At 40.9% G+C, this 288358-nt stretch overlaps 2 protein-coding genes and 2 long non-coding RNA genes across 4 annotated transcripts; 1 reads left to right on the top strand and 3 right to left on the bottom strand.

Annotated features, from left to right (window-relative positions):
* Positions 1-10905: 10905 nt before the first annotated feature.
* Positions 10906-12508, bottom strand: LOC142142886 (uncharacterized). The gene is made up of 3 exons (XR_012689378.1): positions 12451-12508; positions 11501-11627; positions 10906-11023 (listed from the first exon to the last, which is right to left on the bottom strand). It is a non-coding gene; the product is annotated as an uncharacterized LOC142142886 (long non-coding RNA).
* A 44252-nt stretch (positions 12509-56760) lies between these two features.
* Positions 56761-69552, bottom strand: PERP (p53 apoptosis effector related to PMP22). Its single transcript, XM_075203139.1, has 3 exons — positions 69196-69552; positions 60980-61117; positions 56761-59380 (listed from the first exon to the last, which is right to left on the bottom strand). The coding sequence occupies exons 1-3, from the start codon at positions 69386-69388 to the stop codon at positions 59163-59165; spliced, it is 549 nt and encodes a 182-aa protein (XP_075059240.1). The 5' UTR covers positions 69389-69552; the 3' UTR covers positions 56761-59162.
* Positions 56761-230060, bottom strand: LOC142144381 (uncharacterized). Its single transcript, XR_012689693.1, has 2 exons — positions 230005-230060; positions 56761-57286 (listed from the first exon to the last, which is right to left on the bottom strand). It is a non-coding gene; the product is annotated as an uncharacterized LOC142144381 (long non-coding RNA).
* On the top strand, positions 131116-240476 carry ARFGEF3 (ARFGEF family member 3). Its single transcript, XM_075203138.1, has 34 exons — positions 131116-131516; positions 145009-145060; positions 146656-146737; positions 148482-148613; positions 151038-151106; positions 153558-153680; positions 157163-157205; positions 162471-162555; positions 165496-165600; positions 165752-166076; positions 173663-173775; positions 176217-177130; positions 180158-180324; positions 180505-180670; positions 181423-181524; positions 186096-186311; positions 188017-188127; positions 195071-195221; positions 195568-195876; positions 196014-196147; positions 205031-205176; positions 205449-205628; positions 207425-207569; positions 208239-208361; positions 209300-209400; positions 210003-210147; positions 212136-212264; positions 223559-223735; positions 225635-225749; positions 226990-227092; positions 228076-228207; positions 228896-229026; positions 235346-236552; positions 237810-240476. The coding sequence occupies exons 1-34, from the start codon at positions 131432-131434 to the stop codon at positions 237999-238001; spliced, it is 6510 nt and encodes a 2169-aa protein (XP_075059239.1). The 5' UTR covers positions 131116-131431; the 3' UTR covers positions 238002-240476.
* The last annotated feature ends 47882 nt before the right edge of the window (positions 240477-288358 follow it).

Here is a 288358-nt window from a genome sequence, read left to right as displayed (position 1 = left end):
CTGTACCACTAAGTAGATTTTGTGAACAAAACAGGGAATGTGATGGATTTCACCCCAATGTACTCTCACAATATTGGTGGCGTTATCATAAATGACATATCCTGAGGTGAGTCCAAACGGGAAAAGCCACGTTGCAATGACATCCCTTAGTTTTTCAAACAGGTTGTCATCAGTATGCCTCTTAGTGAAGCCACTGATACATAGAGTAGCCTGCCTCAGAATAATCTGACGTTGTTGGGTACATGCTGCTGCTGTTCCTGTTGCTGAAGGCAATTCACCAACCCAGTGGACTGTCACAGTCATACAATCTTTAGTTTGCCCAGTTCCATTTGTCCACATATCTGTGGTTAAGTGTACAGTGGGTGGAATGGCATTTTGTAGCCCAATAATTACATTTTATGGAACCTTCTGTTAGAGGTGAGGAATTGCTTTTCTAGTAAAATGGTGTTGTGATGGAATTTGGTAATGGGGACACAGGACCTCAATTAACTGTCTAAAACCAGCTGCATTGATTGTAGATATTGGACGCAGATCAAATATTAGCATAGTTGCCATGGCGTCTGTGATCTGCTTTGCAACTGGGTGACAGATTTCCTACTTGCTTCCTCTTGAAAATGATTATTTAACAGTCAATTGTTGTAAACTACTAGTAGTCTTCTTCTTAGTCTACTTCTGGGTTGAAGATCCACCACCACCAGCAGCAGCAGCAGGAATAATGCTCAAGAATTCTTCAGAGTAATCCTGGAGAGGGGAGAAGTCATCTAGCCTTAGCAACTTGTTATCACTGGCAAGAACTACTTCCACTGGTGCAGGACTTACACAAACAACATCATCCTCATCATCATACTCATCAACATCATATTAACACCGTCGTCAGCTACACAAATATCCCCCTCATCCTGTTGCAAATACAAAATGATACCCTACATTTGTGCATCACCGGCTACACTAAGAGGCACACCAATGACAACCTGTTTGAAAAACTAAGGGATGTCATTGCAACATGGCTTATCCCGCTTGGACTTTCCTGAGGTAATGTCATTTGTGATAATGCCACCAATATTGTGACAGCATTACAGCGTGGAGAATTCCATCACATTCCCTGTTTTGCTCACACAATCAACTTGGTGGTATCGGGATTTTTAAAAAATGACAGTGACATGCAGGAGATGCTGTATGTGTTCAGAAATAATTTGGGTCATTTTCGGCATTCTGCAACAGCATGTAGGAGATTTCAGCAGCTGCAAGAAGAATCAGATTTGAGGGGGAATGTACTTTAGACCAGTGCAGTGGAGAATACTTTCCATGTTGTGCAAGGTGCTGAAACCATTCTAAGTAGTCACCTGTGAAGTGAATTCAGACACTGTTAGCTTGAGTCAAGTGATTCTCTAATTAGACTTTTGGAATAGCAGGTAGAGAAGGAGGAGATGAAACTAAGCAATTCCGCTAACTATGTAGATCAAGTACTTTATATGCTTCGCCAGGATCGGAGAGTTATCAACATCTTGAAATCAGATCAGTACATTTTAGAAACTGTGCATGATCCCATGTTTAAGAGATATGCCTTCTCTTTCTTTCCAGCTGACCCAGATTTCAAGAAATGCAAGGAGCTCAGGGTCAGCAAGCTGAGAGCTCAAGTGGTACATGATACGATGACTCATCCCCCCTAACTTTCTTTGGCAACTGCTGCTAGGAAAAAACTTAGCTTTCCCAAGACACACAGTGGTGATGCAGATGAGTCAGCACAACATTTTGACATTTGGTCTGGTCTAAAAGAATTGCCCAAAAATCGTGACAGCTCTGTCGTAAAATGAACTACAGATTCCACGGGGAAAGCCATTACTGGCAATTACATCAAAGTACAGAGACTTTTGTAATGGTGAATTCCAGCGTGGATGAATTAGTATTGTGTGAGGATGATGTACACACTGATGAGGGTGAGGACGAGGACAGTATAGATTGAAGGTGCTGGGATCTAGTTGAGAGAATGGAGCTAGCTGATGCTGGTATGCTTGTTATTATTTTGGGTAAAATGGCATGTTGGCAATTTTATGTTTTTCTACAGTAAACTTTAAAACCACTGTGCACTTGAACATAGGTTTTAGCACATGAGGGATTAGTAGCATCATGACTGGAACTGGAGAGTGACAAGAACAATGTGACTGAAGACTGTAGAGTGACAAGAACACTGCTAACCCTGTTTCTGTGTGACCAAAGGCGCTGAGACTGGAGAGTGACAAGAACAGTGTTACTGAAGACTGGAGAGTGACAAGAATACTGCTACCCCTCCTGTTTCTATATGAGCAATGGCACAGAGCAATGTGACTGGAGAGTGACAAGGATTGTGCCACCCATCCTGTTTCTGTATGAGCTATTGCACAGTACAATGTGAGTGGAGATTTTTAAAAACACTGCCAGCTCTATTATTAGAATTTTGGTTTTAGCACTGAACACTGCCACCTCTCCTGTTTCTGGGTGAGCTATGGCACAGTAGAATGTCACTGGAGACTTTTAAAAACACTGCCAGCTCTATTATTAGAAATTCTGTTTCAGCATGGAGCACTGCAAACCTCTCCTGTTTCTGTGTGAGCTATAACTCTTTACAATGTCACTGGAGACTTTGAAGAACACTGCCAGCACTATAATGTGTCTTAGCACTGAAAACTGCCACCTTTCTCCTGTTTCTGGGTGAGCTATGGCACTGTACAATGTCACTGGAGACTGCCAAAAGTAGTGCCACCACTCTTCTTTGTCTTCAATAATTAAGCTGCCCAACTGCACTGGAGGCTGCCAACAACCCTGCTACTTCTTCTGTGTCTCCCTGTGAAATAGCGCTTGATCTCTACGGAGGGCAGTACTTATAGAATCCAAAACTCGTGAGATCCGACAATGGCAGATGTATGTGTACCAGGCCTTCTGCTTTGTGTATGTTAAAACACCAGGGAAAGTGTGTAGGTGTGTGGGAGAAGCTTCTCAGAGGGTGTTTACCTGATGTAAAAAAAATGGTAAGGGTCCCTGGTGCTATGTATAGAGAAAGAGAAGGGTGGGCTCCACACATAATGCCAAGTCTGGTTCTTCTGGTCTGCCAGTTTCTAAGCAGACTGATCAGAAGTTGCACCTGTGTGGTGTCTGTTAAAATGCAGCTAATAGTGCAATCTCTCTCTCAGACATGGGGGAGGAGGTTGGTTGCCTCCTGAGAGACTCTGCTGTGGTGAGCAAGAAGACCTGTATATGATTTGTGTGTGGGTCTCCACAAATGTTTAAGTAAGTGCCAGACAGGCAAGGTTTTTTATTTTGTGCTCTGTGTACTTTGCTTATGCTGGTTGAGGCTAGTTACACTGAAAACACTGCAGTCAAGTAACTTATTGCCGCTTTTCGTCGCCATCTACCCCAGGAGATGGTACCTATTCCACTGATTACCTCACATATATATATATATATATATATATATATATATATATATATATATATATACACATACACATATATACATATATATATATATATATATATATATATATATATATATATATATATTGTAACAAAAGGAGGCATTTAGCTGGCAATATGCAGAGAAAGCAGGGAAATAGTAACGCACCTAGATTCAATGTAAAGACTTATGTATGAAAAGCAATAGTTTGAGTTTAGTTAACTTACATGATTTGAAATCCTTCCTCTCTGCAAACAGACAGGGTGTGTCTGTCTGTTAGTGCAAACAGAGCCAGTTATGGGCGTTGCCTTTTAAAGAGAAGGTGGGTGTGTCACCTGTCCATCAAGCTAAGGCTGGGGGAGGAGTATCAGGTATAAAAGCTTGTTTGTATTACTTGTTCAGAGAGACCAATGCTGGGGCATCTGGCTGGTCCTGAGAGAGAGCTGGTCTATGTATAGCTAGCGTTTAGGGTCTCCAAGTATTGCTGTGAAATCTGTACGGTGTCAAAACATTTACCATCCTGACAATATATACATATATATATATACACATAAATATATATATATGCACACACACATATACACATATATATAAATATATATACATACATATATATATATATACACACATATATATATATATATATATATATATATATATATATATATACACATATATATATGTATATATATATATATATATATATATAAAACAAAATACAATAGATAATACAGCGCGTAACTCTGGGCAGACAAATAAGTATAGATTAAAAGTCTCTTTAGATAAACGATAGTCCTATGTTCAGGCGGCTGCCAAATCCCCACAAGGCCAGATGGTGTACTGGATAAAATCTAAAACAAAATAAGCGGGAGGGGGCGCCACATAGTATAATACTGTATGTAACAATACAGGCTAATGTGCCAAGTAGTAGAAATAAAGATCACCACGTGGGTACAGACACACAGGTTGAAGTGAATCAAAAATAAAATAGGTGCACTCAAGAGTACCAGCACCATGCAAATATAGTATGCGTACCAGATATAAAATCTTTAAGGCTTATCTGTTAGTATCCTGTATCATCAGGAGCTCAGGTTTTTCTCCCAAGTCAGTGTTGTCTCACACAGCGATAGGGGTACAGAGCTGGCACTTCATATGTCCACAGTAGTAACCAATTTGTAAAATAGAGGAGACTCACATAGTGTGATACTGTATATCCACACATTTATTTTATAAAACAATACAGATGTAAACTTACATAAAACACTTCAAAAAGATCTTATCTGGGTATCTTTGTAAAGAGCCAAAACATTAGGAACATCAATGAAGGCTCACCAACATACTGCTGGATTCTGGCTCACCAACATGCTGCTGGACTCAGTAATCTCATCAGAAACAGTCCTCAACGCGTTTCGTCTCATGTAATAAAGACTTCATCAGGAGGAAATACAAATATGTGACTCTCTAATGTCACAGATATAAATAGTATGCGCCGCGCCATCTTGCGCATGCGCACAAGCGGCGTCTCCCGGCGTTTAGCGTGGGGACGTCAAAGACGTCAAAACTGGTCAGTTTTTTCATCAATCAACCAACTTTATAGACAACATATGAATATGACAAGTAAGACACACTATGGTTGCTAAGCAGCGATAGCGCTATGAAATAGATTACATGTGTATAAAATACTAGTTAGTATAGTAGTAATAAAAAATTATAAATATAAATATAAAATAACATCAAGTAAACAATCTTGGTGATATAGATACATATTAACAATAACAAACCCCAATAAACGAAGCATCTATTCAAACAGATTGGAAAAGCTGTATGATATATTTAACAGTTATATAACATGAAAGTAGCTGTGTAATAATAAAAAGAGACATATTAGCCCTAGTATGGACACCTGCAGTATGTACTGAATAAACACACATAGAAATATATATAAAATCCTAGGAATATACAAAAATATAAAAATATATATATATCTCAAGCCTCGTGTATACATATGTATACATACATAAACAGAATACTAAAATATAGCATCAAGAGTATAAGAGCACACATATTCATGACGTAATGGCCTAAGTTATCTATAATTAAGTATTGAAACACCCTCATATGAATAATAAGGCTAGTATTCAGATAAAACTACAAGAAGGGAGCTATTTCATAATTATCATTAAACCCTGATGAAATTTACAATGAAATATGATCCTATTAGCATTGAATACCTTGACCTGATACTCATTGCACAGGACGATGGGGTTATTACTAAGAACTTTATTAAACCTGTCGACACTAACAGTTATTTACATTTTAAGAGATGCCACGCTAAGAAGTGGAAGACCAACATCCCTTATTCTCAATTTTATCGCATTAAAAGGAACTGTAGTAATGCTATTCATTGCAAAGAACAACTCAATATTTATTCGGAAAGATTTTCAAAGAGAGGTTATCCTCAAAAACTACTTGATAACGCGATGGAGAAAACAGAACAACTTAACAGACAAGAAATTATTTCTTACTCAAAAAAGATTGATAGTAAAAATGAGGATGTCTCATTTGTTACCACCTTTTGTAGTGATGATAACAAATTTAAATCAGTGTTATCTAAACATTGGAATGTTTTAAAAAAAGACCCTATCTTACACGACATTCTTCCCGATTCTCCAAAGATTATTTTTAAAAAGAGTCTCAGTTTGAAAGATATGCTGGCCCCCAGTCATTTGAAATGTATTACCTCTACTAAGAACCCCTCTACTTTTTTAGACATCAAAGGGAGCATTAGATGTAACCAATGTAATATTTGCAAATATACAGCTCCCATCAACAAAGAGTTTTTTAGTCATGACAAAAAGAAGAAATTTATTGTCAAACAACTAATGAATTGTCTAACCACATCAGTCATATATTTTCTAGAATGCCCATGTGGCTATAAATATGTGGGTAAAACTAAAAGACAGCTAAAAATCCGAATACAGGAACATGTGAGAAACATTAAAAACCAAGTAACCAGTCACTTAGTTTCTCAACACTTTAAGGAGTTCCATCAATCGGATCCTAAATATTTAAAATTTATGGCCATAGAGAATGTAAAATTAGGTGATAGAGGGGGAGACTTACATAAACTTCTATCTCAGAGGGAGATGTTCTGGATTTATTCATTGGGCACCCTCACGCCATCAGGGTTTAATGATAATTATGAAATAGCTCCCTTCTTGTAGTTTTATCTGAATACTAGCCTTATTATTCATATGAGGGTGTTTCAATACTTAATTATAGATAACTTAGGCCATTACGTCATGAATATGTGTGCTCTTATACTCTTGATGCTATATTTTAGTATTCTGTTTATGTATGTATACATATGTATACACGAGGCTTGAGATATATATATATTTTTATATATTTTTATATTTTTGTATATTCCTAGGATTTTATATATATTTCTATGTGTGTTTATTCAGTACATACTGCAGGTGTCCATACTAGGGCTAATATGTCTCTTTTTATTATTACACAGCTACTTTCATGTTATATAACTGTTAAATATATCATACAACTTTTCCAATCTGTTTGAATAGATGCTTCGTTTATTGGGGTTTGTTATTGTTAATATGTATCTATATCACCAAGATTGTTTACTTGATGTTATTTTATATTTATATTTATAATTTTTTATTACTACTATACTAACTAGTATTTTATACACATGTAATCTATTTCATAGCGCTATCGCTGCTTAGCAACCATAGTGTGTCTTACTTGTCATATTCATATGTTGTCTATAAAGTTGGTTGATTGATGAAAAAACTGACCAGTTTTGACGTCTTTGACGTCCCCACGCTAAACGCCGGGAGACGCCGCTTGTGCGCATGCGCAAGATGGCGCGGCGCATACTATTTATATCTGTGACATTAGAGAGTCACATATTTGTATTTCCTCCTGATGAAGTCTTTATTACATGAGACGAAACGCGTTGAGGACTGTTTCTGATGAGATTACTGAGTCCAGCAGCATGTTGGTGAGCCAGAATCCAGCAGTATGTTGGTGAGCCTTCATTGATGTTCCTAATGTTTTGGCTCTTTACAAAGATACCCAGATAAGATCTTTTTGAAGTGTTTTATGTAAGTTTACATCTGTATTGTTTTATAAAATAAATGTGTGGATATACAGTATCACACTATGTGAGTCTCCTCTATTTTACAAATTGGTTACTACTGTGGACATATGAAGTGCCAGCTCTGTACCCCTATCGCTGTGTGAGACAACACTGACTTGGGAGAAAAACCTGAGCTCCTGATGATACAGGATACTAACAGATAAGCCTTAAAGATTTTATATCTGGTACGCATATTATATTTGCATGGTGCTGGTACTCTTGAGTGCACCTATTTTATTTTTGATTCACTTCAACCTGTGTGTCTGTACCCACGTGGTGATCTTTATTTCTACTACTTGGCACATTAGCCTGTATTGTTACATACAGTATTATACTATGTGGCGCCCCCTCCCGCTTATTTTGTTTTATATATATATATATATATATATATATATATATATATATATACACACATATATATATATATATATATAATATATATATATATATATATGTGTATATATATATATATATATATATATATATATATATATATATGCATATATATGGATAGACAGATAGATAGATAGATAGATAGATAGATAGATAGATAGATAGATAGATAGATAGATAGATAGATAGATATCAGGGTAGTGTACAGCAGCTGAGGAGTCACACACGTCCAAGGTTTTGATACAACTGGCCAGTTTTATTAAGTAGAAAAATTAAAGAAAAACTTCAAAATAGACACCTTGCCTGTCCAGCAATAACTAAACACAAGTCGTTCCTAACTGTCAAACTATAAAAGAAAACATTAGAAGTTCCGACAGTTATAGTTCTCTTACAACAAATATCAAGCTTCTTTTATAAAGACTCTGCAGTCCCTTCCTCCAGGCAGAGCAGCAAGCCTGTCTAGCCTGACTGATTTCTAACACCCTTCCACAGGTGCAAGTGCTAATAGGCTGGGGGCTCAAAAGACCCGAAATGGGACTAATAGATTGAGCCCATCCTCACTCTCCATCATTAACCCATGGAACCTTTTATCAGTTTTTACCTAAGGCCCATAAGCCCTTAGCAACAGTGGTTGGATGGGCTGAGGGGCAGGGGAGCATTTGCCCCCTGGGCAGGTCCCATAGTGGGCTACCTAGGGCTAGGTCACTGGGCGACATGCATTTTTTTCATTCAAAATGTTCCTAATAGGCTGCTGAATCGATTTTTGCCCCCCTGATTAAAATTTGCCAGCCCTCCCCTTGTTAGTAAGCTATTTAAATGTAAACAAACATTTTCCTGGAGTATTAAAATATGTAGGTCAGAATCCTGGTACAAACATACTTACCCAAAAATACTACTCCAGTGATTTTGTCACAATATACAGTAAATATCATGTGTATATTTGCCTACTATCACTAGAGGTCACTGTCATCCTTTCAAAGCTCTATGAAAGGAATTCTCACCTGCTAGAACCTTAATGCTTAAGACGAGAAAAATGTTTCTTGTTTTAAAAAACACAAAAAGAAGATTTTTGTACTTATGTTAAATCTCTTTCTCCTTCATCCACTCTGGGGGACACTGCTACCATAGGGTTTTAGGAGGGCGCATGGAGTTGGCACTTAAATAGTTAACTAAGTTTGCTGCTGACTTCTCCCCTCTGCAACCCCACAGACCTCAGTTTTGTTTAAGTGCCCAAGGAGTTGCGCTGTTAAAGTACTGCTCTGCAGTCCTAGCTGCTAGATTAGATTTTTATTATTTTATTAGTGTTACTGACATGTCAATGAGGTTAGGGTTGGATTAGTGTTATGTTTTACACTGGTTCATTTAGTTTTTAAATAGAATATAGTTCCATTTTTGTTTATTAAAAAAAGAAGAACAAGAAGAAGATCGAAAAGAATTAGCCTGCAGGCAGTGACAGAAAAAAAACACAAAAGGCATATTTTTCCATCAAGAAGTGTGAAAGTGAAGCAGTTCTCATTTTTCATGTCTGTACATTCTGTATTCTAAAGAACAACTCACCTTTATTCTAATGAATATACATTTTTAGGAGTGTGTTAGGAGCATATCTGAAATATCTATGCAAATGTGCTCCAAAAACACTTCATCTGATCGCAATCTTTAAGGAGTTGTCTACTTTGGGTAACATCACACTTAGTATTTTACCCACTGGCATTGAGTTAAGAACCCCAGAACTCTGGAGATGGTGGATGAAACCCCATACTGCTGATGCAGATTCCACCTTTAATCCTGCGAAATTGCAGCCTCACATATCTAGAACTGTCCCGCTTGGAGCATTGTCAGAGCCTGCTGTGCCCAGCGCTTCCGTGGCCCAGGTTTGTTACCGCTGCCGGCTCTCATCCCTGCGGTCGCAACCTGAGATCTGTTTCTTTGCCTGCCACATTGTCTCCTGGCAACAACCTGCCACCTCCTCTGCACAGACTTCACTTGTGTCCCACCTTGGTCCCTGTCAGCTGATATCTTCAGACTAAAGGACCACGGTAGCTGAGTCGTCCACCCCGCTTCATCAGAGGGGATGAGACTTGAGACTTTGCAGCAGAGTCAGAGCACTCGCACAGGACACACCACTCCTCCGCTGCAGCTATCCTGGGTAATGCTTATTCCTGATTATTTCTCACTCCTGCTATTTTGACCCATATCGTGCTGTTTTTCTCATTTGTTTATCTTGTGTCACACAGTTTGAATAACTTCCACTGCTTCCTCACCCTCCCAGGTTGTTATTAGCACTTTCAAGTGACAGAACATTTGCTCTTCAACTCGGGTTAAGTCTTTAAACACTTTACCTGCCTGGTCCCGACATTGCCACTTTAAATTAACATTCATAGAAGTCGCAATGATGTCAAACTGGACTGCCAAAGAACTGTCCATTCAGAATAATTTGCTGTTACCATGGTCGTCCCATCGGAGATGTGGAACGTCGGTTTTAAGGTAAGTCTATTTATATTCAAATCATTTGTTCACACATTCGGTTTTTATTTGTAGGTGTCCTCGGGTGTCAGATTGTTCACAATCGTTAGAATGTACCCAACCCCTTCTGATCACCACTAGTCCCCGATGACACGCCTTCCGTAACCTTCATTCTGCTGAGTTCCTACGGTTGGGGATGGATTGCTATTGTTTGCATTTTGCAATTTCTCTAGTTCTAACTTGTTTTGTAGTAATGTTGTTGTTGTATTATCTGTAGCCTTAATACTTCATATATGTGATTGCTATGCATGTGCTCATAGGCTTCTTTTGCTTAGGTTTACTACATGTTTAGCTGGGTGGGTGAGCTCACTGCTTTCCAACCCTGCACCCACATATTCCAAGAGCTATGTATCACTTTCGTTTTCTCAAAGTCAAGGGATTACATACTCCCCAAAAGCATTCCTTCCTGTTTAAAAACTATCCAAAGGCTTAACGGTGAGTTTGGTTTTTTACAGGAAACGCATTTTAAAGCAGATGGCCATCCTTCCCTGTCCATACGTCGGTTGCCTCTTATCCTGCAAAAAAACAAGGTGGCTATTTTGATCGCAACAATATTCCTTTTGTCCTTCTAGTCTCTAAAGTTTATCCCGAAGGCTGATTTCTCATTCTCACTGGCAAAATCAAGCACTTGGATGTTACTCTTGCTAATGTCTACGTGCCTAACACAGGTTAGTTTTCTTTCACCATTTTTTCACACCCTTATATCACATACACACATGCACAAAGCACTACTTCTTGTTGGCGGTGATTTCAATACCATTCTTTCTCCTCCCCTGGATAACTCTGCTACCAGGACTACTCTGATGCCCTCACATTAAGGCCTTACAGAAGCAAGTGACTGAGGCTAGTCTATTAGATATATTGAGACTACTATATCCTACCTCCAGAGATTATACATTTTAATCTTTTCCTCACAAAATCTATTTGTGTATTTATATATTTATGGGATGTACTCATTTTATTCAACATCTTGTTCAGGTAGACATACTCACCAATACTTGGCCTGAACACTCCATACTTTCAGCATCCTTTAATATTCAGAAGAATCCCTGTGAGCATCCTTCATGCAGGCCTAACGAGAATCTTCTTAAAATACCACATTTTAAGGAGACTTCTCGGCTTCCTTTAAAGCAGGGGTGTCCAACCTTTTAGCTTCCCTGGGCCACATTGGAAGACGACGAGTTGGTTTGGGCCGCACTTAAGATACACTAAGAATAACTATAGCTGATCATCCCAAAAACCATAGAAAACATAGTTAACATATATATATGAGAAAAAAAGTTACATATATATATATATATATATATATATATATATATACATATATATATATATATATATATATATCACTTTCTTTTCAAATCCCCCTTTCAATCGCCCTGTTCAAAAAATCCTCTCTAGTTATTATACTATAATCACTATGTTACTTAAGGGATAACAACTTATAATGGGCCAAAGAGAATAATATATAATGCCCCATTAGTATTACAAGTAGAAGTATGTAGTAGGGAGATAAGGTCCATGATGCTCCAGGACCAGGTGACTTTTATTCACTGGTCAGCGTCCCTTGAAATAATAAAAAAAAAAATCCCCCTTAACTTACCTTTTAATCGGCTTGTTCTCCTGTCCTCTTCTCTTCTTTTCTCCAATTCTGTGCTGCTGATTGTTCTTCTCGCGCAGGTGACTCCTCTGTGCTGCACTCCGCAATGGATGTTGGGTGTGATGATATCACGTCCGACATTCACTGTGAGCACCGCACGGAGGAGGAGACAAGGGAGGGAGCCGGAGTACCAGCTGACGTGACCGCGTGACCGCAAGGTAAGGATTTTCTTTTCTTTTTTTTGCAGGATTTTTTTTTCCATTAACAGTGCTGCCCCCTTGCCACAACCAAAACTACTTCTGGGCCACATTTACAGGCGTGCTGGGCCGCGGGTTGGACAACCCTGCTTTAAAGACTGTTTTTGAATTGATTTTGCATCCTGATGTGCCCTTGCTAAAGGTGTGGGAAGCACACAAAGCCATCATTTGAGGTGCGATAATTAAATATGCCTCTCATAGGAAAAAACAAGAAACTAGCACTTTTATTAGACTTACCGCCCAACTGCATGATATGGAAATGCTCAATAAACAATCCCACTCTTCTACATTGTTTAAATCCGGAAAATGAAGGAGGAAATCCAATCATTGCAGACAGAAAAGACTACCGCAGCCTTCACTGGTTGAATCAGAAATTCTATGAGAAGGGCAACAAAGACGAGTCTTTACTGACAAATAGGTTGAAAGCCAAAAAGACGAAAGAGGCCATCACAGCTATCGCAGACAAGAAGTGAGCACTAACCTATGTCTAGAGACTTATTAGTGAAATGTTTCGTCCTACTATGATCCTTTGTATAACCTAAACCACCCGGTTTCCTCTCAGGGTGCTGATTTCTCAGCGAATCAATCCTTTCTTGTGCCATGCCTAAATTGTCTCATTGTCTCATACCTTAATCGAGACATTATTGAGGAAGAAATTCCCCTTGCTCTTAAATCTCAAAAACCTTCTAAGGCGCCCGGGCCCTAAAGCTTTTGTGTTGACTTACTTCTAAGTGTTTGCAAAGGAGCTTATCCTTCAACTTTCCTAGGTCTATAATGGTATACTCCATGGGGGCAAATTCTACCAAGACTCTACTTGATCTACTATGATAGTCCAACTGTTCCAATTCCAGACCAGTTTCACTTTGGAACGCTGATGTTAAGCTTTTTGCAAAAGTTTTGGCCAATTGTCTAAATTATTATCAGACCCTCTTGGCTGACCCTGATCAAGTGAGTTTCCTCCCCACTAGACAATCCCTGGATAACACCAGCAGGACGATAGGCATTATCACACATGTTAACAAAGTTAAAATTCCCTCCGTCATGTTGGCACTTGATGCTGAAAAGACTTTTGATAGAATTTCGTGACCTTTACACTAGACTTTTGTGGCCCGCACACTACAACATTTTTAAGTGCTATCCAAGTACTTTATCATTACCCTTCATCAGCGGTTTTGACTAATGGACTGACTTCATCAGTATTTACGCTAAGCAATGGTACCAGTCAAGGATGTCCTCTCTCACCCCTACTCTATGCCTTATGTATTGAAGTCCTCACTGTCACAATCCCAATGAATCCAAATATAAAGGGGAAACAAATTAACCCCACTCAATACAAGCTGTTGTTATTCACATATGATGTTCTGTTTACTTGCTCCAATCCCCTAATCCCCCTTCCTAACCTTTTTAGAGTTCTTGCAGTTTATGGATTATTGTCTGGCTAGAAGATAAATATCTCCAAGTTTGAAGCTCTAGCTCTCAACATTCCTGCCCCTGTTGCTAAGACTCGAGTCCAATTTTGAGTTTCAGTAGAGGCCATTGTCTCTCTAATACCTTGGTATTCAGATTACTAAAAACTATAAGCAATCGTTTCATGCAAACTACTCCTCACTCCTAGATTCAATCAACTTGATATTACAACTTGGAACCCTCTTTAGAACTCTTGGTTTGGTTGAGTTAGTGTAATTAAAATGAATGTCCTACCCTGCTTACTGTATTTGTTTCAGACTTTACCTGTGTTTGTTCCGGGATTCTTTCTTGCCAATTTGCAAACACTGTGTAGCAGATTTATCTGGAATGGCAGGAAACCTAGAAGTAAACAGTCTTACCTTGCAAACTCCGCCAAATCTGGAGGTTTTGGACTACCCATTTTCATGCAATCTCATCATACGGTCCACCTTAGCCACATCATTTCATGACAGTCTGCCCCTGGTATCAAATGTTGGGTAGACATTGAAAATGCCCTCAGACGGACACACACTTTGAAATTTCTCCCTTGCAATACCGGGAATTACCACGCCATTCTGTCTCCCACAGATTTACTAAAAGTCCAACAACAGTTTATTTATGTTCCTCAAAGTTTTGAGTATACCTTATTTATTCTCCATTTTGCCCTCAATTTTGTAATGTATTTTCTGATGTGAACTAAAGTACGATATTACAGTATAATGTTTTTCTTTTTTCTGTACTCACTGTTGTCGTTATAAATAAAAATATATTTTTTTCAAATAATGAACATGTAATCCCTTTAACCAGCACAAACCTGGACTAGTTTTCCCTAAAACATAAGGACAACAAATCCCCCCTCCTTGCTAGAGAGAAAACCAGCACAAGACTACACAGGATTGACCAGATCACACTTTAACAAGGAAAAATGCAGTGAGAAGTCCTCCTGTCATAGTGGCAGCTAGACCAAGCCTGGTCTGCAAGGTTCTGGAGTCTTTATGGGTGAGGGGCTCACAAAAAAAAATGTAGTCCCCTTCAAATAACAGTCCCACAGCCCAGAGGTGCTCTGGTGAGCCCTGGAACTTTTTTAGCACATGCCTGGTAGTCTCAGGCAGTTCAGTGTCACGCTCAGTGACGGAACTACCATTGGTGCAGCAGGTGCAGTGCACCAGAGCATATGGAGATATTGGGGCCCACTGGCAGATGCAGAGAGTCGGCGATCCAGGTTCCCTCCTCCCCGCCTACCAGCACCGGGAAATATTTCCACTATATACGAGGTATGTCTGTTAAATCACCAACCTTTTCTTATTGGTATTACAAATGTAATGTTTGTTCCCTTCAATATACTCCCCATTTGCACTAATACATCGCTGCACTCTTATATTCCACTGGTCGAAGGCATGGAGCAAATCAATTTCAATCACTTTTTTCAACATATCTGCCGTTTTCTTCTTTACAGCATCAACTGACTTAAAAAGGGGCATATTCAATTGTCGGCGGGTTCAGCCGCGGAAAAACTAATACCGTTAATACGGTAATCTCTCGCTCCCTGAGCTGCGAGCTGAAATCCAGCGAGTAAATTACCATATTAACGGTTTTTCAGTGCACGATTACCGTAATAACGGTATTCGTGCGCGGACCGCAGGATTTTCGGCAAACCCGCCGACAATTGAATATGCCCCAAATCCAGCGAGTAAATTACCGTATATTAACGGTTTTTCCGCGCACGATTACCGTAATATGCCCCTTTGGGGCATATTCAATTGTCGTCGGGATTGCAGAAAATCCTGCTGTCCGCGCACGATTACCGTTATTACGGTAATCGTGCGCGGAAAAACCTTTAATACAGTAATTTACTCGCTGGATTTCAGACCTGCGAGCTGAAATCCACCGAGAGATTACCGTATTAACGGTATTAGTTTTTCCGCGGCGGAACCCGCCGACAATTGAGTATGCCCCAAAATGTGTCCCTTTAAGCACTGATTTAACTTTTGGGAAAAGATAAAAATTGCAAGGTGCTAAATCGGGCAAATATGGAGGATGTTCAAGTGTAGTAATGTGTTTGTCAGTCAAAAACTGCTTCACAGAAAGTGCTGTGTGAGCAGGCGCATTGTCCTGGTGAAGAAAGAAACCATTTTTCCACAGTTGCGGTCGTTTATTTTTGACTCTTCCTCTCAGCTTTTGCAAAACTTCCTTATAATAATGCTGATTAACTGTGCCTTCTGGAACCCATTCTTTCAAAATTACCTTCCATTCTTGGTGATGACGGTGTTTTCCAGTGCATTGACTGTCTTTTGGTTTCAGGATTGTACTGGAAGATCCAGGTCTCATCACAAGTGATTACTTTATGAAACAGGTTTGGATATGTGTAAAATTGTTGCAGAATGTCAACACAACATTCCTTGCGACGTACTTTTTGCTCTGTGAGAACCCTTGTGACCATCTTTGCACAAACTTTCGTCATGTTAAGATCCTCACGCAAAATTTTCCATACGGTGTCTTTGTCACTGTTCATGGATTCAGCTATCATTCGAACACTGAGACGGCGGTCTTTTCAAACAATTTGACTCATTTTTTCTACATTTTCCTCAGTTCTTGAAGTGCAAGATTGTCCAAGGCGTTCATCATCTTCGACATTCTCATGTCCCTCGCTAAATCTTTTGAGCCACTCAAACACACGCACACGAGACAGGCAGTCATTCCCATAGGCCAAAGTAAGCATTTGAAAACATTCAGTTAGTGTTTTGTGCAATTTTAATAAAAATTTCAAATTGACACAATGTTTAACTTTTAAACTTAGCATTTTTCGTCACTCTACAGAAAACACTACCAAACTAAATGGCGACTCACAATCAACTGAACGCTATAGAGTGTTGCAGCTTTTCATGCAGGTTCAGACCGGTTCAAGGTTACTACGTATGCAGTTACAACCGATTCTGACTGCTTTGTTTAATAGGTGGAATCACAGTCTCGTTATTTAATAGACATACCCTGGCTGCATTTCAAATGCATAAGCCAAATATATCAGTCCAGTATTATCAACATTCATCATCAACATTTATTTATATAGCGACAATATATTTCGTAGCACTTAGAGAAATGTATATATATTGTGGCTAGGAGGCTTATTTGCCACACCTTTCCTATAGGGAGACAGGTAAAAACCCAACTAGTCTGCAGGAGCAGGCTGTAGACAGGGTTAAATTTCCCCTGGATACTTCTCTAGCACACACATACACACAGGTGTACCCCATAGGTGTAGTAATTGGTTTGTTGTGTTTGAATTTTTGGGCGGGGCCACCGATGCCAGTTAGTGGCCGGCTAGTATGCTGTCCACTCAGCCTCCAAAAGTAAAGTTGGTGAGTGGATTATATGTGAATGCCACTGTTATACATCAATCTGTTTTATATGTTGTTGCTGTTGAGAGACAGAGGAAAAATCCAATAAACCTGTGTACTTGGGACCAGGGCCATCTTTTCCATTGGGCACGATGGGCAGGTGCCCGGGGGCCCCACAGGCAAGGGGGCCCCATAGGCAGGGCTCCTAATTAGAATAAATAATCCTGCAAAAGAAAAACCTGCAAAAAAAACCTTCAAGAGTCACTGAGCAAGTAAATCTATCTATCACTATATATCTATATCTGTATCTCTATACATCTAATATATATATATATATATATATATATATATATATGTATATATGTAGGGGCCCCAGTACACTGCTTTGCCCGGGGGCCCATAATGTTGATAAGATGGCCCTGCCTGGGACTGATTAGCAACTGTGTGGGTTGCAAAAAAAAAAGCAAAAGTTTTTTTTAAAAAAAAAAAAAACCTGCTGGTCATTCTACACTTGTTAAATGTAAAAAAAATGTTTTCGTTTCTTTGCTATCTGCCAGTGTGGGTTTCTAAAGCACTTGTCAGTTTTGGAAAAAAAAAAAAGAAGTTGTAAAAACTGTTGGCAATTGTAGAGCCACGTCTTGTGGGTCACTAAGTTGTGATTTGGGTGTGGTCCAGAAAGTTTTGTTATTTGCCTGTGAATGCTGATTGAAGCTAGGTTCACTTCCCAGCACAAACTTCTGTGGGAATGGAAGCCATTTTAAGAACTCTAGTGAATGTGGCAGCAGTACACTAGGAGAATATTCATCTTCTCCGTGAGAAGATAACTCAGGGCAGACAGGACAGGGAGGCTCCAGCTATCATCACACTGCAGAAATGTACTTCTGATGATGACGTGGAGGCATATTTGATAGCGTTTGAGCATGCTGCCACCCAAGCCAAGTGGCCACCTGGAACTCGGTCCAAACACCTGGCTTCTTATCTTTCAGGGAAAGCAGAGCGCACCTATATAGACCTGGATGAGGATATCATGACTGGAGATTTTCCAAAGATTTACCAATTCAGGCTCCGCTTGCTGAACTTGGTAGAACACTAAAGAAGTGGCTACAGTCAGAAAGAACACTGCGGGCAGAATGATCGAAATACTGGCCATTGACCATTGTATCCGGGGTATGGACCGAGGGCTCCAAATGTGGGCACTGCAGGTGGGCCCTCGGATGTATGAGAAACTGGCTCACAAATTGCCCAAGGTAAAGGTACTCTGTGTCTATGGGACGGCCAAGGAATAAGACAGGACTCTTTTGCCTGTGACCATAAATGGACAAACAGTCATGGTAATAGTGGCAATTGTCCCAAAAATGCCATACCCTTTAATCCTGTGTAGGGACTTTCCGCTGTTCAAGCAGATCCTACAGGAGCAAATTCAGCCGGACACATTGGAAATTAAAGCACCGGCCAAAAGTCCAGCAATGACGGAGGAGCTTGAGGGAGCAGGAAACGGAAAGTGCCATGATTTACCACGACACCTGAACTAGAAAGTTTGGGAAAATACACCTCCTAAAAGGTTGTTATTGTTATTATTATTATTATTATTATTATTATTATTATTATTATTATTAATCCACAAGGTTTCTACAAATAAAAAAGAAACAGTAGACCAAAACAGCACAGGGTAAGACAGAGCAAAACAAGTAGAACCAAGACTCCAAAAGCTCCAGGCACAGCAAGTACAGTGACTTTGGAGAAGAAGAAATGGAATTAAGTGAGAAGGGAAAAGGGCCCTACTCGTAGGAGCTTACATACTAAAGGTTGAAGCATAGACAATGGAGAGTTACACAAGTGCCACCGCAGAACCGGTTCTATGGCATCGTTTGTTGGAGAGACCTTGGGCGAAGCAGCCACAACTCCCAACGGGAACAAAGACTGGGCAGGATAGTCTAACTTATTTCCATTAAGAGACTTTGACCAAGACCAACTTGAAGACGTTACCTTAGCTAATGTCTATAACAATGTAGTTGAGTTAAATGGGGTAGAGAAGGCTGACAAGCCTGCAAAAGGTATTGCCTACCATATGGTGAATAATGATCTGTTATGTAGAGTTGCTAATGTACGAGGTAGAACTGTAGAGCAGTTGTTAGTGACTCTCACTGTTTAGAGTTAGGACTACCCTATTAGCAAAAGCGCCTTGGAGTGGCAGGTGGCTTTAACATACATTTGCAAATGTGTGCAACTAAGACTTTTGCCATTTTATCTACTGTAGAAATGGCAGGTCTTTTGCTGGCTATAGCAGTGTGCTGGGGGAAACTTTTGTGTGTGTGTTCCTTTTAGGATAACCCCACCCATTCAAGCACCTGCTATAGTCTATAAATTGATTGAGCAGCTTCCACTTCTGTATTTGTAAAAATCCATACACCACTTGTTCTCAAAGCTCTGTATACACATATGTGTGGGGGACACTTGGAGGAAGATAAAACACAGGAGCATATATTGCTCAGGTTCTATTGGCCAGGAGTGTCCGAGGCAATAAAAAGGTTTTGCATGTCCAGTATGTCTGAGAACATGTCCAAAGCCAGACTACCGGGCCCGCTAGTTCCGATCCCTGTGGTGCAGACCCCATTTCAGCGTATTGGTATGGATTTGGTAGTCCAGTGGAGTGCAGACAAAGCCCAATTCTTCAAAAGCACAAGAAGAATTGCCAAGTTCATCTACTAGGTCTCTAGAAACATCAAATTCAGTCTCAGAGTCTGAGTCCCAACCTAGAGTCAGAACAGGACCTTTTGTTTTATGACAAGATGGCGACACGCCCATGAAGCCGGAAACCAAGGTTTGTATCTGTTGTGATTGATGCGGACGGGAAACTATTTTTTCCTTACTGTTCTCCTTATTTTTTGAAGATCTAGATTAACCAATGGAAACAACGTACATAGATGATTTGTGAATTAACTCAGGAACGGATACAGTGGTCGGAATAGAAACAGGAGAACTCTGACCAGGAGATTTGACTGTAGATGGAGTATATTTCTGGTAAACAGCATTAATAAAGTCCATGGTACTATGAATAATGGGGTTATCGAAATTAAGTAATGAGAGGGCCCAAGTTAGTGGCTCCCCTTTGAAATACATGATTATTGAACCCACTTGATTAAATTGGTCTGCAAAGTAATCCGGAGATTGATAAAACAGTTTGATACAAAGTTAAAGTACTGTAGTCAATTGTTTCAGGTCTCTGGGTGCTCTGGCTCAATAGCAGACTCTGGAGAGTCCCCGAGAGTCCCCGACTGGGACAGCAGAGCAGGATTCCCTGACTGGGACGGCAGAGCAGGAGCCCTCTGACTGGGACAGCAAGCTGGGCACGCCTGACGGAGAGCCAGGACTGGGGACACAATTCAGACTGGACAGCACGGTGAGAGACCTCGGACCTCACAGCACTGTGAGAGGCCTCAAACCAGACAGCACTGTGAGAGGCCTTGGACCGGACAGCACTGAGAGAAGCCTCGAACCGGACAGCACTGAGAGAAGCCTCTGACCGGACAGCACCAAGTGGTAACTCAGGCTGAACCATAACAAGTGTTGTCCTTACATTTGGGGATACGCACTATAAGTGACAACAGACTTAGATACTTTCATTCTACGTACCAGTATACAGATCATCCGCCTCATGCCCCGGGGGGGAAGGGGGGGCTACAACACAGTAGCTCTGTAGGACTTGTTTATATTGGACTCTGCTTATGGTGTGAATTCTGAGATTGCTGTAGGTGGTATTCTTTCCATGTGCTTCATTGACTGTGACATATGATGGTATTTCCGTATCGGCTGTTTGTATTACCCTTGTACACTTTGTATGTTTTTTACATGGGACACTACATGGCAATATTACTGTGCACTGTATGTCTAAAATATATTTGCTTTATACACCATATGTCTGGTTTATACCATAATATTGTTTATTTTTGATATTAGACGTTTCTTATGCTCAGGCGCCTTGGGATTCCAAAGATTTATCTCAGTTGTTTTGTGCATATTGAACCATAACAAGTGGCAACTCTGGCTGCACTGCACATCGGAACAGGAAGCAGGAGCTGGCACCTCTGGACTGGCGGCAGAGTTGGGCACCTCTGAACTGGCAGCAGAGTTGGGCACCTCTGGACTGATGGCTGAGTAGGGCACCTCTGGACTGACGGCAGAGAATGGCACCTCAAGACTGGTGGCAGAGACTGGCACCTCAAGACTGGCGGCAGAGACTGGCACCTTGATACAGGTGGCAGAGACTGGAGTTGGTGGATCGGGCCTCATCCCAGGGATCAGAACAGAGTAACATAACAACAGTCCAAAATAGTCCCAGAGGCAGATCATAACAATATATACATACATATATATGCCACTCATCACTTTCCCAGTGCTTCTGTTTATATATATATATATATATATATATATATATATATATATATATATATATATTATATATATATATATATATATATATATATATATATATATATAATTTTATATAGTTATCATAGATTTGAAAGGCGCCACAGTGCTCTGCAGCACCGGACAGCGGGGAAAACAGGACATACAGGTAGACAATTTTACATGCACAACAAAGAAGGTAAAGATGGTCCTGCTTAAGAGAAAGCTTAGATTTTAATTGGAAGAGGGACAGATGAGACAGGAGGAGCATGTGTTGCTCAGAGTGGAGACTGGAATAGGAATAGCTGTGGGGGTGCACTAGTGGGTAGTATAGGTGGGCTTAAGGTAAGTTCTAATAAATAGATGAGTTTTCAGAAAACATTTAAAGATTTGAAGGCTGTAGGAGGATCTGGTCAGGCCTCAACAGGAATTCTATTAGTGAGTAATTAGCAGAGGTGAAGTTGATTTGGATGTTGTTAGTGTAGAGGTGGGACTGGAGGCCAAATGAGCAAATTAGTTCCTCAAGAGAAGAGGTGTACAGTGAGAAAAGCAAAGGACCAAGAACAGAGCATTGTGGAACACAATAATTAGTGGGTGTAAAGGGGAGGATGTGCCAGAGGTAGAGAAACTGAAGTAGATTTTCGATGTGTAGAAAATTAACCATGAAAGAACTATGTCACAACGGCTAATGAAGTAAAGGAGGTTCAGGAGAAAAGGGTGATCAACTGGGTTGAAAGCAGCAGAGAGGTCCAGGAGGATGATTATCGAAATGTGACCCCTTTTTTTATAGATCATTGATCACTTTGTGAGTGCAGACTCACTGTAATGTTGGGGGCATAAACCTGATTGCAAAGAAAATTGAGTGAGAGGAGGGAAAGTGACATAGGCACTTGTACACAAGTTGCTCAAGTAGTTCGGAGGCAGGGGGGAGGAGAGAAATAGGAAAGTAGTTGTAGAGAGAGGCTGGGTTGAGAGATGGTTTATTTAGGTTACTAAAAGTTACAACTACTTACTACTGCTTGCCTGTGTTCCAAATCAACAACCTCCTACTGGAGATTGTTGGTTCTATGAGTCTGTCTTCAGATCTGCAAATATGCTTGACTGGAGGCAAAGTTAGAAAATGGGCATTTTGTACGGACTTAACTCTGTTCTGTAATATCAACTTTTCATGGGTTAGAGCTATTATGATGAGCAGAGAGTAAAGTGTTGTTTACTGATTTGTATATTTATTTGAAATGAATTTTAAGTGAATGTATACATTGATCCTAACAAGGCAGTTTTTATTGAAGGAATATCTTTGAAAAATAGGGGTACAGAAAGCAAACAGGGGAATAACGACAGGAATGACAATAGAGGAAAAAAAACAGGGAGAGGACAGTTATAATTATATGCATTTGCGAGTATAGTGCAATATTATACCTATTACAAGTTATGTACAGCTGTGTCAGATAAAAATCATATAGTTTCATGATGTAGTGGTGATTTATTTAAGCTTTGTGTCTATCAATGTGGAACCTTCTCCGCCCGTAACAAATTCATGTCATTTGGACCACTTAATAATGACTGACGATGCAGAAGTTGAATATGGTACTCCCATAGTTTCCAGTTTACATATTATCTTAGCAATAGTATGGGCAACTGGATCCTTCCATTTTTTAGTAATGGCTGCTCTTGTTGAAATGAAAATATGGCTAAACACATATCTATTAGATAGAGCGCAGGAGACTTGTGTCATTCTGCAAAGCAACCAGTGACATCATGCCATATTTACTGAATTCAAATCCAATGCACTTTTTTGCATTGTAAATATGATTCTATAATAAATATTAATTTATAAAGCCTAGCAAATAGGAATAGATGTTAAAATTTAAATTCACATTGCAGATTAAGAGGGACTTTACTGATGGTCAATTCTAAAAACAGGGAAATCTACAGAAATAAATCAAAATTAGGGACAGTTGGGAACTATGTGTTCTCACCTTGCATCATGGGAGGAGCTACCCTGATGTCCCACCTACATTCATCAAGTACAAATATTTATTATATCATTACATTTATCGCGTCCTTTTTTCTCTTTCAAATGTTACATTTATTTGTTTATCACACATTACAGAATTGCACAAGTCCTAAAGATTCACACTTCAGTGCCATAATGGATTTTGAAATGGGTTGTGTATGATCTGTCGACACTGAACCTGTCGATCGTCAGACTGTCGACATCATAATGCAGATAGTCAGAAATGACAACAGGGTCAGTGTGTCTACGTGGTTAAAATGTTGACATTGTGACTCTTGACAGTTTGTAAGTGAACAGTCACAATGTTGACATTCAATCGGCAATGTCACTGCCAGCTGCTGTACCCGTGGACAATAAATCCGCCGGATCCACCAGCATAATACAGTGAATAACACAGTAAAAAAATAACGTCAGTACATAAAAAAAAGCGTTCCCCCTCCCCCCAAACAGCTTAACCCTAGTGCTGCCAGCATAGGCTGATACTAGCAAAATTGAAGGCCAAAAAGCGTGGGGTCCCCCCAATTTAACAAGTACCAGCACTAGGCTTTGCCAGCCAGGGCTGGTGGCACTATAGCAGAGAAACCCATAGTGCTGGGTCCCCTGCCATAATGACAATCAACCCCAGGTTGGATAGCATGGGACTGTATTTCCTAAGGAGATGGGGTCCACAAAAAAGCAGAGTTTTTTGTGCATCTTCAGCGTAACTCTATCCAAAGCAACTGAAATATTGTGGCACATACCAGTACTGTCAGGCGCCGTCCCCGTGCCACATCTCCTGCACAGTGACAGGCGCCTGCTTCCGCTCTCAAGCGTCTGGTTGCTAGGCAACCAGACGCACTTCCGGTCGACCGTCAGCGACGTGTCCCGCTCCTTTTAGATGCTGGCGGTGGTGTTCAGCGTCACCACCGCCAATAGTTAGGACTGCCCCCCTTCCCTATTCAAATCCGGCTCTGGCACCTAATGAGTGTCAGAGTAATTGGTTCCCTTTACTCCAGCGTTCCAGCGATACTATCTCCTAGTGCCTTCCTGAGTATGACCCGGCTTCGTTGTCTGACCTACCCTTCTGCCTTCCAAGTATTCCTGTGTATGACCCGGCTACGTTATTGACCTCGCTCCAGTCTCCTGTGCTTAGCGTACCTGACCCGCCTTCATTATCTGACTTCGCTTACGGATTCTTCTTCTGGCACCACCTTACTTGCATGGCTTGATCCGGACGCCTGACTCCTCTTCCATCTACTCTACACTGGTTGCTCTCTCTGAGGACCGCGACCTGTGTGTCTCCCGCAGCAAAGTCCATACTCCCTTGCGAGGGTCCCTGGCGAAGACCTGGGACATATTAGATTCCGCACCTCTTTGCTGAGCAGCGCAGAAACCAGTAAGCTACTCCACCCTTAGTTACGTGACAAGTACCATTTCAATCGTTCACAGAATCATTTGCCCAGGTGCTGTTTGCTGGCACATAAAAAATATACTCCTTAGACATGACGGCTAAAATAATATGCTTGTATTTTGCATTCTACATTACACAGGTTACTGTGCATAGCACAGATTAAATTAGCAATTAAGTTGTGACTGAGTGAGTGTCTGTACTCAGAACCAGTTTTTCAGGAATTTACACTGGGTGGAGTAAGGTGAAAACACAAAAGAATTTACTTAATCATGGATTCATCTTTCATTTTAAATTATATTTCAGATTTCTGGGGAAAATAAACTGTTGCACAATGGAGGTATCAGGCATACAACAAAATGGTAACAAAATTGAGACCTTATTTTGAAGCTAGAGTTGCAGATTTTGACCTTAATAAAACACCCAGTAATGAAAAAACAAGAACCAATTTGCACCCTTCCATAAATAAGAAAGCTGAATTTGGAGGAGCCTTTTTAAAGTGGTAAACTTAAATGTTCTCTGCAGATAGGGAGTAATTCAGCTTTACAATGGAACTAAACACATAAAATGAACACGTTGATTTAGACACCAAGAAACATTTGTTTATTCTTACACTTGAAAGAGGTACATGGTACATCAGCTAAGGTTGCTGCCAAAAGGCATTGATCCCAATCAGGGAGTTGTGATGGGTAGAAAATTTTCATAAGTATGTGGCTGATCAAAGTGAGCAGCTTCTATATACTTTTGTAGAACTCTTCTGACAATTAAAGAAAGGTAAGGCAATTAAAACATTATGCAGGGCCACAAATAAGTAAATCAGCACTCCTTCATCCCCCACAGTATCATTATCACTTACTTGAATTTTTCCTGTTAGTCAACAAGACATTTATGGACAGTCCAGTAGCAGATGCCCATCTTCTACTCCAACACTAGGCTGGGCTGTACCTCATTAAAAAAAGGCCCATGTATTTTTTACCCACCCATGATGCTACAACACTTAAGATTAAAAGATCTCACTGCACTAACCAACTTAAAGGGACACTAACCTAAAAAGTGTGTAGGAAAGTAAATGTGAAATTATTCTCTGTTTTTTTCTGGGTAGAGACATTTCTGTGGGGAACAAGGAGTTTGTTTATATAGAACAGCCAGCCATGAGCAGACCTAGGAGGTCCCTTCTGTTCTCTCTCTCTCTCCCTCCCATCCTCTTTCCCTTAAAATATATGTTTAGTAATAAAGTACGGAAGTAATAAATGAAGATCAGAAAAATGGTAGTGCTTCAGATTAGCTGTTTCACTGGCGTGTGTTACAGCTCCTCTCAAACATGCACTGAAAGCCCCTCTACAAATACATTTATTTCCTTATAACACAATTAGAAATCATATGGAAAATGCAAAAATACCAATGTATTGCACTAATAGCCAGACTTTATCCTATCCTGTTGCCTGTGTGAGACTACTATAGATAATGTGCCTAGATAAATATTATACCAAACCTAGATTTAATTGATATACTGAATAATATTCACCATTCTGAAACCACATAGTATCTAGTTACTCATTAATTTGCCCTGAGTCCTAGTATATCATACTTAATGACAAGCTCAGTCTCCAGACTATTTACAAAAGTATCATCAATGACTCATCCAAGAAAAATCAGTAGTAGTTTCATGTCTCTTGATTTTGCTTAACTGGCATGTCTACTATTTTACTGTCACTTGGAGATTTAAAGAACATACAGGCAACTGATCTAGACCTGCAGGGAAGGTTGCCTGTGTGGACTTGCTCCTGTAGCCTCAGTGAACATAGAGCACTGTTCTTCAGAGGGATAGAACAGGAAGGTGTAAGAAGGTAGCATTGAGGTTTGGGGGAGAAGTGGTTTAGAAAGAATGAGATATGCAGGGGGTATGTCTTCATAGCAGTCACCTTCTGCAAAGACTGAAACATCTTCTGCCAATACTGTTAGTATCCTACAGTGAGCTATTAGCAGTTACATCAGCATCACCTAATGACCATTATTCTTCCTTCCTTTTTCTACCACTTACAGGTAGGGTGAAAAATTCTGCACAACTCTGTACAGCTGTTCTTATCACCGAAAACTTGGATTGTGTGATGCTCTGGAGGGCAGTGTGAAAGGGAGGACCAATCAGAACCCACAATCTCCTTGCTATCCCTTACTTCTTGTTTTAGCCATTCAAAAGTTGTGAGCAGGAACAAATCCCATAGCTATATGGAAGTGCACCTTTAGTAGGACAGTAACTGCACAGTAGGTACAGATAAATTTGGGTTGTCAGAGTAGGACAATCTCTGATCTATCTGTGACCTCTGCAGGAAAGTCTATTGACAAAAATCTATTGGATCCATGTAATGCACCTGAGGTGTATTCTTTCTCCATCAATACTTTACCTTCAGAGGAGATAGTAGGACCTGCATAACCTTACTGTACACTGTACTTTCAACTAGATTAATCTCAACACTCACAGCAACAGTAGGCACAACTCAATTCAGATGATAGAAAGTTGCTGTCAGAATCCACTCGGCGGATAATATTCCAGCTACCTGAGTTTATTTAAACCTGCACCGTATATAATCAGCTCTAATAAAATAACTAAGGGATTTTCTAATCAGCTTTTTATCACTCCTCAGTGGTTGACAAAGACATAGTTTAGTGCAAAAAATAAAAGTAAACAATCCAAAATCAATGAACTGTCATTTTTCTCTCTTTCTCAGACTTTGTTTAATTAATGTGTAAAGCAGTTACAATGCCATTGTCAAAAAATAACTATTAGCCCAGCCAGGGTAATTGGAATTTTAAGCAATTTCTAAGCAAGAATAACTTTTGGTAGTATCTACAAAAAAGACCTAGTAGAGGGGCAAAATACTGACAGCTGGAAAGTAAATTGATATTTTTAGTAAAATAAGTTTTCTCATTCCTGGGAGTATATTTTGCTTCAACAAGGTATTTTATTTTAAAGCTGCTAGTGTGTCATTTAGTCACTACATGCCTCACCTCTGCACTAATGATATGTGTTGGGTTGGTCAACAATGAGACATGTCACCACACCCTGCATTCATATACTAGTGAATGATTCTTCTAAAAACTGTTGTACTTCAGCTTTTGAGACACACCTATCAACTAAATGTAAATGAAAGGATCACTGGTTTCTTTTTACACTGGAAATTTGAACCTGTAATAATGAGCAAGGTTTAATACTTTAGTAAAATGAATTTGTAGCTGTGAAACAAGATGAATGATGCTTTAATATTCATTATTTGTTATATTCCTCCTTGTGCTATTTACACCAACACCTACTCTAATCCTTTCTGCCACTGAACACACAAAACCCTCTCTGCTAACCACACTCAGGTTCCAATATTATTTGGCCTTAAATCCTGCTGAAACCGTTGTTTCTGCAGAATTAAGGCAAATTTTAGTATGTGGGCCTTGTTAAAACAGTATAACACAGGAGATATCACAGATATCAGCAACATTCAAAAAATGATCTCTCACTACCGCAGTCCCCATGTCGTCTATGGGAACTGCTCCAAAAAGTCACCATCTTTAGGTAACGTTAACAACTCTCACCCTTTAGTGGAAGACTAGCCGGAGAGGCCACCCCTCCAGTCCAACGTTTGTGCACATGCAAAACCTTAATGGCGCAGAGAGTAGACTGAGACAGAATCCAGAAATACACTTTTGCTGCTGCGATCAGAGGCTAAAGTGTAGATTTTACCATTCACAGGGACAGCTGCTCATCGGAGCAGCTGTTATTACATCTCTGTTATTACATGTCTCATTGCTGCAAATAGTGTCGATAAGAGATGTCAAAATTCAAATAGACCCCTCAAAGTCCTTGTATAAATACTGCCCTGTATTGCATATACCTATAGCCATAGGTAACCCAGAATCATAGAGCAGACATACAAGACAGAATATATTTTATTCACAAGATAATTTCAAGAACATGTAGAAAAGTTTCAAGTACCGCTACAATCCCTCTCATCTCATGATTGTGATAGCAGAAAAATATAAATGAAATTATGCTTTATACTTAGAATAAAGCTTTTTATTCAATGGGTAATATTTGTATTTATTTTATTTAAATATTTAAAATTATTTTTTTTACATTCCTTAAGTGGAACTGAAAGGCCAAGCCTGGGTTATCTGGGTCATGCATGTGCATATTCCCTGAGACTGGCTCTGCCAAGTGATAAGTAAACCCATTTTAAATAGCAAATTATGGCAATAGGTCTATCACAATAGGTCTATCACCATAATAAGCGATAATAATAATTCCGATTAGAAAATCGGAAAGGTTGCTAGATCTTTATAAATAGACCTCATAAAGACTTAAACACATAAATTGTAATACAGTTCTACAAGGGAGATAACAGTTTCCCCCAAAATACAGTATGCTGTTCATTTAGTTTATGCATACTGTCATTCTGACTTGCGTGTCTGTTTTATATGAATGTTGATATCTGTGTTGCTATCCTTCCATGTTTATTTTCTATGAATTGCTTTTCCTCTTTGCCACTTTTTGTATACATACTTTTCCTGCTTTTTGTAGTGTGCTATCTTTCCAAGTGTGCTGCTCTTTCTTGCATGCTGCTCTTCTTAGTATGCTGCCTTTTCTAGCTGATGCTTTTTGCTTTTCCTAGTATGTGTAGTTACCATTTCATGCTTCTCCTCTTTGTGTGTATGTATTTTCCTAAGGTTGCTACTCCTCCTATTTATATATAGTCAGTGTCTTTCCTCTGTATGTGCTTATTGCTAAGGGTGTATGGAGAGAGTGGTCCCTGGTGGTCGTGTCGAGAGCGTCAACAGAGACTTGCTTGTTGGAGCCACAAATTGTTTGTCATCAAGGGGATGAGAGATAGCCGAGTGCTGGGCTTGGGCTTTTAAAGGCATTGTACACATGGACATACCACAAAGTGTGGCGTGCTGCTGTCATCACATATCATAGCGGGCAGCTTACTTGTCCACTCTCCCGGAATGTCCAGGAGACTCCTACATTCCGGGAAGGACTCCCAGGGGAGCAGGCCATACTCCCACTTCCTGTCCATCCTGTCCATCTTATTATTTGTATTATTTGTAGGTAAAGGTGGGTAGAGTATGGATTTTGGCATGAGGAAATATCTTGTCGAACGGTGTCAATTTTGTCATTGAAATAGGTGGCAAAATCATGAGCAGTAAGGGAAGAAGGAGGAGGTGCAGGTGGGCAGAGAAGTGAGTTGAAGGTGGCAAAGAAGTCATGTGGGTTAGAAGACTGGGTGAATATTAGAGATTTGAAGAATGTTTGTTTGGCAATTGAAAGGGCAGTGCTGTAAGATGAAAGGATGAATTTGTAGTGGAGGAAATTGCGAAAGGAACGAGATTTCCTCCAGTGGTGCTTTGCAGTGTGGAAGCACTTTTGCAGGTAGCGGGTCTGTTTGTTGTGCCATGGCTGGGGTTTGGATCGTCGGAGACTATATGTAGTAACTGGAGCTGCATTGTCTAGGGCTGAAGTGAGTATTTTGTTATAGAAAGAGGCAGCCTGATTAGGACAAGACAGTGCAGTCATTGGAGAAAATAGCTGTTTCAGTGAAAATGAGAAGTGGATTGGGTTAAGAGTACTTAGGTTTTATTGTGTATGTGTGTATCTGGGTGCATGGGGAAGGGCATGAGGTAAGGTGAGGCTGAAGGAAAGAGGTGGTGTTCGGAGAGTGGGAAGGTTAAATTGGAGAAACTAGAGATGGAGCAGTAGCGGGAGAAGACAAGGTCAAGGGAATGCCCTTCACATTGGGTGGGAGATGAGGTCCATTGGGAGAGACAAAGGAGGAAGTAAGTGAAAGAAGTTTAGTGGCAGAAGAGATAGTGGGATTATCAATGGGAATGTTGAAATCACCTAGTATGAGTGTAGGCAGGTGAAAGGATAGGAAATAAGTGAGCCAGGCCACAAAGTTGTCAAGAAATTGGGAAACTGGACCTGGGGGTGATAAATGACAGCAACACGAAGGTGGAGAGGATAAAATAGACGGATAGTGTGGACTTTAAAGGAAGGGAATGAGAGGGAGTGTTCAGAGGGTATGACTTGGAAGGTGCAGCTTGAAGAGTAGAGTAGAATGCCTACTCCACCACCTTGTCTGTTTCCAGGTCTAGAAGTGTGGCTGAGGGAGAGCACCCCATAGGAGAGAGCTGCAGAAGATGTAGTGTCAGAGGAGCCAAGTTTCTGTAATGCCAAGGAGTTGAGGGATTTAAAAATGAATAGATCATGGATGGATGTAAGTTTGTTACAAACAGATCTGGCATTCCATATTGCACAGGCAAAGGAAAGAGAGGGTAATGGAGATATGTGGATAAGTTTGGTGGGATTGGAAGTATGGGATGGATGGAAAGGTATAGGGTGGAGCAAGGAGTGTGAGAAGATAATGGGGATTGTACGGGGCCCAGGGTTAGGCGAGATATCATCAGCAGCCATGAGAAGGAGCAGGGTGAGAAGAAGGACATGTGAGGATAATTTGTGGTTATGAGGTTTATTTTTGTTTATGTAGGCTAGTGAGTGTGGTGTGTGCAGGAGATAAAACAATACATAGCGAGGAGGAAAGTAGTGAAAGGAAGTCATAATCTGGGAGGGAGGAATAGGAGGATGGAGAAAGAAAAGGAGTTTGCAGAGAAGTATGGTGACAGTAAATAGGAGAGACTATAAATTGAGTAGGTGCATGATGGAGAGATGTAAATGTGAATGAGATGTGATTGCCTTATAGATATGTGATGATGGAGTTTGCAGCGAATCGTGTCATTTTGGGCCTCTCTCCTGACATTATGGCCAAAATTATGCAATTCACGCTGTTCCACCTCCCTCCCACCAGCCCTCTTCCCTGGCTTGTTTTGAAATTAGATCCAATAGGCTGCTGCCACTGAGAGTGACAAACAAGCCTTTACATCACCCAAGAACAGTACGTTCTCACTTTTTTGCTTCCAGCAATCACAGGGATAAGTATCTGTTGCTAGGACTGGTAACTATAGCATTTCATTTTCCAATCCAACTTTCAGCTCTCCCCCGTTCATTGTCCTGCTCCTTCCGTTTTCCCCATGCCATTTGCTCCCCTCTCCACTCCTGAATTTCTCCTTATGAAAATATGACCAGGTGTTGCTATTTTGCTTCCATTGCTGAGGATAAATCATATATCATTCAAGGAACGTTATAATTTCACAGTCTAGCATTTTGCTTAATTATAATTTTTTTCTTCACTAGGGTGAGATCGCCTATTGTAATTATTAGACTTAGGAGATGTCCATGTGCACCCATTTTTGAAGTATGCATGCATAGCCGCATATTGCTGAGGTATGGTGTAGTACTGGGCACAAGATCCATTGTGTTACTAATACCCCATTCACACTGCCTCAAAAACCCGGGTTATTGCCAGGGGTAGCCCGACGACCCAGGGGCATATACCCGGGTCGGATAACCCAGGAATTAGAGCCAGGTCTTTTGAAGGGTTATTCCCGGGTCCGACCCGGGTAGCCTCCAGTCTGAACAGTGAGACCCGGGTTTTTCAACCTGTGTCTCACCAAAAGCTATTGAAAGGTTAAAAAAAAAAATAAATCACAAGAGAAGCCAGTCAAAGCTCCTCTTGTGATCTTGCCATGGAGTCCCAGGCAGACTCTTGTTCAGTGTGAACATGGTCTACCTGGGAATTTGCCGGGGTGTCCTGTACTGTCACTCGGCAATTTCCCAGGTTCATAAACCCCGGATATAGCCAGGTTGGCAGTGTGAAAGTTGTATAACAACTCTGAATTATTAACTTGAGTATTTGGCCAGCTTTTAGTCTGTTAATAACTATGGGAAGTTACCACCTTTGCTGGTTTTGTAACTATGAGGAGAGAGGTTTTTTCATTACAGAACCTACTAAATGGACTCATGCTCATATGACCCTCATGTACTTTTCTTTTTAACACAGATCATCATCAATAATATATTTGAATTGGTTGTCACAATGGGAATGGATTGGCCATATTGCCCTAGTGCCTGTTAGATAGAAGCAGCTCCCCAAATATTGAGGAACAGGCATATATGGCTTTGTTTGTGGGTAGCTGTAGGGCCATAAGGTTTTCATAACTGGTAATAGATTGTTAGTAATGAAACAAAAGTATGTAACTTATATCTTACCTGTCTGTCTGTATGTATTACCCAGTATTGTTTTATTACTGTATGTTCCCTATTGTAAAGAGCTACGGAATTGCTGGCGGCATATAAATAAATGATGATGATGATGATGATAATTTGCAGAAATAAATGCAAGCACTTTGGAACATTTCCATTACAAGGATCTACTGAGGGTCTTTAAAAACAATTTCCCCCATGACTGTGGCACTGTTTTACTGCAACTCAGCAAGTCCTTATATATTCTATGTAATGCAGATTGCCTTATCTATTTCACATCACCAATAAAAGCAGATCTATTATATGATCTTATATATATGGTCTTATGCCATTAACTTTTAATATTTACAGTGGGCTTCAATAAGTCCAGCCGGAGGGTGCAATTTTGCCTCTTGTCTGAGACATGTTGTGCAACAGGGGGAGTTAATTTTGGAAATGAAGGAGCATATTTAGAGGTATGAAGGCATGAAAGGATTTACCTTATTTTTCCTTAGATGAAGGGCCTTCATATCGGTTATTGATTCACATAGGGTGCAAAGACTTAGGTACAGGTCACTGGGAGGGGCAAACAAGCCTTTATAGCATCAAAGAACAAAAAGTTCTCCCTCTTTTGCTTCAGGAAAGGCCTCCATTCCACCCTCTCACGATATGTCTGTGAAGGCCTTCGGTATCGTTTCAGCAAACGTGCCCATTGAGGCCAGAGGGGTGTAGTCTCTCTGACATGGTTAACTTTATTCTATGTTCTGGACCGGTTAGCCATCCCTATGTTTGTTTGTGTAGTATTAGCTGGTTAGTTGAACTTGGATTAGTTTCTTTGCCACCACCAATTATACAATTAAAATTGTGACCTTAGTGTTCCAGAATTGAAATCTGTGTTTGTTTCTTATTTCAAGTATTTAAGTAGTTATCTTTATTTTAAGAGGTAGAAGGTGAATGTGCAGAGGGAGAATATAAGCCGTTTGGTGTATATAGTTCCACATGCCCTCAGATCCCACATGTACTCCAAAACTCTCCCACATGCCACTCAGACCTCCCCACATGTCCCTCACTGCCACTCAGACCTCACCACATACCACTCAGTCCTTCCCACACTTACCTGCACATTTGAGTGATAGAGGAAGGAAAGGAAGAACATGGTGCAGGATGCAATGTACTAACTCCTCCTTCTTCTCTGATTGGTTGTGCTGTATGACCTCCGTACACTGTGCAGAGGTAGGTCACATTACCCAGGTGCCAGCTGCTCCCGTTTAGTCTTAGGGGGGAATTCAAATGGCAAAATATCATCGCGAGATGCCTCCAGAAAGTCAGCGAAAAGTCTTTTTACTGTAGTAATGGTAAAAATCGCATCCTACTAGGAACATCATGGACAATTGAATCCGCCCCTTAATCTCTGCTTTATAATAGACAACTACTTAACTAGTAATTAACTAGTGTACAATTATAGAATATAATTTCTCACAATCAAACCACTCTGCTGGACCTAAAAACATGATTGTGCAAAAGAAAAGCTAGGAAAACCCTTCGGCTTACAACATATCTTCATTTGCCCTTGATGCAAAACACATTGGTAGTACAACAATATCTCTAGTGGTTCACCAAGCTAACTTCAAGGTACATGTCTATTTTCTGATCTCAGGAGATGCCTCAGCAAACTAGAAGTGGGCCTTATGCAAAGAAAGAAATGCCCCTAAAAATTCACTCTTACCGCCCTCTGTACCTCATTTCAAAGATCTTGCTTGGCAAAATAGAATCTTGTTTTTGCACTGACCTGCAAAACTAAAAATTTTTTATCAATCCACACATAGCTTAGAAGTTTAATCAAGGACTTTTGCATTGAAGGGGCATTTCACATAAATATTATTTTGAAAAGCTAGCTCATACACAGTTCAAAAAAATTACATGGCTATATCGATTGTTATCATCTGTCTGTTTTGGTTTTTTATTTTATTAAATTAGTCTTAGCTTGTGCTTTGAATTAAACTAATTTATTCTACAGTGCTTCACAATAATTCACACAAACATTGTCATGGTATTAATACAGGAACAAATAATAGAAGTGGGAATAAACCACATAAGAAGTGCTTTGTTTGTACTGTGGTAAAGCCATGTGCAGTATGTATCCACAAGAATAAAATGGTTTAATAATATCACATCGACCAGCTACATAGCAAGTTTATCTATTAATGACATGTTCTATTACAGTCCAATATGACATTGTATACTATTGTTAGAGAGATTTCAGCAACTTGACCTGTCCAACATTTGTATATAACTTGGGCCACCTCAAAAATGTATGAAAGTTCATGGTTTACAAATTGGTGGTCCAGGATTCGGTATCTCTGCCCTCTAAGACAATACATGTCAATTTTTCGAATCATGTTATGAATGCTTTCAGATGGTGATACCTGAGTTAATCATGTACAGGAATTATTTTCTGCTGTATAGTTGCTGGAAGTCAGCGTTCCCATATCAAACAACTATAGCTGTTTATATATGGTAACATACTACTAAATAGCATCCAATAGATAATACAAATCAATCTTAACTGTAACACGCTGTGCTTAATAGATATTATTTCCATGCTTTATTTAAGATTAATCTCGTATCCTATGTTTATGATATTCTTAGCAATGTATGAGTAATGTATGAGTAATATTACGATACACAGTGACATTCTCTTTAAACTACTTCATACTGTATATTGCTCTCTCTGTTATTTAGTTATAACATACTTAATATCACAAATAATTATGTGTCTGAATTTGCTGGGAAAGAGATTATTAACATGTAACTTGTATTTCTTGTCTAAGCATGTGATTTCTGACTGCAGAATGATATTTAAACTATTGACTGCACACGGACTGCTAAACAAAGATGAGCTAAACTTCCATGGAATACATTCTAATAGAAAATCTAAATATCTTTCATTTAACAACATGTTACTACAAGTGCATCATTGCTTTGCTCCAACATATTTACAACCTTACACCCAGTGTTAGACTGGTAAACCAGGTTACCAGAGAAAGTCACAATGTTCCATGCTGCCTGTGGGCCCTGACCACTATAGAGAGTCAGAGTCAGAGTCATCAGGCCTCCTCCTTCAACCGCATTCTCCAAGTTGCATGCCCCCTTGCCAAACTGAGTGTGGCGAGGAGTATTATTATTATTATTATTATTATTATCATTTATTTGTTAGGCGCCACAAGGTTTTCGCAGCGCCTTACATAGTACAAACAGTAGACCATACAGGGTAAAACATTACAGAACAATAAACACTAAGTACCAATGCTTCAGAAACTCCAGGCAGACATATGGAGCGAGGGCGGAGCAGAAGAGTAGGTATGGAGACAGGAGGGGAGAGGGGCCCTGCTCATGCGATCTTACATCCTAAGGGAGGGTGGAGGAGTAAGGAGCAAACACAGGGCCTGATTCATTAAAGAAAGTAAGGGGAATAAAGGAGTAAATGTTCTCCGGGCAAACCATGTTACAATGCAAGGGGTGCAAATTAGTTTATTATTTTGCACATAAGTTAAATACTGGCTGTTTTTTCATCTAGCACACAAATACTTCTTAGTTTTATATTTACACTGAAATGTAAAGTCGATCTAGGTCATGCCCTACCCCAACTATTAATCTGTCCCCACATTTTAAATTTACCTCCCCCTCCAATGCTGCATGGTTTTGCCCAGGTGGAAAGTTACTCCTTTTTTATGCTTTGCTCTCCGTAATGACTCAGGCCCATAGTGTGTATGTAGTGTTGCAACTGTAAAATTAAGTAAGAACAAAAACAATAGAAAAGTTTAGGAAGCCATTTTGCTACGAGTAGGAGAATGGCAGCTAAATGTTGAATTGTTGCCCTACATACTGTTGTATGGGCACGGGAGGGGAATCAAGTGTCTATATAGCCGCTGAATCATGCTATCAGTGACAGGATAATTTGGGCAGCAGTCACCATAGAATTATGCAGACAGTGCAGTCACACTCCAGTGTGTGTCAGCCTGCCCCAAACCGGAGCTCAGTGGTTCCTCCTTGATGGCTGCAATTTACTTTATTACAACCAAGCATCCCAACGCTTCACTATCTCTCTCTGCCAGACAGTGCCTGCTGGGAACCATGAGGGCCTTAAGGGCAGGCAGTAGGGAGAGTAAGGGGTTGCAATGTAGGTAGCTAGCTCCTTCATCTAGCTGTTTCTACTCTAATATTTTTTAGCACTTAATTACATATTTCCCTGATGATAATTCTGGGGTTGCTCTTCTTAAGTGCTGGTCTCACCCTGGTCACACCATTTCCACAGGCTGACCATGCCTCATCTATGGGCTGTCCATGCCCTCTCCAGTGGCACACTGATGTCTTGTGATGGCACATGTTTTTACATGGCTCCCTACCATTGGTCTACTTGGTGGGCCCATCAAGCCCCAGTCCAACACCATTTACACCACAAATAAGGAAAATGTACTGTATTTAGTTCTTGCTATCATTTGAATATCATTTTCAGAGAAACTGCTGCAGCAGAGGGAGGCTGAGTGTGGGAGATGTGAGAGAGAGCAGCAGAGGTAGGCTGAGTGTGGGAGATGTGAGGCAGAGCAGCATGGCAGAGTGTGAAGGGGGACCAAAGCAGGATGGCACAGGGTGATGAAGGGGTGCCCGGAGAAGGGGGGGCAAAGGCAGCATGAAGGGCGTAGTGTGATCATAAGGAGGCACAGCATGGTGATGAAGGGGCACAGTAATGTTTGTGCGATGGCACAGTGGGCTTGTAGCAATGTAATGTGTGTATGGTAGGTGGTGGCTAACTAAAGGGTGCTATTTTATTTGTGGAGTGATGGTGGGGCAATTTAGTTTTATAGTGGGGACTATTAATTTAAGATGGGGTGGTTTGGGCGCTATTAATTGAATGCGAGGCTGAGTTTGAGGAGCATGAAGTCTATTTATTAAATGTGAATATGAATTATTTAATGGTAGTGACGGTTGCGGGAAATAGATATATTTATTATATGTAAATGCTATTAATTTATTGCTGGGGCTGTCTGGAGGGAGGGAAATAGATTTATTTATTAAATGGGAATAGTATTACTTTAATGTTGGGGCTGGAGGAAAGCCTATGTATTAGATGTGGGTCCTATTGATTTAACGCCATTGCTGGTTGGAATTATCTAAATGTACCCATTTATTTTTCCAAATAGGGCCCCCGACATTCCAGGATCCAGACAAGCCCCAACTAAAGAAATCAGCAGCCACAAGTGGTGAAAGTGACAAGAACAGGTAGGACAGTCTGTCCAATGTTCTGAGTCTAGTGGGACAATCCCGATTTTTGGTGACTGTTCTGCCCAATCTAAGGGGCAGGTCAAGAATGTGTACTCTTTATATACACACTGCATTCTTTATATACTACACTATGGTGCTAGCTGTCCTTCGTGGGCTGACCACTCCCCCTCTAGTGTCTGGTCTCGCCTCTATGGTGGCTGGCTACACCCCCTCTGGTGGGCCCCTAGCGTTGCAGTCCCCCGGTGGGCCCTTCATGCCCCAGTCCGACACTGCTCTCGACAGACTTTCAGGACAATGAGAATCAGCTTGAGGCAAAGAGCAGAGCCCAACCATTAATCTTCACATATGTGAAAACTTGGTTTTCTTTCACCTGATATTTGCCAGAGTGCGCATATTGTTTCGTTTTTTTCAAGTTCAGCTTGCCCCCACATGCACTTCAGAACTGTGGGGGAAGGGGGGAGTGCTGCTTGTTTAATTTGTACTGGCCCTCACAATTCCTGATTTCACCCCTGAGGCTGAGTATACTATCAAGTATTTAACCTGTCAATTAGCTGTCCATTAAAATATTAAAATAAATTATAATTGTGTTAACATAATTTAATTACCTGCTGTGTAAAGGAGAGAAAAGGGGATAGGTCAAAAGCAAACTTTCCCTGGAAGCCTCTCTGAAGTGCAGAGTATGTGGAGGAAAATAGCTCCCTTGTCTGTCATTGATGAGTAGAAGTTCAGAAAGGCCCATTACTGGCATATAACCTGGAGCAGAGGACACATGAATAAAGACCTTTTAAAACACTGAATTGGTGCAGTCATCCTTCCGGTCAATAGCATGTATGATGTATTGTAAATTGGACACTAGGATGCTGTCTATTTTATATAAATGATAATGTGTATTGTAGAGAGGTCACTAGAATATTTTCAGGATTGTAATGCTCCTTGTATTGTATATTAGTTATTAGAATGCTCCATGTATTGTTTTTCGGTCACTAAAATGTTCTGTATATTGTATAGAGGTCACTAGAATACTCTCTGCTTTGAATACTAGTAAGATGGGGCCGGTAGGTGTTGTATTTGATAGCTCTTTTATGTAATACATTTTCATATATCTCATTGTCTATATAAACCACACCCACATTAGACATGCTTTTGAAAAGCCTGGTTCACTTGCTTGTATTTGCCCCAGGGCTAGAAGTTGCCTCAGATCAGGAGAGAATAGATTTATAAAATTTTAGGGCTTGACAAGGTCTAGATGATTGTTAATTATGTCCTGATACGTAATAACACAGATTTGAGAGAGGGTGTACCCTATTTTTTCAAATAACTATTGAACCCTGTCTATGCACACTGTTATTAATCCTCTGGCTTTTCATCTCGCTTTTCTTGCCTATAACTTGACTCTCCCAACATCATCACCATTAATTTAGATAGCGCCACTGATTCAGCAGCACTTTACAGAGAACTCACATCAGTCCCTGCCCCATTGGGGCTTACAGTCTAAATTCCCTAACATATACACACACACACACAGACAGAGACTAGGGTCAATTTTGATAGTGCCAATTAACCTACCAGTATGTTTTTGGAGTGTGGGAGGAAACCGGAGCACCCGGTAATTGGTTTCTTTAAAATGTTCCAAATATTCTGATAAAACGATCTTCCCTGGGTTAAAATTTGCTGGCCAGCCCTTGATTAGAAGTTTCTTTATTAATTTAATTAGCCAGACATTAGGACACTATGACGCAATTACTAATAATGTCACCTTTTGTTTTACAGCATAATGATTGTGAGCAGTGGAGCAGCCACCATTCATATGAATATTTATTTTTTGTTTTATATAACTGCATTCTGCATTCTTAGTTAGCCTAACTTCATAAGACATTATCATTTCCATAATGGCTGCAGATACAATGCTTGATTCCATTTAATGGTCCGTCTGTGATGATTTTATTGAATAGTTGCAGACATTTGTGGTCTCCCATCTTATTGCTGAGTTCCGGGGGGTATGAACAAGTCAACTGAGTCTTTATCCCTGCCACCTCTGCTAAATGACACAATTTTCGGTCTATTATGGGGGGGGGGGGGGGGAGGGGGACACAGTGGTTGAGGTGAGGCCAGGGTGAAACAATTCACTATGAATCACGTTACTAAGCCCTGTCGCCACTAGGGATGTGCACCGGCGACTTTTGAGGTCTCGTGTTTTGTGTTTTGGATCCGGATTTTCATTATTTTTGGGGTTCGGATTTGTCTCGCAAAACACTTGACGAAAGGTCTCGGTTCGGATTTAAGGTTTTGGATTCGGATTTTTTTTGGAAAAAACATAAAAAGTTTAAAAATCAAGTTTTTGGGCTTATTTTCACTCCTATGCTATTAGTAACCTCAATAACATTCAATAACAAGCATTTCCACTAATTTACAGTGTATTCTGAACACCTCACAATATAGTTATTAGTCCAAAACGTTGCAACGAGGTATCTTTCTGGACTGCGTAGAGGAGTGGGTCACCACAATATATATAATAAGAAAACCATCAACTTGTATGATTCGCACCAATAAATGTACCTGGACTGCGTAGAGGAGTGGGTCACCACAATATATATTAAAAACCATGAACTTGTATGATTCGCACCAATAAATGTACCTGGACTGCGTAGAGGAGTGGGTCACCACAATATATATTAAAAACCCTGAACTTGTATGATTCGCACCAATAAATGTACCTGGACTGCGTAGAGGAGTGGGTCACCACAATATATATTAAAAACCCTGAACTTTTATGATTCGCACCAATAAATGTATCTGGACTGCGTAGAGGAGTGGGTCACCACAATATATATAATAAGAAAACCATCAACTTGTATGATTCGCACCAATAAATGTACCTGGACTGCGTAGAGGAGTGGGTCACCACAATATATATAATAAGAAAACCATCAACTTGTATGATTCGCACCAATAAATGTACCTGGACTGCGTAGAGGAGTGGGTCACCACAATATATATTAAAAACCCTGAACTTGTATGATTCGCACCAATAAATGTACCTGGACTGCGTAGAGGAGTGGGTCACCACAATATATATTAAAAACCCTGAACTTTTATGATTCGCACCAATAAATGTATCTGGACTGCGTAGAGGAGTGGGTCACCACAATATATATAATAAGAAAACCATCAACTTGTATGATTCGCACCAATAAATGTACCTGGACTGCGTAGAGGAGTGGGTCACCACAATATATATAATAAGAAAACCATCAACTTGTATGATTCGCACCAATAAATGTACCTGGACTGCGTAGAGGAGTGGGTCACCACAATATATATTAAAAACCCTGAACTTGTATGATTCGCACCAATAAATGTACCTGGACTGCGTAGAGGAGTGGGTCACCACAATATATATTAAAAACCCTGAACTTTTATGATTCGCACCAATAAATGTACCTGGACTGCGTAGAGGAGTGGGTCACCACAATATATATTAAAAACCCTGAACTTGTATGATTCGCACCAATAAATGTACCTGGACTGCGTAGAGGAGTGGGTCACCACAATATATATTAAAAACCCTGAACTTTTATGATTCGCACCAATAAATGTACCTGGACTGCGTAGAGGAGTGGGTCACCACAATATATATTAAAAACCCTGAACTTGTATGATTCGCACCAATAAATGTACCTGGACTGCGTAGAGGAGTGGGTCACCACAATATATATTAAAAACCCTGAACTTTTATGATTCGCACCAATAAATGTATCTGGACTGCGTAGAGGAGTGGGTCACCACAATATATATAATAAGAAAACCATCAACTTGTATGATTCGCACCAATAAATGTACCTGGACTGCGTAGAGGAGTGGTCACCACAATATATATTAAAAACCCTGAACTTTTATGATTCGCACCAATAAATGTATCTGGACTGCGTAGAGGAGTGGGCACTGGGCACCACAATAAAATATATAAAAAACCTTCAACAGGTCTGCATTACACTGCACATACGGCTGCTCCTCCATCCTCTCCATCATATACATGTTGGAGTTTTAGCGTGTGACAACCTCTTGTTTTTGATAATGTCAGTGCATTTTGAATATTTTTCAATTTGCCCCACACCACTGAATGTACTTTATCTATGATACGCATCTATCTATCTTGACTGCGTAGTGTTGTGGCCCCGGTACACAATTTGGTACCGAGGCCACAATATAATTAAAAAACCTCCACGGGTCAGAATTCCACCAAAAAAGGGTATGGACTGCGTAGTGTGGTGGCCCCGGTACACAATTTGGTACCGAGGCCACAATATAATTAAAAAATTGGGCATCAACTGTCACCGTTGTTTAATATCTGATACACCTAAATATGGACTGCACAGTGGAGTGGCCCCGGTAGTAAATTTGGTACCGGGGACACAATACCTCCATCAACCCTCTAAATCCCACTCCACTGATGGCGGACACCGGGCGCACGTCTAACACCAACATTGCAGTTACAGCCGCAGTTATACGCTTTGCAATAGGGTGACTACTATTGTATTTTGTGGTCATGGCAAACGACTGTTGGACGGTCAATTGTTTTGTGAAAGACTTAGCGGTCTTACGACTTCCCCTCTGGGAAGATGACCGACTAACAGCAGCAACAGCAGCAGTGGCAGTAGTAGGCGTACCGCTGCAGGATTCCTCGGATGAATCCCGTATTGAGGAGGACTCAGTCTGGCTGCTGACTTGGGCTGCAGGACTGAATCTGATGGAGATTGTGGAGGAAGTTGACGAGGAGGGTGTTGCTGGTGTGTATCCAACTGGACCACGGGATTTAGGTGTCCCTGTACCGATGAGGGTCCTAGCCCCAGTTCCTGAACTAACCACTGAACTATGAAGGTTATTCAGGTGACGTATAAGGGAGGATGTTCCTAGGTGGGCAAGATCCTTCTCCCTGCTTATTTGAGCTTTACATAAGCTACATATGGCCATACATTGGTTGTCTGGATTTGGATAAAAATAACTCCAGACCGAAGAGGTGCATTTTTTGGTCTTCTGACCAGGCATGACGATGGGCTTTTTCATCCCATGGACATCAGCTGTTTCCCCCCCTGGTGCCTCATTTACAATAACCACATCACCATCCTCATCATCAAGTTCCTCCACAGCGCCAGCTACATCATCAATAGCCTCCTCCCGAGCCACCTCTTCCCGTACAGTGATGGGAAGGTCAGGCTTGACAACCACCAACATCCTTGGACCCGCCTTGTGGATTTGTGATAATTTCTCTTTAGAAGGCAGAGTTGTTTGCTGTTTTGTTGCTGACAGCATAACTCTCTTCAATTTTTTGTAGGGGGGGGGTGGGGGGGGAGGAGGTGTAAGATCCGTGGGTGAAGCTGAACCACTAGTCATGAACACGGGCCAGGGCCTAAGCCGTTCCTTGCCACTCCGTGTCGTAAATGGCATATTGGCAACTTTACGTTTCTCCTCAGATGATTTTAAGTTTCTCTTTTTGCTACTTTTTCTTAACTTGGGCTTTTTGGATTTTACATGCCCGGTACTACGAGATTGGGCATCGGGCTTGGAAGACGACGTTGATGGCATTTCATCGTCTATGTCATGACTAGTGGCAGCAGCTTCAGCATTAGGAGGAAGTGGGTCTTGATCTTCCCTACTTTATCCTCCAAATTTTTGGTCTCCATTATATGTAGCACAAGATACTGCAGAATGTGTGAACTTGGTAATATTGCAGTACCAATGGACTTATACTGCTGAATTGGTTTTGCAAATTTGGTTATAAATATATATTTTTTTTTTAATTTTTAATTTTTAATTTTTTTTTACTTCTTTTTTATTTTTTAAAAACTTGGGAATAATGGGGAAATAACTATGCCCTTAGAAGCACAGAGCACAGGACACAGCACCACTGGACTGAACAGGACACGGCACAGGACCCAGCAGCACTACGGAACTCAGCAGGATAGAGCACAGGACACAGCACCACTGGACTGATACTGCAGAATGTGTGAACTTTGTAATATTGCAGTACCAATGGACTTATACTGCTGAATGTGTGAACTTGGTAATATTGCAGTACCAATGGGCTTATACTGCAGGATTGGTTGTGCAAATTTTGTGGTAATTAAAAAAAATTAAATTAGTTTTTGGTATTTTTTTAAATAACTTTTTTTTATTTTTTTAAACACAGGGGAATATTGGGGAAATAACTATGCCCTTAGAAGCACAGAGCACAGGACACAGCACCACTGGACTGAACAGGACACAGCACAGGACCCAGCAGCACCACTGACCTCAGAAGGACAGAGCACAGCACACAGCACCACTGGACTGATACTGCAGAACACAGCACAGCACAGCACAGAACTAAACAGCACAGCACAGAACTAAACAGCACAGCACGAGATCTACCAGGACAGAGGACCACCTAACACACCCTCCCTCTACCCTGATCAATGCCCGAGTGAAGATGGCGGCGACTAGCGGGGAATTTATAGGATCCGAGTATCGCGAGATCCGACAACGGGATTATGAGTCAGAGCCTCAGTTTCAGATTTGAATTTGGTGCCAATACCCGGATCTGTCTCGGATCCGACTCGGATCGGCAACGTTCGGGTGGGCTCGGATTTCAGAAATCCGAGTGCGCTCATCTCTAGTCGCCACCCAATTCACTAAGGAATGGCCTGGATGCGGGTGGTTGCACTATTGTCCTGGAAGTCCGGGAGAACTCCCAGATATTCCATGATGGTAGGCATCTATATTATATTGCGCTTCAGATGGAGCAAAACTGTAAAGAAAATTAAATTATAATATGCAGAATAAGATACATTTGTAACACTTTGCATTCCAAGCTTAATGTATTTTTTTAACTTCCCTTTCCTCCTATTCTGTACACTGGATTGTTTGTAATATGTATGTAATAATTGCAGCCTCTTCCCAGATGAAATACTCTGAATCACTCACTGTTGAACAGCATTGATCATTAAATATAACATGCCACTAAATGTGTCTGTCTCATCACTATGCTTCTATTAACCATAATTGCAGCTTTGTGAGTAACTAATTGATACCACACCCCAAAACCTATGTGCTCAAGTATGGAGCAAAATAACAGATATAATGACGAAATATCGTATTATAAAAGAAACTTAGGGGTATATTTACTAAACTGCGGGCTTAAAAAAGTGGAGATGTTCCCTATAGCAACCAATCAGATTCTAGCTGTCATTTTGTAGACTGCACTAAATGAATGAAAACTAGAATCTGATTGGTTGCTGTAGGCAACATCTCCACTTTTTCAAACTCGCGGTTTAGTAAATATACTCCTTAGTGTCTTGGTTCTGGCACCCATGTAGTTTTCAAATTTGTCGAAGTTTTAGAAGGGGTTATAAGGAAGCCTCTGTCGATCAAATGTTTTTCCGTACTATGTCAGGCTGACATTCACATTTAGTCTCAGCAGCACTAGCCATGACCCGAAAAGCTCCGCCTCCTGTCACCCGATAAGCTCCATCCCCTGTCACCCGATAAGCTCCGCCCCTGTCACCCGATAAGCTCAGTCCCAAGACGAGGCAAAGATAAACTATGGTGGGCTGCAGAATCAGACAGGCATGGATACTCTTCCCTGCTGACATCCACATGGAAGAAGGTAAGTGTCAGGGAGGAGAGAGGGAGGGCTATTAATGTTTTGGGATAGTGGTCTGGGCTATTAATTTAATAGTAGGGTGATGCTTCTCAAAACAAAATATAGTTACATGTTATAAAACAAGTTTTTTATTTCTGCAATGTTTAATGCCTTAGTGACTGTTTGTGATATTTTATTTAAGTACTTACTGTATGCAATTATACATTACATTACTATTTAATGGTAAAAACAATGAAAAATGAGGTATTATGTTTTTCCACATTGCAAGGGGTTAATAATTTAATGGTGGGTGGTAACTATTAATTTGTGAGTAGGGACTATTTATTTGGGAGCATTTAATATAAAAGTGTTGTCATGGTGGTGCCTATTTAATGTGGGACTATAAATGTATAGTGCTGGGCTGATTTGGGGGCTATTAATTGGGGGCAGAGTTTGAAGAGAAGAAGGGCTATTTATTAAATGTGAATACTACTTATTAAAGGTCAGGACTATTTGGGATGGAAATAGGTCAATTTATTAAATGTGAAAACTATTCATTTAATGTTGGAGCTCATAGGAGGGAAATAAGTTTATTATTAAATGGAAATTCTATTCATTTAATGTCAGGGCTGTTTGGAGAAATAGGTCTATTTATAAAATGGGAATTATATTACTTTAAGGTCTGGACTGCTTGCAGGGAGGGAGGCCTAATTATTAAACTTGGGTGCTCTTGATTTGGGGGAGGGAGGCCCAGAGGGTTCTCTCATTGCTAAACTTTCTATAATTCATGTATCTATCCTTTTTTCCAAACAGGGCAACAACATCCCAGGATCCAGACAAGCAGCAACTGAGATAAAGCCACCAGCAGCCGCAGGTAGGGAAAGCTTCAAGAACAGGTAGGAAAAAGCAGGACAGTCTGCCAACTGTCCTGAATCTGGTGGGGAAGTCCTGATTTTGGGTTCGCTTGTTTTGCTGAGTCAGGACTTTGTCCCCGCTGCCAGGAGAATTGGGAGGTATATCCTACTTCACACTGCTCTGCTAGTGAAGGGTAAACTGCGTGCACCTAATAGTAGTGTACGCAGCATTGCCTGTTTATTTGATGGGCATAGGAAGGGGTTGTAGAGAAACCTGGCACTGTATAAAATTATAGCAACTCCCCTTACATGATGTTCCTGCCCACCCTGGTGGCATGGAATGGAAATTCCTCTCTACAAATCTTGTGTTTGTTCCTAAACAATAAATGTAGAATTTGTATTAATTTATTTTCAAAAGTCAAGTGTGTGTGTGAGTGGCTGAGAAGATGGTTTTGGGGCGAGCAGGGGTGGTAGGCTGAAGTTTTGCCTAGGGTGCTGTGAAACCTGGCACAGGCCCTGCCAACACCTGCATGTAATATATATACAGTATACACATGCATACATACATACATACATACATACATACATACATACATACATACAAGTATTGTACTCTCCCCCAAGTACTTAATGAATGTAAATAAGCTTGTAACCCCCTGTCTCGGTATGTAGTGTGAGGTGCACAGTTTAGGCAGTGCACCTCCTTCTCAGCCCTGGCAAGCTCTTTGCGTAGATGTAGACGACCACAGGGTTCCCGCACATGCAGGTTATTTTTCCAAAATCTCTGTTAAGATGTTGGACACAGGTGATGTAATTTGGTGGTGCAGTGCAGTCAGATGTCTCAATAATTTGGGCACCAGACCATCTCTATATTGCAAAATAAACTCTTTATTTAAACTTCTTGTTCACTCCAGCACATTCTTCTCATCGTGGGATGGGAGTCTGGGCGGAGGAAAGACAATGAGTTCAGTTTTAGAGATATTGATTTTGAGAAAGCGCTCAGACATCCAGGAGGTGATAGCGGAGAGGCAGTCGGATACCCAAGCGAGGAGCGTGGAGGAAAGATCAGGAGAGGAGATATAGAGTTGAATGTCATCAGCATAAAGGTGATACTGAAGACCGAAGGAGGAGATGAGAACACCAAGGGAGGAAGTGTAGAGCGAAAAGAGTAGAGGGCCAAGAACAGAGCCCTGCGGGACTCCTACGGGGAGAGGGTAGGGGGAGGAGGAAAAACCAGATGTGAATACAGAGAAGGAGCGATTAGCGAGGTATGAGGCGAACCAGGCATGGACAGAACCAGAGAGGCCGAGAGAGAGAAGAGTTTGCAGCAGGAGGGGGTGGTCCACGGTGTCAAAGGCTGCAGAGAGTTCAAGGAGGATGAGTATGGAGAAGTGACCCTTTAATTTGGCTGATAGGAGATCATTAGTAGCCTTGGCCAGGGCAGTTTCAGTAGAATGAAGGGGGCACTAGCCAGATTGGAGAGGGTCAAGTAGGGAATTGTCCACGAGGTGCCTGGTTAGGTGGCTGCAGACAATCCGCTCAAGTAATTTGGAGGCATAGGGGAGATGTAAAGGAACTGGTAGGAGTGGAGATGGTAACGGGAAAAGAACAGTTCTTAGAGCCAGAACAAATTAGAGAGGGTTCCAGAGACCCCAACCTGACCTCTCCGGAACAGGTTAGGGTTTTGCGTTTCCCAACCTCCTGGGACAGGAATTTAATACATGACTGGGATCGGCACAATAAATGCATAATTTATTCTTTAATCGTTGTTCCCGTTCTTCAGGTGTTAGTCTAGAACGAAACAACTCCATATGTTCTAACGGTGGAGAGGAGTGACAAGATCGAGATACAGAAGAGCTACTGTAGCACAAATTTCTGAAAAAAATGAATGCTGACTATAATAGAAAGGTACAAATACAAAAGTGGAAGCTGCTCAAATCAATTTATAGGCCATAACAGGTGCTGAAAGGGTGGGGTTATCCTGCAAGGAACATACACACAACATTTTTTCCCCCAGCACACTGCTATAGCCAGCAACAGATCTGCCATTTCTACTGTAGATAAAAATGCAAAAGTCTTTGTTGCACACATTTGCAAATGTATGTTTAAGCCATCCGCCACGCCAAGGCGCTTTTGCTAATAGGATGGTCCTACTCTAAACAATGAGAGTCCCTATATTTGGGCCATACATATGTGTTTTTAAATTGAGAGCTAACTTACCAAAGAGGTACCCCAGAAGCCTCCAAATAGCAATCCAATGTCAGCACTCCCCCTCAGCTACTGACACCAACATGCCTCTCAGACAAATACAAAAGTGGAAGTTGCTCAAATCAATTTATAGGCCATAACAGGTGCTGAAAGGGTGGGGTTATCCTGCAAGGAACATACACACAACATTTTTTCCCCCAGCACACTGCTATAGCCAGCAACAGATCTGCCATTTCTACTGTAGATAAAAATGCAAAAGTCTTTGTTGCACACATTTGCAAATGTATGTTTAAGCCATCCGCCACGCCAAGGCGCTTTTGCTAATAGGATGGTCCTACTCTAAACAATGAGAGTCCCTATATTTGGGCCATACATATGTGTTTTTAAATTGAGAGCTAACTTACCAAAGAGGTACCCCAGAAGCCTCCAAATAGCAATCCAATGTCAGCACTCCCCCTCAGCTACTGACACCAACATGCCTCTCAGACAAATACAAAAGTGGAAGCTGCTCAAATCAATTTATAGGCCATAACAGGTGCTGAAAGGGTGGGGTTATCCTGCAAGGAACATACACACAACATTTTTTCCCCCAGCACACTGCTATAGCCAGCAACAGATCTGCCATTTCTACTGTAGATAAAAATGCAAAAGTCTTTGTTGCACACATTTGCAAATGTATGTTTAAGCCATCCGCCACGCCAAGGCGCTTATAATAGAAAGGTGTCAGAACGCACAGTGTATTGCAGCTTTCTGCATATGGGGCTGCGTAGTGCCCATGCTAACCACTGCCCACCACCAAAAGTGCTTACAATGGGCATGTGAACGCCAGACCTAGACCATGGAGCAAAGGAAGAAGGTTGCCTGGTCTGATGAATGATGTTTTCTTTTACATCATGGGGACGCTCTGGGGGAGTGTACATCTCTTACCTGGGGAAAAGATGGCACCAGAATGCACTACGGGAAGAGGCAATTCGGTGCAGGCAGTGTGATGCTTTGGGCAATGTTCTGCTGGGAATCCTTGGGTCCTGGCATTCATGTGGATGTTAGTTTGACACTTACCATCTTCCTAAATGTTGTTGCAGACCAAGTACACCCCTTCATGGCAACGGTATTTCCTGATGGCAGTGGCCTCTTTTGGCCTCTTTGAGCATGATAATGCGCCCTGCCACACTGCAAAAAATTGTTCAAGTATGGTTTGAGGAACATGACAAAGAGTTCAAGGTGTTGATTTGGCATCCAAATTCCCCAGCTCTCAATCCAATCAAGCATCTGTGGGATGTGTTGGAAAACCATGTCAGAGCCATGGAGTCCCCACCTCGCAACTTACAGGACTTAAAGGATCTGCTGCTAACGTCTTGGTGTCAGATACCACAGGACACCTTCAGAGGTCTTGTGGAGTCCATGCGTTAATGGGTCAGTGGATGACCTACACAATAATAGGCAGGTGGTTTTAATGTTGTGGCTGATCTGTGTATTTGCAGGTCCTAATTCGTGCAAAAACATGATACAAACAACTATATGAATGAATACCCTCACTTACAAAGCCCTTACCAACACTTCTCCCCCTTAGATTTCTGACCTTGTCTCGAGGTACATACCTGCCCGGCCACTCCGCTCTGCCTCTGATCTCCGCCTCAATTCACCTCTCATTACATCCTCCCATGCTCACCTCCAAGACTTCTGCTGTGCTGCCCCTAATCTTTCAAAATCCCACTCCTGAAGGGAACTGAATGTTTCAGAGGATGGTCAGGCTTCACATCCTCCATCTCTTCTGCTATTGGAGTCCTGTCCCTCTTTGCCCCCTGCTGTGGGGCCTGAAATCCTGCATGGCCTTCACCATCCATGAAAAGATCTGTTTTCTTTCGGCAATCGGCATCACATGCTGCACACACCCGATACTTAACTTTACATGTCCTTTTTCCCTGCACAAGCTCCACAGAGGTACTGTAAACAATAGAAAAAAGGTACTAAATAAGGTATTCTAAAGTACACAAACACCCACTTCTAAGGGCTTACCTTGGGGTGTCCTTCAGCTTTTTTGGGGCAGGCTCCTGGTTCATAGAGCACTTTATCCAGACAGCTGATAGGTCCTGCAGCATACATCCACCGATAGCCAACAATGAGCCTCATATAAAGGGCGTCAGTTGCTTAAGACAGGGTTTTAACCCATTGTAAGGGCTGCCATGGAGTTGGGAAAGGAAATTAATATTTTATGCAAACAAAAACATGTACATCCAACTCTACATAATGTCCTCTGTTCCCTATATATACAAATGAATTCTAGATAACACATTTAGCTTCCTTCCAAGGTCAACAGGCGCGTGAAAACAATGTGAGAAAATCAATGGCTGTGATTTTCACATCTTGCTCTCAAAGCGTCACTATGAAAATGATCTCAAGCAATGTACAGGTGCCCTAGCTTACTTATCAAAATGTTCCCTAGCATCTCAGACACTTGTTGGCATTGCAGTCAGGTCTCAGGCACCCACAAGCACAATTTGCAGAAATGTCCCAAAGCTTGCCTCATTCTGGCGAGATATTAGTCGAATCTAGATGGAAAAAGTGGATTGAGAACTTCTGCCTGGCCCTGGCCTTCGGCTTCTGAATCTTACAAACTTATTAATCTACTAAAACTAAATTACTAAAACACCTGAATAATACAGCTAAAATCAGTGTCGGACTGGGGCATGAAGGGCCCACCGGGGGACTGCAATGCTAGGGGCCCACCAGTGTGGGTGTGGCCGGCCATCATAGAGGCGGGACCAGACACTAGAGGGGGAGTGGTCAGCTCACGAAGGACAGCTAGTACCATAGTGTAGTATATAAAGAATGCAGTGTGTATATAGAGTACACAGTCTTGACCTGCCCCTTAGATTGGGTAGAACAGTCACCAAAAATTGGGATTGTTCCAGTAAACCAGGCTTGGCTAACCTGTGGCACTCCAGGTGTTGTGAAACTACAAGCCCCTGTAGCAGGGGGACGCCGATCACCAGGTGAGCTGACCCCCCCCCTTTGATCCAGAACGTGGCTGCCGGCTGGATGACAGGATACGTATGTTCAGCAGCCATACATTAATTCCTGGTTTAAGTTAAATATTCTACAAGTATTCCCTTTATTATTCCGCTCATGCTCAGACAGTTTGTGTGTAACACACTTACTGACAAGAAGTCTGATGTGCGTAGGGGGAACTGTTCCCTGTGGTAAAACCTTATCTGGAAATATCTGACAAGAATCCATGGACCTAGTCTCCCAGCAGGCACACGCTCCTCTGTCTAACACGCTGGCAGGATCTGGGCACACGTACTGCGTGTAACACGGGTGATATCAGGATGGTGATTGGGGAACTCTCCTCACCAGGTCGGCAGTGAGAATGATTACAAAGGTTTATAACAAGCAGACGAGATGAACTCTGTACACACAGCAGCAGGGACGCCGGGGAGGGCAGCAGGGATACCGAACATGTGAGCTGAATGGGCTCCGCCCACTTCTAGAAGGGGGTGTGGCCGTAAGGCAGAGGGGCCTACCGGTGATTTTTCCGGTAGTCCTGTGGGCCAGTCCGACACTGGCTAAAATAGTCACACTTGTCCCATCTCCCAACCCATCTGAGTTCCATATGATAATGGAAGGTATCCAATCATCGGTCTTAGATAGCCACAAACAAATTATTTCCACTTAGTATTACTGGTTAGAATCTAAAGAGACACCTTGCTACAAACATTACTTGGGTCTCCACCCCAACCTACAATAAATGCCCTGTACTGCTACTGACATTGGATTCCCACACATTGCAAAACAATTAAACAACCGAGCTTCTACATCAACAGATGATGCTCACACAAAATGTAGGAAGCCCAAATTCTATTCCCATCTTACTTTCCACCCACTTCTTTCTTTATAGAGGAAACGTCAGGGTGTTTTATAATGCACCAATTTCTCTTTATATGTTACTTTGAGATTCTAATTTAGAAATCCAAGCTGTCGATTTATCATTCTACAAGTAGGTGTGGTATTTGCCACTGAAATGAGCTATTTCAGAACATACGTTTGTTAACTATTTCCCTAACCACTCTACTACCAACAAAATAAGGTGTAGAGAGTTTTTATTGAGTCGTTTGTAATTGTAGTATCTAATCAGAGTTGGAACATTACTAACTTGGAAGCCACAAGGATTCAACTGTTCACAGATAGACTGATGCCATGTAAATACAAATTAATATCCAATTTTTTCAACTGCAGGATCTGATGATATAGTTCAAAAGATTCTTATCCATAGGTTTTAGAAAATTAACCCTTAAAAGGATATCTCCTTAGTCATACTTCAGTGAAAGCAAATATGCTTTAATTTATTTATTGATTCTTGGGCTCTATGTGGGATAGAACAGGAAGAAGAGGAGGATAGAGGTGGAAGGAGGAGGAAGAAGAGAAAGGATGATGAAGGCTGAGAAAGAAGAGTAAGTAAGAGGAAGTGAGGTAAGATAAGAATGAAAGAGTAAAAACATGAAGGAGGAGGAACAAGAGGGTGGAAGAGGAAAGAAGAACGAGGTGGAATGGAGGAGGAGGCGGGTAACTGGGCCTCAGTGAGCATCTTGCACAGCGTGGATTGTGGGGAATTATGCGTTCTAGTGAAGAGAAGAGGGATGACATGCGGATGAAGCAGAGAGAAGAGGTGGCTGAATGTAGGTCCTTGGGCAGGTAAGTAGCTGTGTGAATTTGTAAACTAGTCTCAAGTGTGTGTTATGTGTGTTCTTCCCATGGTGGAATGAGTGGAGGAGACCTGTTTAGAGTTCAGCCTGACCATAGGCAACAGAGGAGAGGCTATGTATGCGACTATGCACTGGTATTATGTGGTAGTCAATTAGATGCTCTGTTCATTTTAGGATGGTCACTAGGATCCTTTACTGTATTGTATATTAGTCAATAGGATGCCCTCTGTATTGCATATCAGACACTAGGTCGCCTTCTGTATTGTATATGTCACTAGGGTGCTCTCTGCATTGGATGTTACTTTGGTGAATGGCATATGAACCAAAGAAAGATCTGACCTTAAATTCACGCTTTGTTTGGCAGTATACTGCATTTAATATTTCTAAAGTAATATGATTTTAAAATTAATTTGATTATATTTGTTTTATTTTTTTTGTAAAAGCCAGAAGATCTCTATACTTTCACATTCATTATTTATACTGTATTAGCATTATTAGGGATTTTCACTTAGTGAGGAATTAAAGAAACAGTACCTCCAAAACACGGTATCTAAAATTGTCACGATATATACAAGGGCTCATAAATATTAATGGCCTATCCTCTTTCCATAAAGTTAAACATCTTCAAGAAATACATTGAAATCAACTCATCATTAATACCATACTGAGTTAGTGTATTGAGGGAATATATCCAAATAGTTTCTCTTTTTCTCAGGTTAACCTTTCGAATACCCAACTTTACTTGTTCTATACCCATAAATTATGCAGACACACCATAAACTCTCAGCTATTTTTTTATCTCTGTTAGGTTTGTCCTTGCTAGAGTGGGTGTTAAATGCTGCTTAACGTTTAGTGCTTTTGTTTTCTTTAGAGATTTGCTTTGAGTATATTATCAGATTGAAATAATGTATTATATTTTTGTTGTTTTTATTGTACCCTATAATAAAATAAATTTTTGTATTTATTTAAAAAGTTGATCTATGTCAATTTATTCAACTTCTTTCTTAATTCTCTCAAGTTCTTTGTGTTTATAGCCCTTACATCTGAATCTCTTAAATATAAAATCTGCTTGTTCGTGATATTTATCGAATGTTGAACAGTTTAGTCTTATTAAGCTAAATTGTCCTTTGGGTATAGCCAACAGCCAAACTTGGCTATGTCCACAATCTGAATATATGTGCTCATATAAACCTTCTTTTAAACTGGGTACTCATTTAAATTTTTCTGACTGAATTGGTCAAGTATTTTTTACTTAGTGTAAAATCAATACAATACCAAAAGAACTCCTTGTCCCAGGGGAATTTAATTTCTATGATGCAGGTAATAATTACTTTGAGTCCCTGTTGATGTCAAATAGAGGTATATAGTGATTCTATTTCGCAATTATCCAAATATTGGTGATTGTGTCACTCAATACAGCCTGATTACATCACTAGAATATTTTAAATAAAACTGTAGATGCAAGACAATTGGGTTTAAATAAAATAAAAAAAAGAGGTGGTCAGTGTAGATTGCAATTTGAGGTGCGAAGGAAGTTACCTCCGTGATAATGGACCTACCTAGAAGTCTGGTTAATTGTTTTATGTAATGTGGGGTTACAACGGGCGTAGAGTTCAAATGTTCTATGAACAGATATTCTCATTGAATTCTCCAGTGGGATCCTTATTCGTTTAAAACTGACTTTATAAACCCCTAATAACCTAAAATGGTAATATACTGGTTTTTGTTTTTAGTTTTTTAACTATAACCAACTGCAATTTAATAAACACTCAAGTGACACTAGCTTTACTATATGGAGCTATTATTAAAGGGCACCTACCACCAAAGGCTCCTAAATGTTACTTGAAAGAATGTAAAGGAATTACCTATGTACCTTTTCACTGTATGATATAAAGTCATCAGATTTTACATAATTAAGTTTGTCACAATACACAATTTGCGGGGTGCAGGTATAATGTCCTAATAGGGACCCTATGAACCATTCATTAACTGAATAAAATTATGTATTGCATTAGGCTCCGGGCCATCTTAACAACATTATGGGCCCCCGGGCAAAGCAGTGCACCGGGGCCCCTAGATATAGATATATAGAGATAGAGAGAGATAGATAGATGTACTTGCTCAGTGACCCTTGAAGGTTTTTTTTGCAGGTTTTTTTCTTTTGCAGGATTATTTATTCTCATTAAGAGACGTGCCTATGGGGCCCCCTTGCCCGTGGGGCCCCCAGGCAGCTGCCCATCGTGCCCAATGGAAAAGATGGCCCTGATTAGGCTACAGTACCTGGATTTATTTCATCCACGCTAATGGGCAGGCCTTGTCAGAAGATAAGCAGGCAGAGTCATTTGGACACCTGTATGGTGCTACCCAGTGGTGAAAGTGGAAATTTAAAAGTGGTGGTATGAAACGTAAGTGGATTTTACAATGAAAGCAGCAAGAGAAGTGGTGGCATGGCATGCCACCATTTACCTGCCCACTGGTGCTACCACTTGCCTATTTCAGACAAGTAGCATACAAATGGGGGAGCAGCATTGACACCAGCACTGCCTGTGCATAGCAGGCTATCCCTTAGCTGCAAAAAGTACAGGAGCACCAAACCCCTGAGGGCAAGGAGGAAACACCACACCCCAAGTAAGTTTCTCTTAAAGGAAACTCATCATAGTGCAGACAGTTTGGCTATGTTTATCTTGGCTAAAAGCCTGCTTTAAAAAAAAAAAAAAAAAAAAAAAAAAGGCATTTCTATGCTTCATACTGCACAGATAGTATTGTAAGACAAAACCATAAATTATTAAATTACTTGTATCCATCAGTGTGCGTTTGTGGGTGGATACATACAAATCCCTCAATGTGTTTCCCTGTGGCTTACCAAGAATCCATTTGCAAGACTTGTTAAACCAGTCTTTACTGATGATCATGTTACGTGTATACAGGATCTTCCACCTGCATCATTGCAAGAAGACAGCTCTTCACACAAACAGTGACCCAGTCATTATAAAACATTTGCCAACTACAACACTGTCAATTTTTGTAATTTATTTTACTAAAAAGAAGAGCCAGAAAAATGGGACATGGAAATATAATTGCACAGTACAAATAAATTGGATTTTTTTTATAATTGTTTTATACACTGTTTGAAACTTGAATATTATTTACAGTACAGATACACTAGTAAGAATGCTTAAAGGAACACATCACAGGTTTTATTTCCACTTTGTATTTGTCTAACGTAAATAGCAAGTCATTATAAAGTGTGTTACCTAGTTTCTATGACTGAGCTTGTAAGTCTAAACGGCTTACAAATCAGGGCAGTGTGTATCATTTCTTCCCTCTAAACCTTGTATGTCCTCCCAAAGCCCCCCTGCCAACAGCTTGGGCCTGGGGTCTAGTAGAAAAGCATGCGTGTGTCATAATGAAGGGTGGGTTATTAGGTTATTTGGGATATAGCGAGGTCTAGAAGGGGCTACAATTATGACAGAGGAGCAGGCAGGTTGGAGATACAACTTACTAAAAGTGTTTATAGCCTGCAAAGCAAAATAGTATAAACCTTTTGGTGTTCTAGTTCCTTTAACCCTTAATAAGATGGGCTGTATGAGAACTCCACAAATTACATCTCACCTTCAATTCTATCCAACAGAGACTAGCAACATATTGTGCATGCATTTGACCTTTAATTAGTACAAAATAATTTTGTCCTGAAACACCTCTGCTATTGGTTACTGAAATTATCATCATGTAAAGATTAGACAGGATGAATCAGATGTTTATATTAAAATACATTTTTTTCAGAAATGGCTTTACGAAAGTGCCTTGCTTTGGATAAATATAAACAGGAAGAAAGTATACAGATATAAACTTAAGGTATATAAACAAATGAAAATCAGCACATTAGTAGTGCCTACCATATTGTGTATGCTCTATTTTTTAGAACCCTCCAAGATGGATGTTTGATTTGTTCCTTTTTTTTTTCTTCTTTTTTTACAATGTCACGAGGAGACTGGGAGAGTTACAGTTACGGTGAGATTTGCACATTTGTGGAGATTATGTGTGACCTTGATGGTCACTAATAACCAAATGAATGTTTATTGCTTGTTCTAATGTATCCAAGATGGTGCAGCTCACTGGGCAATGGAAAATATGTGCTGTTAATAAAGATTGCTACGAATAACATTTACCATCTAGTACTCTCTTCCTTTGGAACCCAATTCACCTGGGAGACTGGGAGAAGTATTTAATCCAATATCCACTCCCAGGTCAGGCAGTGGCATGTGACATGTAGGGGAAGCTGGTCCAGGAGATTAATCTTACTGGTTGGTTTCTGGGTTTTCAGGAGTTTATTTCTGTTGCCCTTGGGCATGACATTGAGCACCTCTGTGCAAATGTCCAAAGACAACAAAAATTAAACAAATCTGCTCAAGTCATATACAACCTTGTTGGAAAGCCACAAAGATAAAGCAAAGCCCTATTATAAAATTGCAGACAGGGATGTATATGCCAATATGCTAAAGTTGTCTAAAGGCAGTCAGTCATTATACTTTTCAGAAATGTGTAGTTATTCTGCAAAAATAAAAACAGATTGAGACCTGGATTTAGGTCTCAATTATAACTAAATTTTTTTAGGGAAGGGGGTTTTAATACAAAAACAGTTTTTTTCACTATCCATTTCCTTATTTTCACACTTTTTTGCTCCACCTAATTAAAATTAAAAGCTACATTAAAATTATGTTTCTTGACAACTTCCACCCTTAAAAGCAAACATAGTAAAACAAGCAACACATGCAAAAACAAAACATATATTGCATTTTTACAATTAACAATATTGTTGTCTGCACAGATAAATTTTATAAGCTATAAAGGAGCCCTTTAACTTTTGAAAATACTATGAAAACCTTTAAACAATATTTTACAGTACTATTTTGTGAAACTATGACATTACTTTACTCTAGGGAGGTATATTACTAAACAGCGGGTTTAAAAAGTGGAGATGTTGCCTATAGCAAACAGATTCTCACTATCATTTTGTACAATGTACTAAATAAATAAGTAGAATCTGATTGGTTGCTATAGGAAACATCTCCACTTTTTCAAACCCACAGTTTAGTAAATATACCCCTAGGAGTTAATCCAAATATCGTATTTTTTAATGTGAAACCGATTACACATCTAAGTTCAGTTGCAACATAATAAAAATATCTGCCAGGTCAAAACTAAACTGTAGTCAAATTAGTACAAATATTAGTTGTATAACAAATATCTAGTTGCACAAATGGCATTTTTTTCTAGTAAAAGGCACAAACCAAATAGATAATATATATGTATATATGTCCTATAGAATAGGAACACCATATGAGGATATCAAAATATGACAGTCTCTTTCCAAACGTTAAAGGGAAAATAAAAATAAGGTTGTTGTAGTCCTAAATTTAGGAGGATGTATAGAAGTATTTGGTCTTGACGTTGCCCAGTAGTTCATCCTCAAAGTTGGGGAGACAGCAGAAGAAGATTCCGCAGCCAAACATGATGATAGTACTGCCCCAACCAAAACCATAGGTCCAGCTGTACAGGTAGTTTTCGGAAGACAAGGCTAAGTCGGAAGTGAATTTCACAGGATAAATGATCAGTGCCATAATCTGCAAAATAACTGAAAAAGGCACATATTTTAAAATTACTTCTGAAGAATTTAAAAACAGTCAAAACTTTTTTGAATGTACAATGCCACATTGGTTAAAAGAAAACGCTGACAATTTTGCTTACCATTTTTTGCCTGCTCCTATACCAAATTATATAAACTCAAAGTTGGTGTGAAAACTGGAGGGACATTTTATCTAACCTCAATCCACTACCTGGTGGCTTTACCTCCGAAGGTAAAACAGCTCCTATGTTAAGTGGTTTTATAAGAGTTTAAACAGCTAAAAGTTGTTGAGCTCATTACCTATGCTGTATCTTGAGTCAGGTTTTGGGATAATGCACAAGTTGCAGTACTGAAATAAACCTACCACAGACCCAGAGATGTGCCTATGAAACACTACAGTTTACACAAAGCAACCCATTAACTAAACTGTTAAAATATATGCAGCAGGCCTCGTACTCCAAGCATCAATAACTAGCTTCAGCATCTTCCCCAGTTTATTGGTATATAGCATGCTCCAAACTCACTATCTTTTTTCTAGGTCATACTGGAAGCACTGAGTGTAAAAATTGGCCATTATAAACCGCGCTTGAAATCTCTAATTTAACAAAGTTACATACAGCTGCAAATATATACATTACACACACGCTATATTATATAGTACATATAATCAGTTTTTTAGCCATTGCCTTACAGGTGTGTTAAACGAAGAGAAAATGAAATGCATTGTCATTTAACAAGAAACTTGTGTGATTAACATTGACCAGTGTTTTTCCTATGTGAAGCTGTCTAATGTTTGTGGTATATTATGGACATTCTTAGAAAAAAAAAATGTTTTAACACTATGTATTTATGAAACCCACATTGCCCTTAATAAGATAATAGAATATGTTAAGCAGTTGCAGGAAATAGAGCTGTTAGGCAGGCACACAACTCCTCCACAGGCTGCAGGATGGACAGTGCCTCCATTAATTCCGAATTTAGTTTTTTTTGCAAACCGACTGAAGTTAGCTACTGTAGAAGATACATACTATCAAGCAGTGACTTCATTTATTGGAATGTCAACACAATGCCATACAGAATTTAAAATTACTTCTTCACACTAATTACATCTAAATCTTAAAAATAAAAAAATACTGTTTTGGGTGGAATGAAGGGAGATATATTACATTACAATACCAAATTTACTTGCCTGCACTCAGTCAATCCAGTGGGTCCCTGATTTGTTTAGTAGTCAGAGCAGCAGATCCTCTCTTGTGCTCAGACAGGTCCATTTCTAAACACTAGGGTTGTCACAGCCCCTCCCCCATGAACTCTCCAACTTTGCGAATGAGAAGTCACAGGGAAGAGGGCTTAACAGAAAACAAGGCTCACTTGAATGACAGAGAAAATCTCCTGCCTGGGACCAGTAGGTGAATGGAGAGAGACAAATGGATCAACACAGCATAGCTAAGTACCATTATTTTAGATCTCTTAATTTTTAGTTTTGGGTGGAATAGCCTTTAACGTATTGGAAAATGTGACCCTGCTATTCCATACATAGGACTAAGGAAGACAACAAAATAAAATGTATTACAAACATATACTAATACAAAACTTATTCATCCTTACCAGCCAAAAAGAGAAGAGCCCCAATTAATCTCAGCAGAGAGATGCGCGGTGAACACAATGCAACAAAGGAGATTATGAAGCATAGGATGAGGATGATGAAGCCAATTATCAGAAGTGCAGCGGATGCTTTGCCCCAGGCTGGAAGAGAGAGAAACAGGTCATTTGTTAAATTACTGGAGGAGTGGAAACTTTAAGGACATCTAAAAATAAGAAGGGACATGGTTTAGTTTTATTAAAAGAAAAAAAAACAACAACATTTCTTAAACTGGATCTAGAGGTTGAACCGGTGTCTTAAAATCAAAACTTCACTTGTAATGCTTGTTATGGGGAAACCATCGCCATAAAGACCGGGCTATATCCCCTTTGATGTATTGGACGAAGCCCAAATCCCAGCGAAAACACTCAGCTGTCAAGGTTTTCTTTTGCTGCACCTAAATATGTCACATGCCATATTGTCTCTGCAGATCTCGGAGAACTACAACCCCCTCTCCTCATGTAATGTTTACAGAATTTGAGTAGAGAATACTTTTATTGCATCTTAAATACTTTTCTTCCACTAATGTTAACTTATAAAGCCAAGGTAATAAAAACAGATGGTAAGAATTGCATGTAGCATGCAAACAATTAGAAATTTAATGGTACAGTTTGTTATTTTTTTAAAATAGGGACATTTCGATTGGACAAATCTTTATAACCTGGGACTGTACATAAAACTTAGGGAAAGTTACCAAATACAGGACAAGATTTTTCTCAGTATTAGTATCAAGTGGTAAATTAGTATTATCATTGCATAGAGTTCTGCTGGAAGAGAATATTCTTTGATATGGAGTTTCATTATAAACGGTTTTCTTTCTCTTTAAAGTATTTTTTTTTTTTTTAATATCTATCTTTAATATCACACAATCTATATATAGTATACCAGTTAAAATTTCATAAAATATTTTAATATTTGATCTTTAACTTTGGATTAATTTTCATTTATAAAGTAACATTTAAATCAGATACAAACTAAGCTAGACTAGAGAACTTGGTATTCTCAAAAAAATAACAGACATCGCTCTGTGTATCGGGCCAAAATTAACAGATAACCCAATCAAAACCTACTAGGGAATGCCGGTTTAGTACCCTGGAAAACCTAAGTGGTCAATGACTGCAATCTAGCTGGTCTTGTTTAGGCCCCATGTAGTCCACTTGGATTCAGCTTAAGCACCACATGTGCAGATAAATCAGAAAGGAGGCCGGTCGTTCAGGCCAAAAGTCTGGATTTGCCCATGTCTGGGAAGAATTATCCACACAAATCAATCAACAGAAAGATACTTGGGAACAACAATTTTCCAACAACCCCAGCTGACACACTTGGGTAATACAAGTAAAATAAGCAGATGGCCTCAAAGTAGTCCTAAACCAACATCAATCTATAGCACATGTCCTTACAGCTCTTCTGAAAGGGCACTTTTATACTTCCTACATAGCAGAAGTAGTTTATTTACACCAACAGATCAAAAACAACAAATATAAATAAACACAACTACATAATGTAAAAATATTCCTAGTAAAACAATTATTGTGACCTGTGAAGCACAGCCCCGTTCTTTTCTCTGTACCTGCACCATGTTATGCTTTGGAAGATACTGTTCCAGCCAAGTAGTACCACTAATAACCCATGTTGGGTTATGAACTCAAAGGAAGTTTAAAATAAGCCTCTCGGGTACAACTAGGTTCTATGTTGACTACATATTAAGCATGAAGGTAATGGGTGGTAAAACAGCTGGAGAAGGTCACCAAAATCAAGCTCTTTATTAACATAAATAAAAGGAAAATGCCATTCCACTACTATATTTCCCTACCCTTCCTGCATATTAAAAAAAATGATTTATTATTATATAGGTGTTACTGTTTCAGGTGCAGATTTTGAATACACACGTTTCTGCATGTCATCATAAAAATAAATTAAGACTCACCTAGCCCTCCAGACAAACTAGTGTGTTCTCCACCCAAAGGGTTTTGCAGTGCTGCATTGTTTTATATGTGGGCGTACAAACATGACGACAGGCTCCTTCTGAGTCATCTGGTTTATTGTGCTGACACAGGCTTTATTTGGCTTTACCATTTATCTTTACATAAAAGCATATGGGACAGTCATAAACACAGCCACTGAGAGAAAGAGCTATCCGAAATATATGTTTTAATATATTTTAAATAAAGCATTCCCTGTTCTGTAGCCTTACTTCCATCCCCCTTTATGAGGACATGGGGGACGTCTGCTCATTCAGCTTTGTGCCAAACATCTGCTCTGTTATAAACTCCAGCCTCCAGCAGCTGGCGACAAGTAGCCAATGTGTAAGGGAATTTGTTAATAATTGTGGACCCTAATGGAGGGATCACCAACACACAGTGGTGGCATCCATTTTATTGCCTAAACTAACAGTCACTCAGAACCAATGCCCCATTAATACAGGTATCAAACATAAGACTGGCAATGCCTCAGTGATGTCACTGGTTTATTTCACATTAATTGGCTGCGTAGTGTTGCCGCCCAAACAATGATGCACCCACTGTCTAGGTGACAGGTGTATATTTAGCCATGCTAGTCAAAAAACGACACCCAATAACATGCTTAGAAGTGGCAATTTCATATGATCAGCAGTAGTAAAATACTCAGCAATATTATACTCTGCCGTATTAATATGCACTAATTGCTGAGCTAGATTTAATGTGCACAGGTAAAGTCTCAACAATGGGCCCAGTTAACTGCAAAACATGATTTACCAAGTAATAATACTAATCTGAATGCAATGCTCCAAGTAAAAATACACAGTAGAATGTAATTTGCCCAGAAAATATGTATTTGCCCAGTAATAATGCACAACAAGCAATGTGATCACCATATTATAATTTAACCCCAGAAGTAATCATCTTTGGGTTGTTGGAGATATCGAATCCCCATACACAAAATTTTGTTTTGAGGAGCCATAGAAACCAAGAAGATAATTGGTGCTGTTAGCGCTAGTTTTAAACAGAAAAAAAGTGTAAAACCCTTATGACCCCCCCCCATTTAAATATCAGGACTCCTGTGCAACCACACGTGTTTTATGTCTGCCTCTGATTACATTGAATCTCCCCCTACAGCATATAGCACGCCTTAGCTATGGTGCACTATCCAATGCAATATACTCTGCTCTAACAAAAACAAAAAAAGACTGAGACAGTACTAAGTACTATGTAATATGTCCTATATCCGGGCTCTCGTAGAACATATCAAAGCAGCACTAAAGGAAAGTTGAGGCCAAGTACCATAGTTAAGTAATTAAAAACAGTAACTCCCCTATATAAACAAAAACGAAAAAGAAAGCATGCTACAGCACTATATCAACCTATTGTGGCTTCCAGCAAACTGCTATTCTGTATGTGCTGAGATTTAATACAGACAGACAATAAGCTCAGACAGACTGCAAAGAATCCATTCACTTGCTGGAAATTTAGTGAATACTTTCTACCAAGGACACATCCAAACAGTCTTGTCTTTCAGGAATGCCAAAAATGTAACAAGCCTGTAATGTAGCTGCTAGAGGGAGAGGAGGCTGGACACACACCACTTACCATCCCAAACACCATTGTCCACAAGAGGACCCCTTGTAACCAAGCACCAGAAATTATTTATTATCAAAATGGGATGACCTGTAAAGTAGCAACAAAATGCATTGTGGCATATATAAAATTGAATTAACAAGGTATATTGTGCAGAAACTGCATAGATTTACTAAATAAGAGGATCCTATGCGCATATATTTTATTAAAATAGGTAGCAAAAAATAAATTCCCTGCCTGGATCACTCCCTTATTCCAGCACAGTTAATAGTGAAATAGTTTGAGTGTCACTACACACCAGGCATCGGTCGAAAAAATTAGTAGCTTTGCAAAAGGTTAGTGTAACAAAAAAAATTAAATTAGCAGGTGTTCGGCAACATTTACCCACCAATCTATAAGACAACATTATGGAACATAAATTAATACATCCCATACAGACCAAACCCCTTTGCACAGTTGACGCAGGCAGGGAAGACAAATGTAGTAGCATGTAGCTCCATATTTAGCACTGACTATTTAGAGACAGGAATTTAATAGTTTTAAAAGAAACAAAAATACACAGTGCCTTTCAGCAACAACATCTAAATGCTGCATGCATAGTAGGAGTGTATAAGAAATTAGGCTTGCTCAGCCTGCATATCAGTAAACTCTAAGTCCTACCTATTGGAAACATATTACAGAAGGACTTGTGCACAAAACAAAATATAAAAGTATTACAAATAAGAAAAAAAACAAAGGCATTGGCCAATTGTATATCGTCAACCCCCATGGGTTACTGACCACATTAGGTATTCAATATTTTTGCAGCTGTTGTCAGTAACATTTCCAAACTCAGCTGGTCTTGTATTTTGGTTTATTGCATTAAAGCCTTAAAACACATTCAAAAATGTTAACAAAAGACATAAGCGACTGACAGAAAGGATTGCTACACCTAAAAACACGTTTATCCAACATGGAAAGGCATTTCACTATATTCACAAATGTGTAAGAAAAGGATAACATTGATGAACATAAGTGACTATTTAAAAACAAAAAAACAAAAACAAAACACACACACAAAACCAAATCAAAGAAATATACTATTCCTCTAACCTAATAGAATGTATATAGCATAAGGCTATCACAACGGAGAAGCAGAATATAAATAACAACTAAATGAAGTGGCTCAAATAAAAGAGTAAGCAATATTTTAATTTGTTTGGGAAAAGTAAATTTAATATATAAAAGCAAGTTTGTATCTACCAATCAAATACAGCAACAAGCATCTTTCACTTACAAAAGGCTTTCCACTTATCTAAACACACCTCCATTCCCAGTGATAGTACTTTGGTGGGGGTCTCTCACTCATACATATTCAGCACCTCCATCAACCACTCAAAAAAAAAATTGAGTAATTAGAAAAAATAAATAAATAAATGTTGAATACTACAGCTGCAATAACTCCTGTCATTTGAATTAAGACTTGTGCCTGGAAGTGTCTGTGTGGGTTCCTCCCGCAGTACATACTGGTAGGTTAATGTTTTTGTGGGTTTTTTTGTAAAGTGGATTATTTAGTCTAAGCTCAACTTCGGAAGGGACTGATTTTCGAAAGATTGTGAGTAACTGATCTTCCTGCACCACCCAGTCATTGGCATCATTTGCACCATTAAAGACAAGTAGATACATTTATCTTCTCCATGTTCTAATCTACTTTCGAGGATAGTTCAAGACTCCTTGTGCCAAGTTTAACACCCCCTTTGCGCTCACTGACTCTCTACCCCTCCCTCTAGAATGTAAGCTCGCACGGGCAAGACCCTCTATCCAAGCACAAATTTGCACATTATGTAATATCTCAAAAGGCTCACAACTTTCCTTACTGCACCTCTGTAAAGTGGCTAGATTACCTGATGTTAATGTTGTTATACATATAAAACCACTCAATGAGAGGAATTAAATTCAGTGCGAGTTGTCTAGCATGTCACTTATCCATGTCTATTCCCGGGGGGAGCTTTTCGATTACGGGACTCACAAAGCTCATCGTGACTGAAAATAGGGCTGGATTTCATACATTTTTGCTCACGCCTCACAAAAAAAAAAAATCAAAAAAAATCAAGCCCTTGCGATTAACAGGTTCCATAACTGAATAACTCTCCCGGCATTAGATGCAAATTAATGGCAATGCGAAGTCCCTATGTTGGATGTTCTACAGCATGGTACATATTTTCTTTGGAAATGCAACACGAAGAAGATCATTTCAAACTAGTTGCAGGTAGGATTATAGACCGGTACAAACAGGCCTGAAGAATGATAACCGAGAACAATAGGTTATAGGACACAGCATATTAAATTTAAGTACAATGGCTTTAAGGCTGGCTAGAAACAACAGGGTTTTCAGCCAACTATCAGGCCAATCACACGATAGACGACGATTCGGTCCTATATCACAATATTGTATACCATCAACGATAAATGATTATCAATCCAAAGCACATGTATTGTTTGATTTGATTTTTAAACTGGACTAAAAATCTCGTTCAACAATGGAACCATGTTGTTCCAATTCGCAGTGTGTATGCAATCATGACTGGCAGTGTCCATAGTTCTCTATGTAGTATTCAGTTAGTCTTTTCAGCTGATGAGCACAGATCTGAAGGTAAATCTTGTAAAACACGTATAGTGTGTACAGATGACTAGGCATGTTGATCAGGACTTTCTTTTTTTTCCAGTCGTACGTAAAATGGTTAATGATATTGCATCAGGTGAAATTTTCTGTAGTGTGTACACACTATAGGTTTTTCAGCTGACTATTGGGTCAATCAAAGGATAAACGACCGTTTGGGCCATTATCGGAGTAGTGTGTATAATTAAACAATGAACAATAGTCGTTTCATTTGAAGTTCAGCAGAACTATAAATCTCTCTCCAATCCTGCAGTGTGTATGCACTCCTGATCAGGATCACCAAAGTGTTTACAGAGTCATGGGGCTAGATTTACTAAGCTGCGGGTTTGAAAAAGTGGGGATGTTGCCTATAGCAACCAATCAAATTCTAGCTGTCATTTTGTAGAATGTACTAAATAAATGAAAGCTAGAATCTGATTGGCAACATCCCCACTTTTTCAAACCCGCAGCTTAGTAAATCTAGCCCATGATCTTTTCAGCAGATGGTTATGACAGATGAAGAGCACAGACCTGAGAGTAAAGCTTTTTAAACATGTATAGTGTGTACACATGAATCGGCACACTGATCAGGACTTCTTTTTTTTTTTCAGTCGTGTGTAAAATCGTTGTCTAAAAAAATATGTCCTAATGGTTGGAAACTTCTGTAGTGTGTACCCAGCCCTGCACTTGTGATATGTAGCTGATTTCACTGGGAGGAGCATGATGGTCCTCAAACTAATGAATTGATCACTATGGGAAAGCATAGAACACAAACAGCATGTACTTTAAACACATTTTTGGTTCTACCAACTCTTGAACGCAGCATCATATATACAGATAACTTATATAAATATATGAAAATTAATGGAAATGAAAATGGTGCTGCCCATAGCAACCAGATATTTGATTATATTTTGTAAACTGTACCGGAAACAGTATAGATATGGGCAACCTCTTTTTTCTTTGTACTAGTTGTCATAAATGTCTCTGACATACCTCATCACCTTCAAAGACAGAGACATTTGGTCTGCAAGAGTCATTAAAACCTGTCATTAACCCATTGTGAACAAGCACACTATTCATTATAAGAAAGAGAAAGCACAATTTTAAATACTTTCAACTTAGCATAAACTGTAACAAATAACTGTTATGACATGGGTAACCTCACAACCATGCAACTAATTATATATATTATATATGTATCCAAAGAAAATTTCACATTATAGTTCTTTTTAGTGTTTTCTGGGTTAGATAATAAACTACATTGCTTAATAGAGTACAGAAGTTACCATTACAAATGCAAATGTCAGTTTTGCAATAGACTGTATAGGTCTAGTTCCTATATAATATGTAGCATTTGACAGACTGTGGAGGAGATGGATCTAGAGACTGTATACATTTGCATATTATACAAAGTTATTATTAAATTACACAAACACTGGCCTTAGCAAACAAGCATACTTCTACATTGTTGCCTTTCCCTTCAGGTCTCTATTTACCAGGGGCAGGCTGGTCTGGGGGGGGGGGGGGGGGGGGGTATATGCCCCCTTATGGGCTATCTTGGGCTGGATCACCTGCATTTTTTTTCGTTTACATTTTTTCCCCTTTAAAATTAGGCTTCTCTCACCAAGGTCTGAAATTTGCCAGCCCTCCCCTGCTATTTACACACTGATAGGATTGTGCTATCAGGTCTGTCTGCAGAAGACTGATCTTTGATCTCCATTTGAAAGTCCTTCCCTACAGTACTTTTGATCCCAGCTTGTCAGGCTTCACAGGGCCTGGGAATAATAAGAGTGCCTCAAACTTCTTTTTCTGCCTTAACACTTCTCAGGACTAAACTTGATTAAAAAAAAAAGTGTACATAGCAGGCTGCAACTTGATCGGAGTATAGGTAGGTATACAACCTAGGTAGGTATACAATCTGTCATCTCTCTCCCTGGTTTCTCTACTTATACAGCCACAATAATCATGTCCATCGGGAATAACTTACCATAATCCATGATGGAAGTACATGTCCCAGTATTAACCCTGCACGCATCCCAGAGAGAGGCATATTCCCTGCCGGACTCTGTCTCCACCCAGCCCTTGCCGGCCAGAGCGATGATATCGAAGATGATTGCGAAGAGCAGGAGAAGGGGCAGGATCCATTTGCACCTGGGATAGGCGATACCGCACTTGAACATGTTGCAGCTTTCTATGGGCAGAACAAGCTAAGCTGGGTAAGAGTGTGGCAGAGCTGTGCAAGACAGTGTTCACTCTCTCTCCCTTCTGCTCTCAAGTGAGTGCTGAGAACACAGAGGGCTGGCTACAAGTGCCTGCGGGGGAGCCGCACCTTATGGATTTGCAGTGACTCACACGGGTTTGTACAGACCTGTTATGTCAGGGGTGGAGCGGCGGCCTTGGGTTGGGCCCTGTTACGACTTTGGCTGCTGTCTGTGCCACTTCTCCTCCTCACTGTAGCTGGTAAACAAATCTAAGCTCAGGTTACACCACTCCCTGGTTTCACCCAGCTCAATTCTCACACTTCTTGTTCATAACAATACAGCCAGTGAGAAGCCAGCTTACTTCATAGCAAATGCAAACTATTAACAGAATGGATTTATATTCAATACATTTTCTGTTTCAATATATGAATATGTCATGTACTGTAAGTTATTAAGAACACAGCTTAAAAGCACATTCAAATATTTTATTAAAGTATTTTATTCTTACAATATAGCAGAATGAGTTACCTTGAACCACCACATATATTTTCTAGTGTGAAATAATGGCAAATGCATCAGGTAGATCTTATTTGCCCAATGTCCCTACTTTCTATAGGTGGCCCAGTTTTTTTGCCTCCCATTCCCAATACTAATCATCTGCACAATAGAATTCCTGATATTTTTCATATTGAATGCATTAATTACTAACCATTCTCTTTGCTTTATAACTTACTCTCTATTATATTAAATATAACAGGAGCATTGAAAATGCAAATAAATGACAGTATAAGCAAGTTCAAAACCATACCATAGAGTAGTTTGTAGTCTTTAAACTTTTACCTAAACCATATTGTACAAGTCATGCTGATATGCCGTTGCTCAGCACCAAAGCAGCCCTAGGATTAATTTTAAAATGATGGCAATTATGGTAGAGGACCATTTAAAAGGATGAACCCAACATTGTGGGGTTTTGTTTACTAATATACTCATAATAGATCCAATTTGTCTGTTTTGTAAATACAAGTTTATTCCTACTTGTTAATATTAGTTAGATACACTATAGCAGTGTGCATGTCCCCAACAATTGTTGTCAAAGAGCTATAATCAAATACAAACATCTACCAGCCCCACCTGACTAGTATTGAGCATCCTAGTGACCACTGTGACCGATAGAAGTGAATCCACTGATTAAAAAAAAAATGGGTGTGGGGGCGGGGAATTGCTGCGCCATGGCACCCAGACTCCAGCTTGGTCAACCAATTGGTTGTTCAGGCCCTGCTAGCACTTCTGAAGCTCTGGCCACACACACCTATCCCAGCCCCAGAGAAAACACCCTTGAGTTGCCTTGTGCACCAGATGCACCTGACTCTGGTACCCACGACATTCGCTCACCATGGACCATGGGACGGTCCTCTCAACTCAGGACTGTCCCGCCGAAATTAGGACAGCTGGGAGGCAAAATAATCCAGTGATACCTGTATCTGAATACTGACCTCTTTAAATACTGTATTTACTATAACAGTAACACAGTGGCTAGCATTGCTTCTTCATAGCGGTGGGGGCTTGGGTTCAATTTCAACCACTAGCAGCATGTGATACACTTTACATAGAAAACCATGTGAACATTGCATCAAGGGTTATATTCCAAATTACAGTAAATTGTACATTTTCATTGGATTTCACAATAGCTATGTTTTACATAATATGCAAATATACTCATGTCAAACAATCAAAGTACTGTGAAATCCCATCCCATTGCACTGATGGTAACAATTTATGCTATAACAGACACACAGAGCTTTTTCATTACAATATAATTTGTTTCTATTTGTGATGTCAATTTTTAAATATATTGTTATTGCAGCCCCCAGTCAGCATAAATGTTGCAAATCTGTATAAAATCATCATCATATGTCATGCATGTGTAAATATATACCCTTCATCTTTCCCTTATCTGTTTCCAGTCTATGTTCCTATGTGCCCCTCATTTCATTGCAGGTACCCCCTCTCTCCCTCCCTAATTGCTGTCCCTGTGCCTCACATCCTGCTTCTGATATTCCCCCCTTACTCCTTGATCCTCTCTATCTATCCCTGTTCCTGCTCCTGTTATTCCCGCTCACTAGTTAATTCACAGTTTTGCCCCTCCATCATCACACTGTGCATCCTCATCACACTGTGCCCCCTCCTCCCTCATCACACCGTGCACCCTCCTTCCTCATCACACTGTGCCCCCTCCTCCCTCATCACACTGTACACCCTCCTCCATCATCACTGTGCCTCCTCCTCCCTCATCACACTGTGCCCCCTCCTCCCTCATCAGACTGTACACCCTCCTCCATCACTACCCTGTGCTCCCTCCTCCCTCATCACACTGTACACCCTCCTCCATCATCACTGTGCCTCCTCCTCCCTCATCACACTGTGCCCCCTCCTCCCTCATCACACCAGGCACCCTCCTTCCTCATCACACTGTGCCCCCTCTTCCCTCATCACACTGTGCCCCCTCCTCCCTCATCACAGTGTGCCTCCTCCTCCCTCATCACACTGTGCCCCTTCCTCCCTCATCACACTGTGACCCTCCTCCATCACTACCCTGTGCCCCCTCCTCCCTCATCACATTGTACATCCTCCTCCATCATCACACTGTGCCCCTTCCTTCCTCCTCACACTTTGCACCCTCCTCCATCACTACCCTGTGCCCCCTCCTCCCTCATCACACTGTGCTCCCTCCTCCCTCATCACACTGTGCCCCCTCCTCCATCATCACACTGTGCCTCCTCCTCCCTCATCGCACTGTGCCCCTTCCTCCCTCATCACACAGTGCACCCTCCTCCATCACTACCCTGTGCCCCTTCCTCCATCATCACACTGTGCCCCTTCCTCCCTCATCACACTGTGCCTCCTCCTACCTCATCACACTGTGCCTCCTCCTCCTTTTTAGTTGCTTTACCTACCCAAGCAAAATTTATGTGTGGTTTTTCAGGTCCCATAAAAGTTTTTTTGGGCAACATATTAAAATAAGTGTCTTATTTTTACTGGCAAAAATGGTATGTTACCTTAATTCATTTATTAATACTGTTGCACAAGTAGCAGAGACACAGAAAATTACCATTAATTGTCACATTATTCCAAGTATAGGAATACTAAATACATCCACTTTATGCAAAGTCTGAAGTAGTTATTTGAGGAGAATATGGGTATGGATCTGGGGATTTATTTATTTTTTCACTTTTATTTTCACTTTTTGTTTCACGTTTTTTAAAATATTAACATTGAACCAGCCAGGAAAGAAACCAACCCCACTTACCATTATCAACCCTCTGTGTGATGCACTTTCCAAACAAAACCATTTGAACAGGAAATGTGCGTTTTTTTATATGCAGAACTCACACATTTCCATGAAAGCTATTGTTGCTGGGTCTTGGAAACTCTCAGGGGTCTATGGATCAAGCCCCTCAACCCATAAAATCATGCAGGCGCTTTAAGTATCGTGGATATGCATTAACTGCATAACAGAGAAGAGATCGGAGAAATCTCCTCCGTTAAGGCAAATATTGTGAAAAATTGCAGTCTCCACCATTGGCGATGGGTACTGCAATCATCCAATTCAAGAAACTACGAAAAGAAAAACTTTTTCGTAGTTCTCCCGTTAGGTAACACCATCCTCAGATGGCATTAGCAGCACAAATCAGTGAGGGTATGTTGAGAGTCTTACCTGTCCAGCCACTATCAGGGAGTCTCCCGCAGTCTCCAGCAGACTACCAGCTGCATGGTGCACTACATGTCCTGTGCAGGGAGATTTTCACTGGGGTCCAGGACTCAGATACACTGCATCATGAAGTTGTCAGGTGCTGTCCCCGCACTTCTCCTAGCTGCCAGGGATGGACACCTGTCGCCGCTTGCTGGTGGCGTCAGCAACGGAACACGCTTCTGTTGCCTGCTAGGCAACGGGATACGCTTCTGTTGCCTGCTAGGCAATGGGACACGCTTCTGTTGCTTGCCGATATTTCTGCTGCAGCTGATCGCCTAATCACCCTCCGCCTATCAGGGAGCATTTCCCTCTATTCCCTCTTTCAGACTGTGTCTGGTGCCAGAGTATTGATTCACCAGCTCCAGCCTTCAGTTCCTGTTCCTGCATTTGTGTTTTGGCTCTGACCTTTGGCTTGATCCCGGGACTACTCTCTCATGTTATCCCTGGTACTGCTCCTGTCTGTTTGGTTTAGACCTCTGGCTTCCTTCTGACCATTCTCTGCATTATCCTTGTGTACTACGGTCCTGTTTGGCTTCTGACCCGGACTGTTTGACTATTCCCGTTTTACACTACCGCTCTGGTGATTAACCTGGAGAACCGCGACCTGCGCACCTCATGCAGCCAAATCCATACCTCCTTGCGGGGCTGCGTTAGACTCTGCGCTTCCTTGTTTAGTTGTGTCAATGCCAGTCGGTAGCTCCATCATGACAGGTTAATTTTCCCATTGGAAGTAATTAACCATTCCATATGTTTCATACTATTTTTATTATTTAGCTTTATTTTTACATTTATTACTACATTTTTTTTTTATTGTTGTGCATGGAGCTGATATCCGTGCATCTTTCCTGTAATACTGCGCATGCGCAATTCAAAAATAAACTCCAGGACAGCTTACACAGCCTTTCATTGCTGCATTAAGGTACCGGAGAAAGAAATGGATGGATCGCATTGGAGGAGGACGCCCATCACAAGGTGAGTAGATTTTGATGACTTTAAGTGGTGTAATTTTTTTTTATTATTGCTTTACGCAGTGTTACATTTTGATAACTAACAAGGCACACTGGCCACCAATGATAAATAGATCCCTCAGTGATTGAGAGGTGATGCGATGAGAGGTGGTATATGATCAATTACTGTGAAGGAGCAGGACCCCAACCATCAATCCACCATAGGTAAGTTGTTGCTGTTATATGAACTCTTTGTTTTTAAAAGTATAAATTTATAATTATATTTATCTTTTAAATATATCACTTGATCTCGTGCTCCGGTTTCCTCCCACACTCCAAAAACATACTGGTAGGTTAATTGGCCGCTATCAAATATTGACCCTAGTCTCTCCCTTTCTGTCTGTCTGTCTCTGTCTGTGTGTGTGTCTATATTAGGGAATTTAGACTGTAAGCTCCAATGGGGCAGGGACTGTAGTGAATGAGTTCTCTGTACAGCGCTGCGGAATCAGTGGCGCTATATAAATAAATGATGATGATGATGATGATGATGATGATCTCACTTTTTTGCTCCCCTCACTGGCTACATTGTACAATATTTCGCTGTTAAATCTAGCAGTAAATGATCAAAGAAAGAAGGGCTTTTCTTTCACAAAGATATTGTAAAACTGACATTATGAGAAATCCAGTGTACACAGTTTATTACAGCAGACCATATTGCTAAGTAAGAAGGGGGGATTAAACTCACTAATAGCCATTTTTCTACAAGGAATAACAATCACATATAATTAGTAATTAAAGTGTATCAAAGTATTTTAAAATCTAAGTGTCAGCACAAATGTGTCAGAGATGCTGCGTTAGTTATACAGTTACATTAAGCCCGGTATTCAGTAAAGATTAGAATATTTATAAAACACAAGGTCCTGTGTTTAATAATAGTTAGGGTAACATCTGACACAGTTACAATAACAGTAGTATGATACATTTAGCAGCAGTCATATCCAAAAATTTTAATGGCACTGTGTTCTCATATTCAGAGCATCTTTATCACAGGGTGTCAATAGTAATTTCTTTCTTATGTGCCCAGCGACACCTGTAACAAGTCAATGCGGTGTGTTAATTATGTCTTTCCTCACTGTGAATCATGAGGATGAGGACATTGCTCTATTGTGGATGTCAGTTTTGGTGTAATTTACTCAGGATTTCATCAAAGCTTGGTCACTTCAGCACATTCCAATGTTTAAAGCTTAGATGAATAATGTAGATGAAACAATTAAGCTTATATGTTTGCTTATCTGACGCACTAGTGCTGGTTTAGAGGTTATTCATTGTGCTTACAAATTGCATGGTTAAAAAATCAGAGGAAAATTTGATGGTAAACTAATGAAAACAAAATAAAATAATAAAAATAGTTTAAAACTGTATTTTAAACTATTTTAGTCAACTTTTATCCAACCACAAAATTAACTTCCCCCTACACAGATGTTTTGGCAGAGTATGCAATAACAGACAATGGACATCTTACTAGCAGAAGTATAGTATACAGTTCCACTAGCTAAGACATGTGTAATACACTTCCTATTCCTATGTACGGTACTAATAAACATGATACAAATGGACATTCATAGCTAGACTTAGAATGTTCCTACTTTACAATAGTCTCGATTTTGCAAGGACTGTCCTGATTCATGGATCCTAAACTGGCTTGCAGGAAAGCAGGTGGGGCTTTGCGAGAAAGTGGGTGTGATGGGTTGGATTAGGGTGCAATATGATGGATTGAATTGGGGGTGTGATTTATACTGGTCTGGAAATTGTCTTATTTTGTCCTGCTTTTGCCTGGATACATGTTGGAAAGTGTGAGTGAGTGATGCACAGTCTCACAGTGGTTATCATTGCCACCACACAGCGATGGGGAAATGGATTAAATTCCAAACAAGGTACTACCTATGTGCAGTTTGTATGTTCTCCCTAGGTTTGAGTGGGCTTCCTCTAGGTGCATTTGGTTTCCTCCCACAATCCAAAAAACATATTGGGAGGTTAATGGACTGCTGACGGAAATGTGTGTGTTAGGGAATTTAGACTCCATGCTCCAATGGGGCAAGTACTGTTGTGGGGAATTAAATATTCTCTGTACAGATCTGCATAATATGGTGGCACTATATAAATAAATAATGTAAGGGAGTCAGAATTTACAGTATTAGATATGATGACCGAAAAGAAGAGATTTTGTGAGTGACCTGGGCAGCCAGAAGGATGAGGGAAGAATAGCACATTGGTTTGGCAGTGGGGAGACAGACACTTCTTTAGACAATAGAGAGAGTGATTCTGGCAATGGGGAGTCCAGTCAGGCCAGTCAGTCCAGTCTTAGATTGCTGAAATGGATAAGGTTTTATAGTGTGGAATAAGGCATGGTTTTGCAAGAGACATAGTTGTAACTAGACATTTATTTTTTTTAAAAGTATTTATTTTGAAACATAGCAATTATATACAGATAAGAATCAGCAATTGGTACATTGCAGGAGTAGAAAAAAATAAAAATAAATGAAAACAAACAGAAAACAAAACAGAAGATGGGTAGATGTCAATGCAACAGCAAATATTTGAGTAGCAAATTTCAAAGACAACAACAGATTGTCATTGACCAAACAAATAAGTATTAAATTGTTACCCAAATTACTCACGAGTCTATAACATTTTATAATAGTGTAGTATGGGGGGGGAGGGGGGTGGACACTGGTAACTAGACATTTTAATTCCCCGAGAGAGAACACTCCTTTTGAGAGTGTTAGTAGGAGTGATGCAATGCAGCAATGATCAACCAGCTGAGACGGTGTGTAGTGCCCAAGGAGGGCATGTTAAGACCTTTCCAAGTTCTAGACTGCCTCTAACCCCATTCCTTGGACCCCATCCATTCTCCCCATTATTACTTCTTATTGATCTTTGTACACTTTGAGTCACTATGAACTGAGGCCGGAGGGTTGACTGGACTTAATAGGCTTCAACCACCTATGCAGCCCCAGTAGTATAAACATAATATAAATCATAAGCATAATTTTAAAAAAAATGTAGCAATCCAACAACAATGCCTGAGGTGGATCGAGACTTATCTTTTGTTTCTCTTACCTGTCTTATTTCTTCTCAATTCCAAATCTGTTTCTTTGCACAGTCCCTGCTTCCGTGCATGGAATGCAATTCCCTCCAATCCCTGCTGGTCATACGACCAACTCTCCGGTCACTCAAAATCGCTTTAATTTCAGAATTGTGATGTGAGAACATAGAGATTCTTTTTTTCCCAGCAGTGAGAGTTATTGCAAGCAATATGCTCCGTTACAAGCAGCTCTGGGGTATGTGATCACCCCAACCATCCCTCCAGACTTGGCAGCCTGGGCAGAGGTCTGTGTCACATTGCTCTTATTATGCGTCTGGGAAGAGGGCATTATAGTGTGTGAACAGTGTGAATATGTTTTTGAGCTCAATATTTATGTACAGTAAAAGTGAAGAGTATATTAGTGGTGCTTTAAGGGTCTCTAGGAAGCTTTGAGTAAACTAAAGTACTCAGGAGTGTAGTAAAATGATGTGAGTGAAACGGTGGTTGGATAGGGCAGTTGCACAGAAACTTTGAATGTTTTCACAACAGTTGCATTGGGAGGTGAACATGGTTTAAATTCATATATCAAAATCCAGGTGTTTGAATCCAGAGATAGTGGTCCTGAATTTAAAGATCCTTTCTAAAACATGTCCAACCTGGAACAAATGGATTAGAGAGCCAAGTATGGAAAAGGTCATACAGGCTACAAGAAACTCGCCACATTGGACTTTTAACAAACAGACTTAAGGAATCTCACTATTTGAAAAGCCTATTTCACAAGGACATTTGTGGTACATCTACCACCACTGTTCTCCTGTTGCTCTCACCATTTCAGGAAGGTGATAGCCAGGTTTTAGCACCTGAAAAACTGCATTCATTATTTACTGTTTATTTTTTTTAAAAAATCCTTTTTTAGATTTTTCATTTTTAGCAAAAATGGAACTGGAAGCCCAAGTCAAGGCTTCCAATTCCAGTGCACACATGTGAGCCGGCTATGCTGGGCTACACATGCACAGAGGAACCCAACACTGGCCTGACGAGCGTTAAGAGTCCTTGTACTGCTGCTATCCAGTATAGTTCAGCTGCACCAGCAAAAGTATTATCTTTAAATTGTGTGAAAACTATAATTACCAGTGTATGACGAGTCATGCTACAAAACTTTTAGTTACATCCAGTCCTCAAAGTGCAAGCTTATAAGTGGCAATATGAAAAATGTAATGGAAACGTAAGAGAATAGAATTTGATTGTTTTACGATGAAAGCAGTACAAGGAGTTGCGATATGGCATACCACCGTATAGACCTCCACTTCAACCACAGGTTATAGCTAACAAACACAATCACAAACTTTATGAATCAACATAAATCATATTCAGAGATGACAAGACAAATAGAGAAGCGACGGTGGATTAGTGGTTAGCACTTCTACCTTGCAGAACTTGAGGGTATGAGTTCAATTCCCGACCAAGGCCTTATCTGTGAGGAGTTTGTATGTTTTTCCAGTGTTTGCGTGGGTTTCCTCTGGGTGCTCCGGTTTTTCTCCCAAAACACTCCAAAAACATACTGGTAGGTTAATTGGCTGCTAACAAATTGACCATAGTGTGTGTGTGTGTTAGGGAATCTAGACTGTAAGCCCCAATGGGCCAGGGACTGATGTGAATGAGTTCTCTGTACAGCGCTGCAGAATTAGTGGTGTTATATAAATAAATGGTGATAATGATAATACTATCCAGAAACGACCCTGAGTGGCACTGTATCACTACCAATCCTTGGATACTATGGGCCCGATTCTTTAAGGAACATAAATCCCCATACGTGCCCTATTTTGGATAAAATTGTTCTACGCATGCTAGGAAACGGACTATATGCAAGTGAACGCAAGTACATGCAATTCATCTTGCCAACAGCCTACGATTTCAAGGGCAGAACGGGGGGAGGGAAGGGCTGTATGTATGCATGTAGGCAATGTACAGTAAGACCGTGCAAATGTTGAGTACACGCACATACATCCGATTCAAGCACTGGGCATTTCTCAGGTATGTGATTTTTAGCTGTATCACTTGCACCAACTACAGGGCAGGTCGAGCTGGATGATAGTGATGACTGTTGCATATACATTCCAGAACATCTGTTTGCAATTAAGAGCAACTATAAAAATGCATTTTATGTACAGTAGGCATTAAGAACATTCTGATAATTTCATGTAAAAACAAGAAACTTTTTTTTAGTGTATTTTTATTAATAGTTGTTAACAGGTGTTTGTGTATTTAATATATATTTTTTTTTTAGCTGTGCATTCTGATGAGACTTTATATATACATATGCATTGTACGTATCCTGCAGTGTGTTGTGTCTGCATACGGAAAGTAATGTATAGGCAGAGCATATTTAGATCCGTATTCAACTATAAACATTTCCTCAGAACGGCTCGTACTTGAATACGGGGCATACTTGCGTGCAATTTCTAATTAAGAAAAATGTGAATTGCATACACTTTGCATTCCTTAATGAATAACGCCCTATATTACTATATGCTATATTCACATTCCTTGTATATCAAAATATGCTGCCAATTGAATGATGACATGTTTATACAAAAACACATACAAAAGATATAGATTAAACGTTTGCAGCAATAACTGTTTTCTGTCAGCTGCTAATCTTAGCGTTAGACTGGGTACACACAACTGAATTTCTAACGCTGCAATTATATTAGAGATTTTACTAACAACTGAAGTCCTAATCAGCATGCCGATTCATGTGTATACACTATGGATGTTTTAAACGATTTTTACACGATTTAGCGTTTGAGCTGTGATTTTTGTCTGTCATAACTCATAACCATCATCTCAAAAGATTCTGACCCCGTACATACTGTACATATATCTCCTGCTATTCCATTATTGAAAGATTGGGTTGCCAAACTCCATATGATTGTACAGATTTAAGAAAATATATTCACTTCTAAAAATGTACCTTTATCCAACCACTTGAAAATACAGGGCATAGCCCGCTTCTCTCACCCTCCTCTCTTTCCCTCACTTACCCTGTTTATTTGATTTTTTTTTACATATCCTATACTTGTTCTTTGTGGGGGGGGGGGGGTGATTTAGAGATGCACATAAAAGATGTCCATTGGTGTATACGCAAATGTGTGTCTGCACACTTTAATTTTCATGTCTGTATTTTGAGGTATATGTATATCAGCCTTACTGTACGTTCCTGTACGATCCATCCCTACTCTGCAAGTGTCAGATATGTGCATGTGTATTGCAACAGATGATACAAACACATGTATATAATGCACATAAATTTGCATCCAGCTCTAAGGTACTCTCTATTTCATTAAACAACTTGTGAGCTACTAGTTACGACAGTGATTATTATGAAACAAGTTAACCCGTGCATGATACTCATGCATTCTAGTCAAATCAAGCTACTTAAGGTGTTAAAAAGGTTCTTGTCATGCATTTGGGCCTAGCCCAGGCCTCCTCAGGGGAAGAGCGTAACTTCCCAACGCAAGCGCCCTTTTTTAACGTGGTTTTGTCCACATGTCACCACCTCATCATTTTTCTCCATCACCTCATCCTTCATCTTCATGGCCACATCCTTCATCAAGCTACTTAAAGGTGTTAAAAACTCCCCACTGTCACCCCCGGCAACCACCAACCACTCCCAACTGTCACTTCTCCTTCAAGAAATATATAGGTCAGTGTATAACTCTGCCAAGCAGGTGGCGCTGCAGCTTGTTTTTTTTTTTCACACACGCCACTAGGCATTTATATAGTAGACAGTATTTGCTACTATTTCAGCATTTCTGTTAGGGCTAATGTTTACCAAGATAAATAGGATAGGATGATAGTGGGTAGACAGAAGTAAGCCAAGGTCAGGGGTCCGTAGCAGATAGCGTGGTCAGAAACAGGCTAAGGGTCTGAGCTGGCAGAGAGTAGGAAAATCTAAACAACAAGCCAGAGGTTAGGGCAATCTGAGTTCAAGCAAGGTCCAAAAACAAAGGCAGAGGTCACAATAGGAATCAGTCCAAAAAGGTATCCGCAGAAACACAGGAGCAGGTCAGCAATGGCTCAGAGAGAGGCTATAACCGGCAGGGAGACCAAGCTCTCCCTGCCTTAAATACACACATGACTTAATCAGTGACCGGGAAAGAAATTAGCCACAGAAGGCTAATAATGGATTAAAAGACAATAAGGCTTATTCTGCTACAACCATGTATATACTCCTAAAAATGATATAGCTTATCCTCTTGTCGCATCTCCTGTTTGAGATTGCCAATCTCCAAACATAGAATAGATAAACAAATATACAGGGTGTGTCCAAAAAGGATATATGTTTTATTAAATATAAATTTCAAAATAAAATGCAGCTGATCTCTCATATACAAGCTGATAACATTAAATAAAACTGTAAACAATTAAAACAAATGAATTAAAATGTCTCTGTGGATTATATCAATTTAGGTGTCTGACCAGTACACCTAATAACCACAATATGAATGTATAATTTGAAGTATCAAAACTGTGTATGCGGATTATAGGGAAAGATCTCACCCATCTGTAGAATACATCTATAATTAGGGAGTTTGTTGTCTCCTAGTCCTTATGGAAATGATGTAACTCTGTCCAGAATGTTATTGTAAAATATCATCTGGTGCAGCGCCCGAGTGTTAGGAACTCCCAAGCCAGTATAATGAAACTCGGGGTCTACTCTGAAGGCCCGGTGTTCGCTGGAGCCCCTAGTGGTGGGGACAGACTTGGCCGCGGGCCGACAGAGGGTCGAGTAACGTATACTGACTTAAGGAGAACCCAGGAGTGGAGTGATTGGCGGACAGTAGCGGGCAGGAAAACCAAGGTCAGAGGTCACAAGCACAGGTTCGAAATCCAGGGACAAGCGAAAGGTCAGGAGCACTAGCGGAGGAGCAGAATCTGGTTTTCAGGCAAATGGTCAGGGTCAGAAGCGTAGGTTCAGTGGTCCAGAAACAAGCAAAGGTCATACACGGGAAGTCAATGAAAGGTAATAATCACCAAGCAGAGAGAGAACAAGCAGGCAGCAGAACTGAGGACAGGACGCTATAACCGGCAGTGAGGCTGCAGACCTCACTGCCTTAAATACCAGTAACAGCCAATCAGAGCTTAGCTCTGATATCACATGAGCAGGTTCTGATAGTCACAACTAATTAGCCCAGAGGCTTGTGAGCGCTCCTGCGCATGTGCCCGGGACGCAGCGCTACTTCTGCTGGCGTCTGACCGTTGCCTTGGCAACAGTCGGGTGGTTTCCGGAAGTGACGTCCCGGTCGCCATAGCGACGGCCGGGACGCCTGCAAGAGGAAGGTAAGAGTCGCCCGCGGCTGCCGCGACTGTTGACAGTAGCCCCACCTTGAGGAGGGGTCAAGGAACCCCGACATCCAGGTTTTGTGGGAAACTTCTTGAAAAACTCTTTGATGAGCCTTCCAGCGTGGAGACGCCTCTGTGGTATCCAAGATAGCTCAGGGCCATAACCCTTCCAATGTACGAGGAATTGAACTTGGCCTTGAACCTTCCCTGAGTCAAGGATTCTTTCGACAATATATTCGTGGTCCCCGTCCACCATCAGAGGCCGGGGCCTGTTAGAGAGAGGCCGATTAAACTTGCTGGGAGCAGCGACTTTCTTCAGAAGAGAACAATGAAATGTAGAAGGTATTTTTAAGGCAGTTGGTAGTTTTAACCTAAATGCCACTGAATTAATTTTTTTTCAACTGGAAATGGTCCAATGTATCGGGGCCCCAGCTTCCTGCAAGGTTGCCGCAACCTGATGTTCCGTGTGGATAACCAAACCCGATCCCCCACTTTCAATGAACATGGTCTACGATGGCGGATTTTTGGGAGGCTTGATCTAATGCAGAGTGCACCTTTTTTCAGACAGACCTCAACCTGGCAGTAAAAGCCGGTGTTCCGGAATCCCCACAGGGAACGAGTTGGATTTCGGGTGAAACCCGAGGTTGCAGAAGAACGGGGATGTATGTATAGCGGAATGGCAAGAATTGTTGTACGCAAATTCTGCCCAGGGCAAGAGAGAGGACCAGTTGTCGTGGAATTTAGAAACGTAGATGCATAGGAACTGTTCCAAAGCCTGGTTAGTCCTCTCTGTCTGTCCATTCGACTGTGGGTGATACGCCGAGGACAGACTGATAGAGATCCCGATGGATTTACAAAAAGATCTCCAAAATCGGGCAATAAACTGGGATCCTCGGTCTGAGACAATGTCTTCGGGAAGCCCATGGAGACGAAAAATATGTGTCAAAAACAAGGTGGCCAAGGTCCTGGCATCAGGTAACTTGGGCAAGGATATAAAATGTGCCATCTTACTGAATCGGTCCACGACTACCCAAATAGTGTTATGTCCTGCGGATACTGGCAGGTCAACAATAAAATCCATCAAAAGATGGGTTCAAGGCCTTGGAGCAGGCAAGGGTAACAATAGACCAGAAGGAGGGTTTCTAGCAGATTTATTTCTGACACATTCAGGACAGGCACGAACGTAAGTCTCCACATCATCTGATAAGGTGGGCCACCAAAGCCAGCGAGAAAGAACTTCGATAGTCCTACGAATTCCTGGATGACCAGCAGAGCGGTTGTTATGACCCTCCATGAGGACAGATTTCCTTAGGTGCACCGGGACAAATAATTTGTTGACCGGTGTCTGAACTGGAGCGATTCTCTGGAAGTGTCGGATAGTGGCTCCTAGATCCTGGGTGAGTCCGAGATGAATAGAATTTGCAGGAACAATAGGCAACGGGTCAGAAGACTGACGATGATGGGCCAAAAAACTTCGGGACAAGGAATCGGCCTTAGTATTTTTGGAACCTGGACGGAATGTAATGATGAACCTAAATCTGGTGAAGAATAGAGCCCATCGGGCCTGCCTGGGATTCAGAGTTTTAGCAGTCTGGATGTATTGGAGGTTTTTATGGTCCGTAAAGATGGTAATGGTATGTGCAGCTCCCTCTAACCAATGTCGCCATTCCTCCAATACCAACTTAATGGCCAATAATTCACGATTTCCGACATCATAATTACATTCAGCAGGCAGAAATTTTCTAGAGAAAAAAGCACAAGGATGTAACTTTTTACTCCGTGGGTCTTTCTGTGAGAGGATGGCACCAGCACCGACATCCGAAGCATCCACCTCCACAATGAACGGAAGTTCTGGGTCAGGATGTCTCAGTACTGGAGCAGAAATGAAGGCAGCTTTGAGAGCTGAGAAACTTGCCAATGCTTCCGAAGACCACTTCGCTGGGTTAGCTCCTTTTCGGGTGAGGACAGTGATAGGAGCCACTAATGAGGAAAATGAGCCAATAAACCTTCGGTAATAATTGGTGAACCCAAGGAATCTTTGGATCGCCTTTAGGTTAGTAGGGAGGACCCAATCTTGGATTGCCTGAACTTTGGCAGCATCCATTGCGAATCCTGATGAGGAGATTATGTACCCCAGGAACGCCACTGTGGACACCTCAAATTCGCATTTCTCCCGTTTTGCGTATAGGTGATGTTCCCGCAATTTCAATAACACCTGACGGACATGCTGACGATGCTGAGGTAAGGATTCGGAATAGATTAAAATGTCATCCAAATAAACAACAACTGTTTTTCCCAGGAACTCTCGTAAAACATCGTTGATCAGGTCCTGAAAGACTGCCGGAGCGTTGCATAGCCCGAATGGCATTACGAGATATTCGTAATGTCCCGACTGAGTATTGAAGGCGGTCTTCCACTCATCCCCCTTCTTGATTCGGATAAGATTGTAAGCCCCTCGAAGATCAATCTTCGAAAATATAGTGGCTGTTTTCAATTGATCAAACAGAACAGAAATCAACGGTAAAGGATACATATTCTTAATCGTGATGTTATTCAGTCCACGGAAATCAATGCAAGGTCTAAGACTGCCATCTTTTTTTGAAACGAAAAAGCAACCTGCGCCTATGGGAGATTTAGAGGGGCGAATGAATCCTTTCTTCAGGTTTTCTTCAATGTATAGCTCCACGGCCTGAGTTTCAGGGATGGATAAAGAATATAACCGCCCTTTGGGCAGCTTGGAACCTGGTACTAAATCAATTGCGCAGTCATATTCTCGGTGTGGTGGAAGAGAATCAGCTTTCTTTTTGCAAAATACATCACTGAAATCCTGGTAGGGTATCGGTAACAATTCTGGACTGTCACGGGCACTAGGAGTCTTTACCCAGGGATCACCAGGTGATAAGCTTACCAGAGCAGTATAGATGGTAATGGTACTCTGGTAGCGGGGTGATCACGGAACAGGAGACAGCAGATGATAGAGATGCTCGTGAAAGTCTATGACTAGCAGCACTGGCAATATATTTATGTAGAAGTACACGAGGAACTGAATGGACAAAGGAAACGTGAGGGTAGTCAGTGGTCTGCGGTAGCAAGTTGTACCACTGCTATAGTGAGGAGGAATGTCCAACAGCAACGAGGAGGTGATGAGAGTCAGCGGTCTGCGTTTAGCAAGTTGTACCGCTGTCTAGGTGAAGGAATGGAATCCAGGTGGAGGTATCCGGGGAGTCAGTGGTCTGCGTTAGCAAGTTGTACCACTGCTATGTGAGAGGACACTGGAACAGGTGACACAGGAAACAGGGATCAGTGGTCTGCCTCTAGCAAGTTGTACCACTGAATATATATGTGAGGAGGAGCACGGGGAGAGACTGCAATACAGAGGATACACGGGCACCCTGAACTTGATCCACGATGACATGCACAATATAGTAATGACTGAACAGCACTGCAATAATACAAAGTCACAGAAACTATCCGGGCAAAAGATAACACAGTCAATGATGGCAATAGTCTCAGCGGATAGTAAGCTCCAGAGGAGAACAACTCAGTCCAGCAAGATATGCAATACACCAGCACAGTCAATGAGAAGTATGCATACCGTGGTTCAGGAGCAGGCTGTCAGACAGGAGTGCAGAGATACCTGAACGGCTGGAGGCCGGCAGGATGCGAAGTCCCTGGAGGGTGAAGCGGTAATCAAGTAGGTGCAGCGCACAGGTAGGTAGACCAACAGGGATAGCAACAAATACTCAGGAAGCAGTAGTATGTAGAACTGAACTCCTGGGGAACCCTGAAGAGTAGCGATGGTCTAGACGAGATGAAAGCAGCGAGGCGTAGATCCGATGCAGACTGGTGAGTAGACACCGGCAGGAACACTGAGAAGCACGGAGAGCGGATCAGCTGCTGCAGACACGAGTAGAACTGAGGAGTAGCAGCCAGCAGGACTCTGCAGGTACACGGAGGTAGCGGGTAGAAATCAGCAGGTGCAGACACGATGAAACACGGGAGAGTAGAGCTGAACTGGAACTGTTGAGCACGGAGAGCAGCGGATAGGAATCAGCTGGTGCAGTCTCGAGGAAACACAGGAGAGTTGAGGTGAGCTGAAGACTGTAGTGCACGGAGGCAGCAGATAGGAATCAGCTAAACAGTCACGATGAAACACAGGAGAGTTGAAGTGAGCTGAAGACTGTAGTGCACGGAGGCAGCGGATAGGAATCAGCTAAACAGTCACGATGAAACATAGGAGAGTTGAAGTGAGCTGAAGACTGTAGTGCACGGAGGCAGCGGATAGGAATCAGCTAGTCACGATGAAACACAGGAGTGTTGAAGTGGTCTGGAAACCACAGGAGAGTAGAAGCGGTCTGGAAACCACAGGAATCAGCAGCGCTGAATACACGAGGAAACACAGGAACACCTTCAGAGGCTCATGGGGAATGAGACTCCAAGATCAGGCAACGAGGTATGGAACTCAGGTGCTTTAAATAGGGAGTGTTGCCTGATCAGCCAATTAACTAAAGGGACAGGTACTGAAGGTTTGAAAGGGCTGCGCATGCGCAGACCCTCAGGATGGTGGACGGCCATGGTTCCTAAATACACGGGAAGAAGCACTCACAGTCTGGTGAGTGACATGGACTAGGCTGTAGGATTCTAAGAGGCAAGGTCAAGCACGAACTAGAGCACCCGGGACTCCAACGGACAATTTCCCCTTTTTCCAGTCGATAAGGGGGTTATGACTGCGAAGCCAAGGATACCCCAGAATCAACAGAGCAGAGGGACAGGTAATTAGGTAGAAGGAGAGTTCCTCCGTATGGAGGGCTCCTACAGACAACCGCACCATTGGAGTCCTAGCGAGAATTCTTTCCCCAGGCAAAGTGTACCATCCAACCCACAGGTGGGAATGCTTGTTCTTAGCTTGATATCCGGAATGCCGAGCATCAGAGCCAAATGTGTGTCCAGTAAGTTACCGGCGGCACCACTATCAAGAAAGATTTCCCACGGAAGACTAACCGTCCAGGTACTAACAAGGAATTCTCTGAAGAGATAATTTGAAGACCTAAGCGCACCTCTTAACCTGCACTAAGGCTTTGGAGTTTCCCGGCTTATTGGGACAGGAACGTACTAAGTGGCCGGGTTGACCACAATACATACAAAGGCCTAGTGAGCGTCTTCTGGAGCGTTCTTCTGGAGGCAAATGGTAAGCGCCCAAATGCATGGGTTCAGAGGAATCGGGCAGAGAGGTACCTGAGCTGAAGGATAGGTCAATAGGTACAGATGATTCCCGTTCAGTCTTCCTTTCTCTGATCCGACGATCAATTTTGATGACGAGTTGCATCAACTCCTCCAATGAATCTGGTCCTTAATTTGCTCGGTAAGACCTAGGCGAAATTGACTTTGCAGTGCTGGATCATTCCAGGCACTATCGGTGGACCAGTGCCGGAATTCCGCACAATATTCTTCAGCAGAGCGACGTCCTTGTCTTAACGCTCGGAGAGGAGACTCAGCTGAGGCCACTCTGTCAGGGTCATCGTACAGTAACCCCAAAGCTTGGAAAAAGGCATCCACGGTCTGCAAGGCTGGACTCATAGAAGGCAAGGAGAAGGCCCACGACTGAGGGTCGCCCTGCAGTAGGGAAATAATGATCCCTACCCTTTGCTGTTCAGAACAGGAGGAACGGGGTCTCAGGTGGAAGTACAACCTGCAACTCACTTTAAAGTTGCGGAAAGCTGACCTGCATCCAGAGAACCGGTCCGGTAAGTTCATTTTGGGTTCTGGTGTGTCACCAGTGGGGGCTTGCTGAAGCTGCAGGTTTCTGGAAGCCTCTTCTTGGGCTGCCAACCGTTGGGATAGATTCTGCACGACTTGGGAAACCGTCTGTATCTGATTCGCCAGGATCTGGACTGGAGACAGATTTGGTTCGTCATTGTCCATGGCCGTATAATACCAATCTTCCTTGGCCGGTTATAATGTTAGGAACTCCCAAGCCAGCACAATGAAACTTGGGGTCTACTCTGAAGGCCTGGTGTTCGCTGGAGCCCCTAGTGGTGGGGACAGACTTGGCCGGGGGCCGACAGAGGGTCGAGTAACGTATACTGACTTAAAGAGAACCCAGGAGTGGAGTGATTGGCAGACAGTAGAGGGCAGGAAAACCAAGGTCAGAGGTCACAAGCGAAAGGTCAGGAGTACTAGCGGAGGAGCAGAATCTGGTTTTCAGGCAAATGGTCAGGGTCAGAAGCGTAGGTTCAGTGGTCCAGAAACAAGCAAAGGTCATACACGGGAAGTCAATCAAAGGTAATAATCCCCAAGCAGAGAGAGAACAAGCAGGCAGCAGAACTGAGCACAGGACACTATAACCGGCAGTGAGGCTGCAGACCTCACTGCTTTAAATATCAGTAACAGCCAATCAGAGCTTAGCTCTGATATCACATGAGCAGGTTCTGATAGCCACAACTAATTAGCCCACAGGCTTGTGAGCGCTCCTGCGCATGCGCCCGGCTGTCCCCAGCTGCCGGGACGCAGCGCTACTTCTGCTTGTAGCGGTCGGGTGGTTTCCGAAAGTGACGTCCCGGTCGCCATAGCGACGGCCGGGACACCTGCAAGAGGAAGGTAAGTCGCGGCAGTGTCCGCGGCCGCCGCGACTGCTGACACCGAGACGCTGATAAACTTCAAGAGCGTTGTAGTAGGTTAATGCTGCTAGAATGAGTCAGCCGGCAAATATGAATGATGTTAAATCACAATAGTTAGGTGACAAAAAGTAGATCCAAAACAACTTGAACGGATTAGAAGGTGATGTTCCAGCATAGAAGGTAGTGTGCCGAGATGCTGCTGTGATTGTTCAGCTGTCTCAGTGTTGACCGCTCAATATACCTGCTCGGGATGTAGGTCTGGTCACAATCCTTCTTTAAAGATATTTAATTTCTTGTAATTGTCAAATGGGTAATACTGAACTACAATTCTACTGTTACAGCATTTGAAGTACTGCATTCAATAATCATCCTGTAGGGGTTTTCCTTCTATAGCTGCTTGTTTAAAAATACTGCTATGTTTTTAAATTTGCTTTACTCTTGCCATCAGCAGCGGGCTTCCATTAATAGCCACTGTGTCAGATCTCTCATCCAGACCCCGAGAGACCCAAGCTGAAGGTGTTCAGCCGAGATCCCAAATACATGTGAATACCTTGACCCTGCTAAATATAATGAGCAGTGGGGTGCAGGGGATGCCTCTAATGTACTATTATTGGTAAAGTGCGTAATACTATTCAAATACTATTTATTTAATAGACTTATGTATATAATAGCACAGTATTATTGTGACGATACCAGGTCCATTTGGCGGCTGCTGGCTATTTACCCTGGCCAACTGTTGGAGAGTGTACCCTGGGTAACCAGGTCTGACTCTCGCACCAGATTAGCGCTTACTGGGCTACATTCCGCCTACCAACTGTCTTTGAGTACAGTGGACGTTGGAACACATTTTCACACCCGGGCAAATATATGGATACATAATACTAAGTTTATTAAAATAAGACACACCATTAACATTTGTAGCACCTCTATAAAGGGGTTAACAAGGTCATGTTGTAGTTTAAGCGACACAACACACAGGGGATACAAATATAATACTGTACCAGTCTGTTTTTAGCCAGCACTGGCATATCCGTTCTCAGCTTGATCCTTACGCCATGGATGCTTTTCTCATGAAGCTGTTGGCAAGGCAGCAGTCCTGCTTCACCGTCACTCCGCTTTCGGTGGATAGATCCGTACGACCCCCAGAGATCAGGTCAAATGAAGAAGATTGCCGGTTCTCACAGTCCATGTTTGTAGCTTCTGATTCTTCAGTCAGTCCAGCAGAAGCCGTAACCGCTAGCGAGTCCTGACATCCAGCTTTCAGATCACGGAGTCCCCCTCTGATCTCAAAATGTAGACTTTTATCCAGTTTTCTGTCCCCATCCTTCGGAGCAGATTTTCCTCTCCTCTGACTACTTCATTGAAGGGTCTTATCTCATGGAGCTGGATATCAAACAAAGGAGAATGACCACAGGTGATATGATTAGTAAGGACATTGTCCTGGATCTCAAGCAAAGGAGATTAATTACTAGAGATCATTGTTCCCTGCATTGCTGGACTACAGATTATATTGGTCATGCCTGAGAAGAACTTCCAATATAATATGGAATTGGTACTAATGTGGTATTGGTACCAGCACAAAACCCAGTAAAACCACATTGTACATAACTTATACATTAAAGTACACATTGCATATACAAAGAGGCTGTAGGTTAATACATCATATGGGGATATTCCTTAGAAGGAATAACCTTAGATTATAACCTTCTGATTTGCAGAGGCCACGTTAATCCTGTAACCTGGTCTCTGTGGAAAGAGTAAAAAGTACTCCTGACTAACATACATTCCTTGTGAGAAACAAGGCACAGCAAAGTTGAAGAGAGTGACCCCACATTTCATCACAATTATCTCAAATAGGAAATCCCTATAATCCCTGTTTTTTCATGATTTTTCATAATGATGGCTAGTTGTAGGAGAAAAAGTAAGTTTTCCCTTGTCAAGTACGTCTACTGATGCATCTTCTTCTAACTTTGATAGGCAATTTTGTAAGCATTCTAATATAACGATGCAGATAATTTATTCAAAATAAGTTGCATGCTCTGCCAAAATATGTTAGAACATTTTTTCAAAAGTTACATTGTATAGAAAGTTATAAATAAGAATAGGTTTCTAATAGGGATGTGCACCGGCGACTTTTGGTGTCTCGTGTTTTGGTTCGGATTTAAGGTTTTGGATTCGGATTTATTTTGAAAAAAGCATAAAAACTTCAAAAATCAAGTTTTTGGGCTTATTTTCACTCCTACGCTATTATTAACCTCAATAACATTCAATAACAAGCATTTCCACTAATTTACAGTGTATTCTGAACACCTCACAATATAGTTATTAGTCCAAAACGTTGCAACGAGGTATCTTTCTGGACTGCGTAGTGGAGTGGTCCCCACAATATAATAAGAAAACCATCAACTGGTCTTAATCGCACCGAATAATGTACCTGAACTGCGTAGAGGAGTGGTCACCACAATATATATAATAAGAAAACCATCAACTGGTATGAATCGCACCAAAAAATGTACCTGGACTGCGTAGAGGAGTGGTCACTCACCACAATATAAATTAAAAACCCTGAACTTGTATGAATCGCACCAATAAATGTATCTGGACTGCGTAGAGGAGTGGTCACCACAATATAAGAAGAAAACCATCAACTGGTCTGAATCGCACCGAATAATGTACCTGGACTGCGTAGAGGAGTGGTCACCACAATATATATAATAAGAAAACCATCAACTGGTATGAATCGCACCAAAAAATGTACCTGGACTGCGTAGAGGAGTGGTTACTCACCACAATATAAATTAAAAACCCTGAACTTGTATGAATCGCACCAATAAATGTATCTGGACTGCGTAGAGGAGTGGTCACCACAATATAATTAATAAAAAACCCTCCACGGCTCTGAATTTCCCCAAAAAAAATTCTGGACTGCGTAGTGGGGTGGCCCCGGTACTAAATTTGATACCGGGGCCACAATATAATAAATAGTTACACCCTCAACTGGTCAGAATTCCACCAAACAAGTATCTGGACTGCGTAGTGGGGTGGCCCCGGTACTAAATTTGATACCGGGGCCACAATATAATAAATAGTTACACCCTCAACTGGTCAGAATTCCACCAAACAAGTATCTGGACTTCGTAGTGGGGTGGCCCCGGTACTAAATTTGATACCGGGGCCACAATACCTCCTCCAAGTTCCAAGTGTAGTGTTTATAACATATTAACATTACACTAATTCTAGCACGTCAAACCCTCTTATTTTAAATAATGACAGGGCATTTAACTTTTGATTAAATTTTTTTAATTTGTTGACATTTTCTTTTACTTTTTGAACATGGCAAACGACTGTTGAATGGTCACATAATGCCAAAAAAATAGTTGCAAGATGGAATTGTCCTTGGGCCCTCCCACCCACCCTCCCACCCACCTTTATGTTGTTGAAATAGGACATGCACACTTTAACAAACCAATCATTTCAGCGACAGGGCCTACCAAACAACTGTGGCTGAAATGATTGATTTGTTTGGGCCCCCACACCAAAATAACAATTCATCTCTCCCTGTACAAACTAAACAGGCTCTACTGAGGAAAGATGTCGTCCTCATCCTCAACCTCTGATTCCTCTCCCCCTACAGTGTGTACTTCCTCCTCCTCACACATTATCAATTCGTCCCCGCTGGACTCCACAACCACAGGTCCCTCTGTACTATCTGGGGGGCAGTGCTGTACTTCATTGAGGAATTGATTATTCATTTTTATAAACATCATTTTTTCAACGTTGTGAGGAAGCAACCTCCTTCGCCACTCACTGACCAGGTTCCCCGCTGCACTAAAAACTCTTTCAGAGTACACACTGGAGGGGGGACAACTCAGGTAAAATAGAGCCAGTTTGTACAGGGGTTTCCAAACTGCCTTTTGGAGTTCTACCACGTCACTACCTCTAGTTAATTTAGATTGCAAGGCTTGTAAATACTTTGAAGATAAAAAAAAAAGCAGGCTGCACAGACTGTGGAGCTAGAAAGTGAAATTAAATGGACCACGTTACTTTGGTGGCTATCTATGCCCCCCCCCCCCGCCCTACACTTGTAGTTGAATATAAAAAAAGCAGCCTGCATAGACTGTAGAACTACAAATTCAAATATACAAAAAAATGGACAAAGGCAGTTTGGTATCTGTCTGCATCAGATCCCCTCTCCACTAGGAGTAAAATAGAAAACTATTCAGCCGTTATATAATCTACAATATAAATAGAAATTGAGAAAGGCAATTTGGTATCTGTCTGCATCATAATCATCAACATCCTCCTCAGCGCCAGCTACATCAATATCCTCCTCCCGGTGTACAACATTCACACCTTCATTAGCCAAATCTGTAACTGGACTGTGGGTGATCCTTCCAGCATATGCAGAGGGCGTGCTGCAAATGCTGGATGGAGTCACCTCTTCTTGTACAGTGATGGGAAGGTCAGGGTTCACAACCAACAACACCCTTGGGCTCGCCTTGGGGATTTGTGATGTCATCTGTTTAGAAGGCAGAGTTCTTTGCTGTTTTGTTGTTGTTGCTGACAGCATAACTCTCTTAAATTTTTTGTAAGGGGGGGAGGAGGGCTTAGATCCTTGGGTGAAGCTGGACCACTAGTCATGAACAGGGGCCAGGGCCTAAGCCGTTCCTTGCCACTACGTGTCGTAAATGGCATATTGCCAACTTTACGTTTCTCCTCAGATGATTTTAAGTTTCTCTTTTTGCTATTTTTGGAGAACTTGGGCTTTTTGGATTTTACATGCCCTGTACTAGGAGATTGGGCATCGGGCTTGCCAGACGACGTTGATGGCATTTCATCGTCTATGTCATGACTAGTGGCAGCAGCTTCAGCATTAGGAGGAAGTGGGTCTTGATCTTTCCCTACTTTATACTCCAAATTTTGGTTTTCCATTATATGTAGCACAAGAGAGCCACACACACTCGGCAAAGCCTTTAAAAATTATATGCGGCACAGGAGAGTACTACTGGACTTATACTGCTGAATCAGTGAACTTTGTAATAGCAGTACCACTGGACTTATACTGCTGAATCAGTGAACTTTGTAATATATCAGTACCACTGGACTTATACTGCTGAATCAGTGAACTTTGTAATATATCAGTACCACTGGACTTATACTGCTGAATCAGTGAACTTTGTAATATATCAGTACCACTGGACTTATACTGCTGAATCAGTGAACTTTGTAATAGCAGTACCACTGGACTTATACTGCTGAATCAGTGAACTTGGTAATATTGCAGTACCAATGGGCTTATACTGCAGGATTGGTTTTGCAAATTTTGTTGTACTTAAAAAAAAAATTAATTCGTTTTTTGTATTTTTTTTTATAACTTTTTTTTCATTTTTTAAACACTTGGGAATATTGGGGAAATAAGAACTATGCCCTTAGAAGCACAGAGCACAGGACACAGGACCACTGGACTGAACAGGACACAGCACAGGACCCAGATGCACCACTGAACTCAAAATTGACAGAGCACAGCACACAGCACCACTGGACTGAGACTGCAGAACACAGCACAGCACAGCACAGAACTAAACAGCACAGCACAGAACTAAACAGCACAGCACGAGATCTACCAGGACAGAGGACCACTTAACACACCCTCCCTCTACCCTGATCAATGCCCGAGTGAAGATGGCGGCGACTAGCGGGGAATTTATAGGTTCCGAGTATCGCGAGATCCGACAGCGGGATTATGACTCCGAGCCTCGGTTTCAAGTTTTCATTTGGAGCCAATACCCGGATCTGTCTCGGATCCGACTCAGATCGGCAACGTTCGGGTGGGCTCGGATTCAGGAAATCCGAGTGCGCTCATCTCTAGTTTCTAAGTCTCAGTGTGTCTGCTTGAACATGTGTATTTAAGAAAAACAGTAGATAGCTTAAATGCAACTCCAACACTTTGGAGCGCTGTCAAACATAAATCACTTGTGTGTGCAAGTACTTGGACAGATATCTACATATGCTATTGTCAGTCAGAAACCAAAGACTGTAGTAGACAATAGATAAACAAGATGAAGATGAAAAGAAAGGTCTTATGCTGATTAAATGCAATGATACCAACAACTGCTGTGTACTGCTCGAGAGAATGTACTGACTTAACCAAAATCTATGAAGGATCAAGTGTTTACAAATATTTTGCTTATATGAATAATGCATTGTCACAACATGTCAGAAAAGGGATTCTGAACAAAAAACAGTCAGGGGAAAGCTAGCCGTTCTTGTGTAATGTATGAAGGTCAATGGGTGACCGCACACCTGCTCAAACACTTAGTTGATCACAGTATTTTGGATACACAAATTTGGTTACAAAAATACCAGAAAGTCTTCAGGCTGATTAGATAATATACATTCCTATAGCAACCGCTCCCCCTAGCAGCCTGCAGAGACACACAATATATATGTGCCTAGCGTCTGAGAGGCAGTCAGAGGATCCTCCCTAGCCACTTCAATTGTGGTGCTGGACATTCATCAATCAGAGTAGTAGGAGGTCTCCACACTCTAATTAGGTAAAACTATCCACCAATTAGACTGCAGGATGCTGTGACATGGTGAGGGGCATCATATAAGGATGTTCATAAATAGAAAAATACACATCCTATATGCATAGGCTCATTGATAAGAAATACCTTAATAATAGATAATTAGCTTAGCATAATTGAGTATAGAATTGATGATAATGCTACCCTAATATAATAGCAATAGACATACTGTTCAGGAAATACTTTCTTACTGAAGCAGGAAATGCTATTTAATCTATGTTTACTGACAATAAAATCTCATTTTGTTTTATATAAAACAAGCATACTACAAAAACTAATAATTATTGCTATGCATGTTTACCGATTTAACATGGAAATAGTTTTAAATGGTTGTCAAAATTTACAATAAAATACATTATACCTAGAACATGTGAAATTATAATAACTGTATATAGTTTCCAGAAAATGTTATAGGAGCTTGTTATCTGATTGCAGTTCATAAAGATATATTATGACCAGCAAAGAGGGCCCAGTACCCCCTCACGCCGCTGCGTGCATGCACACACACTGGAATCGGCTTCCCCTCCGCTCACACACATACTGCCATCAGCCCTCACACACACATTGCCAACAGCCCCCCCCCACTGCCTTCAAACACACACACACACATTGCCAACAGCCCCCCCTGCTGCCTTCACACACACACATTGCCAACAGCCCCCCCCCCGCCTTCACACACACATTGCATACTTGCCAACTCTCCCGGAATGTCCAGGAGACTCCCGCATTTCGCGAGGGTCTCCCGGACTCCCGGGAGAGTATGGCAATCTCCCTGATCTGCCCACTTCCTAGTGAAGTGGGCAGAATTCGGTTCAAACGCCGCGATTCACCGGGAATCTCGGTGTTTGGCCCCGCCCCCGCTGTAAAATTACATGATTTGCGTCATCACGTCACGGGGCGGGGCTAAAATGACGCGAAATTTGAAGCCCCGCCCCATACACGCCCACCTCCCCCTTGCATCTCCCGGACGTAAATTATAAAATGTTGGCAAGTATGACACATTGCCAACAGCCCCCCCTGCTGCCTTCACACACACACATTGTCATCAGCCTGATGCCTTCACACTGCCATCAGCCCCCCCACTGCCGCACTCATACTTACCTTTCCGCCACTTCCAGCTGCGCTTCTCTGCTCACAAGGGATGGCACCTGTCACATGGTGCGCGTCCCATGTGATATCTAGATCTTGTGGGATAGGTCGCTCACAGGGGGTAAAGACAGGAGATCCGCGGCAACTTGAAGGCCTTGTTCAAAAAAACAGGCCTACCGGGAAAGTTCCCAGTAAGGCCTATGACTAATCTGCCCCTGGCTACTGTTTCCTGTTGGTGTAAAATTCAAAGCCAGGGATGAGCCAACAACGTCACTCTATCCAGAAGACCATACCCCATTTACAAAGCTACAGAGTGCAGGGTCTGCTGCTGGTCATTACAGTATTTCCTATGGGAGTGCTAGGACCACCAAGACAGCAGTTTGAGGACTCTTAATAAAACTGGTCCAAAACCTAGTATAGGACAAATATATCCCTTAGCCTAGTGCTGGCAACCTGACCCACACTCCCTCAGTGACAGTTGTTGGGTGGGGTGGAGGAACTGCCCCTCCTATGCTGGGCGAGGGGGGGAATGGACTATGAACCTTGCGGTGGCATTTAAGTCCACTTGCAGTGTTCTACCCATCTCCCATACATAGGTAACCTGTGCCTCTCAAGCTGTTGTGGAACTACAAGTTCAAGCAAATGCATACTGGCAATTTTGGTACCATGGCAGCTGAAGAATCACAGGTTGTCTACCCTACAAACAGTAAATAAAATAATAATAATAATAATAATAATAATAATGTAAAAATCATGGATCACAAATAAAAAAAAAAAAAAAATCTTTATTATACCCCCAAAGTAGTTACCTTCATTCCATGCATAATTAACTGGGCAGTAAAGGGAAAATTCCAGGCTCTACAGCTCCCACTTACGCAGAGGAACATGTGTGAGGTTCTTTCCTAAAGTGGTAACAAGCACCAGACTTCAAGGCTAGGCCAGATACATTTTAACCACTGTTAATAATAATAATAATAATAATAATATTTTTTATTTATAAAGAGCCACAAGGTGTTAGCCAGCTGTCGGCAATTCAGCATGTGGCTGAAGCCTCTTGAATAAGCCCACAAAAAAATGAACAAGCAGGCTCACCTCCTAGAGCCAACCAGGGGCAGAGTGTCATGGGCTAATAGTAATTTTAAACATAGGGACCATTGGAGTGACATATATGTCAACCCAGTGGTCCCAGCTTTTGTAGCAATACATGTCCTTGCAAGTTCTGGCAGCCACTGGCTGTTTGTGCATGAGGAACTACAAGCATCAGCATGCCTGCCAGTTGACACTGTGAAACATGTAACTTCAAAATAGTGGTAATAGAGAAAAAAATTTAGACACATACTGGGCCCGATTCATTAAGGAATGTAAATGCAGATACCTGCCATATATTGTGTAAAATCACTCTGCGCATGACAAGAACCGGACAATTTATAACATCCTAATAAATGCATTTTCTAAAAAAAAAAAAAAAAAAGTTTTCTCATTAATGACTATTATTAACAGGTGACATTAATGGATTTTTTTTTTTTACTGTGCGCTCTTTTGGGACTTTATATTCCACATATACTGTATATTAGATGTTTCCTGCAGTATATTGTCAGTTACAGTAAAGTGCACCTAAGCACGTGTTCAAAAAAAGATGTATCTTTACATCCGCTTCTTGTTGAATATGCACGGGTATATGCTCAACTCCCGTGCATTTACGTCTGTTTGCGTGCCTTCATGAATCAGACCCACAAATGGAGTATAAGCAGTGACCATTGGTTAGGTGGTCACTGGCAGGTAACTTGTCAAATTAGTGTTGTTTGTATGCCACCCGTCTCTTTTTTTAGTGTCCTTCCCCTGCAGGAACCTGAAGGCCAGGCCCAGCAATGATGGACACACTAGGGTGAACAGACGCAGGAGTAGTTTCCGGACTGCTGCACAAGAGAGCACATGGCATCTCATAGTGGTCCCTTGGGATCAGGTGAGTACCCGGGGTGTCGGGTAGGGGATTGCAATTTGTGTGACTGTCTCTCCTAGCACTCGTTACATCCCCTAACCGACTCTTCATGGTACAAGAGAGCCCAAGAGCAACTTATGTGTAACTGATGATTTTTTGCATACACAGTGTAACAAGTCACATTTTGGCCCCCAGTTTCTACTAAAATAATATTTTAATAGCATTGATGTAAAGTTTGCAAGAGATAACACCTATGATAATGAAAATTGCATAGTTCACTTCTTAACTGTGGACCTGTTACTCATGAAACAAAAACGACAGAATTGTCAATAGAGCCCAGACGTGCAAAACCATCTGTTCTTCATCTAATCTCTTCCCCATAGTTCCGTTATTTTTGGCACTTCTTGGCTTATGATTTACAACCCCTCCATTGATTGGAAGACAAGGGTTTTTTTCATTTTTCTTCTGAATACTTCCACCTTAAATGTTGTTGTGTGGGTATACAGGGTTTAACAGGTGTGGAAATTTATAGACAGCCTCCTTATAATGACTTTCGAATTGTCTATGAAAAGAATAAAGTTGGTCAACCCCTTATCGACCTTATGATTTTTCTGTTGAACTTCTCCCAGGATCTGGGACACCTTTCAATCATATTTATTCTCTTGATGAACCAGAGTTAAATGCTCTCAAGAAATATTTGAACAAAAATACAGCTTAAGGGGTTTGTCCAACCTTCAACTTCTTTAGCTGGAGCAGCCTTATTTTTGTGGAGAAAAAAAGATGGGATATTATATCTTTGTATTGCACTTAATTAAGTAACTTAAAAATTAATTAACTTAATTAACTTAATTAAGTAACTTAAAAACTTAAAAACTGATAACCTCTCTCATTGATTCATGACTTACTTGAAATATTGCACTCTGCAAAGACCTTTATGAAACAGGACTACAAATTAGAAGATGAAGGATGTTCGGTCTAATTTGGCCTTTGATGTGAAAGTTGCATTTGATGAACCGATTTCTCATAAAGGGGTTCAAGTTACTTCAACGTTTTGGAGAGGTTTTTGCTCAACACTGGGAATTAGCTTAAATTTATCTTCAGCTCTTCGCTAGCAATCTAATGAGCATACCAAATTCACTAACCAAACTTTGTAACAATACCACAAATGTTTTATTATCTATAGGTTGATTAGATGGATGTCTTACCTAGAGCAGAGTTTACTTACAATAATGTTCAATATAGTTCTACATCCCAAACCCCTTTTTTTTTATAAATGACTGATGAATCATTGACAGCATTACAGCCTCAAAAGAGAACTATGAGCTGTTTCATGCAACATTCCAGGTATCTCCGTCACGCTATAAAAAGGCAGCTAATAGACACTGCAGAAATTTCTTTTACTGCCATGTGGCAATAAGGTTTGGCTGTCCATAGTGAACACGAAATTAAATATTCCATCTTCAAAATTGTGTCAAAAGGTTACGAGGACTTTGAGGTCTAAAAGCAAATAAACTCACTAACTTTCTGTTTAAAATGTCCTGATTCCATAAAGATAAATCAAGTTTTTCACTCTGCTCTATTGATCCCCTTTTGGGAGAATCGGTTTATTGGGTGTTCAAATCATGCACCTAACTCAAAGGGGAGCACTTTGAAACCTGAAAAAAATGTCCAAGCTACAAGATTGGTTACAGAACTCTAGCAATGTTACCTTACATGTCCCCTGATGTCTTGCATACACCCACCACTAGTTAGCTCTCTCTTTTTAGAGGTAGCTAGGTGAACAGCAGCAGGTACATGCAATACACTTTGGGCGATCCACCAGACAGACCCTGTGTAAGTAATCTTTATTATCCAATTTTACGTAGGATATGGTAGAATTATTGTTTAACATATTACATGGATATTGATACATACATATAAATACATATATACATACACACATACATAAATTGACACTACATGTACAATTACATGATGATAGTTATCTAAAGTTAGAGCCTCCATAAGCTTTATTTATTTATTCGATTTTTGTATTCCCTGATTAAGGTATATGATGAGGTAGTAATGTTTGTATGATAAACGAAGACCATGATAAAATAAGCTTGGCCCAAGCCATCCACTGTTCCACCCAACCCCTGCTCATCCCAGCCATGCCCATGAACTGAACTGAAACCACACACACTTTCTAAGTTCAAGAATCTGGACTACTGGGATATTTGACATGTGACTCAATAAAATCAATATTGTTCTACATCATCCCTTATGCACTAGTATTTTGGATGTTTGATACATGTTTGAAGCTGGTAAGCACCTGCAACTTTGAATTTAAAATTAACGTTACTGTGGAACAGAGCGTCATAGAGATCTATTGATCTCTATGCTGAGCTGCTTTTGCTGTCCACATAGATAGCAGTGATATAATCAGAGGATACCACAAGAATATAATGCACACGCCATTTTCTTGTGTATATCACTGCTGTCCATGTGAACAGCATAGCCAGAATGGTATAGAGAGCGATTCTGTGCTTCTGCCATATCACTTTTTGCGAGGTGCGTTCAGTTTGGAGCGCAATGTGAAGACACTCAGGTGGTTGAGCACTAATAACAATAGTTGGGTAGCACTGATGCAGAGAAAAAATGCATAAGCAGGTCTGGATAGAAAGCATATTGAGTGGCCTATTTTTGGAAGCATCACAGTGATTAGGTCTGTCATTTTCATAATAAGGTATATTGTTAAATACAGCACTATAAAAAGGGCACTCTTTGATCTTTCTAATGCTTTGTGGTGAAAATAAAGCACATATAAAAGCTGTATCAAACAGTAATAGGGGTCTATTTACCAAGATCCCACCCACATGAAGATTTTTCATTGCTGCTTATCGCCGTGACAGAAAATCTAAAGTAAAATTTACCAATAAAATGCCACCAGGGCAGCTGAGTGATGCTTAGCTCATCTGCAACAATGACCCACAGCGGTAAAAAGAGTCTTACCGCTCGTCAGGCCAGTCTGTTGTCAATCTGCACATGCATGAACTGGCTTGCTGGCACGCATATGTGCTCTGGAACTGGAAGCCCCCTCCCCCCAGCCAAAAAAAAAAAAAATAATAATGTTTAAAACAAAATTAACAAAAAAAAAATAATACAAAAATAAGATAAAAAAATATATATATAAAAAAAAATATTTATTTTAGTAATAAAGCATTTGTTCTTGTTCTGTCATCCGACTAACACCATCCTCTCAATTAATAGACTTCCCTTTGCATGGGGAAGCATTGTTGGAGGCCCTTGGCCCAGGCTATCATCGACGATAGCTGGCGATAGTCTTCACCGGCCATGGTGCTTTAAAAAATAGGAAAAATACCTAAATCTAGGGGTTTCCTCCTATTGATAAATAGATCCCTAAACCTTTATATGAAGACAGTAAAACACTGATATTTAATACAGATAACCTCATAATATTGGCTGGACCGTAACCACATTAAAATACCCCAGTAGTCAAAGCCCATTTGGCGTTCAATATAAATGCTGTATATATTTGTACAAGTGTTTGTTATGTCACATATGTATGCTGCATTCTGCGTGAGCATATACACATCTCACTGTCAATGTAGCATAGACCCCTACAAAGTGATGTGTGTATGCAACATAAATACTGCTATCCCTCTATTCCACAGAAGAAAAATTAGTCGCTAGGTTTTTAAATAACTTACTAGCAATGTAGGTGTAGGGCAGTTCTCCTGAGTGTTGGACAAAATGTTAAAGTGAATGCTATGTAGGGTTACCAGCTATAGCAAGATCCAATCCAAGTAAACTAATATCTGTGATAAGTGTGAGATGTTTTGTTGTTTTTGCTTTAAAAAGTCAGGTCAGACGTTGCACGTGATGATAGTGTTTCAACCTCCACACTCTTAATTGCTTCCCGAAAAAGTGGCCATGTGTCTAACCTGATTGCTGCCCTACAATAAAATTTTGATAAACAGTTAAAAAAAACCTGAGTAATCACTGAATTCATAAGTCAAGCAAAGTCACCCACCAATAAAAAAATAATTTGCAGGTAACAACCACAAGAAACATTGCAAGAGTTGGAGCTCTATTAATGAGGAGTATAATATTTTTATGTTGTTCTCGATTACCATGATGGTAATTTAACTGCTGGGTGATACATCTATAGATTATTCATGCAAACACTATACTTGACGAGATCACATAGAGCAAATAGCTGCTTCCAATGTGTCCAATTTAAGGGAAGAATGGCACAGATAGGAAGGAACTCATAAGAATTAGCCATTTGCTCCAGTAGAACCATGACTATGACTGCTACCTTTCCTGAAGTCTTATGGGATAAGATAAAAAAAATCTTCTTGACAATGGATTGAAAACACACTCAATCATTCACTATTTTGTCAGTCCTTGTGCTAAAATGTGAATGCTGTTAACTTTATAACAAATACCATGGATTGCTTTGTTATTAGAAGGGGCGAGTACTTTCTGATTTGTATATTGGGGCATGAGGTGCATATTTTAATATGGGATCAATGGTTTAATCGGGTCAAGGTTAAAGGTAATGTTAGATATTCTACATGTTTATTATCATACTGGCCTCACATGCAATTAAACCACACCAATTGACTTCAGGTTTCACAATCCCCACCTCTGGTCGGCGCGATTTTTCCCTAGCATAGATGAAGGTAACGTACTCCCCCCGGCCACCAAATACAACACATTTGTTCTCACCACCATTAATTCCTTCGGCCCCACAACTCTGGGCACCAACAACATATTATTGGCTTCCAGGGGGCGTGGCCAAGGCGCCACAAAGATCAGATGCATCTCCTATAGCTCTACGTCTGGGTGAACCCAAGCATACATTCCCTTCACCAGGCTCAGACCCACTGCACACTGACGTACAAAGTCCAGACCACGGTGGGACAGACACTAGCCATCAAGCTGTTGGTGGAAGACAGAAAGCACAGCTTCAGCTGAGAGATAGCCATTGGGTTGACCCTAACATCTGGCGAGTGCAGACTCTGCCTCTTATACATCATAGCTGATCAACCAGCAGTTCAGACATATTACCTGTGGTGAACCACTTTACCACACTTGTACTACATTTGGATTCAGCAGCCAGAACCGCTGCTGATAATACCACAGTTGTACTTACTACAGCCAGTCTCTGAAACACCACATTGTGGGGTCACATGATTATGTGCTATGCAAAGACTGTGTTATTGAAATGGTTAACCATCCACTAACATCTTGTCATTTGAATGCCACTAACCACTGCCATATGCTGAACTAAAGTGGGTGTGTGACAGGCCGTTCCTCCTCTCATGTCTTTCTATTGACTGATGCCGACTTATCTGAAGTAACCTTACTTGAACAGACCTTCCTCTAACTTCATGGGCAAAGATAGGAAGGCGGCAGCTAAAAAGGAGGCCACTCGTGGCAGAGACACCTCCCTGCACCCTGATTTGCACCAATATCTCAGAGCGTCTTCCTCTATTGCTGCCTCAAGCCCCATCTGGGCAACGCAGTACCAAATCGAGCCGCTGAACCTGTGCCCATGACGTTGCACTCTCCTCCTAAAGACTCTACAGATCTACACAAGATTCTCCAACATATTAAGTGCTTATCTACCAAACAGGACCTTGAACTTGGAACATAAAATTCAAAAGACAGTTTCCACAGCGGTTTCCAGCATCCATACGGACATCTCACACATAGCAGCCAGACTCACGTCTCTGGAAGATGAAAGAGACTCCTCTGTCATGTATGACACTTACTGCAAAGACCAAATAGGTGCTGCTATAGAAGACTACACCACTCACACTCCATCTTGGAGGTTTACAATTGTGTCTTAGACGGCAAGATCATCCAATTAGGGTCGACGGTCCAATGAGATTTTTTTTTTCTAAAAGCCAACCTTTTACTTAAAATCAGAGACATGGAAACTACCCATAACTCCTCTCTGGTCGGGGTAACACTGCGGGAATTGATGGAATCAAGAACTGCCCTCAATAAATTATTGGCTGTCAAAACGAAATTGGTACATGATAGGTGCAGGCACAAATTTTTCCAATGGGGAAGCAAACATGGCAAAATGTTAGCTCGGGCATTAAGAGCCCAACGTGCGGCCTCTTATCCAGTCGATAAAGAATGCAAAGGGAAGGGACAGCTATCTGACTGGGGACACAGCTCCAGCGTTCCATGCCTACTACTCTAGGCTATATAACATTGTCAGTTCTTCCCCTTTGATAGACTCAGAATTAGAGCATATCTTTAGAGATGCAACTTCCCTACGCTTTCAGAACTGGACAAGGAGATGCTAGACCAACCTTTTACCTTGCAGGTACTAGAAGAGGCCGTTGCCTCCACACCATCTGGTAAGAGCCCAAGGCCGGATGGGTTTACTATTGGCTATTACTCCCGGCAGTCGCTCGAAGCACACATTACCATTATCCCTAAAGATGAAAAGGATCCCTCCCTGTGCTCCAGTTATCGTCCGATCTTCTTATTAAATGTATACCTAAAACGACAAATCGCCTGAAGACACTCCTGCCAGGCCTAATACAAAGCGACCAAGTAGGCTTTGTCCTGGGACGTGATATGGGACCAATCTGTTTTCACAGAATCCTTTCCCTTTACAAAAACCCAACAGCATATATTAAGATCAATGGCTGTCTCTCCAACTCATTTTCCATTTACAATGGCACCCATCAGGGATGCCCGCTGTCCTCGTTGATCTTTGTACTATGCATGGAGGCTCTTGCTCGGTCGATCAGGAACAATCCTGCTGTGTCTGGGGTGAGGGTGGGGGCGAAAGGAACACAAATTAGCCCTCTTTGCAGATGACCTGCTGGCAACGATTACCAAACTCTCAAATTAAATACCTAAGGGTGTTGCTGCCGAAAGATCTCTCCACCTTGTACAAATTCAATTTTGTCCCATTAATTCCAAAATTTTGGGCGGAATTTGGTCGCTGGCACTCCCAGGGCTTCTCTTGGCTAGGGAGGATAAATCTAATCAAAATGAACATTCTTCCAAAGATTTAATACCTTACCCAAACTTTCCGATACATATTCCCCCTAGGCTCTTCCTAGATCAACAAAGACTATTTTGCGAGTTTGTTTGAGTGGGTAAACTCCCCCAGTTGGGGAGACAAACTTCTGAACAATTTTGGCACACAGCTTTCCAATATATTATGGCAAGCTCCTCTAGCCTTTCTGTGGTGGAGACGCGGTATAAGGTCCTTTCTCACTAGTACACGTGCTCCTCCCAGCTTAGCAGAATGCACCTGGGTGTCTCAGGGTCATGTTGGAGATGTAGCTCTGGGCCGGTAACTGCCTTTCTTAAATGGTGGTCGTGCCCTGTGATACCATCATTTTGGCGCAAGGTGAAAAAAATTACACTGGAAATCATAGGTACCATAGCCCCGGAAGGACCGGACTTCTGGTTACTCTGTGTCTCGAATGCCCCTATTTCTCAATACAAAAAAATCCCTACTTTGACATCTAAGTAATGCCACATTAGCAGTTGTCCCAGCCCACTGGCGGTCTCCTGTGCCTCCCCCCCCCCCCCCAACATACAGGGATAGACCTTTATAGGCTTATGGATGACATAACCCTATCTGGGCAGAAGAAGGTCAGTTAATACGCAGCAATATGGCTATGATGGCTTGAATTTAAAGAATCCCTGTCTTACCGATCCCTTATGGACATGAGCTAGTCATTTTCTGGTGATGCTTTAATGTGGATAGATGCATTGGAGAATGGACATCTCGCACGTCTACACTCAGGACACTTTTCCCTATATGTGGGGTCAATACATCTCGAGGTGTCTCCCCTTACCTCTCCCCCCCTCCCCTCCCTTTTCTAAATTCTATGTTTTTTCTTTATGTGTTTACATATTCCCATATCTGTTTTGTAATATATATTTCTACAAACAATGCTATTTTGCTGATAGTCAGACTGTGAAACCTATTTGTGACTCTAAGGGGCGTATTCAATTGTTGGCGGAAACGTCGAAAATCCCGCGGCCCGCACACGATTACCGTTATTACGGAAATTGTGTGCGGAAAAACAGTTAATACGGTAATTCACTCGCTGGATTTTACCGTATTAACTGTACTAGTTTTAATGCCGCAGAACTTTTAAACAATTGAATATGCCCCTAAGATTGCATTGTGTCTCATTCTCTGCTTGTAGTTCATGTCTGTATCCGTTTGGAAACGTCAAAAGAAATTCCACAAAAAAAAAAAAAAAAAAGCCACACCAATTATTTCACGAAGTCACAATCACTACTAAGCACGATTGTCCACACTAATTTTCCGCAGTTAGTATTGCACACCATAGAATGTTCACCATGTTGAATTAGGGTTTTGATAGCATGAGGCTGTAATGAGGTGGCATGCATCCATACAAGCATGTGAAGCCTGTTTGAGGTACATTGGGGTGTGGCTCACAAGCCAGCCCTTGTTAAATGTAAACCCCTATACCTGGGAGGGGAGTGCATCTGATTTTAACTGCATTTTAATGGTGTTTAAATCATATAGGTCAGTGTAGGACCTGCATATCAGGTGCCCTTGATGCTGGGATGCAGGCTTAAATGTTTTGATCAAAATATAAACTAATACCTCATGTTTTCATTTTGCTAGATGCACACAGATATGCAGTGTTAGGGATAAGCACTGACAACAACGGTCTGTTTTTGTATACATATATGGGCATTTATTTTGCTACATAGCTGGTACCATATACAATATGTGATATACCGAGCGCAGGCTTATTGCCATATAATATATAATACGGGATATACCAAGTGCCGTCTTATTCTTTCTCTGGCATGGCAGGCATGTGTCTGTTATGCTGGCCATGTCCTACTTGCCTACCCTCCCGGAATGTCCGGGAGACTCCTGCATTGCGGGTAGTTCTCCAGGACCACTAGGAGAGCAGGTCTTTCTTGTGGATCCCACCCAGTTCCTAGTGAATTGACAGCCTCAATCACATAATTCTGGCCCTTGCCCTGCCCCATGCAGCAAAAAGCCGCAATTACTTTGGGACCAATATGATGAGATTTGCTGCACCACATCCCCCTGCTTTTGCCAGTTAACTTTACTTCTGGGATCTCCCGGAAGGGAGAATTCAAACGTTTGCAAGTATGGTCTATGAAACTGCATAATAAGCTTAGAAACAGGTGGATATATATATAATCGACAAGGGGCTCGTAACATACTGGACATCTAGGTCTGATATTCACACTATTTAGCGATTTCCCATATCCATGCATGCTAATACTTTTTTTACCCCGACACACTAAATATACGCTTTTTTTCATGTAGTATTCACATTTTCAGTGCATTAATAATATTCCTTTTCATCCCGCAATGCTAAATTATTTTGGTACACAAGACATTTATAGAATCTCTTTTATGGTGCAATAAGCATATCCATTCAGCATTAAGTATGCCAAAATATTTTATTTTGATGCTTGTTAACTGTCGCCTTAGGATCATGCTATAAACAAAAATAGTTGAAATAAATTGTAGATTACAACTATCAAAATGTATCTAAAACCTGGAAAATAGTGGTGTAGTGGCCTCTGAAACTGGCTCCGCAAACTGCGGGCACAAAATGCACTCTTCAAAGTGCAGACACAGTTGGTCCAAATTGCCAATGAGATACAGGGAATCCAAAAAGGCTGCTAAGAACTGTTTAATTTGGTGCGTGGCATCCTGGTTACTGCAGATGGTTCTGCCACATATGAAGAGAATGTCCTGTGAAATAACTTGAGTAGCATCAATTTTCACGTCGCTCACTTTTGTGACGTCACACTCAAGTGCAGACATCCAGTATCTTCGGAGTTAGCAGCAGTCGCATACCGCATACTTACCAACTTTGCGCTGGCCGGGTCCGGGAGATCCGGAAGGGCAGGATGGGTGTATGGGCGGAGGGGGCGGGGCTTCAGGATTCGTGTCATTTTGGCCCCACCACCAGTAACGTAATGCCTGTTTTCGGTGTAAAAAGACACCAAACAAGCATCACATCACTGGGGGCGGGGCCAAAATGGCACGAATCGTGAAGCCCCACCCCCTCTGCCCGTACATTCCGGCACTAATTTTATATAAGTGGCTAGATGCAGGAGAATCGCCAGCTCTCCCGGGAGTCCGTGAGACCAACCCGAATTTCTGGAGTCTCCCAGACATTCCTGGAGAGTTAGCAAGTATGGCATACCGGTCTCTTCAGAAAGCTGCGCTGTCTGTGTGAATGTAAGTGTACATTTCAATTATGTCGTTTTTATACTCATTGCATTTTTGTCGCTGATATACTCTGTGTCGGTCGTCTAAGTGATGGAATACTGCACCCAACCCCACTTAGACATCCCTAAGCAAAAGGCAGTCCCAGAACAGTACAGAAGAGTCCTGTGTATGGTCTTTCCTGCCTGCTGGCACTAGCTGCTGACATTGTTATGTAAAATAACCAAGTTGCCCTAATTGTGTAAACAATGAGCAGAATCTCGATAAAGTGTATTTTGCCTATTTTCCTTATATTAAGTACTAAAAAGTATTTAGTCAAAGAAAGCTCTTGAAAAAATAACAATATAACATTTGTTTTTTTTAAACTAGATAAAAAAAAAGTTATTTCCATCGAAACTGATTTATCACACCACACTCCGGTCATGGTCAATGAATCATGGTTAATGAATCCTAGCTTTCTATTTATCTTATAGGGAATTCAGCGTTATTTGTTTTAGATTTGCACTGCCCTCTACTGCATTACACATGAATTGCTTCTGAGATTTATTTTCAATATGCTACAAAAACACTTTTCATCATCATCTACATTTATTTATATAGCGCCAGCAAATTCCGTAGCGCTTTACAATTGGGAACAAACATTAATAAAACAATACTGGGTAATACAGACAGACAGAGAGGTAATAGGGCGCTTATCCTTTAAACTGCATATCTGTGTGTGTCTAGCAAAATGAAAACATGAGGTATTAGTTCATATTTTGATCAAAAGACTTAAGCCTGCATCCCAACGTCAAGGGCACCTCATTATATGCAGGTCCTACACTGACCTATATGCTTTAAACACTATTAAAATGCAGTTAAAATCAGATGCACTCACCTCCTAGGTATAGGGGTTTACATCTAGCAAAGGCTGGCTTGTGAGCCACACCCAAATGTGCCTTAAATAGGCTTGATGGACAGCTGCTATGACAAAAAGGCAATATTTTGAAACAAAACCAGGGAAAAATAAGCCCACGCTCGGTATATCCCACATTATATATGGTACCAGCTGCTTGGCAATAAGCCCGCGCTCGGTATATCCCATATTGTATGTGGTACCAGCAGGGCCGGATTAACCCGAGGTCTAACTGGGCTACAGCCCAGGGGCCTCGGGCATCCGTAGGGCCCTTTCTTGAAAGTAGTTTTTTTTTTTTTTATGTTGAGCTGTAGCGAGCCGCCGGCCACGCTACAGCCTGTACCGCGGTCGGCGACTCAGAGTCCTGAATGATGGTGACGTCACGTCACTCACCTCCATTAACAGGCTGCAGGCAATGGTCCGTCCGCGTCGTGCACCTATCTCCTTACTAAGGAGATCTCGTGAGAGTGAGATCACTCTCACGAGATCTCCTCAGGAAGGAGATAGGTGCACGACGCGGAACGGACACTACAGGCAGCAGGGACAGGGTGTGAGCTGACAGAAGAGAAGACCAGCGATGAAGACCGAGGTAAGCTCGCTCTTGGGGGCTGGTTGGCTCAGACAACTGTACATTGTATTTTTGGGTAACAAGATGAGGTACAGGGCTCAAAAGTATGTGCCTAAAGCTGGAATTTATTCTATTATGTGTACATAAATGCAAATAAACATGTTCTGGCCAGAACAAAGACATATAAACAATAAAATGTGCACAATGCAGAGCACGGTATGAGATAATTGCACTGGGCAATACAGTAAACAGTATACTGAATAAGCAAAGAAATGTCCAAATGTAAAAAGGGCAAACTGATCAGGAGTATGAAAAACGACTAAACAGTCTATGAAAAAATTATATAAAATAGATAAAAAAAAAGAAAAAATGGAAAAGAAAAAATGAAAAACAAAAAAAAGAGTCCAAACACACATGAGTTGGGGCCAAAACCCATAAAATGAAAAGTAAGTAGCTGTTCAATGCACGATACTACCGAAAGTTTGCCCTTTTTACATTTGGACATTTCTTTGCTTATTCGGTATATCCAGCTTTAGGCACATACTTTTGTACTTTTGCGCCCTGAACCTCATCTTGTTACCCATCTTTATTTGGGAGGGTGGGGATTTCCCTCCGTATACCACGGGTTCTATTTTGTGGCTGCATCCTCACATATAAGGAAGTGCGGCCCCTTCCCACTACCATTTTCTTATTGTATTTTTGGTGCAGAGAATTACAAGGGGAGGGGCTGGCTGGCACGCATATTGTGCTTTTGGGGTAGATTATTGCAGGGCGGGGTTTGGGGGCTGGCTGGCAAAGTGTGTACTTTTGAGGGAGATATTAGCAAGGGGGGGGGGGGTTGGGGGCTGGCTGTTACAGTGTGCACTTTTGGGGGAGATATTTGCAGGGGGGGGTTTGGGGGCTGGCTGGCAAAGTGTGCATTTTGAGAATACTGATTTAGTATATTAAAAGGAACACAGCTCAAACTACTTATGCCCAATCCAATATTACTAGGGAGCCCCCAATAATATCGGATTAGGCATAAGTCGCTTGAAAAATGGGGGCCTCACAGTACCCCTAGCCCAGGGGCCTACAGGGCCTTAATCCGGCCCTGGGTACCAGCTGCGCTTCTTCTTTTTGTTTTGTATACATATATGGGCATTTACATTTCCACGCAGCTGGTACCACATACAATATGGGATATACCGAGCGCGGGCTTATTGCCAAGCAGCCGGTACCATATATAATGTGGGATTTACCGAGCGCGGGCTTATTTTTCTCTAGAGAGGTAATAGGGCCCTGCTCGCAAGCTTACAATCTATGGGACAATGGGAGTTTGAAACACAAGGTCACTTTTTTCTTTACTGCAAACTGAGCAGTAATGGTAGTGTTTGTTAGAGGCAAAAAAGGAAGCAGCAAAAATGCAGGCCCAGAGAGCCCTTTTGTGACATAATGTGCCTAAATTTTCATGTGTGTGCCCATTTTTAGAGGAACTGGACTACAAAGTCGAAATGGAAAAGTTATTGTGCCAGCAAGCAAAAATTAGATTTCATGCAATATATTTAAAAGAGCTTCAATGGGTGAATAGTACAGACTTTTAGGACAACAGAATATCCTCATGCAAAATGTATTTTTGGTTTTACAGGTGCCAAGGATGCAACTTTAGCATACTTGCCAACTCTCCCGAAAAGTCCGGGAGACTCCCGAAATTCGGGTCAGTCTCCCGGACTCCCGGGACAGCTGGCATTTCTCCCGCATCCCACAATTCCCTTGTTAAAATGACGCGATGCACCGAGAATCGTGTCATTTTCGCCCCGCCCCCGCAATAAAACATCATTTTACTCATGGGGGCGGGACCAAAATGACGCTATTCGAGGTGCCCCTCTCCCGGACGTCGCCTACTGAAAGTAGGCAAGTATGAACTATAGCCAGAGAAGTTCATGACATTCCTATGGGGCCCAGCAGGAAAAAGATGTGGCTTCATTTATTGAGACAGTTATATGATTTGAAAAATAATGAGGATAAAAGGCCTGTATTTATAATTAAGAATAATGTGTCAGATTGCTGCGAATGTAATAAGTCTCAAAATTTCAGGGATGGCCCAACAATGTCTGTCCAAAGACCCCACTATGCTCTTCTGTGCATGTGAGTGGCCGGAGCACGTGCAGTAAAGTCAGGCTTGGGGTTTCACCGCACAAGCACCATTTCCATGCTCAATCAGAAGTGGTCCCAGTTCTGCTTTTCTGTACATAGAGGCTTGAGCGAGCATGTGCCCCTACCCCTGCTAATGCTCAAAAGAGCAAGACGGGAGACCCTGGAGGGTGGTCCTGCATTGCTGGGCCCTTCACATTGTGTCACACCGCAGTGTCAGATATTTCTAGTTACGTCCCATACAGGGGTTCGAGATACCGGTAAGAAACCGATATCCTATACTTTAAGTGTAATGCCTTTTGCACCTTTAAGGTGATGTTAGATAGTGTATATTTAGTTCACAAATACCAACATTATAAATAAAATGAATATACAAATTTGATACATGGAAGAAGAAAAGAAAAGAAAGAAAAAAAGAGTCCTGGGGGTAAAGGTATCAAGCTGAGAGTTCTCCTGCGGATTTGAAAAGTGGAGATGTTGCCTATAGCAACCAATCAGATTCTAGCTGTCATTTTGTAGAATGTACTAAATAAATGATAGCTAGAATCCGATTGGTTTTTCAAACCCGCTGGAAAACTCTGAGCGTGATACATTTACCCCCTGATGTCTTCTTGCTCTCATGATTGCTTTAAGACATAAACAAGGGTCAAACTGAAGAGTCAAAGAGAAAAGCAGTGTGTTAGGAGAAAAAAGGAAATTATTGAGTCGGGCAGTCATAAATTGTTAATAGATAAGGTAAGAACTTTTATATATTGTCTGCTGATTTTAGCTACTAACATACATATTCCTACTTTTAATAATTACTATTAATTACTACTATTACAAATTGTGCTTACAGATTAAAAGTAGGGAGGGGGTGCATATCCCAACTCAACATTTAATAAATAACAGTGTAAAAATAATACAGCCCAAGATTTGTGTGCTACATGCAAAAGCAGCCAGTATTTGCATGTCAAAAAAAATAAGAATTGCTTTTGCATTTCATGTTTTACAACATGATTTGTCCAGGTACAAATTTGCATCTTTTAGCTGGATTTGCTTACCGTATGTCAAATGGACACTGCAAAAATTATTAAGAAGGAGACTCCAGATAATATTAATAGTAATACACCTGTAGCTGTATATTTCCTAAACGCCACGTATCCAGTTCACAAATCAAGAGGTGATTGATCATGTTGACAAACTGGTATGTGGAGATAATTGTGATAAGATGCTATTGCTTCAGAACACAGACTGGAGACAAAATGGAGGTAATTGACAAGTGTACCCGATGAGTCCATACAAAGCCTTGGCTTATTGTAGGTGCTTCAACTCTCCCTCTTCTCTTACCTGGTTTTTGTGTAAACAATAGATTACAATATTTATTTGGATTGTACGATTACATATACCCCATGCCAAAGTTTTTTTTCGTGTTCTAATATTAATGTATTTTCACCATCAGACAATTCAGTGTGCACAGGAGAGTTAGTGTGCATGATCACATATTGTAATTTATATTCAGTTTTTGTACTAACCACACACACTCCAGTGGACAGAGTTAAATTTCCCTAGGAAATATGGTTTTACCATGTCTGTCGTTTTAAATCTGTATGGTCTGGGCTTTCAATTTCACTATGGAGAGGGGAGACTTTTAGCTGTTATTTGTGTGTATTTTGTTTTTGACCCTAAATACAAGTGAGATTTATATTTACCAAAATAAAAGTGCAAGTTCTGAATTCTGTAGTGTATCTACATTCATAAAAATATAATTTTTTAGGGTTAAACTGTTTCAGTATTTTATTTAATATTTGAAGAGTGATGGCATATTCAAAATTTGTCTGGAAAGCATACTTTCATCATCATCTATTTATATAGCGCCAACATATTCCGTAGTGCTTTACAATTGGGGACAAACACAGTAAACTAATAAACAAACTGCTTTGGCATTGTGATGGCGCTCCATATGGTATAGTGGAAACCAGATGTTGGGGCTCTGCATGATACACTGGAATTTACTTGGTGATTGCTGTTTCTGCCATATTTTCACACAAAATATGTCATACAAAATGGAACATCTGGTTTCATCTGAAAGGCATGAGTGAGACATCTACATGCACACACCAGCACTCTAAAGAAGAAACTGGGTGAACAGTTTTTTTTTTCTAACTCACTTGGTATTGCGTGAAGCTGAGGATGACATCAAGGTGGCAGGCTTCGGGAATAGGGGAGATAGTGATATTGCGTCTGAGTCATTAAGGAGAGTAAAGCATAAAAAAGGAGTATCCTTTACACCTGGGCAAAACCATGTTGCATTGGAGGGGGAGGTAAATTTAAAATGTGGGGACAGATTTATAGTTGGGGTATGGCATGTCCTAGATCAACATTAAATTTCAGTGTAATAATAAAGGTTTTATGTTTTTGCGTGTTCTATGAAAAAACAGCCAGTATTTAACTTATTTGCAATATAATAAACTAATTTGCACCCCTTGCATTGAAACATGGTTTGTCCCATAGAACATTTACTCCTTTTTTGCCTTAATGACTTCATTGTCTACTGTGAGGGAGACTGGAGTAGTGGTTGTAACATTAGAAGGGTGCAAGATGACAAGTTCCGTTTTGAACATATTGAGTTTTAGATAGATTTGGGATATCACAGTGGAGGTAACAGAGAGGCAGTTGGACACATAGGATAAGAGAGAATGAGAGAGGTCAATTTGTGTGTCATCAGCAAAAATGTGGTACTGGGGACCGAAGGAATGTGTAACTTCACAGCAACAAGTGGGATAAAGAGAGAAAACCAGAAGGACAAGAATAGAGCCTGTAGGAATCCCAACAGATAGATGGAGCGGAGCAGAGTATGTGTTAGTAGTAGAGACACTGAAGGTGCATTCAGAAAGGAGAGAACAGTACTGCGAAGGTCAAGGGAGTGAAGGGTTTCGAAGAGAAGAGTGTGATCAACTGTATCAAAAGAATAAGTCAAGAAGGATGAGTAGGGAGAAGTAACCCTTCCACTAAGCCACGAGTAGATCATTGGTCACCTTAGCAAGGACAGTTTTGGAAGAGCTTCTTCAGCATTCATTCTGTCAAAAGCAAAACAGAGCAGATATTGATTTAAATAATGCTTGTGTGCACAAGCCCTAACTTGAAAGTAAAACAATATCCCTACTTCAGTCAGTACTTTCAGCAACAGTCTTTTATCGACTGTCACATCCCCTTTGGACGCTGTATCATAAACACAAGTGACTGAGGCTAGACCTTATGCATAGTAACAGCTTCCAATAGTCTCACGCTGATAGATATTGTACAAACATTTTACAAGTCATGTGATTTGGAAAGATACATTTTTTAAAGGAATCAAGAACACATCATACATCATACATCATCATAAAGCTATAAACGCTAGCAGAAACCTGTGAATATGGAAACAGAAAACATTCTCCTATCAGCAACAAATATTTTGTGATTCTCACCTAGGAGAGAGATTACTTGGAGAAGTAGACTTAGGACTAGAGAAGTGTCTTTAAATATGCAGAGCTTCTGAGCTGACAAAAGACAGCTTAAAAATTTATAAATGCCCATCTGATAGCAATTTCTATATATATAGGAACTGGTAAAGAAATACTGTGCTATAACCGTGCTGGAAATTCAGTACAGTGAAAGAGACAAAGACAAATGTTCAGCATATGGTCACACAGGACTTGTGTTAAATATTAATTTCAAGCAGGCAACACAACAGATGAGTAAACACAATGACACAGGATATAGACTGACTGTAGAGAAGATAATATGGCTCTAATCAGAACAGTGCGAATGTGATAAATCAACCAGAAGCTAATTATTCAAAATAGGTTTATCAACCTTCTTACTAGATGAACGTTTCATTGAGTTTGCATCTGTCTGAATTGTGGAGCAAGCGGCTATGTTATTCATTTTTCTCTGCTTTACAAATAAGTAAATTTACTGATCTACTGATCAGGTACTGATGGTAGTCTACCAGGTACTGATGGAAGTCTACCATCTCCATTTGGCTTATGTCCCCGAGTTTTTGCAACACTCTACAGTACCTAACCATTGGGATCATCATAGCTTGTATGGTCACTTACCAATAGTGTTTTCTTAGTCAGAAGCTAATCTGATCTGTGCACATGTCCTGGGTGAAACAGAGTACAGGTAGGCTCATCTAGCTTTATGGGAAAGGGGCATACTAGAGATGCAGGGCACAATTGCCCATGTCACTTGTGTTTATGGTGGAGTGTCCAAAGGGAACACAGCAGTTATATTTCATATATATGGGGGTCAACAATTCTTCCGAATGGTTAATTACCTTTCACAATGTTACAGTCATCAGTCTAATGAAAGTGAACCCCGCAGATGGTTAATACATAGATGTACTCTCTGGGATTGGACTAAAGCACAACAAATAGCAATTGAGTCAATGAAAAAGTTGTATAGGAGACATCAACAAAATGATAATATCCTACAAAGTCTAAAGACATTTACATGGTTGGGCAAACTATAAACAGAATGCCCTTTGGAAGCTTCTCTTTTTTACACTTAAGAGATGATAATGATCCCATATTGTATACAGCTCAAATGAGAAAGTCTGAGACAAGACAGAACATAATGGAGATAATTCACTCATTCCATTTCGTTATTGTAGCAAGTCTGTGCCATACATGGAAATGTGTTTTTTCACCTACAATAAATTAACATACAAGAACTTTAATAGCAAAGTGTGGAATATGTACATTTTTAAATGGCAAGCAACCAAATGGAATCTTGCAACCACATGAAATTCAGGACATATCTTAGCACTTCCTCAGACACATGAACCTGCCTCTGTGGAAGGCCATTACAGACACAAAACTATATACGCCTCCAGCTGGGCTGCTAACCCATTTTTACTCTTGATGCTTTTTTGCTATCAACACTAATAAGGATAACTGTTTCAATAGAAGTCTAGCAGTTCTTACATGTTACCATATAGTAAGAGAGAGATACCAGAAGCTGAAGAATTGTGTAGGAATCAGAGAAATAGACAGATCACATTAGACCAGTGATGGGCAACTCTCATCCCTAGTGCTGCATTCAGCTCTCCAAGCCTTCACCTGGAGTTCCCAGCTACATCCTGCGTTATTTGCAAATTTGTTTGTATAGCTTGTAATACCATTTTAAAATTCCTGATGATATGTTATTAGTTACAGATCAATGTCTATTGCTTTGATTAAATATAAAGTTTTAACTAATTACGGAGATTATGGGTTATGTGCAGCCCTTTAGAAGGTTAGTGGGTCGCTCTTGTGATAACATACTTCCCAACATTTAAAGAAATCAGGACAAATTATGCACTGCTCCAAAACTGCCCTGACCTCTCTCTGATCTAGCCTTTTGGTTTTCACAACCACAGGGCTGTTCCACCACAATCAGGACAGTTGTGAGCTATAGGTTGCCTATCACTGCATTACATAATGTTTTGCATGAGAAGAAATAACAGGAGCGGGTGAAGAATTCTCCTGCATCCCGAGAACTTCCTAGTGAAGTGGGCAGGTTGGGAGCCTCAATCACGCCATTTGTGGGAATTGCAGCGTTTTGGTCATGCACCCAGTGGCAAAATGAAAATTTAATTGCAGGAGCAGGGCTAAATTGACTGTGCACTGCCCCCTTCAGCCCTTCTACCACACCTCCTAACCAGGCATCTCCCGGATCTCCATATATCAAAGTCAGCAAGTATGCTTTTAGTTCACGTTAGAAAATGTTATGGAAGTGTTTTACAAAGAAGTACCAGAAATCAAACATATGAAAACAAACCTACACCAAGTTTACAAATAAATACTATAGCAAATCATTAAAACAGATGGTGCCCAAAATGGTGTTACAAGATTGCCCTCTGAGGTTTGAACCATGAGAATGTTCCCTGTATTTTAAAACATTTTGATTTAAACCTGGAAAAAGGTCTGGCAGAGCATGAAAACTATGTGAATTCATAAGTTTGTGTACTTTAATTAATTTGAGGCAATCTCTGTTAAAAAAAAAAAAAAAATATATAGCAATTAAGGATATGCCATAACAAAGGATTGTGTGCATGCCATCTTCCAACAAACTGCTATAAAATAATTTTACCTTATAAAATAAGGTAAAATAATGCACCCTTATGTCTAGACTAAGGACTATCATAGCAGAGGACTCCTCCAAAAGTAACTCATGGAGTGTGTTATACAGTGAGAAATCTGGCTTTGAATGCAACACTCCAACATGGATTATACATATGTTGAAATGTCTGCAAGAAATACAAACAGTATAGCAATGGCTAACGTGGGACACAATCAGTATCTGAATACTAAAATCATTCCTGTCTATGCTTAGATGATAGCATACCGAGGAACATTTTGAGATGCGCTTTGCAGCAGTAGTTATTGGGTGCCTTACACTGGGGTGTTAAAGACAGCATGAATAAGGACTGTGAAGAGAGGATGACACCAAGAAGGAGTTGTTAAAGATAAATTCAAATATAATTAAGTTAATAGTAGATTGTAGAATGAATCATCTTAATTTTGAAAATGTTTAATGTATGTGCTTTATTAATAGGACACTAGAGGGCACTACATCTCCACACACGTTTATAATAACTTAAAAAGTAAACTTCCATGTGGTATAAGGATAACTGGGCTTGGCCTGCTTTCAGACTGTTGGACAAAGGAATTACAACTCCCAGAATGCCGAGCAGTGGGTTGTAATCACAGGACCGGCCCAGATAAGACCCTGAACGAATGAAGTACACGGATTTCAGAATGATTGCCCTTTTCATTGTTTTAAACCACTCCTTTCTCTGTATTCTTATAAGACTTAAGTGTCTAGGAAAGCTTTTATATTGCATTCTGAATTGAAGCAAGATATATGCATCATATGCACGTTTTTATTTTGTAAATAACAAATATTTTATATATTTTTCATGTTCTTTGTTCTGTTGGTATGAACATTGAATTGTTTTACTAATAGACTAGGTTACAATGATCATATGATCATAAAGAACATGTAAGAAAATGCAAATCTAGTCGTCTGCCTAGAGCATTCATAAGTGCATGCCCACATTCCATTTTTTGGAACTGCTCTGAAACCCCCCCTCCCCCAAAAAAATCTGACTAAATTTGTGGGATTGTGGGTCCAGTCTGAAATGGGCTTGGTGAAATGAGTGAAAATATCACTTCATAGTCCAGCCTACTACTATGGCCACCAAGAGATATTTTGGTCCCCCAGTACAGCAACTTCTGGGGCCCCTTACATAGCCTCCAAAGTGAGCAAGGCCACACCAGATTTGTGACTCCTCCCACTACATAGGCAGGTCTGACCCCAAACCAACTTGGTGCCCCTGCCTACCACTCTAGAACCCTACATTAATTGCAAATTGTCAGTTTTTCCCATAAATACTACTTAGTTTAGCCTCTTAAAAGGAGGGGGTGCAGGAGGGGTGGGGACATCAGGACTGCTTTTCAATGGATAGCAACATGTATGATTCCAAGTTCTCCTCAGACAGTGAATTTCTTAACCTTGTCTTTATTATCTTTAGCTTTGAAAGGGTCCTCTAACATTGGACTTGAGTAACTGATAGTGTGAGATGACTTTATGAAGTTTATAAAGGTTATCATATGCCTTGTCTGTTGGATGCCAGAATTTTAAGTACACATGATCGGCAAGCACTACAAATATTACACTTGTTGCAACTGGAATCCATATTCTCACCATCATTATGCAATAGCTTTAATACATCAAAGTTCAAAACAAAAGAAAACAATTCCAATATTACTTGATCTTTGCTGATATGTGAAGACAGCATAATAATACCTTCCAATGCTTCATCTTCAAGGCCCTTCTCTGCAATAGGTTTAAACTTTGCTGTTTCAAAGCAGGATAAATCTTTATACAACTTTTTGTGTTGTACAAAGTGTGAATCTAGTGACTGGACAATGCGGTCCATTATTAGGTTAAACACATTTACTCGAAAATCAGCTAGAGAATCTGAGGAATTTCCTTCATCATCTATAACGTCATCTACAAGTCTTTTCTTCTTCCGCTGCCTCTTAACTGGCAATGTTATTTCCAAAGAGTCAATTTCCAATGTTTGCGTTTCATCCATATTCAACTGTGAAGTTTTGTCATTACATTTATTTACAAATTCCGATGCCTTTCTGTGAACGTTATCAAAAGTTCTTGTCTGTTCCTTCAACTTTATTGTAGCTGAATCTACTAATCTCCATGCAGTAAACATATCTAAACCACTTGTCTGTAAACATCTTGATAACGGGGCTGTAGTTTCAAACATTTACAACTAAATGCTGTCAATATTGTTTCAAACTTTAGAAGACTTGGAAGTAAAACATTTTTTTCTTGTTTTGTTTTAGCATCAAACTTTTCTGAATCTTGCATCACTGATAAGCATGTCAATAGATTTATAAAAGTACTGACAGCGGCATCATCAAAACATCCAAGTATAGTTGTTGCTGTATTGATTTTCCTGACAATCTTGTCTCACCAATTAGCTGTAATCATTTAATTTTATTTTATCCTAGATGTTTTTCAACAACTTCTATCCATACAGCCATTCTCTTGTATGATATATTAACAAATGTCGCTAAATTGTGCAACAACTTGAATAAAGAAACTGCAGACACGCAACATTATTTCAGTTATCACCAAATTCAAGAAATGGGCATAGTACCATATAAGAACATGCTGATCAGCCACATAAGTAATTTTTCTATGCAAACCATTATACTGGCCATGGTAGCTTGCAGCTCCATCTGTACTATCAGATAAATATTTTTTGGGATCAATTTTAAGATGCTATAATGTTTGCAAATGGGGCATATTTAATTAGCTTTTTGGTCCACGATTATGTGTGCCTGGGCGTGTAAAGTGACAATACGGTACCACAACATTGCGGATTTCCCTTCGCAACCCTATGGGGTGCACACAGAAATCTGCAATGTTGCAGTATGGGGACTAGAGCAGTCTAGTGTAATCGTGAACCGAAAATAAAAATGCTAAACTGAGTTATGCTTTTTCTTGTCCATGCTGGTAGGGGTAATATTCCTGAAATTAAAACTTAATTAAAAATACTCCACACTGGAAAAATTAACATCTACAATTAAATATTGAATCCAGCTTTTGCCATAAATTAGCTATTTGAACTTTTGCACTTGATAATAATTGTAGTTATTATTGTGTTGCTGTATTCTGCATTTTGTTTGTAAACTGTTGTAGCCTATTGTGACAAACTTCTACAGTACAGTAGCGAGGTCCATTATGTATTTCTGCTAGAAATACATAATGGACCTCGCTGCAAGAACACGTCGATGGGAATATGTATTATAGATGCATCTATTATTAACAACCACAATAATTTTAACTGCAGAGTAAATAAACGGTATGAGAACAAAATCAGCAACAATGTCCTCCTCCTGGTGATCACTACATCTTTGTGCAGGGGTTCTAGGATGGCAACACTCCTCTCGATGGTGAGCAGAAAGATGGTGCTGATGGACACCAAAGTTCACCCAGCAAACACCGGACTGATAAGATAGAATGGATGCCAGGCACCCACAAAGAGCAGCTCATATCCCCCCATCTGCACTGAAAACGTTCATAGAGAGCAGTTTGATCTCCCCATACAGAGAACAGAACCACTAAGATGCCCAGAGCCAGGTCTGCACTGCCAGTGATGTCTTCAGGTGGCCCTATGAAGTGCGGAAGTGTTTGTTGTCCAGCACACTGCTCATGAACTTGGTGGTTCTGGCAGTGTGTCCAGAATCAGGATGTTCATAAAGTTGACTGTGAATATTCTGTTCCCAGTTGAGCATCAGCTACTACAGTTGGCATGATTGAGGTCTGGGAATATCCTTCCAAAAAATGAGGGAGTCTCAGCACCTTCTGCTCTCCTCACCCTTCTCCCTATCTTTGACACCTCACCTTCATAATCAAGAACACTGCTCCTCCTCTGGTTCCCACATCACTATCACTTTTTCTGTCTCCCACCCTGTCATCTTCCCTCTGCTCTTCTCTGTAATACAACCCCTATATTTCCATGTTCCTCTACATCAGTGTTGGCTAACCTGTGACACTCCAGGTGTTGTAAAACTACAAGTCCCAGAATACCCTTCCAGCAATAAGCTGCTATATATTGGAAAAGCATGCTGGGACATGTAGTTTCACAAACATCTGGAGTGTCACAGGTTAGCCAACACTGCTCTACATAAATCCCCCTCTATCACAATTCACAGTGGAATGCACACTTCAACCATCACTTCCAATCTGAAACGCCGGCCATACAAAACGTTTTACTTGGACATTCTTCACAACAAGTATTTAGGGTTCTTACTAGGGGTGTGCACCAGCCACTTTTGGTGTTTTGGGTTTTGGGTTCTGCCAAAACACCCCAGGAAAGGTTTTGGTTCTGATTTTGGGTTGTGATTTTTTTTTAAAAAACATAAAAAGTGCTAAAATCCATGGTTTTGGTTTTTTTTTCCACTCCTACACTATTATTAACCTCAATAACATTCATTTCCACTAATTTCCAGTCTATTCTGAACACCTCACACCTCACAATATTGTTTTTAGTCCAAAAGGTTGCACCGAGGTAGCTGGATGTCTAAGCTAAGCGACACAAGTGGGCGGCACAAACACGTGGCCCATCTAGGAGTGGCACTGCAGTGGCAGACAGGATGGCAGTTTGCAAGAGTTTGCTAGAGGTGCAAGATGGAATTGTCCTTGGGCCCTCCCACCCACCCTGATGTTGTTGAAATAGGACATTCGCACTTTAACAAACCAATCAGGAACAGTGAACGTAGTTTAATCTCTGGTACTAATATTTCTGGACTGCAGGAACAGTGAACGTAGTTTAATCTCTGGTACTAATATTTCTGGACTGCCTAGTGAAGTGGAATCTCGACGGGATCTGGTACCGGGGACACAATACCTCCATCAACCGTCTAATTCCCACTCCACTGATGGCGGACACCGGACGCACGTCTAACACCAACATAGCTGTTACGGCCGCAGTTATCCGCTTTGCCATAGGATGACTACTGTCGTACTTCGTGCTCATGGCAAACGACTGTTGTACGGTCAACTGTTTGGTGAAAGACGACTTCCCCTCTGGGAAGATGATCGACTAACAGCAGCAACAGCAGCAGCGGCAGTAGTAGGCGTACCGCTGCAGGATCCTCCGGAAGAATCCCGGATTGAAGAGGACTCAGTCATGCCGGTGACATGGCCTGCAGGACTATCTCTGATGGAGATCGTGGAGGAAGTTGACGAGGAGGGTGTTGCTGGTGTGTATACAACAGGACCAAGGGATTTAGGTGTCCCTGGACTGCTGACGGTCCTAGCCACAGGTCCTGAACTAAACACTGAATTATGAAGGTTCTTCAGGTGACGTATAAGGGAGGATGTCCCTAGGTGGCCAAGATCCTTACCCCTGCTTATTTGAGCTTTACATAAGCTACATATGCCATACATTTGTTGTCCGGATTGGGATAGAAATAACTCTAGACCAAAGAGGTGGATATTTTGGTCTTCTGCCCAGGCATGACGATGGGCTTTTTCATCCCATGGACAACAACTGTTTCCTCCCCTGGTGCCTCATTTAAGATAACCACATCAACATCCTCCTCGTCAAGTTCCTCCTCAGCGCCAGCTACATCAATATTCTCCTCCTGGTGTACAACATTGACACCTTCATTAGCCAAATCTGTAACTGGACTGTGGGTCATCCTTCCAGGATATGCAGAGGGCGTGCTGCAAATGGTGGAAGGAGCCACCTCTTCCCGTACGGTGATGGGAAGATCAGGCTTCGCAACCACCAACACCCTTGGACTCGCCTTGGGGATTTGTGATGACATCTCTTTAGAAGGCAGAGATGTTTGCTGTGTTGTTGCTGACAGCATAAGTCTTTTAATTTTTTTTGAGGGGGGGGGAGGAGGAGGGCTTAGATCCTTGGGTGAAGCTGAACCACTAGTCATGAACACGGGCCAGGGCCTAAGCCGTTCCTTTCCACTCCTGTCGTAAATGGCATATTGGCAAGTTTACGTTTCTCCTCAGATGATTTTAATTTTCTTTTTTTGCTAATTTTAGTGAACTTTGGCTTTTTGGATTTTACATGCCCTCTACTAGGAGATTGGGCATCGGCCTTGGCAGACGACGTTGATGGCATTTCATCGTCTATGTCATGACTAGTGACAGCAGCTTCAGCATTAGGAGGAAGTGGGTCTTGATCTTTTCCTACTTTATCCTCCAAATTTTTGTACTCCATTATAGTTAAATCTCTGGTACTAATATTTCTGGACTGCAAGAAAAGTGAACGTATTTTAATTTAGCAGTACTAATATTTCTGGACTGCAAGAACAGTGAACTTATTTTAATTTAGCAGTACTAATATTTCTGGACTGCAAGAACAGTGAACGTAGGTAAATATTGCAGTACTAATATTTCTGGACTGCAAGAACAGTGAACGTAGGTAAATATTGCAGTACTAATATTTCTGGACTGCAAGAACAGTGAACGTAGGTATTGCAGTACTAATATTTCTGGACTGCAAGAATATATTGCACTAGAATTTTTCTTATACTTTTTAAATAATTTTTTTATATTTTTTTTTAATTATTTTTGTATAATTTTTTAAAAAAAAATTTTAATTAGTTTTCTATAATTTTTTTTTATTTTTTTTACATTTTTTTATGATTTTTTAATAATTTTAAAATAACTATGGAATTAGCAGAACAAAGCACAGGACAAAAGCACCACTGGACTCAGCAGGACAGATCACTGGCCAAAGCACCACTAGACTCAGCAGGACAGAGCACAGGACAAAAGCACCACTGGACTCAGCAGGACAGAGCACAGGACAAAAGCACCACTGGACTGATCAACAGGACAGAGCACAGGAGAAACTAACTAACCACTGGATTAAGCAGGACACAAGAGCACCACTACACTACAACCTCCCTCTTCCCTGATCTCAGCCAGAATGAAGATGACGGCCGCAAGCGGGGAATTTATGACATCCGAGTCTCGCGAGATTCGACGCGAGACTTGGATGACATAGCCTCGTTTCGGATTAATTTCGCTGCCGGAAATACCCAAACAGTGCTCGGATCCGCACTGTTCGGGTGGGCTCGGATTAGGGAAATCCGAGCCCGCTCATCCCTGGTTCTTACCCACCCTTTTGGAGAATTATTTTGTGCCGATTTGGGACATTACTCTTTTATGTTTAGAACCGAACTATAATTTTTCTTTCCTTCTTATAAGTCAATGCTTGAATAAGTAGCTGTAGCCTTGCAAGGGTTAAATGTTGTTGGGCCAGGCAAAAGACAAGTGTTTTGTATGTAACTGACCATCCTGTATTGATTCCCATTATCAAATGTGTGTCCCAATGGCATTCAACACAGGGTGGTCAGTTACTTACAAAAAACACTTGTCTTTTGCCTGGCTCAATAGAATTTAACCCTTGCAAAACTATAGCTACTTATTCAAAATGATCAAAATGCTACCTGTGTCCACTTTGCCACTTGATTTCATGCCCAAAACATTGTTTGGCCAGGCAAAAGACAAGAGAGTTGTATGTAACTGATCACATTGTGTTTATTACGTCTCTCAAATTTCTGGCCCGACATAATTTAACCCTTGCAAAACTATAGCTCATACTTGTCAACTATGGCTAGGCCTGCTCCGGGTTTATCTGGAGGAGGTAGGCGTGTTTGAGGTGGGGCACAGCAGTCTGCGTAATTTGCACCCACTCCCTAAATATCACTTTTTCTGACCAATTGCAGCAGATTGCGGGCTCACGATGATGCACGATTCCCATCATATGCCCTAACCCCCACCACTTTACTACTTAGGTGGTTAGCCTGCTCTCCTGGGAGGATTTCCAGAATCAACTATACTATAGCTACTTATTCAAAATGCTACCTGTGCCGTTTGCCACCTGATTACATGCCCAAAACGGTGTTGGGCCAAGCAAAAGACTATTGCAATTTGTGTAAGAGACTCCCTTTAGTGTTAATCTAATGCAAAATCAGTGATCCATTTTGATTTAATACTTAAATCATCATCATTTATTTATATATATAGCGCCACTAATTCCGCAGCGCTGTACAGAAACTCACATCAGTCCCTGCCCCGTTGGGGCTTACAATCTAAATTCCCTAAGATATACACACACACAGACGGAGATGGACAGACGGAGAGACTAGGGTCAATTTGTTAGCAGCCAATTAATCTACCAGTATGTTTTTGGAGTGTGGGAGGAAACCGGAGCACCCGGAGGAAACCCACGCAAACACGAGTAGAACATACAAACTCCTCACAGATAAGGCCATGGTCGGGAATTGAACTCATGACCCCAGTGCTGTGAGTCAGAAGTGCTAATGTGGTACCCCAAAGCCCTGTTGAACAGCACAGAGGAGTGCATAAACGCTTTTAAAATGCAGGGCTACAAGGGGTTAATTGTGCTCCTGAAAACTTGTGCCCAGGAGTGATTGACAGGAGGAGGATGAAGGCCCTGATTGGCTGGGGGAGTAACAGGAAGAGGATGTGCAGGAAGGAGGAGAAAGAGAGAGCAGCATGGTAGAAGGAACAAGGGGGAGGACGTGCAGCCGAGCAGAGACAAGAGTGAGCTGCTGCCAGAACTGTGACATTGCCAGCAAAGCGGACGGAGAACAGCTGGGGACACGCAGCGGGGTGCCAAAGACAGTCTCCACTAACTGCAGAACCGTCTCAAGGTAAAACCCTAGCCTGCAGTGTACTGCACACACCCCAGTGTCAGAGGGAAGAGTGATGAGAGAATCTATCCAAAACTGACATTGCATTCTTGTACAAGGAAGGATTGTGAGAGCTTTTCCCCCAGATCATACCTTTACACAGGCTGCAGGGAACAATTAAGACGGTCGTTTCAGCTATATCCTGTGTGTGTGCTGATATCTGGACACCATACCCTGTTGCAGAGCACATGTGCTGACAGAGATTCATTGACTGTTGAGAGAACAGCGCCATCTTGTGGCTGAAATGAGCAACAGCCCTGCTTTCTACTATAATACTTAACCCTTGATGGAAACCTCTGCAGGACATTGGAACACTACCAAATTCATGTGCACAGGTCAGCCCAGGACTGAGTGGAAAATATGGTAACGTTACCAGGGATAATATTGGTGCACCAAATGTTGAGATGGATGTTAATGTTATGTGATTTACCTAAGAATTGATTTATTAATATTGAAGGTGTGACATTCAGTGTTAGTGGTACCGCTGCAATTCAAGTTAACTCAGCAGTAGATGCTAAAAGTGGGGCGCCTGACCCATAGGGAATAGCACGGTACCCCAAGCACCTGAATAAGAAGTAGCCCTCTAGTGGGCGCAGTAGTGACCGTAAGAGTCTTGATGGGTTATTATTGATGGTTTTTGCATCATCACCAATCAGATATTGTTAACGTGAAAGTAGTAACTGTGATTACCAGTGTGCCTTATTAGACAATGTGCATTGAAGATGTTATCGTTATTCTGCCTTATACTCACCAGGTGTATGTCATATGTTAAATGCTATTGTGATCTATGCTGATCAGACGCATTATTTTGTCATTACTATTGAGCTGAAGGGGTCAGTGGCGGGTGTCTTACCGAAACTATGCTTACCGCATTCTCAATAAACCCGGGCTCTGGAGGGCGCCACAGATTAAAAATTTCTTTAAAACTGTGCGGCGACCGCTGACCATACCTTTCACGGCCGCCACACAGCTTCAGATACATCCACAGGGAGGGAGGGGGGGAGGGACTATTGCTCACCACCACCGCCTCTCTGCTCCGTCTCCTCCCCTCCACTCAGTGACTGACTGTCGGGCGTGACATCATCATCACGGCCCGACAGTCAGTCAGTGAGTGTAGGGGAGCAGAGAGGAGGCACGTTAAGGTAAGAAAAGATGCACATTTTCAAAATCGGCGCCCCCACCCTGCACACTTACACAATATTTTGTAAGTGTGCAGGGTGGAGGCGCCGATTTTGAAAATGTGCCGGGGGTGGGGGGAAGGGGGGGGGCACGCGGGGCGCCGATTTTGAAAATGTGCCTAGGGCGCTACGGACCCTAGCACCGGCCCTGAATAAACCCAAGTTGTTTGACCAATCCTTGTCCCTTTCATTGAAGTATTTATCTCCGGACAGAAAAGAACCTGACTCGTGTCTGGAGGACAAGGTAAGGGAAGGATTCCCATCAGTACTCGACCACCACACTAACCACTACACCTATAACGTTTTCTGAATAAGAAGCTGGAGCAATAATAAGAAGCTAACTTCAGCCTTGTACAGCGATTTCCATTTTCTGGAGGGCTCCCAATCCTACAATTCTACAAAGTGTGAAACAGTTTTGCAGTAGAAAATATAGGCTAAGTAAAAATCAGTCTGCTCAACAAGTTATTACAAGTGAACAAGCTCTACATTTTGTAAAATAAATTATTGTATATGACACATACAGAAGAAAGGTCAGTACAGAATAATACCAGGTTGACAATCACATTATCCTGGCAGGGTAATTACGAGTTTTAACTTCAGCACATCTCTTTTGTTAGCACCTCTCCTTTGGGTCCACGCTGACACTCAGGCAAAATTTCAGTGAGTGGTTTCCCTACATTGATAAGCCTCTCCCAGCTCCCTCCTCCTCCTCTGCTGCCGGGTTTCCATCATTGGAAGAGGGGGCTGGAGGGAGACGCCTTTCTGTCAGGGCTGAACCATTGTGCTGCAGGGCAGGAGTAATAGATATGTTTCACTGTCAGACAAGTTAAAAGGACAATGGTGTCAATATTTACCCCTCCTAACAATTTTATAAAACGTACCTTCCATGAACTTGGTCTGATAATTGTTGCTAGTGGGAGCCTCTCATACAAGCAGTAATGTGCAAGACAAGTTAGAGCAGTGAAGGTTAGAGCCCCCTCTCTGGAAAGTGGTGCAACCCACACAGCACTAGTACTATTACAATGGGACCTGCACCCAGGGCAGCATTAACTCTTCCAACAACCAGTTGGACGCATACCTGACTCAATTTCAGTGATTTTGCAAAAATGAATTGGCAAATATTGATCCATCTCAGTGTTAAAAGTTAATAGACCCTTATCCAAAAAGACTACTGGTTATAATAGCTAACAAAGGTGATTTAACTAAGTATAGACAAACAGGGATGTATTAAATTATGATATTTCAGTGTCTTTATAGTTTACTACTATTTCCTTTTTTTAATTATTTTGATTAATGCACCCCCCCCCCCCTACTGTAAATTATAAAGGTATGACCTGTATAAACGCAATCTGTGGCCTGAGATCCTAATTTACATTAAAGGGATACAATTATCCCATATACATTTTAACTCTTAATTAAAACTAGCCCATCTTGAAAAAATGTACATGTTGCAGTCTCAGTGTTTGAAGGTGTATTATTGATTCAATAGTTCAGCATAATGTTCTTTTAGAGCCTGCTAGCGGCATGGTTCTGTGTGCACTTTTCAGCAGTAGCAACTGTGCCCCCGCAAAGCTATATTTTTTTCACGCAATAAAATCAATCCGGCTTATATTTAATTTAAAAAAAATGACTAATGGCTAATCAGTTGGATAGTTCTACTCTAAATATTGCAGCGTTTTAATAGGGGTTCCATGTTTTCCTTTCACCAAATGTAGTCTATGCCTATAAAGACATCACCAAAAATACATAAAGGACGAATAGCAAATATTATGCTTTGGAAAAGTCTGTAAATCAGACAGTTCTGCAAAAAAGACAAAATACTACAGCATTTCTTTATACATTAAACACTATTTTCTAGAGGGAATATTCTGGGCAGCTGTATTCCCCTCCTGCATGATACTTATAGACTATACTCTCTCCAGGGCTGCACTTTGCACAGTTTAGTCCAGTGATGGCTAACCTGTGACACTCCAGGTGTTGTGAAACTACAAGCCCCAGCGTGCTTTGCCAGTAGATAACTAGCTAAAAGCTGGCAGGGCATGCTGGGACTTGTAGTTTCGCAAACACCTGGAGTGTCACAGGTTAGCTATCACTGGTTTAGTCAGATATATTACGAGCATTAGGATAAAAATGATAACTTACGGAGAATTATTACATTTAACTACATTAAATGTCTAATAATTTAAAGGATTACAGCATTAATAAAATGTAAAATTATGCCAAACAAGGCATACAACATGAACCATGAAGAGTGTGTCCATTCTGGAACATATAAGGCTTGTGAAGGATGTGGGACGCTGCAGTTCTTCCTCCAGTGTTACTACACAGCTACACTGAGCAGGTGACAGCACAGCAACACACAGGTCTATTGCGGCTGCTGAGCATGCTCATACACACACCTAGCTCATACAGCCAATGTATGCTCAATCCACCCACAGGAAATGCCTCGTCGTCTTTTCCACCCTCCCTTCCTAAATATTTGTGTTTTCTTTTTTTTTTCTTTTTTTTTTATCTCTTCCTGTAAAAGCCGAAATTGGAAATCAAGATTTCCTAATAGGATAATTAGCAGAGGGAAATCTTTTCTCCTCCCTGATCCCGCCTCTTCATGAAGACGACTCTACCCCCTGTCATTCAATCTAAGGAAGCAGCAGCCAAGACTGATTCCAGGCAGCAATTTCTATTACATGCCCCTATGGAGCCATGAGATGATTCATCAGCACTGAGAGCTTGGGATGCTGCGCACTGAGACCTGTAGGAGAGGGGGCTGGGACATCATTAAACCCTGGATTTAGCTGTCTCTGCTGAGCATCATCACGTTTGTGGAGATCTCCCTTACACCTATAGTAAACATGGAAGATATTCTGAAAAAACTGCAGAAGGAGGCTACTGGGAATAAATACAAGGCTATTAAGGATAACTGTACCTTAGCAATTGGTGAGTATAGTGTGATGCACCTGTCCTTTATAGATCCTGTAGGTGGATCTGTTTCAGAGAAGCTTCCTCCTTTGACATGATTAACAAATCTTATTTGGGCTGTGTTTTTCTGTAATTTGTACAGCAGTTATATTTGGTGCTTAATAATATCTGCATGATTGCTTCTTAGCCAAGTGATGTAGGTTTTCTGGGGTATATCCCCACCTATATATATATATATATATATATATATATATATATATATATATATATATATATATGTCTTGTTTACATCTATGTAGTGTATTTATTACTGTTATGCGGAGGCTCGGTGGATCATTGGAATAAGACATCTATATATGGTCCTTCTATAATGTTTTATGGTTCTATGATGTTTTCTACATGCTCTATACTAAACTTTTCTGGCCTTAACTAATAATGCAATTGGCTATGAAATCAGCAATGCATATTAGTACTTAAGTTTTTTTCTGATTGGTACATAGGGTATGCTCAATTAATTTTTGTGAAATTATTTTGTGTCCTGATGTCCCGGACCGGTATGAGTGAAAACCAGAATGCCGGAATGAGTCAGCTCCCTGCAGCGCCCTCTGCTGCTTGGTGGCTTCGGTGAAGCTTACTGTTTTTCTTTCTCTGTATAGTGCATTTTGTTCTACTACACAGATATGTTCACTGTAATGTGTGTAGTGTTTATAAGATATATACATATATAATCTCGTAGCTATATATTGTTGTTATACATTCTGTCTCCCGGAATGGATTTCTGAGTACGTTCGCCAATTATTCCAGATGCCAGAATGAGGCTCCGAGTACCTTAGACATCCTTTCTGGATGCCAGAGTGGAAGTCTGAGTACCTTAGCCATCCATTCCAAGTGCCGGAATGGATGGCTCTCAGCACTCTAATTGAAATGACTTTGCTACATATGTCAGACAGAATGGGATGCGAAATGGATGATTAATATAAACTAAACCTTATTCTGGCACCTGGAATGGAATGCTAAGGTACTCAGACGTCCATTCCGATAAACTGGAATTGAAGGCTAAGGTACTCAGAGTCCCATTCCGGCAGCCAAACTGGACAGTTAGAGTACTCTGAACCCCATTCCTGCACTTGAAATTATTGCTTAAGATATAGTCTGCAAGCCGGAATGGAGATGGCTAAGTTATAAAGCTATTATATATATATAATCATAGCTTTATAACTTAGCCATCTCCATTCCGGCTTGCAGACTATATCTTAAGCAATAATTTCAAGTGCAGGAATGGGGTTCAGAGTACCCTAACCGTCCAGTTTGGCTGCCGGAATGGGACTCTGAGTACCTTAGCCTTCAATTCCAGTTTATCGGAATGGACGTCTATATATATATATATTATATATTTTTATACAGGAACAGCTGTGCCAAATATAGGAGGTATGTAGCTTAAAGACACTACATACAGTGCAGAGAACATATCTGTGTAGCAGAACAGAATGCACTATAGAGGGAGAGAAAAGCAAGCTTCACAGAAGACGTCAAGCAGCAGAGGGGACTGTATGACGCTGACTCATTCCGGCAGTTCCTGCTTTTACCTAATCCCTGATGTCACTGAATGAAGCCATTTAGTAAAGATTTGTCTACAAATCTGTTGTGACATCACATATTTACTGCCTTGAAAGTTTGAACATGGATCAGTAACAATTTAAAGTGTATTTATGACCAAAAACTTCTATTCACACCAACCAGGGCCGGACCAGGACTAAAAAGCAGTCCTGACATAAAAGACCGCCAGCCTATTTTCGTGTACATGGCCCTTTTGTCATTCATCGGGCAGCTTGTAATTGGGTCTTTTACCTCTAGCACTGACCAAGTGCATTAGTTCATAGTGGGCAGTGACTGCAATTCAAGATGACAGTGTTTTATTAAAATCAAAACTGGGTGGCTGACTGAGAGTGTGATTTGAAGTCAACATTAACAAAAGTTTGAGAGCCCAGACAGTCCATTAATATTTGCAAGTACACTAGCCCTTTTGGCAAATGTCAGAAGTGCCAGTCCGGACCAGACATCAACTTTGTATATTTGATTGCACTTGTACAACTATACAGAGGTTGTTGCACAGGAAACAGAAAAAGTGCTCAGCTTGTGACACATGGTTTGGATGGGGGGTTTGATTTGCTGGCTGGAGTTCTATTAAGTACACTAATGGAGGTTTTATATATATACCGTATATACTCGAGTATAAGCCGAGTTTTTCAGCACATTTTTTGTGCTGGAAAAGCCCCCCCTCGGCTTATACTCGGGTCATGCTCCAGGACAGCAATGCACGGCCGTAACGAGGATGGTGCCTGCCTCCATAGCTTCAGCCCCTAAGTTCCGCTTAAGGGCTGAAGAGAAAGAGAAAGAAAATATTAACTTACAAGTTTGGTGAGAAAAAATCAACTTTCAAGAGCTTGGTGCCTGTTCCCGTAAGTTCCGCAGTGGAACGCATGTGCGTTCCACCGACCGGAAGTTCGGCATTTGGAACTTCCGGTCGGTGGAATGCACATGCGTTCCACTGCGGAACTTACAGCAACAGGCACCAAGCTCTTGAAAGTTGATTTTTTCTCACCAAACTTGTAAGTTAATATTACCCGTATGTTGTTGTTATATCTGGAAGATGTACCGTAATTAGAAAAACATTCAAAAACATTTAACCTACTGATGCCTCAATTAATGTAATTTTATTGGTATCTATTTTTATTTTTGAAATTTACCAGTTGCTGCTGCATTTCCCACCCTAGGCTTATACTCGAGTCAATAAGTTTTCCCAGTTTTTTGTGGTAAAATTAGGTGCCTCGGCTTATATTCGGGTCGACTTATACTCGAGTATATACGGTATATATATTAATATGGTAAATTGTGTATACACATAATGCAATAGCACCTTAATAGACCTTCATTAGGGAGCTTGTTGAGACTCCTGACAGTACTTCAGGAAGAAAGTACATTATTTCTTATAAAAAAGAAAGTTGTATTTAACAGGGACTCTGAATCTATGAGTTAAGACCAAAACATGGGTCAACTAATGAACTAATTGTGTAGCATGCTTTAATATGATAATTTTCAAGTCACAATATCATATTTATTATATATTTAACAATAACTTAATACTTAAGTCCACAAAAAAAAAGAAGATTTTAATATCTTCTCCTCCATCTAGCAGAACTGTTGAGCTTTATGCCACGGACTAGTTCGGGAAAATTTAACTGCCCCAGTATTGAAAACAAAGGAGAATTTAAGTCCAAACTTCATTATTTGTTTCTAGCACAAGTCCTGATTGGACAGAGCTCCATCTCTCTGCATTCAGTGGGGTAGATTTACTAAGCTGCGGGTTTGAAAAAGTGGGGATGTTGCCTATAGCAACCAATAAGATTCTAGCTATCATTTTGTAGAAGGTACTAAATAAATGAAAGCTAGAATCTGATTGGTTGCTATGGGCAACATCCCCACTTTTTCAAACCCGCAGCTTAGTAAATCTAGCCCAGTGTCTGTATTGGAAACTAAGATGATGCTGCTCAATTGCCCATTCTACTAGTTGCTGACAGAAAGAAGACACCTTTACAGCTCTGATGGGGTAATGTTCTCTCAAACTGCAGGGGTCAGTGGTGTGGGGTCCACACAATGAGAATAGTTGGGTGGATATTAAACATTTTTTGTTGGTTGGAGTTAGTCTTTAATTTGTAGACAGCAGTAAAGTCTTTAAAATCAGCTACTTTATTAATCGAAGATGAACCAAATCAAGTAACATCCTATCTAATGTTTAAATCAAGGAAATTATCATGGTTGGGAAATAGTACTAAATAACAATTTGGATTTTCCACAGTAGTCCATCCTGCAGCACTGATGTTTAGAAATCAAAAGCTTTGGTGGACTTCTCAAACTTCACTTCTTGACCAATACCTGTGACAACAGATTACACATTCTTCTCAAGCATACATAACTTTCTCTAGGATACACTTGATCCTGCTCAGCTACTACTTAACTTTAAAACTACATTTGGCACAAATGTATCCTATGTGGTCATGCCCGATATCTGTTCATATCCTTAACTTTCCTCCCGCTCTTTCTCTCCTACCTGCAGGAGCAATGAAATGCTTCTCCACCTTTCTACTTATAGCATGAAAATCCAAACCCTTCTCACTATTTTCAACTTAATGATATCCAGAAGGCTACTCCATTGTTCTTACAGTAGACCCATAATGCGGCAATTAGAGGACACTTGATAAGCCAGACACAAGAACGACAATTAGCCAAGCAACTGGCCTTGTCTATGCAATTTCACGACCTGGAACTGCATCATAAGCAAACTTTAGACTAGACGACCCTTGATAAACTTAGTAGGATGCCATGCTGCTTTGGCCCCCCTTCACACTCTGCATATATTCCACTGTCTCATTATAATACAATAGATAATCCTGATAAATATCAATATGATTGGCTCCCCAAATTGCTACTAAATTATGGTTCATGATATAGATTCTCAATCTACCTGATAGAAAGCATATATGGTCCAAAGAATGTGCCTAAATATCCTTAAAGAATAGATTATTATTAATCCTTTGCAGCAAATATATACAGAAAAAATACCCTGTAATAAGGGAATATTAAACTTACTGTAGTTTACTGTAGACCAGTGTCTTAGACCGTATGTATTAAGCTTACCTTCATATATAAGGGATACGTTGGATGTTTTATCCAAAATCCAAGGAATTAATATAGATGCGGATGTTATGCTTGCGTCTTATCATGTCGAATCCCTCTATACTAACATTGATCACTCACACGGTCTGGAAGCAGTACTTTACCTTAACATGGATACCATAACTGATCTGAATGAATTTATTATTTTATTTCTAAAATTCATTCTAACCAAAAATTACTTTGTTTTTGACGAAAGGTTCTTCCTCTAAATAAGGGGGATTGCTATGGGAAGTTGTTGTGCCCCGACGTACGCCAACCTATTTTTGGGTTGGTAGGAACGCGAGATTGTTTTTTCAGAAATAATGAGCCGTATACCAGCCATATTATTTTATGGCTAAGATATATTGATGACATCTTAATTCTTTGGGATAGTAACAGTCTCCAGTTTGATGAATTTACTGGGATGCTCAATACAAGAGATTACAACAAAGGGGTAATAAGAACAAAACTATCAGTGATGCTAAATGTTTTGTATCTAAGAAGGATAGAGAATCTCTTATCTATCCATCGCAGACTCCTCCCATTAACGATAATAAAATCAGGATGATTGGTACTTTTTTATACCAAATGGAAATAGTTGAATGAGATCTTTCAGAGACACTGGCACATATTACTTACAGATGGAGATCTCAGGAAAACCTAGATGATAGAATTTCCATTACCTGGAGAAGATCTAAAAATCTTAAAGACCATTAAGTTCGTAGTCATCTCCAGAAAAGGAAATACGATCAAAGTGCAATGAAGGACTTTTTCAATTGTGGTCATTGTAGGGCCTGTCAATTTACCGTGAAGACTAAATAATATAAAGATAAATATGATAAAACATGGACCATTAGTGACTTTTTGAACTGCAACTCTTCTGGTGTTATTTATTGTATTTCCTGCCTGTGTCTTAAAAATGACATAGCGATGACTACTCAACCCCTTTAAAAATGTCTATTGGAACATGTAGTAAATATTACAAATGCTAAGAGGGACCAAACCAATTTTAGGACTTTAACTACAGTTGCAAAACATCTCCTACTGTTCCATGAGAGCAATCCCAAACTTATGAAGGCCGTTGCGATGGAAAAGGTCCATATGGGAATTACAGGTGGAGGACCTTCAAAAATAGTTACTCATGAGAGAAATGAGACTTAGTTTTCTTATAGGTAGTATGGTTCCAAATTGTCTCAATGACCATAAAAATGATCTTACTTACCTGTAAGGTTAATTAGACTAAGTATATCTTTGTGATTATCTATTATTAATTACACACTTTCTCTCTTGCTTTTATTGGATTATATCATTAAAAAAGTTTATATGGATTCAAATTTGTTATTGCACTATTTTCACTTTACATTAGTTAAGTATTATTAATATTTCTTTTGCTTTTATTGTTTTTTTTATTTAATACTTTATATGGATTCAGATCCTACTTTGCACTATTTTTCACTGTATTAATATTTTTCACATTTTTGGTATACTACATTTTGAGAGTTTATATTAATTATATCACATTTTTATTGTATTTGTTATCAATTTTGTAGTTTTATTATGTTGGTTTGTTCTTTTATATATCTATCACATTATATATATATTTACACATTAATCACTATATATGTTATTCTGAATTGTATATTTATTTTTACTATATATTTCTGTTTACATATTTATCACAATACATTAATTACTATATATGCTATAATCTTGAATAGAGTATTTAATTCACATATATATTTTTATTTTTTATTTTGTGTTATTATAATAATGTATGAGATTAGTAGTTTAGATTGTAGATTATATAGATTTTTGTGTGTTTATTTACTACTTCTAGGATAATATCACTTACCTAATAATCAGAGATATAAATGAATTTATTTTATTTTTAGGTTTGACTCTAATAATGTAATAGGATGCTTTATTATATACTATATTATATGACATTATATACTTAGTGTATAATCCTATTCCCCTTCTTATTTCCGTCGTATTGCATTTAGCAGCAAAGGTTTGGGATTGGCTAAATATCAATGCCAATCAGTGTGATATCAGCACTATGTGATTGGTAGACCAACCATGACGGCTTAATGGGGGGGTGTCACGACAGTATATAACAGCTGTCAGTCGATACTTTCGGCTTGCCTTGACAAAGAACGCTAGCGAAACGCGCGTCAGTGTTGTTTTTCCACCGGTCTCATTGTGGCTCCTTATCTTTAGAATAGTACCACAGCTTAGATTCATTATAGGAAGTGAGCAATACACCTTTCGTAAATAATTCCTATACTATCAACATTGGACTGAAATGGGGATTGTTTTCTGATATAGCACAGTGCCATACTTTAGAATTGGTTACAGGCAGTTAGCAAATCACTCCCTTACCATAGGATACTTCTGCTGTATATGCACCATTTTATAATAGTGCATATGTTATCAACATTGGATTATAATGATGATTGCTTTCTGATACAGCATAGTGTTATACTTCAGAAATGGTTACAGACAGTTAGTTTATTATTCCCTTATTACAGGGTAATTTTTTTGTATACATTTGCTGCAAAGGATTAATAGAAATCTATTCTTTATGGATATTTAGGCACATTCTTTGGACCATATATGCTTTCTATCAGGTAAATTGAGAATCTATATCCTGAACCATAATTTTAGCAGCAATTTGGAGAGCCAATCATATTGATATTTATCAGTATTATTTATTGTATTCTAATGAGACGGTGGAATATATGCAGAGTCACACTGCATTTTTAATCACAGTTTGTATGCACTACATACACATGTTGTTTGTTTGTTTTTTTTTAAACCAATATTTCGCTACATTCTTTCAAACCAGGTGGATTTAATTTTTTTTCAAATGGATACTAAATTTTTTTTTAAAATATTTTAATTTATTATACCCCGGACTGCCCTACTATACATTTCTTTTCTCTTTCTGCTTTTTCGTGAGTTATATAGGTGTAGGTGCACCCTTCGGGAAATGAAGAATATAATTGTCCTGAATGAATTAAAGGGGTATTTCAGAATAACAACCAAGGGGTATATTTACTAAACTGCGGGTTTAAAAAAGTGGAGATGTTGCCTATAGCAACCAATCAAATTCTAGGTGTCATTTTGTAGAAAGTACTAAATAAATGACAGCTAGAATCTGATTGGTTGCTATAGGCAACATCTCCACTTTTTCAAACCCGCAGTTTAGTAAATCTATCCCCTAGTGCGGTTTCTTTTTCGATTACGCCTAACATAATAAGGCAAGAATTTCATTCATACTACTCTAAACTATGTAACTTAAAACAAGAATCTCCATCTGGGACCCTCCCATCTGAGGAGGTTTTAAACAATTCCTTCTCTAATACAGGTTTGCCCAGACTGCCCAAATCAGTGACTGACCATCTTAACAAGAAAATATGCACTGAATAAATTGCCCAAGTAATAGAGACCAGAAAGCTGCAAAATCTCCTGGCCCAGAAGGACTTTCTGTAGCTTATTGTAAGAGATTATCTGGAATCCTGGTGCCCTTAGCTCTGCTCAGTGTTTAATGCAGTTCTTTAGGGGGCCTCTATCCCTAAATCAATGTTAGAAGCAAGAATAGTAGTGATTCACAAAGAGGGGAAGGATCCCCATGATTGCGCAAGCTATAGGCCCATTTTTCAGCTGAATGACAACTTATTGTTCTATACAAGAACAAAAGGAAATGATAGGTTTCTAAAGGGGCACTCTGGAATGCAAAGCTTAATAAAATATATTCAAATCTTTATTAATAATTCATTAAAATAAATTTTGATCAACCACCTAATTACATTGGTTATAGCAAACTATTAAAAACATATTTGTGTTGCGCATTAAATGTGCAAAAGTGATTTAAAATAGCAATATGCTACTGCTATGCGCCATCAACTGTATTTGTATATTTAATTTTCAATTATATATAATAGGTCACACTATTTGTTGTTCTTAATAGTTTGTGTACTGTTTCTCAGTTATAAATGAACTCAACAATGTATAAGTTCAATTAATTTATTAGCAAGCAGATGATAATATCCTCATATATAAGGATTAGCAGCCAGTTGACTAATACCTGGTGCGGTTAAAAATTCTCTCCGTTTATCGCAACATAATGCTCTATGCCAAGGTTTTGGCAATGCAACTGAATAAAATTCTCCCAGAAATGATCCATTATGATGAAGTGTGGTTCATTCCAGAACTGCAGGCCAGGGACAACACAAGAAGAGCAATTGACCCCGTACATTCATAAATAAAAGCAAAACCCCAGCAATAATTCTGTCTTCGGATGCTGAAAAAGCATTTGACATAAAATTCATGTCCTAAAACTTTTAAAACCTTGGGATATCAGGTGAGTTTCTTAGTGGTATCCAAGTTTTGTACAACGCTCCTACGGCCAAAGTAATGGTTAACGACAAGCCTTCGGATTTATTTTCAATTTTTAATGGGACTAGATAGGGCTGCCGTTTGCCGCCATGTTAATGGAACCCCTAGCAGCATTAATCAGAAACTCCTCAGCTGTTCATGGAGTGGAGGTGTTAGGGCGTTTCTCCAAATTTCTCTTTTCGCAGGTGATATATTTTTGTCTGTCACCGAACCTCAGACCTTCATCCCCATCATCATATAACCTGATAAACAAATATAGTGCACTTTCAGGTAAAAAAAAAATCATCAAGTTCTCCAAATCTGAAGCAATGCTCCTGCATGTTCCATTATAAGTTAAGGCAGACATTTAGTCTAACCTTTGATAGCTAAACTCAAAATGTGGGGGTGATAGCTATGAGGCAAAAAGGTTTAGAATCTTCTGACTTAGACAATAACGTGTGCATTCTCATGAGGGGGTCTTTCAAGACTGAAATGTCCAAATTTTCCTCAATTGTGTTCCTTCACACACCAGGGGGTAAATGTATCATACTCCGGTTTCTTCAAGTCGCCGGAAATCGGCGAGTTGACAGCTAAAATTTAAAGCGGCGCTGCCTTGTAAAGGGAAACTTGCCTTTACAAGGCAGCGCCGCTTTAAATTTTAGCTGTCAACTCGCCGATTTCGGGCGACTTGAAGAAACCGGAGTATGATACATTTACCCCCAGGTCTTAATTAGTAAGTTGTAATTCTGATTTTATTTCCTGAAACATATTTGTGCAAATATGTTGTATGTTTTGTTATTAATTTTTGCAACTAAGCCTTGGAACCATTTTTCAGATTAAATAAATGTAATCTAGTTTGTTCTCTGTGATTCTTTGTGAATTTATGAAGTACAGGGAGGCTCATGCTGCATGTATATATGATTTTAGTGTGAAACATTAATCAGTGGTTCTGGGGAACGTAAGGACACCATAATAAATCCTTTGTGGCGGCAGAAAAGGTGTATTCATTGCTAAGTGAGTAAGGTGACGTCAGTTACAGCCAGCTGTTCAGATTTCTGTATCTGGGACAGGCTGGGCGTTCATGACACCAGGGATTAGAGTTATCAATTACCTTGTGTTTCAAAGAAACTGGACATCTTTACAAAATTTTCTACAGACGGTCTTTAGCCTTAGACCTCTGTTTTTGAGTTTTTCCCGGTGAGACACTTTTTCATCACTTGTGTGTTCCAACCCTTTGCTTTTGTGAGAGAGATTACAATGTAGCCTATGTATATACTGTTTGATATTGTACTTATTTTGTATAAGATGAGTGTGCTGATAGATCTGAGGATAGAATCAGAAGTGATGTGAGTTTACATTAGTTAGGGGAGTGAGTGAGTGGTGCAGTGGCTCTCATTCATGTTAATAACATAGCAGATTAGGAGAACAACTGTTTGTAGGAAGAGGAAATGTACTTCTCTCCCACCCACCTAAATTTTACCAGCACAGCTTGCCCTAATTGTGATTTTTAGCACATTTGCAGTACAGTTGTACTATGGAAACAACATACTTGAGCCTGGGCTCCTAGACCTGTAGCTGCAGTACATCAAATACATTAAATACTGATGTGTGTTATGTTATGGGAGAAAACCCAGCAGGGGCTTTGAACACTCCCAACTGTGGGTGGGAGCAGCCATGACCATTCAGACCATCATTTAGTCTTAGGAGTAGACTGGGGAAATCCAGCTATAAAATAAGCAACATCTATTAAAGGTTTATGTAAATTGATGTCCTGCCAGGGGTTTGTAAACACTAAGGCTAATATTACTTTAGCTAAATTTTTCTATTTTTTTTTTTATCTGAGATATAATCTATACATCAGCAATATAGGGATTTAAAGAAATTCAAGAAGTATTTTTCGTTAAGAAGAGAATTTTTTTTGTTTTTCTTTACATATTCAGTTGTAATAAAGTCATATATGTAATTCACAAAACCACTGTAAGCATCTGTTCTTGTTAACTTTATTGCACTCTTTTGAGCTGGTATTCTATTCGATGTTGTTTGCACTGCTACAGTTGTGTTGTTTTGACCATGCTCAATAAAGAGTTTAATTTAAAATGTGTAATTTTTTTTTTTGTCCCAAAGCCAAAACAGCTTTGTGTAAAGCATTTTGCAGGATTGTGGTGTGTGGATCATTAAAGCACAAGGTGTATCATTATGTCCTATCCACGCCCCCCCCCCTCCCACTGAGCTACTGTCTCCAATATTACCTTATCTCAGCCATGTGGTACCTCATGTTATTACCCTCCACTTTACTAATTATTAGCCGAAGATTAAAACTATAACTTTTTTTTTATTATAAAGCACTTTTGGACCAGAAGTTTTAGATTAGATTCGCTAATATTTTTCCAGGGTGTAACATCTCTGGATTACACCCATAGAAAAACATACTGTTAAGGTATTTTGCTGCTTCTTATAATTTACTCTCAAGTCAAATAAACTATTTATGTATGATGGGGAGAATGCTGTCTTCGAACATGGGTAGTAGCTTCAATTTTCTATAGACTGGTCCTACAGCTCTGCCATATGTGCCGAATCTTTGTTGGATGTATCTACCATTCCTGGTGCTCCGTCATTTAATGTCATACTATACTCTTCCTTTTTGTTTTTGTTTGTTTGCTCAGATTATTACCTTTTAATTTAGTTGATAGATTTTGCTTCACAGTTATATTGATTTAATATATTGGACTGTTGTGCTACAGATATGATTTGACTTTTCCTTCTTTCCTGAAAAATCAATAAGATTAAGAAAGAAAAAGAGTAAGTCTGGCATTTTACAGCACACTGTTGTAATGATACAACACATATGTTGTGGTTTATGGATGTTTATTAAACACTACAAAGAGTAGGATCATACAGAACATTGTTGCCAATAGGCCATACCTGAACCACAGGTGGTTAGCTCACAGTAGTTTGTGTAGGTGGCAAAGGTCAGAAGACTTTTTATTATCTAGAGATGCTATTGAATGTTTTCCCTCTTTTTATTGATTGTGTGGCAGTGCTCATTAGCACCTTAACTAAAACATGCATTTATAAATAAATACAATTCCTACCATTTTACAGTGACTTGCATGGGAAGCTGCCTTGGCAATCTTTGTCAGTCAGTCTGCAGTACTTAGTACTTCTTAGGTTTAGACCCATTTACATTAAAAATTGCTAGTGGGTTAGAGCCCCAAGTCTACCAGGCAGGTGCATTACTCCCTGCTCTTTGGTACGTGAATAGCTTTATCTGATTGGTACTTTAAAAAATCTTTCTCTCCCTCTTCTTCTTTTCTGTGTGTTTTTTGTTGTTTTCATTCAAAAATAACAGCCATTCATCACCATCATCTATTGCAAATCAATTATTGCCAATTCAACTTACAAACTTATTTTCGTGACACAAATTCCACTTGTCCAAGTCAAATAGAACTAATAAAGTGAAATGATAAATTATGTACTACTTCAGATAAATGCGTCGCCTCAGCAGGAACTAAACTGTTGAAGTTAGGTGGTTGGGTTAGCTTGAGCTCAGTCCAACCACACCTACTCTATGAAGTTGCATTATATGTATGTGTGTCTGTGTATACAGTATGAAACCTCCTCCCTCCAAGTATTAAAATAGCATGGAGCGGGAGGGATGTTTAGCATATGGCTCAAAGGAAGGTGAACTTAGCCTCCAAATGCCTTTTGCAAAGCAAACAAATTAAAAGAAAGACCTGGGTCAGCTTTCCTGACTGGTTCACACCAATTCTATAACAGTATATTGTCATTGTTTGTCTTTTTATGGGAGGACTAAATCATATTCTGCTGGAGTGGAGGAATATATACATCTCTGCCTAGCACAGAGGTGCACAACCAGCCTATCAGGACCAGAAGTTGGGTACCATACTTTGTTTTGGGGGTCCCTTTATTGTCAGATGCACAATACTTTCTATTGAGTACCAGAAAAATGGCACACTGACACTTGGTTTCCCAGATAAACAAAAGGTTGAGCTCCAGTGAATTGGAGTGCTCTCATTGTCCATTGACCTTTGTAATATATTATCACTGATGTGTCTGGATATTTTGTCACATAATAAACAAGTGCTGCCACAGAAATAGGTTGATGTGCTCAGACAACGGTGAAGTCACATGCTAATCTTTTGTGTGTATCCATCACTGACTTTGGTTGTTTTGCAGATTTTGTTAATAAACTCTATATATTAATTGGTGGTGCTGGCCATTATATGAAATATCCATTAACCCACTCTCTGCTCTTCTTTACAATATATGTTTTATATTTATTTTACTGTTTTGTAAACTTTTAATTATTGTTTAAATATAGTTTTGTTCCAGACACAATATTTGCATCTACTATCTTTAACTGATTTCATTTTTTGTGTTTTTCCTATGTCTGCAGAAATATTGGATGCCCCGGAAGGTGTAACCAAGATCCCTCCCTACCAACTGAGGTATGATAAAGTTAGTGGTGGGATTCAAATAAATTAACAAGCGGTTGTCTGCCCTAATGACCGTTTATATACAAAAAGATATACCGAAAGGTAGTTTAATATTTCATGCATTTAATACTCAAATAAGAACAATAAAAGAGATACACAAAACTAGATTATGTTATAAGAAAGAGTTTTAAAATATTAATTAAAAAAAATATGAAATAATACCTGACAAAAAACTAAAAGAAATATAAAGTACCAACAATGGAAGTTACATGACAACACATATATTGAATCACAATAGGAATTAAATTTAAATATAGGCAATAAAAGTGTACAAATTATTAAGACATTACACAGACAATGGCAAAGTAATAAACAGGACATTTTATAAAAGCTGCATAGTAATAAATGATTTAAATAAATATTGGTTATCTAGTCAAACCCAGGTCTGTGTGTGTGTGTATAAAATATTTCTTATTTTATGCTGCTAATATCACGATAATAATAGTAATGGGTCATGTTATACCAAACAGTAGTGCCCCATTTCAAATTATGCCACAGTAATGCCCCTCATTGATATTATACCACAGTAATGCCCCTCTTCATCACTGTGTCGTGCCCCTTTTGCCCCCCTTCACACTGTGCCGTGCCGCTCTTGCCCCCCCTTCACACTATGCCGTGCCGCATTTGCCCCCCTTCACACTGTGCCGTGCTGCTATTGCCCCCCTTCACACTGTGCCGTGCTGCTATTGCCCCCCCTTCACACTGTGTCGTGCTGCTCCCCTTTGCTTCTGTCCCTTCACTTCTCTTTTCTTCTCTACTTGCTCGCCGACTCCTCTCTGCGCCACTCCTCACTGAACACCGGGCATGGTGACGTCATGCCCGACATTCAGTGCGGGCAGAGCAGGGAGGAGGAGTGCCCACGCCACAAACAGGTGAGTATTTTTTTTTAAAGGACCCTGCTCTTCCCACCAACGAAGAGGGTGGACTCGGTCTGTAGTCACCGGTTCGCCGGTGAGAACCGGCTGAATCCGACCACTGGATAAAGTCTAATAGACTTTTTAGATAAATCTCCATTGACTTTGAACACAGAGATGGAGCAATATTTTTCCTTGCAAAATTAATAAAGTTGAGGAGCAATGGACAGCAAGTTTGATGTCTTGCCATATATTTTCAGGTCAAGGGCATCTATTTTCTTCATTTTAAGCCACTCCAGTATTGCTCTTGTCTGTTGAAATACAAATTTCCTCCCCGCTTTCGCTTCTTGGAGGATTGAAGCAGGTATTTTTTTTTCCCATTGGAGATTTTTATTACTCTCTCTATGTGAATTAATAAAAAGCCAAAATCTAACCTAACTGCACCAGTACAGTGATTAAAAAGCTGTTGTTTTGATGGCAACTGAGCTGAAACATAACATTATAAATCATTTCTGAAAATATTATTTTATAATCGCTATAATCCACTTGTTTCTTTGGCTCGCATGCAGCATCCTCAATGCAAATGTAATTGACAGTGTGTATGGATCTCATTCAGTTCTTTTGTAAGGTTCTTTTTGTCATCCTCTGGGATCTGCAGATTTATCTTGTTGTTTCTATCTGCTTTGTTTCCAGGGAAAGGTGCCTCCTTCCCCTTCAACTTGCTTTGGAATCAAAGAATATCAAATTAGCCCAAAATGCACTGGCTGGAATGCAGGTGAGAGCACTGAGAACAAGGGGGGCATTGAATGCTGTATACTGCATCAATTTTACCATTGTACTAAACATATTTGATAAAAGGTCAACATTTTCCCTTTTAGTGTGATTTAACATAGTATTTTTAATTAGATAGGCATTGAAAATAATATGGAGTGCATGCTAAAGGGTATCTTATTGGCTCACGGACAGGTTGGACATAAACTGTATACGTTGTGGTTGAATTAAATTTTTTTCCTCTGCCTTCCGACGGGCTCTCCCAGTCACTGTAAACACAGCTGTTAGTGATTTGATATTTTATGCTGTTAGATAATCCTGTTTCAAGGTTGCTAGTCACCTCTTGCTGTCATATTATTCCCAAGTATAGGCCAGTAAGTCCTATACAATAAGACCCATAATTGTGCTTAGATGGATAATTAACATAAAGTCCACACCTTTGTGAAAATACATTGTATCTCTCATTTTTTCAATTTTCTTTTCACAAAAGTGTTTTGTTTTTTTGTTATAGAAATATAAAGTGGCAAAACCTAGCTACTAGGTCCTATCTTCACTCTCTTGTATCTTTCTGGTGGCTTCTAACAGTTTGTTATTTTACCCGACTATCAATTAAATGCTAAGGAAATGTATTACTATATTTCAAACTGGTTATTTTTAATCTCACACTTTTCCTAGGATAAGTAATCACGGAAAATCACCCACATAGAATGTGGAACGTTTAGGCTGATGCTGAGCTGGGCATACACACATTTACTTACCGTAATATGTGCAAACTTCTACTGCATAAGCCTACAGTGTCCATATACTGATTTGGACATTTTTTAACTCTGATTGCTTAGTATGGGGGGAAAGGGAAGGCAAGTCATAGGCAGTGTACTGTACAGGCGCAATCACATAAATGCAACTGAGTCAGCCCTGTACACGGCTGCATATATGCCTGTTAGGAGCCGTATCTGTTGTAGCTGCTGAAGGGCTGTTGCAAGATTCAGACATTACTATTGGGGGGAAAAGTAAAATAAATTAATAAATAAAAAATGTAAAAACAGTGCATTTCGGTAAATTTGGGGGTGGGGGGAGAATAGCATGGGACCCCCTTCGAAAAAGCCTTTTCAAGCACTAGAAATGTAGCACCCCCTGCAGAAAAGTCAGCCCTGTGGTGAAAGCACTAGGGCTCCTCCCAACACCCCTGTGCACTGGGTGTTGGGGTAACAAATTTGTAAAAGATAGATATTGGCAATTTTGTTGGTGCACTACTGATGCCAATGCCAGCATACCCATGGCTGCCCTATCATACTAGTCTTGTCTTGTCTCACCAGTAATAATGGCTTAAAATGCTTGACTTGCATCTTCACATTTGTCACAAGTGTACAATAAAGCCTCTTTATTAATGGGGGGATTGCTAAACCATCACCTTAGTAGTTATTATCTGTTTAAAGCTGCACTACCACTAAGGCATAATTTTTTAGTAAGGTGCTCCTCTCTCCTCTCTTATATATTATAATATGCTTACTTGACCAGGAGTAAATTAGTCAGTTGCATAAACCATGGACACACTTATTACGGTCTGGTTAAGGATTGCTTGAAAATATTTGTTTTAATCTTAAAGTACTTATAGTATATATATAGCAAGGAACAGGACAATACATAATAGAAAAAGTATTTTACATTCAGAAGACAGGTCACATAAATCATTAGAATTAGTGACCTCAGAGCTGACTCATTATTTTTTTGCTAATGTTTTTCTATAGAAGATTCTGGCTGATGACAGATTTGTATCCGTGGAAACAGACTCCGATGAGCGTCAGCTACTTAACCAAGTGCTGAACGCTGTTAAAGTGACCCCATCTCTTCATGAAGACCTTCAAGTCGAGGTTATGAAAGTATGTAATTCAAAATGCAATATTTCATGTAGCACCAGGTCGAAAATACTAAATCATTGTTACATTTGCACTTTTTTTAAGCTCTCATTTTATTATAAAATATATGAAAGTAAAACCATGGAGCAAGGATTTAGACTGAGCATGCCAGCAACGCACATATACTGTAGTGTAACTTGGGGGAGGGGGTGGACAGGGACTGATTATGATGTTTGGGGCACTTTCTGCTGAAATGTTTACTGTTGCGATAGAAGAAGCCCTAGCAAAGGGTGTTGTGTCTTTAACCCACTTAATACACTAAAATCACTCATAGTTTTACCGCAGCTGGTATACAGTCAAGCCCCAATTTTGTACATTCCCACATTTTAAGCTTTTTCGTGGGATTTGGGTGTTTCTTTGGGGGAGTAGGGTAGGGGAGCAGGTTGAACCCTTCACTCTCCTCCCATAGGTATTCTGTGGAAAACATTCCCTGATTTTAATCCACATTCATCCATATTTTACTACTTGGTTTGGTGTTTTTGTTTTGTTTAGTTTTTTTTTTAATTGCACTCATTACTAATAGCCATAGCCCTCCAGAGTTTTATGCTGCTTTCAGCTCTTTCCACTTAATGCCACACACCTATCTTCTCGTTAGAGTTGTGCATATCGTGTGATGTGACTCTTATTTTTCGAAGCATGTCCCATTGTTTGACTGGTGACAATTATGTTTGATTGTGATTGGATGTCCAGCTTTTTCCAAACAGTCACAGCACACACTATGCACAGACAGCACTGATGGGAAGGGAGGAGAAGTGTGTGTTACTGGAAAGCGCTGAGCAGTAAACAATTGCAGAGGGTTATATAGTGCAGTATAGGGTGAGTGTTTTTTGGGGGGGGGGTTTTCTTCTTTTACTGTACCTTATTTGGTGCCTGTGTAATGGATTGTGCTGTCAGTGTGATGGAAGGATTGAGAACTAAATTTGTGCCTGGTATGCTTGTTCCTTAGTTTACGTTTTTTACTTTTTATTTTTTGTTGTTGTTTTTCCAGATTTAACCTAAATTTTAAACATTCACAGATTCACACCATATTTTCTCAGCCACCTGTAAATGTAGGGTTTGACTGTGTTTGTGGGCACTGAACAAGTCATAAAGACAGCAACGTTTTATAGAAAATTAGGATCCTTATAATATATTTTATGGATTTAAAATATTTTACACTTTTATTGCTTTGCAAACTTTGATGCTGCAAACTTTATTCCTGTTCTCCTGCTGTATCCTAGTACTTTTTCTTTAATCACAGTGCAACATTATTTTACAAATGATAGCATTTATTACACCAAAATCTTTGTGTAAAACCAGAATTGCCACATGCCAGTCATCCAGTGGGCCAAACTGTAGAAGGATTATATCTAAATTGGTAAAACTGTATATCCCAAACAAATGGTAAGTATGTCATAAAAAGTAATAAAAAAAATGAATAAAAAAATGTGAATTTGGTATGCAGGAAATAATTTTAACATATGTCAATACAAGTATGTATTTGGTAGTTTTTTGTTCATCCAAATGGTGTCACTTTTATGTAATACATAACTATGTCTGTAAAATGGAGATAACAAATACTGTAAACCTTTTGAACGTTATAAATTAGCATAATTAAATTTCACTACTTGGAAAGTGCACAGTTGCTGTGTACTTAGGAACAAGAATAACCTGTTGCTACTATGCCCTGAGTGTGTTATGATAAGCCTTTTGTTCCTTGTTGTCATGTGACAGATGTCATGTAAGGCATTGGCTTAGCTTGGCAGCATGACGGAGGGATAGCTAGAACACCTGCTGTATGCCATTAGCAATAATCTGCTAAATTATGGAAAAGCATATAAACAAACAGTGCAAGCATCAATAGCTTCAGTCACTTAAGCTGGGTACACTCTACAGAACATTTCTCCAAATGCGATATCGTAACGATTTTACCAATGTCTGAAAGTCCCGATCAGCGGTTATAAAATTAAATGAAACAATACAATGTGCTTTGGTGCGATAAACCATGATTGTGGGAGCGTACAAACGAATGCAGTATCGGACCTAATGATAATTGGGTGAAAAACCTGTAGTGTGTACCTAGATTTAGATTTTTCCTAGGCATTTTAAAATGAATTGCCTGTATGCCCCCCTGATGGCGACCAATGAAATAAAAAAGTGATATATTATGTACATTTTCTGCATTTCATTTTTTGCGTTATGTATGCTGCAAAGATTGAACCTTTTCCTCTTCTTTGTTATTTTATGAGCAGGACAGTATATATGAAAATGTCACAATTTTAGTTTTCTGTAAAGATATTAATTGTTTGCAAATTAAAAATATTCTGAAAAATAATTATTGGGTGAGCACATAATGCTAGTTGTTTCATGCACTCTATATTTACTAGAGGTATTATTGTTCATCTGTAGGTCTTGCTGTGTATCACATATACATCCACGTTTGAGCTGAATGGTAGCTCAGTACTGAAGATTGCTGAGGTAAGGAGCTAACACTATTATTTTAAATGTCGGTATTTTAGTATATAGCCTCCAGGCAATTAATGGTAAGCTATTAATTTAAGTCTATTAATACAGTAGCAACTGTGTAAAATTCAAATGCTTGTCACCCGTTTCCTTCTGCATGAAACATAACACTGTACATATTGTTAACACTGCTTGTAATTAACCTTGCACCAATATCTTTACTATGTGTATTTATCACCAAACAATTCCCCTATAGGAGGTAACGTCATAGGGATATTTAATATTTTAAGTATATTAAAATCTATTTATATATTTCATCTGTGTATTTATAAAAGTACTAGAAATTGTTCTCTTGGCTGGTGGAATATTGAATTGTTTATTCAATAGTTCAGAGGGATTTTAATTGCTTTATATAAAAAGACCACTAGTGTTTAAGGATTGTGTGGCTACTTTACTCCCCTCTGCCAAAATACTATTTATGGTTCAGAAAATGACAATATTTTGGTAGTTTAACCATAATTTGTATCAGTTAAAACACAAACACTGCAATATTTGGATTGATGTATTTGTGAGATTGGCTTATTCAGAAAAGCGTTGCCTCCTATAATGGAATGAAACATGTCTGAGGGATGTACTACAGTGGTGTGAATTAAAATGTACGGTCACTGTACTAAAACAATTTGTACTACAGTGAAATTAAATGACTTGCTGTCTGTGCTAATAAAGTATCTTTGGCTGCAGAATTATATGCACCTCATTTGCAAAGTGCATGTGCACTGCAAAGTGGTTTGGTTTTGCATCGGTGCGCTCAGATTGTCTAGATGGTCTTCCCAGCACACTTCAAGGTGCATGCTTTCTATCTATTCTCCGGAGGCTCCTCCTCTGCAAGATAGAAGTACGCCTAAGTTCACGGAGAGGCAGATAAACCTGAGAGGCGTACTCTGCAAAACTGTAAATGACTTATCAAAAGTCCCATTTCATTAAAAAAAAACTTTTGCATTTTCTAAAAAAAAAAATAGAGCTCGATTTTAGCCTCATTTATGGCTTAAACTAATATTGAGAGTGGAGGGACATTGGGACTGACTTTATTACATTAGGCACTTTGGTGCACTTTTTTCTTACATCGGGCAAAATGCATCTGGACGTGCACTTCCCTGCATAAGCGTAATTAGAACTTGCATAGCATTAAAAGTATAGGATGAAATCAGGTTAGCTGTTAGCTCAGAGGTGGTGGAAAAAGTTTCTCTGTGGAGTGAAACTGGCTGTAAAGGTTCCACAGGCAAGTATCACCCCTAAAATATGAACCTGTCTGCTTCTTTTATCTAATTTTAAACTTGTCCCGTAAAATCCCGTTTTTGCACTGCTCCGTAGAAATAGGTGCATTGATGCAACAGATACTTGCACTGCACAACCCCTATTGGCCAGTGAAAATCCTGCTCCTCTGCAGACACTGCCATTTTGCTTTGCAAACCCCTGCGCCTTGGTGGAAATCTTGGTGCACAAATCTAGCTTTGTGATTCCACCAAAGAGAATTTTGCGCTGCAACATGCCCGTTTTACACTTCATAGATATCCTCCAACATAATAACACAGACAGCCATATGGTAAATGTTTGGTATTGGGACATCTTTATGTAAATACACCCTGCCTACAACAGTACATCCCTTCTCCATGTTGCATGTCTTATCCCTTTCTTGTGTTGTGCTTTTACTGCTTGTGTTTTATTCTTCCATCTGTAGTTGTGTTTGGCATGCCATAAAACAGGATCCCCTCGGTTGCATGAAATGATAAGAAAATCCATTGCACACATCCTTATAGCTCTATGTCGCCGCATTTTTCCTGGTCCTCTGCAGCCCACTGCTTTACTAGAGGTATCATGTTAGAAATATACGGACTGTGTCTCTTGTTTATTTTGACTTTTTGTTAGTTTAAAGATATTACGTGGTGCATATATATATATATATATATATATATATATATATATATATATATATATATATATATATGATTCTGTTTTCTTAGTAATAATGATTTCTTAAAATGTTATCTCTTACTGATAAACTGTAGAAGCGATGGTGCAATTTCCGTTATACTTATGTACCTTTAGGCAGTTCTGAGACCGTCTTTTACCCCGCGAATGTGCACCAAGGATCCACACCGATGTCTTTTGTAAAGATTTCAAGTGAACTTGTTATTTACACATATTGGGGGCAGCCATTTGCTGGTCTGAATAGTTCATGAGACTGCAGCCTATCAATTAACTGGCTACACGTGGCATTACTGAGGCATAAGACTGAGTAAAACATTTGAACTTGTCATTGTAGTAAGCTGATGTGATCGATCTGCCTCCCAGCTACTTCCCAGATGGATTGAAAGGATGCAGATGAGATCCAGGCTTTCTGCATCGTTACTACTTACTGTTTCATGATTGATTGTTGTATTAATGCTCTCCCTGTTTCCCATTCAGATATGCATAGAAACCTATGTTTCAAGTTGTCACCAACGAAGTATAAACACAGCTGTACGAGCAACACTCAGTCAAATGTTAAGTGACTTGACATTACAATTACGCCAAAAGCAGGAGAGCCCGGTGAGACATCAGCTTTTTTACCTCTTATCCAAGTTCTATTTTTGGTTTAGAAGCTGTCAAACATACACACAACTTATTTTTCTTCTATTATTACTGTTGTAGATAATTATGGAACTATAGCACAATTTCATTAGTACATAGCAAAGCATAAATGCTCGATAGAACACACGTTCATGCCCTGAGACTTGTAAGATCTAAGCTCTGTAGTGATTTTAGGAAACAACCTGTTCTCTGCTCCTGTTCCACTCTGCCAGTATCAGTGGCATCAGCTGCATGGCATGGGTAGGCTAATTGGCTGCTGACAAAATGAACCCTAGTGTGGGTGTGTCCCTGTGTGTTAGGGAATGTAGACTGTAAGCTCCAGTGGGGCAGGTATGATGTGAATGACAAATAATCTCTGTACAGCGCTGCATAATTGGTGGCGATATATAAATTACCAATAATATATAATCATGGTGTGGCAGCTACAATCGTTACTCACTGCTTGTCCAGCATAGACAGTCCCTCCTGACAACCATAACAAATAATCTACAACAGCCAGGGAGTGGATGCAGATGGAGGGCATAAGAATAGCTGTACCATTGTACAACAGCAATCTATTGTTGAATAACGAATTAATACACAGACAATAAATTTAATTTTTTTTTATTTTTTATTTTAATACTTTTATGATGCATTCAGCATTAATAAACAGCATGTACAAGGTTTGTGGTACACATAGTCTTTGCACAATCAACATGGCAAATTAGTTCTGAGAAGCGCTATTTTTTAAATGAGGGGGGGAGGTAAAGGAAGGTTCAGGTCACAGTGTGGCCAACCACAGGATGGTAGAAGATGGGGATTAGATCCAAGTAGACTAATAATGTGCCAAAAAGGAACAATTGTTAAGATGTGATGATTACAGTGCGAATGGAAGGCGTATATTGAAATGAGAAGTCCATGGCTCCCAGGTTTTGCAGAAAGATTTTGAGGAGTTACAAATAATACTAGTTTTAAACTCCATTCGGTATGTGTGTTATAACCTATTAAAAAATGCTTGCCAATTTGGACAGTGTATGATTTCTAATCCGCTGCAGCCGCTCTTCTTCTGCCTCCCTCTCCCTCTTGCCTTTCGCTGGCTCCCCTTCCCCTACAGAATCTTTTTCAAACTCCTCACCCTCACCTACAAGGCCCTCTCCCACTCCACTGCCCCATACATCTCCAACCTCCTCTCCAGTAACACTCCCTCCCGCTCCGTGAGATCAGCCAATGACCTACCTCTCTCCTCCCCATTGATCACTACATCCCATTCCAGAATCCAAGATTTCTCCCGGGCTGCCCCCCTCCACTGGAATGACCTCCAACAGTCTCCTAATCAGTCCCCTAATCTGTGCTCCTTCAAGCAGGCACTTAAAGCTCATCTGTTCCTCATAGCCTACCAGCCATCCACCAAACCATCTACTTGCTTGATCTACTCACCTCTCTCCTCCCCTGTGCCTGTACATGCTCCTCCTCCATGTGATTCCCTCCACTGACTCCTTCTTGTGCCTGCTGTCTATTATCCCTCCCTTTAGTATTTAAGGTCTTACGAGCAGATCTCTCTTCCCTCCTGTCTCTATATCTCTTCTCGTCCAACTTCACTGTACTAGCTATGCTTGGAGCTTTTGGAGTCTTGGCTTTACTTGTTCATTGTTCTGTACTGTATACCCCTTATGATCAACTGTTTGTATTCTGTACGGCGCTGTGGAAACCTTGTGGTGCCTTATAAGTAAAGGATGATAATAATAATAATAATAAGTCTTATTAGTTTATTTTGGTGGCAAGTTGCAGAGGGATTCTCAAGAGGAGAAAGGAATATTGACCCATAACACAGTAGCTATGAATTTTATTGCATTTTCCCAGAATATCTGTAGTTGTGAACACTGCCGCCATATAAGAAGGAACAATATCGCAACTTGTAAACATTCTCCTTTACTTTGACACAGATAGACCTGCTCACTGTGTTTTGTCTAATCTCTGCCCTCTTATCACTATCCAGTGTCTACTAGATCTGCCTCCCTCACCAATTCACGGGGATCCCTAGGTGCGGTCCCACTTTATTTGAGCTTAGAGTATATCATAGATACATTGTAGAGGCCTGTCTGACACTTAAAGAATCTAAAGTTGTCACTAGTCTGCAAGTAAGGCGGTCTTTGATTGTGCTGTGGAAATGTCTAATCTGTAAGCATTGGTAAAAACTCTTATTAGGTATATTGAATTGCTTCTGAATGTGGGCAAAAGAGGAAACGTATGTCCACGGGTAAAATAGTTCATATGACTGATACCACCGGCCAGCAAAGCACCATAGGATCTATGACCTTTATCTGGTTTAAATTGTGGATTATTAAAAAGTGGAACAATGGGGCAGGGATAAAACGAAGCGCTTGTTACATTGGTCTCGTATCGCCAAGTATATCGAAATCACTGGTTGGTGTGAAACCATCTAGGGGAAGATGCTGTGGGAAGAAAGAGATGTTAATTTGAGACTCTCTGTCTCTGCCAATACGCAGTAGATTTAGGGCTACTGCATTGAATGCATTAAGCAATTTGCTATGCAATGTAAAATTTGGGATGCCTGTACCCCAGCCCTGAGCAGTCCTCTAAGATACACCGTCTGATCCTGGAGTGTTTCTTTACCTACATAAATTGTGAGAAATTATACAGAATAAATTTGAACACAAACATTTTCTATTTTATTCTAAATCCTTGTTAACATCTAATTTTATAAAAAAAAAATATAGCAATGCATTTCTCAAATGTATTTTAAGCGAATAAATACACTTTAACACCCCCAACCCCCTATATCACTATTTTCATATTTTCACATTAAGGGATTCGTGTCATTCTGTGTTTATTTTTCTATCCAGTAGGCCAATTAAGGCATCACTTATCACTTAACCTTTAATCTATGTAAATCCCTGTTAGGTTTGTTTGTTTTTAATGTCAGAGAAACTGGTGATTAGGTTTAGCAAGGCTTTAGTTAATTAACCATTTTATAACTATAGACTTTTCATAATTTTATTTTTTATAATTGTGTCTTTTTCAGACCGATAACAAATTGGGCAGACAAGATGGAGATATTGTCAGTTATTTGCTGTTCTATCTCTGTGTTTATGTAATAAAATATATATGCATTACTCTAGCTTTAAGAGTTTATTGTTTATTTGAGGATGTTTCTTTTGCAAACACGTTTTTATCTCTGGTAATGGACCATATTGTGCGCAGAGTGTCCGGTAAGCAAAGCTTATTAGCATGTTTCCAATCCATAAGCTGTAGAATGCTCACATGCGTAACAAGACTTTTTTGGGGTTTTCGTTGGTTGTTTTATTTTATTTTTTATGTATACTATTTTATTTACATTTTAAATAATATTTTATTTTTATCTTATTTTATGTAGTTTGAATATCTACATTTCAGATTTGTCCTAATAATCATTATAATGTATGTTCACATTTCCTCAACAGAATACAGAAATCCAGGAAGCTCTTCTGGAGTTCCGCAGTCAAGGTATTTACATTGTTCAGTATAGATTCGATATAAAATAGTAATACAGGTGAGACGAAAGGAATTGGATTGTGGTTAGTTAACTGATGATAACATATAAAACATACCTCCCAGAAATCCCAATTGTAAAAATGACAAAATTGTCAGAACACGCCTGATCCCCCCTTGACACACACATTTCTAGTGAAGGCATGCCCCTTTCAGACAGACCAAACCTCTTTTAGCTGACGGAAATTGCCACTATCCCTTGAAAATGTGGAATTTTGGCAGGTACCAACGGAGCACATTTTAATACAGTGAACAGTGGGATCAATCAGCAATCTGATGGCACAACGTTCAAACTTACCCCCGTTCTGCTAGCACTGACTTAGAATGGAGGGAACTGGCAATTCTAGTGCACAATCTGAAGAGCCCACCTCTCTCCTGGGTTGTCAGATTGGGCTGTTCATTATGTGCTCTTTCTCTACACATAACGGCGCAGAGCTTTCAAATGCCTTTTGTTTTCTAGTAAAGTGTAAATTATCTACACCTTATGAAACTTAACTATTTTAAAGGAAGAATGAGACTTAAGACAGTCCGGCATGTGTAATAGAAACACATAAGATTATTATTATATTGTGAATCTTTTTATGGACAAAACATGATGTCCCTCCCTACTTAGATGATTACAGGAAACAACTACTGGAACTAGGTTAGCTACCAGCTTGTACAGTTTAAAGACTCCACTTTCATCATCATCATTTATTTATATAGCGCCAGCAAATTCCGTAGTGCTTTCAAATGTGTGTTTCCTCTTAACGTTTTTTTTTGGCAAACATGACCACTATAGTATATGTAAGTGTTTGAGCAGGTAGCATGAAAATCGATTTGTGCTTCCCAGTTCAAATGTAATGACTTCTGGCTTATGAAGCAGCAGAGGGGGTGGCTTAGATATAGGAATCACTATTGCAAGCTTCATGAATATGAGCTTCAAGAAGGGCAAATGCCATATACACTGTACTAGAAAGTGTTTATGGAAAGTGTTTACAGATGGAATATGATTTATATTTGAGAAATAAACCCATTGTTTCTATTTTGCCCATTTAAACCCAAAGAAAAAAAGATTAAATGGATGTGGAATTAACTTTTTAAAATAACTTTTAATTCAATCAATTTTAGGAAATTTCAGTCATGACAATGAAGACTTATTGCTCTGAAAAAAAAAGTCTGTTAGGGGCAGAGTAGCGTGATATCCTCAACTGCTAGAACCTCTTGGCAAGATGTTCTCTTTTAGTAGCCCCCTTTCCGATGAACTTGTTATGTTCCACAAAACTCTGGTGCCCCCAGGACTTAGGCTCGGGTAGTAGTAGTTGTTGATCTACCGCATGCCTGGTGGAGAGGACAGAATACAGCAAAAGGTAATGAGCTGGATATATTAGCAGAACTCTGAGCCAGACAGGCAAGGGTTAATGTGGGGTAGTCTGGCACTTGTCTGATGAAGTGGACAGCACACGGCAGTAGGTAGTGAGCAACCAGAATGTATTTGGCTGAACTCCGAGTCAGACAGGCAGGTATCAGAAATAGAGAAGACTGCAGAATCCTTTAAACAAGCCAGGGGTCAGGGCAGTTAGAGATGTGAGAGCAACCCTGTTTAACAAAGCCAGGAGTCAGGAGTGGAGAAGATAGCAATTCCTATAAACAATCAGCTCAAACACTAAAAACAGAACAGGTCAGGATACAAGGCACACTAGGTCATTGAGAACTATCAACAGCATTGGTATGCTGCCAGGAAGAGCTTTATAAAGGCAGCAGCACCAATCAAAACTGCAGGATAATTAGCTGCATGAGTGTGGTAGATGATTGCAGACCTGAGGCTGCAATACTGAGAGCTGAATGAAGCTTGTAACTATTTGCTTAACAACCAGCTGAATAAGTGAATTGCAGGAATGATCCTACACATAGTGGTAGCTGAATTGCACAGATGATAGATCAAACAAATAGGAGAGCTCCTATTTTTAACAAAGTCCTGCACCTGAAGCTGGATACAAACTACAGAAAATTACTGCAGGTGGCATTTCTGTAACTTTTACCAACGGCTGAAAGAGCATGCAGATTTATGTGTACACACCTACAAGATTTGCTTTCAGATCTGTGCTCTTTATTTATCATAACCATCTGCTGAAAAGATTGTGACTCTGGACACTATAGAGATCTGTCTACACTGCTGGTCGTGAGTGCATACACACTTCCAATTTTCCCAACACTGTTCCATCATTGATGGTGATTTTTAGTCCGTTTATAAAATTAAATTGAACGATACCATGTGCTTTGGTACGATAAAACATGATCGTGGGAGCGTACACACTTAAGAGATATCTTACCTATTAGATGTTTATCGTGTGATTGACACGATAATTGGGTGCACACTACAGGTTCTTCAACCAAAATTAAGTTGTAAGCTTCATACGATATGATTTCACAACTGATTGTGAATGGGTACTTGCGTTTTCTGAAAGATAGAATGAAACTAGCAATATCCTTACAGCATAAAATAAAGAAATGGTACACTAATTAAAGCTGCATTTAGACATAAAATTAGTTCTACAAAGTTTATGGCATATATCCCATAGATTGTAAGCTTGCGAGCAGGGCCTTCTCACCTCTTTGTCTGTTTTACCCAGTTTGTTTAGTAGTTTATTATGTTTGTCCCCAATTGTAAAGCGCTACGGAATATGTTGGCACTATATAAATAAATAAATGATGATGATATCTTATTAATTGGTCTAATAAAGGCCAACTTTAGTTACTTTCTTAAATAACTATTTTTCTAATTGTTCTGTTTACTTTCTATGGCAATTACATTGGTGATTGTCATTCTATGTGTTCCTGTTGACACATCATGGATGGGTTCTGAATCCTGGTCTTTCGACTGAATGTTTTAAAGAACTGAAATAAAATATTCAACAAATCAGATTCGCAGCTGAGTCAAGTCAATCAGCATCTGAAATGCTAATTACAAGTTGTTTACAGCAGTCTCCGCTAAAAGCAGATAATTGTATATCACCAGTTACAGCAAAAACTGCTGGCATTAGAGATGTGATCCCAGTACAAAGTACAGTAAATCAATATGTTTTTATTTTCTGAGGCTTTTCAGTGTGTCACCATTGAAATTACAGTTAGTTTTAAATGCATCACAACCTCAAGTTCTTTAGTTTCAGATACTTGATTTACTACATAGAATGTAGATGACCTATATCCATAGTCATGTACGTAAAACCTTTTAATTCTTCTTAACAAAACAATGCCCAGTTATTATAACAGTACTGCAATAGTGAATAAAGCTGGTAAGTGATGAACTGCGGAGACTGATAGATTCTACCAATTAGTGGATACCAATGGATGGTAACTTTGCTGAATGTACATTTTGAATAAAGCATACTGGGAGAATTCTTTGGCAGTGCAGCACCGTGCACATTTTGCAGATCTCATGTTGTGCTTTTGTGTACAGAGTGATTTCAGGCTCACATTGCAGTGTGCTGAATTCCAATCACCTGGTGGTACTAAAGATGTACATTTTCTTTCTCATTTTTTCCACTAACTGCTTGTTTGAACTTTGTTAAAAAAAAAATAATTAACTTGGGAATATAAGGGGACACCAAGCCTGTGCTTATTTCAAGTTAAATTTATATTTCCGTTGGTAACATTGCTGTCATGATAATAGCCCTCTTGCATGTGTGACATCCTAAAGTCGCCCAAAATACTGTGTGTATATTTATACATATGACACTCACAATTACACACCACTGCTATTATTTCGTTTTAGAACGGAGTCTGTTAGGAAGCCTTCAGTTACTCTCTGACTTGTCCCAAACTGGAATCACCTAACAATGTTAAACCTAGCAATCTGAAATATGTATTCTTTAAGCAGGCCTATGGTATTGTTTTCACTAAACATGGAATCATTTTCTGCACATATAGATTTGAGAGATGATTATGTTATATGGATTCCTAGGAGAGACACATCATCCACATAATGTTGTTTAGGGACATGTATATATCATGAACACATAAGGGGGTATTCAATTGTTTCTTTTAACCCGCTAAAACAAAAAAAACCGAGCGCTCTAAAAATATTACCGTTAATACGGTAATTACTCGCTAAATTTCATCTCGCAGCTCCCTGAGCAGCGAGCTGAAATTCAGCCCGCTGGCAGCGAGTAAGTACCGTATTAACTGTTTACGCGCGCAAAATTACCGTATAATATGAAGTTTTTTTCGAGCGCTCGTTTTTTTGGTGTTTTAGCGCGTTAAAAGAAACAATTGAATACCCCCCATATTATGTTGTTACATTCAGCTGATTCATACAGCGGTTTTCTCGACCACGTATTGATAGAAGTATTGTTTTGATCCACTATGTTTCCTATAATGAATAAAAATAATTCTCCCTGGCCAAAGCCATTTTAGCAAGTCTTTTAGGATCTGTGGACCTCTTAGCTGAGATATAGAAAGCATTGATTGATCTGTGATAATGAGACTACTCTGAGTAAATAATCAGGGTAAAGTATTTTCTTAAATATCCAAATTAGGCAACAGTTATGACAATTGCATTGACTTATTACATCTATAACAACATTGTTTTTTCCACCAGTCAGTTGCATTTGGTAAGCATAGTACATCCAAGTGGAACCCTATTCAAAATACTGGTTAATGCCCGAGCTGGCATGAGAATCGTCCTTTTATATGGTGCAAAAGCTTTGTGCCATTGTGCACTTGAACACCTTCAAGTTTGTCCTATCTCCAAATGTATATGGTTTGTAGAAATGTAATCTTATTTTGGTGTAGTACATTGCACACCATGTTGACGTGACTTTGAACATCATCCTGGTCTGGCAGAGCATGGCACAATAATTTCCCCAACATCAGTTATCATAATTACTCCCATTTCACTTAGATTGTATTTTATTGTGACATGAATTCCCCGTTGCACAGTTCTGCATAGTAAGTTTTGTGTTTGTAAACAAAGGAGAAAAATAATTCCATAGATTTACTGGAGTGGAATTTATTGAAATTTAATAATATAATCTGCTTTAAAGGTAAGGGCTGTAGTTCATTTTTGCAATGGATTCTAACAGTCAGAAAGATTTGTTTTGGACACATCTTTATATTTTGCTTTCATAGAGTAACTGGGGTGACAGAAATATTTGTTTAAAAAAAATGTATTTGGAATTTGGTGTTTCCTAATATAATATGTTATTATGGTAAACCATTGACCTTTTCATCTATCCATAGAATCTGGCCCTTCTGTGGAGTCGCTCTGTGATGACATTGTCTCTGTGCTTACTGTCCTGTGCGACAAGTTGCAGGCTGTTATTAAGTAAGTACAGTGTATGTTTGGTCTGCAGTACATCGTATTATTGAATAATTGTAGGACAATATTGTTTGATCATTGCTAAATACAGCCATTCCTGTCAACTTTGATTAATATGTGGAACAGTTTTAAATGTACGGAGAGTAAAATTTGATTTATGTCCAAATATGTTACAATAATATTGTTTACAAAACGGTGGTGTTAGAAAACTGTTTTGTGCCCAGAAGTAAAGTTCATTAACAAAACTGCTAATAAACCACTAAGCATAGAATCCAATTTGCCATATATTAAATAATTATTATTATTATTATTATAACATTCACAAATATACACATACAAGTTATTTATCTCTCTATATCAAATATCTTATGATTTGATAAGTTTGTGAAACTTTTTTATATACCTGTTTGTGAACGTTATTAATAGCTGTGTTGCTAAAGTCTACTTGTATTTTCAGGTTAATGGACTTTTAACGGTACTTTAAAAACTTTGTTGCATTTCAAATTATAAATTTCTTCCATTAAACCCACAGAATGTCATTGTAAATTAAAACACTTATTTACCACTTAATATCCGGCTTGTTTCATGAGAATACAGGGTACTTCAAAAGTGTATTGTTCCAGTCAATACTGATTTGATCTATTGTGTACCGGTTAATCAACCTGCCTGTACAAATGCCAAAATGTATAGCCTGCGAGCATGTATTAACATCCCAGGCAGGTTCTTAGATGTAGTCCATGGTAACATTAGTATGGTCACTAACTGCAGCGCAAGTGCATCCACGGCCTGTTACCATGATTGTGTGTGATCAAAGTAATTTCACTAGATCGTTTCTGAAATTGCTTCTAACATGTGGAATACTTTGCTCAAGATGGCCATTCTTGTATTCACATACACATGTATGTGTGTATTCACACACAGTACTACACACGTTCTACAAGTGAAAAAAAGTACATCAAGTTCACTCCTTTGCTTCCACATATAAATATAAATGAACGTGAGTTTGTTTAAAAGGGAAATACACACGTTTCTAATAATGCATGCCTCTCTATGGATAACAGGAACTTTTGCAAATTATTCAATCTTATGCTGTCATCTGGTAGAAAAATAAGCATATGTTAAGGTTATATCTAACAAACTGTTTCTGGCCTAGTAATAAGATTTGAGGGCACTAAACTTTGCAATTGATTTTTGCTCTACACCCCCTGTAGTAAACCTTACACTGTTCCAACCTCTTGTCCCATTCAAGACTTTAATGAGAAGGACTGCTGGGAAATCACTGTAACTTCATAGCCAGAAAGAGTCCACCTGATGTATTTTTTTCACTTGTAGAATGTGTGTAGACTCTATTTGTCTCTTCCTTTTTTCTTTTTTATAAGCCAGAAGAGACAGCAAAGCTGCAGGGTTTCTCTGATGGTACCAGCAGCAGTATCATAGAAACAGCATGTTTAGTGTGCAAAAGTTGCCGGTTCTTTATATAACTGAAGATATCTAACATATAGCGGTGATCATTGGGGGGGCACGCGTGGGTGAGGGGCTTATTTAGTTTGCATTAGCTGATCACAGAGCTTTCACTCAGGAGCATAACAATTGCACACATAATGTCAAAACTCTAATTTTTAAGGGAGATAGTCATAACTAATTTTCTATTTCTGTTTGGGTAAATGGATGCACATCTGTCCGAATCCTTAAAATAGCCTGCTGGCTTCTTATTTTTACATATCGTCTACCCCCAATCTCAGTGATGTTGCGATTTCCTAATTGATAGGATGATTTTTCCTAAATATTGTTTCAGTTCAGAAAATGACCTCAGCTGTGTATGAGCAAAAAGGCTCTTGATTTCCACAACATCACAATGGTTAAAACAGCCAAAACAAAATAGGTAGTTGTAAGAGGCTTGCATTTTGATTGAGCTATTTTTCCATTTCTAACATAATACTAGCCAGTATTGATTTATGAATTATTGTTGCAAATAATAATTGATTATGGTCCCAAGATTAATTTATAATTAACTTATGGGGGCAATTTTTATTTTTCATTATATTAAGGGGTTAATATTATTTTATTATTATTATTTATTTATTATTTTTTAATTTAATTATATATACATTTTGCCTATAATACAATAATATTGCTCCCTTTATTAATAATAATATTAATAATGTTGAAATGACAAGTTGTGCAATTGTTAGAAACCAACAAAACAAATGTTCTACAATATAGTAGCAATACAAAGATAAATAACCAGAAAGGGTGCAAAAAGGCAGAACATTATCCGCATTATCAGCATGTCATTTTGAGACTATAAAGTTCAGCATAAAATGGGGAAGGGGAGGGAGGGGGGATTGAGGTGGAATGGAAGCAGAATTATAAATGAATGTTGTGCCCATAATCAATAATGATTGCCACAGCTAGCCAACCAACAGCAGATATAAAAAAAGCTGGGTTTTTTTTTTGGTGGTTTTGTGGTGGGTTTGACTATTTTGCTGTTCTTAAACCACCACACATCACAGGCGATTTTAGATTCAGGCCTCAAACCGCCCTATAGTAAGCATGGCGGTTTTGAGCACTAAACCAGCAAAAATTTGTGGGGATGTGTGGTATTCCACACCGCTGCCAAACACAATTGTAGTAAATCTACCCCATACTCTCTCCAGCTTCAAATGGCTGTAAAACAAGTTTGTACTCTGCTACACAGCAAATATATGTGTTCTATCTGAAAGTCTGCTACAGTATGGGAAATATATATATGCGTGTGTGTGTGTGTGTGTGTATGTGTGTGTGTATATGTTTATATATATACATATATATATATATATATATGTTTAATTGCTTCTTTCGGTTGCATGAGTTTTTGGTTTAGTCGTCATTTAGTCATCTAAAATATGAAACTAGTTGGGAACTGAGGCTATTCTTTGTAATTATATAACTATATTCCATTGACAGCGAAAACCATCCGTTGCAGCTACTGTACCTTGAGTGTATTCTTTCAATGTTGAACAGCTCATCCCCTACAATGCATAACCACAAAGGCTTCATGGATCTAATATGGTAAGTGTCAGTGTGACAATGCATATTGTGTGTTCATCTCGTATACAGTGCAATATTGTAACATGAACCATCATATACATTGTTTAATCTTTTTTTTTTACACTTTCAGTGTGTGTTTTGTAAAGATTGTTTTTATGTGATTTATTTGCAGGAAGCAGCTATGCCCAGCCCTTGTAGTGATCCTTGGAAACCCAGTCCATGACAAGACTATAACCTCTGCTCATAGTAACACCTGTGTTGATTCTGATTGTCACTCAACTGGAGTAGCGGATCAGGGACGGGGATCGGCATGTTCTTCTACAGCCCCAGCTCTCAGTGGCCCAGTTGCCCGGACTATCTATTATATTGCGGCAGAGTTAGTTAGACTTATGGGCTCGGTTGAGTCTATGAGACCAGTGTTGCAGTCTTTGTATCACCGCATTCTGCTGTATGCTCCGCCACAGAATCGAGTAGAAGCCATCAAAATCATGAAAGAGGTTAGTGCAATTCAGGAGCCCCCATCCCTTTCCTCACATTCCTTTGTTTCCTAATTGAGTGAAAAAAAATCTTACACTATCTTCCATTTCAAGCTTTCTTTTTAAAACGACTAATGAATGTTTCTAGAAGATGAATCACAGTAATCTGCTTAATTTATTCATAGCCTAAACTCTTGCATTGTTCTGCAAGAGATAAATTAAGGGGTCACTGATGGATGTTTATTTGTGATTATAGAACACTGGGAGTCTCAAGAAACAAGAAGAAAAGAGCATGGCTAACTGGGGCACTCTGATCTATGTTCATTTACATTGTTAAAACAATAATGTTTTACATTGTTAAAACAATAATGTTTATTAAATTGATTAAAATGAGTAAAGGAAAAGTGTTCCCAATATTTTCCTGCGTATTACTAGTAGCAAAATATTTAGTGATATATATATATATATATATATTGATAAAAACTGTGTCAATAAAATGCCAGCTCTGCCGCCAAGCCTCGCTATGTTTATTATATATTCAAATAATCAAGTTATACAGACAACAATGTGTTCTAATATCCTTGGCTTTATAGTTTCAATTTAGTAAAGTCCTTTTAGTTGTCTAATACATTCTCACAAATAAAGTTGTTACAACGACCTATATATTGACCAGTCTTATATCATTTATATATTACATTTGCTGGTAGAATGTATTAGATAGCTAAAAGGACTTTACTAAATTAACTATAAAGCCAAATATTGGGAACAGTTTTCCTTTATTTATTTTAATCAATTTAATAAAGATTGTTGTTTTAACTATGTAAATGAACATAAATCAGAGTGCCCCAGTTAGCCATGCTCTTTACTTCTTGTGTCTTGGAACCTACATCAGTTATACATGTATATAGTGCACCACCCAATATACAATATTGCTGCTAGTTTTGCAGTTACAATTAGAATCGGAAATGTGATTATCTGGTGCAGTGGTAATAATCTTAGTAACACTGGGAGTCTGCATGAATGTATTGCTCACATTATAAAAGTTATATAATGTAATTCTGCATATAGATTGCCCTATGTGACTATATAGCACTATGGTTTTAAAGTGAACCTGTTAGCCATGCAAAAAACCTTTCTGTAAGATGTAATGCTGTATTTTTCTATTTCTATTGAAAATTAAGTACATGTTCATTTTAATATAACTACAAATTATAATTTATAAATTTACAAATTACAAACTTAAATATAGAGGTGAAGTCTTATGAAGGAACCACATTCAAATATGCACATAACAGCTACACAAAACCACACATCTAGAAACAAAAGTCAATTTCATTTTACCGATGAAGGTGTTGAAATCTGACTGGAGGGTCCCAGAGGCCACAGTTCGTTTTAAGTGTTACAATATGACTCCCCCAGCTGACTAACATTGCTCATCATGTATTGTAATACATGTTTCCTTCACTGACCTCACTCAATTGACATATCTGCCGGCAGTGATTGAAAACATCACTGCATATTTTTTTATTTAGCTAATATTTGTAACAGCCCGGCTTTTGTGCTAGTAAGATTCTCTACATTGTGAAGGGTTACCAAAATTAAGAAGTACTCTTAATAGCTCTACAATTGTTACATAAGTATATTAAATTCTCGGGCATCTCTATAAGGCTATATACACACTGGAACTTTTTCGTCCAATCATCGTGCAAAACAGCTGACATACGACTGTTCATTCGGATGTCTGGTTAGTGTGTATAAGTACATGATGGTCAAAAGTCGCCCCAAAGTGCCAGTTGTCTGTTCATTTGCTTGGTATTCTCGTTCCAATCACCTTCCGATCATGTAATGTGTATAAATTTCCGATCACTCCACGACCAACTGGCGATAGTTCCTCAAGTTACGACTTCTTTGGGGGCTTGTGTATGTAAATTTCTGATGCCTGTACCTCTCCCATGTGGTGCGGAGTTCGCACGTCGCTTTATTGGTAATTACATGCTTCTAATAGTAGCTGTCTACTAAGTTGATGTGTATAGCATGTCTGCTTGTTTAATTATACACCTTTGTCAGTACAGTCTACCAGAAAAGCGCATAGCTTTTCTGTCTTGGTCTTTACATTGTAATCTGATGGCAAACCTGAACGTTGGGAAGCAATTTGTACTAATATTCTCTCACTAGTATAACATACACTGTATGCAAATGGAAACCTGCACGTATACAAACATTTTTATTTATTTTTAATGAATTGTATTATGATACCTTTTAATGATATTTGAGCATGCATCTTTTTAAATCAATGGTTTTATAGCCAGTCACACTGTTGGCAGAAAGGGCATTCCTCCAGTTTTACTAATACTACTGTATTAAACTGTATTAATCAGTTGGACTTGCTTTGGTTGGCACTTAATGGGTTACATTTTCTTTTTCGGTTGGTGGAGGTCAGGGCCATTTCTATCCACTTACTTTTCCTATTAACAATCGGCAAAGATTCTTTTCGTCTTCTAGCCTGTCACATGTTCTCATTCTCTAACAATTATACTGGTAACCAAGGCAACTGTGAAACCATTACAGTGGAACCATCACTGCTAGAAAGATATTTAGCAGTCAGTGCATGTAGAGTTACAGGATTGTTTTTGACAAATAATGCAACAAAAACTATTTAAACAATTATTTTTGCAGTTTAAAGGCCAAGGCACTAAACTTTAAGATCTAAATATCTCCAATATGAAAAATCAAATAGTAACATTCACAAATCTATATGTAAATGTTTCTGTGCCTTGAAAGAACTATAGATGCTTAGCATTGTATGTATATTTTGTTTGCAAACTAATATTCTGTAAATTCAGAATGAGAGACTGGCTGCGTCATTCAGACAGAAAGATATGTGTAAAAAAAATATCTTTCTCTGTGAACTAGAGCAATGGTGCTTAATTTTTCTTCAGCTTGAAACCCCAAGTGCCAGTGTGCCATTGTTCTGGAAACCCCAAGCGCTAGTTAGTGTGCCATTGTTCTGGAAACCCCAAGCGCTAGTTAGTGTGCCATTGTTCTGGAAACCCCAAGCGCTAGTTAGTGTGCCATTGTTCTGGAAACCCCAAGCGCTAGTTAGTGTGCCATTGTTCTGGAAACCCCAAGCGCTAGTTAGTGTGCCATTGTTCTGGAAACCCCAAGCGCTAGTTAGTGTGCTATTGTTCTGGAAACCCCAAGCGCAGGTTAGTGTGCCAATGTTCTGGAAACCCCAAGCGCCAGTGTGCTATTGTTCTGGAAACCCCAAGCACTAGTTAGTGTGCCATTGTTCTGGAAACCCCAAGCGCTAGTTAGTGTGCCATTGTTCTGGAAACCCCAAGCGCTAGTTAGTGTGCCATTGTTCTGGAAACCCCAAGCGCTAGTTAGTGTGCCATTGTTCTGGAAACCCCAAGCGCTAGTTAGTGTGCCATTGTTCTGGAAACCCCAAGCGCTAGTTAGTGTGCCATTGTTCTGGAAACCCCAAGCGCTAGTTAGTGTGCCATTGTTCTGGAAACCCCAAGCGCTAGTTAGTGTGCCATTGTTCTGGAAACCCCAAGCGCTAGTTAGTGTGCTATTGTTCTGGAAACCCCAAGCGCAGGTTAGTGTGCCAATGTTCTGGAAACCCCAAGCGCAGGTTAGTGTGCCAATGTTCTGGAAACCCCAAGCGCTAGTTAGTGTGCTATTGTTCTGGAAACCCCAAGCACTAGTTAGTGTGCCATTGTTCTGGAAACCCCAAGCACTAGTTAGTGTGCCAATGTTCTGGAAACCCCAAGCGCTAGTTAGTGTGCCATTGTTCTGGAAACCCCAAGCGCTAGTTAGTGTGCCAATGTTCTGGAAACCCCAAGCGCTAGTTAGTGTGCCAATGTTCTGGAAGCCCCAAGCGCTAGTTAGTGTGCCAATGTTCTGGAAACCCCAAGCGCTAGTTAGTGTGCCAATGTTCTGGAAACCCCAAGCGCTAGTTAGTGTGCCAATGTTCTGGAAACCCCAAGCGCTAGTTAGTGTGCCAATGTTCTGGAAACCCCAAGCGCCAGTGTGCCAATGTTCTGGAAACCCCAAGCGCTAGTTAGTGTGCCAATGTTCTGGAAACCCCAAGCGCTAGTAAGTGTGCCAATGTTCTGGAAACCCCAAGCGCTAGTTAGTGTGCCAATGTTCTGGAAAACCCAAGCGCTAGTTAGTGTGCCAATGTTCTGGAAACCCCAAGCGCCAGTGTGCCAATGTTCTGGAAACCCCAAGCGCTAGTTAGTGTGCCAATGTTCTGGAAACCCCAAGCGCCAGTGTGCTATTGTTCTGGAAACCCCAAGCGCTAGTTAGTGTGCTATTGTTCTGGAAACCCCAAGCACTAGTTAGTGTGCCAATGTTCTGGAAACCCCAAGCGCTAGTTAGTGTGCCATTGTTCTGGAAACCCCAAGCGCTAGTTAGTGTGCCAATGTTCTGGAAACCCCAAGCACTAGTTAGTGTGCCAATGTTCTGGAAACCCCAAGCGCTAGTTAGTGTGCCATTGTTCTGGAAACCCCAAGCGCTAGTTAGTGTGCCATTGTTCTGGAAACCCCAAGCGTTAGTTAGTGTGCCATTGTTCTGGAAACCCCAAGCGCTAGTTAGTGTGCCATTGTTCTGGAAACCCCAAGCGCTAGTTAGTGTGCCATTGTTCTGGAAACCCCAAGCGCTAGTTAGTGTGCCATTGTTCTGGAAACCCCAAGCGCTGGTTAGTGTGCCAATGTTCTGGAAACCCCAAACGCTGGTTAGTGTGCCAATGTTCTGGAAACCCCAAGCGCTGGTTAGTGTGCTATTGTTCTGGAAACCCCAAGCGCTGGTTAGTGTGCCAATGTTCTGGAAACCCCAAGCGCTGGTTAGTGTGCCAATGTTCTGGAAACCCCAAGCGCTGGTTAGTGTGCCAATGTTCTGGAAACCCCAAGCGCTGGTTAGTGTGCCAATGTTCTGGAAACCCCAAGCGCTGGTTAGTGTGCCAATGTTCTGGAAACCCCAAGCGCTGGTTAGTGTGCCAATGTTCTGGAAACCCCAAGCGCCAGTGTGCCAATGTTCTGGAAACCCCAAGCGCTAGTTAGTGTGCTAATGTTCTGGAAACCCCAAGCGCTAGTTAGTGTGCTAATGTTCTGGAAACCCCAAGCACTAGTTAGTGTGCCATTGCTCTGGAAACCCCAAGCGCTAGTTAGTGTGCCATTGCTCTGGAAACCCCAAGCGCTAGTTAGTGTGCCATTGTTCTGGAAACCCCAAGCGCTAGTTAGTGTGCCATTGTTCTGGAAACCCCAAGCGCTAGTTAGTGTGCCATTGTTCTGGAAACCCCAAGCGCTAGTTAGTGTGCCAATGTTCTGGAAACCCCAAGCTCTAGTTAGTGTGCCATTGTTCTGGAAACCCCAAGCTCTAGTTAGTGTGCCAATGTTCTGGAAACCCCAAGCGCTAGTTAGTGTGCCAATGTTCTGGAAACCCCAAGCGCCAGTGTGCCAATGTTCTGGAAACCCCAAGCGCTAGTTAGTGTGCCAATGTTCTGGAAACCCCAAGCGCCAGTGTGCCAATGTTCTGGAAACCCCAAGCGCTAGTTAGTGTGCCAATGTTCTGAAAACCCCACAAGAGGCATTCCCCAATACAGTGTATAGCATATCTTGCAATTGGGACACGAAAACAGATACTGGCATTCCAACTGGGGTCCTGACCAATTGTTAGCAGACCTCGCAACTAGAGGAAGTCAGGTGTAAGCGTCTTATAAATTCCCATTTCAGGCAGCATAACAAGCACCGTATGCACATTCTCAAAAGACAGAAGATTCTTAATAAGCTTAAACATTTTTTATAAGTACATAATAAAACAGAGTAAATCAGATTATATGTACATTTATCTGGAAGTTAATTATCCAGATAGTTAGAAAAAAGAAAGGAAATAGGTCAATAGCTATTGCTGCCTTTTGGTAGTGTTGAACATACAGACATGGGGCCTGGTTCATTAAGGTACTTAAATTAAGAAGTTTCTTATTTAAGTCTCCTGGACAAAACCATGTTACAATGCAAGGGGTGAAAATTAGTTTTCTGTTTTGCACATAAGTTAAATACTGTCTGTTTTTCTTGTAGAATTTTTGTAAATGTTATTTTCACTTTCATGTTGAGGGTTATAATGTGTAAATAAAGCTGGAAAAAGTTTGATTTATTTTATTTCAATTGCCATAGTGTAATGTGACAAAAGGTAATGATTTTTACAGGGTATGATGATTTTCTATAGGCAGTATATAAAGAATCTCTGCTTCCTGTCACTCTGTAATTTATCTACTTACTCTTTCTTATAATCAAATTATCTTACACATGATTATGTATTACCTTTCTACTGGTTTCTCCTAACCAAACATTTCACAATTAATATCTATTTTGAATGCAGCAGCTAGACCATACTTGCCATTCCAGGAGACTCCCGCATTTCACGTGAGTCTCCCTGACTCCCGGGAGAGCATGGAAATCTCCCTGATCTGCCCACTTCCTAGTGAAGTGGGCAGAATTAGGTCCAAAACACAGAGATTCACCGGGAATGTTTGGCCCCGCCCCGCTGTAAAATGACGCGTTTTGCGTCATTCCGTCACGGGGGTGGGGCCAAAATGACAAGCTTTTCGGAGCCCCACCCCCTGCGCGCCCACCTTCCCCGGGAGGCTCCCAGATCATACTTGCCATAAGTTGGCAAGTTTGAGCTAGACTAATTTTTCTTGCAAACCATTCTGATATTGCTGCTTTACTCTGCCAGTCCATAACTTGGTTGTCTGTAATTTACCAAATCCAATATAAAATACTTCTACTAACATACAAGGACATTATAAAAAAACTCCACTAACTTAAATATCCTCCCTTATCTCAACATATCTCCGAATTCAACCCTTTTGCTCTGCCAAAGATCTTTATCTCTCAACCTCACTCATTACTTGCCCCCATTCTAATTACAGGACTTTATCTCTGGGCTGTGCCCTATCTGTGGAATTCCTCCCTTGTGCAACAAGACTTTCCCTTAGCCTGGAAACATTCAAGTTTTCCCTGAAAGCTCACCTCCTTTGGCAAATACCTTCTTAACTTCCCTAAACTATTCTACTCGATTACCACCCCTCTACGCAGTTCACTCAGATCTCACTAAGCTAGTATTTTTTTTTTGCAATCTGGCTAGACCAATATGCAAGATTTAGCACAAAACTCAACTCCTACTTCTCCATAAACTGTAACCTTGCCAACAAGGAGCACCGTTTACCTCTTTATCTGTCTGTTAATATCCAATTTTGTTTTATTTCCAATAATAAAGTGCTGCTTAGCATGCTGGTGCTACTTAATTAAGTGTTAATAATATATATTAAGTGACAACAGACCTTTTAAAGCAAATATCTATGTTCATGGCATTCTCATGTTACATTGTTGACCTTGCTTTGAGATGCTTTCAGGCAGAAAACCAGTGGAAATTTTCACACAAAACACACCTATTGTACACACTGTCTGTACCATCCGGTAGGTTCGCTATATTATTCTGTTATTATAGCAAAGTGGTCCTGGCTAGGTAATGTGCATATTATCCACACCGGAATGATCATAATGCAGGTTTACTTATTAGGCTGCTTGTCTTCTGACTCCTAGATACTCAGCAGTCCTCAGAGACTTTTCGACCTTGCAGGGCCGTGCACTTCTGAACCAGAAACAAGAAAAAGATCAATATCAAAGAGGAAGTCACATCTGGACCTGCTAAAGTTGTGAGTTCACCTACTGGTATTTACTTCAAACCTTGATTATTTATTTATTTTTATCTCAAGGGTTTTGTGTATTATGCCATGAAACCTGCAGAAGTTGCTCTACATTACATAGCATATTTATTTTATGTGGTTATTACATTTTTTCTTATCTTTAAATTCTGTGCTTTTATCATGCAAGCTCAACCTTGCCCATACAGACAGTATTATTGTCATTTTATTGAATTTATCATTGCCAGAGCTTAGTTGTAAAGATTATCAAATGAGTGCAGTAATATGTTATTTGTCTTTCTTTTTAACGCTAGAATATCTGAGAATAATTTATCGCTACGATAAGAAACTATATATATTGAGCTAAATATGCGCTAATTGATTGATAAATAGGCCCCTTAATATTTACAATTTGTCAAAACAGATTTATTTGTTCTCCCTTCTGTTTTTATAAATCACACACTATTTCACAGGACTCCATGAGGAAATGTCTATGTATTTCATGGATAGCTTATATGTATTATTTTAAGTGTTTCTCATTGAATATTTTTATCACAAAGTCCCATTCACAAATCGTGACTAATTTCAAAGCACCTCTTACATTGCTCTGTATGATTTAGGATGATGCAATCCCCAGCATACATAGTACTGTATAAGCTGAGTTTTTTTTGTTTTGTATTGTATTTTAGTTACTTTTTCTTGCTGTATATACTATAGCGATACTGTTTGCACAAACTAAGCTTAAAGGGGTTTCCAGCTAAAAACATGTATTTTCCCCATGAATAGAAGGAAGGTGGCACTTATAATATGATACAGCAAAGTAGATTAGTTATTTAAATTCTTTAAACTGCCATTTTTTTCTTGTACTTTATAATAGAACAATGGTCCCGGCAAGACAATATTTTGTTGGACAGGATGCATTAATAATCTTCTTAGGTTGTATTTTACACTCAGAGAAGAAACATTGCTGACATTTCCACACAGCACCAGAGAATATAGGATTAAAACCTTCAGTTAGAACCATTGTGCCTTTGTAGCTAGAATAATACTATGTAAAATGATTTCCAACAGCCCCAAGAACCTTAGCAAGGATTCAGTCACAATTTCTTCTAATAAACAGTTGCTTCAGTCTTCTATCTCTTTAGTAAAAGATATGAAGGACAGCTAGAAAGCAAATGATTTGCTAGAAGTGTTGGGGTTCTTTACCTATGTTAACAGAATAACCACCTGTAATTGAATAAGTCAGTCAGCAGTTTATCAAATATCTATAGTAATGATCGATCGGAGCACAGGATAAGAGACCACACAAGTGTCTGGTTTCCAAACTGAAACTGCTTTACTCAAGAAATAAATCATATAATTATACATAACAGTTTTTAGGGGTATAGAAGTGTAACAACCAATTAGAAGTTTTAGAGGCATAGAAGCAACCAATTAGAAAACAGCAAATTATGAATACAATAAGCTAATGATACATTATGCGTATTCTGCAATTTGTAAGTTTTAAACAAAAAACCTTCTTATGTTTTTATCTTCTCATGCATTTTCCCACCAGTCTAAATGTTACTTTCCATAAAACATTCAGCTGTGCGTCCTTGGCTTGTCCATATTCGCTGAGAACATCTTTTGCAACATTTTTTGCAAAACTTCAATCTTTGTCTTTTCTCTTTCTAAGTACAATATCTACTAATTTCTTTTAAAGCTATAACATAATGATTACTTATATGGATATATCATTTTATTTTGCAAACTCTCACAGAAGTAGTGGGTGTAATTTATGTAATCCTAAATTATTTATGATTTATGTTTTCATCTTTTTCACAGTCTATTTCCCTTTACTTAGTGAGAATACAATTCTCTCTCTACGATTAATGAAACATCCGCACAAATGTTAAGTACATTCTGTACACAGTACCACTGTTAATCTAGCCACTCCTATCTTGGTTATCAGAGAAGTGCTGATTTGCTAGAAAGATTGCCTGCTCACTTTCTGATTGAACATGACAGGTATTGTGCTATTATTATGTAGGGCAAAAATCATTCAGGTAAATGTAATAGAATAAAATGTTTTCCTTTAAAAATAATCCCAGATAATTGGTCTGAAATTTTTTGTCATGATGTAGACATTTGTTCATCTATCGTATGATATATACCTACAGTAAATTATAAGGACTATAGAAATCATTGAGGTATGGATTACAATATTTTGCACAGCGTTAAATTAGAAGCTGACCTCAAATATACTTATCTACAATAGTACTTATTCCTAAAATGTACAAGGGTTCTATAAGGGTCTTACACCAATGTTAAATATTATATATTGCTAATAGGTTTTTAAAGCGTTTTATACATATCATTTATGTACTCCGTAATGCTCTTTAAGGCATGTTCATTTTAAACTTTCAGGTCATGTATGTCAATTAGTATTTTTATTTTGTTATTTTATGTTGTAGGATTATGGATGGGATGGCAGAGGCATGCATTAAAGGAGGCATTGAAGCTTGCTATGCATCAGTATCATGTGTTTGTGCCTTGCTTGGAGCGTTAGATGAACTGAGCCAAGGAAAAGGTCTGAAAGAAGATCAGGTCCAGCATCTCCTTCGACGTATTGATGAGCTCAGGGATGGAGCCGAGTCAAGCAGAGAGTCCATGGAAATTAATGAGGCGGACTTCAGGTGGCAAAGGCGCATTCTTTCATCAGAGCACACACCTTGGGAGCTTCAGACAGAAAAAAGTCCAGATATTAGCATTAGTGTTACCACAGACACAGGACAGACCACATTGGAAGGAGATCTGGGGCAAACTACTCCAGAGGACAACGTGGATGGACAAGGAAATAATTTACAATCCCCAGCTGTCCAAGATGATCGTAATAAAGATGCAGAGTTAGAAGTTGTAGATCAACCAGATGTTGTTCAAAGGAGTCATATTACAGTTTATCCAGACATAACAAATTTTTTATCAGTTGATAGTAGAGCAAGATCTTATGGCTCAAGATACAGTGAGAGTAATTTTAGTGTTGATGAGCAAGATCTGTCTAGGACTGAATTTGATTCCTGTGATCAGTATTCAATGGCCGCAGAGAAGGATTCTGGTAGATCTGATGTCTCAGACATTGGGTCTGATAACTGTTCCCTGGCAGATGAGGATCAGACCCCCAGGGACTGTCCTGGTCATAGGTCATTACGGACTGCGGCTTTGTCTTTAAAGCTGCTGAAAAACCAAGAGGCAGATCAGCACAGCGCTCGACTTTTTGTGCAATCTCTTGAAGGTCTTATTCCACGACTTTTGACACTGCAGAGAATGGAGGAAGTTGATTCCACTTTGCAGAACTTTGCTTCAACATTTTGTTTAAGTTTGCAAGCTGGTAATTATCAATAATTAATCCATTCATTAAATTAAGAAATAGCTGCACTCTTGTACTCGTATTAACCAGTGATATGTCATAATGTTTCCTAAAATACAAGTTTCCTTGCAAAAAAAGAGCTACAAATAACTTTCACATATACATACGTAAAAGTATCGGGAGCTTATCAAAACTGAAGATGCTGTATTTTGAGTGATTGTAGAGAAATATTTTTCCCATGTACAGAAGACATTATCAATGAAACTAGCCAGTTGCCCTATGTAGCCAAGAGTGTGGTCCCAAAGTGAGAGCATTGTCTGATAATCATTAGAATAGATTAGACCAGACATGTCTGTAAATGCAGATAACCACTGTCTGCCTGTTATATGCAGTCATACTTCAGCCACACTAACAGACTCTGAAGCGCTCGGCCCGAGAAGAAAGACGGGTGCACGTATCGCCAGCCTAGGCCTATTGTGAATCCAGCTTCTCTTCCTGAAATGGGTCATGACCCAGAACAATACACTTCACTCAGCTACATATGAAATGTATATCCTACATCAGTATATAACAAGTAATGGCATGGCATAGAATTGAAAATAATACATAAATATTACAAGGTGTCTTTTCACATTGGACCAACTTGTATTTTACTTGTATTTGCCCTTTAAGAACAGTTATACACTGGGTCAGAGTTTATTGCAATAAACATTTAGCAATGAAGTATATTAAATATACGAGCTAAACACAGCACCCCATTTTGTGATTATGACTTGATATTGAAATTTGCATTTTTACAAAAGTAAAAAAGCTGAACTAAAAGTACAGCTTATTATTACATTCACTTATAGTTCTATTTTCTCCTGTTTTACTTCTAATTTGACCCTTATTTATGTACTATTTATGTAAGGAGATTTCACAGCTGCTCTTTTTTCAGGTTATATGACTTAATTTTCATAGCACAATCATGGGAGAATCTTTAGAGGGTCCATGGTCAAGTGCTGGAGGTATTGGCACCCTTTGGGGGGAATCCCTCTCTAGTATAGAAATTTCATGCGTGTAATGTAATTTTTTTTAAAATCCAAATTTAGTCATAGTGACCATGTGCCCATTCAACACAGTTAATGACTTTTTTTTTTGTCAACTTCACCACTACCCTGGAGCAAGAATTAACATTTTGTGTGTTGAATGTTTTATGAACAGCTGTACACATTTTATATTAACAGCCTATCCTGGCATGCAATCCATCTGATGTGGATTCACCATGTCATCAAATTAATCATAAAGCTAGAAATTTGGCTAAACATAGCGTTTTTGATGAGATATTGGCTGGTACAGGGAAGATAATTATGGGTCCTTGTTTGTATACAACAAGGATTGTGTTATGAAATAAAAGAAAGATACATCTACTGCACAATTGAGAAAAATATTTATGTTATAAATATCTTTATTACCATAATATTTGACTTTGATGCTACATCTGGGTGTCACTGTTTCATTGGTGCTCTGTGAAGAGCAGATGTCAAAATGTCATGGCCCATTCATTCTTGTGGATGGAAATTTTGCAGAAGAGTAATTGGAGGTCATTTATTCAACTCTTGAATCTTATTTAAATCTCATGTCTAAAATCTTGTTTTGCATGTGGGCTTAAACTGAGGGTAACAAGTACATCTAGCCACACGTTTATTTAGGAATGCCCTCTGATATGCCCATCTCCTACCATTAGAACATACAAAATTTTACATGCCTCTTAATTCTATGCATTTGTATAATATCAACCACTTTAATAACTAACTCTAATGTCTGTACGAAGGTCAGGACCATTGCATTATTAATTGCAAGTTACAATCTTGCTTCCCAACTTTCTGAATTTAAGGGAGTTTGCTTGATGTTCCAGTAGAGGGGAAAGGCGTGCCAAGCATATAGCACCCCTCCACATTGCCAACATGGCATGACTATGCACTTTTTGGTGCTGTGTACACAAGTTGGCCTGATTTGCACCAGGGCAATGTTGGGGGGTATGTATACATTTAAGCTGAAGTACACTTGTTCTTCCAGCCCCCACCTTGCACATCCATGCAAAACCCACTCCCCAATTTCACTGCAGTGGTTATTAGCAAATTCCCCTCTGTTTAACATTGTGGTGCCTAGAAGTTCAGCTGGGAATATGTCACATGACTCTTTAAACATCATACAATTATATGATGGTTTATTTTTTTTGTCAATTACTAAACATTTTATTTGTTTGCTATATTTCTATTTTAGTTTATCTGATAGCAAACATTCTAAAGGCAATTATCATATTGTTTTTTTCACTCGTGATACAGTTCCATTGACTTACTGATATTTTATTTTGCCCTGGTTGAGGAATTAACATCAGCTCATTATCATTTTAGAAATTAAAATATTTAGAAAACACTGGTTTCCTGTCCCAAATGTTTGCAGAATTGTCTGGAAAGGTTCACAGATGAGAACATGAGAATGCATTCAATAATCATCAATGCAGAAGCCATAGACACAAAAATAACCTCTCCCTCAGCAAACACTTTAGCTGTCAGTAGTTTACATTAATATAGCTTCTAGATAATAGCAAACCTATTGTCTGTTTATTTCATGAAACCAACAAGGTCCTTTATCAGAAGAACAGGAAAATAAATGCAGTGGACTTGAGTGTGCTCTGTATTGTGACTTGATTGCCAAAGAAACAGGTTTTGAATGTGAAATATATTGTTATTCTTTGAAAACACAATGTGTGCATTATTTCTTTATTGCTACCAGTGGGGAAATTTCATTTTTCTCTCTTTTCTGAAAGGAAATATAATTCATAAACTTCATTGGAACACTGTCCACTGTGGCCAAATTATTGTAATAAAAATACTTGAATATTTCTTTGGCATGACCAAGAAGTAACATTTGGACCAAGTATCACTGAAACAACGGAGTATTGTTTTATACCAAGCCACTAGAGCACTATAAACATACAGTTTGAGCAGACTTGCACAGTACTGCTCGTTATTAAAGTATTTATATATTTACAATCTTTTAAAGGTATGATGCATTCACCAGGCCTTCAAAATAACATTGGGGCAAGTGTCCAGACCCTCCTGAATGCAGACAGTCTATACGTGGCATCCTACTATGCTCTTCTGCTGAACCTAAAGCTCGCCAACAGTGATTACTACAGGAGGAAAACTGCTCTGGCCCCGGTGACCATAGTAAGTGAAATATTTGTGTAATACGAAAACATAAATCAATAGATGTTGTCATGTGACTTCACTACATTCTTAGTACATAAGGCTTCAGATGGATCTATTGTTATGCAGGCATTCTGTATGTCATTAAAGTAATACTGAAATCACCTTGACTTTCCCTTCCCTGTATCTTTTGCTGAACAGAAAGAGTTCATGAAGCAGGTGCAGTCAAGTGGCGCATTAATAGTGTTCTCCCAGGCCTGGATTGAGGAGTTATATCACCAAGTCCTGGACAGGAACATGCTTGGAGAGTCTGGATACTGGGGGAGCCCTGAGGGACATTGCCTGCCCCTTATTATTATGCTTATTAGTGAGTAATGCAGTGATGGCTGCTGTTATCAGTTCTTATCCAATGTGTGTTCTGAAAAATGAAGCTAATGGGTATCATGCTCATGGCAGAAGTGACAACTGTGTCACTGATGTGTTCTTTTGTTTCTTCACCGTGCTGTATACTGTATGCTTTCACCTTGTGTCTTCCCTTGTATGTCATGTATTAAGTTTTACACCATATGCCCATTTTATTTTCTTTCTTTGATTATAAGCAACTGATCTGAAATTAGGCATTTATTGTTATTTGACACCTTGTTAAATCACATTTTATACCTTAAGTATACAGAAATCAGTTCTCATATAACTGCAATTTAAATCACATAATGTCTGCAGTTATATTCTGTCCCATCATTGATCTGTTTACAAACAATATGAGGAATGCTATTTGCATTTGTTTGACTGTGAGATACCTGCAGCTTTGTTTTCCTGGTGAGTAAATAAACAGAAGGTTCAGGAGAAAGAGATAGAGGAGGACAACTAGTGGTTAAGGAGTATGGGAACTGCCCCCTAGTGGCTGACGCTCACTGTCACTGTACTGCTGAAATAAACCTTAACATTGTCCTTACTATAATCCTGCAGATGACAATATCTGCTTGAGGGGGAAAAAATGACAATCTGAGGAAGATAAAATAGTAACAGACATGTAATGTCATTACACATTGTAGTTTATGTTATAACAGCCGTTTTATTTGTACAAAGGCGTAACTGTTTTCAATGAATGTTTCACTTTAGATATTGATGGCTTGGGGAGCAGTGCTATTGGTGGGCAGCTTCAAGCATCCACACAGTCTCCTCTTCCTCCTGACAAAGTTATGGACCCAACAACACTGGCCGGTATGTCAACATTTCATCAATGCTGTTTAATATATATAGATATAATATTTCATATTCCTTTCTATATTTTGGTTATATCTTATAGGAAAAAGAACATATTATACATGTGATTATGTGCCCACTAATTCTAAACACTGTTCCTAGAAAATCTTGATAATTTCACATTTCCCTTATAAGTCACTCCTACACCAATCCGTTACACCACTTAATTAACACACAACTATCACAGAGTTCTTTGGGGGTTTTATACAGCACTTGAACGATCACAATGCAGAAATACACTCAGTGGTCACTTTATTAGGTGCACTTTTCTAGTACTGGGTAGAACGCACCTTTGCCCCAGAACAGCCTGAATTTTTTGTGGCATGGATTGAACAAAATTCCTTAGTGATCCTGGTCCATCCTGGCATGTGTGTGTGTGTGTGTGTGTATATATGTATATGTGTGTATGTATATGTGTGTGTGTGTGTGTTTGTGTGTATATGTATATGTGTGTAAATGTGTGTTTGTATGTGTGTATATGTATATGTGTGTATGTGCATGGGCAGCACGGTGGCGTAGTGGTAGCACTTCTGCCTCACAGCACTGGGGTCATGAGTTCAATTCCCGACCATGGCCTTATCTGTGTGGAGTTTGTATGTTCTCCCTGTGTTTGCATGGGTTACCTCCGGGTGCTCTGGTTTCCTCCCACACTCCAAAAACATACTAGTAGGTTAATTGGCTGCTATCAAAATTGACCCTAGTCTCTCTCTCTCTGTCTCCCTCTCTGTCTGTCTGTGTGTGTGTGTGTGAGTGTGTGTCTATATTAGGGAATTTAGAGTGTGAGCTCCAATGGGGCAGGGACAGATGTGAATGAGTTCTCTGTACAGCGCTGCGGAATCAGTGGCGCTATATAAATAAATGGTGATGATGATGATGTGTGTATGTATGTATGTATGTATGTATGTATGATCATCATCAACAACATTTAGTTATATAGCTTTACAACTGGGAACAAACATTTATAAGACAACACTGGGTAATACATGCAGACAGAAGAGGTAAGAGGGCCCTTCTCGCAAGATTACAATCTATGTGTATTTAATATATATATATATAAGTTAACCCGTGCATATAATGTGTGTGTGTGTATGTATATCATCATCACCATTTATTTATATAGCGCCACTGATTTTGCTGCGTTGTACAGAGAACTAATTCACTTCACTCCCTGCCCCATTAGAGCTTACAGTCTAAATTCCCTAACATACACACACAGAGAGAGAGAGAGACTAGGCTCAATTTTGATAGCAGCCAATTAACCTGCTAGTATGTTTCTGGACTGTGGGAGGAAACAGAAACACCCGGACGAAACCCACGCAAACACGGGGAGAACATACAAACTCCACACAGATAAGGCCATGGTCGGGAATTGAACTCATAACCCCAGCACTGTTAGGCAGATGTGCTAACCACTTAGCCAGCCTGCTGACCGTCTATATGTATAAGTGTGTGTGTGCGTGTGTGTGTGTGTGTGTGTGTGTGTATATATATATATATATATATATATATATATATATATATATATATATATATATATATATGTGTGCGCTGTATGTATATGTATATATATGTGTGTGTGTATCATTATATATATATATGACACCCAAAAAGTTCTTTAAGCTAACCAGCGCTTAGTAAAAGTGACCACAGTGAATCATATAGAAAATTTATACTCAATGTAATAGGCAGCTCCCCAGTCAATCAACACCTGTCTGCAAGTGTTACACCTAAGAGATAAAATACAAAAAGACAGGGGGCGCCACACATAGTGTATTATCAGTGATATACAATATACAGGTGACTCCAACGATAAGAAAGTCCCGTACCAAATATGTGATGAAATTAGGCAGATGTAATAATCAGGCTGACCGTAGTATGGATCCACCTCAGATTTAGATAACAGGAATCCACGATCACAGACCAAGTGATGGAGGACAATCTGCGGACTCAAATAAATCCACAATAGTGTGACACAGTATAAAAAGAGACCAAACTAGTCTCAAAATACCACAAATTTAATGGCACCACATAGAAAATAATAATGCCCGTACATAGAGCACAATAAAACAAGCTTATCTGTCCGCTGGCACAAACATGGAAGAGAAGGGTAGCAGCCGGCGACACCTCAGAACATCCAGTAATGAGCACAGGGACCAAGAACCTCTCCAACGCGTTTCGTCTTGTAGGTAAGACTTTAGCAAGGAGTTACTCCTTGATAAAGTCTTACCTACAAGACGAAACGCGTTGGAGAGGTTCTTGGTCCCTGTGCTCATTACTGGATGTTCTGAGGTGTCGCCGGCTGCTACCCTTCTCTTCCATGTTTGTGCCAGCGGACAGATAAGCTTGTTTTATTGTGCTCTATGTACGGGCATTATTATTTTCTATGTGGTGCCATTAAATTTGTGGTATTTTGAGACTAGTTTGGTCTCTTTTTATACTGTGTCACACTATTGTGGATTTATTTGAGTCCGCAGATTGTCCTCCATCACTTGGTCTGTGATCGTGGATTCCTGTTATCTAAATCTGAGGTGGATCCATACTACGGTCAGCCTGATTATTACATCTGCCTAATTTCATCACATATTTGGTACGGGACTTTCTTATCGTTGGAGTCACCTGTATATTGTATATCACTGATAATACACTATGTGTGGCGCCCCCTGTCTTTTTGTATTTTATATATATATATATATATATATATATATATATATATATTGCAATGTCTTGTGTGTAGGTACAATAACTTCCATTGCTGATCACTTTATGTGTTTTTCTATATGGTTCCTAAATCCAAGTGTATGTATAATTGCCATGTGTAAGCACAGCACTTATCACAATCTAGCACAGCAATATAACAATCTCTCTTCTTTTCCAATATTTGTCATACATTCCCATGCAATCATAATCCTTATACCAATATCCATTTCTTTCTATAGTATGCATGTCTCCCAATAGTATTTGTGTGTGAGTATATAACATCACTGCTCCCAGTATATAACACCTGTGTACCATCATTCTGTATATTTATATAAAGATGGGTACATACTACAGAAAATTATTGTAGATGCTATTTCTGTAAAGATTTTACCAATGACTGAAAGTCCTGATGAGCATAGTTAGTCATGTGTACACACCTACACCATTTACCTTCAGATCTGTGCTCTTCATCTCAGCCTTCTATCTGCTGAAAAGACTGTGACTCTACAAACTCTATAGTGATCTGTCACAACTGCTGATCGTTAGTGCAGACACACTTCCACATTTGCCCGACATCATTCCATTATTGATCGTCATTTTTTGGAAGTTCATAAAACCAAATTTAACGGTATGATAAAACATGATCGTGGGAGCGTACACACTAATGCAATATATTGCCAAACGGTTGTTTATTTGGTAATCGGCACGATAATTGGATGAAATTGGATGAAAAACCTCTAGTGTGTACCCAGCTTAATACTGTCCCCATATCATACCGTCTAATACTGTCTTACATAGACATAATAACCCCATATCATGATAGTATTGTGGTGAAATGAGAGAGAGGGTGAAAAATGGGGAGAGAGTAAGAGGGGAAACGGAAAGATACCTTCTGCTTCGTCTAGCAACCCTAGTGTTACCCTTTTGCAGCCATAGTGTTAGTCCGCTGTTTGTATTACCCCCTGGCAGCCTTTGTGTTACTCTCCCTCCTTGCAACCTTTGTGTTACCCTTCCCCCTTGCAGCTTTTGCATTACCCTACCCCTTTGCAGACTCTGTATTACCCTCCCCCCTGCAGCCTCTGTATTACCCTCCCCCTTGCAACCTTTGTATAACCAACCCCCCTTGCTGCCTTTGTATTACCCCCCCTTGCTGCCATTGTATTACCCCCCTTCCCGCCTTGCTGCCTTTGTATTACATAGCTTTCGAACTGTAATGATTTTTGCGGGACATTCAGATTTGTCGGCTGCAAAAGGGGTGGGACTTATTATTGCAGTCTTTGTATTATCCAACAGCAGCCTTTATATTATCCAGCAGCCTTAGGGGTAAGAAGAAAGAGGTGAAAGGGGGAGGGCGTAGACAAAGAGGGCAAGAAGACGATGCATGTGTTTCCTGTCTCTGCTATCCAGGTGGGGGCCCAGGCCAACACTCTCATCATCCTTTGCCTCCATGTATGCATGATGACATCATCACATACACGTGGCGCATCAGAGCATGTCTCCTGTGCATGCATACCCTGTGCCCACACTCAGCCCTGTTTTATAGAGCACACCCCATAATAATATATTACATTAATTAAATGAAAACACTTAATTTTAGGTATACACATAAACAGTTTTTGTAAAAATTAATGTTCTAGAATGGATTCACACTTAATCATGGCAATGGATTTTTTTTCTACAATTTATAAGAATGATATATAAAAAATGTGTTCTCTGAAATGCATTGCCTACGTTCCTAGAGCTGCCAAACACCTCCGTATGTTGGGCCAATAACTGTTACCTCAATATTAAAATCTTTCTCACATTTGAACCTGTCCTTTCTTCTGGCCCAGGTGTTGCATTTGCGCGCTTTATTCTTATTGGATGTTGGAAAAATTTAATAGACACCTTGTCAGCTCCACTTACTGGAAGGATGGCAGGAAGCTCCAAAGGATTGTCATTTATTTTGGGTGCAGAAGGTGTGAAAGAGCAAAATCAAAAAGAGAGAGACTCTATCTGCATGAGTCTAGATGGCCTCAGGAAAGCTGCCCGTCTCAGCTGTGCCTTAGGTAAGGAGAGCTGCTCTACTATATAACTTCTTGTACTGTGTTTAAAATAGATATTAAAATACAGACCTTGTAGGAGTTAGAGACTCAACATTTACATTTTCCTGAAATACTGTTCTGTATTACACTTTTCTTCAGAAATGCATCTACCTTAAAATTAGAACTTGTTCTACTCTAATATGGTATAATACCTAATAGACAGACACTAAAATGTATAGAATGAAATTTAAAGAGCTGTAAGGATCTTCGTCTCATTGCAAATTAATGTTTAGTGCAATACCACATGTGTAATAATTTAATCTCTCATGACTAATTGTTCTAGCAGATCATCTAAAAATAATGAGATGTATTATATTCTGTGTCTATTTTATTTGTTTTAAATTATGAGATTAATATTGTAATCTGAGTGGTGTGCTCCTAGCATGCTTGGGTCAGACTGATGTCTTGGGTCCCATTTAGTGGAAAGGACACAGGCAGTGGTGGAATTTTAGCCTGGTGTGAGTCAGTGTGACATTTACCTTGTTATAAATTCTATGCAGGATTAACACTCATACTAAGGGTCAGATGCTTGTACATATAATACTTAATACAAAGAGAGATGTAAATCACCCCTTTATTGTAAAAACATAAAAAATATGGACAGTACAGCCTAAGCTTAATATCGAAGTATATTTATGTGTTTCAAGATAACTCTTACATAAGCATATAGTATCCTGGTGTGTAGAATATTTATGGTGGTGTAGGTTATGGCTGTACTTTAATGTTTCTACTATAATTGTTCTCCCTCTTTAAATTAAGCTTTGAGTATGAATGTGACTCTGATTTATTTTCTCCAGAGAATGTTACAAGCCGCGGCGATCCACGGCTCGTCTCCCCTGCTTGCATCCTGGCTGTCATGGCAACAGCCGGGACGTCACTTCTGGCGTCTAGGTCCTGGACATTACCATGGCAATAGCCGGGACGCGCTCGCTGACAGTCCTGCGTCCCTGTATTAGAGACAGCCAGGCGCAGGTGCTGATTTAATTTGCTATCTGCAGACAGGCCCAGGTGGCTGATTATTGCTTCCAGTCCCTCCTGTATTGTCATTGATTAGTCTAGGTATTTAAGGCAGGGAGGGCTTGGCCTCCCTGCCGGTTTATAGCACTCAGCTTCCTGTCTGCTTGCCTGCTCCTGTTGCTGTTTGTGAAAACCTCGGACTGATTTCTGTGTATGACCTTCAGCCTGTTACATGGACTTAGATTGTTTGATCGTAGCCCTGAACTTTTGCCTTGTTACCCGGACCTCCTTGGATCGCTGCCAGCCCTGACCATTAGCCTGTACCTGACCACGCTTTTTGCTTCAGGCCCTAGACCTTTAACCTGTCCCTTACTCCTCTTGTACCATCTCCCGCTCTTGTGTGCGACAGTACGTTCATAAGATTGTACTACACTGCATGTAAGACCTGGGGGCATCTGAGTACCTGTGAGCGTATCAAGCTCTACGGGAAAGGCGGCTGCTATAGGTGAAGACCTCTACTACTGGTTCTACAAGCTCATGATAATACTGTTAGCCGTAACAGAAAGGCAGAATGTCACAGCTCTTAACCTTTGTGCCAGCTCTGTGGTCCATATAGAGGTTTGATTACTCATTGGGATTAACTTTTAGTTATTATGAAAATGTAGTCCTTCAAAACTCTAATCAATATCCTTTATCCTGCATTTTGTTTAAGGGGTAGCAGCTAACTGTGCATCGGCCCTGGGTCAGATGGCAGCGGCTTCCTGTGTGCAAGAGGAGAAAGAAGACAAGGAAAATCCCGAACATAGCGACACAATAACACAAGGTAAATTATTGTGGACTACTATGTCTTGTGTACTTTAACACAATAACACAACACTAAAAATTAAAAGATAGTCCTATAAGCATACAATTGGGTAGGCAAATGTGTTACATGTTATATCCAATGTGGGCTAATTTATATATCTTGTACAAAACCTCAGTGAGAAGTGCGTTGTATATTCTTGTAATACCCGGGTCAGGAATTTTTAGTTTGACGCTCCTCTTCATTACTTTTTTAAAAGTGTCGCCCACCCGGACACAGACAGGTGATATACCTAACCCAAACAAGACCCCAAAAACTGGAGTAAAGAAATGGCTCTTATTATAGGGTCATAGGGAAAAAGTTGGGATTGGGATGGGAAGGTAATTTGCTTTAAATGGGGTAGGATAACACTGGTCGGAAATTATTGCAAAACAATTACGATCACAGTAAATTGTAACAACAAATGCTGATTAGATTAGATTTAACCTTTTACACTAGTACGATGAATCACTAAAACTACTTTTAGTAGTAATCCCAATTTCTTTACAACTGTTATTTGTAACTAATGTCTAGCGATTTAATGATTTTGTTTTTAAATATTCTAATTTATAGTTTGAACTGTTACAGTCACATTATACTCTGTGGGCTTGATGCATTAACGAATCTAAAACTAATGTAAAATCAATTAATGTCACCTGTTAATAATATAGAGCCTGATTCATTAGCGATCGGATCTTATTTTTCCTCATCTTAAGTTGCGATGAGTATTTCAAGAAGAAACAGGGAAAATAAGAAATTCGCAATTCAGTAAGGAACGCAAAATTGCAAAACACTTACCTTCAGTCCTTTACACAACGGAATATAAGCAGTTTAGTCCATCTTAAGATCCGCTTCTCATTTAAGAAAGTGTTACGTAATGGCAAATGTGGGAGGTGCAAAGGGTTTGTTTACAAATGTTGAAACACAATCGGAGTGTATTATGCAGGAAATTGTAATCTAATTATTCGTTTTAAAACTTACATGTTTAGAGACCTTGTGAAAAATTACTTTGCAGTATTTTGTAATCAGCTAAATCAACACACCTTCTTATACACCTACATGAAAGATTGTGTAATGTGTTTGCTTTGAACTAAGAATGTGGATGCAAATTTATTGCATAGTAAATTGCTAACTTAAATAAACGCATACAATAAACTTTTGCGTATTATAAAAAATTATATATTTTTATTTTTCAAAATGCATAGCGTACTCTTCCATAATAGAGTACATACAACTTCAATACAGATAAAGGTCATGAGCCAGGAATCTAACTCATGACTGCATTGTTGGGAGGTGGATTGGTTAACCACTAAGGCAACATTCATTTGGAAAGATAATTTAATTCTGGAGAATAGAGTGAGAAGCACCACAATACAGCATGTGTGCAGTAGATGGAAGAGCTAGATAATAGTACTCTTCCTTATTAGTCCTAAATATATGCCAATCTGCACAGGTACCTTAGTGGTTAGCACGTCTGTCTCACAACACTGGCATCATGAGTTTGAATATCAAACATGGCTTTAGCATCTGTGTGCAGCTTGTGGGCTTGATTCATCAATGAAAGGAACACAACCTGAACTTTGCCCAAACCAGCCTATTTTTTATTTTTTTTGCCAAGGGCTAGTATTAGATAGTAGTTACCTAATAAGGAAAGTAATGGTTGGTTTTCATGTAAAACACAAACACTTGATAGCTTGATTTTTCACAAAATCTGTCCACATGTTTTACATGTATCTCCTACTCAAATGCAACTGTATAAGGACATGGAGCATTTAGAAATCTTGGCTGCTTTTGGTGGCAACCATGAATGTGCTGCCATCTATTACTATGAATGTCCTTAGACTTTTGGGGTGGAGGTGGTTTATCTTGAGGGGACATGCTCCTTTGAGGTTAATGCAAAGATTGTCTGCAAACATTTTTTTAAAAAATCATCTACGGCTTGTATGTTATGTACTCGCCTTCCCTACAAATTAATGCAGATAACACCTCAGCAGCACAGTGGGTTAGTGCTTAGCCCTTCTGTCTGGGAAGCCTGAGTTCATGAGTACGTTTCCCCAACATGGCCTTAGCTGCGTGCACTTTGTGGCCCATTAACATAAGTAAAGTCTAAATTAGAGGAACTTTTAACCTTGTAAAACTGTGTACTCAAAATTGTTTTTTGTGCACCAAATTAAACTAATGCCTCCTTTGTCAGGTACCACACTGATACATGTGAAAGTTTCTCTAGGACATGGCTTACCCCAATTTTAAATATAACTAAAGCTTTTCAATATAACTGCTATCAAACCTGCTTTGACTAAGTTACTCCTTTTATTGACTCGCTTTTCTGAACGAATCTTGCCCTGTAAGACTGCATTTGACTATATCAATCAAAGTGTGTGTGTTGTTAAACTGTAAGCTCTTTTGGCCCAAGGACTGTGTTCTCTGTACAGCATCTCACAGTTGGTGGTACCCTCATAATTGTAAAAAATGTTGAAATAAAGTAAGATGTAGTGCAAAGGGCCCAATGTAAAATACATTTTAAGTTGGGTTTGAAATGTCCGTCCATTATTGCCTGAAATGACTGCAACACATTGACATTAAATGTAAACAGACACACTCCACTTTTTTTTGTTTTTTTTTATCACAACTTCAAACACAAAAAATACTACAACAAAACATATATGTAAAAAAAATAAAAAATAGTGATATGCTTGCAACAGCGATATTTTTTTTTTAAGTAAGCGACTCTGTATTTTTTAAATTTCTTTCTATATTTTGCAATCGAAAGCAAAAGTTCTGCCTTGGAGGGGGGACTTCACCCACAGCCTGGGTGTCTTCTTGAAAATGCTTACCTAATTGTTAAAACATATATTACTTCAAAAGGGCGTACTTTGTTTAACCCATTTGACGGGATCACCAGAGACATGAAGTGTTACCTAATGTAACTTTGACAGAAATGGTGAATGGTATGCTAAACACAGTACTAGGCAGAGGATTAATACTTGTCGGTGGCAGATGTATTTATATATACAGATTTGTGTGGTGGTTGGGGTTTACTTCAAACCCCAACACATTGTATTAGGCCCACCATGGTTTCAAAATGTGGAATGGATACCTAGCTTTTTGCCTAAAGGCATGTGGGTCATCAAGTTTTGGTCTCAAATACTATGTGACTCACATGGAATACAAATCAGAAAAGTGTTTTAGTTCAATACGTACATTCACCCATTTCCTCCTCCAACACTGCCTGACTGTGTGGCAGGCACCTCCTCCTCCTTGACGGCCACTTACTCCTACTCTTCCTGTGGGGCCTCCTCCTCCACCTCCTCCTCTGGGACCTCATCCTCCCGCACCTCCTGTGGGCCCTCCTCCACCTCCTCTGGTGCCGTCTCAACCTCCTCCTGTGGGGCATCCTCCCACTGCTCGGCTGGTTCCACCACCTCCTCTCCAGACTCCTCAGTCTCCTCCAACGCCTGTTGTTGGCGGGCACGATGTCTATGGTCTGTTTGAATAAATATTACACCTAAGTTTATTGCTAAAAAAAACAACCTGCTTCTCAATTATAAACATCTAGCCTGATAATAATGTCAACTGACATTGTGAAACATGCTTTTTAATACCATTTTAACGAAAATATGTAATAGAAGGAATACAAATTGACAGACACACCCCACTTCCATATGCCCTGTAACAAGGTTGGTTTTGGGATGATGGATGTGTCATTATTACTGTTTAAATGAGTGTTAAAGTTTGCCTTTTTTCCCAAACATATTTCGTACCATCTAAATAGTGTCAGATTATGGAGAATATTTACAAGATGTATTTGGGTAAGGCCTTGGAACATGGGAAAATCAGCTTTGCACAACTGTGAACATTGGCGTACCACTCTTTAGCCAATATAACACATCTGGCACTGTAATATTATAAATGTTGGTAAGGTAATGTCAGCAAGTTGCCTTAGTGGGTAGCACTTCTGCCTCAAAACACTGGGGTCTTGAGTTGGAATCCCAAACATGTGTTATTGGTATTGAGTTTGGCCCTCAATCATTAAGGTCACTAAATGTTCCACCACAATAATTAAGAGACAGGGCCCAAAGCATGTTGCATTGGAGAGGGAGTTACATGTCTAATCAGGAGAAAGATTGATATGTTGGGTAGGCCATGTCATTTGCAATTGATGAAAGATTCTCGAGAAGTAAACCAAGTAAGTGTTTTACACAAATTAATGCAAATAATAGAGAACTCACGTCTCCTGATCTCTGCTCTAAGCTCAGCTAAGAGCTTGGGCTGGCGGCGGCGAAGATCACACCAGCGACCCTGGAGGACTGATCTGCGCCTATGGAACTGTCTCCAAATGTATCTGAGGACCCTTTGATAGGCCCGCAGCTTCAGTTCATTAGAAATATATTGGCCTGAGGGCATGCTGTCCATGCCCTCAGTCAGGAGCCGCAACTCCCTGCAGAGAAATGAGCTGGAAACAGCAGGATCATGAGTTTGAAACCAGAATCATGCCTGTATCTGGGCTGACTTTGTATATCCCCATGTTTCTGTGGATGTACCCCAATGTGTCACTTATAGAAGAGTACGCTAGTATATGTTTTCCCTTTTACTATGGCTAGTGTCATGCATATTTATGATAGTGAATTGTTAGCCGTTACACCCGCATCCACGTTTATTTACATTTATAAATTTCCTATGACACATTTTTCGTGATGGAGAACAAGAGAATGTGTGTGTAATTCTTTAATGTTTATCCTTAAACCTTCATGTTGGCAGTAATGCATGTGTGGAGTTGGGAATTTCCATATCCAAAAATTTAAATTGAGCATGTACCAAGGATTGAGGGCTCCAATATTTCATTATAGAATTGATAATAATAATTTTATTGATTGTTACATTAATTAAAATTATTAAAGTAAAACTGTTTGTTATGAGAGACGTTGATGCTCAGCGTTTCCTTCTAGTCTATTTCATGCACGTACTGTTTCCACTTGCACGTTGGCGTAGTAGTTAGACAATCCAGTTTTTATCAGTGGGTTCATGAGTTTGATTCCTGCTACATTTTGTGGAATATGGCTAAATTGCATGTTGAAAATTGTGTGCTGCTACAACACTTTGCAAAGACATAGGAAATATCCACAGATGAAAGCTAAAAAAACCCCTAAGTGCCCGAAAAAAAAAAAAAAAAGACCATCAATTTGAAGTCCAATTATTATTATTATTATTATTATTATTATACATGACTGAATTTACATATCCAAATATTTAAACTGTGCCTGTACCAAGGATTTTTGTCTATAATATTTCAAAGTATAATTATTGATATTGATAAAAATTAAAATGATAAAAGCTTGTTATGAGAGAAGTTGATGCTCAGCTTTTCCTTCTAGTCTATTTCATGCAAATATTGTTTTCACCACTTGTACATTGGCGTAGTGGTTAGACAATCCACCTTTCAACAGTGGAAACCTGAGTTTGAATCCTCACGAACGCCCTTATCTCTCTGGAGTTTATATATCCTTCCCATGTTTGTGTGGATTTGTACGAGGGACACATAGGAAATCCACACAAACATGGGAAGGATATATAAACTCCAGAGAGATAAGGGCGTTCAAGGGACAAATAGGAAACATAGGAAATCAGGAAATCCACACAAACATGGGAAGGATATATAAACTCCAGAGAGATAAGGGCGTTCAAGGGACACATAGGAAACATAGGAAATCAGGAAATCCACACAAACATGGGAAGGATATATAAACTCCAGAGAGATAAGGGCGTTCAAGGGACACATAGGAAACATAGGAAATCAGGAAATCCACACAAACATGGGAAGGATATATAAACTCGAGAGAGATAAGGGCGTTCTAGAGGATTCGAACTCAGGTTTCCACAGCAGGGTCATGAGTTTGAAACAGAATCATGCCTGTATCTGGGCTTGGTTTAAGTCCGCACACATTATCTGTGCAATTTTGTTATAGTAAGCTGTTATGCTTTTATATTATTACTAGCATATTGTTAGCTGTTTTTAACAAATATCAGCAACCAACTGTTGACACATCAGTCACTTTGCAGTGTGATGTATTACAATGATGGTTGTAATTAAAATGAGGTTGCTTTTAAAAAAAAATGTACACAATGTTTAATGTTTGATATAAATATAAAATACATTTTTAAAAATATATTTTTTTTTTTAGGTGAAGTGTATTAAGATATGTGTTATATTTAGTTGTGAGTGTTTTAAACGAATGCTTTTAGAACAGTTTATTGTTGTTACTCAGCGCTGCGGCTGTACCTGGTTTGGATTTAAACATGATCCTGAGCTTCCTTGAGTTTCAGCAATCAGTTAAGATAAAACTCACAGGGTTTTTTTTCTTAACTATCCAACGGATGCAGAGGTAACGCCTACTCTTCTTAGGTCCGTACAAATAACGCCTACTCTTCTTAACTTCTTTCGGATCTCCGCCCATTCCCCTCCCACTTCCAACCCTTTTTTCTTAAGTGGTGATAAAACTTCTTAACTGCAGTTACGATGGATTTTCATCTTAACTTAAGAAATTTTTAGCCTACACAACAGAATTTCCTTCTTATCTCCCTTTTCTAGGCATGTGCAGAGAAGATTTTCGTAAGATCCGTAAAAAACGGCAGATCCAATCGCTAATGAATTAGGCCCAATAGTTATTGATGACAAAACATTTTTAAAAAAAACCACGAGTGTTAAAGCCAAGCAACCATGTTTTCCCAGTCACAAAATGCATGTATGCCTTGTTATTTTTCATACAGAAACTTGTTACAGCTATATAATTATCCCTAACTCAATCTGTGCCTAAAAGATTTACCATGGAGGTTGTTACAATAGGACACTATGTTGCATGTCTGAAATCACTATCCTTAACAGCAGTTTTATGGCGTATTAATATATGTTATTTATATTTAAAAATAGTAAAGCACAGAGTGGAGCAAAAACTGGAACAGATGGGAAAGCTAGGAGGATATCGTCTACATAATGCCCATGTTCTCTGCATGGATGCAATTCTTAATGTCGGATTAGAGATGGGAAGTCACAACCAAGATTGCTGGCCTCATGTGTTCAGGTAGAGACTTTAAACTAGACTGTACTTCATACTGTTGGGTTTGTATGTATAGTACATGAGTGGACTTAATAATGTAGTTGTATAGCTGCATGGATGTTCATATTGGATTTAATAAAGTATATTATGTTAATTGGCAAAATGAACAGGACATTGTATTGTATGTCATGTTCAAAAGCTCTGAAATATTTCAGTTTATCAATATTGGAATAGAAACTATAGGAATCAGGGTTAATGTTCTGGGATTGATGTTATAGACAGTTTATTGAAATCCCTACAGTATAACTTTATAAGGAACTTATTGCAGTGCTTTTCAGATGATTCTCTTTTCTCTCCCATCTGTCCTCAGGGTATGTGAATATATAAGCACCTTGGAGCACACACATTTCAGTGATGGGACATCCCAGCTACCACTGACTATCACTCAGTCCCAGCACCTGTCCATAGACCCACAGGGCCTCTCCGGTGACTCTTCACAAACACACGCCACAGAACAAGAGGCTGCACTTGGCAAGAGTCCTTTCATCCAGCCAGTCCCAATCCATGAACTCATCAAAGAGGGCAGCAAGGGCCGGGTCTTTGACTTCCGTGGAAATAGCCTGATGAGTGCAGGCAATGCTGCTAAAGCTGTCTGCACCCTGTCCACTCAAGCAGACAAGTGAGGAACTTGGCTTGTTTATGCCTCAACATACACTTGGAATCTCAATATATCTTTATGTGTATAAGGAATAAAACATGAAATTAGAAATTATATGAACAATGACTACCATAAAACCATGTTTTCATTGCTTACAGGCTGTTTGAAGGTGCTGCAGACAAGCTCAATCTGGTTGCACTAAGTGGATTTCTTTACCAACTGAAGAAAGCCTCCCAGGCTCAGCTATTCCATTCAGTAACTGACACCGTTGATTACTGTCTTGCAATGCCAGGTAAGACTTCTTCCTTGTCGGGAGTATTTGTTTTTAGTCTTACAGTGCAACCCATGTGTCAATAAGAACACCTAAATCTGTCGTTCGTATTAAGGGAAATCTTTAAACTACATAGTTACTTGGAGGAGTAATCACAACTGCTCTGGTGTTTTTAGTAAATAGTATAAGGAAAACAGGAAGGGAGGGACTGTTAATTGCATTTACAATCATTACAGAAAAAGTAGACTTGACGGCTGTAGCCCACCTTTTAAAGCAGTGATGGGCAACCGGATACACTGCAAAAGGGCCGCTCATCACTCTTAATTCCAGTAATAAGTTAAAACAATATATTTAATCAAAGAAAGAGACATTTATCTATAATAACATATCAGTGTCGCGAGCCTCCGTTCCATGTTTCTGCTGACGTCCCGGCCGTCGCTATGGTGACCGGGACGTCACTTCCGGAAATTCGGCCCGACCGTTGCCAGGGCAACGGACGGACGCCGGGAACTGTGCTTAGGCGCTCTGAGCGCCACAAACAGCTGGGCACATGCGCAGACTAGCGCAACCTGTAGGAAATTAATGAGGCAGGGGCTGTGATTTGTTTCAGAGCTAGGCTCTGATTGGCTAGCAGGGGTATTTAGGGCAGTGAGGACTGAAGCCTCACTGCCGGTTATAGCGTCCTCTTCACAGTTCTGCTACCTGCTTGTTCTCTGTATAGCTGCTGATTCTGATTACTGTTGCCGACCTATTGCCTGAAATTTGACTACGATTGTTTGCTTGTGACCACCGATCTTTTGCCTGGATACTGACGCTGCTGGCCTGCCTGTGACCTATTCTACCTTTGCCTGCACATCACTTCGCTTTCCTGGGTTCTCCCCAGTCAGCACGCAATTCACGACCCTTTGTTGTCTGCGGCCAAGCCTGTCCCCACCACTAGAGACTCCAGAGTAGACTCCGGGTTTTGGGGTGCTGGCTGTTGGGGTTCCTAACAATCACCAGGCAGTGTTACAAGCTATAACAAATACATTTGACCATAAAGGAGAAAGAAGCTGGGGCCGCAAGTGAAGGCTCAGAAGGCCGCATGAGGCACTAGGGCCGCCTGTTGCCCATCACTGTTTTAAAGGGTTCATCTACCTAATCTTGTAGTTCTTCTCTGCAGTTGATTAGATACATGTTATGGAAAAGATAAGGAAACTGGCTGAAATAGACCAAAGTACAACAATAGAGCTCTCCTTTTATTTATTATTATTTCTTTATATAGTGCCACCATATAATGCAGCATTGTACAGGTAATATTTAATTATTCACATGAGTCCCTGCCCATGGCAGCTTACAGTCTAAATTCTCTACCACACAAACACACAGACTGCACCGCATTTAGGTAAACCTGGGGCAGATCGCTCGGCCCTCGTTATGGCCTTGCTCTTTGTAGTAAATCACTTTTTGACTTATACTTCAACTGTTTTCTGTAGTCTAAGGCAGTGGTTCCCAAACTTTTGCAGTTCGCGGCACCCTTAGAGTCTCCACATTTTTTCAAGGCACCCCTCCAAAATAATTATTGAGCAGTCCTGTTTTAGAAGTAGTTGGGTCAAAAAAATGTAATAAGTATTTAGGTCAGGACAGAAATACTTATTTAGTTGTATGCAAAAATGCCCCCTCTGCATCCAGACACTCTGCCCCCTCTGCATCCAGACACACTGCCCCCTCTGCATCCAGACACACTGCCCTCTCTCACACTGCCCCCTCTGCCCTCTGTCACGCTGTCCCCCCTCCTCTGCTCTCTGTCACGCTGTCCCCCCTCCTCTCCCCTCTCTCACGATGTCCCCCTCCTCTGCCCTCTCTCACGATGTCCCCCCTCCTCTGCACTGTCACGATGTCCCCCCCTCCTCTGCACTGTCACGCTGTCCCCCTCCTCTGCCCTCTGTCACACTGTCCCCCTCCTCTGCCCTCTGTCACACTGTCCCCCTCCTCTGCCATCTGTCACGCTGTCCCCCCCCCTCTGCCCTCTGTTACGCTGTCCCCCCCTCTGCCCTCTGTCACGCTGTCCCCATCCTCTGCCCTCTGTCACGCTGTCCCCATCCTCTGCCCTCTGTCACGCTGTGTCCCCCTCCACTGCCCCTCTCACGCTGTGTCCCCATCCACTGCCCCACTCACGCTGTGTCCCCCTCCTCTGCCCCACTCACGCTGTCCTCCTCCTCTGCCCCTGTCACGCTGTGTCCCCCTCCTCTGCCCCTCTCACGCTGTGTCCCCCTCCTCTGCCCCTCTCACGCTGTGTCCCCCTCCTCTGCCCCTCTCACGCTGTGTCCCCCTCCTCTGCCCCTCTCACGCTGTGTCCCCCTCCTCTGCCCCTCTGTTACGCTGTCCCCCCCTCTGCCCTCTGTCACGCTGTCCCCATCCTCTGCCCTCTGTCACGCTGTCCCCATCCTCTGCCCTCTGTCACGCTGTGTCCCCCTCCACTGCCCCTCTCACGCTGTGTCCCCCTCCACTGCCCCTCTCACGCTGTGTCCCCATCCACTGCCCCTCTCACGCTGTGTCCCCCTCCACTGCCCCTCTCACGCTGTGTCCCCCTCCACTGCCCCTCTCACGCTGTGTCCCCCTCCACTGCCCCTCTCACGCTGTGTCCCCCTCCACTGCCCCACTCACGCTGTGTCCCCCTCCTCTGCCCCACTCACGCTGTCCTCCTCCTCTGCCCCTGTCACGCTGTGTCCCCCTCCTCTGCCCCTCTCACGCTGTGTCCCCCTCCTCTGCCCCTCTCACGCTGTGTCCCCCTCCTCTGCCCCTCTCACGCTGTGTCCCCCTCCTCTGCCCCTCTCACGCTGTGTCCCCCTCCTCTGCCCCTCTCACGCTGTGTCCCCCTCCTCTGCCAATCTCACGCTGTGTCCCCCTCCTCTGCCCCTCTCACGCTGTGTCCCCCTCCTCTGCCCCTGTCACGCTGTGTCCCCCTCCTCTGCCCCTGTCACGCTGTGTCCCCCTCCACTGCCCCTGTCACGCTGTGTCCCCCTCCACTGCCCCTGTCACGCTGTGTCCCACTCCACTGCCCCTGTCACGCTGTGTCCCACTCCACTGCCCCTGTCACGCTGTGTCCCACTCCACTGCCCCTGTCACGCTGTGTCCCCCTCCACTGCCCCTCTCACGCTGTGTCCCCCTCCACTGCCCCTCTCACGCTGTGTCCCCCTCCACTGCCCCTCTCACGCTGTGTCCCCCTCCACTGCCCCACTCACGCTGTGTCCCCCTCCTCTGCCCCACTCACGCTGTCCTCCTCCTCTGCCCCTGTCACGCTGTGTCCCCCTCCACTGCCCCTCTCACGCTGTGTCCCCCTCCTCTGCCCCTCTCACGCTGTGTCCCCTTCCACTGCCCCTCTCACGCTGTGTCCCCCTCCTCTGCCCATCACGCTGTGTCCCCCTCCACTGCCCCTGTCACGCTGTGTCCCCCTCCACTGCCCCTGTCACGCTGTGTCCCCCTCCACTGCCCCTGTCACGCTGTGTCCCCCTCCACTGCCCCTGTCACGCTGTGTCCCCCTCCACTGCCCCTGTCACGCTGTGTCCCACTCCACTGCCCCTGTCACGCTGTGTCCCACTCCACTGCCCCTGTCACGCTGTGTCCCCCTCCACTGCCCCTGTCACGCTGTGTCCCCCTCCACTGCCCCTGTCACGCTGTGTCCCCCTCCTCTGCCCCGCTGTCACCCTCCTCTGCCCCGCTGTCACACTCCTCTGCCCCTCTGTCTGCCCCGCTGTCACACTCCTCTGCCCCTCGGTCTGCCCCGCTGTCACACTCCTCTGCCCCTCGGTCTGCCCCGCTGTCACACTCTTCTGCCCCTCGGTCTGCCCCGCTGTCACACTCTTTGCCCCTCGGTCTGCCCCGCTGTCACACTCCTCTGCCCCTCGGTCTGCCCCGCTGTCACACTCCTGCCCCTCTATCTGCCCGCTGTCACACTCCTGCCCCTCTGTCTGCCCGCTGTCACACTCCTGCCCCTCTGTCTGCCCCACTGTCACACTCCTGCCCCGCTGTCACACTCCTCTGTCCCTCTGTCACACTCCTGCCCCCCTGTCTGCCCCGCTGTCACACTCCTGCCCCTCTGTCTGCCCCGCTGTCACACTCCTGCCCCTCTGTCTGCCCCGCTGTCACACTCCTGCCCCTCTGTCTGCCCCTCTGTCACACTCCTGCCCCTCTGTCTGCCCCGCTGTCACACTCCTGCCCCTCTGTCTGCCCCGCTGTCACACTCCTGCCCCTCTGTCTGCCCCGCTGTCACACTCCTGCCCCTCTGTCTGCCCCGCTGTCACGCTCCCTCTCACTCCTCTGCCGCGAGCCAGCCATAGAAAAAACCAAAGAGCACATAAACTTACCAATCAGCGCGGCGCCGGGACCCAGCAGACTCCTCTCTCCCGCAGCTGTCACTGAATATCGACGTCAGTGTCAGTGACGTCAGTGACAGCTGCGGGAGAGAGGAGTCTGCTGGGTCCCGGAGCCACGCTGATTGGTAAGTTTATGTGCTCTTTGGTTTTTTCTATGGCTGGCTCGCGGCACCCCAGTGACAGCCGCGGCGCACACTTTGGGAACCGCCGGTCTAAGGTGTGGCTGCAGTTGCATACTTCCATTTTCTAATTTTACTATGCTAATTCAGTATTTTAGAGAATAGAATAATTGCATTACAAACCATAAACAAACATCGATAATAACATTGCCGGCCTCCCCACTAGGCTAGGTTTACCCGAGTGCTTCAAACCTTTGCTGGTGATATACAAGGCCCTGCTCCTTCCTGTGGTGGGAGTGTACAGATTTGTTGAGATTCTGATCATCAGGTATATACCTTATTCAGTCACTAATATAAATGGATGTTCCCTGGTATTGGCGGCCCCACAGCCTCTCACTGCCAGAATAAGGTAATTAGGCATCTTGCAATGAGAAAAAGGGGAGAGGGAAAATGTGCATCATTGAAGCACAACTTGGATAAATACATTTTAAATTTAAAAATGTCAATCTATATTGATATGCATTAAAATAATTTTCAATAGAAATTCTTTGTTAATATTCAGACGTATAGCGAAATAATTAAATCTGATGAGTGAAGATGAACTGAAAAATGTTGTAATGACAGTTAAAATGACAGAAAAGAACTGCCAGCGACGTCTCTGTCGCAGATTAATGGTCTATATCACCGGAATTCATGAACCAATAATCATCTGCTAGGCTGTAATAATGCTGTAACTTAATTGACAACCACCAATAAAGTATATATTGATATGTCTTAAATTTCTATATATGAATTTATTATGTCTGTTTTATTGGTTGTCATAGAGAAATAATCAGCAAATTTAAGTAGTGGGTCTTATCTCGGTAGCCTTCTGTTACAACAAGAGCCACTGCTGTATTTAAAATATATAGTTTTCTTTCTTATCTCAGTGGCCCTATGTTCCAGTATACGCTCCTCCTCCTTGTTTTGCAGAAAACATAGGGTTAAACTTCTCATCACACCCCCATATAGTCTATCTGATATCTGGTACTGACAATGGTCTAAATTTAGAAAGAGATTTGTTTCCCTATATATTTCATTCCCCAGAGAAAAAAACAGAGCATATACCTCTACCGCTGACCTAACTACATTTATTAACTCATAATTAAGCTAAAGTTTACATTTAGGATGCAGAGCGACAGCTAGACGCTGACGCACGTTTCGCTATAGGCTTAATCGCGGAAAGCCGAGGGCAGGGTATGACAGGACTTATATAGTGGGAACTCTGCCTCCCTCTGTGGCGTCATTCGTAGCAACGTGTATTGGAAACAAGTCATGTGATGTTTATAGAAGCGTCTGCGGTCATGTGATAAATCTATTGAAGCGTCTGCGGTCATGTGATAATTCTATTGAAGTGTCTGTACTGCCTCTAGACATTCTATTGATCCCCGCACACAGGAATCTCCGCCACTATTGTTTAAACAATTAAGACTACTGATGTGTATTGAATTTAATACTATTCAAAGTGTTACATTTATGCCGCCCATCTAGTATTTTGGAAAATTGCCTGGGGTAGAGACAATACATAATAGATCACAAAAATAAGTAACCCGTTAGATCAACAACAGTGTTGAAATTGACTGTATAAAAAAAATCATTATGGAGAAAATTAATAAGTGAAAGAAAGAATATAAATATTATATGAGTTAAGACAGATTAAAGGAAATAATGTGAAAAAAGGACAGGATCTTAAAAAGTGTCCTGACATTATATATAAGTTGATATGATAAAAATTAAGGGATGATACCATCCAAAGTGAAGGTGATAGATAACTTGAAAAAAACATAGGGAAATGAGTGAGAATAAAGTGAAATAACAATAAGGTAAACTGACATAAATATAAGGATCTATTCATTGTGATTAATTAAATTTTTGTGAAAGGATGAAGTTAAACAATTACTGAACACATATAAGATTTAACATAATTAAACCATTATATCTTAAATAATCAACTGATATTAAATTCTAGAAAAAGTACAGTAATTTCAATGAATTCATCATTCTCATCATCATTTATTTATATAGCGCCAACATATTCCATATATATATTAATGGTTTTTTTAAATTACAGTTTCCACTGTGATATTATAGAAAATGATAATTATATAAAAAAAAACATAATTATTATAGTCATACAGCCCATATGGTGTTACACTACACATTTGAAAGATTTTTTTAGCTTCTTTCTTAAGGAGCTATTTTTGGAGATCTCCTCTAAGACCCAGGTTCACTTGCTCCATATATATATGGTATATCGTTCATTAGAATCATGGAATACAACTTCTTTCTCCCACCACTCCAGAAAGAGATTTTCGTACGTAGGGGCGCATGCTGTCCCCATCCCCGTTCCTCTAATTTGAAGAAAAATTTCTCTTCGAAAACAAAATAATTTTTGGCAAGTACAAACTGTAATAGCTTGATGATGAAGTCATTCAAATTGGTTGATCTTCCCTTATCAAGGAAGTAACGTACAGCATGTATTCCTTGTTCATGCCTAACATTCATATACAAGGATTCCACATCATATGAGGCTAATTTGGTAGTTGGATTTACTGTAACATTGTTTAATTTGGCTAACACATCCAATGTATCTCGTATAAATGAGTCCAAACTAGTCACAAAGTGTCTTAAATGCAGATCCATGAATCGACTGGCATTTTCAGTCAAACTCCCTATACCGGCTACAATAGGACTGCCGGGAGGGTTTAACAAGTAGTTAGCAGTTGGATTGAAAATCAATCATCTATAACAATCTATATTATTTAGCTGACAATAGAGATATTGCTTCCGGGGCCATAGAACAATGTTACCCCCTTTTTAAAGGATTTAATTATAACATTGTTCCAGGTCTCCATCTCCTTCAAAGCCATCCTTACTTAAATTCCTCCTTGCTTTAAATTTATATTTCTATTGGGCATAAAGTTTGTCAAATTCCCTAGAGATGAAGTCTCTAAGTTTTAATTTGGGATCAAATAGAAATGTCTGGAATAAACGTGGACTCTTTCTTAATTTGTAATACGAGACTGGGTGGGGTATCATCATTGGTATTAGAAGAGAACTGTGAGGAGTCCAATTCTTCCAAAATACTCAATGCATTTAGTTCTTCTTCTGTATGAAAAATTTCACTGCCATTTTCATTGTATATAAAGGTTTTTTTCTTCTCTTAAATTGATCTCTCTCTGTTTTATTACAGAAAAACTTTTTCAATAAGCGTTTACGAGAAAATAACATCAAGTCTTTCTCCCACTCAGATCTATTAAAATGTTGTGTGGGGGAGACAGAAAGACCTCTACTCAATAATGACAATTGGGTAGGATTTAGGGATTTGTCAGATAAGTTAACCACTCGCAACCTGTAATTCCTCCGCATGGGCTGGAAGATCTCCTGTTCCTCCAGTATTTTCCTTTTTCTTTCCCTTGAATCTTACGTCCCTGGAAGAATCGACCTAAATTTGTGCCATCTCCACCTTCTCGGTTTCTGTCATTTGATCCTAAATATCCCGTCCTTGTAGTGAAGTATGTCTATTGGTCATAGACTGGTCAAATACCTCCAATTCTGATGATTCTATTTTGGATGTGCTGTATGTATTGATGGGTTTTCTTGTCTTATTAGTTTGTGAGTGCATCCCCACTGAGTATATATTAATTTATCTATAATCACTCCTTGATTATAGATAAATTCATTGGATTACTCTGTGCAGTGTAAACCAATTGTTTACAATTAGTCATATTGCCTCATCTGCCCCCTGCAAGTTAGCGGCTGACTGGAAACATCTGCGCCATTCTCCTTTCAGATGGTCTTGAATACACTCTGGCATATTTACCAGATTGAATATATGACCCGCATAATTAAAATCTTTGCCAAAACTTTTTTCAAAGCCTGGGGTGGCTCATTACAACCTATGACTTCCTTTTGATAAAACGACTGACGTTTTTATGTTAGCGGGCATAAGAAAAGTGGCCCCTCCAGGATCATCTTCACCCACCCATCTCCCCTCCTGGCCAAGGTCTAAAACCAGGAGTTTCCCATCCCTCTCCCACTCCCCTCTCCCTCATCACTCTCTCCTCTCCCCGCCCAATTTTTCTTTAACGAAAATGAGGATCACAAGAGTTCAGTAGTGAATAACAGTCAATCATTTTTAATTTGAATATAAAATGTATCAATATACTCTATGATTGTGCCAGCTATTGTCATACCTCCTTTTCTTGTAATACTCTGTTGATCCTTTAATAAACTTTTCAAAAAAAAAGGTACCTACCCTTATGATAAAGGAAATATGTCTATATAAGGAATGATGTGTAGACAATCCACACATCTCCATAAATGAATATAAAGTCACCTGACCGTTTTCTTCCGGTTGTACTGTATTAAGTGTTTTTTTTACTTTGCAGGGGAGATTAAATCTACTCAGGATAAAAGAAGCGCTTTACATCTCTTCCGCCTTGGGGATGTTATGTTACGTATCATACGCAGTAAATCTCGTCCTCTGCTTCATATTCTGTGCTGTTGGAGTGTGGTGGCCCCTCATTTTGTGGAGGTAAACAGATAGACAACAAGTCTCCGCATTAGTTCTATTTCCACATTATTTATTGTATAATAATACTTCAGAACCTATCACAGCTAAGATTCATCACTATACATATGTCAAGTTGGCTGTGCAGCTTTTTTCACTCTCCAGTGAGCACCCTCTTAGTTGTACCATGTTTAGGAGAATTGTCATAACCAGTGAGTAGTAGTTAAAGGATTGGGACTGAAACAAGCCATGTAACTTTCATGTTCATTTCTAGTCTGCTTTCTGATTGTTTTTAGGCAGCTTGTCACAAGGAAAGGCGTGTTTCTAAGAAGGCTGTTTCCTTCATACACGACATCATGACAGAGGTGCTGACTGACTGGGATGAGCCCCTTCACTTCCACTTTAATGAGGCTCTCTTCCGGCCCTTTGAGCGAATCATGCAGTTGGAGCTATGTGATGAAGATGTGCAAGATCAGGTGAGTAAAATCACAGAGGGAATTGAAATAGTATTAATGAACAACTAAAGAATAACTATAATGCAATATACAGTTGTTTCTGTTAGGTCCACTTCTAACATCACAGCAGATCCAGTCTCCATGCCCAGTTTATTATTGATGGTGCCACATCCTACAATTCAGTACCCATTATGTCTCTCAATATTGTCACAACAGAGCCTAAAGTGACCAGTGCCTGTTAGGGAATTCTAACAATTTAACACAAATAATAAGCAGGTCACATTTGCAAGTTTATACGCATCATTTTTTTATTTTTTTTAACGATTTATTTTGAAAAATAGCAATCATGTACAGATAAGAGTCAACAATTTGTACATTTGCAGGATTAGAAACAAAAACAGAGAACAGTACATATAGTAGGCATATGTCAGTGAAGCTGAAAATATTTGAATAGCAAATATCCAAGATAGCCAGAGGTTGTCAATAAAAAGGCAGGTAAGTATACAATTGTTATCCAGAATACTCAATACAACATTTTATAACTATATAATGTGGGGGGGGCACTGGTCACCACCGAGAATGAAAGAAAAAAAAAGAACACACTTCCCTTTATCCACACAATTCCTTACCCTTATCTTTCCCTTTTTAAGAAGAGAAACAAATAAATAGAAGAGGGGCAATAAAAGTTTCAAAGGAGATTATTACTTTATATTCTCTGGAAAGGGAAACAGCATCGAGAGTCAAGAGTCAGGCCACCTATGAGCATAGGGAGTCTTTTTAGGAGGAAGGAGATGGTACAGGAGGTATGGGGTTATAAGTAAAGCCAAGGAGCCCAAACCTGGTGAAATTTATCATCCTTATCATGCAGGTGGTATGTAATCTGTTCCATCCGGGCAATAAACCAGATATAGGATCGCAGGGCCGCCATAGTAGGGGGTTCAACTTGTTTCCAGGACTTAGCTACTAGACATCGCGCAGCAGCCAGGACATGGGAGGCCAATTTCGCAGACTGTCTATCATCATCAATCAGTGGGTAACAGAGAAGAAAAGACCATTGGTCTTTCCGGACAGGGCATGGAAGGAGGGAGGAGAGGAGGGTCCTAACTCGATCCCAAAAGGAGGATATTTTAGGGCAGGACCACCAAATATGCAAAAAGGAGCCCATCTGGCCACAACCCCGCCAACATAATGGAGAACTAGAGGGGAACATTTTAGTGAGTTTGTCAGGTGTATAGTACCACCTAGAGTAAACTTTATATGCGTTCTCCTTCACCAAAGTGGAAATAGAGCTGGTGGCAACTTGATCACTTATGATTTCCCAATAATCCTCCTCTGGGGTGGGCCCAGATCCCTCTCCCACTCCCTCTCATGCCTACCGCCCGGAGGTAAAAGTACATTGAGAATTAAGCTGTAGATAGAGGAGATCATTATACGCATCATTTTTATTAACGTTCCTCTTGTGTTTGCAAACTGATTGTACAATAATACTGAAGTCCACATTATATTCACTATGAAATATGAGTAGCTTTGCCAGAAGGTAGCAGAGATCAAATACCACATAAATCTAGCATCAGTCACTGGGTTGAACTACATCTCCACCATTACCACACATTATATTACATGTATCGAACAAATGTGCCCTCTCACAAAAGTCCCTGGTCCTAGGATGTATATTGTCATTATCTGTGCCTAGCACACATATAGATATATAATGACAAGTGTCTTAGAGGAAGAACAATAATTTCATAAGCTTGTTGCAATCTTCTAAGAGTGAAGCATATAATGACTGAATTGTATGTTCTTTTGTGAACTTTCAGGTGGTCACATCAATTGGCGAGCTGGTGGAAGTGTGCTCTCCGCAGATCCAGTCTGGTTGGAGGCCTCTATTCAGTGCTCTGGAAACTGTACACAGCAGCAGCAAGTCCGATATTAAGGAGTATCTTGTAGGAGATTACTCTATGGGTGGGTCAAGAGCTGCTTGTGACAGTATTGCTTGTTCAAACCATACATGTATTTCAGTCTGCTAATGATACAGCCACTATTACAGTAAATGCACTAGTAGCAGTTATGTAATATAATAAATGTATTAAATAATGTAAACATTTAACTATCAACTTAGCTAGAACTGAATTATTTCCATGTATTCATTTTATATAGATGCAATGAAATAGGATCCAAAAATGGAATGGTGACAAGGGGGGAATTCACATTTTCTGTCTTAAATTATTCCATTTGTATTGCTCTGATTTAATTAAAGTAAGAGATTGTATGCAGGTTTACGCTCTATTACCTGTCTTTTTTTCCATAATTTGGAGCGCCATGTCTAAAACATACTAAATTATAGGTATAAATTGCCTGTGTCTTTCCCCAAACTGTCCCTTATTACATTGTTTTTCTGTGCTTCTCACAGTGACGTTAGAAGGAAGCAGAAAAGAGAACGTTATTGAATTTTTTGCCTGGTTTTGGTAACTTTTTGGATTCCAGCTTTCTGGATAAGAGATCATATACTGTATTTTATATATTTGGACTTGCACCGATGCCTGTCTTTTTTTATTAGTTTTTGCAGTTCTGAAAATAAATGACTTATTAGTGTTGCAAACGTATTGATTTACCTCCATCTTTGTCTCTTAGGGAAGCGCCAGGCTCCTGTATTTGATGTTTTTGAAGCATTCCTGAACACAGACAACATTCAAGTCTTTGCTAATGCAGCCACTGATTACATTATGTGCCTTATGAAGTTTGTCAAGGGGTTAGGTACATTTCATTCCTGTTTTATTGGGTTATTAAATTGTTTCAGGCATTTTATGTTGCCTGAGCTCAGCGATAATCTGTTGGATAAACAATGAAGGTTCAATGATCCACTCTCAGCAATATGTCAATCCAATACTTAAGGGACAAGTAAGCCACATTTTTTATATTTTCATAACATAAGTGTAAAAGGTAGAATAAATTGTTTAGCCCCACATACTTGTGTTACCCACCGTCACCGTGTGGGACCATAGGGGGTGCATAGTATAGTAATGCACTTCCTCACCTGTACTCTTCCTCTGCCCTGGTTAGCTCTTGGGTGTTGGCATAAGTGACTAGAGGGTCATCGCATATACAGTATTGTTAAATAGTTGCAATTATAAAGTAAGTATGTACTGTTTATATATACACATCCGCTTTCTCTTCCTACACAGTTATTAAGCGTTGTTCAGTTAACATGTATATGTTAATAGGACAGTCACAGTGGTGCCTCAGCACACGTCCATTCTCTCTCAGCAGTGTTTGACGTCACTCACTTGTTTGGGCTCCGACACTTACATACTAGTTTGACTTTCCACTGTAACTTTAAAACGTAGTTTTTTTATAGTATTCCTTGTAAACAGCTATAGAAGCCTCACAGTGTAAAAAGGGAATATGACATGGGACAAAAAGTTCAAGTGTTGAAACATAGTATGACAGTTAATGCTGCTAGTTACCCACCTATAGTCTGTACAGATAATTTATTTTACCTATGAAGGAAGTATAGTAACATGATTTTAAATGCCTTACAGTGATGCAGGATGCAGATGTCATACAGTTTTAAGTAATGTTTGCTTTCTCTAAAAGACAACAAACATTAAATCAATGCTGGACAGCATTGCTGAGTGATATGCAGACCTTTATTTATAAATCGTAATTGGATAATATTTATGATATATTTCCAGGTGAGGTAGAATGCAAAGAAATTGGAGATTGTGTACCTGCATCTGCTTCATCCACAGACCTCTGCCTTCCAGCTCTGGATTACTTAAGACGGTGTTCACAGGTAAAATGGTATTATGTTCAGCTTGTCACACTGTGGACCATGACACACTTATGCTGAATGGTCAAGTGATTTTAGAGGACATATGTTATACAGACGTCTCCAGTGACCCACCTCAAAAGTTATGCCCAATTGTGCATATTTTCCGTGATTGGCTGCAGTACCACCAGATAGCCTGCCACTGTTGCAATAGCTGTTTATTTATAGGATTTGTACTAAGAATATGTTGGTCATTCACAGCAAAAGTGATATTGACCTGTTATAAGAAAGCCTTGTTTTTCTTTTATTTATTTTTGCTGGGATACTTTAATCTGCTAAACTCTCTGTAGGTCTGCACGGTTGACAGTTCACTTAATTGAAACAAATCTCATCTAGAATTACTATATAGACAGTGCATTAAGAGAAACAAGAAGTAAAAATCCATTCCCTAACAGTATTCCCTAACAATATTTAAAGGACACACTGGTCACATAAGCGCAGCATGCTGGCTCTGCTATTTTTTAATTGTGATTTTACGAGATGAGAACATTGTAGCACATTTATTATGTCCTGCGAAGCATGGCACCAAATAGTGACAGAACTCATATGTAGTATTTCATATGCAGTTGCTGGCTAAAATCTACAAGATGCCCATGAAGCCAATATTCTTGTGTGGACGACTTAACAGTTTGCCTCGCCGGGTTCAAGAAAGATCGGCCAGCAGTGAGGACGGCATTGAAACTGTCTTATCGGAGTTTGATGATGAGACTGGTGGGTTTATCAGCACAGTTTACATATACGTGGCATGACGTAGCATAATTTGTTTGTGTATTTGCATGTTTCCATAAATGTTGTCTTCCAATGAAACTTGATCTTTAGTAAGTGAATGTTATAGGGAAAGCTAACAAGAATACCACACTTTATCCTAATATGTGTCGTATGTACATTGTATTACTATATTCATAATAATTGTATATAATATATACTAAACACTACAATCTTGCATATCTGTTATAATATGTTAGGTCTTCATCTAAATAGATCTTGTAGTTTATAGGACAACTGTACTACAGATACCCATTTTGTATATAAAATAAAGGCTGGTGTATTGGTTCCCTGTTGAATAACCATTACTTTTTTATATATTTATATTTCCTGCCCTTGCTCTATAAAAAAAACTCCACGCAACTCCTCCCGTATGCCTCTACAAACACCTGCTCCTCCTGAAATGCATCCACTTTTCACCACAAACCTAGGTGCTCTGCTGTGACTTGGGCACATTTGCACAAATCAAGGTGCACAGCAAGTCCAAAGCTGTATTTGTGCTGCAGTTGGTGCACAAGGCACAGACCAAATTGAGCTACTTTTACTGTTGACTAACCTATTGTGGTCAGTTACTTGGCTATAAATATCAAACTTGTAAATAAATATCTGTAATAAAGTGCCAACATTATCTGCAGCACACTCTCTTTAGCTCACAACTAGTTTAACACTGTAAGTGCTGCACATTTTGTAGTGGGTAAAATGTTATCTCAATAAATAAATACCAGTCTTGTGAAGTTTTTATCAGAAGCAATAGCTAAATAGTATTATTCTTTATTTATAAAGTGCCAACATATTACCGTGCTCTGTACATTGAGGGTATCAAAATACAAACATATTATGTACAGTTACAGTTAATGAAATAGAAGGTAAAGATGGTCCTGCCCAAATGATCTTACAATCTATGAGATGTGGAAAGACATGAAACGTCAAAGATGAGCCAGTCTTTGTAGAAATCTTAGGAACCTCAAAACAGGCAGCCATGAGTATCCGTTCTCTATTTATATTAACTGAACCAATGTCCTGTTCCTGTTTTTAGCATTTGTGCCCCATGGATAAACTTTTGTGTTTATCTGCCAGCTAGGACTAGTTGTGTGCCCATTTCTTTAGTATCATGTTCAATGAATTGATCAAAGACAGAATTCTGTGATTCTTTCACCCCCAGCCATTCACAAGCAGCTTCTTCACTAAAAGCTTGTGATTGGCTGGCAGTGAAGTAGATTGCCAGTTAATCCTACCTTTGATCATTTAGCTCATTTGAGCAAATGGGCTCTCTTTTTATAAGGAATTTTCAACTTTTTTAGTGTGTTCCAATTTGGACAGATCAAGAAAGAACAGTGGTCAACAAAGTTTTTGGGGAAATTCTTATTCAATTTAATTTCTATTTGAAAACTGTGTCATTTGCAGGGCAGGGCAGTCAGACTCTGGGGGCCTAATTCATTAAGTAATGTAAAGGAAAAAACATGAGTAACTTTGAATCTTGACAAAACCATGGGGGAGGTAAATTTAAAATGTGGGAACAGATGGGGAAGGGCATGTCCTAGATAAACTTTTAATGTCAGTGTAAAAATAAAGATATCAAGTATTTGGGTGCTACATGAAAAAGCAGCCAGTACTTATCATATGTGTAAAATAATAAACTAATTTGCACCCCTTGCATTGTCACATGGTTTTTGTCCAGGAGAAAACCTACTGAATTGTTTGCCTTAATGAATCAGGCCCTGGGAGTGGTCCTCACGCTCATAGTTTTCCTGTTATAGTGAAAACCGGAAGAATAATTTAATAACTCGATGTTAAAAAAAAATGACGCTTGCTTCATTTAAATGCGTAACTCCAAAGTGAAAATGTTGATAGGTGTTGCAGCAGTTCTACACATGTGCAGATTGTTAGCTGTTATGTTGAGTGACTAAGTACTCTACATTTTTATTCCTTTTCAGGTCTTATCGATGTATGGATTAATCTTTTAGAGCAGCTGACCGCTGCTGTATCTAACTGTCCCCGTCAGCATCAGCCGCCCACTCTGGATTTGCTCTTTGAGTTGCTGAGGGAGGTTGCTAAAGTGCCGGGTAATTTAACCTCTTTTGTTACACAACAGCTTGATAAATGTTTAAAAAGTTTATACATCCACGAATTGACCATTTCTTCTCTCGATCCTCTTCTATTGTATTAAGATTACATTAAAATTACAAATAGGGAAAGGAGGAAACCAGGGAAAACGGTTAGATAAGTAAAGAAAGCATATGAGGAATGCAGATCAAGGGGTAAATGTATTAAACTGAGAGTTTTCCGGCAGGTTTGAAAAACCAATCAGATTCTAGCTATCATTTATTAGTCAGAAAACTATCTCCTTGATACATTTACCCCCAAGTATTATAGAGGTGTTGTTTTCTTTTGTCTTTAAACTGAAAATGTCAAATTATAATGACACTTTAAAGAATAGTGTACATTACAGGAGGGTTTCTCGAACAAGTTGGACAGACCACATGGTTTTTGTAACTGTCAAACAATTCTATCATTAATAGTTGCACTTGTTCTCATGAGCAGATTGTATTTAGGGTATAGTATGTTAAAGGCAATAGACCTTTTGCCCCTTGTAAAATCCCTTCTAATTAGAGATGGTCACTGACCCCTGTGTTTTGGTTTTGTATTCGGTTTTGGATCTGGATTACCGTTGTGTTTTGGTTTTAGTTTTGGTTTTGCAAAACCGCCATTGCGTGTTTTGGTTTTGGTTTTGTTTTTCTATTTTGTTGGAAAATCAATGTTTTTGGGCCTAAAATAACCCAATTTAGTGCTCCAACTGTTTCATAGATAAGTAATCTAATTGTAGAGGTAATAAATCTTCCAAAAAACAGTTTTATTCCTGGTAGGTAGGCCTTCATTTATTCTACACACAAAACAGATTGTCTTCCTCTCCATCTATGCATATTGGCAATGCAGCCATCGTCTTTGGATGTATATTACATCCTACACTTATAGTTAAATATGTAAAGAAATGGAAAAAGGCTGTTTGCTTTCTGTCTCTATAGGCCCCCCTCCACTTGTTGAAAAAAAATAAAATTCAGCCGTTATAGACTGTACAATACTAATTGAAATGGACAAAGCCAGTTTGGTTTCTGGCTCTCTAGGCCCCCCTCCACTTGTCGAAAATACAAAAAAATTCAGCCGTTATAGACTGTACAATATTAAGAGAAATGGACAAAGCCAGTTTGGGGTCACTCTGTCTATGACACCCTACCCTTAAGGATAAATTGCCCAAACAGCAGCCTTTCAAGACGGTACGTGATATGGAAATGCCACAAGTCCCTTTCCTCTTTGGGGGTAGATTGCACCCTACACTTACATAGAAAGTTTTAAAAAGATGTTATCGTCATCATCTTCAGCTTCACCCTCACCCTCATCAGTGTGTACGTCATCATCACAGACTATCAATTTTTCGCCGCTTGAATCCGCCATTAGAGAACAGTTAGTGCTTGGATGTCTTGGATGGTGAAGGCCTTCCTCGTGGAAGATGTAGTTCATTTTTATAAACATCATTTTCTCCACATTTTTGGGAAGTAACCTTCTACGGCGATCACTGACTAAGTTCCCTGCTGTGCTGAACACTCGTTCAGAGTACACACTGGAGGGTGGGCAGCTTAAGTATTGCAAAGCAAGTTTGTACATGGGTTTCCAGATGGTCTGCTTTTCTGCCCAGTAAGAAAAGGGACTGTCTGACATTTCCATATCAACTACCTCTTGAAAGTAATCCTCCACCATCCTTTGCATGTTTATACTCATATTGGATAGAGGTATGGGCAAAGTGACAAATTTTTTTGAAAAATCCTTCAAACCAGCCCAGATGTTAAATTGTTCTGGTCTGCCCCCTGCGTCTTCCCTGCTTCTTTTTGGGAAATTAAATTTTTTACGAGCAGCGGCAGCTTGAGAAAGTGAAGGAGGACACATAGTCAAGCCGAGGCCCAGTTCAGCGGCAAACTTGCTGAGCAATAGCTCCTTGCAAAAGTTCACATCTCGCTCATTTACTGTTACGGACTTACCTTATCCCCGCCGCTCCGTCCAGCCGCACTTCCGCATTCAGGACCATGTGACCGCACCCGGAGGCGGTCACATGATCACAACCTAGAGGCGGGGATTTTGAATCCCCGTCTGTATAAAAACCTCACTCTGACACTCGCTGAGTGTCAGAGCAACACTTACCTGTTCCTGGCTCCTGTTCTTCGTGGATTGCAGTGTCTTCCTGTTCCTGTGTCTCCTGTGTGCTGATCTCTGCCTGTTTGACTTCCCTGGCTCTCTATTCCCTGTGTACCGACCCGGCTTGCTGACCATTCTCCTATTCTTGTGACCCGTGTACCGAACCTGGCTTGTTGACTCCGAGTTGCCTTCTGATTCTGCCTGACTCCACTCCTGTGTACCGAACCGGCTTGTTGACTACGCTACCACCGCTTCACTCCGCTGTACTACATCTTGAGGCAAACCTGGGGACCGCGACCTGCGACTCCTGGCAGCGAAGCCCACCCCGCCTTGCGGCGGTTCTTGGTGAACACCGGGGAGATCGTTAGACTCCGCACCTCAGGTAAGCCAGCGCTAATCAAGATTAGTAATATAGTATCCAGAATCTGTTACAGTTTGCTCTGACCATGGATACCACAGCTAAAGATCTGTTGGAGCATTTAGTAGGAAGGATGGATAAACAAGAAGCTAACCAAGAGCAACTTTTAAAATTCCTCAATAGCCTATCCACTCGCTTGGATGTTGTCCAGAACACCCTAGTGGCTGGTGGATCACCTGGGCCGGCAGTGGCCCCTGTACCTCAGGCAGCAGCAGCAGCTTCTTCCTCGCAGCTACGGTTACCTAACCCACCTAAGTTCGATGGAGACCCTAAAAATTGCAGAGGATTTTTAAATCAATGCTCTATACAATTCGAGCTTCTACCTGGGAACTTCCCCTCCGGAAAAACGAAAGTGGCCTATGTGATTTCGTTATTGTCCGGTCAAGCCTTAGCATGGGCTTCCCCCTTATGGGAGAGGGACGACCCCATTCTACATGACTTCAACCTCTTCTTGTCCACCTTCAAGAAAATATTTGATGAGCCAGGAAGGGTGTCCAATGCCGCTTCCGGCTTACTACGACTCCGCCAGGGAAACCAGTCTGTGGGGCAGTATGCGGTCCACTTCAGAACCATGGCCTCTGAACTTCGCTGGAATGATGAGGCTCTAGTAGCTACATTCTGGCAGGGCCTTTCAGACCGAATCAAAGACGAGTTGGTATCCCAGGAACTCCCTACATCTTTGGACGACATTATCTCCCTCTGTGTCAAAGTTGATTTGCGTTTCAAGGAACGTAATTCCGAGAAGGAACAGTCGCGGCGTAGCATGATTCGCTTGGCCCCCAACTTCCAAACCCCTGTTCTTCCCCCTGAAGAGCCCATGCAACTTGGGAGGACCCGCCTATCAGCCGAAGAGAGGGAGAGGAGATTTCGGAACAAGTTGTGTTTATATTGTGGTGAGAGTGGCCATCTTCTGAGTTCTTGTCCCAAACGCTCGGGAAACGACAGGGCCTAACGAGTTCTGGAGCTGTGTCGTTGGGCCTCTTTTCTCAGTGTCAGTCAGTTCCCAATAGTAATGATTGCCTGTCTATTCCCATTTCCCTTCAGTTAGGACAAAAGACCTTCCCGCAGTCGGCTCTTCTAGATTCCGGGGCCGCAGGAAATTTCATCTCTGCCACAGTAGTTAAACAATTCGCTATTCCCACACAAGCCTTGGAACAACCCATCTCTCTGATGGCCATTGATGGGGGAAGAATCCCTGAGGGGTCCATCTTGGTACGCACTATTCCTCTTCTACTTCAGATAGGAGCACTTCATCGGGAGAAGATTTCTTTTCTAGTAATACAGAGATCTACCAACCCAGTCATCCTAGGACTTCCTTGGTTTCGTGCCCACTCTCCCACCTTGGACTGGAAATCTGGTCACATATTGTCCTGGGGACAGTCCTGCTTCTCTCGCTGCCTACAGAGAGTGGTTCCCCCGAATAGTCCCAGACGTACCCAAGAATTTCCTGTGACTCTCCTGCCTGAGCCATACCAAACCTTCTCTGATGTTTTCTGTCAACAAGAGGCCACTAGACTTCCTCCTCACAGAATCTGGGACTGTGGCATTGATCTGATACCTGGTAAACCCATTCCCAGGGGCCGTGTTTACCCCCTTTCCCTCCCGGAATCTAAGGCTATGGAGGAGTACATCCAAGAAAATCTAAGCAGGGGCTTCATCCGCAAGTCTGCCTCCCCAGCTGGGGCTGGCTTCTTCTTCGTAAAAAAGAAAGATGGGGGCCTCCGCCCTTGCATTGATTACAGAGGCCTGAATGCCATTACCGTTAAAAATCGGTATCCACTGCCACTGATTTCTGAACTATTTGACCGGATCAAGGGTGCCACCATCTTTTCTAAACTTGACCTCAGAGGAGCATATAACCTTATACGCATTAAGGAGGGGGATGAATGGAAGACGGCGTTTAACACCCGAGACGGCCACTTTGAATATCTAGTCATGCCTTTCGGGCTATGCAATGCCCCAGCCATATTTCAAAGCTTTATGAATGAGCTGTTTCAAGACCTCTTGTACCAATCTGTAGTCATCTACTTGGACGACATTCTCATCTTTTCTCAAGATCTAGCATCTCATCGTACTCATGTATTGGAGGTCCTCTCTCGTATCCGAAAAAATCAGTTATTTTGCAAATTGGAGAAATGCACCTTCGAGCAGAGACAAATTCCCTTCCTGGGATATATTATTTCGGGCACCGGTCTACAGATGGATCCCACAAAATTGAAAGCCATACTTGACTGGCCCCAACCTTCAGGCCTTAAAGCCACTCAACGCTTCCTAGGATTCTCCAACTATTATCGTCAATTTATCAAGGGGTACTCCTCTCTCGTGGCTCCCATCACAGCATTGACCCGCAAATCTGCTGACGCTGGTATTTGGTCCTCTGAGGCTATCCAAGCCTTTATATTATTAAAGTCTCTCTTTTCATCCGCACCCATTCTTCAACAGCCAGATTGTTCTCGTCCCTTTGTCCTGGAGGTAGATGCCTCTTCTGTTGGCACAGGAGCCGTACTATCACAGCGAGGTCCTTCTGGAAAACTTCATCCCTGCGGATTCTTTTCCCGTCGCTTTTTACCTGCTGAGAGGAATTATGGGATTGGCGACAAAGAGCTCCTGGCCATCAAATTGGCTCTCTCCGAATGGAGACATTTACTAGAAGGAGCACAATTCCCTATCACCATATATACCGACCATAAGAATTTGCTGTACTTACGCACTGCCCGATGTCTAAATCCTCGACAAGCAAGGTGGTCCTTATTCTTCTCACGCTTTGATTTCAACATCACTTTTCACTCAGGATCTAAGAACACGAAGGCAGACGCCTTATCTCGCTCTTTTGATCCAGCTGACATGGAATCCTCGGAGGATAAGAAATTCATTGTAAATCCATGTCAAGTATTGGCAGCTACACACCTAAAAAAGGGCTGCCCTCCAGGCAAAACATTCATCTTGCCACATCTACGCACCCGGCTCCTTCACTGGGCTCATCACTCACTCTTCTCTGGGCATGCCGGCATTCGCAAGACCTGGGACTTATTGTCCCGAAGCTACTGGTGGCCTTCCTTGCTGGAGGATGTGAAGAAATTTGTTGCTGCTTGTTCCAAATGTGCTCAACACAAGACCTCTAGGAAGAAGCCTTATGGATGCTTGCTCCCATTACCCATTCCTGATTACCCTTGGTCACAGATCTCCATGGATTTTATCACGGACCTTCCCCCTTCCAAATCCTGTACTGTAGTGCTTGTGGTCACGGATCGCTTCTCTAAAACAGCTCACTTTATTGCTCTCAAAGGCCTTCCTTCTTCCTCCTCCTTAGCCGATATTTTTATTAAAGAAATATTTCGCCTCCATGGCTGTCCTCAACATATTGTCTCCGATAGGGGATCACAATTCATATCAAAATTTTGGCGGTCTTTTTGCAATAAATCCGGGATTAAGCTTGACTTCTCTTCCGCATATCATCCCCAGTCCAATGGGGCTACTGAGAGAACCAACCAAGAATTAGAGAAGTTTCTAAGAATATTTATCTCTAGTAACCAAGACAACTGGGTGGACCTTCTCCCTTGGGCCGAGTTCGCCCATAACAACCATTTTCATGAGGCCATCTCTAACTCCCCCTTTTTTGTTCTGTATGGCTGCCATCCTAGACTACCCACCTTCTCTCAAGTCTCATCTTCTGAAGTTCCAGCAGTGGACTCTCTGGTTCGTAACTTCTCTGATATTTGGGAACAAACCAAGACAAACTTAAAACAAGCAACTACTCGTTCCAAAAAATTCTACGATAAAAGGAGAAGAATGACTCCAAGTTTTGCAGTTGGTGACAGGGTATGGCTATCCACCCAGAACATTCGTTTAAAGGTTCCCAGTAAAAAATTTGCTCCCAAGTTTATTGGCCCATTTGCTATATCTGAGATTATTAATCCCGTAGCCTTTAGATTGAGTCTGCCTCCCTCTTTACGTATACCCAATGTCTTCCATGTCTCCTTGTTAAAACCGATGGTAACCAACAGATTCTCCACCTCATCCAGAACTCCTCCTCCTGCTGTGGATCGGGATCAAGTTGAATACGAGATTAAAACTATCCTAGATTCTCGTAAAGTTCAAGGTGCCATACAGTTCTTGGTGGATTGGAAGGGTTACGGCCCTGAGGAGCGCTCATGGGTAAGAGCCATTGACCTACATGCTCCCCGTCTACTTAGATCCTTCCATAAAAAATTTCCTTTGAAACCCTATTAGGTGTTCGGAGTCCACCTTTATGGCAGGGGGTACTGTTACGGACTTACCTTATCCCCGCCGCTCCGTCCAGCCGCACTTCCGCATTCAGGACCATGTGACCGCACCCGGAGGCGGTCACATGATCACAACCTAGAGGCGGGGATTTTGAATCCCCGTCTGTATAAAAACCTCACTCTGACACTCGCTGAGTGTCAGAGCAACACTTACCTGTTCCTGGCTCCTGTTCTTCGTGGATTGCAGTGTCTTCCTGTTCCTGTGTCTCCTGTGTGCTGATCTCTGCCTGTTTGACTTCCCTGGCTCTCTATTCCCTGTGTACCGACCCGGCTTGCTGACCATTCTCCTATTCTTGTGACCCGTGTACCGAACCTGGCTTGTTGACTCTGAGTTGCCTTCTGATTCTGCCTGACTCCACTCCTGTGTACCGAACCGGCTCGTTGACTACGCTACCACCGCTTCACTCCGCTGTACTACATCTTGAGGCAAACCTGGGGACCGCGACCTGCGACTCCTGGCAGCGAAGCCCACCCCGCCTTGCGGCGGTTCTTGGTGAACACCGGGGAGATCGTTAGACTCCGCACCTCAGGTAAGCCAGCGCTAATCAAGATTAGTAATATAGTATCCAGAATCTGTTACATTTACAAGTAAAGACTCAATGTAGGTCTTAAACCTTGGATCAAGCACAGTGGCCAAAACGTACTGACCCGAGTTCAAGATCTTAATAACTCGAGGATCATTGTGAAGCGAATGAAGTACTTGATTGACAAGGCCAACATTATTTGCTGAATTGCTTGCTCTCAGCTCCTCCTTCATTTTCTCAAGCTGCTTTTCCAATAGTCTAATTAAAGGAATGACTTGGCTCAAACTAGCAGAGTCTGCACTCACCTCACACGTCACAACTTCAAATGGTTTCAGCACCTTTGCACAGCACTGAAAGGATTCCCCACTGTGCAAGAGTGAAATACATCCCCCCTCCTTTCCCAATGTCATGGCTTGTGCAATATGTTTGGATGGCTTTGCGCTGTTCCTCCATCCTCTGAAGCATGTACAAGGTGGAATTCCACCTAGTTACCACCTCTTGCTTAAGTTGGTGGCAGGGCAAGTTAAACTGCTCTTGGAGCTGCTGTAAACTCCTACATGCTGTGGCTGAATGCCTGAAATGGCCTGAAATCTTACGAGCCACCGAACGCATCTCCTGCACCTCACGGTTATTTCGTAGGAAGCTCTGCACCACCAAGTTGATGGTGTGAGCAAAACAGGGAATGTGTTGGAAATCACCCAGCTGTAATGCTCGCACTATATTGTTGGCGTTATCAGAAATGACATACCCTGGGGAGAGTTCAAGTGGTATAAGCCATGTATCAATCACATCTCTCAGTTTGCGTAACAAATTGTCAGCTGTATGCCTGTTAGTGAAGCCGGTGATACAAAGAGTGGCCTGCCTGTGACAAATGTTACGTAGTGGTGTACATGCTGCTGCTGTTCCTGCTGGTGAAGGTGAATGACCAACCCAGTGGGCTGTCACAGTCATATAGTCTTTGGTTTGGCCACTTCCACTTGTCCACATATCTGTGGGTAAGTGGACAGTGGGCAGAATGGCATTTTTCAGCGCAATCTCTACATTTTTACACACTTTTTGGTATAGTTGTGGAATTGCTTTACGGGAGAAATGGTGTCGCGATGGAATTCTGTAACGCGGACACAAAACCTCAATTAACTGTGAAAAACCAGCTGCGTTTATTGTGGAGTTTGGACGCAGATCTAACACTAACATTGCAGCCATGGCGTCTGTGATTTGCTTGGCGACTGGGTGACTGCTGTCATATTTGCTTCCCCTCGAAAATGATTGTTTCACAGTTAATTGCTGAAATGTAGGACTGCCTCTGGGCTGACTATTCACCCCCAGCAACAGCAGCAGCAGCAGTGGGACTAACGCTTTCTTCAGAGGAATCAATAATAGTGCAGGAGTCATCCAACCTTAATAAGTGGGATGCCGGGCTAACTCCGAGTGCTACTGAGGATATTGATGAGGATGGTGTGGTGGGTGTATTCTGTAGCCGTTGGGATGTCGGTGAGCGGAGGGTCTTAGCTGATGATGGAGTGCTTGTAATTTTTTGGGAAGAACTTTCAGCTTTTCCCAACACTTTGCCATGAACTCTTGTTAAATGGCGTAACATAGACGAGGTTCCAAGATGGTTAAGGTCCCTCCCTCGACTGACTGTGGCTTGACATACAGTACAAATGGCTATACAATTGTTGTCTGGATTTGGGTAGAAATAATTCCACACATAAGAAGTGGATTTTTTTGTTTTATGCCCAGGCATAACAATGGCCTTTTTCTTGTCTCGTGCCAGATCTGCTGCCACTGGTGCAGGACTTACACTAGCAACCTCATCCTCATCAACATCCTCATTAGCGCCCTCGTCGCCTACACAAATCTCCCCCTCATCCTCTTCTAATTCCAAAGTGGCATCCTCAATTTGTGTATCACCGGCTACACTCGGGCTAATAAGGCACACATCAGCAGAATGCTCACGATTAGACATCCCACAGGGATTGGTGTCATTTGTGAATCAGAGCAAACATTATCCTCTAATGCCTTACTGTTATCTTGCAGCTCGGCTTTGACGCGTAACAGTAGTTGTGCACCAATTGTAGGCTCGGTAACTTTTTGGGATCTGCCACTAATAGCCAAAGGTTAAGGCCTCATTCTCTCTTTGCCACTGCGTGTGTAGAATGGCATGTTGGCAATTTGTTTTTTATCGGCACTTAACTTTTGCTCAGTAACACTTCTTTTTCGCTTCAACACAGTAAAAAAAAAAATTTGTTTTGGTTATTTGGACTGATTTCGAAACACTGTGTAGTTTGACATCGCCTTGCCCAGATGACGTACTGGGAACACTAACATCAGGACTGGTGACAGAACCTGGTTGCTCATTCTGATCATATGTGAACTGCTTTTAATCCATTATGAGCCCAAAGCACTGTGGAGTGCTAAAAATTATTTGGTAAAATGCTGCTGACAGATAGTAATTTTGACAGCCAGAAATATTTATGCACAATTATGGGGGACACCCCAAAAGCACTGGAGAGTGCTAAAAATTATTTGGCAGATACTGCTGACAGATAGTAATTTTGACAGCCAGAAATATTTATGCACAATTATGGGGGACACCCCAAAAGCACTGGGGAGTGGTAAAAATTATTTGGTAGATACTGCTGACAGATAGTAATTTTGACAGACAGATATATTTATGCACAATTATGGGGGACACCCCAAAAGCACTGGGGAGTGCTAAAAATTATTTGGCAGATAGTAATTTTGACAGCCAGAAATATCTATGCACAATTATGGGGGACACCCCAAAAGCACTGGGGAGTGACAAATTATGAAAAAAACAAAAATACTCTATCCTCCTCTCTTCTCTAGTGATTTTTGGTAGCTCAATTGGAATAAGAATATTGTATTCTCTGTCCCTGCTCTAATCAGCCTGTGACTACACCCTTCTCTCTCCCTCTGTCAAATGGTGATGGATTGCTGTGGATGCGTGTATTTATAATCTTCAAGTATCGCGAGAACCGAGCCCCGAGATCCGACGACGTCACAATGACGTTCGGCCTCGATTTGGATTCCGAGCGGGCGGGAGAGTACCGAGCCACTCGGCTCTGTACTCGGATACACAAAGTTCTGGTGGGTTCGGTTCTTGAGGAACCGGACCCGCCCATCTCTACTTCTAATTAAGGTATACAGTGCGCACTGGAGAATTGATCTGAGACATACGCAGTTCTCTGGAATAATGAGTTCTGTTTTACTGAAACTGGTATACTAATATTTATACAGAAAACAAAGCATAGCCTCTTGTGGTTACATAGTATAATAATTAACACAATCCGTTACATTGTAGTTATGACCATCAATCAATTGTAAAAAGACATCTGTAAAACTTTCTCTCCAGACTTGTCTTCTGTTCTTGTCTCTCTCTATATATGTTATCTCTATACATGAGTTATTTCTAGGGGTTTCAGAAGTAAACCCTCTCACCCTTGACACATAGGTCACAAATATAATTTTAACTCCTTTTAGCTATGAAGGTCTGTAGTTAATCATTTTTAACTAATTGACTTCTACATTAACTATTTCTATGAAAACTATATATTGCTTAATTAAAAAGATCATAATTTCTTTTACAAATTTTATATATTTTATTTTGGCAGTCTTCTGTACTAGCTATCCTGGCATTATTAGAAAGGAAAGCCCACCTAAATCAGCACCTCTCCCTGCCATTTCCACCACCATGAACCAATCAGTAATCAGTGCTGTATTCCCTTCTGCACATTTTCAGTCATTGGTAGATTTCAGACCATAGTACATACATGCTGTGCTAACCGCACGTGGTGGTCCAAGCCGCCTATTAAAGTGACATTATATTGGTGTTTCCATTTGTTTGCCCACTATTTGTATGTTACACAATCGAAATCTGTGGCTTAAAATTATGAGACCGCTAACAACGTACTTTTATCTTGCAGGCCCAGGCTTTGCTATCTATGCAGTTGTACATCTGCTTTTACCCGTGATGTCTATGTGGTTGGTCCGCAGCCAGGGTGATCACTCTTACTGGGATGTGGCTTCTGCAAACTTCAAACATGCTATTGGCTTGTCATGCGAACTAGTGGTTGAGCATATCCAAAGCTTTATTAACTCTGGTAAAATGTTGTATATGTGTTAGTCAATCCACCTTCCAAGTAACCCAAGTCTTAACTTAAATGTTCATCTTTTAGTTTCTTACTGTTCATAAATTGTATGATTGTTATCCACTCTTTTCATAATATGATTTTCTGTCAAATAAATGTACACATAATACAACAACATAAGCATCCATATACAATATTTTAAGAATAGACCCAGATGAACAAACTACCGTTTCTTATTCATGTCTTTCAAATCCCATCCTTTAATGCATGAACAGGGATTGGATTCTAATCAAGAGTGTCATGACTGTTCAATGAGTTCATGAGCCAGAGAAATGTCCACAGATTTTATGACCAAACAGGCACATTAAAACCACAAATTCCAGGTAAAAATACGAGTACAGGGTAAAGTGGATTCCCTAGGAATAGTGGAGGAGACATTAGGCAATCTTATTGTGGCTATGTCTCTTCTTTGGTAGGAAGATTATTCATTTGAACTGATTGGGGAGTGTCTAAAATTTTCATCTGTTTGTTCATCTGGGTCTATTCTTAAATCTGATTCACGTAATTATTTTACAACTCTTTGGATCTCCACAGAAACAAATGTATATTTGTAGAGGGCCAGATACATTTGGGGCTCATGAGTAAATGCGAGCACTGTACGTGGGTAAATTATTATTGGATTGTCACTAATGAGGCATTTAGATATTTGAGTTTAAATGTTGGGTGAATGGCTGGCTGATTTTTCTTAGTAGTTTGTGTATATTAAGTTGTAATACAAAAAATTGCAAATAAACACAATTCAAGAAAAACAGACAAATACAAGAATTACATTACAAGCCAAAGTCAAAGGGCCCAGTAAGAGTTAGTCATTTCATGAACCAATATTACACACAGTCATGTCATGATAATTCAGGTTCCGCAGCAGGAGACAGGACCAATCAGAATCTAGAAACTGAAGCTCTCTCGACAGTTGTAGATACTAGAGATCCTTTATGAACATGCATAAATGTGCCACTGTAATAGTTTTTCTATTTTGACATCTGCTTGTGTTTATCTACCTCACGTATACAAATGTGCATATCCACATTCTGGATTTTGAAATTGCCCCCCATAATCAGTCTATACCTGCTCTTGCAGGATTTCAGGTCTGGCTGGAAGTGTGCGTGTCAAAATCAGTAAATACTTTACTTCAAAATCCTGCAAATTACCTAGGGCCAGCTTCTTCATTAATTCTAACTTTTATATTTTTCTCCAAAAAATACTGCTTGCTCCGGCCTCATTTATGACCTTCAAAAAGCAAAAACAAAAGACCAAATCAGGGAGTTCTCATCACACATGTACCCCACATCAGATAACTAATGTAATATCATTCTGTAACATAGGCAGTTATATATATTAAATCTCATTTAGATATATCATCCTGCAAAATAAAATCTCTGTTTTGTATGTGGGACTAGTATAGTGCATATGAGTGCACTTAGCTTGTATTTAACATCCCAGTTACCCTTAAACCCAACTCTTATTCGAAGGGCCATCCCTACATACTGATAGAATTTGCAGACAATTGGCTAATTTGTCTCTAAGCTGTCACTATTTGATATCCTAGGATAGTTGTGGTATCCTTCAGGTTATCCAGAATTCCCCAATATTACACCTTTCTTCCACTTGGTAGTATAGGTCAGCAGATTAAAGACATAATCTAAATACAACATGCAGATAAAGTGTATACCCAGAACTGAAGAGGACACTGACCATTAGTAACTAAGCCCTTGGGTTGGAGGGAACCTCTGAAAGAGACCACCCCTTCACATGTTTAATCCCATATGGGTTTCTCTTGATTTAAATTTGGACATTACTTGTTACAGTAATTACAAACATAAGGTTAAATATCATACTCTGTTTCTCTTATAGACATTGGTTATGAGAATATGATTAACACAATGTTGAAAGAATTGTTCAAGCTGCTAGTTTCTTGTGTAGCAGAGCCCACTGAAACCATCTCTCGAGTGGGTTGTTCCTGTATCAGGTAATCTAATGTTGACTCTTTATTGATATTGTAACACTGCACAGTTATAATAGTAGATTGATTAGATGATTGGGGAAACAGATCACATTTTATCTTTCAGATGATTTGTGGAAATGTCTAAAGCAGGGGTGTCCAACCTTTTAGCTTCCCTGGGCCATATTGGAAGACGATGAGTTGGTTTGGGCCGCACATAAGATACACTAACAATAACGATAGCTGATCATCCAAAAAACCATAGAAAACATAGTTAACATATATATATATATGAGAAAAAGAGTGATATATATATATATATATATATATATATATATATATATATATATAATCACTTTTTTTTCAAATCCCCCTATACTTACCTTTCAATCGCCCTGTTCAAAAAATCCTCTCTAGTTATTATACGAGAATCACTTTTTGTATTGTTTTGATGCAATATCAATAAAGTGCATTTAAGCCAGGCATTGTATATCAGGGTGCCCTGACCAGGCCTGCGGTACCTGACATATACATCACTGTGACCCCAAATTGTGACCTGTTTTGCTAATTACACCACTATGTTAGTTAAGGGATAACAACTTATAATGGGCCAAAGAGAATAATATATAATGCCCCATTAGTATTACAAGTAGAAGTATGTAGCAGGGAGATAAGGTCCATGATGCTCCAGGACCAGGTGACTTTTATTCACTGGTCAGCGTCCCTTGAAATAATAAAAAAAATCTCCCTTAACTTACCTTTTAATCGGCTTGTTCTCCTGTCCTCTTCTCTTCTTTTCTCCAATTCTGTGCTGCTGATTGTTTTTCTCTCTCGCGCGGGTGACTCCTCTGTGATGCGCTCCGCAATGGATGTTGGGCGTGATGACATCACGCCCGACATTCACTGCGAGCACCGCACGGAGGAGGAGACAAGGGAGGGAGCCGGAGTACCAGCTGACGTAACCGCGTGACCGAAAGGTAAGTATTTTCTTTTTTTTTTTTTTTTTTTTTGCAGGATTTTTTTTTTCCATTAACAGTGCTGTCCCCTTGCCACAACCAAAACTCCTTCTGGGCCACATTTACAGACGTGCTGGGCCGCGGGTTGGACAACCCTGGTCTAAATATATCTGTTTATTTTCTCCCATACAAACTGCTTCCTTTTTATACGCTTCTAAATTATTACAATATGTCATGATCTCTGAATCTAAAAAGGGATATTTTTGCACAGATTCTGATGTGAACCAACTGTTTCTGGATCCTCTTTTCAGATATGTATTGGTAACCGCAGGGCCAGTTTTCACTGAAGAAATGTGGAGGTTGGCTTGCTGTGCTTTGCAAGATGCATTTTCAGCTACGTTGGAACCGATGAAGGTAAACCATTCATTTGGTGTTCTGTTTTATACTGGCATTGTTTTGTTTGTATGTATATAGGCAATGTTTTATGACATGCAGTTAATAGCATTTTTGCTTGTGCTTTGAAGGTCACTGGAGGCCGTCTAGGCTTCCCCTATAAGTTCACTTGAGTTAACCACAAGTTAATGGAGCAGGCAGCATTTGGAAAACTGCAACATTCTCAAACTCGGTAATGTTGCATAGGTATTGTTGTTATTGGAAACAATTGTTTCTATTTTCAGACCCAGTGACATGTGTTGCACTAGCATTAAAAATGTTAGTAAAACACAGATTGACACCAGTGGCATAACTGATCCAGACACCTGGTCTATACTGAACCCTAAGTGTCCTTGTTTCTTCTAGGAAAGGGAAGTAACAGCCTGCAGGCCAATGCAGGACATTGATATATCCATAAGTTAACTCCTAGCCCTCAACGGATCCCACTTACATTCCACCTTATGGTGGGGATGAATAATATTAAAACTAGTGTCCTAGCAATCTTCCCCAAAAGGCAAGGATCTATACGTAGAGATTGTAGCCAAGAGTTTCAGTATTTTACTGATGTGAGCGAAAATTGGTTCTAAACAAACAGACATTTGCAAACTTGGCACCAACCTGAAGAACGCTACAGTCGTGAGTGAATATTTACCGCAATTAAGGGTTCTAGTGGCTCTGTAAGGTGCATTTTCCTGGCATGGTCTGGTGCAGTCATTTCTTCAGAAGGCAAGCTTAATGTTAATTACGATTTAATGATAGTGATCATCTGCACCCCATGTTGCAGCATTTCTTTCTTGATGTGAGGGGTATTATTGTACGTGTTTTCATTATAGTATGCACCTAGAATTGAACTTTTTCCTTATTTGTTGTATTCTTATCCATGAGAAGCAGAACACAATATGTTAATCATTTTGCAGAGCTTTTATTCATTAGAACCATCTGTTTCCATGTTCGTTTCTTTTCAGAATCTACTAGGTTATTTCCACAGTGGGTCAGAAAGTTTTTCTGGAGATGCGTGCGAAGTGAAGGTGGCAGCTCCATCGCTTTCTCCCAACGCAGAAGCTGAATACTGGAGAATCCGGGCCATGACACAACAGGTAACGGCGCATGAATTATATATTCCACAAAGAAACATAAATATATAAGTGGGTGTGCTAATGCACCTATTCTTCTCCAAACCATAATATACAGTATGATCTTCAGGGGTTATTTAAAAAGCATTTGTGGTGACCATTCCAACTTGTTTGTGGCAGGAGTAAGAAAATATTAATGCCAGGAGCCAGTTAGCATACTTAACATGAATAAAAGCTTAATAACTATTCAGAAGTGATTAAGTGAGTTAGTGAGTAGAAGGTTATAGCACCAGGTTATAATGAAAAAAGATAGCACTAGAACATTAGATTGTGTAATTCTAATTTTCTTGCCCCTGGTGTGGATCCCATATCCATGCTGGAGTTACTAACCTCCTATGTTCTGTGATTTATAGGTAGCTTGTACTGTTGATGTGATTTGTCATTTCTTTCTGTGTTTTCTATCATCATCACTTTCATATAGTATAAATAAGCAGAATATGATTTTCGCCTCAAAACATGTCCTGATAACATAATTTCAAGGTTTATATATTATAATCAAGTTGGCATTTAAACCCACAACAATGAAAATCTCTGGTTCAACATATTGTCCTTTATTAGATTTATTAGATTTATAGTGTCACACAATACTTGTCATTGCCATTTGCACAATTTATTTACAAAATCTAATACTTGATCACATTTTGATTGACAGGTGTTTATGCTGGATGCACAGTGTGCACCAAAGACCCCAAACAATAAGGAGGGCTTTGAGCATGCCCAATCATGTGTGCTTATTATTGAGCTGCCTCCAGATGAGAAGCCTAATGGGCACACACAGAAAAGGTAACTACTTACTAGTCCATTTAGTATGGAGAAACAAAATCCAAAGAAATCATGTTAAGAGGTGCTTTTGTTGGGGAGAGAAGAAGTCACACATGTGGCATGATACCAATGTAATTTGATAATATATAATCTACCTTATTACTTTCTATTTGTACAGAAATCTCTCACTTTACAACTTGGTTATTTGCTTTCAAATATCCTCACTAGTTACAGACATATTCACTTGTTTCTCTTTATAACTCTGGATTTGTAATATGGGTGTCAAATTTATAAAGCCAACAGTGGTTACAGCAGGTCATCTAGGTGTGCAGCTAAGACTGTGTAACATAACTGGTGAAACAGGTTAATATATGTGTAACAGCTTCTGGGTTACTTTAAGCAGGGTTTTTGGTACTCTGTCCAGCGCTGTTGATGTGTAACATATGCAGGCATGAAGCTTCATTTGTTTAAGTGAGGCATCTCTTTATATTGCCCCAACTAAAGCACAGTGGCAGACCAAGACCATCTGGATCACTTGCAAGTAGAATTGTTCCCCTGCAACTTTCTCCCACCTACAGTACTTACAGTTTATTCTGCTAGATCACACAAAGAGTGGGGTAACCATGTTCTGACAAATATTTTTTGTATTGTATTATTATGATGCTCTTCCTTATATTTTTCTTTTCTTTTTTTCGGTTTGGGTTTGTTTTACCTTTTAATAACCTGCAGGTGTCAGATGCAGGTGGATATTTCTGTTGTCTATATTTTTAGGGTATGTGCACATGGCTTGTTGTGAACAGCCCATCCTCTATTTAAGTTTTTTCTCCTGGACTGTACAGATGTGCTTCTGACATAATGCAAGCCAGGATATGTACTAGTAAAAGTAGGACATGCTCTGAGTTTTCTACCTGTTCCAACATGTATTATGTTAATAAGACTTTGTGCACTTCCTGCATTTCTTAATATAGATCAATGATTTCCACGTGTGTCTGTTTACACCATGCCTGTCCAACCTGCGGCCCTCCAGGTGTTGTGAAACTACAAGCCCCAGCATGCTTTGCCAGTAGACAACCAGCTGATAGCTGGAAGGGCATGCTGGGACATGTAGTTTCACAACACCTGGAGGGCCGCAGGTTGGACAGGCCTGGTTTACAGCATGGGCCTGAGTCATTAAGGAGAGCAAAGTAAAAAAATTAGTAACATTGCACCTGGGTAAGGCCATGTTGCATTGGAAAGGGAGGTAAATTTAAAATGTTGGGACAGATTTATAGTTGGGGTGCGGCATGGCCTAGATAAAAAAAAGTCAGTATTTTATTTATGTGCAAAATAATAAACTAATTTGCACCCTTTGCATTGTAACATGGATTGTCCAGGACCAAATATACTCCTTTATTTGCCTTGCTCTCCTTAATGACTCGGGCCATACATCCAGAGGACAATAATGGAATGCAGAAAAAATGGTTGAACACAGCCCGTGTGCACAGATCCCAAGCCTGTCATTTAGATGCTCTCCACAGATAGAAACATACTTCAGATGAAACCCATCAGAACAAACAATACTCTGTACTACATGAGCATATGTCTACAATGGAATAAACTACAATGCTCAATTTACACCACATTTAAAGGTTTTCCTTAAAGCAGACCGTGTTCAAAATATTGGGGATATCAATGAAAGTGCAGTGAAGGAAGGATTTTTGTACAGGATTTTGTCATTTATTTCTCTGATTCCATCTGGGGGACAGTGTTTCACCATGGGGATATAGAGGTTACTCTAGAGCTGGTCACTTAGGAGATAATTAAAAATAAAGAAGGACTCCTCCACATTATATTTTCCACCCACCTGCAGGCAATCTCCAGTTTATAACTAACACATCCCAAAGAAAGTAAAATAATAAAAACTTCAAAGTGAGGGTTTGCTTGGACTCCATATGGGGGTCCCATGATCTGAGCCAAAGAACTCTTCTGGCATCCACCGCTGAAATCATTAGAGTTCACTAGGGCTACATCTAAAGTGGATTCACTTGGGTATTCAGGTGCTTCGCTAATGTGGTCCATGAGAGGTAGAATATCAGAGACTGACGTGCCTGACTGAAGATCCTCAATGACCTGTTATGACCATTTCTCAGTGGCCTTACTAATACATGCAGAGGCTAAAGGAGGTTTGAGACCTGCCCCTGCCAACACATAAATTGATCTGTACTATCTTTAAGAGAGGCAGACCCTGAAACCGGAATAGTGGTATATCTAGATAACCAAGCAACTGGCATATCGACCTTAGGTGGACCTTCGCTCCTTACCATGTCCTCTACTGGAAAAGGATATTTTGATGGGAACCTGATTGGATCCTGGAATTTCTTGTCCAGTTTAACCCAAGGTTCCTCAAACATCTCAGATAAATGAAAAGAAGATGGAAAAGAAACTGAACACTTTTTTCTTTTAAAAAGTGAAACGTCCTGAAGCGAAAGATCCTCTGCATCCTCCATGTAATAGTCTGGCGAACTGCTATGACTAAATCTTCCACTCCCGGTTTGTTAACCTATTCTTCGCCTAAACTAAAAAGGTCCTCATAATCCGAATCTCCTGGCAATTTAGCCTCCTCTTGTGAAGAGAATTCAGAATATGTCCCCTCTAAGACCCTGAGAAGGGATGTGTCTCTTATGAGGTCTCTGAAAAGAAGCACCTACCATTTTTTCCAGGGAAGAAAAAACCTTAGACAGTCCTAGGACTTAATTTTCTAAGCATTTAACCCAAGGCGGTTCAGTAAATACCCCCTGCCCTAGACTACTGAGAAGTGCTACTCTGATGGGACAACTCTGTGTCAGAAGCTCTGCTGGGTATAACCGAGAGAATCTCACTCACCTCCTTCTGATGCACCATACCTCGCGTTAACTCCGTGCTAGACCAAGCTAGTGCCGTCTCAGCAACATCATTCCCAGGAGGACATGGATCACAGTCCTGAGATTCGCAAGCCGTTCATCAGGCAACTGATTCCTGATGTCCACTAGGCCATTTTGCCTGTCATCTAGAACAGGTAAAATAAATAACCAATTTAGCAGCCTTCGCTTTGGAACCAGTCCCTTTTTCTGATATATTAACTATGTAAGGAGATACCTGAATACTAGCAAAAATAATAAAACTAGCTGTAAAAAAAGCTAAAGTCTATAAAATTGTAAGTGTAAACAAATAACCAAACAAATTTAAAAAAGAAAACTCAGGCCCTTATTTCAACAACACAGACATGGGGGGAAAAGAGGAGAGGAGGCCATCAGCTATTAAGTTTGAAAGACAAAAAGCCATATTCTGGCTGGTTTTTCCTAGTAAGACAGAAACCCCGCCAAGAAGGAGGAGGCCATAATAGGTTGCCGCCCCTCCCCCCTTGGATCCAGTTCAGCAAGGCAGCTGTGAAAGGAACAGCGCACCATTCTGCCTCTAGCTGGAAAACTACCCTCAAAGGGGTTGCCGCCTGACCCCAGCACACAAAGCACATCTTATTGTTTCCGGTGTCTCCCGCCGCTGAAAACATAGGTCTCCCCCGAAGGGCAGTCTGTGCCAGCAAGCACTAACCCATACCTCTCCACCCTTGGAATATGATGCCGTCCTATAGGCATCTCCAGGGGAGTAAGAGAGAAAAGAAGAAAAAAAAAAACTATCTGCATCCCTAGGTAAGCGCCTAACTCAAGGCATTTAGGGAAAAACTGGAGATTGCCTGCAGGTGGAGTGGAGATATATATATATATATATATATATATATATATATATATATATATATATATATTAGTCCTTCTTTATTTTTAATAACTCCTAAGTGCCCAGCTTCAGAGTTACCTCTATATCTCCATGGTGATATGATCAGGGCCGCCAAGAAAAATTTTGGGCTCTGGTGCAGCAACTTCATGGACCCCCTATAGTCGACTAGGAGGGAAACCCGTGTGCAGCCGCTGCATGGCAGCGCACTGCCTAAGGGGTGTGGCCATACCATTGGAGATGTGGCAGTGTGTCATTGGGGGCATGCCTAGCAGGTGAAAAGCGCAAGGCAAGGAATAATTTAATATATTCTCATTAGAGGATACAATCATTTGGTGCTACATGTCTCCCGTAGTCTAGCGACGAAGCCCTATTGCACTATCAATGCCCAGCAGCTTTACTCACATATGCCCCTTGTGCCCAGCAGCTTTACTCACACATGTTACCTCTGCCCACATGCTTTACACACACATGCCCCCTCTGCTAAGCAGCTTTACACACACATACCCACTATGCCAAGCAGCTTTACACACACATGCCCTCTGCCTACATGATTTACACACACATACCCCCTCTGCCCACATGCTTTACACACACATACCCCCTCTGCCCACATGCTTTACACACACATACCCCCTCTGCCCACATGCTTTACACACACATATCCCCTCTGCCAAGCAGATTTACACACACATACCCACTCTGCCCAGCACCTTTATACACACATAACCACTCTGCCCAGCAGCTTTAATCACAAATGCCCCCTCTCTGCCCAGCAGCTATAGTCACACATGTCCCCCTCTGCCCAGCAGCTTTAGTCACACATACCCTCTCTCTGCTCAGCAGCTATAGTCACACGTGCCCCCTCTCTGCCCAGCAGCTATAGTCACACATGCCCCCTCTCTGTCCAGCAGCTTTAATCACACATGTCCCCCTCAGCCCAGTAGCTTTAATCACAAATTTCCCACTCTGTCCAGCAGCTTTAATTACACATGTTCTCTCCCCATCACATCACCCCTTTCTCTTACCTTTTTCTCCATTGCACAGCACACAGGAACATGAAGATATCCAGCAAGCCCGCCTGCACTGTGTGTCATGTGACTGCAGCAGTCACATGACCTGCTGATGGCACAGTGACCGGGAACTAGCTACTGCCTAGAGGAGATAGATGAAGCCTGTGCGGTCCCTGCATACTGTCACAGAGCATAGTATGCGACTTGACAGCCTATGCAGGGATCGCATACTCTGCCTGCCTGACACCGCCACGCCGCCCCCCCCCTCCCCCCCCCCCCCTTGAAAACACAGCAGAATAAAAAAAAATAGTAACAGAACAAAAAAATCTTGCTAGTTTGCAGTGCGGGCCCAGGCCCCCTGGCATACCCGGGCCCTGGTAATCAGTACCCACTCCCGGCGCCCCTGGTTATGATAGATCTCCAGATGGTATGATAGAGAAAACTTGTTTTTAACTGTACTTTCACAAGTGTCACGTGTTTTGTTACGTTTCTGTGATCATAATATATGACAGGATTTCCCATTGACAGTAAAATCAAAATTTATGTAACCTGGATGGTTATAACTAGATATAAATGACTACAGATCATGTCTGGTCCATGTTCTAACAGATGTATTATGTGTATTGATGTGATTCTTGCATGTGCAACTTTCTAATTCTCTGCATTTTTGTTTCCTACCTGTAACTAATGCTGTGCTACTAAACAGAAAACTGGGGTAAGATCTTCCCATTGCTTTCTGCATTCTTACACTATATTGCGTTTTGTGGCTAACTATAATTTCATGCATTAGTTTCATTTAATTGTATACTTGACTGCATTATTGGGGAAATGACCAGCAACAAATTGTCCTATGAAGGTTCACTGGTTAAGAGAGTGATACTTTGTTTAGTAGTACTGTCTGTAATGTCATTCTACTATACATAGTAACTATTAACTAAACCCTGATACAATGAATTTGGATACATATGAAGTATGCGTGTTGATGACACTATTTTTACACAAAGTAAATCATTTACTTATTTGTTTATTTATGTTTTTATAACAACTTTTAGAGAACAGTTCTTTCCTCTTATTTACACCTAAACTATATATTTCTACTGTAGCACTTATTTGCAACATTGAAGAATTTGATATGTATTATTATTTCATTTGTACAACACATTCACACTAAATTCATGCTGAGAGCTGTTCCTAGCGATCTGCTCTTATAACATAGGCATTCATTTCCTATAATCCACATGGCACAAAGCATTGTGGATCTAGTTTTATGAGCCACAGTAACCTTTTCAAATAAACTTATTGCTAGCTACCACAGAATCACTGTATCCTAGCTATCAAATTCTAAAACTGTGATTATTAGAATCTACTATATTGCGAAAATAAAGGTATTCACTTGTCTTGAATATTATGTTAAAAAACAGTTCTTCTTTGGACTAAATTTGATCAAATACATGCAATTGCATGTAAAGCAATAGCATTGCAAAAATGGGCCTTGAGAATTGTCTTATAAAACATTTCCAGCATTTAGAACTGAATTTGCAGAATTAGTTTGTAACACCCTTTCTTCTGTCTTTTCAAAGCATTCCATTCAGGACAATTGTAGTCAGTTTGCTTTCTCACCAAGTTCTGCTGCAAAACCTATATGACATTTTGCTGGAAGAATTTGTAAAAGGTCCAGTAATGGAGGATAAAACTGCTCCAATCCAGGAAGTCAGAACTGTTGGATTTCTTAGGTACATTTCAATGCAAAACTTGGCTGTTATTTTCGACCTGTTGTTGGACTCCTATAGGACAGCTAGGGAGTTTGATGCACGACCTGGATTGAAGTGTCTGCTTATGAAGGTTTCTGGGATTGGCGGTGCAGCAAATCTGTATCGTCAGTCAGCAATGAGCTTTAACATCTACTTCCAGGCTTTAATCTGTGCCTTGTTAACCAATCAAGACAACATTACTGCAGATGTGGTGAAGAAGATACTTTTTGAAGATAATGAGCACAGTACAGACTCATCCCAACAGTGTTCTTCAGAAGATGAAGATATCTTTGAAGAAACTGCTCAAGTGAGCCCCCCACGAGGAAAGGAGAAGAGGCAATGGAGGGCTCGAATTCCGTCACTGAGTGTTCAGCCAGTCAGTAATGCTGATTGGGCTTGGTTAGTTAAAAGACTTTATAAACTTTGCATGGAGCTTTGTAATAACTACATTCAGATGCACCTGGATTTGGAGAATAATGATGATCATCCAGGTATTAAAGGAGATCCTTTCTTTATTTTGCCATCATTTCAATCAGAAACATCCACGCCATCAACAGGAGGTCTTTCCGGCAAAGATACACCATCAGAAGATGACAGAAGTCAAAATAAGGATTATGCAACAGATAATTTACCACCAAGAGGTTTCGGTGCAGCGATCCCACAAAGTCCTAAGCTTGAAAAAAGAGACCAGGGCAGGAAAAAAGAATGGTGGGAGAATGCAGGCAACAAAATCTATACCATAGCTACCGATAAAACAATAGCAAAACTCATGACGGAGTACAAAAAGAGAAAGCAGCAACATAACCTGACTACATTTGTTAAAGATACTAAGTTAGATAAAAAGGGAGAAATGTTATCTTCACGAGGGCAGGATTCCCCCATGCCCCAAAGACCACAACATCTTGTGGACCAAACCCAGATGAGACACTCTTTCAGCGCTGGTCCAGAGATACTGCGGCAGGAAAAGAGATCTCGCTCTGGATCCACAGTTAGTACATTCAACATTTCAACAAGAGATGCAGAAGCGCAAATACAGGTAATATTCATTTTCACAGTATGTTTATTATAAAACAGTTAAGGAAGAAATAACTCCTCCAAATTTTTACATATTTTTAAATGTTCTAGCACTCACAGCTAGCAAAAAGACTAGTCATGCCACCTGCGACATCTGCTGTTGTTTTAAAAACATTGTTGTTGGTAATTTGGTTAGGGTGGTATACCAGGGAATTTGAATCTGAATGGCTAAAGCTGTAAAATTCCAAAACTTCTATTTCTACAAACCTTATGGAGCAGAATGTATAAAAGTCATTGTCCCACAAACTCTTTTTTAGTGTAAATGTTATAATTGTGTTCTCTTTTCTTTCTTAGTATTAAGCGACTTCTCAATAAATATATGTTGTACATAGTGATTACATATATTATGCTGCTCTGGTATAAAAGAAACAATAACCTTAGTTTAAACATAAAACAATTTGGCGATTTAAATTTGCACCAGTCACATCAAGCCAAAAAAAAGCTTATTCTTAAAGTTTAAAAAGCAAGAAAAATGGTTAAGATAGAAATCAAGAGGATTAGCCCTATGGTTGTGCACATTAGACGGCACACATATGGTAAAAATATATGAAACTTTGTGTATGCAACATGAAGGAAAAAATACATTGACTTTCCACTGCATTGTTAAAAATTAAGCTTATTTATTTCTTCCCTTTTCTATAACCGACATATAGCCATATCCAAAGTCTAAAACATTTCTTTTACTTAATGCTCTAACTCGAACTGTCCCAGAGTGTGAGGCTAATTAGAGCATAATTTTTCAACTTTCAATTTTTGATATCCCGGAGATCCCGGAGGTGAAGGTGTGGTGGTAAGTCGGAAGGGGGCGGGGCACAGCCAATCGCGTAATTTTGGTCCTGCGAGAAAATCGTCATTTTGTTGCAGTGGCCGGGGCCAAAATGATGCGACTCACCACGAATAACTAGAAAGTGTGCAGGTTGCGGGAGAATTGCAGCTCTACCAGGTGTCCGGGAAACCTACCCGGAATTCGTGTGTCTCCCGGACATTCTGGGAGAGTGGGCAAGTATGAGTTAAAGAAGTACTGCCCTCCTAAATGGTTATCTGAAATTGTCAGCTTTCTCAAAAGAATAGAACACACAAAATCCTTTACATGTCAGTTATTTGGGGTATATTAATTCTCTCAATAATACACAGGTATGTGTATTAAAGTCCAGAAGTAGCTTTATTTTACTCTTTAAATTCCCATGAAATGACTTGTATTATGTGTTTTGTATTTTAGGCATGGACCAACATGGTGTTGACCATTCTCAATCAAATTCAGATCCTGCCAGACCAGATGTTTGCTGCTCTGCAACCTGCGGTGTTCCCTTGCATCAGTCAGCTGACCTGTCATGTAAATGATATACGTGTGCGACAGGCAGTCAGAGAGTGGCTGGGTAGAGTTGGCAGAATTTATGACATTATTTTATAATCTCATTGAAAGTGGTATTCAAAAAGGTGGATCTATCATTTTTACATAGCAAACTACTATTTCAAAATATATTATAGTTACTAAAGGTTTACTACATTTTTGTAAGTAGAATGGGTCATGGATGTTTATAGTTATGAAATAATTTGCCTCTCCTCTGCTTTACAATTAATTGTTGTCACTCCAGTGTTGTGTCCAGACATTCATTTTTGAGCTTATATAAGAATTTCACTGTCGTCACTTTCATTGCGAAGACACCAGGAAAATTATTATTTTCTTCTTAAAAGAACTCAAAACAAAATAATAAAGTAAAATAGAAACCTATTATAAATGTATTCGGTTAAGCTTATGTACCTTCCCTGGTGTTGCCAAGTCTGCTTAACCAAAAATTGACTCTCACTTATTCAGTGCCATAAGGCTTATTAAGATTTTCTGGATGCTTCTGGTAGAAGAGCAGTACTCAGATTTATTGAATTATACTCTCGGTAGACTTTGAAGTTGCCTTATCAATATAAACTTGCAATGTGATAGGAGGTAACATAATATAATACAGGGGTCCTATGTGTCAGCTGAAGGACCCCCATCTGATGGCTACACATGGAGGTCATTGGCTAGTAGGAGAATGGTCAAAGATGGATACCCTTTTAATAGTGCAGTTTTTTCAGGGCATTCTATGGTGCAATTGATTATGCATAAGTAAGTCACACCACTTCTAACAAGTAAGGCATGCTCCAAAGCCAATTTGCACAACACAAAACAACTTGAATCTCAATTCACTTGGTTACACCTGCTTGTTGGGACCATTTACTTGGAATTTAATTATTTGACTAGATGTTTAGTGTTACTGCACTGAATTGATATTATTTTAACTCCTAGATTTTTCTGTAAAAAAAAAACAACACAATACATGTGTAAAAGATGTAACACCAGTAAAGGTTCACAGGTAATTACTACTGAGTAACAATAATTGTGTACATTCCCAGCAAGTCAGGAAATACGTCCCTGCTGTCGAGACAGCCAGACAGCCCCCCATAATTAGGACTGTCTCGCCTAATTTGGGGCCGTTAGGAGGTATGCAAACAAGTTGGATATCCCTGTGCACAAGAAATAACATTTTTTTCTATTGAACTGAAGATTTTCGATGTGTTGATCAGTGATCGAAAATGTTATTAACATTAGGGTCTTAATAAGACACCCAAATCCATTGCTGCCATACATAAATGTTCAGTTTCATGAAGGGAAAACAAACATTTAAAAGATATTTTATTTTTCAATTTAATAGAAAGTACAATAGTTGCATTGCTTATAGTTCTTGCACACACGCTGCTTTTTACATATAAAAGCATAAAACAGCTATGTAGCTTTTTAAGTGCATGTAAGCAGGTACATGCCAATGTATAGGTAGCCATATTTTCAGATATATGTGCAACTGTAGTAACAGTTTTGTTATTTAGGCTTTAAATCTGAAAATTAAAAAAAAATATCATTAAACATCTTTAAACATACTGCATTGATTAGAAGTCAAGTTTCTAGGTAACTGCATTGAAGTGTTTTCAGCCAGCCCATATTTCTGCACTGCAAAGTAGTGTTTATCACCAGGATACGTTCTTGTTCTGATTATGGTATGTCCCTGATGCAGGACTGCATTTACATTTTTGCATCTTTGGCCATCTTTTCTTCTGCCAATCTAATACTCCAACTCCAGCCATATCTCTAAATGGTTCTAAGCCTACATTTTAGATTAAAGCGTGGAAATAATTCTGCCCTTTATGGTACCATTGTTTGTATAATTTAATTTACAAATTAATGTAAATTTAAAAAAAAAGATGTGTAAAACGAGTAAAGAGCCGTCCCTGGATTTATGTGGCTTTATAGAGAGTGATGGATGCCCTGGGATATAGATACAGATTTCACATGCTCTATGTTACAGGCATTAGCCACACATCCATCTAGAGCAATTATATTTTATTTTCATACAAGCCAAACACTATTTGTTATGACATTGTTGATTGTACTATTATTATGGAATTTAATAGGAAAATAAATTTAAATTATTCCTTTAATGTCACCCTTTCAAAGCATGTGTATTATATATATTATATGAATCATTTGTCTGATCAGAAGTAAATTCACCACATTTTACCGTTATCTCCTTCACACTCTTCTTAGATATATCATCTAAATCAAACGTGCCTACTTTTAAACTCTTTCCTCCAGGATCTCCCGGATTGGAAGTCAGATGGAAAGTGGAGTAGGGGGCATGGTGACGTGATAGCGTTATTGTGTCCCTGCTCCTTTTGTGCATTGCTGCGATTCACACAGCGGGTGGGGGTTAATGACGCAAATCACGTTAGGCCCTGCCTCCGCTGGCTTCTGAGTGCCTGCTCTTTCGGGAGTCTGGGACGGCTCCCTGGAATTAGAAGCCTCCCGAATATTCCAGGAGAGTAGGCAACTATATATATATATATATATATATATATATATATATATATATATATATATATATATATATATATATATATATATATATATAATAGAATGTTGTCGGCTAAAATAACGGAACTTGCCCTCAACTCTATTAATTGCACTACAACAGAAAACTCATCCTATAATCTCAATGTGCAGCAGCACTGGGGTGTATCTGATCACCACAGTTCATATGAAGGGTTTTAATGTAGTATTTTTATAATATAGCAATTCCATTCCATTACAAATATCTGAAGTACCACCTACATCTGTAGGACCGTATGTTGATGGGGTCTCATGCAGGACAAAAAGCTGAGAATGCAGTTATCTAAGTTATTGTGACATCACTAGCCTTGCCCCTGTATGAATCCACCAATCCACACTATGCATTTCTGCGGTACAAGCCTGCCCAGGTGTGAGCCATACACTGCTTGCTTAGTCATAGAAGCACCTCGCACCTAACATGGCAACCAGCTGCAGCGGAGTGAACGATATTTTGTTAAATAATTTCACGTATTTTTTTTAGCTTTGTAACATACAGACTTTGCTATATACACAGGCAACTACATACTTCATGTATGTGCACTGGGAAAATATGTAAATCAATGAGCTGTTGGGTTTTTTTTGGGGGGTGGGAGGGGTTAAGCATTATTTTTTATCCAGTGTGGTAGCCTATATGAAGAAACCATTTTGTCCTTTTTTTGTTTCTTCAGGCTATTAATGATTTATAATTTTGCACCATTTGCGTAGTGTCATGTGACTACCATGGCTACCACAATCACATGTTGTAGTGAGCAAAGACGCTTTGGAACGCCCCTTTTAGCCCTGTCTGCTTTGTAAAATCCTCCCCTTCTTCTCTCCCCTCTGCCATCAAATAACATCCTGAGAGTCTGTGCCATACTTGTCTGTCCTGCAGAGAGATTCTAAAAAGGAGATGATGATTTGTAAGAGGCAGCTAATAAAAGTGATCAGATACATGCTTAAAAGGTTCTTAACTTGCTAGCTAAACAACAAAATACATATGTGGCATTGCTACTTTAATTTGTTTTCCATAAGCTTTTACCAATACAATTGATGGTACTGGTAGGGTGCGTTAACTCACAACTTTCTAAAATCTTAAGTGCGACTTAATGCAATAGTGGCCATGACATCATTGTCTCTTTTTAGACCAAATAACAATGATAGGTGGGATTAAGCCCTTAATGTCAAACATTTGTTTCACTTCTTTAATTGATAAATCCAAGCGCTTAAAAAAAAAAATCACTATTTTTACTTCAAGTTTAACACCACCTTCTGGTTATAAACTGCAGGTAATAATGGTGGTATTTTATTGAATATAGAGTTGCGACCATTTTACAGATAATTTACCTCCACTTGCTTCTTCCTCCACTTTTGTAGAACTCCCCTATCATAAACTCAATGGGGGGAATTCAATTCCACCCGAAGTACCTCCGCGCTAAATCTATTACCGTTATTACGGTAGTTTTAACCCTGCTTTTTGCTCGCAGCTCCCTGAGCAAAAAGCCGGCGTTGGAACTACCATAATAATGGTGATAACGTGCATTATTACCGTAATATCGGTAATTTAACAGTAACGCGGGCAATTGAATACACCCCTATGGGGGATATTCAGTTGGCTGCATTACTGCCGAAAGTAAAGCGTCATGCGCACTATTACCGATATTACGGTAATAATGCACGTAATTACCATTAATACAGTAATCTTTAACGCTGTTTTTTGCTCACAGCTCAGGGAGCTGCGATCAGAAATCAGGGTTAAAATTACTGTGTTAACAAGAATTTTATGAACGCCGCATTGAACGTAGCCGCATTGAATTGTATTTTTTTTTTTTCCTTCTCTCTGTTAGAGCTAGTGGGTGTGGTTTAATTGCATAGTTGATACAGCTGGTTAGTGCAAGCTCTATTTACCAGGAGGTAGCAAGCGATTTCATTGAGCTTGTGATTTCACTGCTTGTTTTATTTCAAGTGCTGTTTTTGTTTAAAGTGTGGAGTTGGTTCCAGTAAGGAGTTGAATCCAGGAAGGGGTTTAATCTGGTAAGTGGCTAGGAAAGGCTAGTACTAAAGTTCACTGTAGGCTATAAGAAGTTAGGTTAGCCATAATAAGATGAGTGGTAGCAGGCTTGATGATCTCACTCAATGCATATCTTATCATATGTATGCACACTTGAAGCAAGTGTTCCAAGGTTTATACCTCTGTGAGAAATGTGAGCAATTGGTGTCTTTGGAAGCCCAGGTAACTGATCTAAAGCAGACCATTGCAACATTGAGAGACATTGCCAACCTGGAGCAGAGTTTACAGCTCACCGTTGATGCGTTAGCTGAGCAGGGTGGAGCAGAGACAGAGGAGGATGCACAGGTAGGCAGCTGGGTAACAGTTACTAGGGGTAGCAGAGGGAGGAAGAGGCAGGCCAGTTCTGAGCTAGGCAATCCCAGCAGATTTGCCAGATTGGATGAAGATACTGTGGAAGGCAGTTCAGAATTGGTAGAGTTGGATGACACTGCTTCCTCTAGCAACCAGGGGAATGGTCTCTCCAGCACAGAGGGGACCAAAGTTACTCAGGGACCCAGGCAGATTGTGGTGGTAGGGGATTCAATTATTAGGAAGGTAGATAGGGCAATCTGTTACCGGGACCGTGCATGCCGAACAGTGTGTTGTCTCCCGGGTGCTCTGGCTCAGCATATTGCGGATCGGGTGGACAGATTGTTGGGAGGGGCTGGGAATGACCTAGCGGTTTTGGTGCATGTTGGCACCAATGACCGAGTTAGAGGAAGAAGGGGTGTCCTAAAGAATTATTTCAGGGACATAGGTCGCAAACTTAAGGCAAGGACATCCAAGGTAGTATTTTCGGAAATACTACCTGTGCCACGCGCTAGTCCAGGGAGGCAGCGGGAGATTAGGGAGGTTAATGCGTGGCTAAAAGATTGGTGTAAGAAGGAGGGTTTTGGATTCTTAGAGCACTGGGCTGATTTCTCGGTCAGTTGCCATCTTTATTGTCGTGATGGATTGCACCTGAATGAGGAGGGGGCTGCAGTGCTAGGGGAGAGGATGGTTAGAAGGTTGGAGGAGATTTTAAACTAGGCTCCGGGGGGAGGGGCAAGCAAGTATTTATGGGATAGACATTGAGAGTAGTAAGGAGGAATTTAACAAGAGTAAAGGGGGTGGAGAGGGGGGAAAGGGAAGCATAGCCGATAAGGAGCGGCCCTTTTTAAAGCAAAAGAAATACCTAAGGGAGGCAATAGACTTAAGTGTATGCTTGCAAATGCAAGAAGCCTGACAGGTAAAATGGGGGAGTTAGAACTAGTAGCAATGAATGAGCAGTATGATATTATAGGTATTACTGAGACCTGGTGGGATGATACACATGACTGGGCAGTCAACTTGGAAGGCTATTCTCTCTTCAGGAGGGATAGGGTAAATAAAAGGGGAGGAGGAGTATGTCTTTATATTAAGCCAGAATTAAAACCAAGTATTCAGGAAGTTATATACGAGAATATTGGTGATAATATAGAGGCATTGTGGGTGGAAATATCCAGCGGAGGAAAAAGTTCAGAGAAGTTTCTGATATGGATATGCTATAAACCGCCAGATATTAGTACGATTGGGGAAGCCCAACTTCTACAGCAAATTGAAAAGGCTACACAACTAGGTCAAATTTTAATTATGGGGGATTTTAATTATCCGGACATTGATTGGAGTACTGAGACCTGCGGTACAGCTAGGGGAAATAGGTTTCTGAGCACGCTAAAAGACCATTACATGTCCCAATTAGTTGAGGAACCAACTAGGAACCAGACTATACTGGACCTAGTAATAACAAACAATGTAGACGTAATATCAAATATTCAAGTAAAGGAGCACTTGGGAAACAGTGATCATAATATGGTCTCATTTGAAATTAGTTTCCAGAAACAACAGTATAAGGGATCAACTAGGACTTTAAACTTTAAAAAGGCAAATTTTAATATGCTAAAGGAGTCTATAAAGAGCATAGACTGGGACAAAGCCTTTGAAGGAAGAAATGTGGGCTGTCTTTAAAATGTTGTTGGAAACATACACGTATAAGTTCATTCCTATGGGAAATAAATGTAAAAGAATTAAGTCTAAACCAATGTGGCTAAATAAAAAGGTAAGGGAAGAAATGCAAAGGAAGAAGCGTGCATTTAAAATGTTTAAGTCTGAAGGGTCAGAGGAGTCCTTCCATAGGTACAAGGAATGTAATAAAACATGCAAAAAGGAAATTAGATTGGCTAAATTAGAAAATGAAAGGCACGTTGCAAAAGAAAGTAAGACAAACCCCAAAAAGTTTTTTAAGTATATAAATGGCAAAAGGATTAAAAAAGATAATATAGGACCCCTAAGAAGTGAGATGGGTGAATTGATAAATGATACTAAGGAAAAAGCAGAGATATTAAACACGTTCTTTTCTTCAGTATTTACCAGAGAGGAACAAATGGCAGGAGTAATACATAAAAATGGAAATGAAACCATGCCATTAATTAATACTTGGTTGTCAGAGGAAGAAGTCCAAAGGCGACTGAAGAATATTAAGATAAATAAAGCTCCAGGTCCAGATGGCATACACCCAAGGGTCCTTATGGAGTTAAACTCGGAAATAGCTAGACCGCTATTCTTAATTTTCAGAGATTCAATCTTATCAGGCTCAGTACCAAGGCATTGAGGAATAGCAGATGTGGTGCCGTTGTTTAAAAAGGGGACGAGATCACAACCAGAGAATTATAGACCTGTAAGCCTGACATCAATAGTGGGGAAACTACTGGAAGGTATTTTAAGGGACAGTATTCAGGATTACTTGGTACGCAATAAAATTATTAGTGGGAATCAACATGGATTTGTGAGGGATAGGTCATGTCAAACTAATCTAATTAGTTTCTACGAGGAAGTTAGTGGGAACTTAGACCAGAGCAGGACAGTAGATGTGGTCTACTTAGATTTTGCAAAGGCCTTTGATATGGTGCCACACAAGAGGTTGATTTACAAAATAAGGGAACTGGGTCTAGAAATCAAAATTTGTACTTGGATCAAAAACTGGTTAGAGAATAGGGAACAGAGAGTTGTGATAAATGGAACATTTTCTAATTGGTCAAAAGTCTTAAGTGGAGTATCTCAAGGTTCCGTGCTGGGACCACTCCTTTTTAATATATTTATTAATGACCTTGGTGATGGTTTAGAGAGTAAAGTTTCTATTTTTGCAGATGACACTAAACTCTGTAAGGTAATAAAATCAGAGCAAGATGTAGCTTCTCTACAGAGGGACTTAAATAAACTGGAGGATTGGGCGGCTAAATGGAATATAAGGTTTAACACAGATAAATGTAAGGTTATGCATTCAGGGATCAAAAACAAGAACGCAATCTATAAATTAAATGGAATTAATTTGGGAGAATCTATAATGGAAAAGGATTTGGGAGTGCTCGTAGACAGTAGACTTAGCAATAGTGCTCAATGTCAAGCAGCAGCTGCAAGGGCAAAGTATTGGCATGCATAAAAAGGGGCATAGATGCAAGGGAAGACAGTGTAATTTTGCCACTGTATAAATCGTTGGTAAGACCTCATCTTGAATATGCAGTACAGTTCTGGGCACCACTCCATAAAAAAGATAATTTGGAACTAGAAAAGGTTCAGAGAAGGGCGACAAAATTGATAAAGGGTATGGAGTCATTAAGTTATGAGGAAGGGTTAGCCAGTTTAGGCATGTTTACTTTAGAAAAGAGGCGTCTAAGGGGAGATATGATTACTATGTACAAATACATTAGGGGTCAATACTGAGAGCTTTCATGGGAACTTTTTACCCCAAGGACCATACACAGGACACGTGGTCATCCCCTAAGGTTAGAGGAGAGGAAATTTCACAACCAGCAAAGGAAGGGGTTCTTTACAGTAAGGGCAGTCAAGATATGGAATTCATTGCCAGGGAAGGTTGTGATGGCAGATTCAATAGATATGTTTAAGAAAGGGTTAGACAAATTTTTAGCGGAAAGGTGTATCCAGGGATACGACCGTTAATTTAAAATAAAGGATAGTAGTGGATATAGGGTAAAAATTGGATTGCAATATTGAAACAGATTGGCGGTTGCTTACTCTGGATTAATTTCAAATATAAGTGCAGGATCGCAGGAGATCCAAAATAGGTTGAACTTGATGGACTGGTGTCTTTTTTTCAACCTCATCAACTATGTTACTATGTATATGTATTTCGATGCTCTTTATTTTTTTGTTCAGCACAATAAAATAATTGTAATATACCAAACAGGACCAGTTTCATTAAGGCAGGACAAAGTGTACCCGTGTTACTTTGGTTGTTTGTTTTTCTTTTTAATTTTAATTTTTATTTATTTATATTTAATTTAGGTTTGTGCTCTTTAGGTAAGTTATACTATGTTTTGTCAATTTATAGCTAGTGCTATAGAAACCATTGAGGTTATATTTAATTTTCAGCTATTCAGTCAATATTGGACCTATCTGTGATTCTCTCCCACAAATGCTCAGTGTCCGGTTGCCAACTGTGTGGGTGTAGTTATGTGATGCTTGGTTCCATCTAAACAAACCCACATATACATTGTCAAACGTGATTTGATGCATAATTATTTTTTTGCAAATCATGCGAGAATGTTCAGCACTGTGACCATGTTTATTTTCAGTCAAAATTAAATACTGCCGCTGATTCCTGTCTTATTCTTGTAATTTTTTTAAAAGATTTTGAGAATGAAAAAATATAATGCTGGAATTGGATATTCTTGAACATATTTGTAATCAATTTTGCTCAGAGACTGAGGGGTATATTTACTAAACTGCGGGTTTGAAAAAGTGGAGATGTTGCCTATAGCAACCAACCAGATTTTAGTTGTCATTTTGTAGAGTGCACTAAATAAATGACAGCTAGAATCTGATTGGTTGCTATTGGCAACATCTCCACTTTTTCAAACCCGCAGTTTAGTAAATTTAGCCCTGAGAATCTAACATTGAAACAGATGTAGGTGTAGTGCCAAGTGCTCAGTACAGACAATGTTTTGTTTTCATTTTAATATTTGTGTTTTGCATGTCCACAGAATGTTTAAATATTTTGCTCTTTCTTGCTAGTTATTTTACAAAATATTATTTTTTCCAACTGCAATGTGAATTCATTTTGGGTTTTTTGTCACTGCAATGTTATTCTTTTAGTGTAAAATTATTTACCAGATGTATCTTTGTGTATATTTTGTTCACAAATGTATGGAAATAAATTATTTTAACATCAAAGAAATTTAAATTAACAACATGCTATGTCTTGTACAATTAAATAAATTGAGAAGCAAAATATTAGATGTATTTGTTTTTTTATTCAGTTTGTTGTCTGTAAATATGATTAGCAAACAAGATGTGTACATATATACTGATCAGCCACAACATTGCAACCACTGACAAGTGAAGTAAATAACATTGATTATCTGGTTACATTGGCACCTGTCAAGGGGTGGGATATATTAGGCAGCAAGTGAACAGACTGTTCTAGAAGTCGATGTGTTGTAAGCAGGAAAAATGACCAAGCGGAAGATTTGAGCAAGTTTGACAAGGGCTAAAATGTGATGGCTAGATGACTGGATCAGAGCATTTCTAAAATGGCAGGTTTTGTGGGGTGTTCCCAGTATGCAGTGGTTAGTACCTATCAAAAGTGGTCCAAAGAAGGACGACTGGTGACAGGGTCATGGGTGCCCAAGGCTCATTGATGCGTATTGGGGAGCTAAGACTAGCCCGTCAAGTCCAATCCCACAGAAGAGCTACTGTATCACAAATTGCTCGTAATGCTGGCTATGATAGATAGGTGTCAAAGCACACAGTGCATTGCAGCTTGCTGCATATGGGGCTTCATAGCTGCAGACTAGTCAGAGTGCCCATGCTGACCCCTATCCACTGCTAAAAATGCCTACAATGACACATGAGCGCCAGAACTGGACCGTGGAACAATGAAGGAAGGTGGCTCAGTCTGAAGAATCACATTTTCTTTTACATCATGTCGACCTCTGGGTGAGTGCACCGCTTACCTGGGGAAGAGATGGAACCAGGATGCACTATGGAAGGAAGGCAAGCCGGCAGATGCAGTGTTATGCTCTGGGCAATGTTCTGTTGGGAAACCTTGGATCCTGTCATTCATGTGGATGTTACTTTGACATGTACCACCTACCTAAACATTGTTGCAGACCAACTACACTCCTTCATGGCAATGCTATTTCCTGATGGCAGTGGCCTCTTTCAACAGGATAATGCGCCCTGCCACAATACAAAGATTGTTCAGGAATGGTTTTAAGAACATGACAAAGAGTTCAGGGTGTTGACTTGGCCTTCAAAATCCTCAGATCTGAATCCAAACAACATCTGTGGGATGTGCTGGAAAAACAAGAGCCGGGGAGTCCCCACCTCACCACTTCCAGGACTTAAAGGACCTGCTGCTAACATCTTGGTGCCAGATACCACAGGATAGGGGGCCGCAACACGAATAACAAAGAAAGCGGCTTTCCCCAGATTCATTAAAGCTTGAGAAAGCCGCACAGATTGGTTAGAAGCGGTTACACCCCACGTGTGGTCTAATCTCAATCAACTGATTAATATCTTGAAATCCGTTCTGTATTTTGACACATATCTAGTGGAGTCTATAACAATCAACCTATTTCAGAAACTTACCCAAGTTATACTGAAAACACTCTTGAGCAATAAACTGTTAGGAACTCCCCAGCCAGCACAACAAAACTCGGAGTCTACTCCGAAAGCCTGGTGTTCGCTGGAGCCCCTAGTGGTGGGGACAGACTTGGCCGCAGGCTGACAGAGGGTCGAGAATCGTATACCGGCTAAGAAGAACCCAGGGATAGAGTGATTGGTGGACAGCAGCGTGGGGTCCAGGCAGGGTAGTTGCCGACAGCAGACAGCGTAAAGTAGAGAGTAAACCAAGGTCAGAGGTCACAAGCACCGGTTCGGAATCCAGGGACAGGTGAAAGGTCATGGGCACTGGCGGAGGAGCAGAATCCGGTTTTAGGCAAATAGGGTCAGAAGCGTAGGTTCAAGGTCCAGGAACAAGCGAGGGTCATACACGGGAAGTCTATCATAGGTTTAACACCAAACACAGAGAGAACAAGCAGCTAGCAGAACTGTAAACAGGATGCTATAACCGGCAGTGAGGCCCAGTCCTCACTGCCTTAAATAGTACAGATGGCCAACCAGGACACAGACCAGAATGTGTCCTCAACTGCAGAATGATGAACATGCAGAGCCTGCAGCCAATGGGAATAGCAGAGTGCCAGCAGTAATCATGATCCCTAATCAGCCTTGATTGGCTGGCTGAACCCAGCCTTGAATGGCTGGCCCTGAAATCATCTGTGCGCACACGCCCGGCTGTATGACAGCTGGCCGGGCGCGGCGCCAGAAGCTCCCCAGCGTCCCGGTTGTTGACCAGGCAACCGGGACGAAGCTACAGGAAGTGATGTCCCGGTCGTCATAGCGACGGCCGGGACGCCTGGAGGAATAGTCACAGAGTTGCGGCGGTACCCACGGCCGCCACGTCTAACATAAACTTAACAACAATAGTTCCTATCATCTAGTAGTCACCAGCCAATGGTATCCACTCTCACACCTACTAACTGCATCTTTGTTGCGCAGACTATTACAGGCGTTTTTAAAGCTGAGAAAAGACAGGGATAGCTTATTTATCCTGCAAGTCTAAACTAATTCTCAAATTATATTTGAGCATTTACAGCCCGACTATGACTTAAAATCATGTCTTAGTTATTAATTATATAGAATCTAAAAGACCTTCTCTTAGAACATCATAATCTACTATTGTTAGCTCAAAAAATATATTAATCCCTATTGGTATATATCCTCTAGGGAATTTTTTATTAATGTTTCAAGAAATGTTGTCTTTAATGGTGTTGGATTTGGGCCGACATTTTTATGTTGTGTACAAGTGCTCTATACCCTACATCATTTCAACTCAGATACTGCAACTCATTGGAGTCCATTGCTTTAGCAGCATCTAATGAAGCTATGACCATAAACCCTGATGGCTCTTTGTGTATTAATATCACTTGATTCGGTATATAAATTAGTCAAAAATATGACCCTATTTGTGTAGCAAACAGTGGGTTCATTCCCAATTTTGATATTAGAGTGATAGTCTCTCTTATTGAAGGTGACAGCTCTTCCTGTTAGAAAACCTGCTTAAATACTTTCTATAATACCACAACGAGGGAAGGTGATCCTGCTCCTGGGATTTTACAACTTATGTCTCTGCCAATTGACCTCAATGTCTGCCTGAATCAGCGGGTTCCCAAAGTGCGCCGCGGCTCCCAGGGGTTCCGTGGCCAGAAAAAAGAAAGGAAAAAAAAAACAACCTATCAATCCGGCGGCGCCCAGGATCCAGCATCCTCCTCGCTTCTCACTGAATGTCATCATGCCCGACATATTCAGAGAGAAGCGGCAGGAGAGAGGAGGATGCTGTGTCCCAGGTGCCACCGGATTGGTAAGAAGACAGAAGAAAACACAAAAGAAATAGAAGAAAGAAGGTCAAGTATGGTAAGTAAAGAAACGGAGGGGAAATAGTAAAAGGAAATAGCAATGGAGGGGCAAAAGAATTAAGGAAGGGGCAGAGTGACGAGGTGGAGGGGCAGAGTGAGGATGGAGGGCACAGAGTGTGTGAATGAAGGGGGGCACAGAGTGTGTGGATGAAGGAGGGCACAGAGTGTGTGAATGAAGGGGGGCACAGAGTGTGTGGATGAAGGGGGGCACAGAGTGTGTGGGTGAAGACAGTGTGATTGTGAAGGGACACTTATGATTTTTGTACATATTGTAGTTTGGGAACCACTGGCCTGAATGATGGACAGTTGTTCACAAATTGCTATAATGCAGTCATTAATGGGTGTATGATTTATCACAATGGTACCAGTACTGTTTCTCAATCCCATAATCACAGTATTCAAACATGGTTTCCTAAAATGCCAACATTATACCAGTTTGATTACTGGTCACAGTTATGTAGGAAGTAGAATATATATTTCCTGGTGTAACAGTCTATGTGTTCACTTATGGCACATATGGGCAATAAATGTGGGCAAGTCTATATACTTTCCTTTCAACTTTTAATATGAAGCTCTGTCTGAAGCCTATCTTTTACATTATTTTTGCTATGGAGTGATATTTTCGAGACCAAAAGGTCCTTGAAAGCATCCCACACAATAAGATCCAAGGCGCACCCTACATTAGTGGTGAAAAATGGCTCATTAGGTGGAAAATGTAACTATTGGAGGGGAAATCTCCATACTTTAGTTGATAATGGAATATCTAATAGAACATATACAGTCAAGATTCAGCAGACTAGCCACATGGGGCATATTCTGCTTTTAAATCAGACACCCTCCCCAATTATTGTGTCATAGAGGAATGCCAGATTTGTGAGCAACAAGGAGGCATATGATGATCTTTGATTCAGATTAATACGTCTCCAAATTTCAGTAAGGTGCGTTAGGCATAGGTGCTGGAGTAGACCACGATCACAACCTTCCATGCATCCTATCTAATTCAGCATTTAGAACAGAATTAAATTTCCCCATGATTATTACAAGTAGAGGACACATTTTACTAGTTTTACCACTACTTCATTTACCATCAACATATGAAATGGCGGAGGGCAACAAATATTTACCAACAGGATCTCTGTAACACTTATAAGACATTAAATGATAATGTATCTTTTTGAAATCTGATTTTATGGAAATAGGAGGAATAAAATAGCCCCTTTAAGACATACTCCCTTTTGCAAAGTTTTATTAGACTGCAGCATCCTAACAGATATATATTATTGCCCTCTTAAGCTTATTATTTAAACCAGAAACATTTAGCAATTTAATAGAGGAGGCAGTCATATGGTGGCTGAAGTGCAAAATTAGATGCAAATGTACCAGTACCCAATATGTAAGGGCAGGGGCAGGCTTAGCTGGGTGGCAGGTGAGCATCTGCCCCCTGGGCCGGTCCCATAACGGGCTACCTTGGGCTGGGCCACCTGCATTTGTTTTCCTTTAAAATCTTCCTAATAGGCTGCTGAGTCAAGGCTTGCCGTCCGGGCTACAATTTGCCAGTCCTCCCCTGTGTATAGATTATCAAAAATAATGTATAGATCCCTAGGTGTAACTTGCCCTGAAACCCTTTAAACAAACCTAAACCGTACCCTATTACCCAATCATTCCCAGATTCTTTCTCCCAACTGAAAAATTCCTTGACCCTAAGCCAGAAACATACTTTATTGGTCACTTTATTAGGTTCACCTGCTCATTAATGCAAATATCTAATCAGTGTCACGAGCCGTGGCGGTACTCACAGTGAGTACCGCCGCGGCTCGCTTCCTGTCTGCCCCAACGTCCCGGCCGTCACCATGACGACCGGGACGTCACTTCCCTCCAACTCCCGACCGTTGCCAAGGCAACGGTCGGACGCCTCCTCAGCGCCGTGTCCCGGCAGTTCATTGGACCATTCTCCATTATCAAGAAAGTTAATTCCGTAGCATTCAGATTAAAAATTCCGGTTTCGTTAAGGATCCCCAACACATTTCATTGTTCATTGTTGAAGCCTGTACTGTATCCGAGCCAATCTCCGAATGTGCTTGGGAGAAATTCGAATGGACCACGGTGATATGGGTCCAAAGGATCCTGGATTCCAAAAGAGTGCAAGGGCAGGTGCACTTCCTGGTACAGTGGAGGAACCGCGGGTTAGAAGAGCGATCTTGGGTTCCGCGGAGACAACTCCATGCCCCTAAGCAATTGAAGGAGTTTTTCAAAAAATTTGCAAGGAAACCTGGATGTCGGGGTTCCTTAACCCCTCCTCAAGGGGGGGTACTGTCACGAGCCGCGGCGGTACTCACAGCCGCCGCGGCTCGCTTCCTGTCTGCCCCAACGTCCCAGCCGTCACCATGACGACCGGGACGTCACTTCCTTTCAACTCCCGACCGTTGCCAAGGCAACGGTCTGACGCCTCCTCAGCGCCGTGTCCCGGCAGTCGGGCGCGCATGCGCTTTAGGGACAGTTAATCAAGATTCAGCCTGTGGCTGAATTAGCAGGCATTAACCTGCAAGTGTGATTTCAGGGCTAAGTCCTGATTGGTCCTTGTAGGGTCTGCCAATTAACCTGCAACTGTGGCTCTGCCTTGGGGCAGGTTTCTGATTGGCTGTGGGTTGTATTTAAGGCAATGAGGTCTGCTGCCTCATTGCCGGTTATAGCTTCTGTGCTCCAGTCTGCTGACCTGCTTGTTCCTGTTCTAGTCTTCTGAGACCGCTACTGATTTCCCGTGTATGACCCCTGGCTTTGAATTGGACTTCGCTCGTGTTTCCTGTGACCCTGATCTCTGGCCTGTTTACCAGTTCTGCTATTCGCCTGTGACCCCTAACCTCAGCTTGTTTACCGATACTGTTGTCTGCTGCCGGCCCTTGACCTCTGCGTGGACCTGACTTCTTGCCTGGGTTCTCCCCAGCCGGTAGACACTTCACGACCCTCTGTCAGTCTGCGGCCCAGTCTGTCCCCACCATCAGGGGCTCCAGTGAACACCTGATTGGCAGAGTAGATTCCGGGTTGTGTTGTGCCGGCTGGAGGGGTTCCTAACATTATAACTGGCCCACTCACGGAGACGAGGTTGGAATGGATGCAAGTGGATCCACACCGTCTCCGGCACAAGCCCTAGCAACCCATGTTGAGTCCTTGTATCAGATGATCCAGGGATTGGCTGAGCGTCTGTCTGTTCAAGAAGAAGCCGCAAAAGTGTCACAACCCACTCCAAGTTCCGTCTGTGAACCTAAGATGAACTTGCCGGATCGCTTCTCTGGAAATAGGTCCCTGTTTCGGAATTTCAGGGAGAGCTGCAAGCTCTATTTCCGGTTGAGACCCCGCTCCTCCGGGTAAGAGCATCAAAGAGTCGGGATTATCATTTCCCTCCTACAAGGTGACCCCCAGTCCTGGGCCTTTTCTTTGCCACAGACCAGTCCTGCCATGCAGTCCGTAGACGCTTTCTTTGAGGCATTGGGTCTACTATATGATGACCCAGATCGAGTGGCCTCCGCGGAAGCTCATTTACGGGCCTTGAAGGCCGGCGGTTGGCAGAAGAATACTGCGCTGAATTCCGTAGATGGTCACCTGATAGTGGATGGAATGATCCCGCCTTACGTAGTCAGTTCCGTCTCGGCTTATCGGAACAGATCAAAGACTCTTTGGTGCAATACCCATCTCCTACATCTCTGGAGGATCTGATGCACCTCTCCATTAAAATCGACAGGAGGTTTAAAGAGCGGAAAACCGAGAAGGAGACATCATCATCTCCATCCGCCTTCGTTCCTGTTTCCACGGATGGTGAGGAACCGATGCAATTAGGGGCATATCGTCTTTCCCCTGAGGAAAGAGTCAGGAAACAATCACAAGGCCTATGTCTCTATTGTGGCTCAAAAGGCCACTTCTCCCGTTCCTGCCCAAATAAGTCGGGAAAAGAGCATGCCTAGGGAACGAGGGGAGAGTTCACCTAGGTCTGCAGATTGTTTGCCAGAAAAATGCTGTTTTGATTCCTGCACAGCTCACCTTCAGTGCCCGTTCTGTGAAACTATCGGCCTTCATCGACAGTGGAGCTGCTGGCAACTTCCTTGACATCGAGTTTGCCCATTCTGCTGGGATTCCGCGGATTAAACTCCAATCTGCCATTACGGTATGTGGTTTAGACGGTAGTCCGTTGCCAGGCGGCAAGATTACTTGGGAGACCCCACCACTACAGTTGAACATTGGCGCTCTCCATTCGGAATCCATAGTCTTCCGTCTTATCGAATGTCCATCAGTTCCTTTAATTCTGGGCCACCCCTGGCTATCCCGTCATAACCCCGTCATGGATTGGGTAAAAAGAGAAATTGTCCAGTGGAGCCCTCATTGTACACAGTCTTGCTTAACACTACCTCTGCGTATGGTTCGGTCTACTCCGGAGCAGCTCGCTTCACAGTATCATGACTACCGGGATGTTTTCTCTAAAAATGCTGCTGACACTCTACCACCGCACCGGGACTTCGACTGTGCAATTGAGCTCATTCCAGGCTCTAAATTGCCTAAGGGACGCTTGTACTCTCTCTCCGGTCCTGAGACCAAATCCATGCAAGAGTATATTGATGAAAACTTGGAGAAAGGCTTCATCAGGCCATCCAAGTCCCCAGTAGGAGCAGGGTGCTTCTTTGTGTCCAAGAAGGACGGCGGACTCAGACCCTGTATCGATTATCGAGGGCTGAACCTTATTACGGTTAAGAACACCTATCCCCTTCCCCTCATCTCCGTACTTTTTGATAAACTGAGAGGGGCAACGATCTTCACAAAAATTGATCTTCGTGGTGCCTATAATCTCATACGTATTAGAGCAGGTGATGAGTGGAAGACGGCATTCAACACGCTCTCGGGCCACTACGAATATCTGGTCATGCCGTTTGGCCTTAGTAATGCTCCTGCTGTATTCCAGGATTTGATTAATGAGGTGTTACGTGAGTTCCTGGGACACTTTGTTGTTGTCTACTTAGATGAAATTCTCATATATTCCAAATCTTTGTCTGTGCACCAGGGTCATGTCAGACAAGTCTTACAGAAATTGCGGGAACATCACCTCTACGCTAAACTCGAGAAATGCGAGTTCGAGGTTCAGAAGGTATCCTTCTTAGGCTATATAATCTCCTCAGAAGGTTTCTCCATGGACCCAACCAAGGTCCAGGCAATCCTGGATTGGGTACAACCCAATAACCTCAAGGCGGTCCAGAGATTCCTGGGATTCGCCAATTATTACAGGAGATTTATTGGCGATTTCGCTGACATCGTGGCTCCTATCGTCACCTTGACCCGCAAAGGAGGTAATCCAGCTGTTTGGTCACAACAGGCAATAACTGCATTCGAAACCCTGAAGAAAGCTTTTGTGTCTGCTCAAGTCCTCAGACACCCGGACCCTAAGGTACCGTTTATTCTTGAGGTAAATGCCTCTGACGTCGGTGCTGGAGCCATCTTGTCACAAAAAGATCCTCAGACCCACCGCTTGCATCCATGTGCCTTTTTTTCCCGTCAGTTCTCCTCAGCGGAAACCAACTATGACGTGGGAAACCGAGAATTGTTGGCAATTAAATGGGCCTTTGAGGAATGGCGACACTGGTTGGAAGGCGCTGCACACCAGATCTCCGTCATAACGGATCATAAGAATCTGCAGTATATACAGTCAGCCAAACGTCTGAACCCCCGACAGGCTCGTTGGTTCGCTGTTCTTCACTCGGTTTAACTTTATTATCACCTATCGTCCTGGTTCTAAAAATATTCAAGCGGACGCCCTGTCTTGTGAAGTTTTTGCCCGGAACAAAGTTCCCAGGACTCGCCCGGTAGGTCAGTTGGTTCCGTTGGCCGCTCCTGCAAAGCCTTGGACACATTTGTCCATGGACTTTATCGTTGATTTACCACCTTCTGCGGGACACAATACCATTTGGGTCGTGGTAGATCGCTTCAGCAAAATGGCACATTTCATTCCATTAACCCGACTTCCTACTGCTCGAGTTCTAGCCACTCTCTTCATACAGCATATTTTCCGTCTCCATGGACTTCCTTCTGATATCGTTTCTGATCGTGGATCACAATTCATTGCAGAGTTCTGGAAATCCTTCTGTACCCTACTCGCAAATAAAATCAGTTTGTCATCCGCATACCACCCTCAGTCAAACGGTCAAACCGAAAGGGTTAACCAGGCCTTAGAGCAATTTTTAGGATGCTACACATCAGAATTCCATGATAACTGGTCCTCCTTGTTACCCTGGGTGGAATTTGCTTGTACTCATGTCATTCATCCACCAAAGTCTCTCCGTTTTTTTGCAATTATGGCTTTCACCCCAGATCCAACTCCTTATACTCAATCAAATCTGCTGGTATTCAGGAGATCCGCTCCACTGCCAGGGACCTCAGACTTATCTGGACGAAGGTACACTCATCTCTGAGACGAGCTTCATTTGCTGCAAAAAAAAAATCTGACCGCCACCGTACCATCTGCTCTCTCAAGGTGGGTCAGAAGGTATGGCTCTCTACAAAAAATATCAGGCTCAGACAGCCTTGTAAAACGTTGGGCCCTAAGTTCATTGGACCATTCTCCATTATCAAGAAAGTTAATTCCGTAGCATTCAGATTAAAAATTCCGGTTTCGTTAAGGATCCCCAACACATTTCATTGTTCATTGTTGAAGCCTGTACTGTATCCGAGCCAATCTCCGAATGTGCCTGGGAGAAATTCGAATGGACCACGAGATATGGGCCCAAAGGATCCTGGATTCCAAAAGAGTGCAAGGGCAGGTGCACTTCCTGGTACAGTGGAGGAACCGCGGGTTAGAAGAGCGATCTTGGGTTCCGCGGAGACAACTCCATGCCCCTAAGCAATTGAAGGAGTTTTTCAAAAAATTTGCAAGGAAACCTGGATGTCGGGGTTCCTTAACCCCTCCTCAAGGGGGGGTACTGTCACGAGCCGCGGCGGTACTCACAGCCGCCGCGGCTCGCTTCCTGTCTGCCCCAACGTCCCGGCCGTCACCATGACGACCGGGACATCACTTCCTTTCAACTCCCGACCGTTGCCAAGGCAACGGTCGGACGCCTCCTCAGCGCCGCGTCCCGGCAGCTGGGCGCGCATGCGCTTTAGGGACAGTTAATCAAGATTCAGCATGTGGCTGAATTAGCAGGCATTAGCCTGCAAGTATGATTTCAGGGCTAAGTCCTGATTGGTCCTTGTAGGGGCTGGCAATTAACCTGCAACTGCGACTCTGCCTAGGGGCAGGTTTCTGATTGGCTGTGGGTTGTATTTAAGGCAATGAGGTCTGCTGCCTCATTGCCGGTTAAAGCTTCTGTGCTCCAGTCTGCTGACCTGCTTGTTCCTGTTCTAGTCTTCTGAGACCGCTACTGATTTCCCGTGTATGACCCCTGGCTTTGAATTGGACTTCGCTCGTGTTTCCTGTGACCCTGATCTCTGGCCTGTTTACCAGTTCTGCTATTCGCCTGTGACCCCTGACCTCAGCTTGTTTACCGATACTGTTGTCTGCTGCCGGCCCTTGACCTCTGCGTGGACCTGACTTCTTGCCTGGGTTCTCCCCAGCCGGTAGACACTTCACGACCCTCTGTCAGTCTGCGGCCCAGTCTGTCCCCACCATCAGGGGCTCCAGTGAACACCTGATTGGCAGAGTAGATTCCGGGTTGTGTTGTGCCGGCTGGAGGGGTTCCTAACAATCAGCCAATGAAATGGCAGCAACTCCATGCATAAAAGCATGTAGACATGGTCAAAAGGCTCAGTTATTGTTTAGGTCAAACACCAGAATGGGGAAGAAATTTGATCTAAGTGACTGTAACCGTGGAATGATTGTTGGTGCAAATGGGGTCGTTTAAGTATCTCAGAAATTGTAGATCACCTGGGATTTCCAAGTACAACAGTCTCTAGAGCTTACAAAGATTGGTGCACAAAACAAAAAACATCCAGTGATTGGCTGTTCTCTGGGCGAAAATATCTTGTTAATGAGAGGTCAGAGGAGAATGGCCAGACTGGTTCAAGCTGACAGGAAGGCGACAGTAACTCAAATAAGATTGCATTACAACACTCCTATTCAGAAGAGCATCTCTGAATGCACAACACGTCAAACCTTGAAGAGCTACAACAGCAGAAGACCACCACACCAGGATCCACTTCTGTCAGCTAATAATAGAAAACTCAGGCTACAATGGGTACTGGCTCACCGAAACTAAACTGTTAAACATTGGAAAACACGTTGCGATTTCTTTTGCGACATGCTGGGTTTAAAATTTGGCATAAGCAACATGAATCCATCCTGCCTTGTGTCAACGGTGCAGGCTGATGGTGGTTGTGTTATGGTGTAGGGAATGTTTTGCTGGCACACATTAGGGCTATTTATACTAAGTGAGTATCCTATAAATGCCACAGCCTACCTGAGTATTGTTGCTGACCATGTGCATCACTTTATGACTACAGTCTACCAATCTTTTAATGGCTATATCCAGCAGGATAATGCATCATGAGACTCGGCACACATAATTTCAATCTGGTTCAATGGACATGACAATGAGTTTATTGTACTCCAATGGCCACAGTCACCAGAACTAAATCCAATAGAACACCTTTAGGATGCGGTGAAATGGGAGATTGCTTATCATTTGACAACTTTTGGCACTTGGCAGTCATTTGTGAGAATTTGGGTTGGCAATGCTGTAAGTGTAATATAAACATTTTCATTAATATTGGGAAACAATGTTTTCTGGTTCCTATGTTAGAGCCCACTAAGGAGTGTTGCATCATGTGAGCCATCTAAGGTAGCCAGCTTTTCTGGACAAATATACCAGCCTTCCCATCTTTGTTGTGTTTCAGTTCTATTAATCATATTAGCACACAGTCACGTTTTGATTGGGCAGGTGGAAACCCTATCTGCTATATTTCTTTCCTCATTCACCTCTTACTCTCATTCTTCACATGTGCCTCTCCCTCAAGTACCTAGACTTGGGGACAAGTTTTCTGAGACTTGAACAGTAACCTGAGGGCTGTAGAGAAAGCGTCTGACCACCACTCTCTGGGGAACAGATACAGGAAGTGTCCAGGACAAACCCTAGGAATATAAGGGACAGAGATAGCGTAAGATGGAAAGATGGATTTTTCCAGTCCAATTGTTGTGAACACTTGCTTTTGTAGTAGAGAGATATTTAGGTCTTTGTGATATTGAGGCACTGATGGTCTGGATAGCTAATAGGATATTGTCTATGTATATTAAAAAGAGAACACATCTCCGGTGGAGGTAAGAGAAGATAACCTTCATTACTCATGTGAACACATAAGAATTGATTGACAAACCAAAAACCAATAATGTCTATTGCTATGTCTAATCTTGCCACCTGAATTTTAGGAAACGTCTGTATTTTGAATAAACGGAAATGTTTTGGGAGGCATCTTTCAGGTCTAGTTTTATGTAAGAATAATTCTTCTCTAAGAGGTAGGGTACGTTTAACAGACTCTTCACACTTAAACATCTATAGAATAAATATATAATTAGCCAGTTTACGTTGAGTCTTCCTTGAAGTGGACTAAGTAAGAAGTGTGATACTCACCATGATATTGACTTCTCTTCTGAGACCTTATTATGTTTGTATTACCTCCTCTACTGGGGGTGGAAGCTGTATAGCCAGCTTTTCCACACTTGAAGTGGAAAGAACGTCGGAGTCTCAGTTGGACCACTGATTCTGTAGGTACGATCCTCTTTCTGAAAGGGCTTTATTGAGTGAGAAGGACATCTATTTATAGCTCCAAATTATTCTCTAGCCTTATGTTTTTTTGTTGTTTTTTTTAACTTAAAAGGTTTTTATTAAGTTTTTAGTGAAAGAATATGTAACAAACATGGCAGTTACAACAGAGTACAGTGCATAATGTAGATCCAATAAATCAGTCAGAACTGCCCATAAACAAACAATCAAAAAAGAAACAACAAACAATAACACAATAAACATTCAAATACACATAAGACAAAGACTTCAAGGGGGAGGGAGACAGGGGGGCAAGAGTCGGAGACTGGCCGTATTAAACCCAATCAACCATAAAAATACATTTTGAAAACAGGACATCTACCCTCCAGAGGGGTATACAGCATGGGAGAGTTAGGTGGCAGACATAGGTCTCTACCCTAAAAAAAATTCGTACCATGTGAACCATTTAACCAGGGGTGAGGAAGCCCTTGAGGTGAAGTTAAACCCTATGGTTTCCATCTCATAGCTGTGTTGTACTTTGCTGATGATTTTGGTAAGAGATGGAGCCAAGGGGGATTTCCAGCTTTGAGCTATTGCGGCTCTGGCTGAGATGAGAATGTGCCCAGCCACATAGTGATTATGACGCTGAAGATGAGAGGGATATAGGTGTAAAAGCGCCATAGCCGGGGATGGGGATAAATCATCCTTAGTGACCTTAGTAATTAGCTGGAAAATTTCAACCCAAAGTGGTTGTAGCTTAGGACAGTTCCAAAAAATGTGTATGAGCGTATCAATTTCCCCACAATTTCTCCAACAGTATTTGGTTTCTGACGGCCAGATTTTATGTAGTTTGTCTGGCGTGAGATACACCCTGTGAACCATTTTAATAAGCATTTCTGAATGGTTAATACACTTTGACATTTTGTATATATTCTTATAGATTTTCGCCCAGACCTCTGGCAATATATCCAAGTCAAGATCTCTCTCCCAGATCCCCTGCACCGAGAGATCTGTGCTGTCCACAGGAACCATCAAGAGTCGGTACCAAACTGATATGCCTCCCGCATGAGAAATGGGAGAGAGAGACGACATAATACCAGGGGGAGCAGGTTTCAAGGCTGGTGGGAATGAGGGGTGAGAATGCGCCCAATGTATAATTTGGAGGTACTTGTAAAAGTCGCGGGCTGGGACATCATATCTCTCCTGAATTTGGGAAAAAGAGAGAAGTGAACCTCCCTCCATAAGGTCCCGCACCCGACTAGCCCCCTGCCTATTCCAAAAGCCAAGGCGCAGGTATGGAATCAGTTGAGACAGTGCAATTGTAGAAAGACTAGAGGAAGGGAGATGAAATTCTGGCAGAAGTCAGCATCTTATCCCAGACAGAGAGAGAGTCTCTAACACTTCTCAGGGCTTGGGAAGGGCTTGGTCTACTTGGCTTATCTAACCATAGCAGGTCTAGTAGTGGGAATGGGGAAAAACTATGTTGCTCAATGTCAACCCAAGGCTTCCTTAACTGGGGAGGGGCATGCCAATCCCTAAGCTGGTCTAGGATAGCCGCAGACTGATATATTTCTAGCTATGGGGCAGCTAGTCCACCTTTTACTTTAGCTCTAAACATCTTATCTCTTGATAGTTTGGGACGTCTATTGCTCCAGATAAATTTAAACGCAATAGAATAAAACATTTTAAGCAAAGACATAGGCACCAGATAAGGAATACAACGGAATAAGTATAGTATCTTTGGAAGGAGCATCATCTTTACGGCTGCTACTCTCCCCACCCAGGAAACCTCAAAGTTAATCCAGGATTTTGTGAGTTTATCGAACAAGCCTAACAGTGGTTGGTAATTAAGTTGGATAGTCAGATTATGGTCAGACGGTATACATATGCCTAAGTAAGTTATGGAGAGGGAACACCAATGAAATTTATATGTAGACTTAAGGAGCTTCAAAGCATCTTGTGTGAGGGCCACCCCCAAAGCTTCCGATTTGGTAGTATTAAGCTTATAATAAGATGCCGCTGAGTAGTCTTGTAAAATGCGGGATAGGGTGGGTAAGGAAGACTCAGGGTTTGAAACAAACAAAAGGACATCGTCAGCATACAAACAGATTTTATGCTGTTGAGAACCAATGACTGTCCCCACCACATTTTGATCCATTCTAACTTTAGCCGCCAGGGGTTCCATAGCAAGAACAAAAATGAGGGGGGATAATGGACAGCCTTGCCTGGTACCATTGCTAATCTGAAAGGAAGAGGAGAGGAACCCATTACTGAAGACTCTAGCAGACAGAGTAGTATACAAGGTAGCTATAGCTTGAAGAAAGGAGCCCCCAAAACCAAATTTATTGAGAACAGCCATCATATACTTCCAGTGGATTATTCTAGCCTTATGTTTTAATTTGATTTCATCTGTAAATTCTAGACCGAAAGTGTCAAAATTTTGTACATTCCAAAACTAGATGAATGTTAGATATCTTGTTAAATTATTGGCCAATTATAAGCACTGTCCTGTTTATGGACTTAAGCAGTTCCATGACACTGGGCTGCTGTGCATGCCCAGTGGCAGCAGCTCCTTCTACCTAATTGGGCCTTTCCTGATTTGAAGAACAGGACAACTTGTAATGAACACTAAAATTTTGTGTATCTCACCTGTGAGTACTGTTCTTTGTAAGTATGTTTCCTCTGTTTTTAATTTCTTCAGCACATTTAATTTGGATGCAGGGATATATTCACCCGCTTTGCAGCGATTACATGTTATTAGGTGGGCCCCAGCCATTGGTGTTGAAGTCAGCTAATTGCATAAAGTCATTTCAATTAATATCTAACAACTTCATCGTCTTTGTCTGAAAATTATGCGTAGAGCACGCTACGGCGTGAATAAGCATATTCAGCTGCAACACGTGGCAATAACAGGTTTTACACATTTACACACATTCACACGAACATACACATTTGTAATTAGTACACACTAATTGTAGTTGCAACACATAGTTATTTAGGTCGAAATGTAGCAATGTTTTTGGTTAATATTATAAGTTATATACATGTTAGTGAAATCAAAGGTTCAGGTTACAGAAAACATGTCATGTTTAGTATCATTTTAATCCCCTATTTAGCCGCAGTTGTCCGGTTCATTCGTCGAAGAGATCGCACATTGCATACTCTAGTTAGCGATGATAGGGAATAAATGTTTAAAATTATATTGTCTGTGTAATGTAAATAGACTAGTTTAAACTTGATTCTTGGCAGGAAAATCGCAGTGCATCCCCTGGAGAGCTGACCCCCACCTTTGGATATTTTGGTTTAAACTGGCCTATGACCTGCATTACACTGGACCCTCCTGAAGCCTGGACCTATAGAAGCAAGCCACATCATCTGCATTGTTTTACTGTATTCATGGACTGTATATAAGTAGGGGCTCTGGACCTAGTGGACAGTCTACTTGACCACAGCCTTTAGACCTGAATGACTGTACACTGGATCCAGGGTGCCTGCGATAAGTAGCGGCTGTACTTATTTTATTCTGATTGTTATTCTGCTACTTTTGGCTATTAAATCACATTGTGCTATGGAACCACATTACGGCAATCAACAATCGTTATTGGATAGCAACTAGACATGAATAACATTGTTTTCCCCGATGGGCCCTTCATGCCCCAGTCCGACCCTGCCTACTACTATAAAAATATTCACTAGGTGCTTGACCTCAATATTTGAACAGAAATCTCTATATACCTATAAGATATTAGTACAGATTAGGGGCGTGCACCGGCCACTTTTCGTGTTTTGGGTTCTGATTAACTTGAGGTTTTGGGTTCTAATTGGTTTTGCCAAAACACCCCACTAAAGGTTTTGGTTCTGATTTTGGGTTTTGGGTTCTGATTTTTTTTTAAAAAAAGCATAAAAAGTGCTAAAATCCATATTTTGGTTTTTTTTTTCCACTCCTACACAATTATTAACCTCAATAACATTCATTTCCACTAATGTCCAGTCTATTCTGAACACCTCACACCTCACAATATTGTTTTTAGTCCAAAAGGTTGCACCGAGGTAGCTGGATGTCTAAGCTAATCAACACAAGTGGGCGGCACAAACACGTGGCCCATCAAGGAGTGGCACTGCAGTGGCAGACAGGATGGCAGTTTGAAAAACTAGGCCCCAAAACCACATAATGCCAAAAAAAGAGGTGCAAGATGGAATTGTCCTTGGGCCCTCCCACCCACCCTTATGTTGTTGAAATAGGATATGCACACTTTAACAAACCAATCATTTCAGCGACAGGGCCTACCAAACTACTGTGGCTGAAATGATTGGTTTGTTTGGACCCACACAAAACGAGCTGGCAAAGAAAAAAAAGAGGTGCAAGATGGAATTGTCCTTGGGCCCTCCCACCCACCCTTATGTTGTTGAAATAGGATATGCACACTTTAACAAACCAATCATTTCAGCGACAGGGCCTACCAAACTACTGTGGCTGAAATGATTGGTTTGTTTGGGCCCCCACACAAAAAAAGCTATTCATCTCTCCCTGTACAAACTAAACTGGCTGTCACGGGCACTAGGAGTCTTTGCCCAGGATATCACCAGATGATGTTCTTACCAGAGTAATATAGCTGGTACTATGGTCCTCTGGTAGCAGGGTGACAGCGGAACAGGAGAATCAGCAGATGGTGAGAGAATTCTCAAGGAAAGTCTATGACTAGCAGCAACTGGTAATGACTAGGAGTATGTACACGAGGAACCAGATGGACACGTAAACATGAGGAGAGTCAGTGGTCTGCGTACAGCAAGTTGTACCACTGTCTAGAGTGAAGGAATGGATTCCAGGTGCAAGTAGGTAACGGGGAAGTCAGTGGTCTGCGTACAGCAAGTTGTACCACTGCTTATGTGAGAGGATACTTGAAACTGGTGCCAATGGGAAACAGGAGTCAGTGGTCTGCATTCAGCAAGTTGTACCACTGCTATATATATGTGAGGAGGGGCACGAGGAGATGAATGGAATGCAGAGGATACACGGGGCACACGGAACTTGATCCCACGATGATAACCACAATACAATAATAACTGACAAGCGCTGCTTGAAGTATACAGAGTCACTATAGAGATCCAGGTAATAGGAAACAAAGTCAATAGTAACAATAGCTTCAGTAGATGGAAGACCCGGGAGATGAACACAACACAGTCCAGACGGATATGCAATACAATAGCAGTCAATGGAAAGTATGCATACCGCGGTTCAGGAGAGCAGGCTGTCAAGGAGACGTGCAGGGATACCTGAACGGCTGAACGCCGGCAGGGGGAGAGACCACTGGAGGATGGAAGCGGTAATCAGGTTGTTGCAGCGCACGGAAGGTAACCGATAATTAACGGAGCAATACTCAGGAAGCAGTAGTAAGTAAAACTGGAAACATGATGAACACGGAAGAGTTGAGGCTGTCTGGTATCCGGCAGTAGTAGCGGAGGCAGCGGAGGGAAGGCACGCTGAACACAGGAGAGTAGAGGCGGTCTGGAATCCGGCAGTAGTAGCGAAGGCAGCGGAGGGGAGACACACTGAACACAGGAGAGTAGAGACGGTCTGGAATCCGGCAGCAGTAGCAGATAGGAATCAGTGGAGAGCTGACACGATGAACACAGGAGAGTTGAGGCGGACTGGAATCTGGCAGCAGTAGCAGATAGGAATCAGCTGAGTGCAGACACGATGAACACAGGAGAGTTGAAGTGGTCTGGAAACCACAATCGTAGTAGACAGGAATCAGCAGGAGCTGAATACACGAGGAAACACAGGAACACCTTCAGAGGCTCATGGGGAATGAGACTCCAAGATCAGGCAACTAGGTAATGATCACAGGTGGTTTAAATAGGGAGGGTTGCCTGATCATCCAATCAATTAAAAGCAACAGGTACTGAAGGTTTCATAAGGGCTGCACATGCGCAGACCCTCAGGATGGCGGATGGCCACGGTTCCTGAACACAGGAGAAATGGCACTCACAGTCCGGTGAGTGACACTGGCTCTGCTGAGGCAAGATGTCATCCTCATCCTCATCCTCTGATTCCTTGCCCCCTTCAGTGTGTACTTCCTCATCCTCACACATTATCAATTCGTCCCTGCTGGACTCCACAATCACAGGTCCCTCTGTAGTCTCTGGAGGCCAGTGCTGGTCTTGATTGAAGAATTGATCATTCATTTTTATGAACATCATCTTCTCGACATTTTGCAGAACAACCTCCTTCGCCGCTCACTGACCGGGTTCCCCGCTGCACTAAAAACTCTTTCGGAGTACACACTGGAGGGGGGACAACTCAGGTAAAATAGAGCCAGTTTGTACAGGGGCGTTCAAACTGCCTTTTTTTCCTGCCAGTAAGAATAAGGACTGTCTGACATGTCTACTTGGATGGTGTCAGCAAAGTAATCCTCCACCATTTTTTCAATGGTGACAGCATCCAATGCAGCGACAGTAGACATGTCTGCAATGGTTGGCAGGTCCTTCAGTCCGGACCAGATGTTCTGTTTCCTCGCAGCCACAGGCGTGGAAGAAAATGAAGGAGGAGCTGTTGGCATGTCACGGTCCTCTTCAGAGGACAATCTCCTGACCAGCAGGTCTTTGCACCGCTGTAGACTTGTGTCCGCCGGAAACAGAGACACAACATACGCTTTAAACCGAGGATCGAGCACGGTGGCCAGAATGTATTCCTCTGACTTTAAAAGAGTGACCACCCTCAGATCCTGGCAAAGCGTACGAAGGGCTTCATCCACAAGAGCTACATGCTTTGTGGAATCGCAATGGTTTACCAGCTCCTCCCACACTTTCTCCAGCTGCTTCTGCAACAGCCTGATCAGGGGAATCACCTGACTCAAGCTGGCAGTGTCGGAACTGACTTCTCGTGTGGCAAGTTCAAACGGCTGGAGAACCTTGCACAACACGGAAATCAGACTCCACTGCGCTTAACTCAGGCGCATCCCCACTCCTTTGCCTGGACTGCAGGAACAGTGAACGTAGTTTAATATTGCAGTAATAATATTTCTGGACTGCAGGAACAGTGAGCGTAGTTTAATATTGAAGTAATAATATTTCTGGACTGCAGGAACAGTGAACGTAGTTTAATATTGCAGTAATAATATTTCTGGACTGCAGGAACAGTGAACGTAGTTTAATATTGAAGTAATAATATTTCTGGACTGCAGGAACAGTGAACGTAGTTTAATATTGAAGTAATAATATTTCTGGACTGCAGGAACAGTGAACGTAGTTTAATATTGCAGTACTAATACTTCTGGACTGCAGGAACAGTGAACGTAGTTAAATATTGCAGTACTAATATTTCTGGACTGCAGGAACAGTGAACGTAGTTTAATATTGAAATAATAATATTTCTGTACTGCAGGAACAGTGAACGTAGTTTAATATTGCAGTAATAATATTTCTGGACTGCAGGAACAGTGAACGTAGTTTAATATTGAAGTAATAATATTTCTGGACTGCAGGAACAGTGAACCTAGTTTAATATTGCAGTAATAATATTTCTGGACTGCAGGAACAGTGACCGTAGTTTAATATTGCAGTAATAATATTTCTGGAATGCAGGAACAGTGAACGTAGTTAAATATTGCAGTACTAATATTTCTGGACTGCAGGAACAGTGAACGTAGTTAGATATTGCAGTAGTGATTTTTTTATACTTTTTTTACAAAATTTTTATAATTTTTTTTTATTATTTTTGTATATTTTTTAAATTATTTTTGTATAATTTTTTTATAATTTTTTTATTATTTTTTTTATAATTTTTTTATAACAATGGACTTAACAGGACAGAGCACAGGACACAGCATCACTGGACTCGGCAGGACAGAGCACAGGACACAGCACCACTGGACTCAGCAGGACAGAGCACTGGACAAAGCACCACTGGACTCAGCAGGACAGAGCACAGGACAAAGCACCACTGGACTCGGCAGGACAGAGCACAGGACAAAGCACCACTGGATTCAGCAGGACAGAGAGAGGAGGTGTTTTGTTTCAGCTCTGACTTCCAGAAGCCTGCAGGGTAGAGTTTTTTTGCCTAGCCCAGCCTTGATGGAGCCTCCTGGGGCAGCATTCCAGGAGAGTCCCCTGCCTACCGGGCCTGGCCCGGGCCTAGGCCCAGTTTCATCCAGGATCCATGTTAATCAGCTACCCAGGTTAAGTGATGCTACTGCTAATGAAAATGCAGGAAAGGCCCCGGCTTCAACATCTCCGGGTGAAAAAACAGACCGTGATCAGGATAAAGCTGAATTTAAAGCTCCTGGCTCGGTGCAGCCTGTGGAAGGAAAAAAACCTGCAGCAAAGCCAGTGATGGAGGGACCTGGGGAAGGAGAGGAGGAGAGCCCCCAGGCTCTTGGGCCTACTATGTCCTGCATGAGCAGCAATGTCTACTACCGGCCAGTTACCAGTTTGGCGGTGGACCTGAACCCCGTAGTAGTGTGTGTCCCTTCTGGGTCTATGAATATACCCTCCTTGGATGAAGTCCCTGGGCCTTCTAAAACTACTGGGCCGGTGTCACCCTGTATGATGTCCAATATAGGGGGTCACGAGAAGGAGGATTTTGTCCAGGCCCCAGTGAAGAAACTGGGGGCCAAGGTAAGGCTGCCTGTGAAGTTTAACAGGCAGCCTCATGTGGTTATTGGAACCCTGCAGCCTGTGCTACCACAACAGGTTGTGAGTGAGGATCCCTGTATAATGATTAATACGGGAGCAGAGGGGCCTCAGGAGAACCAAGCATCGGCCGTAGTGAAGGAACTAGGGGCTGTATCGGGTGCTGAAGTTCGAACGGAGAAGGTTCCCAGAGTTGCAGTGGATCCTGCATCAGTCTGCCTCCCGGATACGGAGGAGAGCGAGGAGGAGGACCTAGAGATTGGGTCGAAGATAGGGGCACTGGAACTCGAGATCACGGCCCTAGACAAAAAAATAAATAGGAAAAGGAAAAAGAGAAACCAGGCCTACAGCCGTCACCGGGTAATTATCTCAGCCGAGATTGAGGAGCTAGATGCTGTCCTAAAAGAGAAGCAGGAATTGCTAACGAGGTTAAAAACAATCGTGCAAATAACGAACCTGGTGTCTTCGGAGCCGCTGCCTCCCAACATGGCGGGCGAATCGGAGGAAGAGGTCGTGGCCGGTTGCCTATACGATTCAATCCGGGTGCTGGAGGGCGAGCGGTCAGTGATGGGCCAGGCGGAAGCTGAAGGTGTTCCCGGTGGGTGCGAGGTACAGGCTGCAGTCGTGGTGGCTAGCCTATGCGCCCAGTCGTCTGCGGCATTTCCGGTGGACACCGGAAGTGGAGCGTCGGCCCGGAGACCGGTAAGCCTGGAAGAATCCTCTAAGTCGAATTATGTTAAAATTAATATTGTGAATGAAAGACTTAATGTTGGCAATATTATGGCTGATACTGGGGCTGAGCCTGAGGGTACCAGTGTGTTAGCCCACAGGGCAGGAGCTGTGCCGTCCTCTGTGGTGCAGTCTCTCTGCCGGGCGGACCCGGCGGTCCCGGCCAGCACACCCGCTGTTCACGGCCCAATGCTTAAAATGTCTGATATAATTTCTGATGATATGTCTATAGGGGCAGGCCTTTCAATGAAATCTGTGCCGGTGAATGAAGGTGTCACTGCTGGAGCTCCCGGTGTGCTAGTAGGTGATAGGTCCGAGAAGGCTGCTAATACATGTGTGGTCCCGGACCTTGCAGCCCCAGGGAGCTTGTTGAGCGGTACTTCCTCAGGAGGCATTGCAGATGTTGCAGATGTAGTTATTGATAAAGGTATAGTTAATAGTACTAATAATGCCAGTAACAGTATTTCAGATATCATTGATGGTAATGTGGATATGGTTGATGTTGACAATACCATGTATGGGGTGGAAGAGAAACCTACAAGTACGCTGTCAGTAAAACATACATGTGGGTCAGGTAATATACAACGTAAGAAGGTGGGAGATAATCCACATATAATAGTGCCTAGTCCGGTTCAAAATAGGATCATTGAAACTATTTATGGGCCTTTGGCTGTGTCAGACAGGGCTAGGAGGGCGGCTGTTCTGATAGAAGACACAGCCAAAAGTATGCCTAATATGTTGGCTGATGGTGGGGTGGTGTTGGATAGACCTGCAGCCCAAACGGTAGCTTCTGAAGTGGCAGGCCCCTCGTCACAACAAAACCCTGGTGGGAATATTCTTGTACAGAAGGCTGTCACTGTCCAGCACCCGGTGGTAGGACTTGGTCCCCTCCCGGGGGTCGTATCATATGCGGGTATAGTATCCGGTTCAGGTCCAGGGTCTAGTGTAAATATTCAGAGTATGGGCCCTGGCCCAGTGGGGGCACAACCTTTTAAACGCCGTAACGTAGTTCAGTTGAAATTCATGGGTAAGGACCCCCCAAGTAGATCAGATTTTTTGCGGGTTTTTCTGGACTCATTTAGTTTCGTTCCAGCGGATCTCTTTGCCTGCATCCACCCGGTTAGCACTGCAGAATATGATGTGAGTTTCGTATCCTACCAGGGTCTGCAGACTTTTTGGAACAGGTGGGGTGGATGCAGGGAGAGAGATCCGTGGATCAACTACAGGGCGATCCCCATAACGCGCCAAGAGCGTGTAAAGATAACCATCTTAGTAAGAAACGAGTCCATCCCGGCGGCAGACCTAGGGTTTTGGGTTAGGAGGTTTGCTAAAATGATATCCCCATTGGTAAAGGTTCCCGATCCAAGCCATGGGGTCTGGGGTGGCGGTTGGTCCACCATGGTAGACCTGAAGTGCACGGAGGCTGGCCTGGTGCATTTACCATCGGCAGCTTTTATTGGTAGGGACAGGATTCAATGTTTCTACCCAGGCCAGCCGAGGATGTGCCACAGGTGTGGGGACTTCCGCCACCTCAGCGCCAATTGCCCTCAACAAAAATGTGGTCACTGTGGTGACATTGGTCACGAATCCCGCACATGTAATCAGATCAGGTGTAATCTATGCGGGGTAATAGGACACCCGTTCAGTAAATGTCCCCATGCGGCCCACAATACTGTAATCACGGATGAGGAGATTGTAAGGGTGGCTGAAAGTATGGAAAGGGTCGAGTCTATGGTGGGATTGGTGGACCCCATTAGTTGTCCAGCCCCTCCGCTTCCTGCCCCTCCGCTTCCTTCCCCCCCTGTTGCCAAGCCATCGGTGACACCGTCATCATCACTAGCAAAGGTCCCGGCAAGTCAATGGACTAAACAAAGGGGCAAGGGTAAAAAGAAGAGAACTGAAGGGGAGGGGATAGTTTTGTCAAACAAGTTTCAGTTTTTGTCCAGCGAAGAGGAGAGCATGGAGGAGGGAGATATCGTGAGGGATGAGGGGGGTAACTTGTTTCAAAGAGCTAAGTCAGGCAGGAAGCAGAGAAAAACCCGAGATCTACCATTGGGGGAAGTGGCAAAGATTGTAAGGAAGGCTAGTGATAAGGAGGTTGCTAGATCGTTCTTGAAGGATAAGGTGGCATCCCCATCTGGCCCCCCTTCTGTGGAAGACCTTGTCCCCCCACCGACACAGGATTCCCCCTCAGCCCATCCCATAGAGGTTAGCCCCTCGGACAAAGCCCCGGAGTCTGTAGTAAAGAGGGACTCAATTTTGGGTAAGGACCTGGCCTGTACTTCTCACAAGCAGGATCCCCCCTTGCGTCCTTTTCCTGTAAGTCCCGATCCCCCTGAGATTTCCTTCTGTGGCCCCCCTGATTTTCCCTCAGGTCCGGCAGGGTCATTGGGAGCTGAGCCCTTGGGTTTGGGAGTCCATAGTGGGTCGGTAGGTAAGGTGTCTGGGTCAGTTGGAGTCCCCCCCTTAGGGGAAGAGGTTATCCTCAGGGGGGAGGAGTCTCTGCCAGCAGGCCTAAGCTACAAAAGATTTGGTTCCTCGGATGAGGACTCAAAAAGAAAAATAAAAAAGAAGTGAGTTGTTACTACTGTCTATAGCTCTGAAGGATGGCTTCCCGGCCCATTAGATTTGCCACTATTAATGTGGCGTCTATACTTTCCAAACGAGCTCGTTTTATGGCCTTTGATTTTTTCAGCACGGTTGAGGCTGATTTTTTATTTTTGCAAGAGACCAGATTGGGTCAGCTGGCTGACTTACATAAAGCAAAAAATGAGTGGAGGCGTGGGCCCTCCTACTGGTCTCTTGCGGCCGAGCCGTATGGTGGGGTGGCGGTGCTTTTTACCGGCATGATAACCATCCAGCGAGTCATTGAGCTTGAGGTAGGTAGGTGCATGGTCTTAGATGTCAATCTGAGGGGGCACGACCTGAGGTTAATTAATATTTACGGTCCCCAAACAAAATGGGGAAGGAAGTGCCTCTTCATGGAGATAAAGCCATATCTTTTTACAGCCCGGCAGATAGTCTTTGGTGGTGATTTTAACACCGTCATTAGGACAAAGGATAGGGGAGGTTCAAGGACTTCTCTGGGCTGCGATTCCCTTTTTCTAGTAAGTATGGTTAGGCAGGCTGGTCTGGTGGATGCACACATTCGTCATTTTCCAGACCACACGGGTTTCACTTTTTATAGAGGTAGTTGTAGGTCTAGGATAGATAGGTTTTTTGTTAAGGAGAGCTCAAAAACCTTGGCTCCGGAGCTGAGGCCGGTAGAGTTCTCCGATCACGTTTACCTATCTATGTCCTTGAATGCTTCGGAGACCCTTCGGAAGGGTAGGGGTCTTTGGCGCCTGAACTCTAAGCTCCTAGAGGAGGAGTTGATAAGACAGTCTTTTAGGGACTTCTTTGAATCCCAGGAATCACTTTTGGAGGCAGGTTGGAGTAGGTCTGAATGGTGGGAGATGCTGAAGAAAAGGACCCGGAGCTTTTTTCGGGGCCTTGTAGCCAGAAATAACTTGTTAAAAGAGAGCACCTACATGGCACTGAGGAAAAAACTTGGGTTCTTGATCTCTGGCCAGGGGGATAGTGGGGAGATCCCCCGGGTGAAGGCTCGGATGAGAGAGATACAGTATGACCGGTATGCGTCCTTGGTTCTGGAGAGGGATTATGGGAAGTACCATTCGCCCGATCCTTTTCAGAGCTGCAGGAACTCGGTAGATGCTAAGGAGGTGAGGGGCTTGCGCGATGCTGAGGGTGTCCTTAGGGAGGAGAAGGAAGGCATTCTTGGTGTTGTGCGGTCCTTCTATTCCGATCTCTTATCAGAGAAGTCACTTGACAAAGAGAGGATGGACCAGTTTTTGAGGGAAACTCCTGGCCTTGGTGATTTTAGCGGCCTGCTTGAGTCCTTGGGTGATGAAATAACGGTGGACGAGGTCAGGATGGCGATAGATGGTTTATCTGTCAAGAAAGCCCCAGGCCCAGATGGCCTTACATCTGAGTTTTTTAAAATCTTTGGGGACATCCTGGCTCCGCGTCTCGTGGAGGTCTTTAATGAGAGCCTGGGCAGAGGTTTACTGCCTCCCTCCATGAGGGTCTCTGCCCTTATCTTACTGTCCAAGGGGAAAGATCAGTCGTGTATTGAGAACTGGCGCCCCATCGCTCTTCTCAATACTGACAGGAAGATTCTGGCGAAGGTGCTTTTTAATAGAGTGATGCAGGTTTCCGGCCAGTTGCTCTCTCCTTCTCAGCACTGCACTGTGAAGGGCCGAAGCACTTTCAGTGCTGTCCTGACGGTGCGGGAGGCCTTTGAGCGGTGCCGTGCGGAGAAGTGGGGGAAGTACCTTTTAGCCTTAGATCAGTCGAAGGCTTTTGATAGGGTAGATCATGAGTACCTTTGGGCTCTACTTCTGTGGTATGGTCTTCCAGTGCGGGTGGTGAATTGGCTCCGTACCATTTATAGACAAGCCGAGAGCTTCCCTCTTGTGAATGGTTGGGTGGGTCAGTCCTTTGAGGTCAGCTCTGGAGTAAGACAAGGTTGTCCCCTGAGCCCCCTCCTGTATGTGTTTGCCATAGATCCCTTCATCAGAAGGGTTGGTGGTAGCTCGTTGGGAGGTGTGCTGTTGGGTCCGGAGTGCCCCTTGAAGGTAGTGGCCTACGCTGATGATGTTACTGTTGTCTTGTCGAGTTCCGCGGAAGCTGAGGAGGTAACGACTCTGGTCCGTGGGTATTCTGAGGCCAGTGGCTCATTAGTAAACCAGGAAAAGAGTAAAGTTTTCTGGATGGGGGAGGAGGGTTGTGAATTCAACCTTCCAGACAGTCTTCCCCGGGCGAGTGAGAAGATCAAAATTTTAGGGATTCATTTTGGCCCTGGTGATTATGCCAAGCAAAATTGGGAGTTAAGGCTGGAGGAAGCTTCCCGGAAGGTAGTGAGCTGGAAGAGGTGGAAACACTCTCTCCGGGAAAGGGTGGACCTGATCAAGACCTTCCTGATCCCGTTATTCCTGTACATCAGCTATGTGTGCCTTTTGCCGGAGTCTTTATGGTCTAGGGTTTATGCAGTTTTCTTCCAGTTACTCTGGGGGAATAGGCTGAATCTGGTCAAGCGGGCTGTGACCTACCGACTGAGGAAGGATGGGGGCCTGGGTATGATTAACCCTGTGCTGTTCTTTATGTCAACCTTTCTGAAGTTGCACCTTAGTAGTCTCCTAGTTGAGACCCCTCCTCAGTGGGTGGGAGGCTTCAGGGTATGGGTGGATCCCTTCCTCAGTGCATGGTATGGGGGAGGCACCGTTAAGAGTTTCCGGGTCCGGCATGGGTATCTCCCGACCTATGTTTCCTTGGGATTGAAGGTGACAAGGCGTTGGGGCTTAGGGGCGGGGGAAGTTGGGAGCTCTTCTAGAAGGGAGTTGGAGAAGAGAGTCCTGCACTCCCACTTTTGGGTTCCGCTGTCACTGAGAGACTGCCCAGGTGATGTGAGTTCGGTGGGGCTTTCCTTGATTAACTCGAGGAGAATCCCGTTGAAGCTTCAGGACATTGCCTGGCTCTCCTTTCACGGGAGACTTTATGTAAGAGGGAACCTTAAGCACAGAAATGCTGATGATCGTGGCTGCCCACGGGAGGAGTGTCTAGGGGTGGAGGAGACTATGGACCATTTCTTGCTCGAGTGTCCCTTTAATGTAAAGGTTTATAAAAGAGTCTCCAGGTCGCTGGGGATCCCCTGCCTTTCGGGGCTTAGTTACCCTGAATGGGTCTACGGGGCATTCAAGGCAAGGTGGAGGGCTTTTGATTTCTGTACACTTTTTTTAGTCAGTTTAGTGGTCAGGTATTTCACGTGGAACGCACGGTGTCAGGTCACCATCCGGCAGAAAGTCCTTCCCTGTGAGGTAGTGGTGGAAGATATTCTCCACGAGGTGTGGAAATTGAGGGGCATGGAGGGTCGCCGGATGTCCAATGTTAACTGGCTCAGGCTGTGGCGGAGTCTGAGACCTCCTTAGGGGGTCAAAGTCTGGTGCCTCTCCTTTCTAAGTGGCTTCTCTTGCTGTCCTTTCACCCCATTAGATTTTGTGTGGTGGAAAATTTTTTCAAGTATGGCTTACATGCACCTACAACTTGCTTCTTAGTGGGATACGGTGATGTATATGAGTTGGGTTTGTTGTTTGTATGGTGGCACCTTCTTGTTTTATGTGATTTTATCATTTTATATTTACTGGACTTATGAATTGGGCAAATAGCCCTTCTGGACTTTCGGTTAAGTTAGGCAAATCAGCCTTTGATTTCAGTTGGTCTTTTTTAATATAGGTTGGTGCCACCTTTAGTAAAGTTTATTGGTTTTATTGTTTCATATGTAATGTTATGTTGCAAGTTTTAAATAAAAAACATTAGCAGGACAGAGCACAGGACAAAGCACCACTGGACTCAGCAGGACAGAGGAGGACACAGCACCACTAAAAACCCAACCTCACGCTACCCTGATCAATGCCCGACTGAAGATGGCGGCGGCAAGCGGGGAATTTATAGAATCCGAGTATTGCGAGATCTGACGGCGGCATTTGGAGTCAGAGCCTCGTTTTCACTGTTTCTCCCCGCCGGAAATACCCGAACAGTGCTCGGATCGCCCTCGGATCCGCACTGTTCGGGTGGGCTCGGATTGCGATAATCCGAGCCCGCTCATCCTTAGTACAGATCACTGCTTTATTGAACAAAGAATACCTATGTTGTGTGATTTAGTTGGAGAATACTTTATGCAATTTGTATGGCAGGATGTCACTATCTTCTAGCTGCTTAGCCCTGCTGGAAAGAGGGATTCTGTTTTAATTATGCCTGTAATCTGCACAAGCAGGCCTATGGACAACAGTCATTTGAAAAAGGCTGCTGCTGTGATATTTGGCTGGGTTTCTAGGTATTAATCTGGAGCTCTGCTTAATAACAACATAATACAGTTCTTTCTGGAGAGAGGCTGCTTGTGTTTCGCTCATCTCCAGTACACTACTAGAGTCCAAGCTGATTTATCCTTAAACAGGCTAAAATAAATAGGTCAAACAGAAAATATAGGTCTGTAGTGTTATGTGGATATAGGTTATGGTATTACTTCACATGACCTATAGAGTAAAAATGTGGCCAAAATCTGATTACAATATTATATATGAACACCTTGAAATAATTTATATTGTCGCACTAGTATTATTATTTTCAAGATAATAACCTGAACCCATGTATATTGATTCTTATGCTATCATATTGATGTAAGATTTCTTAGTATTCAGCATTACTTTGCATGGTAGCAAGGTGCCACCCACCAGTTGGAAATAACAGAAAAGCAAAAAAGAGGAGACAGAACTGGTGTAATCAAGTGCACTAAATGTTCATTGTATTTCACTTGGCAAAAGTCATTAGAGCCCCTATAAAGTATTAAGACTTAAAATACCATTGATACCGCACATTGACACTAGCATTGATACTGTTCAGCCGCAGGGCGGCAGTGACGATCTCCACTGTTTGGCTATAACTGGGAGGAGCTGCTACTCCATTTCACCAGTGATAGTCTATACAACTGTTGCGAGGTGCTGTACAACAGGTTTAGCATGTTTACATGCTTTTGCCCTCTCATCCGTGAAGGTGGGAGGAGGGTTTAGCAATAAATTAGATAATAATGTTCTATTACAGTACTGAACCCAGGGGCTGATTTATCAAAGTGCAAAAAGCCATTTTGCTTTAAAAAACTGATGTTTTTGCCAGAAAAATGGCTTGGTTATGCTGCGTAAAATACTATTGGGGTTATCGCTGGCGATAACCCCTGTTGGGGGAACCTATTTATCAAGCACTATTAATAGATCATCATGCAAATAGCACTACACTATTTGTATGATTATCTATTCGCCCACATACACAAAAAAAATGCTATGTTTTTTACAATAAAGATTAAAAAGATAATATTAAAAACTAAACATACTCTTACCTGAATAAAAGTGATTGTAGTTTCTCTCTCTTTCATCTAGCTGTGCCTTTGCTCTTGTCTTCAATAATGGCTGCAGTGATGGGTGTTTTTCATGCCCTGCATAAATGGGAGCCTCCTACTGTATTGGAAGCTCCCATTGTATTGGTGGGCAAGCTGCCAGTATATCAATTTATATATATATATATATATATATATATATATATATATATATATATATATATATATTTATTCATAAATATTTATATATCTATTCACTTTTACCTACGTCATGGGAGCCTCCTAGTGAGATTGAGGCTCCCATGTATTTGATTGATTGGGGCTGCCCCAATCATATTCAGAGGGGGCTGGTACTTGGGGGGAGGAGAGGCAGGGCACAGGGTGTCAAACTGACACCCTGGCCCTCTGTGATTTGCTGCTACAGGGCTCCTGTAGGCTATGGGAGGAGCCCTGTAGCACTTTTATGATGGCTAATGTTTTGCCTTGTACATGGTTAGTATACACAGAATACTACGCATGTGTCATGTGGCCCCCCCGGCCATGGATGAATGGGCTGCCATCCACCCGGCCAGGAGAGAGTGCGCTGCGGTGCCACTCCACTACAGGAGGGCAGATGCCCCCGGCCCAGCCGGCCCCTGCATAGTGATATGGATTTCTTCCAAAGCAGACCATGTGGAATAATGGGTGTCCAAATTCTCCACTTACAGTTGAATATTGAATGGCCTAGTGTACCAAATATACTACTACCACTACAGCCTGCAATCATATACACTACATCTCCCAGCAAGCTTCACCGTTGCTGGGGAGATGCCAGAGGAGGAGTTAAGCCAGCCCAGTGTATATGCCTGCTCAAAAGGTGCCAAAACATGGGGGTGGAGTCAGTGTGTGAGGAAAAACCAGAGAGAGGAGTCTGTGAAGACAGTGAAGCTGATAGAGAATAGTGTGGGGAATCTTGAATATGTGTATTGTCTAGTGCTGGACTGAGACATATTTTGGAAGACTGAGAGACTGAATTTGACCTGTTTCAAGTGATATAGATGTTTGCTGAGCTAACAAATTGCTATTGCTATCAGAAGTTGTAGGTGCTGAACAAAGAGAATTAAGCTTGCTACCTACTATTTTGTGTGAATACAATTCAGCCCATGAGGAGCAGCCATTTTGAGAATATAGAGAAAGTTGTGCTAATAATACTATTATTGTGCATTGGCATGTTTAAAATGTTTGGGTACGGTACAGTGTGTTGAGAGCTGTGTAAAATATTGTGAAATCATTACATAAACAGTTAAACTTCCAAGGAAAGTACTTCTGCAGGCTGTTATTCAATCAGACTAGCTAAAGTAATTAGAGTGTCAGAGGTACCTCATCTATAGGCACTAAGGGAGTGGTAAAGGTAGTAGTACAAATGAAAATATCTAAGCTGCTATACAAACAACCCTTCCCTGCAAACTGACATGGCAAAATTTCATCTTGTAATGGTACCATGTCATACAATAATTCTGAACACAGAGTCTAGATGTTGTCTAATCTTTTATGTGTCATAAGTACCCATTTCCTTATACTATCAGCTTTGGCTTTGAAATTACCTGGAGTCAGAGCTGGAAATACTTAATATGCTAAAAATAGCTAGTCCAATCCCCACATGCACAAATCTCACATAAGGACACTTGCAAGGAAAATAACATACTAGCCTGTCATGATTTGGACTATGGTACAGTATATACCCTGATATACTGAACACTGTATATTACAGTGCACCTTCCATGTATCTTTACGAACATAAAACATGCAGCTAATCAAATCAAATAAGCAAAACATATCCGTCTCTCCAGAATGAATATATATCCATACATATACTGTAAAGGTTGTTTGAGTTAAGCAGTTTTCCAGTTTGCTTTCCTTCTATAGCTTACTGTATGCCAAGTGCTGATTTGTCAGTCAGGCTATTATGCAGTCAGAGAAGACTGTCCCTAATGTCATGATCAAGTTTACAAGCAGCATAGAGGATAGTGTGTCTATTGATTTGGGGGACCTAATGCCGAATGATGGAATCCCAGAACTGGGGAAGTAGTGGCAGCATCTCTAATGTCAGTCCAATAGACTCATTAATTTACAGAGCTCAAACAACATAGGAAACATTTTGGGGGTGCCCCGGTTCTCAAGCCTCAGTTGGAAGGCAATCTGTACAGGCAGAATGGAAGAAAGCCTGAGCAGGGGCGGATTGGCCATAAGCCTTACCGGGAATTTTCCCTGTAGGCCATTGGCCTAATGAGGCCGCCTCGTGTAATTTTTTCTTTCTGTGCATTTTTTTTTTCTTTTTGGCTCTCGGCGGCGAAGGGGAATGGTGGTGGGCGAAAGGTGATCAGGAGGGGTCCACTTCTGCTATCCTATTTGTCCAGAAAGAGGGCTGTCCCGACAGTGACGCTGTCCTGGCAGTGAATTGTGAGGCTGTCAGTCACAGAGCAGGGGCTGCAGAGGCTCTCATGTGACTCACTTTGACTCCACCCAGATGGATGTCTCCTGCATCACGGAGCTGAGCGGCGCCTACACAGGTAAGTTAGTAAACTAATGAAATGTATACTATACAAGAATACAACACACCATACCCACATATCTGTTGATGAATCACTCACACCTACCATAGACCATGATGCTACACATTGAGAACCTCCACACTGACAGCAATGTAATTACTCCTTCAAGTATCCTTTAGAGTGCCACAAGCAGAATAGTTCAATTTTATTTTTTTGTGTCAGCAGGAATTATAGTAGTGAGCAGTGTGGGATTTGCCCAAGCTATTTCCAAGTCAGATGGGTGCATGGGGACATTTTTAGTCAACGTAAATATAATCATCTGATTTGGGACTGTAGTGTCATTGATCTGTTAAAGAGTTCAATACACAACTGGTACGGATTCAGTTACCCAACAGCAAATCGTGCATAAATGTTATTTTCAAATGCTGGCAAGAATGCTCTCCATATGAGTACTCTATTGGTAAAAGCAGTGGTTGAATTGTAAATTTACAATGGCGATATGGAAAATGTAAGTAAATGGAATTTGCAAGGTTTACAAAGAAGGCAGTAGACGTGGCTGTATGGCATACCACCTTATTCCAGCCCACTTTGACTACTAGTTAAAAGAAAGTGCCACTGATAAATTCATACAATAACAAGCTACCTATTTCATATTAAACATCCCAAATTTAGTGTACTAACTTAAAGAGTAGTAGCAAACCTTGAAGAGTGACCATGTGCAAGAAAAGCATCACTGATCCAAGGGGAGGATTGGTTATAGGCCTTAGCTGAAAAAATCCTGTCTACTTTTGTGTTGGCTCCACCCACAATTGATTTGGTCCCGCCCACATGAGGCCACTTCAAGAATTTTTTCCATGGCCACTTTAAGTTCCCAATCCGCCCCTGAGCCTGAGCATGAAGGATGAGCCATAGCTGGCACTTTTATGGCTCTCAACTTCTCTTTACTAAAAGACACTAGCCAATCATCCAAGTACCTTACTAAACAGTACACAGTACGTAGCCTTAGCACTTCTCTGTCTACCTTATGTTTTCTTAATTAAAATGATTATATTCCCAGGGCGTATTGCTGAGGAACAGTTTATGCCCACCAATAATGATTATTTAAGTGTTAGATGTTAAATGGACTAGGTAAATAAGGTATAGCTTTCTATATATGGTTATTAAGTGTTAGGCTTACACGATCTATTCCTGATAGTGGTTGCCTATCATTTATTTACAATAATGGAGATGGTCTGCAGCCTCATTCCAGACAGTGGTTTCTTCTAGTGGTGGCTACAAGTTGAAAAAATAAAGCTGACTTATTTACACTTAGCAGAGTCATCAGAAGAAATAAGATGTAGATCATGTGATCCAATGAGTAACTAGATCAATACAATTTGTTCACACAAATTTGTAATCACACCACCACCTGGCCTTCAGTATAAACTTTACTATTCAAACAGTTGGTGATTATATTATGGGTAATAATTGAATAGAAGTATTAAATATAATAAATATACAATACATAAAATAGTGAAATATAATTTTCATATTAGGTGACAGAGGAAGGCATGCTATATACATTGGATTATAACAAATCTCCTGTTTATTGACCAAACACAACATTACATGGGGTTAGCTATCACACCCTACTGGCATTTATCAGGTTTAGGTGGAATGACACATTTTTAGTAGACTGAAAAAGAAGCATTATAACTTTACAACAGGTTGTTTCAAGAAGTAAGGATGGGGTGCTAAAAGCATTGGAGAAATAATGTGAGATGGGTAAAGAGCAATCATTTCTTCCATAAAGGAGTTTCTAAAAAATAACAGAGTGAATTATATAATATAATTTGTCAACATCCAAAATGTTCTTAGCGAAACTTGGGTTCAGCATATATTCAAATTCCAACGTCCCTGCAATTTCAGAAACCCAGCACAGAGATATCACTTTCCAGAGCTAAGCAATAAATATATTTGATCATTTTAGCTGTTTCTTGCTTACGTTTTATGTACAACTAGGTTTTAGGTTAGGTTGTTATTTGACAGAATCTTAAGTAACTGCATTTGGTATTCATCAGACTCCTAAAATTTTGATTTGGGGCATAGAGAGTTTTCACTTTTCTACAAATAATTGTACTTAGTAGATGACAATGATGTCTATAGCCTGTTTAGCCTGGCCGGTCTATATGTATAAATGAAGTAAATGATCTTAAACCGAACGCTAGATGCTGTGAAAGTGTCTTGCAAAACAGTGGAATTTCACATATAATGTCTGATTTAGAGTTGAGCGTAAGGGGTAGATTTACTAAAGTTTCTAAAAGGAAAAGTGTATCTGTTGCCCATAGCAATCAGATTCTAGCTAAAATGCAGCAGTGGAAACATAAGCCAGATTTTTACATTTAACTCTAAATCAAGCCCATAGTGACTAATCAATAAAACAGAAAAGTGATGTCAAGTTAATGCTTTTTCTCTAACAGTGATAATAGAACATTCTTGTATACTTAGAAGCACAAAACATAAAAAATAAAATAACTGAAAATAATGTACACATATGATCACAAGAAACCATAGTATTTCTGTAATCTGGTTTTTATAACAGAGCCCAAGCGTGTAACTATCATAGGAACTGGGGGTAAAGCTGCCATGGATCCCACAACCGAGAAGAATGGCTTTCCCTGTAAAAGCCCTATGTGTATATGTGAGTTTCCATCACGGGCCATTACAAAATGTTGCTATAGGATCACAATTGTTTAGTTACACCCCTGACAGATGCACTAGCAATGTATGTCAATTTACTTTCAACTAATGGAAGAAAATGTCAATTGACAAAAAAATATTTTTTAGAATTGTTTTTTTTATGTTATTACACAGTAATTGAATCTATGCCTTACAGCACACAATCATACAAAATATTATCTTTATATATTAGTAAGATTTATTTTTGTATCTACTGTATATATACAATAATTTTCAAGTTGGATGCCTCTATGGGGGGAATTCAATTCCCCCCCGAAGTACCACTGTGTTAAACGTATTACTGTTATTACGGTAATATTAACCCGGTAATAGTGCGCAGGCCGCGTTACTTTTTCAAGTAACGCGCCAAATTGAATTCTCCCCTATGTGTTTACTTCATTTATCTGCAACATAGTCTATTTGTTTTTACATTTGTTCGTTTTATATGCATCCTATATTTTGCTATTTGAGTTGAAGATTCTTTAAATAATCACATTTTTATGTCCATAATAATACAGTGTTTTTCTCTTTAGTTGTGAATATGAATGTGTAACAATAATCTTTGCGATTGCTGATACAATTGTTAGTGTCTTTGGGAAGGCTCTATGATGTCCGTGACATAATAGATATTGTTTAAAATGTTCTGGGATGTGACATTATTAGTGACATCATAATTACGTCATTTGTCATTTAATTTTCTGAATGAAGTCATCAGAAAATCACTGTTTTTGGGAAACACAAAGTATTCAGCCCCTCATTCTCAAAATTACAGGCACACTAGGTACAACCAAAATTAACAGTGGTATTAAATATACTCGGTGGCCTAGTGCTGCTGATAATAGGTTCCAGCAGGAACATTTCTCAAGAAGAAAAGTTGCCAGTTCTTTAGGACAAGAAAGAGGTGGAACTCTACCTTCCGAATGTCCCATTTATTCACCATCATGTTTAAATGATTAAAAACTAAATTTAGCTTCTTCTTTCTGTAGCTGTGTGTACGTGTAACTGACTCTCCTTGTCCCTCCTATGCCAGTACAAACAGAGGAGATCTTGCTCTGCCACCTTGGGATGTAAGTTCAGTGATTTAGCCAATTCATTCTAGCAACAAATATATATATATATATATATATATATATATATATATATATATATATATATATATATTATCATCATCAAAGAGTACATGTGGCAACATAATTCCTTTTTGAAGGGTTCATTCTCTTTTTTGTGTAAGTCGGTTTAGTGGATGCATGTGCACGCTTTGCATTTCTAATAATGAAGAAACATTCCCTGTGCTGGTGTTCTTATGGGACAGTCCTACTATGTTACATGTTACATTTATTTTCAAGCCTCATATCAGCTGTGAATACTTTATACTTGAAATGCAATACATACACTATATGTACAAAAGTATTTGGCCACACCTGTTAATTATTGAATTGAGGTCTTTCAATCAGACCCATTGCCAGAGGTGAATAAAATCAGGCACCTAGCCATACAGTCTCCATTTGCAAACATTTGTGATACAAAATGGGTCAGTGACTTCAAGCGTGGTACTGTGGTAGGATGCCACCTTTGAAATAAGATGGTTCATGAAATTTCATGCCTACTGGATAATCCACAGTCAACTGTAAGCGATATTATTAGAAAGTGGAAGCGTTTAGGAACAACAGCAACTTAGCCACAAAGCAGAAGACCACGTAAAATAACAGAGTGGGGTCAACAACTGCTAAGTGGTGCATAAAAGTATCCAACGTTCTGCTGATTCCATAGCTGAAGAGTTCCGAACTTCCACTGGCATTAATATAAGCACAAAAACTTTGCGCCCGGGAACTTAATGGAATGGGTTTTCATGGCCGAGCAGCTGCATGCAAGCCTCACATCACCAAGACCAATGCCAAGTGTCATGGAACTTGAGGGTACGTAGCTTACTGGTTTCAACACTACTCACCAAAGAGGTGCAGAGTCTAACGTGTCCCAGGTCTTCGCTAGGAACCCCCGCAAGGGAGTATGGACTTCGCTGCAGGAGACACGCAGGTCGCGGTTCTCAGAGGGAGCAACCAGTGAAGCGTTTAGAATGGAAGAGGTGTCAGGCGGTCCGGGTCAAGCTGTGCAATCTGGAGAAGCCAATAGGGAAGTCCGTAAGCGAGGTCAAAAACTAGCCGGGTCAGATATCAGGAGCACTAGAGATAGAAGGGAGGTCAAACGTAGCCGAGTCAATTCACGAGAAGCACTGGAAACAGGGATAGTCAGGATCAAGCTGGGTCATACACTGTGAGACACAAAGATGCAGAAACTCTGGAACGCTGGAGATTAGGGACCTAATACTCTGGCACCCACTAGGTGCCAGAGCTAGCTATTTATAATGTGGAGGGGCTGGCCTACCTATTGGCGGTGGTGACGCTGAACACCACCGCCGGAATCTGCGAGTAGCGTTTTGCTGACGAGCACCCGGAAGTGCTAGCAACCAGGCGCTCGTCAGCGGGAACAGGCATCCGTCCCTGTGCGACGGACACAGCACGGGGATGGCCCCTGACACCAAGTGTCGGGTGGAGTGGTGTAAGGCAAACCAACACTGGACTGTAGAGCAGTGAAAACGTGTTCTGTGGAGTGAAAAATAACGCTTCTGTGTTTGGCAGTCAGATGGGCAAGTCTGAGTTTGGCAGATACCGGGAGAATGTTACCTGCTTGACTGCATTATGCCAACTGTGAAGTTTGGTGAAGAAGGGATAATGGTATGGGGCTGTTTTTCAGGGCCTTTATCTCCAGTGAAGGGCAATCTTAGAGTCATTTGCTATGCTTCCAACTTTGTGGCAACAGTTTGGGTAAGGCACTTTTCTATACCAACATGACTGTGCCCCAGTGCAAAAAGCAAGGACTACAAAGACATGGTTTGATGAGTACAGTATAGAAGAACAAAGCCCTGACCTCAACCCCATCCAACACCTTTGGGATGAACTGGGGCAGAGGCTACGAGCCAGGCCTTCTCGTCCAACATCAATGCCTAATGCTCTACAGAATGAATGGGCACAAATTCCCACAGAAACACTCCAACATCTTGTGGAAAGCCTTCCAAGAGGATTGGAAGCTGTTATCGCTGTAAAAGTGGGACCAAATCCAATATTAAAGTATATGTATTTGAATACAATGTCATTACAGTCCCTGTTAGTGTAAGGGTCAAGTTTCCAAATACTTTTGTCTATTTAGTGTATGTGTCTGTGTATACATTACCACTAAAAAGAGCAACAACATTTACAGTTGTTTGTAAACTTTTGAGAACTTGTACAAAAGAAAGCAGATTCTGAATTGGAGGCATATTAATATCAAAATATGACTCTTTATTATTAATTAAAATAATCCTTCTAGATCATTATTTTTCACCAGCAAAAGTTTGATTAAAATGAATATGTAAAAAGAGGTAAAATAATGAAAAATAGGATTTAGTAAAAAATAAAGGGGGCTAGCTTATACCCTTAAAAGGGACTCAACACTCAGACAGGTTAGAAATTAATGTTGAGTCTCAAAGTTATTTTATTTACATATATTATGATTCATGTTTTTGCCTATCAAACATTAATAGCAAATTTAGAATGTCGCCACTCTATGCACTCACATATCTAGGGTGTAGGAGTGTTCTATTCATTCTTGTTTGTTTAGCCGGTTTGTTCACTTCTGTATTGTTTTATTACCATTTTCACATCTATTACACATTGTTGACAAAAGAAATTCAGCGTTCAACTGAGAAAACAGTATTTTCTGGCGGTTTCCTCTGCCTAAATGCCTCTTTCACATTATTAAACTTTCTTTCTTTGTAGCTATTTTGTTCTGTTACACGTGGATCTCTTAAGCAATTATTGACACTCATAGCAGTGTTTTCTATCCATCAGTCTGTATACTAGACTGTCACAATTTCTCACTTTAAAGCAACTTTGTCAACTAGTCAGTGTAAGCCTCTTTCTAGCATCTAATATGCATTTCCCCATCACATTTCCTTAAGGTAAAACGTATCTCATCACAGTATGCTCTTTTCCCTACTGTTGCGTTCAATTGCAGAAGAAAAACATTTGGGCATCCCTAGTCAAACAGCATGTTTCCAGGGATCTCTTTAAGTTAATAGCTTAAGCAACAAGGTATACATTTTAACATGACATATTTCTGCATGTTTAATGCACATTTGCTATTTATTTCCTAAATTTAACAGATTGAAAAAATAAAACAGTGAATGTGGCATGTGCAAATGTTTGGGCACCTGGTCTGTTCCACAGGCCCCTGAGGAAAGTGTGGAACACTGAAACGATCGTTGGGCATTACTGTGTAACGTATTTTATACTTCATTAAATGTTTTGATATTTTTTCTAAGCCTGTGCTGGTCTTTTCATATACATTGAACATCCATGGATTTATTTTTATTTTTACGGAGCACAGTTTAAATGATGTGATTTGATTGCATTCCCTCATATATATAGTGGCAAAAAAGGTCACTTTGCCACAGACTGTTAAGGGAGAGACTAATACCTTTTCTGGGAATCTGCATGCTTATGCTTGGTTTATTCTTCACACTTCTCTACACACACAACACAAGTTCACAGGTGGAGCACATGGGTGTGATTGTTTTCTGGTTTAGGTAGTTAGTGCTGGGAAGGAAGCATAAATAGTTGTGCTGTGAGACCGACTCCAGACAGTGGCCAGTGACTAGTCAGGTGACTGAGTGTCAAGCTCTTTTGTGTGTTTGATTGCCGGAACTAAAAGACTTGCTTACTGTACCATCTTGACATCCCTGAATAAAGTGCAACAGAGTGGTTCACAGAATTGTGGGGAATAAGGCCTAAATCATAACTGCAATGTAAATATGGTATATCAAATTAATCCATTGAGAAGTTGAGCTACTAAAGTGTAAAATGTAAAGCCAGAGAGTTTGTGTGTGTGTGTATTCAGTGGCTCTGCACATCCAAGTGTTAGAAGATAGCAGTGTCACCTGTAGCAGCTTCAAAGGGCCCCTGCTGTGAGCTATATCCTGACACAAGTTACTTTTTG

The sequence above is a fragment of the Mixophyes fleayi genome, chromosome 3, assembly GCF_038048845.1.
Source record: "Mixophyes fleayi isolate aMixFle1 chromosome 3, aMixFle1.hap1, whole genome shotgun sequence".
NCBI lineage: Eukaryota > Metazoa > Chordata > Amphibia > Anura > Limnodynastidae > Mixophyes > Mixophyes fleayi.
This window is presented reverse-complemented; position numbering and strand designations above follow the sequence as displayed.

What these genes read in the sequence shown, in the direction of transcription:
- PERP (XM_075203139.1), bottom strand. Translation starts at nt 69,388, where the DNA reads ATGTTCAAGTGCGGTATCGCCTATCCCAGGTGCAAATGGATCCTGCCC. An exon ending in TACTTCCATCATGGATTATG is followed by an intron (nt 61,118 to 69,195) that starts GTAAGTTATTCC and finishes TCTCTCTTCCAG; the next exon opens with CCTGGGGCAAAGCATCCGCT. An exon ending in GGCTCTTCTCTTTTTGGCTG is followed by an intron (nt 59,381 to 60,979) that starts GTAAGGATGAAT and finishes TGCCTTTTTCAG; the next exon opens with TTATTTTGCAGATTATGGCA.
- ARFGEF3 (XM_075203138.1), top strand. Translation starts at nt 131,432, where the DNA reads ATGGAAGATATTCTGAAAAAACTGCAGAAGGAGGCTACTGGGAATAAA. An exon ending in TTCAAGTCGAGGTTATGAAA is followed by an intron (nt 148,614 to 151,037) that starts GTATGTAATTCA and finishes GTTCATCTGTAG; the next exon opens with GTCTTGCTGTGTATCACATA. An exon ending in TCCGGGCCATGACACAACAG is followed by an intron (nt 228,208 to 228,895) that starts GTAACGGCGCAT and finishes TTTGATTGACAG; the next exon opens with GTGTTTATGCTGGATGCACA.